Raw genomic sequence first — 218167 nt, forward strand, 5'->3', positions numbered from 1 at the left:
TGGGCAGGCGGACTCTCAACCACTGCGCCACCAGGGAAGCCCCAGGTAATCTTCTTGATGAGCTTCTCTGGTTACTTTAATGTAGCCTCAGGTGGTCTTTCTCTGGTATGAAGAATGCTGACATTTTAAAGAGCTTAAAGACATTGTTATGTATATCCCTTGAGGCGAAACCAGGACTCTGCCCCTAGGCTGCACTATTGTTTCTTAGCTGCCCCTCCCTTGTCTTTGCATCCTTTCCCTTCCCAGGTTAGCGACTGTTTGAATCTTTGGAACACAGGGAAGGTCATGGAGGCTGGAGTCAAGAAACAGGGGACAGAAAAGCTTCTGGCTTCCGTGCCCAGGAGCCCCACAGGGTCCTGCTGGGTTTCAGCTCGACACCCACCAAGAGGCAAACCAGTTTTTTGGGTAGCATGTCTTGCTCTTATTTGCAGGGGAGCTTTGGGGTTGGGGGTGGTGGTAGCAGGAGACCTTTGTGTTATACTTTCTTGCTAGATTTAAATCCTGAAGTATACTCTAAGCTCTAGAACCTTTAGGATTAGAATATTGTAGAATCACAGAAACATGAAGTCTTCATGGATCTAGTCTTGTTCCCCGAAAACTGGGCTCACCTCTTGGTGGGTGTCGAGCCAAAAGGTTGGGAGACGGAAGGGTTTATTATTGATACTTGCAGCAAGTAAGGAGAACCCCAGGGATCTTCCCCAAAGCAGGATCTCCCCGAACAGCAAAATTGGGGAATTTTTAAGCTAAGGGTACAAGCATATTCATGAAGGGGCTTGAGCAGAGCAGAATTCAGCATAGAACTGGGGCCAAGGTCAACGGAGTCCTAGCTTTAGTTGATTGAAGTCACGAGGGTCAACACTGTCGTTCTATCCTCCTCCTGGGTGCAGAGCTCAAAAACTGTATCCGATTGTCATGTATTTCCCTTGAGAAGGAACTAGGACTCTTTTATCACTGAACGATTGTTTCTTGACTGCTTTCCTTTGTTTCTGCACTTCCTTAACTTCCCTTAAGATCACTGATTAGTGAGACCTGTTCAAGGGCAGGCACCGTGGCCAAGCTGAGATCCCCAAATGGCTTAGGCCAAAAATGGCTTCTCTTATGTCAAGAAAGCCACGCCTGGTTCTCTTTTTTTTTTTTTTTTTTTTTGACATCTTTATTGGAGTATAATTGCTTTACAATGGTGTGTTAGTTTCTGCTGTATAACAATGCCTGGTTCTCTTTCTCTGGGGACCCCCTACCCTACAGTCTGTCTCCTCATTTAACAGGTGAGTCAGCTGAAGCCACGGAGACCCACATATGACTGATTCTACTTGGACACGTGTGCCCACAATGAAACTCTGAAGCCATGTGCTGACCACCAAGGTTGAAGGATGGCTTTAACGTGGTCAGGCTGAATAATTGTGGGACTATCATTAATAACTGTGGGGAAGGGATACATATCTGATTGGAACTTTTCTATATAAATGTTTGTTGTAGAAATATAAGCAGATAAGGTAGGGGATCCCCAGAGGAAAAGAATCAGATAAAGCTTTTTGACATAAGAGAAGCCATTCTACATCTAGGCCACTTTGTGGTCTAAGGCAGGCCACAATCCTTGCCCTTGAACAGGTCTCAGTCATAATGATCTTAAGCGAACAAAGGAACAAACGACTGTTATCAGGCAAGAGAAGTAGCAACAGCAAAGATAATAAATCAGTTGTAACTCCCAGTTCTGTATTAATGGTAAAGATTAGCCTGCAGCACTGTCTTGAGCTGTTTTGCAGAATTCAACACACCCTCCCCCCCCCACCCTGTCAAGCACTCACCTACCAGATCAACGGGAATCTAAAGGATGAGGGTGTGGACCTTCGTGACTTCAATCAACTAGAGCTTGAACTCTGTCGACCTAGGTCCCAATTCTATGCTGAATTCTCCTCCTCAAGTCCCCTCATGAATATGCATTTGCCCTTCCCTTAAAATTTCCCCCGTCTTGCTGTCTTTCCCACTACTTTGGGGAGGCTCCCCCGTGTTCTCCTTACTTGCTGCGAGTAAGAAACCCCTGCTCCTCTTGATAGTTGGCTTGCTTGTGTCTTCTGGCTGAACACCCAGCAAGAGGCACACCCAGTGTTCGAGTTTTAGGGGAAAAGGAAGATGTTAAATCGGGGATAATTTAAAATTTTTTTTTCCCAAACAAACAACTCTTTATTGAAGTTTAGTTGATTTACAATGTTGTGTTAGTTTCAGGCATACAGCAAAATGATTCATTTATATACACACATACATATATATCTTCTTTTTCAGATTATTTTCCATTATAGGTTATTACAAGATATTGAGTATAGTTCCCTCTGCTATACAGCAGTCCTTGTTGTTTATCTAGTTTTTTAATTTAAATTTTTATTTTTTTATTAGGATATAGCTGTTTTACAATGCTGTGTTAGTTTCTACAGTACAGCGAAGTGGAGTTCCCTGTGCTATACAGCAGGTTCTTATTAGTTATCTATTTTATACATGTTAGTGCATATATGTCAATCCCAATCTCCCAGTTCATCCCCCCTGACCTCCCCCCACCCCCGGAATTTAAAATTGTTGACAAAGCATATTGATATCTGTGGAAGAACTCTAAAACTTCCTGAAATAGCAACACTGTTCACTTTCTAACGGGGTTGGCCGAGGGTTAAGGAGAGAGGTGTGGGGAAGGCTGGACTCTCCTCGGCGGGGCTTGCCTGCTCTGTGTGTTCCTGTGGAGCGGAGAAGGGCAAAGGCAGGGGTGTCAGGCAGGGCATCTCCACCAGGCCCCCAGGCTGGGTCTGTTCAGCTTCTACAAGACAGGACACAGGAGCATCTTTCCAGGGCTCCGCAGACAGGCGATCCTTCCGCACATCACATGCTGCTAAAGGAAGCGCTGCCTTTAAAACAGAAAAGCTTAAAAAGAGCAGTCATGCCTCATGCCTGGAAAGTACCTCCGCTATACCAAACACCATCACATCTGCCTTCTTATTTGACCTCCACAGTGAGCCAAAACAGATTACGTAGGACAAAATAAAAGATCAGTGAACTTGCAGATTCACTAATAAAAATGATAAATTCTGAAAAACAAAGAGAAACAGAATGAAAAGATATCGACTGGTAAGACAAGATCAAGCAATCTAAAAAGGTGTAACTGGAGTCCCAGAAGAAATAAAAAGAGGAAAATATGGCCAAAAATATTACTTAAAAAAATAATGATATAAGACTTCCCAAATTTGATGAAAAACCATAACCTTATAGATTCAAATAGTTCAGAAAACATATGTAAGACAAATACAATGAAACACACACCTTGGCATGTCATAATCCAACTGCTGAAAATCAAAGATAAAGAGAAAATCTTGGGAACAGGAAAACAAAAACAAAAAAGCCACAATGACTATAGAGAAGCAACAAGAAGAATAATAACTGACTTCATATCAGAAAATAAATAAATAAATAGGTGAGAATGCAGTGGAGTAACATCTTTAACGTACAGAAAGAGAATGCCTGCCAACCCAGTTCTTATTTATTTATTTAAAAAAATTTAAATTGAGGCAACCCAGAATTCTATACCCAGCAAAAATATCCTTCAAAAATGAAGGGAAAGACCTTTTCAGATGTCTGAAAATTGGGAGAATCAATTACCAGCAGATCCACATTATAAGAAACAAAAATGTTCCTCAAGTGGAAGAGAATTGACTCCAAATGGAAAATTAGACCTACAAGGAAAAAAAAAAAGAGGACCAAGAGTAGTAAATATGTGGGCAAACATAAAAGATTACATATTTTTTATTCTCTTAATTTCTTTAAAAGACACAGTTCTGTGTAACACCGTATTGGGGATTTATAAAGTATGCAGATGTAATATGTATGACAACAGCAAAACTAAGTATGATGAGGAGTAGAACTCTATTGTTACAAGGTCCTTACATTTTCTGAGAAGTGATACCACATTAACTCTGCATAGATTGTGATAAATTAAGGATTCGTATTGTAATCCCTATAGGAACAATTAGAAGAATAGTGAAAAGAGATGAGCTGAAAGCCAGTCTTTCAGACTGATGGACATTGAGTTGTGCCTCTTAGATCCCCCTTCAAAAAAAGACTGGTTGCCCCAGCTGCTGGAGTGCCCTTGGCAGACAGCCTCCCACTGGCAGACCCTTCACGGGTTATGCTAGGTGCAGAGAACTGTCTTGCCCACCCCTCCTTGGGCAACTCAGGACAACCCTGAAGGACCATTGTAGGGGGCCTGTGGGGTTTCTGCGGGGTCTTCTGGGGCTATTGTTGAACCTACAGCACAGGTCAACTTCTCCCCCTGCCCCATTCTCCTTTCTCCTCCCTTCCCAAAGCTTTGCTCTCAAGGCCACGTCCTGACCAAGCACTGTGCATGCTTGATTCCACCTCAGAGACTTCTCTGGGGAACCCAATCCACAGCACTTGGTAGCAAGACTGGGCTGAGAAAGCAGGTGAAAATACGGAGTTTGGGAGCCATCACACACACTTGTCTGGCTGGTGACGAGGACCCCATCACTGGTGACAGGTGGAGGTAGCCCCTGGTGCAAGGCAGTAGCCTAATGGCTTAAACGTTCTCTGGTGGTGAACCGGGATGGCCTAACGGGGCCAAGAGATGCGATGTGATAAAGCTGATGTGATACATCAGGTGCTTAAGAGAAAAAGAGAGCCTGAGATTGATGCTCAAGCAAGTGAAGGCCTCCTTGGTAGCATACAAAGATGCTCTCCTTTCCGGCAGAAGGAAGGAAAATAAAGCTGAGGATGACCCCAACTTATCGGTCAGAGTAGTCAAGCTCCAAAGGTTAAATGCCAACCAAGGCAGGTCGTGTTGCCAGAGTTGGGGCCCTTATGGGAAAGAATATGACCAGGACTCATGCAGTGGGGTCAACTGGGTCAGTGGTCTTCCAAATATATATATATTTAATATGTTCAAGATAAATTTCACCATCACAATGATTTTAAAGTCTGAAATTCAGTGGGTTTTAGTATATTCAAAATATCATGCAACCATTACCACTGTCTAATTCCAGAATTAGACAGTGGTACCATGTACCTCCCGATTTCCTCTTCCTCCAGGTCCTGGAAATCACTAATTTACTTTCTGCCTCTACCAATGTGCCTATTCCGGACATTTCATATAAATGGAATCTTACAAAGTGTGGTGTTTTGTATCTGGTTTCTGTCACGTAACATAAAGTTTTACAGGTTCATCCATGCCGGGTCATCCACGTGTCAGGTCACTAAGACTTACATCTTTGTTTCTTCTGAGAGTTTTATAGCCTAGCTCTCATGTTTAGGTCTTTGCTTCATCGTGAGTTAAATTTTGTATATGGTGTGAAATAGGGAGCCAAAGTTAGTTTTTGCACGTGGCTATTCAGTTGTTCCCACACCATTTGCTGAAAGACTTCTTTTCTTCGCTGAATCATGTTGGCACTCTTGACAAAAATCAATTGACCATAGATGGTCACTCCATTGTCCCAGCTGCTGCCACCATGTCTGCACTCCAGACAGCAAGAAGAAGAAAAATAAGGAAGAAAGGCACATCAACATCAACTCTCTTTCAAGGAGACTTCCCAAGGTTCTACCCAATCTACTAGCATCTCCGTGGATGGAACTGGGTCCATGGCTGCACATCTCTGCAGAGGAGGCTGAGGGATGCAGTCATTACTCCAGTTGTTAGAACTCACTGTGAATTTTAATTTTTCATTCATTTACCTCATTTATTGGGAGCTATTGACAGATTAATATAAAAGTGTAATTCTTCAATAAACTTAAAAGATATTAATATTAATTAAATATAAAACATGCATATAATATAGAGATGATCAACCAAGCTAAAACAAATTCTTTGAAGAATCTAATACAAATGGACAAAACTTGGGTTAGATTAATGAAGAAGAATAAAAGAAAGCACAAATCACTGATGTAGTCGATGAAAAGAGGGACAGAAGGACGGATGCTGCAGTGGAATTTCCTCCTGCCTTAGAGATGCAGGCAGCTCTGCATTCTGCCGTATTAACCTCCTAACATCACTCAAACCTGAGCCCTCTCCCATGCCCGGAGCCCCCTTTGCTCGGCCCTTCGTTACTTTCATCTGTGCCCTTGCCCTGGCCCCTAACTGGACTCCCCACCCCTGCCCTCCTCCGTTCTACCTGAACCGTGCTCATCAGATGCTGGTGGCCTGCAGGAGAAATCTTCCACCAAGAACCTGGCATTCAAGCCCTTCTTGCTCTGGAGCTGATCTCTTTTCACCTCTGATTTCTCTACTTCAGTTAAAATACGCTCCGTTTTCTAAATTCACCCCTGTAACTTCCAACCTCCACAATCTCACTGATGCTTCTCCCTGCACTTTTCCTCTCCTCAGAGAGCCCAAATGTCACCCAGTAAAACTGCACTATTCCTATCAAGTCCCCAACTTGAAAACTGGACTTCTTCCACTCAACACTTTAATAATTTTGTGGATTTTTAAACTTTGATGTGGTTTCAGACATATAGAAAAGTTGCGAGAGTAATAAACAAGTCTGTGTACCATTTCTCACAGTTACTAACTACTAATATTTTGCACTATTTTCTCTCCCCCTCCGTACACACACACACACACACACACACACACACAGAAAGGAAGTTGGCGACGTGGTGCTTCCTATCCCTTAAATACTTCTGCATATATTTCCTAATAACAAGGATATTTTCTTACACAACCACAGTGCAATTATCAAAATCTGAAAGTTCAACATTGATGCAATACTATTATCTAACCCAAAGTCAGTATTCCAGTGTCTCATCAATTGTCCCGATAATGTCCTTCATAGCTATTTTTTCCAGTCCAGGATCGGTCCAGGACCATGCCCTTCCCTTAGTTGTCACGTCTCTGGTCTCCTTTACAGTGGATCAGTTCCTCAGCATTTGTTCGTCTTCCTTCTAGGGCTGTGACCGAATGTGTCATACAGGGCTTAACAAATCGGCAACCCAGGAGCCATCTTTATGCCTTCCCCTCTTTCCCCCACTTACCTACCATCACCAGCTACTGTTGATTGTAACCTCCTAAATATCTCTGGGGTCATCCATTTTTTCCATATCCATCTCTCAGTCTATCCAGCTAGAACACCTGTCTCACCAGGACTCCTGGAATACCCTCCTAATTAATTGTTTTTCCTCCTCTCGTGATTGGCCCTCTCCAATCCATGCAGTACCTGGCAGCCGCTGTCATCTTTTCCAAATGAAAATTGGATCCTCTTACTCCCCCAGTTAAAAGCATTTGATGGTTTCCCACTGTCCTCAAGGCAAAGGCTACAAAGCCCTAGGTGGTCCCTGCACCCCACTGCCTCTTCAGTCTCGTGCTGAACCGAGAAATCTCCCCTCGTGCTCCAGAGTCCAGCCTCACCAGCTCCTTTCAGCTCCTTCAAGCCTGTGTGCCTCCCAGTGGGAGAGACATTGCTCAGCTTCCCCCCGCAACCCCGGGGAGCACCCTCATCTCCTTGCCCACTGCTCATCTCTGTCTCTGAGCTCTCAGCTCACAGAGCATTTCCTTCCAAGTTCTTTCCTGCCCGTCTGCTTGGGTGGGGTTTCATCATTATACCTGTGAAAAGACGAGTTTACCTTCCTCTCTCTCTTCTTCCTGAAGCCTGGCACCTTGTAGATCTAAAATAAGAGAAGGGCCCTTTTGCAACTCCAAGCCAGAAAGGAGATGGACAATCTTTTCACCTGGTGAAAGTACAGGAGATGTGCTGGTGGCAGGCTGACCTCCAGAGAGCTGGGAATCTGACTGGTTTGTAGATGTCCCTCCTGGAGTTGGAGCCACTGTGGGGGAGGGCTTTCTCCTGTGTCTCAGCCTCGGGGATCTGCACCTCACACCCCCTTCCGGCAGCAGAGCGTGATGGAGAAGTAACAAGTGCCCACCCACGCTGGAGGCCACACAAAAAGAGGGGAGGCTTTGGGGATCCTGGAGTTGGAGCCACTGTGGGGGAGGGCTTTCTCCAGTGTCTCAGCCTCGGGGGTCTGCACCTCACACCCCCTTCCGGCAGCAGAGCGTGATGGAGAAGTAACAAGTGCCCACCCACGCTGGAGGCCACACAAAAGGAGGGGAGGCTTTGGGGACCAGGAAAGAATGAAGTGACTTAAAGATACAAGGGCTTTGACATATATACACTAATATGTATAAAATGGATAACTAATAAGAACCTGCTGTATAAAAAAATAAATTAAATAAAATTCAAAAATTCCAAAAAAAAAAAAAATGATCCGAGGGGCTGAGGGAAGATGGTATAAGAGGGAGGGTCCCCCCAAATCCAGAATTAAGGCATCTCTCTCTCCATGAGTGGTCTGTGCACTCAGGGCAAGTGCAGAGGATGGTGCATGGTGTAGAGAATCCAATCCCAAATTTCTATAATTGTCTCTGGGCCAAAGTATGGAATGACTGAACACTCTTGGCAACCCACACGCGTGCTGCACTGGGCTTGTCCCGCCCCACGCCTGTGCTTTGGCCAGGCAGAAGCACACACCTTGACCTTCCTCCAGAGGATGACAGGGGTCAAAGAGCACATCCAGGCAGGAGAATGCTTTTGTTACTGACCTCGCCATCTTCCCTCTCCAATTGGAGGTTACATACATCCTCACGGTGCCCTGCCCGCTTGGCCACAGCTAACTGGACCAGGCGTGGATACCTGGCTCATGACTTACAGATTCTCTTTTCTGCAAATCTGAAATTAGAGCTAGCAAGCTTTCTTTAATTTCTTGGTTTAGTAGGCCTTAGAGTTCAGGCAGACACATTTGCTGTGCGGATAAGGAAGGAACAAACCAGGTCTATAGAAAGTGAGAGAAGAATGGCCAGACACGCAAGAAACTCTGCATCTTCCAGGAAGGGAGACAGAATGAATAGACGCTTCAGTTGCTGCCACCTTTCCAGCTCCAGGCTTTACAGTGTTCGGCTCTAGTTTTGCATTTGGTCCCAGCGTTTCACCTGCCCTTGATCTCCATGAGCTACTCCTCTTTCTTCTGATAAAGTCTCCTTTCAACTCCAGCTAATTTAAGTGAACTTCTGTTTTTATAAATGAAATAATCTATTACTTAGAACCAATAATCTCTGAGTTGGTTTCCATTACTTATCACCAGTAATAATCTGAGATTTGTAGCCGACAATTTTATGATGTGTACTTAATTTTAATTGCTTGTAACCCATCAAAAATAACAAATTAAACAAACCAACAGACCCAGCTGGTGTGGTTAAGACAGAGCTGGAAGGTCGCTGTGCCAGGAATCTAAGAAGTCCTCAGGTTCAGTGTTGCTTTGGTCAGCAGAATCCTAAAGATACCCCAGGCTTCCCATCCCCTGGCTGTTCAATCAGACACTAATCTAGATAAGAACTTTGCCGGTGCAGTTATGGTTAGGCATCACTTGACTTGTAGATAAGATTATCCTGCATTACCAGGTGGGCCCAGTGTAATCACATGAGTCCTTTAGAAGAAGAAGAGGCAGAAGGGGAAGGAAAGAGACATTCCAAGCAGAAGAAGGACTCAGTGCTCTATTTCTGGCTTTGAAGATGGAGGGGGCTACAAGCCCAGGAATGTGGGCAGCCTCCAGCAGGTGAGAACGACTCTCAGCTGACAGCCAGCAAGGAAAGGACCTTAGTCCTACAACCTCATTGGACTGAATTTGTCCAACAACACAAATGAGCCTAGAAGTGGATTCTTCAGATAAGAGGCCAAGCCAGTCGACTCCAGTGAGACCCTAAGCAGAGAACACAGTTGAGCCGCACTGTGCCCAGATTTCTGACCCACGGACCCTGTGACCTAATAGATGGGTCTTGTTTTAAGTTACTCTGTTTGTGGTACATACTATTACAGAAGTAGAAAACTAATATGACTGTCATCTGTGGTACATCAGCACCACCTCAGGAATCCAACACACTCCAAGGCCAGAGGCCATCCTCTCTACCATCTGGTTCAGGTCTCTTGCTTGTAAATCAAACAAAGGGAAAAAGAAACGGAAAAACCGAACTTTAGGCCAAGCCTTGCAGTCTCTCCTTGGGACCTCTTCATGTAGGTGTGGGCTGTATGTGCACATTAAGGAGGTTTTTTAAATCACAATAAATGATAAAGTAACTGATATCCTTAACTGAAGGTCAAAGTCGTCCTAATTCACGGGACTAGGAATCTCCAATCATGGAATTTATAATTAACCCTCCTCCCATGCAGGTTGGCAATACTTTAAAAACAACCTCTCTCAGGATATTTTGGGAGTTATATTCCCAGTGAGAAATGAGAAATGCAGACCCACATGGAACTGGAAAGGCTATCAAGAGAAAATAACTTGCTAATCTTCATGGGGCTGGAAAGGGAGAGAGAGGATACGATCTCAGGCTTAACATGTTTAAAAAGAGAGAGAAAGGCTCAGGGGAGTCATTTGGGTATTAGACCCAGGCTCCCAGCTGTGGCCACGAATCAGGGTGTGGACGTTCCGATCCCCACTCCTGGAGCTGGATGGGTCAGCAGAGCCTGGACTGGATTTATGTTGGTGGAGTTTATGGGGGTGCGAGAGGGGGAGTGTGAGAAAGTGAGTATTTTAGTGCTCCAAAAGGAGGAGACCAATGCCAGGGGTAGGGATGGTGCTTCTCCTGCTATGAACGTGAGATTTGGAGCCCTGGGAAGGAAGGGGCAGCCCAAAGGCTGAAGGACCTCTGCTTGGAAGGCCTCTGAGTCTCTGAGCAGAAGCTTCACGGCCCAAGAAAACCCTCAGCGACATGGAGGCCGGCCTCACCCTCCCTCCAGCCCAGAGCCCCAGGGCCAGCTGCGCAGAGTGGGCAGCAAGAGGGTGAGCGGAGACACCTACTCACGGGGCTGCCGGCAGAAGGGTGATGGGGAAACGCCCGGTGAGCCAGAGCAGGGCCAGTCCGCAGGCTCATTTCCGAGGGGGGCGGAAGCCTCTGGGGTGGGGGACAGGCAGCACCAGGGGCCTGACTTAGCAGATAAGGTGCATGGCCTCAAAGCCCTCACCATTTAGGCAGAAATGCCAAGTGATGTCATTTGCTCCCAAAGGCTGGTGAGGCCAAGAATATTCAGTCTGCACCCTCATGCCCAAAACACGAGTGTGGGCTCCTTTAAGAGTCTGTGCCAAGATGGAAGACAGCTTTTTCCATTGAACAACAAAAGCAAAAAACCCGAACGTCCCTCAGAAGAAACCTGTGTCAAGGTGGAGCGGAGGGGCTTCTTTTAAACAGCCCTCCCTCCGGTCCCTGAACATCCCCAGGCATCTCCCCCAGGTCATAGAAAGCACAGTTCCACGAGGGCTAATCCCCATGCCCGCAGCCTCCCTCCAAGCCCCAACCTCAAAAAATTCTAAACACAAAAAATCAAGAACAACAACTCAGTTGAGCCCTGGTTTGGGCAAGAGATCCTGAGTTTGCCAGGGGAAGGCTACCTTCCCTGGCCTACCTTTAGAGCACAAAGTGGGGGTGGTGGGAAGGACTCGTCCTTCATTTTTACATCAACATGTATTTTTCCAGGTACAGGGTAGTGGGTTGAACGGTGGCCCCCCGCAAAAGACATGTCCTAAGCCCTGGACGTTGTGATTGTGACCTTATTTGCAAAAAAGGTCTTTGCAGATGTAATTAAGGAAAGTGTCTCAAGATGAGATCATCCTGGATTGTCATCCCTAAATCCCACGACAAGTGTCCTGATAAGGGACGCACAGAGGCGAACCACAGGGCGCAGAGGACACGGCCACGAGAAGACAGAGACAGAGATTGGAGAGATGCTGCCACCAGCCAAGGGCTGCCTGCAACCCCCGAAGATGGAAGAGGTAAGGAACGGATTCTGCCCTACAGGGCAGCCTCAGGAGAGAGCCCAGCCCTGCCCACATCTTGGTTTTGGACTTCTGGTCTCCAGAACCACCAGAGAATAAATTTCTGCTGCTTTGAGCCCCTCAATTTGTGGTCATGTGTCACAGTAGCCATAGGAAATGGAGACACGCAGTTACAGGAATTAAGTCTACGTTTTAGCCTATACTCTCCACTCCTTCCCTTTCTGTCACTCTCAGTTCTGGTCAGGAGGCGGCAAAAAGCTTTCTGATGTCTTTATTTGTGACTGCCTCAAAGCTGGCCAGTGCAACAATTGAACATTGAAATAACAGTAACTGAAGGTACGGAGCATGATGTCAGAATCCTCACTATTTTGAATGCTGGCAGCCAATGCTAGGAAGACTTGATTGACAATGGACTTGCGAGGGGGACACCGAGGGTCCGCAAGATTTATCAGGTGACTTAGGAATGATCTGTTTCATCGTCTACATCGGAGGTCTTATCACCTGTGACGGGGGAGGTGAAAAGGGTGGAAGATGAGGGATGAGGGATGCCAGTATTCTGCTATGGTTGAGTCAGGAGACACTTTCCAAGGTTGCTAGAATAAGAAATAAAGATTAAGGGCTTCCCTGGTGGCTCAGTGGTTGAGAGTCCGCCTGCCGATGCAGGGGACACGGGTTCGTGCCCCGGTCTGGGAAGATCCCACATGCCGCGGAGCGGCTGGGCCCGTGAGCTGTGGCCGCTGAGCCTGAGCGTCCTGAGCCTGTGCTCCGCAACGGGAGAGACCACAACAGTGAGAGGCCCGCGTACCGCAAAAATAAAAATAAAAAAAAGAAAGAAAAATTAATAACTTAATTTTTAAAAAGAAGAACTAAAAATTGTTCTGTGGTCATAAAATATGTAGAGGATTATGGGAAAGGAATGCTTACATTTTGTAGAAGAGTCACTAGACCCTATCAGGAGTTGCTAAACAAGAAATGGAGGGAGTTTCCTGGTGGCCTAGTGGTTAGGACTCTGCGCTTTCGCTGCCATGGCCTGGGTTCAATCCCTGGTTGGGGAACTGAGATCCTGCAAGGTGAGCAGCATGGCCAAAAAAAAAGGCAGTTGAAAAAAAAAAAAAAAAAAGAGAGAGAGAGAAATGGAAGTAACATCCGGCAGGACTAAAGATGGAGAACAGTCAGCTCTGGGAAGTCCTGAGAATGAAATCATTACTAAACGGTTAGTTCTGGGAAGTGGCCCCAGGGACGTGGGCGGTTCATAGGGAGATTGTTGATTTTCCACATTCCCGTCTGTATCTTTTTTTTTTCATGTGTATGTATTATTTTTAATTGATTTCTTAAATAAAATAATCCAATAATCCACCTTCTCTCTCCCTTGCAGTGTATTTCAAGGTAGAAGTTGGGGGCAGTGAAAAAGGAGGACAGAGGAGGCAGGGTAACCACGAAGTCGGGTCCCCTGTGACCCTTTCTCCCACCCTGGGTATCAGGTGCCCCAGAAAGGACAACTTGTAATGAGCTCCAGAGTTCTTGGAAGGTCGCAGTGTCACGGAGGCCCTGGTTGGACTTAGGTCCCAGCGCCCACATTTCATGAAGTCAACTCTGGCAGCCCCAGGGTGCCTCTGTGCCACGCCTGGGCTGGGGTCACACATCTGTGAAGACAGGGAATAGCAGGGGAATTCAAAGATTGACGAAAGCAGCACTGAACGCATCTGGGATGCTGCTTCTCTGGGAATAGCTATGCTGGCGTTGGACCACCGCTCCTGATTTCACGTGGAAGGTACCGTGAGCACTAATATCTGTGGCAAGTAACAGAGCATGTTGTCAGCACTCATGGGCTTGCAGGTCACCCAGAAGATCCTGGATAATTTTGGACTTGGGAGGGCTTTAAAATTTATTTAGAAAAGAGTCAGGATAAAGGAGTCAATTCCATCCAGTTCCACCCAGTTTTCTCTCCCTCTCTCCCACCTCCATTTAGGATTCAGTTCAAAGGTGGATTTGGGAGGCAATTTTAATTCTTTGGGGGCTATGCAGCTCTGCTTATCACAGACAGAAATTAGCGAGCCTTTTCACTAGGTACTGGAGAAGCCTGTGCTCAGAAATGCAAGGGGCGATCCGTCATCCAACACTTTTTTGGGGGGGAATCCTATTTTCTATGATCTGGACCATGTCGATTTCAGGCAGTCACCATTTACCATCTAGAGCAATAAGGAAGGCCTTTTCCATGACAGACATGGGAGCCAACAGGAGTGTGGATGGTGCCCACAGTGACCCACGGACATTCCTCGGGGTTCTGTCCAAGCCTCTTGGGCCACTGTTAACTGATTTGCAAATACAGAGTCAGGGACCTGGGAAAGTCATCACTAATGCTGATAAAGACACGGAACAGGCAAATACAGAAAGGACTTAGAATCCTGGTTTTAGACTCAGAAACCCGAGTCTGAATCCCAGCTCGTTCTCTTGCTGATGGTCTATTTTTTCATGTCTGAACTTCAGTCTCCCTGAAAGAGAAAAAAGCAGCATGACCAGGTGAGAACCCCATCAGCTTTAGAATCTGACAGATTTCGAGCTGGATTCCATCCTTGCTGTACTTTGTATGAGTCAACTCTCTGCCAACCTTGGTTTTCTCTATTCAAAATGGGCATGAAGATTAAATGAGATGACGTGTGTTAAAGTGTCTGGGACATTCTAGTTTCTATTCCACTGAAAAAGGTAAGAGATGAGGAAGTTAAAAAGAAATTCTGCCTTCCACAATGAGGCAGGAAAAAGAGGCAGGGAAGTGGGGAGGACTGAGAATGGAGGCAATGGCAAGTTTGGGACCATGAGGTGAGAAGGCTCTGGTTGCTCCTTGAATGACAGAAAGAAGCCTCCATTAGCTTGGAGGCATATATAGACTTGGGATCTATTTGCTATTAACTTTGAGGCATATATTGTATATTCTTGGGGTACATTTGCTATTATATATTGTGTATACTGGGGGTACATTTGCTATTATATATTGTGTATACTGGGGGTACATTTGCTATTATATATTGTGTATACTGGGGGTACATTTGCTATTATATATTGTGTATACTGGGGGTACATTTGCTATTATATATTGTGTATACTGGGGGTACATTTGGCTACTAACTTTGAGGCCTGCATACACTTGGGGTACATTTGCTTCTGCAGCCACAACTACTCTCATAGTTGCCCAAGAAGGGTCTGTAGAATGAGAAGAAGAGAGTGATTTGGGCAGAACCTTGTTGAATGCCCACTTTGAGGCAGTGGTCAGAAGGAGAGAACCCACCAAGAGGTCTGAAGAGTGAGCTGGGGCCTCACAGAAGCCAAGGGAAGAAAGTGCTTCAATAAGGAGGGAAAGTCAAAGAAGAACTGCCTTACCAGTTGGATTTAGCCCAAAGGAGGTCTGTAGTGATCTTGTCCGGATAGTCTTAGAGGAGTGGTGGGTACCAGCTCCCCTGCAGAGGTTGAGGAGGGAGAGGGAGGGGGGCGGACACGGGCTCTCTGTGCAGGGTGGGTAGCGCCCGGAGGAGAAGTGCGGTTGCAGGAAGGTGTCTTTCTTTCTTCTTCCTCCTTTCCTTTCTATCCTTTTATTCTATTCCCTTCATTCCTTCCTATCTCCCTCCCTTCTTTTCCTTCGATGAGTAGAAAGACATAAGCATGCTTAAATTCTAATGAAAGAGGAAATGGAAGCTACAGGCAAACAATTTCCAAAACTCTTATCTACTGCCCAGATGGCTTTCTCATAGAACCAGTAAATTGCCCATCAAACGCCTCCATCTGGATGTCCCTTGGGTGCCTGAAGTTCAATATTGTCTAAAACAGCTTCTTCTGTCCTTCCTCCCAGTGTTTGCTTCTTTTATCCTCTTGACAGGCACCACCATCCACCCTCCCAGTCGCCCCAGTCAGGGACCTGTGGGTCACCATGGATTCTACCTTCGCCTTGTCACCCACCCAGTACGGTCCTGCTGTATCCTCAACATCCCTCACGTCCGTCAGGCTCTTCCATCCCCACTGTCCCTTCTTAGTGGAGCTGCCCACCTTCTCTCCCCTGGACCACTGAGAGTCTCCCGAAAGGCTACCTTGCCTCTAGTCTCATATCTTTGAAGCATCTTTCCTCATTAAGCAACCTCATCTTCAAAGGAATACTTTTCCTTCTGTAGGAGAAGTCTTGCATTCTTCCAACTGTGATATGTGGCTTCTTCGTCTTTACCTTTGCAGTTCATGCTCCTCCGTCTGGAATGCCACTTACTCCTTTGTCTCAGACTCAACTCAAGGGCTTGTCTGACTCTCAGACAGATCCGATGTCTCCAGTGTTCCAGCCTGACACCTCTGATGTGTTCTCATAGTCTCTCCCTAGACAGTAAGCTCTTTAAAGGCAAGGATAGTATTTTATTAATCTCTGTACTTCTAGTCCCCGGCACCATTGCAGGAACTGATTGAATGAATGAATGACAATGAAAAAGACAGGGCTAAATGCAATTTCATGGAACCGATTCCTCATTACACTTTTTGGGTTCAGTCCTCTAACGAGTCATAAGCCGTCAAATCATATTATCCGTGTTCAGGCCACCCCACTCCTCTCAGTTACCCACAGGATATTGTCACAAACCTCATACAGCAATTTGCCGTGTTCCCTGTTTCCCAGAGTACGGCACCAGGAAATGTCAGTCCTTCAAGATGTTCTGGGACAGAAGGATTCCAAGGTCACAGTAAGTTTTGGACACAGTGCAAACCACCTTCTCCTTTTGGGGGTGCACCATGTAGCTTAAGGGCTTTGAGAAGTTGAACAGAAAAAACGTTGAATTTGGCTGTCAAGGCTTCCCAAACTTATCTGAACCTTTTCTTTCTTCAAGTCACACTTTGAAGCTTTAATATTTCTGAAAGTTGGCCTGTGGCAGTCCTTCGATTTACTCACAGTGGGGTTCTTCTAGTAACACGTGACGCTGGAATCCTACCTGATTCCTATGCAGTGACTTTTGATGCCATCTTTTGCCGACAAAATGGCCTATGGCCGTTTTAACGATGTCTGTTTCCCAAATAAGCAATGTATCTTGAGTTTATGACATGTTTTAGAGGGTAATGATTTTTCCTCAGTTAAGAAATTCTATGCCTATCTGAAAGATTCCATGTATCTTATGAGGTTTACTTTTTTTGTTTTGTTTTTGCTTTTTTGTAGAAAACTTTTTGTTCCACCTAACTGGGGATTAAAAATAAGATATACCCAAGTTACCCTTTTGATTCCTTAATTGAAACGTAAGTGAGTTACAGTGAGGTCTTGCTTCCTTTTAGGCTTCACTCCAGGGTGCTTAAGGGAAAGCAACACTGTTTTCCAACATGACCTGGATGGTGAGGTTCAAAGCTGAAGATTTCATTGTTTTAAATTTGAAATTTCAGAGACAGAAACTTAGGGTGTATCGCTACAGACATCCTAGACTAAAATCCAAACGTCTTGTTTAAAAGTGAATAGATACTTCATGAAAAAAAAATCCATCTGTCTAGCTGACTTCTATAGCTCAGCTTGTACAGAGTGAAATGATATTTCTTTCTCTAACAGCACTTTGGATAGTTTAAGGGACGGTAGTGTGAGCAGGGAACACCGCCCAGCAGTTCATTCATGCGGCATCTGCAACAATTTCTGCCACTCACGTCCATTAGAGTTGCTTTTCCTGAAAGGATAATGTATACTAATCTCAAATCCTATTGCAGAGCTGGTATTTAAAAGCTCAACTTCACATTTTTTCCAAGCCAAATTTCCTAAATATTTGGATTAATTAATACTCTGGAGAAGGGACTTGCCACTGGAAAAATCGTACTTAGAATTATGATTCTGGGGTATTTGCATCATTTCATGTCTGGACGAGGATTATGCTAATAGTTTCAGACATCACATCTGCAAAACATTGTTTGATGTCCTCTAATGGAGATTTCTCAGTCATAAGATAGCCGAGTGGAAAGACTTTTAAAAAAATCGGTTTGTCTCCCCTGTATCTGGTGCATAAAACAGAATAAATGTCTGCCAACATCACGACCTGAGGATTTTTAGATCGTGTCTATATAATACCCGCAAGGGCAGGAAGGCATAAGTCACCCATTGCCCTGCCAAGTTTCCTTTGTAAACTTGTTGTGTTGGCATCACCAGCTCATGACAAGCACATCAGGGCACATCAGAAAACGTCAGTGGAGCAATAATTAGCAACTGCATCAGGCGCCTGGGCCCATTTTGATAATGTGAGATCATAGCTTTCTTGCTCTTGGATGAACAGGAAAGAATGGTTTCTGGAAGCCACAGAGCATCTAAATCAGTTTTCCCACTTGTATTTGGGGTAAGGTATTAGACCAAAGCATTAAGAAAAAAGAGGTTCAGAATATATGAATATTTGAGACTGAGAACCAGATGAGTCACTGAGTTTCCCTAAAAGGACTCCGAGAGTTGATAGATATTGTAGACGATCTAGAAAAATGCCCAGTGTTACACTGGGAAGTACATAAAAGAGAAATACACAATGTAGTCCTGGTCGTCAATGACAAGGTTAAGAAGACAGAAATAACTTGTATGACACAAGTGGAAAGGAGTACCTCCTGCTACGTGCTGTGTTGCCGATCACAGAGTGATTTGATATGGGCGTAAGCACTCAGGAGTGAAGAGAAACAAGTCAAGTTTAGGCAAGAGGCATAGGGGAGGCATGATTGAGTGCAACTGGAAATGGAAAGAATTTTGCAAATAGTCAACGTTGATTGAGTCCTGCGAGTTTAATGCTCTTATTTATCCCCATTTTACTAATGAGGACACTGAGACTCAAAGGGGTAAGTGATGTGTCTAAGACGCACAGCAAATCAGTGGCAGAGGGGCAATTCCAGGGCAGCTTGCAGACCACTTAGCCACCTTGCTACAATAGCTAGCTCTGTTGTCATCAGAGACATGGGTATACATATGAATACGGATATAAATGCACACGTATGTATTCGATGTGGTAGAAGCAGAAGATGGTCACAGGGACCGCATTTCAGAGATGAGAGAAAGATTAAGTATAAAAGTAGGAACTGGCATGGATGTGAGGGGGTGGATGAAGATATATGACTATGGAAAGAAGGGCGTACCTCGGGAGGGTCGTGGAAGACCTCCGTGGGCAGGCTGGGGTTAGCAGGTAACAGGGAGGCTGGCTGGTCTGGAGCTGAGATTCAGGTGTGGACTGAATGGCCAATACTGACCACCATACTTTGTCTCTGTGCTTTGGGGGCAGAGAAAAAATATTTAAGGACAGATGCCCAGGCACGTCTTCTGATGTGACTGTAGCCCAAGAAACCCATGGCAAAGAGCTTGAACCCTGACTACATCTGGGGGTCAGACACATGCAGACTCAAAGGCGAGGAGCAACGGAAACCTGAGGGCTGAGGACGAAGGGAAGCCACATCCAGCCCCTTTGACCCCCACTCAACAGACACAGGTTCCCGGTGAGGGTGACTCTACTCTTCCCCGGCATTAGCAAGCCCCCGACGTGTACACACCACCATTCTCATCATACAGTTTCAAACAAGACGATGCTCCAGTTCATGCCCATCACTTCATCCGGTCCCTGCCCAGAGAAACCGTGATCTGTAATAGCTCCGGACCACCGAGAAGACTTTCAAGTAAGATTTTGGACCAAATACTCTTTTCTTTGTGTGCTCTGACTTGAAAACTTAACCCTTGAATGAGATATGATTCCACAGTGCACATGAGAGCCCCACCCACTATCATCTTAGATGTTCCTGGAAGGTACAAGAAGGAGAGGTGCAGGAAACTGTCCAAATGGATGTGGGGCACCCATAAAAGACAGTCCTGGGCATTCCCAGAGAAGCTTGGGTGTGAGAAGCCGGCAAGGGTTACAAGCCTTCCTGCAGGAGCAGAGCCGGGGCAGAGCTGCGGAGATGAACAAAGGGATCTTGAAGTGGCTGCATTTGTGAGCTTAAACTGGTGGCGTCCAGGAGAGCCACTTACCACATACAAACTGTTCCAGCGTGTCCTTAGGTGTGTTATGGAGTGTGCACACAAAGGGCACACTTTATCAAGCAAAGAAAGCACGTATTTTGCAGGAAGATCACGAACACCAATGATAGAAGCAGTAACAGAGCAGAAGAAACACAGATCCTTTCTTTTCGGTCACAGCCTTCTGATCAGACTTTAGGGAAAAATGATTGATCACCATTCAGCAAATCTTCTTTTTTGCCCATCTAAAGATAAACGTTTATTTCGAGGCAGAAGAATTCCATAGCTTATGGCTTCAGTTAACTTGTCCTCTGTGCTAAACCCAAGGTCACACTCAAGACGGCACGCACACAGACGATCTCCAATTTACAAGTGGATGGGGCTCTGAGAGGACACTTATGAATTGGTTCTCTGGAGCACAGGAGCACCTCCCCATCGATTCTCAGGCCAACCCGTAAAACTCTCTGAACCCCCTGAGTTGCGAAGCTGGTTCCAAGAGCCGCCCCAGAGCAACTGTGAGACTGAGGGTGGAGCAGGGCCAGGGGGATGGGGCTGGACTTGGAGGGCGGGAACTGTCATGCCCTTGAAAGGAAGAGCTCAAAGTCACGGTGGTTTTGGGGACAAGTTTTCCAGGACTGGTTGTCATAGCAATATAGCATTACTTTTATTTCTTAAATAACTTTTTGCGAAACAGTTTAAGACTCACAAGAAGTTGCAAAAATAGTACAGATTCTGTGTATCTTTCACTCAGTTGCTTTAATAATCATCTCTTACCTAATCACGGTATATTGTCAAAACCAGAAAACCGACATTGGCAAGATACTCTTAACTCAGAGATTTGACCAGTTATCTTTTTTTCTCCCTAAACAAATATAGTGCTTTGGAATTATTAGATCATATTATTTTTCCAATGTTACGATGCTAAAAAAGTCTCAATTTTTGCAACAAAATCTTCCATTCTTTACTATAACTGATGGTGTTATTTGAGTGAAAACTGAGTAGGTTTTATATTTATACAAATCACTTTAATTTTGATATTAAAAGGCAAAGATTTTATTTTAAGTTTCTAGGCTATACAATATTTGTAGCCAAGAGAATAATTTATGAAATGACAACTTTAAAAATTAATCTAAGTCACTGTTTGATAAGTGTTTGGGCCTGGCTCCTGGACCTACTGGTGCTATAAACTGAGTGACCTCATTTTAGATGAGTTACTTGATCTCTTTGGTTCTTAATTACTTGATTGCAAAATAAGGAAATTAGACTACATGACTTCTGAAATTTTTTTCAGCTAAAAAAACCCCTATGGGACCCCCATGTCAAAAGTATCATACAGAGATTGTTATAGAAAGCATAAGATAGTTTTATGAAGAACAGACAAAACAAAAACAAAAACCAAACCCTAGAGCTAAAGCGAAAAGGGGAAAATACCTTGTATTCACCTAAAAGTTATGGAAAGAGTACAAAAGAACATTTGAGGGCAGCATCACTGTGGAGGGTGAGGACCACTGGCCTGCAGGTGGTCCTGAGGAGCAGACATGGTCTGAATTCCCCATAAACTACTTAAACTTGTGTGACATTTGGACCATCCCAAGCCTCAGTTTCCCCATCTGTAAAAGGATGATGGACACTGTTAGTGGGGCTCTGAGGAGGAAAAGGGATATGACAGGTAAGGCGCATGACAGTCTTGTCCCATGAATGTTAACAGAGCCCCTGAGTGTCACGTGTGAGTGGGAATAGAGCGCATGTTGCGTTAAGATGGTATGAATGCAGTGCGGGTCCGCCTGCCTCTGACGGTGTGGTTAGCTTAAGCGGGGAGCCTCCACTTCCGGAGAACAAGTTATGGGGCTTAGATGTGGTTGTCACCCTGGGCACTTGTGAACTGAGAAGGCGGACAGGGTTTCCCCTGTGATGCGGAAGAGAGACCCCCGGTCTCAGTGGGGGGATCTGAACCGGCAGAAACGAGGAACACTAATTAGAGAGCATTCTATTTTGTTTTTAGGAAAAATAGATATGTCCCACATACTTTTTATCTCACTGTAAATTTGGGATTAGAATTTAGACTCTGGATTTCAGTCTAAGGCATCTTACTATGAAAATGAAAGAAAGATGTATTATTCTCTCCCCATCTTGCTACTCATACTAGTTTCTTATCTACAAATGCCTTCTCTTTCGCCTGGCCTTTTCTCCTATTTATAGCCATGTCTCAAACATAGCCTTCCAATTGCGATACTCAAGGTAAATGGGAAAATCATCTAGACCACAATCAATTCAATAAAAAGATAGAAAAAAATTCATTCAATAAAAAGACAAATATTTGTATGGACTCCGGTCCAGCAGCCATTTAACACTGCTATGTACATCAAAATTTCCTAGTGGGTATTCTTGTTCTCCTTATACTATTTCTTTGGGCCATATTTTTTAAAGTTTTCATTTTGAGTTTTTCAAAGAGCTTTCACCTTTTCATGTTTAAGACATAGCTTTAAAATCTTACAACATCGAATATTCTGTCTGCCAGCATTCTACAACCTGCATTAGAAAACCAGTGTTAATATATACATATATATACAAACTGCATGAAAACTGACCTGGATTACTGTAATTTATACCTTTTATTTTTGTATTTAAAGGAAAAGAGAGCTTGAACTCATTGCATTTTACAGCCAGGAAATGGTCTAAATTATCTTAATTTCATTGTACTTTTAGAAATTATTGGCTCAACCAGAACTAGAAACTACTCTTTGACTCCAGTATAGACTGGGAAAGTAGACATTTGTAATTTGAAAAATACAAACAAAAATTAATTCCGGAAGGAAAGTAATCTACAAGCAGAACGCCTTGAAGCCATGAAATCAGCTAAGGACTCAAAGCCCCTTGGTGTGACTCTGCTAACCCGGGGCTCATCTCTCCAGACCACGTTTCATGCATAGACAGACTCTGGAAATCATTCATTGCCTACAGTGTCACAGCATCTGTTTGTGTCTGGGGTACAATAAAGAATTCTTACGGAGACATATGTTATTTTACAAAAAACAGGATTGCACAGGAGGCACTATTAGAGCCGGTCTGTGAATCCTTGTCCCCCGTCTGCAATTAGATAAGTGCAGAAATTGGCAGTAAGCACTTAGAAACTTTTATACCCATCTGGCATCGCCATGACATCCAAGCGTGTGACTGGTGTACAGGTCTCCCTGAATAGGATGGAGGCCAGTTCCGATGCTGCTGAATTCACCTTGGGGTTGTACGTGTCGTGAGCTGCAGTCTATTCGTGCCCAGTAAGACCCTATATTGATCTGCAATAGATCAAAACAGACAAAGAAACATGCCTCCTTTACCACTAATGGGTCGAGAGGCATGGATATCACACGTAGTGTTTGAAACCTGTTTCTTTTACACCACGTGTTGTGAGTATCACTCATTTCAGTAACTATGTCCATAAACCTTATTTTTAGTGAATGTGTTATCCTTCAGTGTTTAAGTTGGATGCATTGAGAGGTCACTCAAGTTTTCATCGGTGCCTGCAAATCTCCTAAGTCTGCCTTTTCCCATTTGAAGATGGCATTACTATGATTTATGTACAATGGTACTAAGAGTCAGAAACAGTGGATCGCTCTAGAATGCTTTGCCCAGGGGGACCACTATCACACTACAGAAGGTACCTCACTAAAAGACAGTTTCATCCAGAACGAGGTCCAGCCCCAGAAACTTCTGGGCAATATTTTAGCAATTAATAGCATAGTGGCCTCTTCACCGAGACTTTCACAAATCCCCAAAGTAATAGATGTTTTAAGAGTTTTGGAGACCCACGGGGAACACTGTGTCTATTTGGGACTTCCCAGGCTACACTGACAGTAGCAGGGTGACCACTGTTTTGCCCTCATACTCCTGTCCCCTTTCCTCTACCTGACATTCCTAATCAGCCGTGGTCTAATTTCCACTCCACCTCAGAGTTACCCTCAACATGCTCTAGATGGCTCCTGACAGATGACAGGAGTGGGACGTAAGAAGAAACCCATTTACCATTCCTGCCCTAAACCATTTGTGATGAAAAGGTTTTCCAGGGAGGTAATGTGCTTCACCTTGCACTTGTTGTAATGGCACAAGCCTTGAAAGGAAAGTGGCAAAGGACTTGCTATTGTATATGTTCAGAGAGTAGAATACAAACTCTCAAATCTCTTAGGCTTGACTAGGTTTTTCTACTTTGTCAAAATTCAACTCTGGAATATTTTAGTGCTGTTTAGCATCTTCCTTCATGGCTACCATCTTCTCCAACGGTGTCTTTAAGTCTCATATCCTAGATGCTTCAAGTATAGGGAGCCTCTATTTCCAAAGGATAATAGTATCTGTAATATTTGTCCCCCAAACCAGAAACTTTCCTCTAAGGAAGTCCAAATTGTAATCAAGTAACGAGAGAATGGATCAGAGAAACAAAAGAACATTGGTCCGTCTAAATCAATGTTAGGGTCCAGCATTCTGCCATATAATAATGGAAGTGCTCTGTGGCTTTTTTTACTATGTTCACATACTAAGGTAAAAAATAGCTACTCCGTGCCTAATAAGGTAAGAATGAGAGCGTTTCAAATACTCTTACCCATTTGTTAAAAAACAAAAAAGAAAATAAGATTCCTAGTTTTTCCCCTTAGACCTGAGCACAGGCCACGATTCACTTGCCAAATTTTCTCTCAGTGGATTGTTTTCAAAAGCTTTATTTCTAGATTTATTACAGCATTCCCAAGGAAACGAATCTTTTTTTGTGCTTTACAAACAGCACAAATGTCATTACGACGTATTTTGGTAACTCAGTATGTGGTGAATAAACCCTGATACCTGGTATATCCATTCCTAAATGCGAGAAAAAAAATACCAACTATAAAATTTTAGATGAATAAACCCAAGCAATTACCTTTTCAAAAAGAGTTAAAGTCAGCATGCTTCACAAAAGCTAAACGTTGTGGGCCAGTAGACTTTTATTGTTCTTATTCAACAATCATTTATTGGTCACTATGTGTGGACCAGCTCTGTCCAACAGAAATTCCTGTGGTGACGGAAATATTCTGAATGGACATAGTCCAATATGGTAGCCACCAGCCACATGTGGTTATTGAGCACTTGAAACGTGGCTCAGGAGAAACACAATCTTTCATTTCACTTAATTTTAATTCATTTAAATTTAAATAGCCACATGTGGCTAATGGCACCTTACTGGATGGTGCAGATATAGAATAGATGTCAATGTTTTAAGATAGAAAGATGAGCATGATTTGGCTTTTCTCCCCAAAATCTACAGAGTAACAGGAAAAATAAAATGCATACATAATTTTACATAAAAATCCTGATCAAATTTATATGGAACTTAATAATAAGATAAAAGTTATATGGAAGAAAAAAGCCCCCAAATTGCCAGGGTAACTCTGAACAGGAGGAGGGTGAGGGGAGAGAAGAGGTGAGACTTGTCCTACCAGATACAAGAATCATCATAGAACTATCATGATTAATAGTAAAGTATTGTCACGGAGAGAGACAAATGAACAGCAGTAGAACAGCCCAGAAGCCTGTTTGTGCAGGATTTTTTTTTTTCTTTTTTGGCAAGAGGCAGAAAGCAGAAACTATAAAGAAAAATGATACATTTTACTATCAGAATTTAAACTTCTTGTAGTCACCAAGACAACATAAATACAGTTAAAAGACAAGCCACAGACTAAGGAGACAGAACATACACAGCTGACAAAGGAGCAGAATAAACACATATACGAATAACTTCCCAAAACGTCGGTAAGAAAAAACAAGTAACAAAGAGAACACAGCCAGAGGATATGAGAGGGTGATTCGCAAGAGATGAATCTGAAAGATGAATACGTGTCAAATGTCCTCAGTTACAGGAAATGAGCTAGATCCATATTTATCAAGGCTAATAGGTCTCAAAAATATAATGTGGGGACTTCCCTGGTGGCGCAGTAGTTAAGAATCCACCTGCCAATGCAGGGGACATGGGTTCGAGCCCTGGTCTGGGAAGATCCCACATGTCGCAGAGCAACTAAGCCTGCGAGCCACAACTACTGAGCCCACGCTCTAGAGCCTGCGAGCCACAACTACTGAGCCCACATGCTACAGCTACTGAAGCCCGCGTGCCTAGAGCCCGTGCTCTGCAACAAGAGAAGCCACCGCAATGAGAAGCCCGCGCATTGCAACAAAGACCCAACATAGCCAAAAATAAATAAATTCATTAAAAAAAAAATATATATATATATAAAATGTGGAGTAAAAAAGAAAAGTGACAGAAAAATAGAGTATCGTACCACTTGTGCAAACTTCAAAGCACCCCAAGCACTGCAGAGGTTTCCCTCGCTGTCTGAAAGTAGAGCTTTTCTTACGAAAACTTTGCTAAGCCAAAATGGCAAAAAGCGAAGAAGCAGCTACCTGAGGACACACCTTGCTAACAGATGCAGAAAAATAAATTGCAATGAAGCACAGATGCTCAGAGATAGTTCAAAGCTATGCCGGCTTGAAGCTGAGGTGCTGCATGTAGTTTCTGGGGAAGGAGCTTGGCAGGGGTGAGCACTGCTTCTATAAGGACTTGCCGCAAAACAAGAGGTGAACGCTGTTTTCGATTTTCATCTTTTATCATAAAAGTGAAAACCTCTTTGATTTCTTACGGTTAGGAAAAACAGGTGCTAATGTAGGTCTTTCATAAAAGTAAAGTGGCATAAGGCAAACTTTTGTTTTTTATTTGTTTGTTTTGTTTTTGTTTTTTTGCGGTACGCGGGCCTCTCAGTGCTGTGGCCTCTCCCATTGCGGAGCACAGGCTCCGGATGCGCAGGCTCAGTGACCACGGCTCACGGGCCCAGCCGCTCCGCGGCATGTGGGATCTTCGCGGACCGGGGCACGAACCTGTGTCCCCTGCATCGGCAGGCGGACTCCCAACCACTGCGCCACCAGGGAAGCCCATAAGGCAAACTTTTGAAGAGCAAGGGACACTTGTCTAGTGTTTGTGTGTAGTACCTAGGTATAAAAAGGATTAAAACATGGAGGAGATGAATAACGACTTCATGATAACTATACCTGGGCAAGAGACGGCCTGAAACTTCATCAGAGGGGGCCACACTTTCGCCTCCCTCTCCCCTAGAGCCAAGGGCTTGTACCCACCTGAAGCCCATCCCCCTTCCCATCCTCCTGTCTCACACCAACACGCTGGGATCTGAGATCCCAGGTTTCCCTGCTCAATGGTCCTGAGCCCTCTTCCTGAGCCTGTGTGGCCTTTTCCCCAGGCCCACCTTCTGAAGAAAGGGTCTGGTAGCTGCTCTGGGAGGAAGGGAGGGGACAGGGGACAGGACCTGAAGGCATACGAAGGAGACTTCAGCTGTGTCTAGGAGTGTTAGTTCTTTATAACAATGTACCTAAAGCACGATAAATGACACTTGCTAATTCTGGGGAAGGGTGGTATTTTTGTACAACTCTCTTTATTAATAGTCAACTTACATATAGCATTTATCATGTTTCAAGTACTGTTTTAAGCGATTTGCATAAAAAATGAAAAGGTGTCATTGCTACTCAGTGTTACAGAAAAGGCTAAATAACTTGCCCAAGTCACTCACCATAAAGAGTAGAAGGGGATTTGAACATAGCAGGTCTGGCTCCAAATTCCATGATCTTAGCAACTGCTCTAGGTCTACTTGTCCAAATGCTCAGATTACTTCATTAAAAAAAAAAAAAGGAATTAAAGTTAAAATAGCCTGACAACTGCAATACAAAGAAAAATGTAGTAAAATTCCTTCAGAAGGTTCTTAGATGTGTTAGGAGCACAGACAAGGACGGCAGACGTGACTTGGGGAAGAAGGCCGTTTCGGCGGTTGGGGAGGGCTCGGCGGAGGGGATGCGGACTTTCGGCCCAGGCCTTGCTGGGCAGTGGCTGCGAGGGCAGGAGAGTGAAATGCCAGGAAGAGGAAACTTCTTTGTGTGGACAGGCACAGATTTAGGAAAGTTAAAGAAGGATTTGAGAATTAGCAAGTCGTGGTGTTTGGCTGTCACATGGGGGGACAACTTGGTGAGGGACATAGGTTGGGATCTTGAAAGGGAACGTGAGAAATGAGTATTTTATTTGGAAACCAAGGCAAGCCCTTGAAGGCAGCACCTCCGAGCTGCTCCGTGGGAAGACAACAGTGCAGCCTGGCTGCAAGGACAGCGGCCGCAGGTGAGGGGCCCCTAGGGTCACTGCGAACAAAGTTGGTTAACAAAGTTGGTGGACGAGGAGAGGAGGCCGTGCCTGTGGGGGGCAGGGGAGGAGGGAGGTGTCAGGAAGCATCCAGTTGTCCCACCATATTTATGGAGCACGTACTAGGTGGTGGCAATATAGAAATGAACAGAACAAAACCTTCTGTCCTCGTGAAACCTGCCTTCTTAGTGGAGGCGGGGGCAAAAGTAAGAAAAATAATAAATTTAGTAAACAAAGGGATAAAAATATGCATATGTTAGAGGGTGATAAGCACTTTGCAGACAGATAAAACAGGGAAGGGAGCTGGGGGCTTGCCTGTGTGTGTGTGTGTGTGTGTACTGGGGCAGGGGTGGTGGGGAGATGGCCAGGAGGGGTGAGCTGAGGGCACCTTTGAGTAAAGGCCTGAGGAGTGCTGGGTGTTGAGATGATATTGAGAGTCTGAGTCTTGGGGTGGGACCATGGTTACCCCAAAAGAGAGGGCAGAGGAGGAGCTGGGTGGGAGGAGGACAGATTGAGTCTGGGGTCCCAGGGGGCAGTCAATAATATGGACTACACCCTGGAGCTTCTGTACACACAGAAGTCGCTGCTAAGCAGGTGACAGATGAGCTTCAGTAGCTGGGAACAAGGATGATAGAACAGTGAGAACTCTCATTCAGTGAGCCCCTCATGTGTGCCCACCTGCCACCAGGTGTTTTATCCTTCCTAGTACCCAGGATCCTTAGGACATCCCTGCACAGTATTAACTCAGCAGCAAATAAGAACGACAGTAATAAGAGCTAACATGTGAAAGGGCAGACTGTGCGTCGGCAGGCACTTTATGTGTAATAATTCATTCAATCCTCACAGCGACCCCAGGAAGGTATCAGTCTCATTTGACAGATGAGAAGACTGGGCTGGCCCGGTAAGGTGCCCAAGGTCACAGCTCGTGAACGGAGGCAGCCTGGCTCCGGTCCTTGCTCTGGAAGGAGGAAAAGTCAGCCTGCGCTCTACCGGCCTCTCTACTCTCTGAGGAAAGTGAGCTAAGGGTAGAACGCTTTTCAGACGGCTGGGGTGGGGTTCTGGGCAGAAGAGCTGGAGAAATTCTCAGAAGATACGTCTTGACGGGGGAGGCTGGGCCAGGGCAGGGAGGGCGCTGTTAGGAGTGCAGGGTGAACAGCATAGCTGAAGGCTGCAGCCGCGAAGGGGCTTTTAACCCGGCCCGGGGAGGGCATCCGAGTGTGGACATGGACACAGCAGCCTGGACGCGGAGCAGAGGCCAGGACGCCAGATCGCACACAGCTCTGCGGATCTCTGGGAGCGAATAAGGGAGCGAAAAACAACGATTGAAACCAACCAACAAACACCCTTTCTGGGCGATTTCAGGGCCAAGAGCGAAAGCCTTGGCTAAAGAAACCTGTAAGGGGCTGAGGTCCGTTCTCACTTAGAACTCCAGGACTCTGAACAAGACGCCTCACACCCCTGTGGGTTGCCCAGCTGCTCTTTTGAAAAAGTTGGACGCTCTCTGAGATGTCGCCAAAATCTAATCCCCCGTGGTCCTAGCTCTGCAGTCGGTCCACTGCTCTGGGATCCGGCTGCCCGGCCCCAGGGGTGCGCCGGGCGGCTCTGATCACCCAAGGGACGATAACTGGCGGGGTGTGGGGGGAAGGGGGCTCCCCCGGCACGGGCGCGGGACCCGGGGCGCGCGCGTCGTCGGTCCCCTAGGCGGCACCCCGGACCACCTAGAGACCGAGTCCCAGGAGCCTGGAAGTCGCTGGGTGGCCCTGGAACTTTCTTCTCTGGAGCCCGATCCGGGACCGCCGCAGAACAGGCTGCTGGCAAGGACCAAATGGAGCTCCGCGCCAGGCCGGAGGCTATGCGCGTCACTCGCTGTCCCGGGCCGGGTCCGCGGCGCGCGGTGGCGCTCCGCCAGGCCGCGCCGCCCGCGCCCCGCCGCGCGCCCACCCCGACCCCGCGGCGGCGCCCCGGGGGAGCGCGGCCCGGGCCTCCGCGGGCGCCCCCGGACCGGAAGCGGGTGCGGCGGGCGGGGGCCCCGGGGCCGGAGGAGCGGCGGCCGCTGGCGCGGCGCCCAGGGGCGTGAGGCGGGTGCGCGGGGGAGGCGGCGGGGCGGAGGAGGCGGCCGGCCGGCCCGCGGGTCACTCGGAGGCCCGGGCGGCGGGCGACAGGACGCGCTCGGGGAGTCGGGCGGGCGGGCGGCGCGCACCATGCCCTCCTTCGACGAGGCGCTGCAGCGGGCCGGCGAGTTCGGGCGCTTCCAGCGGCGCGTGTTCCTGCTGCTGTGCCTGACGGGCGTCACCTTCGCCTTCCTCTTCGTCGGCGTGGTCTTCCTGGGCAGCCGGCCCGACCACTACTGGTGCCGCGGGCCGAGCGCCGCCGCGCTGGCCGAGCGCTGCGGCTGGAGCCCCGAGGAGGAGTGGAACCGCACGGCGCCCCCCCACCTCGGCCCCGCGCCCTCCGAGCGCCGCGGCGACGGCCGCTGCCAGCGCTACCTCCTGGAGGCGGCCAACGCCAGCGCCGCCGCCCCGGGCGCGCTCAGCTGCGCCGACCCGCTCGCCGCCTTCCCCAACCGCTCGGCGCCGCTCGTGCCGTGCCGGGGGGGCTGGCGGTACGCCCAGGCCCACTCGACCATCGTCAGCGAGGTAAGGGCCCGGGTCCGCGCCGGGCGCTCCCGCCCCGCCGGCGAAAGCCGGCCGGGAGCGGACGGCGCGCGGAGCCCTCGCGGACGCCGGGAGTCGGTGAAGCCGGCCTCCGGGAAGGTCCGCGGAGGCAGGGAGCTGTCGGTTACCTCTGGGGACCGACCGGGTTCATCCCGCGCTTGAAAGCGTGGTGCTGCGTCGTAACTGCCCTGGCGGTGCCTTTGCTTTCTCTCTCTCTGCTAGTGAGGCAACGGAGTGGTGCTTCGGTTTAGGTGTGAACGAAAACCGCCCTGGAAGCCAAGTGCTAAGATGCTTCGCACACATCTCCTCAGGGATCGAAGCATCCTGTACGATGCTCGTTGACTGTGAGATGTGTGTGCGCAATAGTTGGAAATGACGGATGAACGCGGGTAGAGAACCTCAGTGTCTGGGGCGAGCGACGCTGAGCACGTCCGCGCCAGCTCGTGGTCCCCAGGGGGCGAAGGAAAGGAGAAACCAGCGTTTGAAGGCAGCGCCAACTGTCTGTAGTTGCCCAAATGATTATCTGAAATGCAAAAGTACAAAGGTCGAGGCTTTCCCGGGAGCATGATTTTGGCAAAACTGCTTTGGGGCAAAGAGCAACATTTGAGAGAAGTTGGGAAAGATGAGGTTTTGAATTAAAAAAAAAATTTTTTTTTTCCTGCTAATAAGTGACAGGAACGCAGCAGAAGAGGCTGTAAGGCATACATAGTGGACACCCCACTTATTGGGGGGGGTAGCTGCAGGGGTCGGGTGGGGACAGTCCCCACGGTTTTTTGGCTGCGTTTGAGCTCTCAGTGCCTTGGGGGTTAGGTGCCCTCACCTTTGGCGGCAGAACTGTTTCTGCGCTGCGCTGGGCTGGCGGTTTGCATCTTCATCTTGGTGAGTTCTGACTTTAGGGACTGCCTCCACTGAGCTTGCAGGGAAGGGATGAGCAGTTTTATTGAACTTTGCTGCAAGCATGGATCAATTTAATTTCTAACAAGGGATTGAATGTGCTCAGGCAAATTGGGAAAGAAAAATGTTTGTCTTTCATTTATTGTCATAAAGAATTTTTAAGCACCTACTTGAATAATGGGGGGAACGCTGGCTTCAGAGTTCGCAGTGCCTCTTCTGCCTGTTAATGGTGTTCTTTGGTCTGGTGGTGACCTAGTCTCTCTGAAGCTGGGATTGTAGGTCTTTGAGGTTATGCATGTTCTGTGTGTTAGCACACTGGGTGTGGTCCTCTGCTAAGTGCTTTAGAGATCAAACCCCATGGCAGCCCAGAAAGGCCATGTGTATGGGTGTTTGGGGTACTTTAATTTCTACCTAATTTGAGGGTCATGATCGGGACTGCTTTATAAACTGTGGTGGTCTTGTTGTTAGGGGTGTCACTCTTGAAATGGATAAGGTGTGGGCTTGGGTGGGAGAGGGTGTTATCACTGGTATTTCCTTCGAGTTGTATCCATTAGGTGGCCGCTTAGTGCTACTTTCCAGGCAAACCAGAAGACGCTGCTCGGAGAGTAGATGCCTGATTTTTGAAGACGTACAGATCTCAGATGAAGAATCAAATGAACACACACTCCAGTGGGGTTTCCATGAGCAAGCATGATCCATAGACATCAGAGAGGGAGACATAAAAATCTCTAAGTTAGTGTCCAGACAGGTACTTTAAAAGCATTCTGGGGTTCCAGGGTTGTTTCAAGCATCCCAGGGTTATTTCAAAGGAGGGACAGTGGGTCTTATGAAGGTCTAACAGGCACTGTGGAAGATGGGAGTTCCGGAGACCTGGTCCTGGCATGGTCTCCATCCAGCTGTGTGGCTTGGGTGGATAGCTTAACCCTTCTGGGCTTAGCTTTCTCATCTGTAGTATCAGGGCTTGGATTAAACCCTTTACAGTCCGACCAATGCCATCAGTGTCGTCACTGGATGGCTGTTCTCAGTGTGCTCAGAACAATGATAAAAATCTTCAAGGAAAAGTAAAGTGCTGTTCCGAATGCTCCCTTAAGGCCTCTGACAAGTTTTGGAAGTATATTGGAGAGAGGTTTTTTTGTTGTTGTTCTAAATTGTTTGCTTCTTCTGGTTTGTTGTTTTAATGTTTTGATTCTTGAGAGGAAACCCTCCATCTGTTCAGGAAGCTCAGCATCTAGAACAACTCCTTCCCTCGCAGTTCTGCACAGCTAATATGTTACTGTCTTTGGTTTTGCATATGATCCAATTAGTGTTTGTTCTTTCATATGCTGTTAGCGTGACCCATCTCAGTGTGTTTTCAGAGACTTGAGACCTAACATATGAGTCACGGAAAGGGGGTGACTTGGGAGACTTCAGAACGCGGAAGGGGAGACCAGATTCCAGAATGGCAACATACGGCTGTTATATTTAATCCTTGCGCCATTGCTGGGGAGACAGCATTGTCCTGGCTTTTAGAATAGGAACCTGAGGCAGGAGATGCGAAGGGACCCACTAGCGTCCCAGACCTTTTATGTAGCCAAGGTGGGTTCAGATCCGGGGGTCTTGATTGTGAATCCGTCTCCTTTCCTCCAGGCAGTGCTCTAAGTCCTTGAAACAGGTCCACACAGCATGATACCAGATCACTCACACTTTAGAACCTGCAAGAAATCTAATTGAACCTTCCTGTTTACTTAGTTACTATCCTGGTCCTCTGGCCAGCGTGTCATTTTATTTCATTTCACGGTCCGGAACACGATCCGCTGCAGATGAGAGGCAGTCTGTACTCTCGGTGTGAGTGTTGCAGAATGGGCACTTAAACCTCATCCACCCTTTTTTCGTCTTACAAAGAGAAACAGCGCCAAGGAGTTAAGTCAGAAGTCAATGCGAAGTCAGGGCCCTTTCAGTCCAGCTCCCCCTCTGGTTTCTCCTGCTAAAGGGGATGCAGTGGATTTTTCACCTACATTTAATGACCTCAGCACAGACTTTTCTAACGTCTGAATCTCAGCCCTATGTGGTTGTCAGACATTGGGCAGAAGAAAGCATGATGTGGTGCAGAGAAGTCCAAGCCCTTACCACCCAGATGTTTCAATTCATTGCCCAGGGAGTGAGACTCTGAAATTAATGTTAAGACTTTGAAATGCTTGCTTGCGTACCATGGATGGGGAGATAAAAAAGCTCCTCTCTCACTAGGAACCAGGCCTCAGAGCACCATTAAAAATAGACCGAATTGCCCTTTCTAGATAATTTTTCTCCCACACACAAAAAATGAAAGTCCATTTGAGGGAAGTGGCTGACCCATTGAAGAATGCGGAGGCTGCTTCGATCTCTGGGGCTGTCCCACTGCTTCTCATGTCTCTGCTTTGCTTCCTGCATGTCCAACCCACAACAGGAGGCCAACCCCAGACATTGTGTCATCAGCATCTGGTCCCTACTATTTGCTAAGCATGGAAACACACCGCCATGAATACTGGAGAAAGGAGTTCAGCCAGGCCCAAGTTTTGTTCTGGGCTGAGTCTCTGATTTGCTCTGAGCACTTGAGAAAGATCTTACTTTTATATTATTTTTATTTTTAATATTATTTGTGCTTTCCCTGGTTTTTGCTGAATCAACCTCACTAAGAGAACATCTGTTTTATTATTACTTCAAAGGACCAACTATGGTATTGTTCATTTTCTATTTCATTAGTTTGTCCTCTTTTTTTTTTAGTTTGCATTAGTTTTTTGAAGTATAGCTCAAAAAAAATTAGTTTATTTTATTGAAGTATAGTTGATTTACAGTGTTGTGTTAATTTCTGCTGTACAGCAAAGTGATTCAGTTATACATATATACATTCTTTTTCATATTCTTTTCCATTATGGTTTATCACAGGATATTGAATATAGTTCCCTGTGCTATACAGTAGGACCTTGTTTATCTTCCTGTTTATTATTTGTTCTGTTTTTTTGGATTTACTATGGGTGTGCTTTTTTTCCAATTTAAGTTAGCCGCTTAAGCTCAATTCTTTCCTGCCTTTCTTCTTTTCTAGTATAAATGTTTAAAGCTATAGATTTCCTTCTGTGTACCTTTTTTTGACTATACCCAGCAAGTTTTGAAATGCAGGTTTTAGTTATTATTCCATTCTTGGTTTTTTTTTTTTTTTTTTTTTTGCGGTACGCAGGCCTCTCACTGTTGTGGCCTCTGCCATTGCGGAGCACAGGCTCCGGACGCGCAGGCTCAGCGGCCATGGCTCATGGGCCCAGCCGCTCCGCGGCATGTGGGATCTTCCCAGACCAGGGCACGATCCCGTGTCCCCTGCATGGGCAGGCGGACTCTCAACCACTGCGCCACCAGGGAAGCCCCATTCTTGGTATTTTTAATCTCCATTATTTCCTCTTTGACCCATGATTTATTTAGATATTGGTTTAAAATTTTTAAACATACATTGATTTTTAATCTTTTAATTGTTCTAATTTAACCTTGGAGTGGTAAGAGAAAGTGATCTGGATGATACTGATTCTTTTTTTTTTTATAATATTTGGCTTTATTTTCTAAGTATTCTATTGACCTTTTTATTTTTACCATTTACTTTTTAAGTCTCTCTCTTTTTTTTAATTTTATTTTTGGCTGTGTTGGGTCTTTGTTGCTGCTCGCAGGCTTTCTGTAGTTGAGGAGAGCAGGGGCTACTCTTCATTGTGGTGTGCGGGCCTCTCATTGCAGTGGCTTCTCATTGCGGAGCACAGGCTGTATGCGCGCGGGCTTCAGTAGTTATGGTGTGCAGGCTTCAGTAGTTGCAGCACACGGGCTCAGTAGTTGTGGCACGTGGGCTCTAGAGCGCAGGCTCAATAGTTGTTGTGCATAGGCTTAGTTGCTCCGCAGCACGTGGGCTCTTCCCGGACCAGGGATCGAACCCGTGTCGCCTACATTGGCAGGTGGATTCTTATCCACTGTACCACCAGGGAAGTCCCTGATACTGATTCTTTGAATTTTATTGGAACTTTCTTTTTGGCCTTCTAGGAGGTCAATTTTTATAAACATTCCATACATGCTTGAGAAGAGTGTGCAATCTTTAGCTATTGGGTGTAGGGTTTTATAGATAGATGTCCAATATTTGAAGCTTGTCAGTTGTGTTGTTACAATATTCTATATTTTAATTAACTTTCCATCTGCTTGGTCTAGCAAGCATAGAGAGTATTGAAATTTACCATTATGGTGGGGGGTTTGTCATTTTCTCCCTATATTTCCAGCAGATTTTAAAAGTTGTACACATGAGATTGGATGCATGTACATACAAATTTAGAATTTTTAAAAATCTACATAGTGAATTGAACCTTTTATTATAGTGTTGGTACTCTGTCTAAAATCCATGATGTATATTGTCCCGAGGTCTACTTTGTATAATATTATTTAGCTACTCCAACTTTCTTTTGGTTAATATTTGCCTGCTATACGTTTTGTTATCCTTTACTTTCAAACTTCCTATATTCTAATAATTTAGATGGGTTTCTTATAAAGTGCATATAACTTGATTTTGCATTTAACTACTATGCTTAGCCTATTCACCATTTCTTGTGGTAATTGGTATATTGGGGCTTATTATACCACTTTTTTCTTTGTCTTGCTCTTTTTATGTTTTTTCCCTTCCTTTAAAAAATGATTTTAGATTTGTTTCTCTTATTCTATTTACTCCTTCCTTTATTTGTTTGGATTTTAGATTTTTTCCCCCCGCTTTTCTACCTTTTTTTTTTTTTGGAAGTATAGTCGATTTACAATGTTGTGCTAGTTTCAGGTGTACAGCAAAGTGATTCATTATATATATATATTTTTCAGATTCTTTTCCATTATAGTTTATTACAAAACATTGAATATAGTTCCCTGTGCTATATCGTAGGTCCTTGTTGTGGAATTTAGATTCTTTATTTCAATTCTTTTAGTGGTTACTCCTGAAATTTTGCTAAGTTTACTTAAAAAAACCTAAATTTAATACTCCAACCTCCTCCTAAACAATTTAAGATCTTAAACACTTTCATTCAGTCACTTCTCCTGTATTAGAGGCATTAATAGCCAATATTCTAGGTCTGTTCCTTTACTGTTAATTTATGGGTTTTGTGTAAATCCTGTATGCTTGGGTTTATACTTACACTTTATCTACTCATTATTCCATACCCTTTCTCTTTTCCCCCCTTCCTTTCGTATAGATCTTTAACATTTTTTCTTTAGTGTGTATCTCTAGGTGGTAAATGTTCTCAGTTTTTGTTTATATGGAAATGTCTTTATTTCACCATTATTCTTTAAGATTTTCTTTTGATGTGGACCATTTTTTAAGTCTTTATTGAATTTGTTACAATAGTGCTTCTGTTCTATGTTTTGGTTTTTTGGCCGCGAGGTATGTGGGATCCTAGCTCCCTGACCAGGGATTGAACCTGCCTCCCCTTCATTGGAAGGTGAAGTCTTAACCACTGGACTGCCAGGGACGTCCCCGCTATTATTCTTGAAAGATAGTTGTGCTAGGTAAATAGTTCTATGTTGCCAATTATTTTTCCTTAACCCTTTGAAGATGTTAGTTCGGCCTTGTAGCTCTCATTTTACTTTTGAAAAATCTGTCGTCAGTTTAACTGTCTTTTTCTCTTGGGTTGTGTCTAGATGGGTATTTCTTCTTTTTTTTTTTTCGTGGGTATTTCTTTTATTTATCCAGCTTGGTTTGCATTGCCTCTATAGGGTGTCTGACATATAGTAGGCACTCAATAAACAGCTGTTGAATGAACCAGTTGCGTTTCCTTTCCACTGTGAATTTTGGTTCTTTGGTAGGTTCTGGAAACTTCTCAGCCATTATCTTTTCATTTTCTGCTCTCTATTCTTTCCTTCTGAGATTCTACTTGGACATAAGTTGGACCTTCTTTTTCTGTCCTTCATGAGTCTTAACCTCTCTCTCGTATTTCTCATTTCAATATCTATATGATAGTTAAGATATTTTCTCAGACCTGTCTTCCAGATCACAATGTTTCTATTCAGCAGTATCAAGTCTGCTGTTTAATCCATTCATTGAAGTTTTAATTTCAGCAATTATCTTTTTCATTTATCAAAGTTATATTTGTTATCTTTCAGATATCTCTGGTCATTTATTGGTAGTCTCTTATTTTTTGCTCATTCTTGTGTTTCCATTTTTCAGTTTCTTTAAGGGTTTTACGTATGATTACTCTATATTTTATATCTGGTAATTACACTGCCTGAAGCCCTTGGTGTTTTGAATCTCTTATTTGTTGTTTGTTATGTGTTTGGCACTTGTTTGTTACATGTTGGTTGTGAGTTCCCAGCTGGTTGAGTGTCTCTGTGGGAAACCTGGCTGCCTGCAGAGAGGATTTGCACTTGCTTCTCTCTGAGCTTGGACACCCACGATCTGGAATCATTTTCTTCCTTCCAGACTTCCTGGTGCATCTACAACTGCTGAATCTGTCATTGTTGTTTGTTTTTATTAGAGGTGTATGATTTCCCCTTACTTTCTGAAACACCAACAATTCAACAAAAATTATGTTTTATGCTAAATCTCATTTTTTCAACAAGAGTCCCTTAAAATAACTAGTCCTTTCTGCTGATGACAAAAGTGTATTAATAGTTTAACAGATTTTTTTTAATGGAGTGAAAGCAAGACCTTAATGAGTGAGCAGTCACCCCACTAGGTGTCTGCTACTTGGTGTTGGCAGCAGGATGACCAGGCAGATCCATGCAGTGATGTGTGTATGAACCCCAGAGCCAAAAGGAACGAGACTATGAAAAAGCATCCCCTGCTTCTTTCTGGCAACTGATTTATTAGATTATCAGCTACAGATCAATTAAAATTTCTTTAGCATTTGTTATATGCTAGGCACTGGGCTAGGCTGGTAATACAAAGGTAGATAAAATTGTCTGATGAGTTCTGGCAGAGAGACTTGCCCCGAGACAGTAATGTACTGAGAGTGGTAACAGGTGTGGTGAAGGGATGCCTTCTTATGATTGACTGGGGGTGAATCAAAGCAGAGTGTGCACTGACCTTGACCTCAGCCCCAGAGGAGAAGGAGGAGTCCAAGAGGAATATATGAGGAAAAGGATGTTCTATTCCCACATTCTCTCATCTTCAACATCATTTATTTGTAGCCATTTATTGACTGCCCTCTGGAGCAGTGGTTGATGTGTATTCCTTTGACCCACCCACACAGACATGGAATCAAAAGATCAGGGTGGGGTTCAGGAATCTTTGTTGTTCACAAGCGTGTAAAGCCCCTGCAGGCGGTCCCTAGACTACACCTGAGGAGTGTGACAAGATCATCACAAGTGGAACAGCCCATGTGTGGGTGAAGCAAGTACCACCTCCCCCAAACACACCCTGCAGACCTTGGGATGGAAGCCTCGTCCCTTTACCCAAGACAGGAGTCCCACATTTTTCTTTAAGATGAGAAGACAGCCCTCAGAATGGGAGAAAATATTTGCAAACGAATCAACAGACAAAGGATTAATCTCCAAAATATATAAACAGTTCATGCAGCTCAATATTAAAAAAAAACCCAATCCAAAAATGGGCAGAAGATCTAAACAGACATTTCTCCAAAGAAGACATCCAGATGGCCAAGAGGCACATGAAAAGCTGCTCAACATCACTAATCATTAGAGAAATGCAAATCACAACTACAATGAGGTACACCTCACACCAGTCAGAAGGGGCATCATCAGAAAATCTACAAACAACAAATGCTGGAGAGGGTGTGGAGAAAAGGGAACTTTCTTGCCCTGTTGGTGGGAATGTAAATTGATATAGCCACTATGGAGAACAGTATGGAGGTTCCTTAAAAAACTAAAAATAGAATTACCATATGATCCAGCAATCCCACTACTGGGCATATACCCAGAGAAAACCATAATTCAGAAAGACACGTGCACCTGTACTTTTCCTCTGGGACACACAGCTAGGTTGTGTTTCCCAATGTCCCTTGCAGCTGGTGGGGGGCGGTCCTGTGATGTGTTCTGGTCAGTGATGTTGGGAGAAGCAACACACCTGGAGCCAGAATAACGTTTCTCCTCGCAATCCCCCTGCTTGCTTCCTTCCCTCATCTGCCGGCAGAGAGTCCTGAAGACCCCAAAGACAGCAAAGCCCTTAGCTGGAAGATCGGGGCTTGAAGCCTGCAGGGAGGGCACCCCCATCTTCCTCCCCTCCACCTCCTCTGCATGGGAACGTGAAATTAATGAAAAATAAACTTTCTTGTGTTAAACCGCTGAGATTTGGGGGGGTTTGTTACAGCTCTTACTGTGAGCCTACCCTGACAAATACACATTTTGGTGTGTTTCCTGGAGGCTACAGGCACCTGATGAAATGGTAGGGAAGCTGGTTCCATCGAGATAGTCCTCCCCTTGGTCTGCGCACAAGGTCACCATGACCTTGCCTGAGGCCCCTACGGGTCCCTGTCCTCTGCAGGCACCCCTGCTGCAGCCCTTCCAGGGCATGCCTGGCTGTCCTCCCTGGGCAGTGAGCGTGCTGTTTCCTCTTCTCCAAATACCTTTCCTCTTTCTTCTTGAGGATGTTCCATTTTTTTTTCCCTAAAGATGCAGCTAAGAGTTACCTATTCCAGAAATACCTTCCCTGTCCCGACTCTGGGGGTCTGCTTTCCTTCGTCTGCCCAGCCACCCTTTCTTTTTTTTTTTTTTGTGGTACGCGGGCCTCTCACTGTTGTGGCCTCTCCCGTTGCGGAGCACAGGCTCCGGACGCACAGGCTCAGCGGCCATGGCTCACGGGCCCAGCCGCTCTGTGGCATGTGGGATCTTCTCGGACCGGGGCACGAACCCGTGTCCCCTGCATCGGCAGGCGGACTCTCAACCACTGCGCCACCAGGGAAGCCCCCAGCCACCCTCTCTGTGTGCTGAGCCTATTACCTTCCTCATCAGACTGCAGCTTTCTTTCTTTCTTTTTTCTTTTTCAGTGTAAACCCCAACACAAATACACCAACATGATTTCGTGCACTTAGAGGGGAAACGTTTCTTGGTTAAGTGGAAAATTGTGCAGATGCCTTCCGGAAGACCTTCATTCTAAGCAGCTTTATAGTGAAACATGGTATTTAGAAGTCTGGACCTTCTTTCTTCCATTTGCTGTAATCTACATTCACTGAGTAGAACTTGTACTGATCATTGGGACCCAGTGGGTTCCAGGGTTCTGGGTTATTCTTTCTGTCCCGGCTGACATCTGGATTGAACAAATGCCAGGCGCAGGTGTACAGCGCTGCGCCAGTACCTCCTGCTCCAATAAATACAAAGAGGGGGATCAAACTAGAATGCTTCTTGGCCTGACCGATGATCAGGCAGAGCGTGGTTGCGACAGAGGCCTTGAGTCCAAATGGAGAGAAAAACAAACCTGCAAGGCCCGAGACTAAATGCCTCCGCGCCGCGGAGGAGTGGACATCCAGGGTCACCCAGGACCTAGACTGCAGCTTTCTTGGGGGCAGAGACGGTTCAGTATATCTTTGTGATGAAATCACATGGCATTTAATAAATCCCGTGATTAAATTAATGAGTGAACGGGAAAGGGATTGAGTGAAATATTTGACCCCTTTTATAACTGGCTCAGCCAACCCTGAAATTGACCTTCGGAGACTCTAACAAGCTCTTTCCCCCTCAACAGTGCTGCTTTAGTTTTGCATTAATTCTGTATATTAATTTAGAGAAAATGGCCATTTTAACAATTCTGATTTTTTGAACATGGTGTATTTGATGTAATTTGAACGTGATGTGTTGCGGCATTTTCTTAGGCGTAATTCAGTCTGTCTCACAGTGTTTTGTAGTTTTCAGTATGGAGGTGTTACAGAAATTTCACAGGTTTTATTCTTAGGTGTCTGTTTTATTGATAACCTTGTACAGTGTTGTTTCTTCATAACTTAGCCAGCAAGGGCTTTTCTTCCTCCCCTTCACACCAACGGGCTCTGACAGATCACTGGGGGGGGGGGGGGGGGGGCCACGGCCACGGCCCTGCAGAAAGTGGCTCTAGGCCTCTGGAGCAGGGGGACAGCCGCCACCGCCCGACCCCTGTCTACATGGGGACTCTGTCGTCCTCAGATCCTAATTGGGGGATGCGACCTGGAACGTGAAAGGGAAGGAGCCGGACGGCTGGCTCTTTGGGGCCATTATTTTTATGTGCTGACGTCCATTGTGCAGAAAAGGCCTTTCTCAGCTGTCCTGGCACTTTTGGCCGCGTCTGTGTCATCAGCCGAGCTGGGCTCCGGGAGCAGCAGGGCACAGGTGCAGGGCACAGGTCAGCGAGGGGCACATGGGCGCCTGGCTGGCAGCAGTTCAAGGGTGCAGTACTGAGCCCTCCAAGGCCATTGGGGGCGGGGTGGGGAGACACTGCCTACATTTCAAAACAAACTAAAACCTCTCCAATTTTTTCTCATTTTTTTTCTTAAACTATAACCAAGAAAGGAAGTTTATTTCTATTCTGTGAGGAAATAGCAAAGTTCCTTAAGGTTCTTGGTGTAGCTTTCTAGAATGGCAATGACACAAGCATGGCCAATGACAGTTAATGCCTTTTTATGTGGGTGAGAGATCAGTAACACGGCTGTTTAAGGATTGCTGTGCTCTAACTTCTCTGTGCTTTGTAATAAAGCAAAGTAACTTCGGGGCTGGCGCTCGTGTAACACTAGCGGAAAACCACGGGGGATGCAGTGTAGGGGCTCACACGGAGGTGAATAAATAAATGTGATTAAAAAGAAGAAAATCTTGCGTTTAACTTGTATGGCTAGTACGGGCCCAGCCAAGCACGTCCCTCAAAGTGTGTGACTGATTTAGAATTTAACTTTAAAAGCTGTGTTCAGGGAAATTAAAAATGAAAGTCAGAAAATGAGTGTGGTGATTACCGTTGAATATTTTCCGAAAGCTTGGATCCTAGTCTCCGATTAATCAGTGAAGCAGACGTTGTAGTGGAAAGGGTGCTGATCCGAGATGTGGGAACCCTGGCACAGGTCGCTATGAGTGACTGGGAGTGACAGGGAACATCCCTGGACCACTGTTTCCTTATCTGAGTGGAGTAGTCAACTGTCAATGGATTTCCAAGGTTCCTCTACCTCTGTCATTCTGCAGCCAAGTTCATTTTCAGGTATTTAATTCCTGACCCTGAACTTGGGGTTACCATATCCATACAACAGTGGGAAAGTGGCTTGGGATGAAGCTAACTTAAAAGCTGGAGGTGTTCAGTTCCGGAAATCAGGATGGATTCTTCCCCAGGACACCTTACTTCCTGGCGGGCGTGCTGTGAACCGTGTGGACAGAGGAGAGGGTGATGGCACGGGTGTGGCCACATTCTAGAGCAGGTGCCCGTCCCCGCCCTCTGTAGCATCTGCTGTACACCCTAGAGTTTCATGGGGAATCTGAGGAGGGGACACGCCCTGGGCCACCTACACAGTGGAAACCACCCGAGGGAGGCAGGATGGGGACAAGCTTGGACTTCAGAAACGAAGGTGATTATTCTGCTGTGAAACCCAGTCTTCTGAGACAGGGGACCTCCCTGTTGGAGGGTTATAGGCCAGAGCAGGAGAGATGAGCAAGTGACAGGTGAGGCTCTGGATTTGCATTTTAATGGCCACCACTGGGACCAGAAAGTTGAGACACTCATGAGGAAATACAAACCGGAGCCTCACAAGCCTGTCCACACTCACCCGCTCTGGCCTCAGTTATCTGATTATTAACAATTTAACATTAAACTTAACATTTAACTTAAGTGTCAAGACATTTAAGTATTTGAAAGTAATTCTGACAAGACTGTGTCTGTTTAGGGAGTATATAACCTTTCTTTTATGGGTTTTCTTGTTAACTTGTGTTGTATTGATTGGTCATAAAATCTACAAATAAGTGTGGGAGACTGTGTTTTCTTGTTTCTTAGAAAATAGTTCAGGGAGGAAATTTGGAGGCTTCAAATAAGGTGAGAAGTGAGACACGTGCCTCCTGACCGGTGATTCTGGTTCCTGTGCAGGAAACTGCAAACCATCTGTCTTGCTCTCCTCCCCCAAATGATGGGAGACATTTTCCTCTTGGGTGGATGTCAGCTATTTTAGCAGTTGTTGGAATCTAATTGTTTAATTTTTCTTGGCTTCATAATGCAGACATGAGAGTTTCACTTGTCAGACAAATTTGTATATCATTGCCTGGAATGCAATTTTATTTTTTATGCAGTGAAAAGTTAATTTTATTACTGCTTGTATAACACGGGGGCAGCTTTGGTAAAATGGTGATTTTCTATGAAATGCCTTCCGCACAGCGGTGTCCAGTGTGAGAGACCCAAGTGAGGCCATCCTAGTCGGACGGAGCTAGGGCCGCCGCAGGCCCTGCTGCCCAGAGGAAAGAACATTGTCTTGATTCTTAGGACAGGGGGACCTGTGAGACAGTTTGGTATTGGTGACTTCTGAGGGCTTTGAAAACTTTTGCCGTTGGTGTTGTGAAGTCTCTGGAGCCCACCTCCTCAGGGGGCTGGGGGTACTGCGCCCCTTCTGAGAGATGACAGAGCATCCGTTGTCTGGACGGCGCTCATGTGAAGCGGGTGAACCCACTCCCAGGTGTGTGATGAAGGCGTCCCCCTGGAGAACAGCAAACACCCTCTCATCATCCTGTCTGCTCGATAGCGTCACGTCTCAGATGCCTTTCCCAGAGGTGGCTTATGCCCCTCGGACGCACAGGGTGGCTCCGATTTCACGGGCTTCTGCCAGCTGGAAGCGTCGTGCGGCCGCCGACAGCACAAGATGAAAGACGACATGTGTGTCTCTTGCCCCCAGGGAGGGATGCTGTAAGCTGATGCCTGTCAGACATAAACAGAGGGGCCTAGGCACCAGAACCTCTTATTCTGAAGATTGATGATAGCACATTTATGGGAATCCAAGGACCGTGGAGAAGACAGTGTGGGCTTTTAATATGGATAATTCTTTAAGAGCAATGCTTTGGAGACATTTATTGAGAGATGAGTGCCCTCTCATTGCCCTCAGATGAGGGTTTCAAAGCAAACCCTCATAGGGAGGTCACGTGGACAATTGACAGCCTTAAGTATCCAGGGCAGAGGAGAAAATTAAATGGAAAGTAATTAATATTAATTTGGCATCGACTTCAAAAAAATCAAATAAAGAGATAAATTTCAGAGTTTCTGTAGTGTAAAGGAAATTGTTCCAAGAACCTTTCCCACAGAGAATCTTGCTCTTTCTGTGTCTCAGCTACTTGGTAATAATGGTAATAACACCTTTACCTAAGGCCTCCATTTGTCCGCCAGCCAGCATCCCTGTCAGATGGCTGCGCTCCCCTATCCAGTGTGTATGTCTATAGGGCACTTCCAGAAGAATTTTAAATCAAACCAAGTGCATTACAGAACAAAATAAAACTACCTATGTCTTTATCCACTATATAGATAATTAGATAATGACCTTGATTGTTGCAAAGTACCGTGAAGAAATGATCAACTTGTAGATAACTCGTTCATTGTGCCTATCTGTAAGGCGAGTGAGTGGCTAAGAACACAGGATTACTAGTTGTGTGAACACGGGCAGATTTCTTAGTTTGAGACTGTTCCGAGCTCAGGTTCTTACCGAAGGGGAATAATCGCTGCTGGGTGGAGCTGATGGGAAGCTTATGTACGTAACGCATGCAAAGTGCATATCCAGTTGTCTGCCCAACCTAAGTGCTACGTGACTGGTGATATTGCCGTTGTTGGTCACAGATATTGTGGAAGTCCACTCAGAGAGGCAGCTTGGGTCTGGGAATTAGGGGCAAACCCCTAGAAGCTTTTGTTGGGCAGAACACTGAGATTCCAGCCCCAAGGGACATGGCAGGGATCACCTCCCTAGAGCTGGTACATCTGCAGCCCAGTAATAAAGACTAAGAAAAGACCCAGAATAGATTCTCACAGCTACAAGCTTTGGCAGGAAGTCCCGAGCTTCCATTTCTTCACCCCCCTCGGGCCCCTATGGATCTGGGCGGGGTTACGGTCCACAGTTGCTCAGAGGCAGACTGACAGTTCTGCCCACTGCCTCCTCTCCAGCCCCAGTTTGATTGAGAGATTGTGAAAAGAACTAAAACATCATTCTAACGTGAAGCTCCCTCCATTGCATGTTTCATTCACAAGCACAAGAAATCCTTCAGTAAATCTGGAAAGCAAAAGTTTCTCTAAAGATGCTGTGGTTAGAAAACCACCGACGTGGCTCACGCCTATGTTCTAGTTGGGTCAGTTACACAAATTTGCTTCACATTTTGGGGCAGTTTGCAATGGCCATATCATGTCACAGTTTGCTTGGCCTGTCATGAGAATCTGGCCTTAGAGAAAAGACCGAAAGACTCCCCTCTGCCCCTGAAATCTATGAAATGAACACAGGGCAGTGATGGTGGGGCAGGAATTATGAATATTGAGATTCGGTTTGGGGTTGAGATAAATTTGGGCTTAGTTGTTCTATGCATTAAGCAACCCAGTTCTCGTGACACTGAATAGACCCTACAGTGTAATCCATGAAGGTAGCTCAATACCCAGTAGGCACAGAAAGCCATACTATAATATACTACATGTAACCTGTTATTGACACACTTTCCTGCTTAGAAACCTGACTGTCTTTTTAATTACCGGATGACATTTAAACATAATGTTTTATGTTTTAACTAGCTAAACTATTTAAAACATAATGAACTCATTTAATCGTCACACACGCTGTGAGGCGTGGGCTGTTATCCCTGTTTTGTAGAGAAGGAAAGGAAGGTGCAGAGAGATTAAGTAATTTGCCCCAAGTCAGGCGTTACAGGATGGAAGAATTGGAAAAGATATTTTTGATGTCTGAACCAACAAGAGATTAATTGATAGCTCTAGAATATGAAAGGGACTTCCATAAATCACCAAGGAAAAGATAGCAAGCCTTGTAGCAAAATTGACAAAGGATGTAGACAGTTTTCATGAAAGGAAACCCAAAAGGCCATTCAGCATAGGAAGCCCATGCAGATTCATCATCAGAGAAATGCAGATACAAACAAGATAGTACCTTACCCTTGTTAGGCTGGTTAGAAACCAAAAAGCCCGGTGGTACCAACTGTTGGTAGATTTCAGATCTACTGCTGGAGGGCAGGTGGAGCTGTTCTCAAGAACAATCTGAAACTACTGATACAAATTAGGTGTCTACAAACATATACTGTGACACAGCAATTCCACTCCCATGCGTGAGTCCCAAAGTAACATCTCAAATCTATCAGGAGGCAGGTATGTTCACTGCAGCGTTATTTGGGCAGCAAGGAGTTGGAGACAAACCTACGCATACGTTGACTTTCAAAGGTGTTTTGTTGTATACTGAAATTTAACAAAAAGAGGCTGAACAAGCATCAGGAAAGTTGTGCGTTTTACATGAAATTAAAAATATGTAGATTCTGCAAGAATGCAAACAAAAGATATACCTTGACACATCAGGATGGTTCATTTGTGGGGATGGGATGGGAGTAGGAATAGGGACAAAATAGAATAAATAAAATAAGATACGGGTCTTTTATAACCAATGATTATAATACGTTATAGTTAACCCAACCTTCTGCCCTTGAGGTTCAGAAGAGACAAAGGGGTAAAAGGAAGGAAATGGATTTTTCTACCCAAGACACTTAATGGGTCTTGCAAGATGCCTTAGAAATTACCCCAGGCCCTGGCCTATTGAATGAATTGACCTATAACCTAGAAATGTAGTTAGGATCTAGGTTAGTGGATTTCAGACTGTTTTGGTGACCCTAGACATTGCAACGCCTGCCCCCTTCAGGAAAGTAATCTTACTTTTATCAGTTTTATTTTGGTGTTAAGATTCTGTTTTTTTAAAAAATTCTTTTCTGTTTTGTTTTTAAGAGGGGAAATAGAGTTCCGCTTCTAAAATAATGTTTGAAAAGATACAGGATCAATATTCCCCAGGATCCCTTCCAGATCCAAAATTCTATATTTTAATCAAAACAACCAACTTAACAAAAATGTTTTCAAGCTCAAAAGTTGGAGTGTCAGCATCCCTTATGATTGTGTATAAGATACTTTCTTGGGAAGGTGTTGGGAGCGTCTTTTCCTGAGTCTTGTTCAGCTTCTTTGTGTTAAATTTCAGTACACAACCAAACATCTTTGAAAGTCAAAGTATGAGTAGATTTGTACTTTAGAGACTGAATGCATCTGATGGTACTGAGCCTGCAGATTTCTTTATCCTCTTGTGACGGCTGACCTGAGACTTCCCCAGAGCTGTCCGCCTGTGGGAATCAGAGGCCGCACTGCTGAAGGTCGGTAGACATGACGATTTCAGCTGGGGATGCTGTGTCCTCGGATGCAGACCACTGACTGAGGTGTGGATGGAGGCCTTTCCTGAGCATGTCACATGGAAGATGTCTCTCAGTTTCCATCTCAAAAGTCTCCTATAAAATGTCATCATTCAATCATCAAGTCCAGTAATGCATTCCCAGTATTGCCTTCTAGTTAATCCATAGCTTTTATTATGTTTTTATGTGATCTCAGATAGAGAATTTCAGGCATCACTTTTGCCTTCAGTGATCATATAATCTTCCTAGTTAGGAAGACGAGGGGGCAGATACTGTTCAGAACCTTCTGGGGGACTAGGTTCTGGAAGTCATGACTAGATAACTCTGCAAGTCATCCTGAAACGAGATGCTTTGATCCGTCATCTCTTTCTTTTTTACTTTGCCCTTTTCCCACTGTCCTTTGGTTCTCCAGGGAGGAACTGTCTTCATCTGAGTTCCCCACACAGCAGAGCCTGAGACAGGGCGTATGTGCTAGTTTACGTCTCTGGGCAGCCAGGGCGTAGAAGCGGGGGCAGGGAGGTGAGGTCGGGGAGAAGGGAGTGGACCCCTCACCGCTGCATCCTCTAAGCCCCTGTGCAACTGACCCCCGAGAAGCTGAGTAGAGGGTGGAGGACAGAGCTGGGGAGGGAAAAGGGAGGAAGAACATTCCCTGGGTTCTGCCTCCTCGGGGTCAGATGTTCCCTCCCAGGCATTAACTCCCTCACGCTTTCAGCTGGAGCCCAGAGGCGGAGCCCAGAGGCGCAGGAGGCCAGCAGCTGGGAGGGGCCTGCATCAGGTGATCAGAGCTCCCGTGGGCCAGCTTAGGAGGCAGGTGGCGCCTAGAAGACCCGAGGGGGCAGGGAGAATGCGACATGGGACCAACAGATCGTTAGCTCCTGCCCAGACTCTGTCCCGAAACCTTAGCAGGGCCACGCCCAGTGGCTTTCTGCCTCCCTGTTTCCACACATCTGCACGCCCCCACTTTTGGTTCACCCTTATGTCAGACTCCCTATGCCCACCCCCTCCCTGTGCCCTTGCAAGGGGGCTGCCTTGCATCCCCCCTTTGTCTGCGGAGTTTCCACCTTATGGTACCGTGCTCTGCATGCCAGCCACCACTTTCGTCTTCTGCTTGCTGGTCTCTTAGGGTGACCAGCTGTCCCAGCTTGCCTGGCATTGAGTGGGTTCCCTGTGACTGAGGACTTTCAATGCTAAACCTGGGAGAAACCCCGGCAGACCAGGACAGTGGGTCATCCCGAGCACTCCACAGGTAGAAAGAATGCTTCACAAGATGTATAATAATAAAGAGCTGTGAACAACGCAGATGTGTAATATGGTTAAATAAACAGAATGTACCCACTCGATACAATATGACAGGGATGATAAAACTGGATTGACAGATAATAATGTAGAAATGTTTATGATGCAATTATAAGTTAAAACAAGAGGCTGAGATAACAGTGTGTGCATATCACATGATTTCAGTCATATACTTAAAAACCTCTGCATGGCAAATTGACGATTGAAAGTAGGGACTGCTACACAGAGATCTTGAAGGAGAGAGCTTGCCGTTACGGCCGCTTACACTTTTCTCTTAACTAATCGAGATATTCTTTTGCCAAAGACAGTGCTAACGTAGTGATAAAGCTGAATTAACTTATGGTCGTGCTACATTAAAAACTGACGAGGAGAATGCATGCAGAGTGTTCAAAGGAGCTATAGTTATTTTGTTTAGCAAGTCAAACCTGGAAATGAAAGCATGCAAATGACAGTGGGTTTTCAGCAAAGGAAGAGGCACCAGATTCCTTCTCAGCAAGGCCCACGAGAGAGAAAGGCTGTGAAAGCTTCTAGTTAGTGAAAGAACTTTATTGATGATCTCTTACCCAAAGTTGCTTTACTAGTTGTTTACTAGTTGCTTATGTGAATGAAAAGACTCTCAGAAAAGAGGAGGCCTGTTCAGAGAAGACAGCTTGGGGGAGAATAAAAGCCTCTGGCATCAAACTCACTCAGCCTGGAAACTGTCATAAGATGACAGAAGGACTTTCCTTCGCTCAGCGCAGGATCAGAAAGCGAAGCGGGTGAAGTGGATTCGTGAAGCCTATAATTGCCTCCCTTGACCTGAATCATCAAAAAGGCGATTGCTCCATGCAGAGGAACTAAGGTTTCATCGGACCTCCCTTTTAATAGCGAGCGTCTGTTTAAATGTCTTAGTTATATTTTGCCTTATCCAGTTCATATTGTTTTCTATTAGTGATTTTTTTTTTTTACTGAGTGACAAGATACATGTACTTGATCCATGAACCATTAATTTATGTGTCTGTCTGAGATTATGTACTCTTGGGGGCCATTTTGATTACCGTATTTATTTTCGATCATAAAAACATAGTAGTTAGGTATGTTCCAGGCGCTTTGAATATATTATCATCAGCATCAAAAGAGCCTATGAGGGAAGTGTTATTTTCCCATTTTCCAAAGGATGGAATCTCTGAGGCTGGGAACACCTGTGTGATGTGCCCAAGACAGGACAGTGTGAGAGTTGGCTTTGTCCTGAGGCCAAGCTCACCCCACACCAGTGTCCTGTCCCTGCCATCTGCCTCCAGAGCAGTGGCTCTCAAAGTGTCGAGTCACCAGGAGGCCTTGTGAAAACAGCTTGCTGGACCCCACCCCAGTGCTTCTGAATCAACAGGTCTGGGGTCGGGCCTGAGAATGTGCATTTCCAGGTCCCCCCGTTGCTGCTGATGCTGGGGGTGCCGGGGTCCCACTGCGAGGAGCCCCTGGTCCAGAAGGAGGTTTGCTTTCGCTACTGACTTTTCCATTGTGATGATGATTGGCTTACCTCGCACAGGGCCGTCCTTAAGTCAAGTTCCCGTGAAGTCTGGTTCTTCGCAGAAACTCAGTTCCTTGCTCCTTGGCGGCGTTTCTTTCACAGCCGTGTTTCCCCTTCCGGTCCAGCTTGCGCAGCTCTAAATGGGTCTTAGGAAAACAACATCTTGGTCACGTAACTTTCTATTCAGAGAGCAAGCAAGACTCTTGTCTATGAAACCGTTCAGGTGCCTCGATCCGGCGTCGATCTCACGTCCCTGCCTGATGTTCGGATGGCATCGAACCTTCCTCTGCCGCACGGAGGCTCCGGTGCCGCGGTCCTCCGCCCACCAGTCCCCCGGAAAGCCACGGCCATCACCGGGGATGCCCAGCCCTGCCTTCGAGAGGCGGTGGCTACGGAGTGGCTGGTGTGTGCCAGGTGGGTCGTAGGCACTGGGTCGCCAGGTGAGCGAGGTGCGCAGGCCCCGCCCCAAGCCTCCGCAGGCCCCTGCGTACCCCCGCCCTGGACCCCAACTCCTCTCCAGCCCCGTCCCGCTTAGATTCCGGGTCCCGTTCTGCAGCCGGGGCTGCGGAGCGCCGTGCGGGACCCTCACCCCACGGCTCGGGGCCCCGTGCCCCCCGGCCGCGGGACCTCAGCGCCGCCTGGCCTTCCTGCCGGGTCCTCAGCCTCTCTCACTCTCGTTCTCCACGAACTGCCCCTTGCCCCTTGCCCCTCACTCTCAGCAAAGCCCCTCCCTTTACCTTTCCCGACAACCGAAGACCCGGGATGAGAGGCTTCTTCCGTGCCCTGCCGCCAAAACAAGAAAGGCACCCGTACCCGTTCCCAGCCTTTCCTCCTGACGACACATCACGCTGGAAGTCACAGCATCCCTTCCCACAGACGGTGTGTGTCTCCCCCTGTGCTGGGTCCTGCCCGCTTCTCAGGCCAATGCTACCTCCCCGCGCCCCGCCCTGTCCCCTCCACGAGCATCTTTGCCCGCCTTGCAACGCGCTCCAGTGTGTCTGGTCTACACAGCCCCTCCCCGATGTCTGTTGTCTGCCCACAGCTGAGGACCCGTATTTCGCCTTCAGAAGCACGTTTCTTCGAAGGGTTATCTTGTCTCATGGCCTCCCCGTTCTCACCTTTCACTCTCCCCTCGGCCGGTGCGGTCCCCTCCCACCCCGCCACGGTCTCTGGAGACCCCAGGCTGCTGCCCACTGGCCCTCGCTCCTGTTCTGGTGTGGAACCCCAGGGTGCCACCTGTGCTCCAGGGAGGAGCGTGATTCGTACTCCCTAGTGACCCTGCTGCCAGAGTCACCAGTTCACATTTCACTGTTCTGCTCATTTTGTGCGTCCCAATGCGTCTCCCGTTTCACTTGTGCAGCCCTGTCCAATGTGTGCTGAAGCCAAGCACATTTAAACAGATGGGCGCTGCTGGGCGTTCCCCCGTCTGCTGGTTCCTGCTCACTTCCAGGAACCCTGGATCCCAAATCTGGAGATGCTCTGCAGAAAATACTCTATTTAGTAAAATGTTGAAGTAACTTAGCTTAACTGTCACGTATTTCATTAGCTCCACTGTTGCCATGGTTACCCAGTGCCTACGTGGAAAGCGGGCGCTTTTAGATTTTCATCGTGATGACTTCATTTTGCCTTTGTTCTTTACTTTTGCAGTGACACTCCATCTGTAAACAACACAATCTCCAAAGCATGACAGAGTGTATTGATAAACTACCCCTGAATGCCTGTGTTTACTTGTTAAACCTTCCCAGTCAGGTCAGAATCCATTAATGTTTCAAAAAATCATGTAAATAATGCTGCTGTAGCATGCAAACATATTGCAGAGTATTAGGAAAATTTTAAACTCATTTGTAAGTACACACCTACGACTACTGTGATAAAGCAAATATTGCAATAAAGCGAGTCACACAATTTCTTTGGTTCCCCAGTGCGTATAAAAGTTATGTTTACACTACACCGTAGTTTAAGTGTGTGATAGCATTATGTCTAAAAAAACCTAAAATGCACATACCTTACTTAAAAATTATGCTGTTGGAAAAATGGCGCCGATAGATTTGCTTGATGCAGGGTGGCCACAAACCTTCAATCTGTAAAAAAACACAATATCTGCAAAGTGCAATGAGACGAGGTGTGCCTGTAATGGAAAACAGTATCAGAATTTACTACCGTGTAGACCCATTATCAGAGCGAGTCCTGTGATGTGCTTGTGATGTTCATCGACTACTTTACGATATTCTCATCTCCATCGTTGAATCCTTAAATGGACAAAGTAAAATACAATAGCTTTCCATGTAAGTCTCTTGGAATGCTTTCTATCTTTTTTCTTTTTTTTGGCCACGCCCGCATGACTTTCAGGATCTTAGTTCCCCGACCAGGTATTGAACCTGGGCCACGGCAGTGAAAGCCCGGAATCCTAACCACTAGGCCACCAGGGAACTCCCTGTCTCTTCTTTTTAACACAAGCACTTAGAGATTTACTGGAAATTTCAACAATGCTGTTTTATGGTAGAAACACAAATGTATTTCATGTAAATGTTTCAATTAAAAAATATAAAATTTTTCAAAGAAAAACATAACAGATATCCACACACTCATCACCCAAGATGAACAAATGTTAGCATTTTGTCATAGTTACTTTTGATTTTTTTCTAAAAAGAAAGGAACCATTGCAGATGAAGTTGAAATTCCACTTCCTATTGCTGTAGAAGAAATTACACCAAAACTTAGTGACTTAAAACCACCACTTTTTTTTTTTTTATTGAAGTACAGTTGATTTACAGTGTTGTTCCGATCTCTGCTGTACAGCAAAGTGACTCGGTTTTACACCGATTCCGTGGGGCAGGGGTTCAGAGCACGCACAGCAGGGAATGCTCGTCTCTGCTCCATGATGTGTGGCCTTGGGTAGGAAGGCTCAGGCTTTCTAGTCCTATATCTGGGCAACCATGTGAATGTCCCCTTGTAACCCTATCTTTCTAAAAACGAATCACAGAAAGCAGTGGAGATGCAGCGTCAGAACCAGGTGTTGTCAGTGCTCTTACATTATTATTATTTTATTTATTTTTTTTATAATAGTGTTTTTGTTTTATTTTAACTTGTTGACAGTTTGCTTTATTTATTTGTGGCTGTGTTGGGTCTTCATTTCTGTGTGATTGCTTTCTCTAGTTGTGGCAAGCGGGGGCCACTCTTCATCGCGGTGCGCGGGCCTCTCACTATTGCGGCCTCTCTTGTTGCAGAGCACAGGCTCCAGATGCGCAGGCTCAGTAGTTGTGGCTCACGGGCCTAGTTGCTCTGCAGCATGGGGGATCCTCCCAGACCAGGGCTCAAACCCGTGTCCCCTGCATTGGCAGGCAGATACTCAACCACTGCGCCACCAGGGAAGCCCATCTTACATTATTATTTATCAAGCTAGGTTAGAAGGGAGCTGGTATTAATTAATCAAAGCATGTACATTTGACTTAGTTATACTATACTCTCTAATACGTTCTAATCATTAGTAGTAAGTACTCACATCTTACTTCATGTCACATTTTACAGTGTTTAAAATACACTCGCATTTATTCCCTCATTTGAAGCTTCATGAAAATAAAACCTGATAAGAATCTTAAGTTCATATTTTGTATGAATCAAATAGAATACTTAATAATAAAATGCTTTAGAAACCGTATAGAGCTATCAACATGCCCATTGCTATTAAGACTCATGGTCCAGTTTTTCTGTGATCTAGTTTCGTACTGCAATCCTGCCCCATGCGTAATCCTGTATCTCGTTGGTGACCCTGTTCCCTTGGCTTCCACCTCATCTCTGTGTGTCAAAACACAACCAGATCTTCACGGCCCGGCTCCAACACTGCCTCCTCCAAAAGCCTTTCCTGGCATGTACTTCCCAGCTGGACTGCATCTCTCTCTGCTTTGTGCTTGCGTAGCATTCTGTGTTTCTCTTGTGAGATTTCAACACATTCCACCTTGTATTCTGTTTCACATACTGCATCACCGGTGCTCAGCTGGGAGCTTCGAGCAAACCGGAGCCTAGCCCTGCTCCCTTCTCGCTGCACGACAACATGCCTGGCACCGGGAGCCTCCTGGACAAGTGTTTTCACTGTGCTTAGCTGCTTTTGCTGCTCTCAGACTGGGCAGAGTACAAGATCCAGACGTGCCTTCAGTGTGGCCATATCTGTCAGGACAGAGGACTCTCCCCTGGCTTACCCAAAGTCACCCAAAGCCCCCCAGTTTAGCGAGAGGACGCCAGCCTCTGACAGGGGCGTTTCCCGGGACTTACACCATCCCGGGACCGTGGGGCTCGTCGGTGAGGGCTGCAGTATCCAGTTTGGAGCAGATGTGGATCGAGAAGAGACACAAGAAAGAGAAAAAGACTTGGCAGCGGCAAGGCCGTTCAGGCCTTTTCTAGGATGGGTGCCTACCTCTGGTTTAAGAATTAAGTAATGAAAATAAATGAATGTCTGTCTCGTGTCCAGCTTCACTTGTAAGCACTGCAGTGACAGTGGCTGGAGCATCTCTGCCTCCCAGGGACACCGGGAGGGACAGACCAAGTGGGTGCACGTTATTTTCTGAGTGGCTCGCTTTGGAAGTCTGGCACCTAACGCTTCCCCAGGTGGGTTGGTGGACAGCACTGTGAGAAAGACCACGTGGTCACCTTACACCTTGGTGGCAGCGTCTCTCTCCAGAAACTTATCAGACCAGACCTGGACCTTTGATGTGGCTTGAAGCGGGGTCTCACAAGCAGCCAGGTCCACATGAGTGCAGCCAGTCGGCACCACCGCCCTTCGGAAATGCCCTGTCATTTCGACCTAAGCAGTGCAGTCTTAGCAATGATCTGTTTTCCTGCCGTTCAGCCTACTCTGGGCCAATAAAAAGACATAAACAGTCAAGGTGACACTCTACTCTAGAACCTTCCTTCCTTTGCAAAACAAACATAATTTTAGGACCAAGATGCATACATACCTCTTGTACTCAAGAGCTTGTACTCCCCCCACCCTGCCCCTGCCAAGCAATTGGTTCTAAGAGCAATATAAAACTGCTAGAGTAATGCTTGAAGAGAAAGCAAAAGTATGGTGTGATACCAACATCTTTTTAATGTTAGACCGGTAGCAGAAAATTTTACTGCAAGCATGAGGCAATATTCAGTTGGCAAAAATATGATGGAAGTAGTAGCTCACCTACTGAAAAGAGAGCGCTTAATGAAGTCTAAGTAATTATTAAACATTTGTTTAAAGAAAAATGCCAAGGGTTTAAAAAAAAACTCAGAACAAGAGAGTTTTGGATATTTGCTGCAGTATATACATCTATCCAAGTAAAAGTAGTTAAAGAATGATCACTTGCACCTGCTTAAATGAAGAACGTATATTCCAGCAACTTTTTTTTTTTCTTTTTTTTTTGCGGTACGCGGGCCTCTCACTGTTGTGGCCTCTCCCGTTGCGGAGCACAGGCTCCGGACGCGCAGGCTCAGCGGCCATGGCTCACGGGCCCAGCCGCTCCACGGAATGTGGGATCTTCCCGGACTGGGGCACGAGCCCGTGTCCCCTGCATCGGCAGGCAGACTCTCAACCACTGTGCCACCAGGGAAGCCCCCGGCAACTTTTAAAAACTGCATTTCTTGGTATGAGGCTGCAAGGGTGGCAGGTCGAGGCATATGGGGTGTCACAGGGGGTGGACTCAGGAGTTAGACGTTTCAGGTCAGCCTTCTCCCCACCTGCTGACGAGCATGTAACCTCCAACTGCTTTCCTCATCTTCCTAATCTCAGTTTCCTCATCTGTAAAATGAGGGTAATAATCATGTCTACCTCACAGGGTTGCTGGGAGGATTAAATGAGATGGTGTATACGACGAATTGAAAGCTTGACTCTAGGGTACTCAGTAAATATTAGGGGTCAGTAAAAATGAGTTTCAGCCACTAGATTCCAGATGTGAAGCCTGCCAGAGTACCTATGATGAGACATCATCTCTATATTTATTCACCTGGACACCTGGATGTGTGGACTCAAATGGCCAGGCTGCTGAGCTGCTGTATTGCTGTGTCCTGCTTATTTGGTTAATGTATGTTCAAGGCACTACCCGCCCTGACATCTGCTTTAAGGAGCCTTAAAACAGGGTCTTCATGAAGTCCATCTACATTTTTTTTTGTTTGTTTCAATAGCTCCAAGTAATCATAAGGAAAAACAACTTGTTTTTAAAATGTAGTAAGAAGCAAAGATTTTCAGTGTGGGACCTTGAACAACTAATGGTAATGTGGTCTTGGGTCCCATGAGGAACTAGAGTGGCAATCCTGGATGATACGTTAATTGTGCCCTGGAACTAACAGCGTCAGAGTGCATCTCAGTCCTGGGAAAGGAGCTGAGATGCCTTTCAAGCCTTCCTTCTAACACCCCCAACACCTGGACAAGGGCAGTTCCGGGCATCTTAAGGACTTTGGGAAATACACTGTTTTGTGTGTGTGTGTGTGTGTGTGCGCTAGAAATAGTGTTCAGAGTAATATAGATTACAAAGTTTGTTCTGTGCTTTGGGTCAAATATTATCATTATAAACTCAGCAGTCACAATGGGGAAACACTTGCAAAGCAGTGTTCTCCAGGTGGAGTTTAGTCAATAATCCCATTGTCCCAGACTTCCTTGAAGTGCTCTAACCAAAAATCCTGGCCCAGACTCTGCTGAGATTGTTTTCTCAAGCCTCTTTCCCTGATTCTAAACAATTGGAAATGTTATGAATATAATTCTATTGTCAAATCCCACTTATTCCGGCTCTCAAATACAAACCACCGAAAGAACAAAAAATAAACAAAGTGAACACAAGACACAAACGGAGGAAGAGGCCATCTACAGAGGCTCCTGAGAAAGCTTAGTTTGGGCACAAAGACTTAAATTTTACTGAAGTATAATTGATTTACAAAGTGGTGTTAATTTCTACTGTACACAAAGTGATTCAGTTATACATATATATATTCTTCTCCATTATGGTTTATCACAGGATACTGAATATAGTTCCCTGTGCTCTACAGTAGGACCTTGTTGTTTATCTATCCTTTATATAATAGTTTACATCTGCTGACCCTGAACTCCCAGTCCTTCCCTCCACTACCCCCCTCCCCCTTGGCAACCACAAGTCTGTTCTCTATATCTGTGAGCATGTTTTTGTTTCATAGATATGTTCGTTTGTGTCGTATTTTAGATTCCACATCTAAGAGATATCATGTGGTATTTGTCTTTCTCTGTCTGATTTACTTCACTTAGTATGATAATCTCTAGGTCCATCCATGTTGCTGCAAATGGTGTTATTTCATTCTTTTTTTATGGCTGAGTAATATCCCATTGTATATATACACCACATCCTCTTTACCCATTTGATGGACATTTAGGTTGTCTCCATGTCTTGGCTATTGTGAATAGTGCTGCTATGAACATTGGGGTGCATGTATCTTTTCAAATTATAGTTTTGTCTTGATATATGCCCAGGAGTGGAATTGCAGGATCATATGGAAACTCTATTTTTAGTTTTTTGAGGAAGCTCCATACTGTTCTCCATAGTGGCTGCACCAATTTACATTCCCACCGACAGTGTAGGAGGGTTCCCTTTTCAGCACTCCCTCTCCAGCATTTGTTATTTGTAGACTCTTTAATGATGGCCATTCTGACCTGTGTGAGGTGGTACCTCATTGTAGTGTTGGTTTGCATTTCTCTAATAATTACTGATACTGAGCATCTTTTCATGTGCCTATTGGCCATCTGTATGTATTCTTTGGAGAAATGTCTATTTAGATCTTCTGCCCACTTTTCAATTGAGTTGTTTGCTTTTATGTTATTGAATTGTAGGAACTGATTGCACATTTTGGAAATTAATCCCTTGTCAGTCACATCATTTGCAAATATTTTCTCCCAGTCCATAGGATGTCTTTTCATTTTGTTTATGGTTTCCTTTGCTGTGCAAAAGCTTTTAAGTTTGGTTAGGTCCCATTTGTTTATTTTTGCTTTTATTTCTATTGCCTTGGGAGACTGACCTAAGAAAAACATTGGTGTGATTTATGTCAGAGAATGTTTTGCCTATGTTCTCTTCTAGGAGTTCTATGGTGTCTTGTCTTATATTCAAGTCTTTAAGCCATTTTGAGTTTATTTTTGTGTATGGTGTGAAGGGTGTGTTCTAGCTTCATTGAGTTACATGCGGCTCTCCAACTTTCCCAACACCACTTGCTGAAGAGACTGTTTTTCTCCATTGAATATTCTCTGGCACAGAGAATTTTTTTTTCTTTTTTTTTGCGGTACGTGGGCCTCTGACTGTTGTGGCCTCTCCCATTGCGGAGCACAGGCTCCGGACGCGCAGGCTCGGCGGCCATGGATCACGGGCCTAGCCGCTCCCGCAGCATGTGGGATCTTCCCGGACCGGGGCACGAACCCGTGTCCCCTGCATCGGCAGGCGGGAAGCCCCCTGATGGCTTTTAGAGAAGGGTCTTTAAAGGCAAGGTGAGGGAGAGGGTTGCAGGGTGCATGATCAGCTCATGAACGTTCTTCCAATTGGTTGGTGGTGAGGTAACGGTGGTATTTCTGGAATCATCATCATCAGCCTTCTGTTTCCAACTGGTCTACGTGCTGGTCGTCAGTATATAGTTAACTTCTTCCACCTGGTGGAGGCTTTAGTATCTGCAAAACAACTCAAGGATATGGCTCAGGATATTATCTATAGCCCTTGAGGAGGAACTGTAGCCCTTGATTTTGTTTTATGACCAAACTATTATTATTTTGTCTCGCTTGACTGCCTTCCTTTGTTTCCTCATTTTCTCACTTCCCTGATTAAATTTTTCTTTTTCTTTTTTTTTTTTTTTTGCGGTACGCGGGCCTCTCACTGTTGTGGTCTCTCCCGTTGCGGAGCACAGGTTCCGGCGGCCATGGCTCACGGGCACAGCCGCTCCACGGCATGTGGGATCTTCCCGGACCGGGGCACGAACCCGCGTCCCCTGCATCGGCAGGCGGACTCTCAACCACTGCGCCACCAGGGAAGCCCTGTAACCTGATTTTTAAATCTACTAAAGTGTAGGTCTCTTTCCATATCAATAAATATAGACCAATGCCTGACTTAACCGCCCCAGAGAAAGCTGAATCCCAAGCTAGGGGCAGGAGGGTGTGCGATGGGACACGGGCAGGGACAGAGGGAGGAAGCTCAGGTGCCTGTGGTGCTGAGTACAGAGGAAACACATCTTTCATCTCCAGGCCCCCTACTCACACTCAGGGGTCTCTGAAGCGAGGGTGGGTGTGGGGATTGAAGTGCAGGTATTTACAATGCAGTGGGACCTCTCCTGCCGGTCACTGGGCTCAAATCTTCCTTCCACTCACAGAATTTCTCTCTGCACCTTATCATAACTTCTCCTCCCCCCTTATGGGTTCCCATTTATGGAAAAACCAGCGTTAGCACCTTGGACTGCTCTGTGCTTCTCTTCTTTTCTCTCAGGTATCTCCTCTGCCTTTTTTCTCAGGTTCCTGGAAAACTTCTTCAAACGGATGTTCGAAGTCACTAACTCGCTCGTCCCCAGCGTTCCTCAGTGCTACTCACTGCCTCCGTTTGTTTGTAATTTCAGCAGTTACGCTTTTAATCTCCAGCAATTCCTTTTTGCAGATTGCTCCTTTTCCCCCGACGAACCACTCTTACTTTATCAATGTGATGGCCCCTGGCGTCTCACCGAAACTCTGAATTAGGGTTCTTAGTGATCCTGTTTCTTGCAGCCACTTATCACCGAGAACCATTTGCTCCGAACATTCAGATGGTTCTCAGTTGACTTTCGGAGCCTTGCCCCAGCCTGGGTGCTTTCCTCTGCTTGTGTCTGCAGATGGGCACGTGGCCGACTCGGAGCCTGGTGAGGAGTACGCGGTGTCTGTTCAGTTCTGCCGTTTCCCACTGACTGTGATTCTTCTCTGGTTTGCATGGGATCAAGAGGAGGCCTCCCTGGGCTCAGAGAGTTCTAGCAGCTTCTCCTCGTGGGGGGTTGACATGGCTGCACAAGACAGCTGGGCAAGGAAGGAACCGCCTCTGCTTCCAGCCATTCAGCAGCTGACCCTGGAGTATCTGTCCCGCAGACCCCCTCTAGACATGCGTGCAACTCAGGCCCAGCCCTCCCAGCCGGTCGCCGGCAGCCCACACCGCAGGCTCCTGCACCAGCTGGATGCCCAGAACCCTCCCGCTTCCTCAAGGCTTGGCTCCAGCCCAGGAGCTGTGAGTGAGGGGCATAGAGAGGGGAGGGGACAAGGGTTGAGTGTCTTTGCTCAGCTCCCCGACAGGCTTGCTTCCCTTAGCCAGGTTCTGTGGCAGCAGGTGGTGCCCACCTGGCTGGACTCAGACCCCCTTTGCTTTCTGCTGAAACTCCTGAAGCTTTAGGTCTCTGGGCAGGACATGTCTCTAGTTTCTGTGTGTGGTTTGCAATTTTTAGGATTGTATTGGTTGGGCCCTTTTAGCTGGAAATTGGGAGAGAGAGGAATTCATAAATATATGGATCTCTGTGGCCCTTGACAGTTGGAAGCCAATGTGGATTTCTTAAGTCTTACTGCCTGAGCAGGTCGTGGTTTCCTCAGCTTTGAACCCAACCCCTTTAGATAGACACGGCCCACCCATGACCAACTGTGCCATTCGGTGGTACACACAGCCCCACCCGCGTCGTGAGAGTCTCCAGCATACAAGGCAGCTGCTGCACCGTCACGTGGGGCAGAGCAGCCCTGCAGGGCATCCGTCTCAGTTACCATGTTGGTTTCACCTCCCGGTGCCTTCCTCTTTGTCCAGCCCCTTTATCTCATTGTCTATTTTCTAATCCCTCTTTGCTTTGTTTCTGAAGCCTCTGCTTTCCCCTCCACCTGGGTGGGCTGGGCTGTGGAAAAAGGAAAAGAGAGAAGAGAATGCAGGCAGAAGAAGGCTCAGGCGCAATGGGGCGTTGTGGCTTTATTCTTAACTGCATTCTTCAAGTGAAATCCTTTACGTTTAGGGTATCTCTTTAAGTCGTTTTACTTATTCTAACAAAATCTTATGAAGTGGTCCTATATCTTTTTTTCCAGCTTATAATAATTCCCTAGAAAACAGACCTAGAAACAGAACTTAGGTGTTCAGTCTCTACCAGGAAGAGAACCTGCAGGTGGGGAGGGGGATAGGGGGAGTGAGGTGGGGTCCACAGCAGTGCCCAATTTGAAAAATTACTAATGTAAGTAACATGTTAGATTCTGTGGTTCTCAGACTCGAGCATGCAGCAGAATCCCCTGGAGGATTTGTTCAAACACGGGTTTCTGGGTCCCACCCCAGAGTTTCTGATTCAGTGGGTTGCAGCTGGATCCCAAGAACCTGCATTTCTCACAAGTTCCCGGATGATGCTGTGCTGCTGGCCCGCGCGTTTGAGAACCACTGTGTTAAGTCATTTAATATTATGAACAGAATGATTTACCAAACTCCTATGTATTTCTAAATCTCTACTTTTTTTCTAGTAAAACATTTTCTAGTAAAATGCTCATAGAGATGCATTTCATTATGAGCTTAATCCCCCATTTAGTTGTTTCTCTACATTGTCCTTCTGCATTTAGCCATTTTTCCCTTTGAGGACTGTAAACCTCCTTATTCATTATTCTTATTTTCTTAGAAATCAGCTTTATCAGAAAATGTGGGTATGTTGTTTTGAGATATAGCTTAAGAAATCAATAGCAATTAATCTGCAACCAGAATAAATATCATTAAAATAAAGATGTTACCTGCTTGCAGTTATTTACAAAAGACCAAAGGTAAAAAGAGAGAATAACAGCAAAGCCCACTATGTCTTAATAGTAAAGATATGGGACCTGCATTAGAAAACACAAAAATCCAGCAAGGTGTCAGCAAGGCCTGCTCCCTCCGAAGGCTCTAGGGGAGAATCCGCTCCATACCTCTCTGGTAACTTCCAGGGTTGACTGCTGTTATGGGCGAAGATATAACCCCCCCAAATTCATATGCACCTCAGAACGTGATTGTCTTTGGAGATAGAGTCTTTTTTTTTTTAATCCTTCAATGGCTTCCCTAAGCCTTATTTTTTTTAATTTAATTTTTATTTTATTTATTTATTTATTTTTGCGGTACGCGGGCCTCTCACTGTTGTGGCCTCTCCCGTTGTGGAGCACAGGCTCCGGACGCGCGGGCTCAGCGGCCATGGCTCGCGGGCCCAGCCGCTCCGCGGCATGTGGGATCTTCCCGGGCCAGCGCACGAACCCATGTCCCCTGCATCGGCAGGCGGACTCTCAACCACTGCGCCACCAGGGAAGCCCCTAATTTTTATTTTATATTGGAGTATAGTTGACTTACAATGTTGTGTTATTTTCAGGTGTACAGCAAAGTGATTCAGTTATACATATATCCACTCTTTTTCAGATTCTTTAAAGGGGAAATTAAGTTGGAGTGAGGTTGTTCAGGTGGGCCCTAATCCAAGTGGCTAATGACCTTGTTAGAAGGAGATTAGGACATAGATACACACAGAGGAAGACCAGGTAAAGACAGAGGGAGAAGACAGCTGTCTTCAAGCTAAGGAGAGAGGCCTCAGAAGAAACCAACTCTGTTGACACCTTGATCTCAGACTTCGAGCCTCCGGAACTGTGAGGAAATAAATTTCTGTTGCTTAAGCCACACTGCATCATGGCAACCCTAGCAAGCAAACACACAGGCCACCCTTGGTGGTCCTTAGCTTGTAGATGCATCATTCCAATCTCTGCCTATGTCTTCCCATGGTGACCCCCCCAGGTGTGTGTCTGTGCCTCTGCTTCCTCTTCTTATAAGGACACCAGTCATTGGATTAGGGCCCACCCTGATCCAGTGTGACCTCATCTTAACTAATTATATCTGCAAAAACGCTACTTCCGAATAAGATCATCTTCTGAGGTTCCAGATAGACATAAATTGGGGGAGGGGTGGGGAGAACACTATTCAACCCAGTACAATGTGCAAAAATTAACTACCCGCCAGCAGGCATGTAAATCACTGATAAGCTCCATACGAGTGGTTTTCAAACTCACCTTCTTGTTAGACTAGATTCTGATTTAATTGGTCTGGAGCGGAGCTTAGGCTTGTTTTCACTTACTCCAAGTCATTTTAATGAGCAGTCAGTGTTGAAAACCACATTTTAAAACCACTCATTGGGACTTCCCTGGTGGTGTAGTGGTTGAGAATCCGCCTGCCAATGCAGGGGACATGGGTTGGATCCTTGGTCTGGGAAGATCCCACATGCGGTGGAGCAACTAAGCCTGTGTGCCACAACTGCTGAGCCTGCACCCTAGAGCCTGCGAGCCACAACTACTGAGCCCGCGTACCTAGAGCCCATGCTCTGCAACAAGAGAAGCCACCGCAATGAGAAGCCCACGCACTGCAGCAAAGAGTAGTCCCCGCTTGCCACAACTAGAGAAAGCCCGTGCGCAGCAACGAAGACCCAATGCAGCCAAAAATAAATAATACATTTATTAAAAAAATAATAAAACCATTCATTATGCTATTTATTATCATCAACATTAGATCAGTAATCATAATGCAATTGGGAACGTTTATTAGGTATTTAATATCTCGGGCATTGGGCTAAGTACTTTACATATATTACCTGAGTGACAGCATCAGTCCAGTTCTTACCCCCATTTTATAGATAGGGACACAGAGGGTTAAAGACACTAAGAAAATCACCAAGGGACACAAAGCTAGGAGTGTTAGATCGACACCTGGGCTGACTCCAGAGCCGCGGTTCCTCTCTGCCCTTAGATCTGTCCAGATTCAGAGCCTGTCATCTTCCTCTCATCTTCACATAGTCTCAGTTATTTAGAGAAATCGTAAACATTTTCAGATGAGTAATTGCTTGTCTTCACTACAAAGAAATAAAACAGCTTGAACGTTGATTTGAGGGTGAGTCACGAAGGTCTTCAGTTAATAAATGATGAGGCATTATTTGTATTATCCACCTTGGAGAGCAGCTGATATGACAGGTGATGCTCTATAAACCTTGCATCACACAGTGGTGCCTCTTTATGCCTGTGAAATCACCTGTTCTAAGTGATTGTTGCAGACTCTTGGGTTTCCTGTCTCGTCTCTGAGTCTTGCTATCATCTCCTTGGAATCTCGTTCTGTCCCGGGACCAGGGCTTCTGCTCTGGACCTCTCCATTTGCAACCTTCCAGACTCTTCCTCTAGCTTTTAGAACTTCCTCCTCCCTGTTGTGAGCTCTCTCGATGCCTCTGGTGTCCTGAATAAGAAACTCTGTCCCTGCGGGACCTGCGCCCCCTTCCCCGCTGGGGGCACAGACACAGGTGCTTCTTCAGCTTCAAACCTGAGCCTGGCACCTCCACTGCTGCAGGCAGATCTGAACCTCATTGGCCCGCACGCTTCTGTCCTTGAGCGTCGGCTGCCCATCGCCCTGCTCAGTACCCTTCTTTTCCCTTTTTTTCCCGTCTAAATGCAACTCCTTGTTGAAGGATCTGTTTATGTCCCACCTTCTTCACGAATGTGACGGCTCTGGGTCCCAGCAGTCCTTTCTTTCCCTGAGGCCCTCACGCATTTATAGTCAATCCCATTCCATTCAGATCTCAATTCCTCTGCATTTGCTGCCCATGAATTGATCCTGGCTCTCTAAGCCGTATAATAAGCTCCTCACAGAGGCAGAAGCAAAGCCTGCTCATCACTGGTACTGCTCCCAGCCTCGTCTGCATGATGCCAGGCCCACCACTGGAAGCTGTAAATACCTGATGGTTAGTTTTCATACCTGCAGCTCATCATGATGCTTCATACAGATCAGAAAAGCATTAACTTTTTGGTATTAAGATACCCAGCTAATGCTATCGGATCATGTTAAAGAAATTTTCATTGAAACTAGAATTAATAATGACATCCTTCCCCCTCATGGAGACCCAACCCAAATGATTTTCTTTATGATTACACTATTTTTAACCATTATTAGGCTCTGTGGTGGCGGCTTGTTGATTAGAAATGGAATCCATCCATGGGGGTCAATGTGTGATTGTCTGGCCAGTGCTAAGTGTAGCCAGAGGCACCCGACACCCAGTGGTCAAACCGAAGGCACACTGGAGTCAAATACCGTGATGTTCCTCTAAACTTAGAATCTCTCACGTGAGAATTTGTTCAAGAAGGCTAAACGAGACATCTATGGAAAAGCCAGCTGCCGGTCATCAGGGGTCATTCCCTGTGGTTTCAGGAGCGGGCAAGCCCCCCTCCTGAGGTCCTAAGTCTCTTGCATCCCTGCATTATTTTTACCTTATTTCCTACCTTTGGCCTTTGTATTTGGGAGATATTCTGTTACTCTGGTTCTAAGGATAATTTAGAAATCAAAACTTGAGCATAGATCTGATGATGACCTGCTCCAGCATTTTATCACGACAACCCAAGTTAACATAATGTCTATTTGGATTTTAATGACTAGGAAAAGCTAAAAAAATCACTTGGTTGGAAGCTCTTCGAAAGTATCTAATTAGGCTAGAGTTGTGCTTTCTGCAAAATGAAGCAATGTGATCCCTTCCAGCATTCCATGAACAGTTGTTTGAATCTTTTATCAGATTGGCTTTCTGCTCATGCGAAGGGGAGTAATTCTCTTTGTGTAAAAATGACTTGAAATTTCAATAAAAGTGACTTTAAAAGAAAATTAACAGGATGGGTACACCTGGATTTATGAGCATTTTATGAGCATTTAAAAATAACTTGTACACTTAGGAAATATGTACACTTAGGAAAAAAAAAGGAGATGCTTCCCTTGTTCTTGGAAGATTGCCTTAGGACAGACGTAAATGCTTGTGTCTTTGATTCAAACTTAGTTAAATTTGACAAGAGATGGGTTTTAGGTCTCCCTGGTAACTACAAACAGCTTTTAGTACTTTATTTCAGGAAAAAGTCTTCAGCCTATGACGTTCATTGGCTTTGGTACATGCCAACCTCTCTCTAGACACAAAAACATATCTCAGACCCAGAGCTGTTTTGGCAGCAGACAGCGAGCTCAGAGCCGATTAGGAAGCACCAGCCCCAGGAGGCAGGGGTCTGACTCCTGACTGTACGTGCAAGAGTCAGAACCAAGCCCTTCCATCCTTGTGACTGCAGTGTCTGTTCCCTACTGGGAACCTAAATGTGTGTGTGTGTGCATTTCTTTTAAAGGTATGTAATTTGTTTATATTAATTTCTTTTGTGCTTTTGAAAGATGGCAGGCTCCCAGTCATAAAAAGAGAAACTAGGCTAGGTATTTCAAGTGGGAAGGGATTGAATAAAAGGATTTGGGTTTGAGCTGTTTTGGAAAGGCTAGAAAAGCAAGGAAGGACAGCTCCTGCAGAACCCCTGCCCTGCTCCACAGCATTTGCCCCTTTGTAGCCGGGGAGTGGTTAAAAGCACTGACTGTTGTCACTGCTACAGTTGGAGCCAGTGCTGCTGCCACAGCCAGAAGCAGAATCCCCACTACCTGCCTTCTGATCTTGCACCAGCGCCCCCTACTGGCAGAACCTAAACAGAACGCCTGCTGGCAAGGATTCTGAGAATTGTAGTTTCCACTCCTCCAGCATCTGAGATGCAAAACAAAGTATAGAGGACTGACAATATGTGGTCTGGATGGTATCATAGTGCTTTAGAAACTAAGTTATCATAGCCCTTTAACCACTTAAACATTTATTTTATTTTACTTTATTCTATTTATTTATTTATTTGCGGTACGCGGGCCTCTCACTGTTGTGGCCTCTCCCGTTGCGGAGCACAGGCTCTGGACGCACAGGCTCAGCGGCCATGACTCACGGGCCCAGCCGCTCCGCAGCATGTGGGATCTTCCCGGACCAGGGCACGAACCCGTGTCCCCTGCATCGGCAGGTGGACTCTCAACCACTGCGCCACCAGGGAAGCCCTAAACATTTATTTTAAATTAATTTTGTTGTGATACAAAATACAAAAAAATCCTTTTTGACAATTTCTTTTATGGGAGAGTGAAAAAGATCACTTTTTTTAAAATAAATTTATTTCTTTTTTATTTCTTTATTTTTGGCTGCATTGTGCCTTTGTTGCTGCGCACGGGCTTTCTCTAGTTGCGGAGAGTGGGGGCTACTCCTTGTCGTGGTGCGCGAGCTTCTCATTGCGGTGGCTTCTCTTGTGGCGGAGCACGGCCCCTAGGCGTGTGGGCTTCAGTAGTTGTGGCTTGCGGGCTCTAGAGCACAGGCTCAGGAGTTGTGGCACACGGGCTTAGTTGCTCCACGGCATGTGGGATCTTCCCGGACCAGGGATCGAACCCGTGTTCCCCGCATTGGCAGGCGGATTCTTAACTGCTGTGCCACCAGGGAAATCCAAGATCACTGGTTTTATATTAGAGAATATCTTTGTGTTTAAAGAGTATTTCGAGGTATTTTAATTCACGCAATTCAAAAGCAGCTAAGTATGTTCATAAAAGGATAGCTCTTGCTGGGCCTTGCTGTGTCATCTATGAAAAGCATTCCTCTATCTTTAGTTAACCAAGTTATCTGAAGCTCAGCTGGAGGATTTGAGAGGTTATATTTGACACTGGCTGACATTTTTCTGTGTCAAAATACTTTCTCTGGCGGTTAAATCACCTGTTTGACCTCTGAGATTTTATATACTTTAATTGCATCCTTTATATGTTTAATTCTAATGGGAAATTATTTCAGATAAAATAATCATCTGCAAGCTTACTTAAAATGAAATTATTCTGCTTTGGAAAACCAGTACCTACATTGACAATAAATCTCTTTTAAGTTACTCCTGCTATGCATATATGTGTATATTCTTACTTCTTTAATCTCCATAAATCTTTTCAGTAAGTCTGTGAAGTGAGCCAGCTACTACTGACCCCAGTTTTTTTTTCCAGCTGTGTTAGTCGACAGGTCATTAGCTGTAGAATCAAGACAAGTCAGGTTCTATAAATAAATATTATTACAGTTTGCTTCTGAATCTGTATCTATAAGACCCCTCACAACTCCTGTTCCAACAGCATTAATTTTCTCATCGTGCCACAGTCTAGAGCAGCGGTCTTCACACTGAGGCAAGCATACCATTTGGAGGTGTGCAGAGAAAATCACAAGGTAGAGGGCCTGGCTACTTTGAAGGGAATCAGTTTTCAGAGCCTCAACGCACATATGTCCAAAATGGATCTGTCTGAGGATATGTACATGATGAGGATACAGGTCTTTTCCTAACGTCCTTCTCCCCCTTCGTGGAAGGACTCCTACCTCTCTTCCATCTTCCTGCGATGTATTGACCTGGGGTTTTAAAACCTGTGGGGAACCAAACAGTGGGACAGTTTGGAGTATTGGTAAGAAAGTAACCAAGAAAGAAAGTAAATGACCCTAATGATTTGATTAAACAACTTTTTGTAAGTCTGGTGGTTTCCATTTCTTTCCTGACAGCAAGACTGTAGGAGTCTTAAATGGCATGTTGGTTAATAGAAAAGTTAAAAATAATTTTGATGATAGATTATTCTGTAAATCTTGGCACTGAGAAGGAAGCAAAAGAATTGAGTAACAATACTGTAACAAAACTCTCTCCATTCCCATTAATTTATTTATACAGACAAGTTTTCTTGGCACATAAATTTATAAAAATGAAAAACAGGAATAGAATTGATGTTGAGCCCTAACTCATTCTAGTAATAAAAAATCTTCAACCACAGATTACATGAACTAAGTGGAAAACCCCGGACTTTTTTAACATTCTTCTAGAAAAGGGGCAGTGCATTTCTAACAAAATTTTACTCCTGAGTAATAATTCTTTTTCAAGATTCATCATATGTTATGTTTTTGTCAATTGTGTTCTAAAAGTAACTGTTATAACCCAATCAGAAAGGATTCTAATAGTTAGAAACATTGTCACAGAAAAAAATGTTAATTAAACGTCAATTTATGTACATAATTTATTACATGCAGAAGTATTTATTTACCTGTCCATTAACATAATACACATTAACACAAAACACATTTTCTACAAAAAATATTAGGATATATGTATGTGGAAATGAAAATAAGAATTCAAAGAGAAAACAGATTAGCGTCAAATTTTAGGCTGTTGAAGAACTTGTTTTCACCGGATGGTGGTAGGCGTCACGTGGCTATAGTACTCTATCAGATACAGTTGAAAGAACGATTGAAAAATGTCAGCCTTTGTCGTGTACTGAAAGTTACATCCATGGCAGATAGTGAAACTGATAAAGAAGACGTTTATATATCACTGTAAAAATATCTGCGATACACTTAAAATTTTTATTTAAGGAGCATATGAGCAAAAATGTTTAAGGATCACTGGTCTGGACAGATGATCGGGTGTCTTGAGGGTAAGCATTGCCACACGTCTCTGTCTCCCATGTGTTTTCTTTGTTTTCCCAGTTTGACCTCGTGTGTGGCAATGCGTGGATGCTGGACCTCACACAAGCCATCCTAAACCTGGGCTTCCTGGCCGGGGCATTCACCTTGGGCTATGCAGCAGACAGGTAGGCATGGGTGTGGCAGCCAGTTTACATCTAGAAAATGATGTGTACCTATGGAGAGGAAGATGTTTCATGTTAACTATTAGAAAACTATTCTTGCCAATTTTGGAAAAAAATCTGAATTCCTCCACTTGGGACATTCATACCTGTGGGGCTGCGCTAATTCCTTCCTTCGTAAGCTTCGTCTCCTCACCCCTTGAACTGTACAAAAGGTTGGGGCTGCTCCCCTTGGGTGTGAATGCATCTGAGAGGAAACACAGAGCCGCAAGGCCGTGACTTCATGGCGGGGCCCACGGCTGGCTGGCTGGATGCCGTGGAGGTGATTCCATGGGCTTCGGTAACTCGCTGATCGCGGCTTGACTCGCTGATCGCGGTTTGATGAATTTAGTCATAAGGTCGCCCCCTTACAAATCTGTTTCATTTAATTAAAACAAATTTTTGTATTTATTCTACAAATTAAAAACTCTGCAAAAAAAAAAGTTTTCCAAAAACCATGAAAAGAATTTGATCCATAAATACACAAATACACCAGTTAGTGGCAGAGACAAAGTGAGTGTATACATTCAAGACAGTCGTGCTCGCTCTTCAGAGATCCCCGTTTCAGGCATTATTGATGTAGGCTGTTGTACTCCTGTTTAACTGTTCCTTTATGCCAGTTCTCGGTATGAACAGACTTGCAGTGATTTAACAGTTCTCCCTGTCCCCCATGTCTGGCTCACTGTTGCTCCCAGCACTCCAGCCCAGCATCAGTGGGTCAGCGTGACCCTGCTTGCAGTGGGCAGGGCTGGGAGTGTCTCTTGCAGAGCTGAGAACGGCAGTTAATTGGAGAATTCAAGACAAAATGCCCCCAATCCTGTAGGCAGTTGGTGGTCTGCACTTGACCAGACCAGGACTTCAAAATGGGTAGCACCTTTGGTTCCTGTCCCTTCCTCTGTCGTCTTTTTCTTGTGTTGTCCCCCAGCCCTCCTCGGCATGTGACGTCCTCCTTAATCCTCTGTGTCTGGTGCTCTCTCCTTGTCTTTTATCTGTGTCTTTCCTACTGTTTCTCCTTACAGCCTTTTCAATTCATTTTTCCTTCCTTAATCTTCCGCACACAACCCTCTCTTTCCTAACTGGCTGCCGTTTGGAATTGAGTTACAGATTTTCAATATGTATTTCTTTCATTTTGTTGTTACTCTTCCTAATTTAAGCATTAGGTTTTGCTTCTTCGGCATGTTTCTCTTTCACAGCCAATCAACGTATCTTCAGACTAAAGTAACTTGACTAAAGGAGGGGGCTTTTCCTACCTGTGTTCCAGGAGGGGCTGAGCATCTGTCCTCAGATGTGACCCGGTACTTTGGGGAGGAAGACAGAGCTGTGAATAATGCTGCCTCACCTCGGGGCTGACCATCTTTCAGCTCCTTCAATCTCTTATGTTCTTGAAGGAAAGGACAAGAAGCAATTTAGTAGGTCCTATATCTGTGAGAGGAGAGTGGGAAGGGCAGAGAGTGAATTTTAAAACCTAGGTAAACCGAGACTACATGTGTCTCTGGAGACTCTGAAGCAAGATGCTGTGTGAATGTGATGGAAATTTCTATGGGAAAATGTCTTTGAATCAAATCTCTCAAAGGTCGTTGATGACAGGGCTTCACCAGCCAATAATCTGGCTCAGCTATACTGAACCACTTAGCATCAGACTCTCAGAATATTGCCCGCGGTGACCTGTGTCTTTTGCCTAAGCGCTTTAATAACGGCTACGTAAATGGTGAAAGTAAAACACAAAACTTAAGAACAAATCACATTTATTGTGAACTTGATAGTTTGTAAAGAGCTTTCACATTAGCATCTCAGTTTGGTCTCTACAACCTCACTGTAGAAAAGATAAAAGAAAAAAAACCACAAGCAAACAAACAAAACCTGCATCTTGAATTGTTTAAGGAATTCACCCAAAGTTGCATGACTTGAGCCAGAAGGCCAGGCCTCCTGGCTGTCATGACCATTTTGACTTCTTTCTGTCCCTTTCTCCTCTGACCCCACCCACAGAAATGCTAGGAAGTGTCCAAGCTGTGCCACTGGAGTGACTGTATGGGAAAAAAACGTTGTAATGGAGAGGATCATCTCTTTGGAAACTGCAATCCCAAAGGAAGCATTCCATGCTTTAAATTTTGTAATGTCATTTCAGAGGCATATGTTTTCATTTGCCCTGGCTTTGCTTTAAAACAAAGAGTAACACTTTCAGCGATCCTTGACATGGTAATAGTGAACCTATAAAGGACACAAATTCTGTACTTAAACCTACTTTAACAACACTTGCAGTGAGAGTCTTCTCATTGTGTTGAAGAAAACGTTTAAGGTAATCTCATCCTTTCTCTTCCTCCAAAAGGTACGGCCGAATAGTCATTTACTTAATATCCTGTTTCGGTGTTGGCATTGCTGGTGTTGTGGTGGCATTTGCACCCAATTTCCCTGTGTTTGTGGTCTTCCGCTTCCTACAAGGCGTGTTTGGAAAGGGAACGTGGATGACTTGCTACGTGATTGGTAAGAGCTGGCTACGCCTCCTTGTCTGTTTGAGAACCAGGGTTAGGTGGGTGAGAAGTCCCTCTGGTCAGCCTTCCTCCAGCAAGTATGGCGAGGCTTCACTGCTGCCACGTTATTTCTGCAAATGGGAGGATGCAGGGGCAAGATGCTGACTCTTTAGAAATTAAAGTTCCATCTTGTTTTGGGAACCAAGTATGGACTCTCACCAAATACTGGGGTGAACCACTTTCTGGCACGGCCATACGGTTATCACATGGTTTCTTGCTTTGTTTTCTTAGAGACTAATCTTTAGAAAAACTTCAGTAGTTCCTTGAAACTTTTTTTTTTTTTTGGCTGTGCCACGTGGATTGTGGGATCTTAGTTCCCTGACCAGGAATTGAATCCAGGCGTTCAGCAGTGAAAGCACAGAGTCCTAACCACTGGACCACCAGGGAATTCCCCCTTGAAACATTTTTAAAGCATTTTCCATGTATTTCTGTGATACAGTTTGAGATAACATTGCTGTGCTCTCAAATATTATTTCTTTAATTCTATTCCTTCCGCACAAGTGGAGAACTTTCTGCCGTGCAGGAGATATGGCCTGAAAAGGAGAAGTTCATTTGTAACCCTTTGCTATCTTCCATACCTAGAAAGTTGGACGTCTGAGTGTGAGGAAAGAAAAACTTCTCTTTGCTCCTATTACTGGGGAAGGTCCTGGCTGCTACCTTTCCAGTAGTGTCTTGGGTGGGCACCCACTCAAAGTCGTGGTGGATTTGTGACCAGGGAAATACGAAGCCTCCTCTTTGATTATCACCCCAGATCTGTGGGCTTCCACTCACTTCTGTTACTGCTGGACAGCCCCTCTTTGGGGAGCCCGCTTTGGGGACCCTTTGAAGATCTTTTTGTGGGTGAGGAAGGAGAGAGAGAGCTGGGGGGACTGACGGTTTGATGGCTGGAGCAGAAGGGATAACTTTGGACTATGAAGCGTTTTTAAGGAGACCCCAGTCTAGGTGAGTTTTCCTGGTTGTGATCTTAGGGCAGCAATAAGGTAACATACGCCAGGATGATCAGAATGGAATTAGGGACAGATAGAAACAGATCAGCAGGAGGGGAGGGGAGGAAAGGATGCCAACAGTAAAATTCCTCATGTGATTTTCAAAGAAATATCACACAAATGAAAGGTCCAACACTGTGGAGAGAATTATCACTTGATAGAAACTCTCTTGTGATAGTGAAAAATTTATCTGTAGAATCTAATGTCCATGATGAATCACCTAAAGAGACTGTAATATGCAAATCTTTAAAGACTGATAAAATCTAGCCACTTTATTATATTTATGTTTTGATACTTACAATTACTTTTCAAAATAGTCATCGTCTAAGCTTTCCTAAAACCAACACATATGTTCTTTGTATACCCGGAAGGGTGCTGGGCTGGGTGTGTAGGAGGATGGCATATGCTTGTTGATAACGCAGAGGAGAGGGGGAGAGGAAGGGACCTGAGCTGTCTGGGAAGCACATCCCCATCAGGGCAGTGCCTAAGGAAGCTTCGGGACCTTTGAGAGTCCTGTATAGTATTCTAGCGCCGCTGATGGATGGACGTCACAGGTGTAACGTCTGTTTGTTTGTTTGTTTGTCCGTTTGTTTTGGAGCTGGTCTTGAGCTTCCCTAACCTCTCTGTTTGTTTTCCTTCAGTGACAGAAATAGTAGGTTCAAAACAAAGGAGGATTGTGGGAATAGTGATTCAAATGTTCTTCACCCTTGGAATCATCATTCTCCCTGGAATCGCCTACTTCATCCCCAATTGGCAAGGAATCCAGCTGGCCATCACGCTGCCCAACTTTCTCTTCCTCCTTTATTACTGGTAATGTGGTTTTGGTCATTATCAAATCTATTCTTATTCCACAGAAATGTAGAATCTGTGCTTCCAAACCAACATGAAAACGAAGGCGAGATTTTCTAACATCTCCAGAATGGCTGTGGGCTTTGCGAATTTCTAGAGATTATTTATTGGTTTTTGACTAATAGTTATTATTAAATTCATAAAATTGAAAAACACCTTTAAAATAGAGTATGAATTATGTTTTATTATTTTGTAATCTTTTTATGAAAACTACAAGGCAACAGACCATATCTGCCAGTATTTCAACACGCAGTTTAAATGCAGTGAACAAGATTTGCTTGTCTGTATGTTTTATTAAGCAAACTAATGTGACTCAGGAATTCTCAGGGGAATAAGAAAATGTTAAGAGCATCAGAAAATTAAGTTATTGGAAAGCTACCGGTGTATGCATTTGACTCCTGTTAGAATGAACATATTTTAATCATCCTCTAATCTAATTTTAATAGATGAGCAAACCAGTTTATGTAAATTGGGTTCTTAACCTTTTCCTAAATGTTCATTAAATCCCAGTGTTTTTCATCTTTGTAGTTGAGGACTGTATATTCTAAGACAGCCTTCTTGCAAGAGCAATGTAATATTGATTCCTTTTATCATGAGCAATAATTCAATTATCAAGTGAGCATTTTTTCCCGTCGTTATAAACTTACAAAGATAATCTATGTTTCAGAGAGCCAGTTCTAAGCTCTCAGAATCTCCAAAACATGTATCTGATTGCAAGATCCATTTCAATAGAGAAATTCAAGTCATAAACTTTTAAGTTTTGAGATACGCAGGCATAACTCAAAAAAGACTTCTTCTCACCAGGGTGGTTCCTGAATCTCCCCGTTGGCTGATTACTCGGAAGAAAGGAGATAAAGCATTAAAAATTCTGAGGAGCATTGCGAAATGCAATGGGAAGTATCTCTCGCCAAATTACTCGGAGGTAATCTTGCATATTACTAGTAACAAGTATTGTTCAAGTGGGTGAATTAATGTCACTTATGCACATATTATCAAATATATGACTAATCATTTTTAGTTTGACTTTAAAAAAACCTTGGGAAGAATCATATGGTGTATTAAAGAAGAAATAATTGCAAAGTTGTACTAGCATTATAATTGAGGTGAATTGGTCATTTAGTCCATATTTTAATAGTTGCACCAAGTTACTTGAATTACTATACTTGAATCACCTACTATAGGCCCCATAGTAATTAATCATTCATTCATCTTAATTGGACAAACTATAAATCTTTTCTTGACATTCAATTTAAGTCTAAAGATTTGTCTTTAAATTTAGTCTTGGAAGTATTATCTCTGCCGACCAGAGCTTGGGCAGTAATGTAATAATTCAACCTTTAGACTTAGACAGGCTGAATAATCTGCCCTCCCTCCCTCCCTTCCTCCCTTCTTTCCTTCCTTCCTCCAGCAAAGGCTTTTTGGGTGCCTCTGTGTCACTGCATTAAGAGAAAAGGGGGCTGTGTATTAAAAGCTCATTCTTGTCTTTTCAAAGATTTGATATGCAGCCGAAGACATATGCATGTATTTGAAGCAATGCCTGAATAATTAGAGAATAACATATAAAAAAGATACGATTTTTGCTTTAGCTGCAAAGACTAAGTGAATGCAGAATAACAAAGGATTATTATAAAAGGAATATTTAAGAATAATTTTTTTAAATTTATTTATTTTTGGCTGAGTTGGGTCTTCGTTGCTGTGCGCGGGCTTCTCTAGTTGCGGCGAGCAGGGCTACTCTTTGTTGCAGTGCCCGGGCTTCTCATTGCAGTGGCTTCTCTTGTTGTGGAGCACGGGCTCTAGGCACGCAGGCTTCAGTAGTTGTGGCATGTGGGCTCAGTAGTTGTGGCTCGCAGGCTCTAGAGCACAGGCTCAGTAGTTGTGGCACATGGGCTTAGTTGCTCCGCAACATGTGGGATCTTCCCAGACCAGGGATCGAACCTGTGTCCCCTGCATTGGCAGGCCGATTCTTAACCACCGCAACACCAGGGAAGTCCATAAGAGGAATTTTTAAATGTTTAATATTAATATTGCTAACATTGTTTTCTTTTGTAGCATTCAGTTTGTCTTGCTAGAAACGTTCTGATAAAAATGGGTTTGTGGGTTGTATTGTCAACTCCCCAGCTTCCTAGCTCCCCAGAACCTGGTCGGTTATTTTCGGATTTCTACCTTCTTCTTTCACTCTTACATTAAGCGACAAGCAGTAGGCTCTGTGTATACAAAGGTTTCAACTGACCAGTTGTCACTGTTGGAAGTAGATTAATGATTTACCTTGAGGTTTACAGGTCATAAAATATATGGTAAAGATAAAACGTGATCTGTTCCAACCATGAAGACTAGTTGATCCTTGTCATTCTTTGACTGAGAACATTTGAGCTGTGCTTCTAGGGAAAATAACATCCCACTGCCCTCTCAGCTTGCTCTGGTCACACGAGCCATTGGTCTGCACAGCTGGATCAAATGAATGATACTTTGTACTCAGTTTTAATGGCCAAATGAGTATTTTTGCTATTCGTTCATCAGTATCCTGAAGACATTGCATGTAGTCCCAGAGCTAAGCATGTGTAAGATCTAAATCAAGGTTTTAAGAGTGTAGAAAACATAGTGTGTGCTGATGGCTTATGAAAGAAGATGTTGCATTAACCATGCACATTGTGTGTTACCATGCGTGTTGCTGAGACGCCAGAGGATGATTCCCAAAATAGCTGCTATTCCACATCCTATGAGTGTCCGGTCCAACACCCCCTGACCCGCTTCGAATTCATGAGCAGGATAGAGATCGTTTCAGCAGGGAAGTACTTAAATGCTCGACATCGTTGTGATTGTAAATGATCGGGAACTATGGATCCGATGGCTTCCAAGACACTTGAACTCTAGTTTTTAGCAGTTAGATGATCTCCATTTGAAAGTCAGGTTTGATCAGACTTCAGTTTCTCCAGGACTTCAGTTACTCTAGGATCCTAGCTACCGCTGTGGGCGTACGATCCTAGTGATAGGTGTTGTGATAGGTTGATGAGCCTCTTCAGTCTTTTTTTAATCTATAGGTTTTCTTTTTCTAGCAACTTTTTCTAGCAACTTCGGTGGAGAATGCTACGGGGTTTTCTCTCTGTTGAGTTTTCTGAAGTCTAAATTTCACTGATTACATCTCTTCGGATCCTTTAACGTGACCCTCTGTCTTGTATTCTCTGTGATGGAATACAACTAAATATAACTAAATTGGTAGTTAGATCTAGAGTTAAGCAAGTTCAGGTTTGTCATTTTGGGCAAGACTACTTCATAAGTGGCTTTGTACATTTCCATTAAGAGACACCTAGTATCTCTGTGCCTCTCTATTCTTTTGTGATGTTAGCTGCCACTGATAATCATTGCCTGGATTTATTCATTCATCAGAGATTGCAAATTGACAATATTCCCATTTTGTCATTATTTCTTCATGTGTTACTGGAATACTTACATAAAGACTAACTTATCCCATCAACTGAGATGACTCTCACATACAGTTCCTATAGGAAAGGCAGGATATAGGCATAATTCTTTCTTTTCAAATTAGCAAATTGGTTGCCTGAATTCTCGAAGTGATCAATGCATTGTGGGCTGTGGGTTTTTTAAGCCTCATTATGACCTCCTGGATTTATACATACTGTGTATGTTTCAGTCTTCTGCAGTTATTGTTATTATCCTACTGATGCTCAAATTGCCCCTGTCTTTGGACAGACGAGGCTCATCTTTGCTGGTTCCTGAGTCCCTCTGCCACACCTCTGGTAGTTTCTGAATGCTTCCTTGCTCATTAGCACGACAAGATTTTCCAGGCTTGTCTTGTAAGTTCCAGTCTCATGCTTGTAATCACCTGCTTCTCAATGGGGGCTTCAAGTTTTGAAATAAATGTCTTCAAACTGACCCTGTCCATCTCCAGCCTTTAAAAATTGTACAACCTAAGTAGAAAGGCAAAGTATTGTCTTTAAAAAGAGAAAGAATTTTAAAACGTAACGATGTTTAAAACACCTTGCTAATAGCTGAATTCAGTCAAATTATAGGCCAAACCATAGTTTTCTATTTCAGAGATATTAATGTTTCCACGAAGCATGGTAATGTGCGAAATCCCTCTTTCAATGCTCAGAAATACTGGTGGGTAGTGCAGGCATTTGACTTGAACTCAGCACCAGCACCAAGGCAGGATCCTATTATAGTTTTGGGGGTAATGCTATCAATTACTCCTCTTTTGGCAACTCAAGGAACTATTGCCCATGTCAACAGTAGGACCACCAGGAAACCTTACGGTTCCACAGTCACCTCACACCTTCAGAAACCCTCCATTACCTTAGCTGGTATCCCTGCTCTCTGGATATAATAACATCAAGGCACCCATGCCCAAGGCTGGTTGCCCAATGCTCTCCTTACACTTTTCACGGAACCTCTCTTTGGTAAATCCTGACTTTTGGAAGAAGTTATTACCATGTAAATGACCTCATCCCCCAAGACCTCTCCAATTCCCACCCCATCCTAGGGGTGCACATCCTAGGCTGCAGTGAAGCTAGAATGAATTAGAAAGAATCTGCTTGGTAGCAAAGCGGCCCTAGGAGATCTGGCAGGTCTACCCTCCTCTCATCACAATAGCCTCAGCTACCTCCCCACACCAGCCTGTTCCATCGCTGACACCAGAGGTGCTGCTCTATTTTAGACCCGAGAAGCAGAAGCGGTGGTGGGGTACCAGTTCAGAGCAGAAGCTGTAGAGGCATCACGAGTTTCTGACAGCTCTTTTGCTCTTTCCTTCTGCTACAAGAACAGCACATCCCAAACTGGAGCTGTTCCTTCAGCGTGGGTCCAGAATGAGAAGAGCTACAACTCGGAACAGAGCTATAGCAGCTGACCTACAGCTGAGACGTGGAATGTGGCCAAGAAATCATTGTTTCCCCTGTAAACTACAGTCTGCTAAATGTGTCTCAGTAAGCTACAGAGATTTGAGGGTGTTTGTTTTTGCAGCCAAAGCTAACTAATGTAGCTGATAGTAATAGTACTGGTTCAGGTGCCAAAGTAGGGTTTGGTGATCCAACACATTTTTTGCTATCTAGATGACACTGGATTGTGGTAGATTAGATTATTGTTTGAAATAGTCACATCTTCCCCCTCGTTTCCAATGCATGAAGGTACTTCCTGGCTCCGTTGATGCGGGGCAGAGCAATGTAACCTGCTCTGGTCTCATGATGGCTGAAGTGTACGGCCTGCCCTTCGACTTCGGGCTTGGCCGTTCGGGTTGCTCTGGCGAATGGTAGGTGACCAGATGTGATGCAGTAGAGTCATGAAACGTGCTTGGGCTTGATCTCTGGGCTTCAGCCAGCACTGTGAAAAGAATAGTTCCAGGTTCTCCCACTGACCACATAGAAGGCTAAGAGACATTTGGAGGAAAGCTGCTCTAGCAAAGTTTCCCCAAACCTAGATCAGCAGTCTCCCAGCCAGCCCGCAAACGTGTGAGCTCAGTGAATGCTTATTATTTTATGCCACTATGCTTGTTACAGAGCACTATTTATCAAAAGTCAACTGATATCCTGATTAAATAGCCATCGTCACTTACTGACCTGGATTCTACAACTACATAGGTAGTAACTCTGGCAGCAGTTTTGGTTTCATTTTTTTAAAAAAGGATTTTAAAGACGTCTCTCTCCCCCTCTTGTCTTCGTGTGGGATATGCTCATGGAAAATAGTAGGCTACAACTCTAGTTAACAAAGAGGCTCTGATACTACCGAACTGAATATGTCCGTATTCGTTGGCGATATTGTTATGCTCTGTTGACTCAAAAACCTATAAGGCTTGATTGTAATTTCCTTACTTGTATGATATGCTTATATAGTTCATTGTTCAGAGCTAATCACAGTTTATTGAAATGTCAGTAGTAGATGTTACACTGATAGTCATGCATGCATAAACACACTCATGGGCAGTTCCCATGGTGACGTGTTTGGGTGACATCAAGAACTGAGACTTGAGCTTTCTGATCGCAGAGGGAACATCATCACTATAAATGATCCCACTCTGATATAGTTCCAAGATTGGATATATTAAAACCTCATTAAAAAGTGTCAGGCTAATTTTTAGGTTACCTTAGTTACCAGAGAGACTTCCAACTCTTAACAGCTGCCGTGTTTCCTATATTTTAATGAACCGTCACAGAAGCATCAGTATTGCTCCAGAGAGGGACTTTCCAGCTTTGGGAATGCCTGTTTCTGACATTTGCTTTCCAAAGGGGATTTTTATAAACATAATTTTTGTTCTTCCGAAAGAGAAACCACACCATGATTCTGGCTGTCATGAAGCCCATGTGAGTTGTGTGGTATTTTCGTCCAGCTGTGCTGTCTTTGTTAGTTTTCATGTTTAATTATTATCTCAGACTTGAAACTTAAAAACCCTCCCATAGAATTCATTTCAAAAGATCCAGAGAAAGTAATTTAGGCCCAAGCAGTGACCGTGTCAAGAGTGGGAAAGGTGTGAGTCTAGAAAATAGTAAAAGACAGTGGGGAAAAAAGTCTCTGGAAACTTGTACATTACTTGCCCTTAACAGAAGCAAATCTTCATTCTTCGACTTCACACAGAATAAATGATTCCTGTTCTACCAGCAAAGCCGTCATCCTTCACATGACGTGTTAAAATGATTACTGTAATATGCCGCCACCTTAGCTTTAATTTAGAGTATTCTTGAATGCATAAAAAAAGCCAGGGCGCTTCATATGCTGAACATAAAATGGACCTTTGGAGCTGAGAAATAATTTAATAGTACTCTAGTGAAATCCATTTTTGGAAATAGCCTGGGTTCTATAAATGGGCTGTATTTCAATTCTAATTAGTTCCCATGTCTTTAACTTTGTGAAAATAAGACAATATTGCATGAATAGGGAAAAATGTTTATGCTACCATTTAAAAAGCCATAAAAACAGCAGTGAAGGACTGTTGAATCCAGAGCGAGTTCCTTTCCCAAGCTGGGTGATTAAATAGTAAGTCTCTTCCACTAAAGGAAATTTGGCCTAAAATCTTCCAGGTCAGCGGGCTCTCATTTCACCTGTACAAATCTTGAGGGAGAGTGGTCCAGAGCATCATGTGGCTTTAACTGAGCTAGAAATCCAAGTGTCTTATCCCTTAAAGAAGGAGATTACAGCCGTGGAGAGGGCAAGGCAGATATTCAGGGCAGCTCCTCAAAGAGCAGCATCTTGAGTGAGGAACCCTGGGAGACAGGCCTTCTCTCCCCTTCCCTGAAATTGACCTTCCAGAGTCCCTCCTGAAATAACTGGGCTATATGCTCTTGCCACGGTCTTAAGGCTTGAGAAGTATACATCGGAACTGTGAAAGAAAAGCACTCAGCATCATTGTTACGTAAATATAAATAAATATATATGTAGATATAGTGATACCAGTCAGTCCTGGTGTCTGATGACATCTTTCTAACAAGTAATTGGATCTACAGAACCCAGGACAACTAATGGACTCAGATGGTGACCAGTAGGGTGACCAGTTGTCCTTGTTTGCCCAGGACCGGGAGGATTTCTAGGATACTGAAGTCGCAAAGCGAAATCTAAAGAAAGTCTCAGGCAAATGGGGGTGACTAGGTCAGTCCTCCCCTTCCCAGCTATGCTTAGAGAAGGATACCAAAGATGTACATTTCCTGGCTTCAAAAGCCCCTCCCAGCCCACTGGGACCCTGATCCCTATGAGAAGACAGTGGGCTGCCTGGCCTGACTAGAGGATGGGACCTGGGATTTCCCGATGTCAGATGCAAGCTGCCGGGGCCCCCAGGTGGCTGCCAGGCTTCCTCTTTCTTCCTCAATCCCTAATTCTTTAAAAAAAAAAACACACACAAAAAAAACACAAAAAACTTTTACAGCCTTTATTTGAAGGTCTAACATGAAGTGATATTCCTTTGAAAAAACCACACACTTTATTGACGTATGATTGACATGCAGAAAGCGGTACATATTTCATGTATACAACTTGCTCAGTCCCCTGTTTCTACTATAGTTCTTAACCTGGACTTGAACCCTAGTTGTTCGACTGGGGCCCTGGCCCCCTGCTTACTTTCTGCCTGTTCTTTCTGTCAAAAGTGGGGTCCCACTGCTGATGTCTTTACTCATCTGTTGTCATAGAGTTAGATGTTGCCCCTTCTGATAACTGCTGCCTGATCTTTCTGGAGACTGCAGCTGCTGAGAACCCGTCCTCCAGGTGGGGCCCACACGGGACAGCAGTGCTGGCCCACAGGAGACCCAGGTGTCCCCTCCCCCCACTGGCCTCTCTTGGTGTACATTCTTGGTCCAGACACAGAGCCAAAGCACCTCCATTCACCTGGCCTGCTCTCCCTAAAGCTGAGATTCCAGCAAACACCTAGGCAAAATGATGTTGGATTATGACACAAGGGGAAGAGTTCCAAGCTCTATATAGTGACATTTAGAGCCATGTCAACTCCTCATTCATTAGTTACAGAATCTGGGAACAATGGACTCCTCCCTTTTTCCATCTCAAAGGCTGATCCTTGCCCTTCAGAACAACAGCCCTCCTGTTTGAGCCCCAGCACCCCTGTGGTGATGCAGAGAAGCATTTGCCTTTTTCTGGCCTAGCCCAGGCCCCGGTGGCATTACGAAGAAAACTAATTAAAATATAAAACAAAATGAATAAGCCACACAGGCTTATTTTATTCTGTTAATATTGATTGCTCTTTTTTTGTGAGAATCGTGAAAATGCCTACTTCAGTTATTTTAATTCTGGCTCTCGCTAATAGAATAAAAAGTGAGTTTGCTTTTGCTCTTGCCTTTTGAACACTTGCCAAGAGAATGGCCCTCTAACACCATCTTTGAAATCTTCATATTCTATCGTGTGAGAGAGGAAGATAGCAGCCTTTTCCAGTGTTTTGTTCCTGTGCCACTTGGCCCACGCTTGTGTTTTTGGCAAAAGCAGTCTCTGCAAATCCAAATTGCTGTGCTTGCCTACTGTGAATAAATGAGAAAATACTAGCTCTTTGGGAAAGTGTTCCTTGCTGTGGAGGCCATGATGGGTGCAACTTCCAGAACCCTGCGCATCCAACTCCCTGGCAGGATTTCCCGGGCATTATTCCTAATCCAGAGCTGCTGTTGGTATGACAGCGCTGCTTGCTAGATCTCCAGTCCATTAGGAAAACTGCCTTTTTTCAAGAAATAATCCTAAGAAAAGAGATGCAGCCTGGGTGAAATCATTTAAATTCTCCAGGGCTGGGCTTCCCTGGTGGCGCAGTGGTTGGGAGTCCGCCTGCCGATGCAGGGGACACGGGTTCGTGCCCCGGTCCGGGAAGATCCCACATGCCGCGGAGCGGCTGGGCCCGTGAGCCATGGCCGCTGAGCCTGCGCGTCCGGAGCCTGTGCTCCACAACGGGAGAGGCCGCAACAGTGAGAGGCCCGCGTACTGCAAAAAAAAAAAAAAATTCTCCAGGGCTAGGTTGATTGTTGGAGTATGCAGACATGCTCCTTTGATGTAGATAAACATGAGAAAATTGTGCTAAATAGTAACAGAGAAAACACACTGGGATCTATTCGCTTCCATCCCTAGAGGTTCCCCCCAGGTAGATGGTATAAAGGTATCAGGTGCTAGATTTTCAAGGGCTAAATCTTCCCTTCCCTGGAAAAAATAAAAATTAAGATCCGTCTAACAGATGGCTGGATGAAGAACAGCCAGGTTGTGTTGCAGTAGCAACACTTCTTCACGTGGGTGCAGATATGAACGGGACCAAGCCCATGCAATCCAAGGATGGCTAGATTTCTTGGTTTAGAACAAGTAACGTGGGTCTGTGCTGTTTTCGTTTTTCTTTGAATCTGGCACTATTGGAGGGAAGTATAACTGAATGTACAGAAAGGGGACCTGATGGAGAGGAAGCCTTCCTTCTTCAAATAGTGAAGGTACCTTTCTTAAGGTGACTGAATAAAGGAAGCTTTAGAGTGAAGAATCCTTATATCCTTCCCAGGAAAAGGACTTAGGGAACGTTGGGGGAAATGGCCTGAACCAAGGACACTCTTATGCTAGAAAAGTAGATCTTTGTTACCATCCCTAGGAATGGGCATGGAGGGGGACCAAAGAGGAACGTTCTGGCTAACACACTCCTGCCTCGCAGCACCTGTGACCTCAGCCCCAGAGTCGATGGAAGAATCATGTGGTAGTCTGTCCCGGGGGGGCCACTGATCCTTGGGGACCATCAAGTTACTGCCAAAGTCCACAAACCATTTGCAGCCAAGTCTTGTCTGTAGAATGAATGAATACATCTTGGATACATGTATACTATTATTTCAGATGAAGGTAGATGGCCGTTGTGATGAATAATGACTAAGGAACTGAAAGGCGTTAAGTTCATAGCAAATCTGTGTTATGTTGTCGTCTCAATGAACAGAATTAAAAGCACAATTCCTATCATGTGCCAGAAGTTCTCATACTCAATTAGGACAAGAGTCAGTGATCAGTGAGCACAAACAGGATTAGTTTCCACCAGCTGGACAGCTGTTCCCTGAGCTCTCAGAGTTCAAGTTATATGACGTTCTCAGAAAAAGCTGAAGGACTCCACAGAGTCTCGATAAACAGAATTCTCGACAACTTCCGAGATTTGTTCAGTTTTTTAAAATTCAATAAAATAAACTCAAGTTCATTATTTTCTGCTCTTTCACTGACCTTAAGGACAAGTTCTTCCTCCGAAGTAGCGAGAGTTGAGCAACTTGGTGTACAATTGTCTTACTGTGTCTCAAAGGTGGGTCCTCGTTTTCTTTCTTGTTCAGGTTTCAGAGCCAACACACCACTAACAGTTTAGATCTTGAGGAAGGCTTCCTGAATGAATACTCAGCACGATTATTTCTATGGCCCCAAGAACGAGAGAGATTAAGTACTTGCCGCATGTGTTGATCACTAGTGGAGTCTCCAGGCTTAAATACTTCTCTTTGAAACCTGACGCGGACAAATCTTACCAAAGACAATTCAAGTATTCACTCTGCAATTCATAACCGTTAACATGCTGTATTTATACAGGCTGATCTAAAATTAGCAGGGGACAGATTGGATGGCAAGTGAGTGAAACATGGGCTCCATGCCATGTAGTGTCCTTCCCACAGTTCTGTAAACTATGTGGTACACTTGGTTGTCTAAAAACAACCGGCCTGTAAAGTTCAAGTTGATTATTAGTTACTGCATTGAAAATATTTTTCACCTGGCGCACTGAATCATGGACTATTTTATTTGGTCACCACATGTTTAGAAAAACCATTTAAATGTATTGACATGAGGTTGTCCCACAAACAGACACACACCATAGCAGGAATTCATCTTCATTTGTTCACCCATTTATTCAGCAAACAGTTACAGAGCACTGGGTTCAAAACATCTAGTTTTAAACAACCTCTGTGCAATAGTCACTTTCAAAAATGCCTCCCAACAGGCATTCAAGGTGCCTTACATTTTCTCTAATTCTCTATGGTTGGTCTTATTTCTTGTTTTTTTTTTTTTTGAGCTGTTTTCAGGTCCCCCCTCTGATAGTCCCTTACCTATTCAAATATACTCAGTTTCATCATATAGATAAGTTTAATACAACTAAATATAAATATTTCCTCTTATTTAAGGCTGAAGAACAGCTTAAATCTCAAGTGTGGAGTTTGGAAACCGTATCAGTGTGTTTTAATTTTGATGGCATTGTCTACAGAAGGGTATTCTAATTGGGTCTCAGTTAGTACATCTGTTAAGGCTGGAAACTCACCTATGTGTTTCTTGGAATATAATAAAGCAAGTCACATTTCACAGTTAGAGTAGAGAGTGAATGCAGTATAACATTAATACACGTCACTGTGGTCCAGAGTGAAGCCATGAGACTGAACAGGCTTCACTATCAAAAACCTCCAGAGTCAGAATTCCAGGCATGGTGTGTACCACCCACTCGTGGCTTGCACTTAAAAGCATCTCATCCCTCTCTGTAGTTCTGCCTGAACAATAAAGTACATGCCAATGAACAATAAGTAACTGTATGCAGAAAAATATTTTGTAAATCAAGAAATAGAGAAGGGAGAAGCTTGCAAATTCTAGAACTCACCAAGGACTACGATATATATTGGGGTGCGTGTCAACTGCTCTTTTAGCTGTTCAGCTGTACTTGACTTTCTTTGGAAAATTTCTCAGCTTTCCCCAATGCACGTACATAAACATGAAACTAAGGGCTTTCTGAGGTGCAGAAGTAAGGCAAAATTTGAATAGTTGGCAAGCCTGGAAGCAGTGAAAGCAGAGGAAGTTCCAAGCTGACCTCTAAGTAGCTCTGTAGCAGGTGGTTTGGGTGACCGTCATTTTTCTTTGAGCGCAGAGTTGAGTTAAGCCTGTCTCTCTGCGCGCGGTACAGTCATCGTTGGGCTGTGCAGGCCCCTCTCCTGTTTGGTCGATTTGATTTTCCCTTCCTCCACTCTCCCCACTCTGCCCTCAACAGGCCCCCAATTGAATGTGCTTGATGTATGCCCTTTGATGTTGATGTGTCCTTATAAACCAGAGCTTGTGGTATGTGTGGGTTTAGGTGACATACATGGCGTTGTGCTGCCCTAGATCTTGTCTCATTTCTTACCTTTTCATGGAGCAATGTTTTAAAGGTCTCCCTGTGTTGCCCACACGTGAGTGCTGCGTGGTTTTCGTCAGTACCTTCTGCTGTATTTGACATCTCCGTCCTCCAAACCTGGGCTGCCTCCAGTCATCCTGATAAATGTTTCCATACATGTCTCCTTTGTTTATCCATTCTCTACATAATAGTTTGCATCTGCTAGTTCCAAACTCCTAACCCATCCCTCCTAACCCCTGCCCCTTGGCAACCACAGTTCTGTTCTCTATGTCTGTGAGTCTGTTTCTGTTTCGTAGATAAGTTTGTTTGTGTCATATTTTAGATTCCACATATAATGATAGCATATGGTATTTGTCTTTCTCTGTCTGACTTACTTCACTTAGTATGATCATCTCTAGGTCCATCCATGTTGCTGCAAATGGCATCATTTCATTCTTTTTTTCAGCTGAGTCATATTCCATTGCATATATATACCACATCTTCTTTATCCATTCGTCTGTCGATGGACACTTAGGTTGCTTCCGTGTCTTGGCTATTGTAAATAGTGCTGTTAGGAACATTGGGGTGCATGTATCTTTTTGAATTAGAGTTTTCTTTGAACATATGCCCAGGAGTGGGATTGCTGGATCTTATGGCAACTCTATTTTTAGTTTTTGAGGAACCTCCATACTGTTCTCCATGGTGGCTGTATCAATTTACATTCCCACCAACAGTGTAGGAGGGTTCCCTTTTCTCATACATGTCCCTTCGGACATTTGAGAGGTTTCCCGTGGAGTATAATGCCTAGAAGTGGAACGACCGGGTCCTGGGTTGCATGCAAGTTTAGTGCCCTAAATAATGCCGCATTGCTTTCTGTGTACACCCATTGAGTGTCCTGTTTGCCCATGTACACGTTTGGTACTTTCCAATTTTCTAATTTGGCCAGCCTCCTGAGTGTTTTAGGTTGCACGTCTCTGGTTACCAGTGAGGCTCAGCACATCTTCGTGCGTATTGCTTTGTTATTTGTGTTTCTCCTCTGTGGATTGCCTTGCCATATCCTTGCCCACGTGTATGGAATTTTCTGGATTTGTTGGACTTATTGGATTGGATTTGTCCCCTTCTATTTATAGGATTGCCTTTTATATTCTAAACTTTACCCTGTTGTTGGTTTTAGACATTGCGACTATGTTTCCCTCAATATTTTAGCTACCCATTAACTTTGCCTATTTTTTGTTTCATTGACCAAAAATTCTTAAATCCTTAATTGATTTGATACGGTCAGATCAGTGTGTTTTCACCTATTGATTGTTTTCTGGGTTTTGTTTAAGAAATCTTCTGTACCCAAATAGGAGAATGTACAGACATTCTCCTATTAGCTTATGGCTCCGTCACATTCAGGCCTGAATCCACCTGCCCTGCTCCCTCAATGCCACTGTGAAGCAAGGATCCACCTTTATTGGTCTCAGTACTGAGCTGGTTTTCTGAGCACCAGCTAATAAGCGAAGCATCATTTATTAAGTTCCCATTTCTGAGTCTAAATTAGTTTACAGCCTAAAACCTGTCTACTATTTTTAAGGGACCCAACAACTCGTAACTTATCTATGTGCTCCTGGGCTTCAGATCGGGGCTAAGATGCAGGCGCCTTGCCAGTGTTATCAATGAATGTCCCACACCTGTGAAGCTCCATGTGGCTGGAGATACGTGAACCAGATAATGAACCAGGTCACTTAGACCTCAGATTCATATACAACCAGCAGACAATCATGTTCACGCTCTTGGCCTTAAAAGATTGATACGTGATAACACGTTTGTTAGCAAATGCCCACATATCAATACTTATCCTCTAAAACACACTTTCTGATTCTGGACTTCGCTATCTAACTGCCCATCACTGAAATGAAGGAGAAATACTCTTCAAACCCGGAACATCAGTCATGCAAAAGCAGAAGGGATATAATGTCCCCCCAAGATACTCAAGTATTTCTTTAAAAAATGAGGATTGTCTCTGGGAGAATGATGCCTGCGCTGCATACCTCTCAAAAGGAGATGACAGCGTATGAACATACTTCATCAGTGTAGAACGAGATCATGATTTTCAGACCCACCAACACCTTCACTAGGTGTACTTGGGGGCTCAAATGGGACTTGTTAACTGTTCCATTCCCTAGGCAGTGGCGTAAGCTCTTAGTCACAAGCTTTCAATGGGACGGCAGGTCTACCCAGGGCTCCCTCTGCTTCTGTGTTAGTTTTATGATTTATGTCAGTGATAAACTAATTAGTGCCTGTTGATTGAAAAAGCAGTAGAAATAATCCTCATTCCTTTTTAGGAGTTTTAAAGGTGGATTTTATCAAAAAGACTTATTATTTATAAGAAGCAAACAAAATTTCATGAAAATTGCCATTTCCCCAAATTTAAGTTGAAGTCTTAGTTTAATTACTTCAAAATAGAAATATAATACTTAGCATAATAAATTCCTATGAAGAAGAGGGTATAGACCAGAGGGCTTTTTTGTAAACTTGAGAAATCTATGGACCCTTTATCATTCAGGATAAGCCAGGTGTGCATGTAACAAACACTCCCCAGATCTCTGGAGATTAAAACCACAAAAGAGGGACTTCCCTGGAGGCGCAGTGGTTAAGAATCCGCCTGCCAATGCAGGGGACACAGGTTCAAGCCCTGGTCCGGGAAGATCCCACGTGCCACGGTGCAACTAACCCCGGGCACCACAACTACTGAGCCTGCACTCTAGAGCCCATGAGCCAGGTTTACTGAGCCCATGTGCCACAACTACTGAGCCCACGTGCCTAGAGCCTGTGCCCTGCAACAAGAGAAGCCACCGCAATGAGAAGCTCGCGCACTGCAACGAAGAGTAGCCCCCCGCTGGCCACAACTAGAGAAAGCCGGGGTAGCAGTGAAGCCCTACGCAGCCAAAAAAATAAATAAGTAAATAAAATTTTAAAAATAAATAAATAAATAAAACCCACAAAAGATTAACTCCTGTCTGTGCCACGTGGATTCACTGGGGCCTCCTCTCCTTGTCACAGAGTCCTCACTCTTTAATCCACGCTGTCCTAGCAGCCACTGCCTGGACCATCGCAGAAAAGGGGGAGTTCTAGAGGGTCTTGCTTCAGCAATTAAATGCTCACAACTCCTTGGCAAATCTGGGGAGGGGGCCCCACTCAATCACGCAGGACCAAGCACTGCAATCCTATCACGTCCCTGTGATGGGCTGGGGAGGGAGGAGAGGAAACAAAAACGTTTTTGGCAAACAGCGCTCGTGAGATGAGTACCACCATAGATCTCTTTTAAAAGAAAAACTAAATTAAGAATACAGAATTCAGTCTGAGAAACACTGACTTAGGAAGATACATGCTTTTGAATGCAAATGATTACTACGAAGTAGCTTTCGCCTTCACAACTGGTTAAAAAAAATACTTTGGTCAAAGTGTAAACACAATTTCAAAAGTTCTTACTGAAAAATAGGAACTATGACGACCCATTTCTCAGAGAAACCACGGCTTAGGGGCATTGTGAGAGCAGAAAGAAGATGGTACCCAAGGCACCACAACTCTAGGAGCACATGTTAAATAGAGGACAAGGAAGGGCGGCCAGGCCTCTCCTCAGTCACAGCCAGCAGGCAGGGCCAGCTCAGCACAGGGATTTAGAGAAAACACCCTGAAAAGATGCCTGTGAACCTAGCTGATGGCGAACACCAGAGAGGACGCCAGGACCACTGCCGGCTTGCTGAGAGGCTGGTAAGAGCTGGACGAAGGCAAACAGGAGAGGGAGCCAGTCCCGGAGAAGAAGACCCACAGGAATGCAGGAGAGCTGACCCAACCCGCGGGCGCTCTGAGAATACCAACCTGGACTCGCCCTGTCACCACGGCTGGGAGCGCTTGTGCGATGGAGCTGACGTCGCCCTGGGTCGGCCTGGCTGTCGTTGGCCTGCATGGAAAGGGCTGGCAACCAGAGACAGGGTGGTAGTGCCTCCTGCTCCAGGCCCAGGCAGAAAGACACCTGCCAAGAGTCCTACTGGGCGAAGCTGCACTTTGGCTGGAATCCTGCAAACACCTGAAGCCCTGGAAAAGCTAGGAAAAGAAATGATGATAAGAATGCGGTGGGTGGAGATGTGGTTTGGCTTTTATTTGTGACACAGCAGATGATTTGTTTATTTCACACTAGCTTTCTCCTCTCTAGAAAAATCCTTGGCTAACTAGTTACTTACAGATACTCAATTTGCCTAGTTAGAACTAAAAGTTTGTGTATCTAGACATGTTCCTATGGTTTAAGACACTGGACATTCTTCTTTTAAATTTATAATTCTTGGAGTTTTTTATTGAGATAAAATGACATAATATTAGTTATAGGTGTACAACATAATAATTTGGTGTTTGGTGTATTGCAAAGTGATCACCGCAGTGAGTCTAGTTAAGACCATCACCATACATGCTTAATAAATTTTTTTCTTGTGATGAGAACTTTGAAGATTTGGTCATGTAGCAACTTTCAGATATGCAGTACGGTATAATTAACTATAGTCATCAGACTGTACATAGTATCCCCTTATTTTTTTGGACATCCTTTATCATTTGATATTTAGAACTTTTCTGTTTCAGCAGCCATCAGTGACATTTATTGGTGCCACTGGGGAGTTCAGTGACATGTTTAATCCCATCCACTCACATCAGATTTTGGTGTCCGACCCCTGCCAAGTTCTGAGTCTTTAGGATTAGAGTCTTAGAGCTGAGAATGCCATCTGTTTTTCCCTCTCTCTGTCATGTGCTTTAACACCTCTCCTCCCCCAAATCCTCGCAGATTTGTTTTTAAGATATGAAGCAGTGTTCCACCATGTGACCCACAGCTGCAAGCCATCAACCTTTGCTGATGTTAAGGCTGCACTTTGGATCCCTGGGGAACTCTAGAAAGATGCACTTTTGCTGTTCCAGGGAGCGAGCCCAGTCGTGGGATGGGAGGGGGACTCCCTCCCGGGCCAGACGCAATCTCTCGGAATAAGTATCTCCTCAGCAGAGCATCCTCACGAAAGAGCTGGCTGAGCCCGAAGTCCAATACAGGGACCACCAGCCACATGTGGCAGTGGAGCCCTGAAATGTGTGGTCTACACGGAGGTGTGATGTGAGAGCTGCACCGTGGATTTCCAAGATTGAGTGTGATGTAAACACATCAACTATCTCATCAGTAATTTCACATTGATTACATGTTGAAATGATTGTACTGGGGATAGATCGGATCAAATGCAACATAGTCTTAAAATTAATTTTGCCTCTTTTTACCTTTTTAATGTTGCTACTAGAAAATTTAAACTGACGTAGATGACCCTACAGTTTTATTGGACAGCGCTGGTCTAAGTGTCTGGAATTTGGTTTTAACTATTTTAATAAGCGTCGAATACTGATTATCATTTTGATTATGAGCTTTGCTTTACCATATGAACTCTGTATGGTGAATACTTTATCTACTCTTGTTTTCAAGTATAATGAGGTTTTTAAGATTTTTCAAGCCACTGTGGGTAATTTCGCAGATTCTCTTTTATGTTTGCCAGGCAGCATTATTGCCACCTAGAAGCCGGCCAGTGTTCTATGACGTTAAACATTTACTCCTGGACCTTCTGGTTCTGGCCTTCATCTGACTGATGGGGGTGTCCGTGAGGCAGCAGCGGCGGCGGGGATTGGTGTACCACAGCAGTCACCGTGCACTTCCCCCTGGCCTCACCCAAGCTCTCCAGCTCCTGATGCTTCTAGAAACGACCTATATAGGTGGTTGAACTTTGAGCACAACTCCTGGTCCTCCAAATCAGTGAACGCCGAATCCTCAAGTTATATTTTGTTCACACAGACTTCTTAGAGGGTAAAAGGTTCTAGAAAACAAAGCATGTTGGGAATTTGTGACAACACTTACTAAGTCAGTGTTAGGTTCAAGAAGAGATGAATTCCCCTTCTCATCAGTGGCTTCGCCTTTCCTTGTGAAATATGACAACTGTTGAAAAATCCACCCACTGAGATCAAGCAGGTGAAACTGCAAGGCTGGAAATGCAGCCACCTGACGCTGTTCCCTCCCCTGCCGGCGCCAGACCCTACTGATCAGCTGGGTTCTTCCACCTAAACCCGGGGGACTCATGTTCCATCTTGGCCAAGAAGAATAAATGCTAGGAGTCAGCAGGTGAGGCAGGACTTCGTGGACCATCTGGGCTTCTCACCCGAGTCTCCAGGGAAGTTGTTAATATGCAGATTCTGATCTGAGGTAGGGCATCTTTAACAAGCTCCCTGGTGACCACACTGTGGACTCATGGACCACACTTTGAGCAACAGGGTTCTCCAAGCGTCATTTACTTGTGTTCACATTTGTGAGAAATTACCCTGTCTAAGGCCTGGGAGATCAACAGTGCCAGGTGAACATTAAATATACCTGGTAAACTTAAGAAAATCTAATAGAAAAGAAATCCATTCCTTTTTTTAAAAAAGGCACAATGACAGTTGTCTTTACAAGGGGATTCATGTAGGAGTACCTTGAAAAGAATCTCCCCACCTAGTGCATTGTAGTATAAGGTACAGTTTACTAACTGAAAAGATTCTTGAAAGTGCCAAGTGAATTATCGTCTGGAAGTAAAATATCCCTGAAATGTTGTAAAAATAATATTAGTGTCAACCGCCTCCATTTCTGAGCACTCACTGTGCGCCAGGCGTATGTATTGCTGACCTTAAACAAAATTAACAGTCATTGTTATTTAGCAAAAGTGAGTTTACTCGGGAATAGCAGAGGAATCACATTTTGGGACACGCAAACTATGGCAATGCATAGCCCAGTCTGAGGAGACAAAGGGAAGGTTAGCTTTAATTAGGTTCTGGGAAGAAATTGGGGAGGGGCATTTTGAACAAAAGTTCATTGGAGGATGAGAGTTTGGGGTTGTGACAGTTTCACGTCGGTGGCATTGACAGGCAGTTTGCTGTTACTGAGGACGGTGGAAATCTTTCACCCTCTGCTATGTAAGTTGAGGTGAGGTGTATGTGCCATTCATATGCTACTGATGAGAGTTTAAATAATGCGTGGGTAAGAAAATGTTCCGACTAAAATACAACAGCTCTAGCTTGACCCTGGCTGGTCATCTCTCTCTTTTTTAAAAAAATTATTTTGTATTGAAGTGTAGTTGCTGTACAATGTCGTGTTAGTTTCAGGTGTACAGCAAAGTGATTCAGTTTTACATACACATGTACCTTTTTGTTTTCAGATTCTTTGCTCTTATAAGTTATTACAAAATAGTGAGTATAGTTCCCTGTGCTCTACAGTAGGTCCTTGTTGGTTATCTATTTTATATACATAGTAGTGTATATATGTTAATCCCAATCTCCTAATTTATCCCTCCCTGCCTTTCCCCTTGGGTAACAAGAAGTTTGTTTCTTGACCAGAAACCAATCCCATGTCAGGAGAGCTCTGAACACCATATTTATAACATTGTTATTTACAATGTCTTTCTCTTTCTTGGCAATTTAAATTAAAATGTCAACTTCAAAAAGTGTTTCAGAAAGGCACCAGAAAGAATTGTAAATAGAGCTGAACTAATCAAAAAAAGATGACTAAAGTATGCTTTTAACATCACTGTTGATGTAAAACAAAAGTCTTGGCAGAATTAAAAGACACTTAAGAGTCAAATAGAGCAAATAGCCATTAGTTCAGTAAATGAGTGTCGGGGCACCAGCGTGTACAGTTTACCTGTGAGCAACCCCTTTTTCAACGAGTGTCATTACTAGGTAACAAGACTCCAAACAGACAGATGTTGCCAGGAGCATTTCCCATCTTCCTTTGCTCCTAATGAAAGCAGGCAGACACCACTTAGATGGATAAATGTGTGACAAAATACAATGCCAAGCTAGATACGAAAGATAACATTGTGCATGGTTCCATTTATGTGAAATTCTAGAAAGGCAAACTGTAATGACAAAACGGAGATGAGGGTTTGCCAGGGGCCAAAGCTGGGGGCAGGGAATTGACTGCAGAGAGACAGGAGGAAACTTTTGGGGGCGATGGAGATATTCCACATCACGATGGCAGCGGTGGTTATATGACTCCACATTTGCCAAAATTCATTGAAATGTAACTTAAAATTGCTGAATTCTACTGGACATAAATTATATTTCAGTAAAGCAAATTTTAGAATCTATCTATCTATCTGTCTATCTATAATAACCTGACATAGCATTTCTATTCTTTTGTATCTGACTCAGGCTATGCAAAATCTGGTAACGCTTTGGCAATAGAAAAGAAGCATGATTTAATTTAAAAATATAGAGCTAGAAGTTGTTGTAAAAGAATAAGAGCTGCAACAGTTACTACACACGAGTTGCCAAGACTTTCCTGGATGAATTCCATCCAAGATATGGCTTTTAGTCTCTCAAGGTCTTTGGACACCCAGAAAGTGGGTCATCTTTCAGAATATCTGCGTCACTGTAGAGAGCGTGTTAGTAAATCAAAGACCAGCTGGATTTGTTCTTAAACTGGCAAAATACTTGCTTGGAAGCACTATTAATCCTTTCATTTACTGAATGGGGAAAATTGGTTTTATGGTCTCGATTACCTTCAGTTGCTATCAACACTTCATATTCTGTTGGTGTAGGATATATACTAGGCATTGAACTTGTGCTTAGGAAAAGCAGAGATCATGTGACTGCTTGATTCTAATAAATGTTAAAAGTTTGAAATGAAGACTAATACTAAATATGTTTATGGAGTAAATTTGAGTAGTGAAACAATTATTTTCATTCTTTAATGCAAAATTATTTTGCCTGAAGTATTCAGTTGTTATGCAAAAGCATTGTTCTGGACTGAATTCTCCAGATAATTCTGCTTTTGACAACAAGTAACAGAAAACCAACCTACATGGGCTTAGACAGTGAGCACAGCTCCAGGCTCCTGGATCTGGGATTCTAGAGATAGAACAGCATCCAGGGTTGTTTAGACCTTGGTCTCCACACTGAGCCATGGTTTCCTCCCCTCCTCCACCCTCCACTCGGCTTCTCTCCTGGGGGTAGGATGGCCGCTAAGATCTATTTGAGCCCACTCTTTCCTCATTAATTCCCTGAGGGGAGAGAGAGAAGATTCCTCGGATGCCTCTGTCTTAAAGGCAATGAAGCACTTTCCCAGAAGCCCTTTTTCTCATTGGTTCAAATTCGGTCACATGTCTATCCCTCATTGGTTCAGAATGGGTCATGTGCCCAGTCACTGACATAAAGGATAGAATTACCCTCAGATGATCAGACATCCGCCTACAATTGGACACAGAGTCAGCTTCCCTGACAACACGAATTGATGAAGTATGTGTGTGTGTGGGGGGGGATGGTGTAGTGGGGGGGTTCTACTAAGAAAAAGAAAGGGAGAGTGATACTGAGTCAACAACAAAAAAAGGTGCATAATGTCTAATTTAAATCCATTGCTTTAAAAGTGAGTTATCTTTTCTTGCTGCAAAAGTAATGTAGGTTTACATTTTAATTTTTTTTAATAATGAAATATTTTCTATACCCCTATTACCCAGATTCAACGGTTAACTTTTGCTGAGTGTACCTAGGATATCCTTTCTTTCTTTTTTTTTTTAAGATGTTGGGGGTAGGAGTTTATTAATTACTTAATTAATTTTTGCTGTGTTGGGTCTTCGTTTCTGTGCGAGGGCTTTCTCTAGTTGTGGCAAGCGGGGGCCACTCTTCATTGTGGTGCACGGGCCTCTCACTATCGTGGCCTCTCTTGTTGCGGAGCACAGGCTCCAGACGCGCAGGCTCAGTAGTCATGGCTCACGGGTCTAGTTGCTCCGCGGCATGTGGGATCCTCCCAGACCAAGGCTCGAATCCGTCTCCCCTGCATTAGCAGGCAGATTCTCAACCACTGCGCCACCAGGGAAGCCCCAAATTTTAATTTTAAGAGAATATTTATAGCCCAAAAGAAGAAAGTAAAAACCACCTTAATCCCACTATCTCTGAGAACCATTAATGATATGATACAAGCATACTTTTAAACAATAAAATAAATATTACACTCTGCAGACACAGTACAGCATAATGGTGAGCAATACAGACTCAGGTAGCAACTTCCTGGTTCAACTACTCCTTGTCTGTCTTTGTTGGGTTAACTACTTAGCTTTCCTGTGCCTAAACTTCTTCTTCCCTGTAATGGAAATAACAGTACCTGTATAAGTTCGTCCAGCACTAACCCTCTAGTTCAGAGGTTGGCAGTCTGCCGCCTGCAGGCCAGACCTGGCTTGCTGCCTGTTCTGTAAATAAAATTTTATTGGAATCCAGCCACAGCCATCCATTTATATATCCACTTATGGCTGCTTTCACAGAGCAGTGGCACAGTTAAGTAGTTGCAGCAGAGACCTGATAGCTCACACAACCAAAAGTACTTACTATCTGGCCCTTTGCAGAAAAAGTTTGCTGGGTTAGACCATCAGAGCTCTATGGTCTTGTCAAAATTTAACATGTCATAATTCTGTGGTCATGTAGTAACTTAACTAGCCTGGAGACCTGCTCAGGAAAAAGTGACATCTACATCTTAGAAAGAGTTAAGAACCATGAAGAGCTGAAAAATCTACAAAGGTGTTTAAGTGTCAAATTATCTATCTGAATTGACTAGAGATCTTGAAATATGTGAAGTTTGAGTTCCCTTAAACTCTGGGATGTTGACGTTGGATGGACCAGAATGAAAGTAATTTGTTCAGTCTTATCTAAGACATACGAGTCATGGCTATAGGCAGAAAATAAGAAGATTGAAGAGGAAATAAAAGAGAGTCCATAATAAATTGTTTTGAATATTGCTTTTGAAAAGAAAGGATCGTCCCTATCTGTGTGCTCTGAGTGAACAGTGATGTACATGTGTGTACGTGAGCAGAGCTGTCGGCTCTCCCTGGAGAGAAGAGAACAGTCTGAGATGAACATGACCCGGGTCTAAGTTGTGGAAAAACCCTAAGTGAAAAGATGAGAATCACTAGAATAAGTGATACATTCATGGAGGAAAATGGCTCTCATATGATGAGTGGTTTTAATCTTGAATTTAAAGGTCCTCAAAATCTAAATTATTTTAATCAAGGCCAACTTTTCCATAAAACAGTGTTTTAACTAAAGATTAAATACTTGGTCAAGTGCATAATATCCTTCTTTAAAATTATACAGAAGTCACCGTCAACCACAAAGAGATTTTCTGGAATAAACAGCTTTTTATACAGTCAGCAATGCAGTGAGAGGATTAAGAACAGAGGCTCTCCATCAACTTCCTCGATTTCAAATCCTAGCTTAGCCACCTTCCTTCTAATGAATCCTTAGTGTCTTAAGCCTTGTTTTTCTTGTCTATAAAATAGGATCAATAAAAGTACTAACTTTAGAGGGTCTTGATGAGAATTAAATGAAATAATTCATGTCAAGTACTTAGCCCAGAATCTAAGAAATATTGCACACTCCATAGAAGTTAGCCATTTTAATGTGGGCAATATATAGAAACTAATTGTGAAAAACATTTTGATGACCTACCATGTAATAATATACAGTCATCCCTTGGTATCTGTGGAATATTGGTTCCACAACCCTCTGCAGGTACCAAAATCCTCGGATGCTCAAGGCCCTTCCATAGAATGGGTCTCAGTTGATGCTCTGTATCCACATGTTCTGCATCCACAGCTTCAACCAGTCACAGGTCCTACGGTTGGTTGAATCCACAGATGCAAAACCTGTGGGTGTGAAGAGCCAACTGTACTGTGATATACTAAGTTCTTTCACTTACGCTATTTCTGCTTTATTTTTTGGAGCAGCAAAGGTGAAGGTAGGGGTCTTAGAATTTCGAGGATTAGCTCAGGGAACATTTTAATAAGGATTGTATTAGTGACAGTACAGGTCGACTTGCTGCTGAAACACCGCAAAAATACAGTGACAAAAAAGAGAAAAGTTTCTTTTTCTTTAACGTGCCCACCCAGCGTTGAGTAGCCCGGCGCTTAAGGCAGCTCTGTTCCATGAGGTCCTCTAGGACCCAGGTTCCATTTATCTTGTTTCTCCATCTTCGCCTGCAATAGGGTGTGTAATCAAAGCCGTTTCACCAGCATTGTCTTCTTCCATCCTTCAGGAAGGGAAGACGGTGAATGAAGAGCAAGCCATTTCCTTTTTAAAGGATGGGGCACAGAGCTTGTACACGTGGCTTCTGCTCCCACCTCATTGCTGAGATCTTAGTCACTGGGCCACCCGTGGTTGAAAGAGAGGCTAGAAGATATGACTTTAGCTAGGCTGCCATGCCCCCAACTAAAATTCCATGGGTTCTGTTATCAAAAGGGAGATGAAAAGAATGGATGGTGGAATCAATTAGCAGTTTTCCACTGGCGTTGCTATGGTAACTACTAATATTGCTTCATTGATCCCTAGATACTGTTAATTTTGAGACACATCATCATTTTATGCAACACTCAGTAAGAAAAACCATGCTATTGAAACTGGGCACATTGCTTTCTTATCAGCCGAGTTGTAGGACACGTCCTAATTTTGAGATTTTTCAGCTGTGAAGAGTGTGTGTCTTGGTATAGAAGAAATACAGTACTGGAAAGACTTAGGAAAAGAAAGTGATCTAAAGACATCCATTTTGCAGTCTTCTTCTGTGTGTGTGCCTTTCCTTGGGGCAAGCATAGGCAGCAGATATGCAGCTTTGGTTGACCTGTTGAGCGTAATGTTTAGAACAGGTGATTGACAAGGTATTGTACTATCCGCGTGAATTTAAGTCAAATTCCTATGACTGCTGGTAGAGGGACTTTTGACTCAAAGTCTTGGGGAAAAGTTGCCTAGATTTTCAGTCATTCTGGACCGGATCTGGAGTTGAGTAAACAGACAGTGAGGGTCCTGTTTTTGCTAGCCAGGGTTCTCACTTAACAGAAGGACAAAGACCGAGGGCTATAGTCTGAGGGAACAGACGTGGCCATGGCATTTGACTTCCTGTCGCAACATTCAGTCATCACCCAAACACTGGCTGAACACCAAGCACTTTGCTTGGTGCCCTCCAAGACCTCCAGAGCTCATGCAGGGAGAAAAATAAGTAGACCCGTAAAGGCATGCAGTTGCGTATGGGCTATGATAGAAGTCTGGTAAGTAGAGGCACAGACTGGGGATCGTCAGTTCCCAAGACCTCCCAGTGGCAGGGAAATCAGGACTGGGGAGGTGTAAGGACTCTTCAAGCAGAAGTAACAGAATATGCAAGTGCATGGAAACGTGAAGCAGTGGTCACTTCAAGGGGACTGAGTTATGATCCCTTTGGCACACAGGACTAGAAGCAGTGGGTATGTCCAGCTTTGTTTCCCTTACAGTGCCTTATACATAGGAGGCAAACAGCAATATTGGTTTAATCGAATTAAAGAAAAGACCAACTTCTTGGATGGCCAAATAGAGCCGAGCTGAATTTTCCTGGATCAAAAAGATGCCGGATTCCAGTAAATGGACAGAAGCAAAAAGATACCTTTGGTGCCACGCTTGTTCGGGAACTTACCGTTATTCTAGCTTATTTGGCAACTTAAGGTTTGAGGATTTAATGGATAAAGGAACTTGTTTGGAATTGCTCTCACCAGTCTTATGCTTATTTTCTCCAATTTAATAAATGCACAAGTGTATTGTACTTTAGAACACACCTTTCATCCTTGTTTACTCAGCGCATATAGTACTGCTGGTATTACCGTAAGAATAGATTCTCAATGCAGCAAGTACATCTTTGTGAATTTAACCTCTTACAAAGGCTAGAGAATCAAACTTCTTATTCTCAGGTTTTAAGATGTAGTAACGAAAGACCCTGGTCTGTTCAGTAAGATCATCTGGTAGCTTTGAATCTGGTCAATGACAAATCTATAATATGCAGATGTCTCTTGCTGTATATTGCTACTGAAATCTGCTTCTATCTTATATAGATCACTGTTACAGATGAGGAAGTTAGTAATCCATCCTTTTTAGATCTGGTGAGAACTCCCCAAATGAGGAAGTGCACACTTATACTTATGTTTGCTTGGTAAGTTTGACTTGTGATGGATTCAAAAGCTTGTGTCAAATTTACAATGCATCCCGTCCTTCAGATCAGGTTGAAGTTATCTCTCACTTGTTCTCCCTTGTCTTTCAATGTTGCTCCAGGTTCACAAGTGCTGTGGTTTATCAAGGACTTGTCATGCGCCTGGGAATTACAGGAGGCAACCTCTATATCGACTTTTTCATCTCGGGAGTTGTGGAACTGCCAGGAGCCCTCTTGATCTTACTAACCATTGAGCGTTTCGGTCGGCGCCTTCCCTTTGCGGCAAGCAATATAGTGGCAGGAGTGGCGTGTCTTGTCACCGCATTCTTACCAGAAGGTAATCGTCCCCTAAGTCTGTTTGGCAGCCAAGAACTTGAAAAAAATCTTAAAATAATCAAGAATGGAGAACTTGTCTTTAGAAAATGGACCATAGCATCAAAATCGTAGTGCCAGTCGTGCTCTAGTGATGTCACTCTGTTTTCTGCCTAACCAGCCTAACTACTTTGAGTATAAAAGATTGGTTCTATAGATTTTTCTGTTTTCTCCATTTCTCAGTTCATTTATGGATGAAATAGACGTGAGAAATCTAGCTTGGAGTGATGTAGTTTACTTTTTAAAAAATTTTAATTGAAGTATAGTTGATGGACAATACTATAAGTTTCAGGTGTACAATATAGTGATTCATAATTTTTAAAGGTTATACTCCATCTATAGTTATTATAAAACACTGGCTGTATTCCCTGTGTTGTAGAATGTATCCTTGTAGATTATTTTATACCTAATAGTTTGTACCTCTTAATCCCCTACCCCTATGTTGCCCCTCCCCGCTTCCTCTCCCCAGGGGTAACCCACTAGTTTGTTCTCTATATCTGTGAGTCTGCCTCTTTTTTGTTACGTTCACTAGTTTTTTGTATTTTTCAGATTCCACAGATAAGTGATATCATATTTCATTTAGTATAATGCCCTCCAAGTCCATGCATGTTGCTGCAAATGGCAAAATTTCATTCTTTTTTATGGCTGAGTAGTATTCCATTGTGTGTGTGTGTGTGTGTGTGTGTGTGTGTGTGTGTGTGTGTGTGTATACACCACATCTTTATCCATTTATCTGTTGATGGACAGTTAGGTTGCTTCTTGGCTATTGTAAAAACACTGCTGTGAACATAGGGGTACATGTATCCTTTCAAATTAGTGTTTTTGGTTTTTTCTTGGATATAGACCCAGGAGTGGAATTAATGTCGTTTATTTTTGATCACCTTTATCCAACTTAATTTTGTGATATCATTGACCCTGTTTCACATTTCTTCCACGTGGCCAATCCCATGTGAAACACTGAGGTTGCAAAGGGAAGGAAAACACGTCTTGACTTCAAAATATTGACAACCTAGTGAGGAATATAGACACTTCAATGCTCTCACAGCAGACTGTGATAAATGAACTAATAGAATGATTTACAAGATTTAGAAATAGGAACAAAAAGGTGCAAGAAGTGATGAATCCCTGGGGACAGTCAGGAGAAGCTTCCCAGAGGTGAAAACTAGGCACGTATGAAGAAGGAAGAGAAATGTGCCCTGCAGAGGGGAAGGCTAGGAGTGATTTTACAAAGGAAAGCACGGTTCTCAGAAGTACGCACCACCTTTGATGGTTCGGGAACCAAACGTTCTTTGTTATCACGGGAATATCCTGGCAAGGAGGCTGAGGGATCATCTGTCACCAGTGGAGATGGCCTCACAGCCAAGGCCGAGCCAAGAGCTTGGGCGTGGTCTTGTGAGCTTCAGGTGGAGGACAGGTGGCCTCCAAGTGGCTGTTGCAGTTTGGACAATGGCAATGAGGAGGAGAGAGGCTGAGAGCAGGAATCAAGGTCGTGGCAGTCGGGCCTGAATGGGAGACAGTGATTTCAGAGATGTTTCAGAGTTAAATGGGGAGGGGGGCGTTTGATGACCGGTGTATGGTACAGAGGTTGTCAGTGACTCCAAATACACTGTTAATGGAAAGCCGGTTATCTCTGCCTCAGAAAACAGCGGGCACTGGACAGAGGAAGCCTTTCAAACTCCCAGGGAACGCGTGTTTTAGAGCAGATCTATTATTTCAGCATTTCAGGAGGTGTGGGGTGGGAGGTGGCTGGCAGAGCTGGAGTCCCTGTTAGTTCTTTGTGTCAGCACAAGAGAAGCTGCCTTTTCCTTTGCGGATCCTCTGCGGATCAGGGAAGAACTGATAATACTGTGGAAGTCGAAACAGTCAGACGTTTACAGATGAGTTTATTAATTAAATAAGCATTTACGAAATCCCAAAACATCAGATAGACCCTATTTAAATAAAATTACAGAAATGCCCATCTTCAGAAAAGAAGGGTGGAAAAAAGATGTGAAGTCCTGTCATACTGGAATGGTTGATGATAAACAACTGACTGTTTACATTTATCTCATTTTTCTTGAGCGTATTAGTTTCCTAGCGCCGCTGTAACAAAGTGCCACAAACTGGGTGGCTCGCAACACAGAAGTTCATTCTCTCACACACCTGGAGCCTGGGAGTCTGAAATCCAGGTGTGGGCCAGGCCATGCTCTCTCTGAAGGCTCTAGGTGAGGATCCTTCCCTGCCTCTTCCTAGCTTCTGGTGGTTGCCAGCCATCCTCGGCATTCCTTGACATCATTCCAATCTCCGCCTCCATCTTCACATGACCTTCTCTGCATCTCTGTGCCTTAACTTAACCATTATATCTGCAAAGACCCTATTTTGAAATGAGGTCCCATTCTGAGGTTCTGGGTAGACATGAACTTTGGGGAACACTATTCAACCTACCACATTGAGTTAACACATTATAAGAGCTGGGGAAGCTATTGGCCAATGCGCATCTATTTAGTGTCTATTAATTTCTGCCAGTAAACTAAGAATAGAGATAGTGCAGTGAACAAGACAGACATAATTTCTGTCCTCGGGAATTATGCACAATTTAGTAGAAGGTGACAGATGAGGAACATTGGAGACTTCACTGTTCTTTCTGTTTTACTCTGGCACTTTTTCGTTTTAGGTTTAATTTTTAAATGTAGTTCCCTAAGACAACGTCATCTGTTCTCATTGCATCTGGAACAGGAATCAAATATTAATTACGTATTCACTGCATATGAAGTTAGGAAAGTGGAGAGAAAGATTAATGACTGAAGTGTGGCCCATCTTTCCATTATGTAACTTTCCCCAGAAGATCTTCTCCGGCCTTAGACTGACTGGGATGACTTTAATGTGTGTTGCGTTCAGCATGATCCCAGAAGTCATTGAAGATCATATGTCCAAACCAATACTGAAGTAACTAAGGGGGTGAGAATCAAGCTATTTTATAGAGAACACTCTCATATATTAGAAAATATAAGGCAAAGAATAGATTTTTCTGTTTGGTCCGATCAGTTTTATTTTGTAGACAGAATTTCCCAATTTAAGCCTTAGAATTGTTCTTAGCAACATTGAAAATGAATTGCTCTTATTCTGGATACATTTTTATTTGTATATTCTGCAGATTCGGCCACTTTTATAGTCACACGCTGCTCATAATTGACTGCTAAGAATAAGTTCAAATCCCTAATGCTGGGAGACGCAAGAGGGAAGAGATATGGGAACATAGGTATATGTATAACTGATTCACTTTGTTATAAAGCAGAAACTAACACACCATTGTAAAGCAATTATACCCCAATAAAGATGTTAAAAAAAAAAAAACACTGAAAAAAAAAATCCCTAATGCTGTGTGTGAATACCAAATATTAGCAGAGGTTTCTTGCTTGAGTTGACATCCTTACTTCCACTTAAGGGAACTTCGGGACTTGGTTACTTGGGCTGTTGAATTAACATTAGAAAGACTTTTCCTCTCAGCCTTTCTTGACATCATCACCAGGATGACTGCCCCTGAAGAGAATACTGAGTAGCCTTCTAGGGGAATCAGCTCTAAAATTATCTCAGAGAAAACGGTTTAACCAACTTTCCATCCACTAAGCATGACTTTTCATGGTCTGAAGAATGAACTTCTGGAAAAGAAAGGCTTTCAGGCTGTATCCTCATCTAAGACTCACTGTTTCTGACCCAAGTTTTTTAACTCTAATTAAAGCCTGAAAAATAAAGAGCTTTCAAAATCCATACTCACCTGCCATCTTTAATTTGACTTTATTCAAGATGGCTGCACACTCGGCAGTTTGGGTACGTCTTTTTGAAATGAAAAAGTTGTCTTGGACTTTTCTCTTTAAGTAAAAAGTAAGTCTGTTTATCTTACTTACTAGGAATTTTCACTACATTTTATTTCAGAACTCAGAGCAGATGGTGCATTCAGAGGAGATGTAAAATTGTGTTTGTTTAAAATCCTGCATCCTTTCTTCAAAAATTGAGGTATTATTCTCAGTAATCTCTACCAGCTTGACCAAATCCCCATCAGAGGGACTTTCTTTCTCTGTGTTCTCAGGAGTTCATGGGAGGTAGTTTCAGTTTCAATCCTCATTCTTCACTTGTTGTTTTCTGCCATTGCTACCGGAAAGATGTCTGTTGCCGCTCCAGGGTGAACTTAGCATATTCCGGGGATAATCAGAAGTTTTTATGTGCATACGTAATAGTCATACATAACTTACACCTCCTATGAACTGTTTTCATTTTACCCTTTAGTTAAAATGAGCAGTGCAGTGCCTTTGGGACTTCTCTTTTGTTACACATTTCAACAAAATCTCTGTCCCAGTGCAGTTAGATACTGGCCTTTACTTCTTAGAAAGAGTTGAGGGCCTTGAGAAAACCTGACAGCATTTTCTTAACGTTTTACTGAATTCACTAGCTATTTATCTGTACTCATGGAGCTAACCACATACATTTCTCATGGGGGGGGGGGGAGGGTGTGTGTGTGTGTGTTTTAATTTGGTTTCTTGGTTTTTGTTTGTGTTTGTTTTTCCGCAGTCAGTTATAAACTTAAATTGTCATTGAAGTTGTCAGTGGGACTCACTTGTAGAGCTGTCGTGATTCGGTAGAAAAAACTATAGCTTAAGAACCTAACCTGGGTAATCAAGTTCTTTCCACGGGAGCCAACAGCGTTCTTCTCAGCAGCCTGAGAGCAGCGAGAGGTTGCCTGGTCAGGCCGGGACCCAGGGAATCTGAGCGCCAGTTGCCACTTAAGTTCCCCAGCATCTGGCACCGCACCACCTGCTCACTGAAGGAGGGGGTGGAATGCATTTCCTAGTCCCCCTCCCTGGCCTTAATGAAAAAGTAAAGGCTAAATGAAACACTTGTTTACAACTGGGCCAGAGCAGATGGCGGGCCCAGTGCATCAGCACGACTCTGCTGTTGTTCAGTCCCTGGTGTGACGTTAATGTGAGTACTGCAGGTGTCCTCAGCTGGGAAAAACATCAAGGACACCAGGACGTCCTCGGCCAGTTTGCAATCAACATATAGCAAACTGGAGCCTCCCAGCAACGATCTGGTTCTGGAACCCTCTTTTTCTTTGCTTGCCCTCCTAGGCAACTGTTTTATTTAATGAGTTTTAGCTTTTTTATTGGTTGAATATTCTCTAAAGAGAACACACAGAAGGGGAATTCCCTGGAGGTCCAGTGGTTAGGGCTCCTCGTTTCCACTGCAGGGGGCATGGGTTCGATCCCTGGTTAGGGAACTAAGATCTTGCATGCTGTGTGGTGCAGCAAAAAAAAAAAAAAAACATGTAAATCTACTGAGCTTCATCCTTTCTCTCATCCTCCTCATTCATGCCTACTTTTCTACTAAAAAAATTATATATTCAGGAAAGCATGATAATTCTAAAAGGCAAGAGGACCATTTAGTGCTGAGCAAGCATAAATAAATATGAGTATAAAGGGAGAAGGTTTCCTTTTCAAAGATGGAAGTCAGGCATATGCTGAACGCCCTTGGCTTTGCTTTGGAGAGTAGATAAGCTGCTGTTCACGTGGTCATATGTCCTCACCCAAGTCTACTAAGAAAGGATGGCATAACTCAAAACTATTGATACAACGAGATACCGCCTCACACCCGTCAGAAAGGCCATCATTAAAACGTCTACAAATAACAAATGCTGGAGGAGGTGTGGAGAAAAGGGAAGCCTCCTACACTATTGGTGGGAATGTAAGTTGATGCAGCCACTATGGAAAACAGTATGAGGTTCCTGTTGCCGTATGATCCTGCAGTCCCACTCCTGGGTATATATTCAGACAAAACTTTTGTTCAAAAAGATACATGCACCCCTATGTTCATAGCAGCACTATTCACAGTAGTCAAGATGTGGAAACAATCTACATGTCCATCAACAGATGAATGGATAAAGAAGATGTGGTATATGCATACAATGGAATATTACTCAGCCATAAAAAAGAATGAAGTAATGCCATTTTCAGCAACATGGATGGACCTAGAGATTATCCTACTAAGTGAAGTAAGTTAGACAGAGAAAGACAAATACCATATGATATCACTTATATGTATAATCTAAAATACAACACAAACAAACTTATCTACGAGACAGAAACACACTCACAGACATAGAGAACAGACTTGTGTTGGAGGGGGAGGGATGGAGTGGGATTTGGGGGTTAGCAGATGCAAACTATTATACAGACGATGGATAAACAACAAGGTCCTACTGTAGAGCACAGGGAACTACATTCAACATCCTGTGATAAACCATAATGGAAAAGAATATGAAAAAGAATGTATGTATATGTATAACTGAAGAAACTAACACAACATTGTAAACCAACTATACTTCAATTTAAAAAAAAAGGATTGCATCAACTGCACAACTTTTAAGAAATTTAGAGCACTGACTTTTTAGAGCAAAAATGGCTTATGCCTTCTTCCCTTAAAGCACAAAAGAAAGAAAATATTTAGTAGAGAACCTTTGGCATTTCCCACTAGTTACTATGGAGGAAAGGAGTGTTTCCTCATGTAACCAAAGCAGCCCTAAAACAGTTCATTTTTAAACGAATGAACAAATCAGTATTAAAGAATCTGGCTCCTTCTGGATGATTTCATAGGCAAAGTAGAAAGACCTGGGATGAGGGAAATGAGGAAAGACATACGCCCTGGTGATGACGCACGGCAGGGATGTCCCCTCCCGGAGATCTCAGTTCTCGAAGCCGTGCTGCGCTTTAGAAACCAAAGTCAGTTTCAGGTCCAGATTGTTCCTGGTCTGTTGGGAACAGTGATTCTGTGTGTCATCACTAAGGGGTATGAACAGAAAGAGGACAAACGGGCGTCAGACTGCTGTGATGGTTTTCAAGGGCACAGGCAAAGACTACCTTCCAGACAGAAGGCCAGTGTGCTCAGGCCCTCTAGGAAAGCACTGCTTGGAACGTTGTTCTCAAGGTAGTGGCTTCTCAACAAACGCCTTGACTTGTATTTCTGTAACCCAACCCTGCTCAGGAAGGCAGCTGGTGCACTAAATACTAGCTGTCCTCCCAGTTGCTGTTGTTGTTGAATTTGGGCTACAATATTAGGAGGTATCTATCATTTGCACTTAAGATTAGCAGATTTACGGCCGGGAGAACACTAAGCAAATGCCCTTTGTTGTTTTGTAAAATTGTATTGAAAGCAGACCCTTCCAAATTTTCTGTTTTTGCAGGAATACCCTGGTTGAGGACCATTGTTGCTACCCTGGGAAGATTAGGCATAACCATGGCCTTTGAAATTGTTTATTTGGTAAATTCAGAATTGTACCCAACAACATTACGGTAATTCCAACATCCGTATCGTGGTTTCTCCTAAGTAATTCTGCAGCCGCATGTTTGAAGTTGACTTAAAAACTATGAAATAGTTTTCTTAGCTTGGCGACCTATTAGCCTGGGCTGGATTCAGCCCATGGAAAAGCTAAGTTTTGAGTTGTAGCTTCTTTTTGCATTATTATCATCAATATCTTCATACACAGTTGGGGGTTTGTGGAAAGGCACTAGACCTGAAATCAGAAAATCTGGGTAGCGTGCTTGCGTCACGGGTTACATCTTCCTTCATCAGCAGCGCTCTGTGTAAAGGCTACAGCCTCTGTTCTGACCACACTCCACAGCCGGTTATTGAAGGACAAGATGAAACAATGTGCATAGCTAGTGCAGATGGGCCTCCTTTCTTGGGGGAATATTCCTGAGCACACCTTACTGCCAATCTGGGGTGCCAAGGAGACACATAAGCGCCACAGAGCAGGCTGGGGAGTGAGCCGCTGATGGAAGATGGATTTCCACCAATACTGTGGACCCGCCCCCGCCCCCAACTAGCCTCACTGTGACTCAGCTTTTAGCCAGATGTGAACTGGTGCAGGTTGGAAACGATGCGCTTAGGGTATGAGAGAGGAGAAAGTTTCAAAGTTAAAAGCTAGAGAAGTGGGAAATATGGTTACAATTTCTCTGTTACTTAGATATCAGAAAATGTTACGTATCTTGAACTTATTTAAATACTTTTTGTTTAAAACAATGTTTTTGTTCTGCAGAAACTTTGGAGTTTCACTCTGTTCAGGTTTATGTGACTTTGGGGGGATCATAGCCCCGTTTCTGCTCTTCCGCTTAGCGGCCGTTTGGCTGGAACTACCTCTCATCATCTTTGGTAAGTTCTCCCTTTATATCCTATTCTTAAATGCTCTCATCCACATTTTCACGTTAATAGAAGCTAAAATGATCATCAGGCTGGATATCAATTTTAACCATTTGCTCTTTTTATAACAGCTGTTTCCGTTTTGAGGAAGCACAATGAAATGTGGACCCTAAACCATTTAAATTTACTTTACATTAAGGGTTGCTATAAAAAAGTGTTCAGTTTAGCTTTCTTCGTTGAGGTTCTGAGTTAAAATCAAATATTATGAAACTTTTTTATAATATCGTGGAACATAACCAGTAATTTTCCAAATAGGACCAAATAATAGGACCTTCTGTATGTTTAAAAACAAGCCTAAACGAATTGTATTGTTAAGCGCTCCACGCCTCTCAATGTTGTATCTGCACGTGCTTTATGCTAAGCACGCCATGCCGAAAGATCAGAGACACAGAAGCCCTTGCAGACACGTACCATAACCTCTTTGATGCCCCTCAAGTTCATACCCTCCTTCCGACCTTCAATCTTCATGAAACTCATGAAGGGATAGAACCATAGCATAGGGAGGGCCCTTAGGGTAATTCAGTCCAGTGCATCTCCAGTGCTGTTTCTGCCCAGATCTCATACCCTCCTCAGCAAGAGAGGATGCCGGCTGCCCCTTGTTCACCTACCTTTCCTCCACCTCCACTTCCTTACTCCCGGTAGAGGTTTTTTACCCATTGCTCCGCAGTTTAAGCTCCAATGAAAACATTGCCTCCGTGAGGGCATACATCCGGAGGAATGCAGGAGTCCTTCAGCTGTGCTAGGGACCATAAAGTCGGCTTCTAATCAACTGACACCAGTGATTCCATAAAAGATCATTTCAAACTCTTTCACGGGATCTGATAAACAAGCTCAGCATTGATTCTGGGCCAGCACGAAAAAGCAGAGAGAGGCCACTGTGCAACCAGGACAGAGCTGCCTGACAGCCCAGGCCGTCGAGGTTCGGGGCTTGCCTGTGAGCCCGACTGGCGGAGCTGGGCGCTGGTGCCGCAGGGCAGGCCCTTGCTTCGCAGAGTCTGGCTGCCTTTCCAAACAGTCACAGGGGAGTGTGATAAATAAGGGCACCATGAGAGCACATCGCAGGGAGCACCAGCCCCGTGGAGTCAGGGAGCAAGGGGGCCACGTGGAGGTTGAATAGGAATTATGCACGTGAGAGGCGTGGGCTGGTGCTCTAGGCAGCGGGAAGGCCTAGAGTAAGAGGAAGTTAAAGGACAGAGTGCAGTGTGTAAGTTAGGGCCTGAAGAGAGATGAAGCTGGGGAGGTGAGCTGGGGCCGGACCATGGAGGGTCTTCTCTGACGTGCAAAGGGTCTGCTCTTTATCCAAAGAGCAGAGTTTCAAGCCGGGGTTAACAGTGTCAGGTTTGCATTTTAGAGACATGACTCTGATGGCAGGTATGCCTGTGAGTTAGAGGGGGACAATGCTATTGGTGAGATGATTCAAAGAACGTTGGTGTAATCAGGTAAGAGATTTCATAAGGACTGGGTCTAGGGTGATGGCACTAAGAATGTTGAGGAGTGGAAGGATCCACAAAAACATATTGGAGGTTGAATTGGCAAAAGGGGGTGATTGAAGGGACGAGGGCCAGAGGGACCAGGGAGCTGGCAGCCGGCCTCCGGGCTGGCAGCGCCATAGGTGGCGGGGCCAGCCCTAGTTTAGTGAATGTCAGAGGTGCCCCTCTGCAGGAGGACGCGGAGGGATACTGTTTGGGCTGTTTGTAGCATGAGGTGCCTCTGAGAAATCCAAGTTGAAATGGTGAGAGGCCAGTAGGTTTGATGAGCTGAGTCGGGAGCAAAGTGTGGCCCTGTGATGAAGGTTTGGAAGCCATCTGGATGTAGATAGCCACTGAAACCATGGGAGTGACCGAAACCCCGTCTACAGGGAACAGGACAGAGTGAGAGGAAAGAAGGGGGCCCAGGACGGAGCCCTGAGGAACGACAGAGCATCCAGCCTAAGCAGAGGGAGAGGAACCAGCCAGGGGATGAGAAGGGATGCAAGAGGGGCAGGAGGGAAACCGGGAGCGTGGGGCAGGGAAGCCAGGGGACAGCGGGTGAGGTCACCAGCTGCCAGAGCTGCCACGAGGCCAGGCAGCAAAGACGAGAAGCAGGGCCACTGCACCTGGCGGTGGCAGCAACTGGCGACCTGGCTGGAGCAAAGCCAGAGGGGACATGGAGCAGAGCCGGATTAGGGCAGGTGGAGGTGGGAGGTGACTCTGGTCCGCCAAGGTCAACTGTCAAGTTTTCAAGAATTTTTGAGCCAGTTTAAACACATCCATCATTAAAAATGGAATATATAAAATAGATTAAAAACAGAGGTAATAAATACGCACACCTCATGAGTTCCTGATTCATTGAGTTCTACTGCATCTGTCCCCGAGGCTGGTGCGTCCACCGTAGTCCATGGTGGAGATGCTGCCGCCCATCTCCCCAGAGCCTCACTCGCGACGTCACACTGCTGGTTTGAATCGCTCGCATCCACGATGGGCGTATTTACACCACGGAAACAGGGAAATGCTGCTGCACATCAGGACTCTATTTTCTGGAGAGCTGGTTGTTAGACATTTACCAGCACAGCGCTGGGATATGAAGATGTGTAGAAAATAGGAGAGGATGGTGTTTCAGGAACTGTGGTTCTAAAGAACGGAAGAAGGGAGGATGGTGAGGTTGATAGAAGGCTCTTTAAAGAGGAGAGATTTGAATATGTTTCAAGGCGACCACTGATGGGTTAAAGGTGCTGGAGGGAGATGAATCACTACAGCGCGGAGCCCACAAAGACGCCAGGAGATGCTCTCGGGCAGATGTGGGCACAAGTCTTGGGTGTCACATGATGGAAGCAGGAAGGGGAGGGGCAGCGTGCAGTGAAAGGAGGCTGAGGGACTCCTCACTGGTGGCTTCTATGTTCCCTGTGAAGTAGGAGGTGAGGGCTTCTCGGAGTGTTTGGCACTTGGTAGGTCCTCAGTAAATTGTGAAACGAGTGAATGAATGGATGGAGGCCAAGAGCACAGGAGCGACGGAACTGTCTAGAGTTTGAGGAAGGCTGAGAACCTGTGAAATCATGACAGAGGAACGCTGGGCAGGGTGACCAGAGGGCTGCTGCGGGGCAGGATGAGCCCAGGCAGTGAGCACAGCGGCTTCCAGACTGAGCAGGGGGCCATGAGGGGGCGCTGTGCGTTCCCGGTACCGTAACGCCTTTCTCCTGTTCCACAGGTATCCTGGCATCTGTCTGCGGTGCTCTTGTGATGCTTCTGCCTGAAACCAAGGGCATCGCCCTGCCAGAAACAGTGGATGATGTAGAAAAACTCGGCAGGTACGGTACAAAATGCAGCACATCCTGATTAAAAGCAGCATTTCAAACCCACTGGGAAAGGACGGTGCTAAGAAAATCGAATATCCAGGGGGGAAAATATAATATTAAATCCCTATCTTACATCTTAAGCAAAAAGTTCAAAGTAGATTTAAAAGGTTAATGTAAAGCAAATCTGTAAAAGAATACGTTTTATTTTTTAAATGTGGTTATGAAGAGGGAAACATTTCCAAATAAGGTGTTAAAACTCAGAAGGAATCTAAAGGAAAGAGACTGATGATTGGACAAAGTAGAAATAATTTAAATGTGCATCGATAGGCAACCGATGGTGAAAATGATAATATATCTATAAAATAATTGAGATATATCTATATGGAAAGACATGGAGGATTTTCAAGATGGATTACAAAGTGAAAAGTCACAGAACAATGTGTTATAGTGTTTATTAAAAAATAAAACCAAGAGTAATCCCTCTCTATAACTAGATGGGAAAATAAATGCTAGTCAGATGAGGATAGAAGAACGATAGCTCAATCGATAGATAGATAGGTGAATGATAAGTGATACATAGATAGAAAGAAGATAGGAGAAGGACAGTGAGAAAGACTGAATTTGGGAAAAGGGTGTCTAAATGGTGTACAGGGAAAGTTAATATCCAACCAACATATGAATATGAAATATGTTTTTGTTATATCAAGAAAAATCCACAGTACACATATTCTAATCTCTCTGAAATCTTCCATAATAAAAAGATAGGAAGAGAGAATATGAATATGAGAATGCATAGGAAAAGATCTAAAATGATAAAATATACCCTCTGGGGATAGAAATCGTTCGGGAAGCAGGGTGTAGAAGGGAGGACATTACTTTTATACCCCATAGACTTCTGAATTGTTCGATTTTTTATTTTTTTAATTACAACTCATGGTCTTGTATCATTTGTGAATTTTATTTTTTTTAATTTTTTAAAATTTCTGGCTGCACCACGTGGCATGTGGGGTCTTAGTTCCCTGACCAGGGATCGAACCTGTGTCCCCTGCATTGGAAGTGTGGAGTCTTAACCACTGAACTGCCAGGGAAGTCCTCATTTGTGAATTAAAAAAAAATAATTTAACAGCTAATTTTATTTATTTATTTTAAATTTATTTTTGGTTGCATTGGGTCTTCATTGCTGGGCACGGGCTTTCTCTAGTTGTAGTGAGCGGGGCTGCTCTTCGTTGTGGTGCGCGGGGTTCTCATTGTGGTGGCTTCTCTTTTTGCGGAGCACAGGCTGTGGGCACGCAGGCTCAGTAGTTGTGGCTCGCGGGCTCTAGAGCGCAGGCTCGGTAGTTGTGGTGCACAGGTTTAGTTGCTCCACGGCATGTGGGATCTTAGTTCCTGGACCAGGGATCGAACCTGTGTCCCCTGCATTGGCAGGCGAATTCTTAACCACTGCACCACCAGAGAAGCTCCTAACAGCTAATTTTAAAAATAAAAATCCATCTTCTTCTAAACAGTGACCTAGAAATTAAGAGTATGGATCTCTTGGGCTTCCCTGGTGGCGCAGTGGTTGAGAGTCCGCCTGCCGATGCAGGGGACACGGGTTCGTGCCCCGGTCCGGGAAGATCCCACATGTTGCGGAGCGGCTGGGCCCGTGAGCCATGGCCGCTGAGCCTGTGCTTCCGGAGCCTGTGCTCCGCAACGGGAGAGGCCACAACAGTGAGAGGCCTGCGTACCGCAAAAAAAAAAAAAAAAAAAAAAGAGTATGGATCTCTAAATTTTTAAAAAGTGTATCAAAAGTATTTATGACAAGACTGAAATGTTAGTAACCTCATGGCAGTTTTATTCTTCACTTGACAGACTGGGAAGAGAATAGAAACCGACATTTTTTAGGTCCTTATATACGTGATCGATGGTTTCATATATGTCATTTCATTTAATACTCAAAGTGATTGTGTGCAATACAAGTTCTTACCCTTACTTTTTTGTATGCTAGGAAATCTACGCTCAGAGAGACTTCACAGCTTCTACATGCTAGTACTGGGATTGATATTGTCCAGTGTACAGGTGTGACTGTTGTTTTGGGTAGTTTTATTATCTTATGCTGTATCCTACTGGATTATGAGTATTTTAATAGCAAGAATCCCCTGGTAGTATTGGAAATTTCTCTCTTCATATCCTCTTTTAATGAGGTCCCATCCCCCTCCCCAGAGATAGGCAACCATCGCTCAGAAGTATTTCAACCAGATCTTTAAAACCTATACAGTGATTTCCTAGTCCTATTTCTTGATGCTATTTTGAAAAATAAGATTGACGAATCATCTCAGAACTTTCCTAAGAAAGGCTTATCAGTGTACTCAAAACCAAACCACCAGCTGACTTCTAACAGGACTGGCCAATCAGAGCACAGGTGGACATTCGTCCCATGAAGTAACCCAATCAGATTCTTGTGCTTGTTTGTAAGTAAACTGATAGGTAATGGCTTATTCCTCAACCAAAGCTCTACCTATGTTTTACCGTAAAACAATGCTACGTGAAGTCTGAGGTGTGGTGGGAGATTCTCTTTAAGACATTGCCATTTTATAAACCAAAATTAAGTTAAGAAATTTATAAAAGGGGGGACTTCCCTGGTGGTCCAGTAGTTATGAATCTGCCTTCCAATGCAGGGGACTCGTGCTCGATCCCTGGTTGGGGAACTAAGATCTCACGTGCCGTGAGGAACCTAAGCCCACACGCCACAACTACTGAGCCCCCGTGCCACAACTAGAGAGAAGCCCGCGTGCCACAATGAAAGATCCCGAGTGCTGCAACTAAGACCCGACGCAGCCATAAATAAATAAATAAATATTTTTTTAAAAAAGAAATTTATAAAAGGTATCAAAACTGTCCTCTTGAGTGTTACATCATGGAAAGACTTGCATCATCCAGAAAGGATAAACATGCTGCTAGCTGTGTCATCACAGATAATTATTTGGTTTGTATGAGCGTATGGGGGCCAGATCAGGGTGGGCGGTGTCCAACCCTGTCACTCCAATTGCAGTCATGCTAACAGACCAAAGGAAAGGAAGAAGACTATTTAAGGTTAGATAAAGCAGGGGAAATGGTGAGAAAGGAAATAGGATTATCTTCAAATAAGATATCCAAACTTTAAGGGCAACTTCTCATGGGCTGATGTGCCCTGCGGGATCTGTTCAGGGCTGGGGTACGCAGGAGAGCATCCCGGCCGGGATTATAGGGTCAAAAGTAAGAAGTTCAGTGCTGACTGTTGGTGGCACAAGCCTGGGAATGTGTCATTGGAGTTTTAAGACGTCTAACTCAGTGGTGCAGAGTTCTTTTCCTGCACATCTGCTGCCCTCTTTTATGAATGCCCTCTGTGCCAACCCTCCAGTGATAGGCACTGCATTCTTCTTTTTGACTCGACTCCATTTGCTGCTGCTCATTTATAGTGAGCGTGATAGACTCATTCTTGATCCCCAAACCAGTCAGAAGTCAGATTTTCAAACTCATCAGGAAAAAGTGGAGGAAGAGGGAGTGATTTGAGATCAAGACTCTTTTGCCAATTCAAACATATTAAAAATAGAATTAAACAATTGGAAGAGATGGAGTTTTGGAGGTGAGAAGGCCAGCTCAATGGTGTGCAGGGAAAATTAATATACAAGCAGTACATACACAGGAAGAATTCGACCAACAAAAATTCAACTTACATGAATTTTTTTCTGTTTGTAAATTTTCATAATTAAAAAATTGGGTAAATTAATTAATTATGCCTGGTCCCTACCCTTGAAAAAACGTCTAATAAAAGTCTGATCTATGGTTTTACAAGTTAAGCACATTGATTGCATTCTATAATCACTTACTCAGGAACAAAAACTACTTAGCCCCAAGTTACGGAAACCTGTTAGCATTTTCCCTTCTACAACAGCACTTAGTCATTTTCTCATTTCTGCTTTCTTTTGTTCACATCAGCAGCTCATTTCCAAACCATCTGTTACAGAGTAGAAATTCATAAAGAATTTATATGTGCTATAATGCTAATTAACCCCTGCCTAGGGATTGAGGGCAGGCCAAAAATGACTTGGAGACAGTTAATTTTGTTCCCTTTGAGTTGGGTTTTTATGAGCAGTTACGCGTGAGTGTATTCGATCAAAACCAACTATGAAATTGAATAATAACAAAAAGACTTCCTTCTCACTAGTTGTGTAATCTTTTATAAGGACTTTCTCTTTTCTCCTTTGTTTTGTTAGTCCACATTCCTATAAATGTGGCAGAAAAAAGAAAACTCAAGTTTTGAGCTCTCACCTTTGAGCCCCCTGCCAACGATGCAAGGGAAGAGCTATTCAGGCTGGTCCCCCCAAGGAACCGACGTGCCTTGCAGAGACGTGTGTGTGTCCACTTCAGCTGTGCAGCTCCAAGTGTTTTTAATACTTTACATAGACATTCAGACTATCCAGAGTATTTTTATACAATGTCGGATGAATCAAGACTCATCGTGCTGTCAAAGTTTCTGGGAACATGTAATATGTGACCGGTTTAGCCAAGAGCCCGTTGTGTGCACAGCTCCTCCTGAGGTTTTTTTCTCACGCTGGGGCAGTGTCTCTGACCCACTGGGTTACAGAGAGACAAGAGAAGCCCCACCCAGTTCTCAATGACGGTTCCATCAGGAATGCAAGATGTGCAAACCAAGGATCTGGGGCAAGTGTACAGAAATGGGCTCATCAAATCTGATCAAGACATGGAGGCTGTGAACTGAGGGTTCTGATGATTCCAGGGAAGATGAAGATGTGGGAATCTTGTTAATGCGGAGACTGAATCTAAGGACCTCGGGCCACCTGGCTCTGAGCCTTTGCTTTCTCTTCTCACCTTGAGCGCCTTAAGCTCCTGGAGCATCTAGGGTTGCAGGCACTTTTAGGCCTTGTTCCAGAAATAAGAACAAATCTGCTGGACAATCCAAGGATTTGGCTCTATTGTTTGTAAAATCAGATTGGTCCTGAGATGATTCAGGGTAACCGCGGTCCTCCTTTAGTGGACGCCTAGAGCCACATATTCAGTGTTTTACTGGTGAAACCCATGGACTATGACTTCATGGGTCTTCAGATTTTAATCATACAGGGATATTTATCTTATATGTGTGAGTTCAGCTCTATGATGATGCCCATGGTCAAGAGTGAAAACTATGGACAAATCTCATTCAATCTTGACACTTTTGCCTTGTCTTGGGAAGAAGCTTACATTTTAGTTTGAAAGAAAGGTCAGTTATATCCATGCTTAAAAGAATGAGCAGAAGTTTATATTGTACATGACTTTACAGGTACTAATAAGGGATTGGATCTTTCTTTTTTGTTACTGAGACTTTTTGAAATGTGGAGTTTAAATACAAATATGCTGTCTTTATGATGTCCTGCTTTCTATGTCACATTTGTTATATTTTCAGGTTCAGTATGTATCTTATGCAGAGTTGTTTAATGAATTATTTTGGGTGGACAGGTAAAATGGGAGCCAAAGGGAAACCTTGCCAGTGAGGAAGAAAGTTTCTATGTGAACGTGTGACGATATGTACGGTGTACGTGCTAATTGTAAAATAAGTTTTTAATCCTTAAAGCACATCAGAATTGAATATGAATACTTTATTTTTCAATGAAATAAACACAGTTCTTTAAGGGTGTAATGCTGCACTTACCCTTTATTCATACACCCTTGCATTTTTGTTTCTTTTGCATTTTTCTCTTTGCTGTGAGATGACTGTTGCTTCTTGATACTATCACCTTGGAATTGTATTTTGAGTTGACATTTGGGTTCTGATAACAATAAAAAAATGTAAATTGTCAAGAAAAATCAATTGGCATCCTTTCTCTTCTTTCTGAACGTGAGTCACTGTAAAACACTCTTCCCATGTGACAAAGTATGCTGCATATCCAGGCAGCCAATTACTGATGGAAATTAAATAGTCCACCTTCAGTATATGTTCGTTGCTCCTTTCCAGGCTCTTGGCACCATTCCTAGACTCATATGTGACCCAGAATACCATTCAGACTCTTAGCTGGTCTTGTGTTACGACACTTCCATTGCCCGGTTTACTTCTCAGAATACAGCTGTCTGCCCAGGGTCTCCTGTGCTGGGCTAGAGTCAAGTTGTCAGTAACAGATTTCATTCCCAAGAACAGAATTTGCGCTCATGATTCCCCATATATGCTGCAGCTTTGAAAACATTCATCCCAGTGCCAAAAATAAAGACGTTAGAGATGTGTGACAAGGTAAATATATAGGTGACTTACTAGGGCTTCTCTATTCATCTTACAGGCTTCTCGTTCCTCTCTTCCTTGAGAGGGAACGAAATCACTCAGGTCTGTAAGAGTTACACCATTTACAATTGGTAGGATGAACGAAGAGCATGAAAACAGTGAAAATCAAAAAATTAAGTCAAAGGAAGTACAGAGTTTATTTTCAACAAATGTCATAGCTGTATTGCCTCATTATTACAGAATCCAGCAGTCCATGGACAGGAACAAGTTATCCACAGCAATACAAACAAATGTTGCGGTTGGCAGTAGCTGGTAGCTAAGTACAGTGTCAAACTTAGTTTGATTACCGTCAATTAGTTTTGAGTACGCTGAATTCCCTACCCAGGTTCCAGCTTCAGATCTGCTGATGCTTCACTCTGCCTCCCATCTAATTAATTCTTTCTCATTGTTTCTTCAATCCAAGTGACAAACTTTGAAACACGAACATACACACCAGGCTTATTGGGGCGTGCACAGCCAAGACCCCACGAAGTGACTCCTTGTAAAATGTATTTGTCCTTCTCAAAGCAAACCAGAGGCCCTCCACTGTCACCCTACACAGAGGAAGGGAAAAAACCATGAGAGGATTAAGCTTCCATCCTTTTAGTATGGGATGTCATCCTTCTATTACCCAAATGTAAGTTGTTCCCAGTATTTGAACATCCCTTTCCAACCAGAAAGGAACTTAGTAACATATTATTGGAACATCTGCTGTGCTTCAGTACTAGGCAATGTACGTTTAACGAAACCGTACCATTTAGTGTTTCCCGGGGGGAAAAGAAATCCCTTGTGAAAACTGTATTCATCCCTTCAAGCCTTGGGGTTTCTCTTAGGGAGGGTAACCCCAGGAACAATCTTAAAGGAGGTGTGGGAGGGTCTTTGTCTTATACCAACCTCCCTTTCCTACTAGAAAGGCCACGTCCCGAGTCCCACCCAAGATCCCCCTCCCAGAGGCGTAGGGGCTGTTGCCGTGATGGTGCTTAACTATTCCCTTACAACCAGTGTGGAACTCAAGGCCGAAGAAATCACCCTAGATGACCTGAATCAGCCTTCAGAGACACACTTAAAAGGTTTCTGGGCAACATTTAGACTGTGGCCTTCGACTGACAAATCCTTCTCGAATTTGCTGCTTTGGGGCTGAAATGTCTAAGGGGCCAAAACAGGCCAACACAAGATGAACTTTGACGTCTTTAGTCTTTTGTTACCTGGCAGCTGTCAGCACCTCCAGTCAGATGCCCCGCACACAGCTCGGTGGGTTTGACTCTCCCATTCAGATACTCATAGCGATTGCACACCTTGTTTTCAATCACAGGCAGCCGGGCTTCCTTGAGCAAGCCAGCGCCGTAAGTGCCTGTGTTTAAAAAGATGAAACGCACGGTGACTGGATCGAAAACGTGTCCGCAAGGAAGCTTCCAGAACAACAGAGCAGCAATGATAGATCACATGTTCATCGTCAGGTTGGATAAAACAAGAAGTCAGTTCCTGGTACTAGTAGAAATCTTTCTTTTTTCTTTCTGACCCTTGAAAGTATAAACATTATATAAGATTTCATGTTCCCAAGACCTAGACTTAATTAACCTGGGCTTCTTTATGGGATTTTGAGGTTGGTTTGTGTTGTTATTTTTTGGTTTCTTTTTTTTTTAAACTATAAAGAAATTTACTTTTAATGTATAAAGGGAGATTGAGAAATAGTAGTGCTACTGTTTTCATATATTCCCTTCTAGGATTTTTATACGCTTCTTTTGCTACTTATATCATAGTGCACATTTTTTCCACACAAAGTTATATCATAAAGACTTTCATAAACCTACAATCTGTATAATTAATATTTTAGTTGGGAGTGACTGATGAATGGGTTCGGGATTTCCTTTTGGGGGGAGGCAAGTGTTCTGTAAATAGTGGGGACGGTTGCACAACGTTGTGCAGGTGCTAAATGCCACAGACTTGTACTCTTCAAAATAGTTAAAAAAGTAAATTTTACGTTACGTATATTTTACCACAATATTTAAAAAAAAGAACAACTGTCATTTACTGACAATTAACTTTTTCAGGCACAAGCTCATTATGTGGTGTAGCTCATTTCATCCTTAAAACAGTCCGATCACCGAGGCACTTTTGTCGTTCCTACTGTACAGTTAAGGAAACTGAGGCTTAGGAAGGATGTGTCGTTTGCCCAGGATCACCCAGCAAGTACGGTGGAGCTGGGATTTGAACTTGGGTCTGCAACATCATGGCCCAAACTCTTCACCACCACGTTCATTGGCTACAACAGCTGCTCTCAACGTGTCACTTCTTTGTTCCTACAGGTTATTCATATTCCTTAGTATTTTCTTAAGTCTAAGTTCTGAGGGATTATATAGACATATTTATGGTTCCCAATATCTTTGCCAAATATTTTCTAAACAGGTGTGACAGTGTAAACTGTCACTAGAAAAAAAGCAGCGCACAACAACCTTCTGAGCGTGTGGGGTCTAATAATTTTCAAATGCTTGCTAATGTGATGGGTGGACATCGTCTTAATTTATTTCCTAATTTACATTTCTTTTCCGATTAGGGCCAGTAAAGATTCTTTGATGTGCTTGTTTTCCTCACTGTACTTCTTTCTTCGTGAGAAAAACTGCTTTTTCTTACTTTGGCAAATGGAAATAGAACCCGTGCACAATCACAAGAAGTGATGATGTTTTCCAGATGGACACACCCAGGTACGTCTCAGCATTTTCACAAATAATCCAGTTTTCCAATTTTGCAAGCCCAGCTTTCATGAGTTTTGCAAAATCTTTGCGTTGCCAGCGTGAAACAGCCAAGAAATAAGGTACTGCTTCTTCTCCAAAGACTTTTAATAAAATCGGAAAATTGTCTTGAGTTCAGAAAACTTACGCTGGAGTTGACGGGAGCACCTAAGAGAACCACCATCTGGAAAGAAGAGGCGAGTCCCAGCCCTGGGCAGGCAGAGCCACTGAGGACGAAAGTCCTGACCACAGAAGCATTGGGTAGCGGATGCATTTTCTGAATTGGGTGGATATGCAGAGGGTGCGGCCTTCTCAAAAATTTTTGCTGAAAATTAATTTAACTGAGTGTCCTGCTCTTACATCTGCTTTCTGAGCAAGACAGGCATCCCGAGGCTAGGGACAAATCCACTGCTAGTTGACCAGACGCCTTCGTGGTCTGTGCAGAGGTGCTGCCATCGTGTGGCCACAGGAGAGATGGCGTTTCTGAGGCTGAGGGTGACCTAGGGACCTGATGGGGTGGTGGGGACGTCGAAGCAGGTCCCCGAAAATACCCAGCGATTGCTGATGAGGGGCTGACATGAATGACCCCCTCGACATCAACCCTTACCTTGCTTTGGAATACGGAAGTCAGGGCAAGTCTGGAGACTAAAGGGGAGAATTCTGACCTCACACGGAGAGGCTGATGGATCTGATGTCATTACTGACACATAGAAAATCGGTAAACAGACCTGACTCATGTTTTGTGACTCCTGATCCAATGAATACATTGAGAATCATTTTCTCCAGTTAGACATTCAGACGAGGCCTGGAGAGACAGGGGAACCCAGTGCAGGGTGATAGTTAGAAAAGTGTGGGTGCTGGGTGAGACAGAAGAAACAGTGAATGGGCTTGCGGGGGTCTGGCAGGCCTGGGTTCCATCAGGGCTCAGCTACACACAGGTTATGTGGTACTTATTGGCGACAGTGACAGTGGTGATGACGGGGAGGGTTGAGGGCCGACCATGACGGCGATGGTGATGATGATGATCCTGAGATGGTGAGGGTGATGGTGAGGACGGTGGTGGTGAGGACGGTGTCCATGGTGATGGTGGTGGTGATGATGGTGGTGATGGCGGTGGTGGTCGTTTAATAGGCACAGGAGCTGCTGAAATACCATCTCCAAAGCACTGAGCTCTCCCTATGCACGATCTCAATCCTCACAGTGACCTCATAGGGTGGCACAGATGAGGAAACCAAGGCTAACATGTAGAACGTAATTTGAAAACACGGATTTTATGGATGAGGGCTTAGATGCCAAATGGTACAAAGAGGTGAGGTGACTTGTCCCGTTCGCCCAGCTGGTGGCAGAACCAGAACTACTTTCCAGGGTTCCTGACTCCCACTCCGGTGCTCCGACCAGTGCTTCTGAGAAAGTGAGGCAGAGATCTAGGACATTCTTATAATGTTCCTAGGCCCGAGTCTGAAGGGTATAATAATAATTTTTATTATAATATAATACAGGGCATACTGCAAAGAGAAGACGGGATTCCCAAAATATAGTACCAGCTGCTGAGCCAGGATCCTGCAGAAACGTTTCCTCTCTCATCCTCACCCCGTCAACCAATACCAAATACCATCCTAGAATTGGGACCTTTCTTTCTTTTCTCTGCTGTCAGTCTGCCCTACCCCCAACAATGTCTCCACACAGAGCCAGGCAAGTGGGTATTGGGGGAGACTAGTTTAACTATAATTTTTGTTGTTGATTTGCACCATGTTTGGGAACTCTGTGCACTTAATTCACATGAACGACAATCTAACACCCTTAATTTGTAGCTTGTGTCAAAGCCCTACTTACCTGGGGACACAATATTAACCTTGGATTTTTGGGGTCAGAGTCTCAAGGAAACACTACCCTTCCCCTCATCCATGTCCCCTGATGACTGATTATAGAGACGGAGGCAGATGTCCAGACAAAGTCAGGAAGGGAGTGGACCTCACTCACTGATAGAAATCGGTACACATGCTCATTTTCCCATGTAGGTTGCAGGTCAGAACAAGTTCATCATGTGAGTCACAGAATTTATCTTACCTTGGGTTTCTCCCCAGCCAGTGATGTAACATACTGTCCGGTCCGCGACCACATAATTCGGGGATGGCAGACAAGCTGGGATTACCTTTTCGGTGATGATGGCAGGGCTGAAAGGAAAACATCAAAAGTTACATTTGACTGCCCTGCTGGGAGACTTCTGCCATTCATCTGTTGGTCGCAAGACCCCACCTGCCCCAGAGCCCCAGAACGCTCTGAGCTGGTATTTCTTTCTTGCTTCACTGACACAGCGCAGTGTAGAAAACAACTTTTCATCCCCACATTTGCCTGTAGTATCTTATGAGTCAAAAAAAAAAAAAATAGAACATTTTGTTTTAAAGGCACCAGTTGTGGACAAGAAACTAGAGGTGGGAACAGAGATGACAGTGACTTTTAAGGTCTATTCTCGCACTATGGGAATTTTATACCAGGTGCACACTTCTGGATGAAGTTAAGAGGGCTGCAGTCAGCAGGTGGACCATTCGGCTGAAATACAATCACAGGGCTTTAATAATAGCAAGGGCCTTGTGCCACTGGAGCAGAAGCTGCTCTGTCTTCGGGGTCCTCAGGTTCCTCACCCATGAACGTTACAACACCATGGCTGGAAGAATCCAATATAATGCAAGATACCAAGTCAAAGAGGATTAGAAGTAAGTACCTTGCATAAGCAAGGTAGTGTTGTTTTCCAACAACTTTCACGTTCGAGTTCCAGAGAATCAAATAGTAGAACTTTGATTTTTAGACTTGATTCTATTTTAGTAAGTTCAGGAGGAAAACCCACTGAAGATGAGAAATGCCTGATTCTGATTAAGAACCATCATGGCCTTCAACTTTGAAGCAGACACACGCTGTCAGAGCTACCAGAACAGATTGGCGTCTCACGTGGAGCGGGGGCCACAGTCATCACGGTATAGGTTCCCCTCGCGGAACGCCAATGCCTGAGACTCTTGGGGTTTGGGGGGCCTGGGGGTGGGTACCCGAAAGCCCGAGCATATCAGTCTATCGGAGAACACATCCAGAACCCACGTTCACTAAATGACTTGCTCGAGGATCACAGCGTTCCTGATGGCCCCAGGGGACCATGGAGAAAAGCGAATCAGCTCCTTTTTTAGGCTAAGCGAAGAAGGCCCTTTCTTTCCTTTCCAGAGCGTCCAAATACCCCAGGGAGTCACTCAGTTTACTGACCCGGAAAACTTGTGAAGTGTTTTCTGTCCAGACCCAGCGAGCCTCACTCAGACTCTTGACCCCTGGGCTGGCCACATCCTCGTCACCGTCACCGTCGTCCCGCTGTCATCTGGAGCCCATCATGCATGGCCGATGGGCTCTGCGTGCCTTGCTGACTGTCCCAAATGTGCCTATTCTCAAAATAGCAGTCTGTTTATTTAGCTCTCTCCCTTGTGACCTATTTCCAAATCCTGCTCACTTTAAATGACGTTAACAAATTTATCATTTTGTCAGACTTAATAAAACCCCATTTCAACAGGAAACATAAATCCAGAGATAGGAAGAAGGAGAATCTGCACTTGTGAATTGTGAGTGTGCGTGTGTGTTTACGTCGCCTTTTATGAAGTGCATCGAAATATACATAATCCCATTGGATTTCCCCAAATATATTATTACATTGAAAAGAGAGTGTCAGCCTGGAATAATTGAATAATTCTCTGATTATGAATGTATATTAGCTGACTGGGGAACATTAAGTGAGAGAGTTTGAGGGGTAACCTGTACCTCATGTTTCAACTCGCTCTTTTTCCGCAAGAGGAAACTGTGTCCTGGTGCCTTTGTCATGACCACGGCTAGTAAGAGGCAGGCGGGGCTGAGCCCAGGTTTTCTCACTTGAAGGTCAATGCCTGTCCCAAAGCCCCGTGCCTTTGGGGTCCTAGACGGGGCTGCCCACACACAACTCTGTTACGGCTCATAAACCCAGCGATGAGCAGATGTTCTCACTGCTCACAGGGTGAGAGTCACGGGCGAGCCAGTACCTGCTCAGCTTGAGCAAGGCCACGTCGGCCCGAGTGGGCTCCGGGAACAGCTTGGCCACTTGTATTTCCTGGACACTGTCTTCAACGGCGGTCTCTTGGTGTGCGCCCAGGATGACCTTGTATGATGCCGGCCCTGAGTAGCTAGAGAAGACAGCAACGTTAGGAACAAAATCTGGGCCAGCCCTTCATCGGGTGCCCTTCTGAGCCACAGCACTGCGTCTTCTCCCCACTGGGCTACCTACCATCAGAGACCTCCGAGTGGCAAGAAACAAGTTCACGGTTTACCTGAACCTGGCTGTTAAGGAATGTTCTCGGGGCTGCTTTCGGCCTGACCACAGAGGAAGAATGACACCAACACTGAAGTTGGCGCAGGGCAGATAGGGGTCTGTCTGCTTCGTTTCTCTCTAGAAACACCTCCTCCTCTCTCGTCCAATGGCCCTGGCAATTCTGCCTCAGGCCCTTCTCATCCACTCCCTGGTCCCCAGTGTCACTGCCATGAAAGGAAGGAGGGAAGGAAGGGGAGGGGACAGGGAAGGGGAGAGGGGAGGAGAAAAGGTGAAGGAAAGGAGAGAGGGGGAGGCGGAAGTCTTTAAGACGAGTGAGTCTTTGTGTCAGGGGTCCCCTAAACATACCTGTCCAGGCAGTGGGCAGCAGTCAACACCCACTCTGGGGATATTAAAGTGCCTCCACAGAAGTGTCTTCTAGGAGGAAATCTAGAAGGAAAACGCGCCAGGATTTTAGTTCAAACCTGATGATTTATTCCTCAGAAAGCCCGGAAGTGGTGCTCACTCTGTTGTGATATCGCTGACGTTCCCAAAGGACAAGGTGACCAGCCCGTCATCTGGATGGTGGGAGCTTTGAGCTGTGCTCCTGTGGTGGGTTCTCAGGAGGTCACTACACCACTCTGGAAGGTGGCTGGCGCGCAGGCGAGGCCCAGCAAAGCCACGCGACTCCAACAGGGGGTCCACGCCCATGGCTTTGACCCTTTGACCCTGGACTCCAGCTCCCTGTCCCTTCTTTTTCACAAGATCTATGCAAGACCCGATGAGTCATTCTTCAGGGAACTAAATGGGATCCTGAGTAGCCGTGATTCACGGGCATCTGCTAATCTTACCTGAGAAAGTTCGCTCTGGGGGGAACGTCCCCTAAATCATTTACTTTGTAGGACTGCTTAGGCACGGGGTTGCTCATAAAATTTGTGTGAGCCGCTCCGAAGCCCATCATAATGAAAGGGACACAAATAGTAAGTGAATGACCAGCAAGGCGATTATCAATCTGGAAATAGACCACAGCACATCTTGGGAAAGAGGGAATATGAGATACGTGAAAGGTGAAGGCTCTGTATCTCTAGCAGTTACTAAATGATAAGACAAATAAAAGAAAAGCCAACTCAACCAGGGAATGAAATAGACTGTTTTCATTCATCGATAGCATCTCACAAGCGGAAGGAAGGAAGACCACTGAGCACAGCGATTGGGCACATGCGCTCTGGTGCAACATCAAAAGCAGATCAGCCTGTTTCCCGTGTGTGCTTCGAATGAGACCAAATGGGCTTATTAAAGGCGAGCGCCACTGAAAGATAACCTGAACCTTCTGGGTCATGTAGGATGGGGACTGATCACTCTTAAATTACGGCGATCCTGAGCTACCCTTCACTGAACAAGGTGCGTTTTGCAAATAGGTGAGCACCCTTTGATTAAATTCAGTAGTTCACAAAACTGTGGAAGGAAGGAAAGAAAGAAAGAAAAGAAAAGAGAGACTCTGTATCTGTGATATATTATAGATAATTTAATCTTTACCCTCCCCCTCCAGGTGTCCCATTTCTAAAAATATCCCTTTCTCTTCATTTGACAAAGTAACAGTGGGTATCTATCTAAACCCTCAAGGCATCTTCCATACTTTTCCAGCAATATTGGAACTTAGTGTAAATTGCTACATTTATCAATTTTGATGATAGCTGCCCAGATCAAAAAAAAAAAAGGTTCTAATTCTGACTGTTTTCAAACTGAAGAACATAGAAAAGAATATAACAAAAAAAGAAGCAGACTCACAGATATAGAGAACACACTAGTGGTTACCAGTGGGGAGAGGGAAGGGAGGAGGGGCTATATAGGGAGGGGGAGTGAGAGGTTCAAACTGTTAGGTATAAAATAAGCTACAAGAATATATCGTACTACACGGGGAATATAACCAATATTTTATAGTAACTATAAATGGAGTATAACCTTTAAAAATGGTGAATCACTATATTGTACAACTGTAACATATTGTACAGCGTCTATACCTCAACTAAAAAACATAGAAAATATTTTTTATAGTTTTCCTTACCCCTTTGCAGAACTTAGAGGCAGGTACTGATACTGAGGGTATGTGGATTTAGTGTGAATGTAGAAAGGTTTTGCAAGGAGTACACAGGAGGATGGAATACACTGTTTCTGGAAATGGTGTTACCTTTTTCGAAGGCTGACTTGCCAGGGCCAGGAGTGCGGGGTGGACACGCACCCACCTACAACCCTTCCGGGACACTTCTTCGGCTCTATCTGGGGCTTTCCACAATCAAATGAAGAGGAAGCTGTGGCACAAAGTGGGAAAAATTTGCATTTGAAGACGTGAGAGAGCAACTCATGATAAATTCATGGCTCATGGCTGAAGCACTGAATTTTTGACATCCCAAAGCCCAAACTAAATAGTAAAATCATAAACAACTTTTGGAATATTTTTTCTAAGTTTCAAGAGTGGTAGGGGACAACAGCATTTCCTTCTCCTTTCAAGAAAATACAAGTACTTTTTTTTTTTTTTACTGCTTTCTTAAGGAAGTGATTAAATAAATTTGGAAGAGTTAGGCATTAGAATGAGAGCTTTTTGGAGAGGAGCTTGACTGACACAAATTGTTATTCTGACTTGATGTGAATATCTAGAGAGTGAACCATCGTCACCATCATCATCTGAACCATGTAAAGTTTACTGAAAACCATAACTGTCATCCCCATTGAAAGGCACTAAGAGTATTTTTAAAATGTGAATCTCTGTGTGTGCACGTATGTGTGCGTGTGTTTGTGTGTGCACGCATGTGTGCGTGTCTGTGTGTGTAGCAAGGACAACAGTCCTAAACTGAAATAATGGCTTCTCTCAGCCAGTTTCAGGATGACTCTTCCAGGGAGCCTCCCAAGACTAACCCAATGCCATGGGGATGACTTCCGTTCGCTTGCCTTCCTCTCTATTCACTCTCCCACCTGCTTTCTCTCTCCACCTGGCTTGCAGGGTTCCTGGAGATTAGGGTTAATGCTCCATCTCTGGTTGGTGCCACTTACTAATGTCTAGAACAGTTCAGGGGCTACACAAGGTATTCAAAAAGGGCTTCTCCACTGTCTGGAGTCCTTTAAGATCTTCAAAAACAGAAGCATAAATCATCTTGATAATGACATTACAAGGAGAAATTTTTTGCTCTTAATCAACCAAGAGATTCTATCCTCTAGTGAATCTGGAATCTGAATTTTCCAAATACCTTTCCAATTGTCTTGGCCTATTCTGAGAATCTATATACAGAAGTTTTTTTTTTTTTTTAAAGAAGCATGCAATATAATGAAATCCTACTCTCTAACACTGACCTTAATTTCTCTTACTGTGTCTTACACAGAATAGACTTACAGAAATGGACTAAGAAAAGAATAACTACAGATATTATGGTACCCCGGTCTTAGTATTCAAAACAAAACTGAAGTTCTATTTATTTTTAATTACTTACTATTTGTACTGTTAGTGTTGGTGGAATTGAAATGAGTTGTTAAAACCAATTAACAAAAATTTACAATTTAAAATAAATGAATATAAATAAATAAAATTATGTTTAAAATGGGCATCTTTCAATTTTTATTTTATTTTATTTTATTTTATTTTTTTATTTTATTTTGTGATACACGGGCCTCTCACTGTTGTGGCCTCTCCCGTTGCGGAACACAGGCTCCGGACGCACAGGCTCAGTGGCCATGGCTCACGGGCCCAGCCGCTCCGCGGCACGTGGGACCTTCCCGCACCGGGGCACGAACCCGTGTCCCCTGCATCGGCAGGTGGACTCTCAGCCACTGCGCCACCAGGGAAGCCCACATCTTTCAATTTTTGAGGTTAATATTAAAGAGAAAAACAATACAATCCCTTGATAAAATTGAGAAGCAGAATACTGGGCTGAATAGAATATAGTTCTGATTTCAAATTGTTTGACTTATGCTCTTACTTATGTGCAGTTTGCATGGCGCCATTGTTTTCATAACACGGAATATTTACACACATTTTTCAGGTGAGTTGCTTAAAGAAGCTTACGTGTAGCCTAAAGAGTTAATCAGTGTTACTTTTTCATTTTAAAGGTGTTTTCCATGTGAATTACAGACAATGTAAAGTTTGGAAATTTTAAGGAAAATTGCTATTAGGAAATTTCTCACTTACATAAAGGAAATCCAAAATCTCCCAGGAATAAGCAATAAAAATCTTTTTTTAAAAAACAGAGAAAATGAAAATGACCTAAAAAAACAAAGTCATACTTCAAAGAGATTTCATATTCTGTAAAATCTGAATAAACTTATCGAAAGCCATCCAAGCACACACACAGGAAGTACCCTTAACCTGGGATAGCCACCCTTTTAAGCACCGATCTGACATGGTGGAGGAACTGTGATTTGAGATTTCGTTCATTTATTTGAATACGTATTTGCTGAATTTACTCATTCAGCAAATATGTATTCAAATATGTATACGTAGTGCCTGGCATGTACTAGGCATTGCTCTAAGCACTAGAAAGAAGGAAACAGCTGAGGTTTGTAATCTTTACCTTCTGATGGTGGGTACGTAAAACGATGTTGCACTGGAAGATTCAACAGAGGCCCCAAGGATGCCCGGGGATGTGTAAGGTAAACCTCCATCTGCAGACTTCAAGGCAAATAGCCTCTTCTACAATGCTGGTACTCTTACCCAAGTCAAGGATGGAAAAGAATCAGGTTCTTAAGATGGAAGAAAGAAGAAAGGATGGAGAGAGGGCTGTTCCAGCAGACTGTGAGGTCCCCGCTTCCTCATGATGTGGGCACGTTATCAGACCACGTGGTCTGATCTTGAGACATATTTCCTGAGGAAGGATACCCAGGCCTGCCTCACACCTGAGAAGCTGATAGCGTCTGGTGGTGACTGAGGGCTGCACCTGGGACGTTACTGTACTTCCCTTCAGGGGGAATCAGAGGTGCATGAATCCCAGGCACAGCTGTGGAGGCCGGGGCGGGACTGTCAAGCTATACAAGTTAAAGGCAATCGTGCCACGTAGGCAGCCTGTCCAGGATAGCGAGGCCACGCGGTAAGAGGCAGTGGGGTACCAGAAAGCTGCAGGGTGGCAGGGAGAAGTGGAAAGGGAGGCGCTAACCCCACCAGGGGCTCTCAGATGGAGGGCCACCGAGAGAGCTTGTGCACAGCAAACACACACTGGAGAACGAGGCAGCTATAAATTCCCCAAGTCCAGAGAGCACAAGGACAGCAACCAAGTAGAATCTTTCCTGTCACCCTGACCTCTCCCTCCTCCCCCTGCTCTACCCAGCAGTGGCCCCAAATCAAAGCCCGACAGTGTGGCTCCGGAGCTCTCAACCCCTTCCCCAAACTGCCTCCCAAACCATCTCCGGACGTGGACTTAGGTGGCTTCTCTGCTCCAGCCTGTCCCCGCACGTGGCAGACACAAGCAGATGCAATCACACGGTGCAAAGGAGAAGTCCAGACTGATTAGCGGGAACCAGGACAGATGGTGTTTGCAAAGATGGGTCAGCGGAAAGTAAGGTAGGGTCCAAATCAAAGTGGTTTACATTGTTCTCCAGACCTATCTATGGATTTGTTACCCCAGACTTTTCAGAACTAACGTCAACTCCCCTTTCCCTGATCCAAGCTTCTCACTCCCTAGAAAAGTCTCAGAGAAATGAGGAAAGAACCCAGCAAGCTTCCTCTACGTTGTCTGACTAATGCGTGGCTAGTGCATAGTCATCTTAGGATAAAGAAAGCTGGGGCTTTGTAAAGAGCTGTGTTACTTTTCATTGAATTCTTAGGATGACAGTTTATAGGTTTACAATGTATGTTGTATGTTTAGCAGTTTCCTGCTGTTTGTACTTTCTTTCTTCTCAGCTGCTGAAAGAGAGAGTTTCCTATCTGGGTGACTCTAAGTTTGTGTTTCATGCCTCCCACCCCAGACACTGGAGAGTTCAGTGGAACTGTCTGGAGGCTGATTAGATCCCCTCTGAAGTTGCTCTTTTGGAGAATTTTGCATTTATTTTGTTTACGGAGTCAGAGGAGGGGGCGGTGCCTAACAAAGGGGGCCACGAGTAGGACAGATTCAAGAGGCCCAGGATGAAAAGAGGGCTCCCAAGGAGAGGGGACCCTCTCTTGCCCAGAAGCGCTCAGCCCAAACTCTTGTCTTGCAGATCTAAGACCAGGTGATGCTGCATTTATTTAGAAGTCATTTCCTTCCAAAAAAGAAAGAAGCTTACCACAGTGAGGGACATCACAGTAGTCAAAAAGTTTTCTTGGGTTTGTCGTGTAGCACCAGGGACCATTGACATCACCATCAGGGTTGCGGCAGTACTGGAAAAAGAGGCTGGCATATAGGGGGTGGCGCACACCGGGGCGGGAGAGGGCAGAGAATGTCACGTGAGGCTGGCATATAGGGGGTGGTGCACACCGCGGCAGGAGAGGGCAGAGAATGTCACGTGAGGCTGGCATATAGGGGGTGGCACACACCGGGGCGGGAGAGGGCAGAGAGTGTCACATGAGGCTGACATATAGAGAGTGGTGCACACCGGGGCAGGAGAGGGCAGAGAATGTCACGTGAGGCTGGCATATAGGGGGTGGCACACACCGGGGCGGGAGAGGGCAGAGAGTGTCACATGAGGCTGGCATATAGAGAGTGGTGCACACCGGGGCAGGAGAGGGCAGAGAATGTCACGTGAGGCTGGCATATAGAGAGTGGTGCACACCGGGGCAGGAGAGGGCAGAGAATGTCACGTAAGGCTGGCATATGGGGGTGGCACACACCGGGGCGGGAGAGGGCAGAGAATGTCACATGAGGCTGGCATATAGGGGGTGGCGCACACCAGGGCGGGAGAGGGCAGAGAGTGTCACATGAGGCTGGCATATAGAGAGTGGTGCACACCGGGGCAGGAGAGGGCAGAGAATGTCACGTGAGGCTGGCATATAGGGGGTGGCGCACACCCGGGTGGGAGAGGGCAGAGAATGTCACATGAGGCGCAGACACTGGTTTCACTGCTGTCCTGAGAAGATGAAGGGTTAGTGCTCCTTTCGGGGGGAGGCAGGCAAAGCTACCATTTCAGGATGCGTGTCAAGCCTCTGACTCACAGAATGCCATCCGTCACTTCTCCTCGTTCAAAAGGAGCTCCAGCCTTGAGGCCACTCCCCTGGGGAAGGGGTGAAGACCCTGAGGCGTCTTGAGGTAGAGACTGTATAAAGGGGCCTCCCCGCTCAGCAGCCTGTGTCCGTGGGGACCGTAGGGACCCGACAGTAGGGGACTGTAGACGTGGATGACTCGTCCTGTACCTTGTTCATGTCAATCTTCTGCTTGATGGTGCCTGTTTGCTGTGGCTTCAGAATTGCTTATTCCCCTGGCCTGGGCACCCTCTGTGGGTCAGCTGTGGAAAGACTGTGTCTTCCTTTTCCTTCCCTCTACACACCTATACCCCAGAGGAAACCACCCCAGAGAATGTGTGGGACTGGGGGAAATCCTAGTGGAGTCCTAATTATGCATCCAGTTTTTTTCTAGAAAAATCCAACTACAATGTCATGAAGGTCATCTTTGATCACTGGAAACCATAAACCAGTAACAAGCAGACAGGAAATGTCACACATGGAAGTGATAAAAGCAGGGAGGTTGGCTTGCCCGTGCTAACCCTCCCTCCCACGCGGAGGCTGGTTAGATCCTACGCTTGGTCCCCTGAAATCTCTCGCACTGAACCTGTGTCAGGCTGACTTTCTGTAACAGAGAGTCAATTCAGTCTGCAAAGACTCGTCAACAAAAGGCAAACTCGAGTCCAAATCGAAGCGGCTTACATTTTTTTCCAAACCTGCCCGTGGGTTTGTCTCTGGAGTGAAAATGTTGTGTTTGTGGGGCTCCTGGGCAGCCCACTCCTGGCAGGGGACACCGGCCACCGTGGTCGCCTTCTTGCCCCGGTATCCTTTACCAGTGCCGAACATGCAGTCTGTAGGGGAGAGAGAATGGTGGTCTCCTGTCATTACACAGAGCCGGGTGACAAGGAACAAACGCAGCAGTGCTAGGTTTCTCTCAGGACAGACTGTGGTCACATCCTTCAGAACACAGGAGTGCCGAAGACTTCAGTGAGCTCTGCGGAATTTGACAAGTTACCAGAAACGCTACTGGCTCAGAAATAGTCACAAGCCGAGATGTTAGAATGGGAAGTTTGGCCAGGACACTAAGACAATCAATTTTATAACAAGCTGAGTGGTAACACAGATGCCACCGTGAACTGTTAGATGATTCTTGAACACCTCAACAAGGATGGAGAGAAACAGTGCGGATTGAAAAGGATTTTATAAAAAATATTATTTTGGCCAGAGCTGTGCTGTGAGTTCCCACCTTCTGGGATGAAAGAGGTAATAAGGAGATGACTAGAGGCCCCTTCCCCAAACTCATCCCTCACCTCAAGCCTTGTGGTTGGGGGATTCGGCAGAACCCCTCAGAGAAATTGATGTGTGTTACATATGGGGACCCAGTGCCCAGTGCTCTGATGGCCACTTGGAAAATCCACAAAGCAAAAGCTGGGCCAGCTGGCTTCCCAGTCAAGGAGCAGGGCTGGGCTAGGCAGCCTCCAGTGTTTTCCAGGGCCAGGGTGTGTGAGTCATTGCACCAAGTCATGCACCAAGTGTGGGGCATCACGTGAGGCCATGCGAGGTCTTATCAGGGGGGATCCCCAGCTGGAGCACGGCACTCAGAGTCTCACCAAGAAAGAGTGGGGAGAGATGAGCTGGCCCTGTGTGTACAGCAGCTGTACAGGTGTACAGGTGTACAGTAGGGAGCAGTAGGTGAGGTTTCTCCAGCATCCTGGAGGAGGCAAGTCCACCTCCAGAAGGAGAGGGGGTCTCAACTTGAAACCAAGTTCTCATTTAATCATTTCTGTCTGATTTTGGATTATCTGAAAGTGGTCAGACAAGCCATGGGACCCCTGAGTTTTCATTCCGGGGCAGGGGGAGAATCAGCCCCCTCTGTTTCCTTACCCTGCAGGGGTACAGAGCACTTCCTGCCACCTGACAACCACAGGACCAGGGGCTAAGCACTTAGAGCGACACGCGGGCGAAGGGCCAGGGAAACAGAGAGGACTGTGATATTTTCACGTCTCCCACCTCAGATGACAACGACATTCTTATGCTCAGGCCCCGAAACCCTTGGAGCTACATGTCCGCTTCGCCAGGTGTTTGTTGGAGATGATCTTTGACGGTCCTCCTAGCCCTCCTAACTCTGTACATTCAAAACCAAATCAGCCATTTCTATCCCTCCATGCAAAAGGCAGAGACTTGCTTTTCTAGAATGTCCCATCTCGGCCACCATCATCAACCTGTCAGTCCACCCAGGCTCAAAATTGTATCCATCCCTCACAACCAACTAGTTCTCAAATCCTAAAGAAACGCCCTACCCCATCATGCCAGCAAGAGCAGCTCTGGCTCCCCCAGGTGATACACTGAGGCTTCCTTCCATATCGCAGACTCAGCCAGCGCTCCAGCTCCCTGTAACAACGACGCCTCTGCAGCCCAAAGATTTTCCATCTCTTATCATCCCGATACCCAACCATATAGATGTCTGGCCACAGACTTCTTACCTGCTTCAGAAGGATCCTGTGTACTTGGAGCCTGGGGAGCAGTTGGAGATTCTGTGACCTGCTCTTGTGTTCCTGAGCATTTCTTCAGGTTACAGAACTCCCATCTGACGCTCGGATCAGTGGTATAACACCAAGGGCTTTTATCAGCATCTGGATTTCTGCAGTAGTTCATGGTCAAGCCACTGTAAATTCCACAACAGTATAGGTCATGAGAGGTGAGCGAATCTTCAGGGGCACCCCAGCACCCTCTGAATTTTGTTACAGCAAAGTGACTGATATATTTCCTTTAAGATACCAAAGGTACCAATTATTATTATGATGTCACAAGCACAGATGGTCCTCAACTTCTTACAAAGTGGGTAAGTTTTTAAAAATAGGTTATAGTTTTTATTTTAAAAAAATCAAGGGACTTCCCTGGTGGTGCAGCGGTTAAGAATCCGCCTGCCAATGCAGGGGACACGGGTTCGAGCCCTGGTCCGGGAAGATCCCACATGCCGTGGAGCAACTAAGCCCATGCGCCACAACTACTGAGCCTGTGCTCTAGAGCCTGTGAGCCACAACTACTGAGCCCACGAGCCACAACTTCTGAGCCCACACACCACAACTACTGAAGCCCACACGCCTAGAGCCCGTGCTCTGCAACAAGAGAAGCCACCGCAGTGAGAAGTCCGCGCACCGCAAGGAACAGTAGCCCCTGCTCGATGCACTAGAGAAAGCCCGCCCGCAGCAGTGAAGAACCAATGCAGCCAAAAATAAATAAATTTGTTTAAAAAGAAATCAAAAGTAATATATGCTCCATATAAAAACAGATCATATATAAATTTATAAGAGAAAGTATCAGAATATCTTCCTTTCCCTGGGAATGTCAAATACATTCCCCAGGGATAACCAGGATGGATTTTGAAGCATGTATTTTAGAGGTTTTTAAAGGCACATACAAATATATCTATATCTCTGGCTTTCTCTCTCTATGTGAGTACATAGGGCTACGTAAGTTGGAACCAAAACATATTTATCCAAGGCAGAAAAGACATACAAGATGGTACTGATAGTCCCAGGCCCGCTCTCTTATTCTATTTACGCATACTGTATTTTACGATGTAACAAAAACTCATGACAGTAATATTACTGTAAATATCATAGGTAGATCAAGTGGGTTTGGGGATTGGAAGGCTTGTGGAAGCCTTCCTGGAAAACTAGCTCCCAGGCAGGATGAGGTTTCCAGAGGATGCATTCTGGGGCATACGGGGAGGAACCCCAGACCCCTCTAGCTGGAGCCACTCGGGGACTGAGGGGAGGGGGCGTGACTAAAGGACAGTGGGATCAAAGGGATGAAGGGAGACGTCTGGATAGACCACAGGGTCTGTGGGAGCTGAATCAGAAACAATTGGATAAGGACAGAGCAGACGAGCAGCCTGGGGCTCACTGGGCAACTTGGATCCCCAGGGCCAGAACTTCGCCCCAGCCTCTCAGAAGCCTCAGCCTTGGACACCCCTTTGCAGCTTAGACCCATGGCCTGAGGCTCGTGAGATAGTTTGAAACGTATTATGGGAATCCAGCAACTCTGTGTCTGTGGGTACTATAGACAAGTGACAGTCTCAAGCCCAGGCCCACAAATTGAGGAAGCCCGTTAGCAGGTTTCTGAGCCCTGGATGTGTTAAAATCTTGTCATGTGAAACAGACTCCTGCTCTTTTTTTTTTACATCTTTATTGGAGTATAATTGCTTTACAATGGTGTTAGTTTCTGCTTTATAACAAAGTGAATCAGTTATACATATACATATGCTCCCATATCTCTTCCCTCTTGCGTCTCCCTCCCTCCCACCTTCCCTATCCCACCCCTCCAGGCGGTCACAAAGCACCGAGTCTGTCATACAGAGTGAAGTAAGTCAGAAAGAGAAAGACAAATACCGTATGCTAACACATATATATGGAATTTAAGAAAAAAAAATGTCATGAAGAACCTAGGGGTAAGACAGCAATAAAGACACAGACCTACTAGAGAATGGACTTGAGGATATGGGGAGGCGGAAGGGTGAGCTGTGACAATGCGAGAGAGAGGCATGGACATATATACACTACCAAACGTAAGGTAGATAGCTAGTGGGAAGCAGCCGCATAGCACAGGGAGATCAGCTCGGTGCTTTGTGACTGCCCTTTTTTTTTTTAAGGTAGTTTGACGAGTTTTGATGAACACACATACCTGTATAACCCACACTCCTAGTGCGATAGAGAACATTTCCATCAGCCCCAGAAACCTCCCTTGGGTCACTGCTCAATCAATCTCAGCTGCCCCCCAGACGCAAATACTATTGATTTCTTTCACCATAAATTAGTTTTGCCTTCTCTGGAACTTCATACGAATGGGCTCATACAAGTATGTACCTTTTACGTGGCTTCTCTCCTTAGGATAGTGTTTATAAGCTTTATCCGTGCTCTTTGAGAGTATCAGTAGCTTGTTCCTTTTTATTTCTGAATAGTATTCCATGGTATGAATATCCCACCAATTGTTCATGTTCTTATTGATGGCCACTGAAGTGCTTTCCAGTTTGGGGCAATTTTATGACTGAAGCTGCTAAGAACATCCTGGTAGATCTTTTTGGGGGCTTATGTTTCGTTTCGCTTGGGTGAGTATTCACAAATAGAATCGCAGGTTTGTAGGCAGATGCACGTTTAACTTTATCAGAAAATGTTGGACTGGTGTCCAGAGTGGTCGGTCCATTTTACATCCCTACCAACATGTGTGAGGGCTCAGCTGCTCCGCAGCCTGGGCACACTTCTTATTTTGTGGTTATAATTCTTATTTCTGTAATGGCTAAAATGTTGAACATTTTTTCAGGTGCTTATTGACCATTTGTATATCTTTCCCTGTGGAATGTCTATTAAAGTCTTTTGCCCCTTTTTATTAGGTTGTTTGTCTTCTTACTAGTGGGTGGAAGGGATCTTTACACATTCTAGATACAAGCCGTTTGTCAGATATATGGATTGAGATTATTTTTCTCCCAGTCCCTGACTTGTCTATTTTCTTTCTTTTTTTTTTTTTTTTTTTTTGCGGTACGTGGGCTTCTCACTGTCGTGGCCTCTCCCAATGCGGAGCACAGGCTCCGGACGCACAGGCTCAGCGGCCATGGCTCACGGGCCCAGCCGCTCCGCGGCATGTGGGATCTTCCCGGACCGGGGCACGAACCTGTGTCCCCCGCATCGGCAGGCGGACTCTCAACCACTGCGCCACCAGGGAAGCCCTTGTCTATTTTCTTAACAATGACTTTTGATGAGCAAAGTTTTCATTTTATTAAAGTCCAAATTATAATATTTTATAATGCTTTCTGGATCCTATCCAAAAATGGTCTGCCTTCCCCAAGGCTTGAAAATAATCTCATGTTTTTTTCCAGAAGCTTTAAATTTCAGCTTTAGTTTTAACCTTTACCTTCAGGTCTAAGAGTTTCCTCAAGTGAATTTGACATGGCAGGTGGGAGTCAAGGTTTTGGGTTTTTTTCCTTTATGGACACTCAGTTGTTCCAGAACAATTTGGGGGAAATTTTCCTTTTCCTATTGAATTGCTTCGCCAGGTATATTGAAAATCAACTGACCATACATGTTGCGGGTCTGTTTCCAGACTTTCCCTTTTTCCATTTGTATATCTTTTTGCCAGTATCACTTCCTGGCATTGCCAGTACCACTTCCTGAATTCCTCTGTGATTTCTTTTTTGACTCATGGGTTATTTAGAAATGTGTTCGTTAATTTCCAAATATTTGAGAATTTCCTAAACTTTTCATTGTTTATATCTCATTTAATTCTGTTGGCTCAGAAGACACCTGTATATTATTTTAATCCTTTTAAATTTATTGGGACTTATTTCAAGGCCGAGCATATGATATACCTTGGTGAATGTTCCATGTGCACTTGCATGTGTATTCTAAAGTTGGGCATATGTTGTATTGGTTCATATTTTCCTCCAAAACTTCTGTATCTTCTCTGAATCTTTCATCTACTTGTCCTACTGTATTGTTTTGGGAGAAGTTTTAACTATACAAGAGAGAAGTGAGAAAATCTCCAACTGTAATTGTGGACGCATCTACTTCTCTCTTTAGTTCTGTCAGTTTTTGCTTCATACATCTGAGCCTCTGTTATTAGGGTTAACACATTTAGCATGGTTAACGCTTTTTACTTCAAAAATGGCCTTTTTATCTCTGGTATATTTCTTATCCTAAATTAATCTTGTCTGTCTGATGTTAAAAACCATTCTAGCTTTCTTTTGATTAGTGTTTTGTTTTTACATCTTTATTGGAGTATAATTGCTTTACAATGATATGTTAGTTTCTGCTTTATAACAAAGTGAATCAGTTATACATATACGTATGTTCCCATATCTCTTCCCTCTTGCGTCTCCCTCCCTCCCACCCTCCCTATCCCCCGCCTCTAGGTGGTCACAAAGCACCGAGCTGATCTCCCTGTGCTATGCGGCTGCTTCCCACTAGCTATCTAGTTCACATTTGGTAGTGTATATATGTCCATGCCACTCTCTCACTTTGTCATGTGTTAGCATACGGTATTTGTTTTTCTCTTTCTGACTTACTTCACTCTGTATGACAGACTCTAGCTCCATCCACCTCACTACAAATAACTCAATTTCATTTCTTTTTACGGCTGAGTAATATTCCATTGTATATATGTGACACATCTTCTTTATCCATTCATCCGATGATGGACACTTAGGTTGCTTCTATCTCCTGGCTATTGTAAATAGAGCTGCAATGAACATTTTGGTACATGACTCTTTTTGAATTATGGTTTTCTCAGGGTATATGCCCAGTAGTGGGATTGCTGGGTCGTATGGTAGTGTTTTTATGGTATTAATTTTCCATATTTTGATTTTTAACTTATTTATGTCTTTATATTTAAAGACCATGTATTGTAAAGAGACCATAACTGGGCTTTGGTTTTATTCAACTTGACAATCTCTGCCTTCTAATTGCATTGTTTTATCCTTTTTATATTTAATATACTTATTGATAGGGCTGGGTTTAAGTCTAACATCATTCTATTTATGTTCTGTTTCTACCATGCCTTCTTTACTCTTTTTCTCTCCTTTTCTTCTTCCTTTTGGATTAATTGAATATCCTTATTATTATCTATTCCTCTGAGTTTTCATTTTCAGTGGTTACTCGAGGATTTACAATATCCCTCTCTAACTTACCACATTCAAACGTGTATTAGTATGATACAGCATCATGCATACTGTAAGAAAATTAGAACAGTAATGTCTACTGTAATGTCATGTCACGTCATGTCATGTCATGTCATGTCATTGTAACAGTAATGTCTTCTGTATTGTCTACCTGATGGTAAAGACATCCAGTGAATTTTTCATTTAAGATATATATTTAAATATATATATTTAGTTCTTAAATATATATATATATTTAGTTCTGTCTTTTCCATTTGCCTCTTTTACAGTTTCCTTTCTCTTTAGCTTATCCATTTGATTCTTTCATGTTCTTATTTTTCTTTAAATCCTTAAACACAATTATAATATCTTTCAGAATTTTTTGTCTGCCAATTCCATCATTTCTATCATTTCTGAGTCTGTATTGACTGATTTTTCTACTCATTATGGATCACATTTAAAGATCTTTGCATGTCTAGTAATTTTTAAATTTCTGCCAGACGTTGTAGATACCACATTACTGAGTGGCTTGATTTTGTTATTTTCCTCTCAAGAGTGTTGACTTTTCTTCTGGAAGACAGTTAATTTACTTGGAGATCATTACGTTCATTTTAGGATTGCTTTAAAGCTTTGCTAGGGTGTTTTTCTAGAGTAACCTTTATTCCAGGAATACACTAATCCTACCCCTAAAGTGTGACTTTTCTGGATTCCTTACTGAATGCCCAAGGTGTCCCATGAAGTCTCTCCTCTCTGGCTAGTAAGAATCTCAACTCTGCAAACACAGAATCTCCTAGTGCTGTGTGAGTTCTATAATCTCCGTTTATCTCCCTGTTCCCTGGTAGTTGTTCTTCGTCCCACTAACATTGTGGAATCTCTCCCTGTGCGTTTGCAGTTTTACATTCAGCCAGAGACTTCAGGAGAACTCTATACATATTTCTGGAGCTCTTTCTCTGCACGGATCCTTCCTCATGATTACCCAGCCTACTAAATCCAAGCTGCCTCACTAATCCCCAACTCCAATCTCTGTGTCCTCAGTTTAGCAAGACTGTTGTGGTCTGCTTTGGTTCCACCTCCTTTAACTGCAGTCCAGGAAGTATCTCCAGGAAGAAAACCAGGGTACTGGTAAATTTATTCTAATTTATTTTCTTTTCTGAAAAGTCTGTCCTGTGCTGCCTGTTGTCCATCATGTGAAAACAGTTTTTCCGTATGTTTTACAGCCATTTATCGCAGAAAATCTGGTCTGACCAGACCTAGCTTTCGTCCATCTGTATGTCCATTTTGCCTCTCAGTATCTGTATACTTTCTGACTCTAATCTGCCTTCTTGCTTTTGCTCCTAATGTTCTGGTAACTCGTATCCCTTTAGACCACGAGTGCTCAGGACCCAATGTATCTATACAGGTCAGGTGAAAAATACTTATATTTATCACCCGGTGGTGATAAGTATTTATATTTATTACTCAATGACAAACACAAAACCCCTTCAGGAGTTGGAGGATGAAATGATAAAATTCCATAGTTGAAAGACGACACTGATCTTTAGCAGGTGCTGTGGAATGATGCTATTTCTAAGCTCTTGATCATTTGTTCTTCTCAGCTTTTTACTACTATGACCTCAGCCCCTCTATATCTCCCACCCTGCTTCTGCAAAACTACTCAGGAAAGATAGCCAGCCTCTAGCTTCTCTTCTTTCAGAAATTTTGCTCAAAAGCAAAAGCTGCCTGAGATATTTTGTCTCATAGTCTGGAGCCAAAGGAAATTTGGTCCTAAGACGTTTGTTTAAAGCATGGCCCTTTTAACAGGAATTTAAGTTGGCTGTTGCTCCTCTAATGGTTAAAAATCAAAGACGTACGCATTTGGGTAGTTTCCTGGGGTCTTCTGGTGCCGGTGTGGAAACATTGATGACCAAGATTGACATTTCCTTCCTGTGATAGTAGTGGATGATGTCCCTCGGTAACTCTGCCCATTACCCTGGTAGCAGTCCTGGGCTACAGGAGTTTGTTCAGGTGGTGCTGAAATTGAAATAGAAGAAATCAGTAAATAATGACTAGAACAGAGAAATATGTGAAATAATTTATTAAACAAACAGAATAGTCATCTCTGGGAATTAACGCTCTTCTCTTTTTACATATTGGCAGGCAGATGGACATGCAAAGAAGACAATAGATCCATAACATTCTAAAACTTTAAGGACCTAACTTTTCGGTAAATATTTAATTTAAAACTCAGAAAAAAATAAGCACGGCAGAGTGCTTATAACTGGACATTGCACTTGTGTGCAGGCTCTCTTCTATGGATCTCCATTGGGAGATCATGAGAACAACTGGGCAGGTCTCCAGAAAGAGACACATTCATTGGTGTAGGCTGCCGGTGACGACAGGGTGACAGTGAGGAAGACATGAAAACCTTGTGCATTCCCCAAGACTCTTTGCTTATACAAAGCCAAAACCTCAAGCTGCTGGGGAGTGGGGCAGGAAATGGTCCTGCACCCAGGACCAAGGCAAAGATCCACTGCCTCTCGGGGAGGTGTAGGACGAAAATCTTATTACCCTGGAGGAGGGGCAGAAAATTCTCTTGTGCCAGGATACTTCACCAACACAAAACAGAAGTCTGCTACTCTTCCACCCAAGACTCACCCCACATACAAGTTAGAGTTTAGCTCCATGGGAAGAAGGGGCAAGAATACTGAAAAACGTTACCTTCAAAGCCCAGGTGCACAGAGTCTATCTAAGGCTGAGGGTAAACCAGGAAGATAGAGAACGCCTACCTCCACCAAAATCTTAGCAGTGAGTAACAAGAAACAGTAGTCTATCACAAGGGTCAAGTTAGAAGTGTGGCATGACCCACGTCTGTGGTGCAGGCATGCAGTGATTGCTAACAATTGAGAAGGGATTAGGAATACTGAGAAGACTCTTCAGCACCCCAGACCCTACTCCAAGCACAAAGTGATTGCACCCCATCACTGCAGGGATTTGAAACCTGTGGTTCACTTAAGGTAAAAGCAGCAACAAGGAAACTCAAATTCCTTTTATCTGTTAATTGTATCAATTCAATTATCCACATAACATACTGATAAAAGAAGAAGGGTGCCCATTTCAAAGTGTAAATAATATTTGCTTCAAGAGTTATTGTTCCTCTACATATATATCCAGCATTTGATTAAAAATTACAAGACACACCAAAAAAAAAGGAAAAATTAAGCCACTGTTGAGTGATGAACAATCAACAGTGCCAGACTCAGTGATGACTCAGAGCCAGACAGAGGTGTGGAGACTATCTGATTGAGATTATAAGGTAACTGTGATTAATATGTTGAAGGATCTTGTAGTACCATACTACAATATGCATGGATAGGTGAAGAATTTCAGCAGAGGTGGAAACTCTTTTTTTTAAAAAAAAAAAAGAAGAAGAAAATGCAAACACTAGAAATAAAAACCATGTTATCAGAGATGAAAAATTCCTTCAATGGACTGATCAAGAGATTAAACACAACTGAGGAAAGTATCAGTGAACTTGAAAATAGATTGATAAATATTAAACTGACATACAAAGAGAAAGAGAAAAAAACTGGGGGGGAAAAAAGTAGAACAAGCATATAAGAGGTATGAGGCAATATGAAATGGTCTAATATTTGGGTGATTGAAGTCCCAAACAGGAAAACAGAGAGAGAGAGAGCGAGCGAGCAGGGAAAAGAAATATTTGAGCAGTAATGGCTGAGAATTTTACAAAACTAATGAAAACCAACAATCAGCAAACACCAGAAGCTCAGAGAACTTCAAGCAGGATAAATACCATAAATAAATAAGTAAAAAAACAAACAGACTGACTTAGATACACCGTAATCAACTGCTGAAAACTGAAGATGAGAGAAAGTCTTAAAGGCAACCAGAGAAAAAAGAAATATTAGATACAGAGGAACACAGATAAGATTTCCATCAGAAACTACTCAGAACAGAAGATAATAGAGTAACATCTTTAAAGTGGTAAAAGGGGAAAACAATTGTCCACCCAGAATTCTATACCCAACAAAAATTATTTTTTTAAGTTGAAGGCAATATAAAGACTCTTTCTGACGTACAAATGCTGAAAGACTTCATCATCAACAGACTTGTATTACAAGAAATGGTAAAGGTTAAGTTTTTTACAGGAAGAACACGACATCAGATGGAAACAAAAAGAAACGAAGCACAGCAGAAATGGTAGAAATAAATAAATGAAAGTAAATATAAAAGATTTTTTAAATTTATAATTGCTTTAAAACATGACTGTTCAGGGCAAAAATAGTATCAATTTATTGTGAGATTTCTAACATAATAGAAGTAAACTCTTTGAGAACAATAGCACAATATTTCGGGAGGGAGGAAATAGTACAATGTTGTAAGGTTCTTACATTATACATCAAGTAAAATAATATTATTCATAGGTGGAATATGAGGAGTTAATGATGTATATTGTAAACATTAAAAAATACTAAAATCAGTGGTAATGAGGCAATACAAAATACTCAATTAATGCAAAGGCAGAGAAAGATGAAAAAAGGAACAAAATTCACATAGGACAAGTAGAAATAACTAATTTGATGGTAGATTTAAATCCAACCAGGTTAACAATTACATTAAATGCAAACAGTCTAAACATCTCAATTAAAAGACTGAGGAAAAAAAAAGTTATATCGGGCTTCCCTGGTGGCGCAGTGGTTGAGAGTCCACCTGCCGATTCAGGGGACGCGGGTTCGTGCCCCGGTCCAGGAAGATCCCACATGCCACGGAGCAGCTGGGCCCGTGAGCCATGGCTGCTGAGCCTGCGTGTCTGGAGCCTGTGCTCCGCAACGGGAGAGGCCACAACAGTGAGAGGCCCGCGTGCCGCAAAAAAAAAAAAAAAAAAAAAAGAAAAAAAGATATATCATCCAAATGCTAGTAAAAATAGAGCTCTTATGGCTGTATTCATTTCAGCAAAAGTAGATTTTAGAACAAGGACTATTTCTAGAGATAAGGAGAGATATTACATAATGATAAAGGGGTCATTTCTTCAAAAAGACAACAATCCTAAGTGTGTCAGTGCCTGACAAAGAGCTCCAGAATATATAAAGCAAACACAAAACTGAAACGAACAGCTGAAGCTGGAAACGTCACCATTCATTTCTCAGTAAGCAATAGAACAGGAGACAGAAAAGTAGTAAGGATTCAGAAGAGCTACACAATACTAACCAACTTGACCTAATTGGCTTTTGTAGAACACTCTACCCAACAATAGCAGAAGCCAGATTCTGCATGTGAAACAGTCACCAAGAGGACCTCATTCTGAACCACAAAACAAGCCTCAACACATTGAAAATAAATGAAATCATAAGGCGTGTTCTCTGACCACAACACAATGAAACCGTAAACAGAGCTACTGCGTATTGTGCTACTCCTGGAGTAGAAAAATACAGAGTGCATTGGAGCTCTCAGGAAGCTCTCATTGCCCTTGCTTACCTGGGGCATCCAAACGTTCCGTGGATAATGGAGAGGGCTCACAGGATGGTATCGTGCAGTATTCCCACCTCACTTCACTGTTGGTTGTATAGCACCATGGACGTGTTTCTCCATCAGGGTTACGACAATAGTTTTCTTCCAAATTTCTGAAAAAGAAGCGACTGTGAGTTTGGTTTTCCAAAAAGGCTAAAGATATAACAAAGTGCACACATGCTTGTTAATAGTGATGCTGGCTGTGTATCCAGCTAATTCTCTAGAATTATACAAACTGGATAATGGGTGGGAACTTAAGCAGAGCAGGATTCCAGAGAATTATGGCACAGATGCTTCTCTTGGGTGAATGATTGAGATATATTCCTGGGCTATGTCTAATGGAGCAAAATCGGTCTTTTCCCATGGCTTTGGGCGCTGTGCTCTATGCTGGAAACACAATGGGTATTTTCTACACTGCTTTGCCTCCAAAAGCGTATAGCATGGCCCTGGAATTTAAATGTTCTCAAGCCTTACTGTACGTTTAGTACAAACGTCAAAATGTTGCTGAAACCCACTCCGAGGTTACTGATTTAGTAGATCTACGATAGGGTCCAAGAATTTGCATTTCTAACAAATTTCCTGATAATGCTGCCTGGGAAACCACATTTTGAGAACCAGTGTTCTAGGAGAATCAGCGCTAAATTTCACTTCCCTTGCATGTGACTTGGACAGTTTTCATTCCCAAATGCTGTAAGCCTAGGTTTCTATTGTCACTGACTCCAAAGCAAAGTCAATGGGATTTCACTTTCCATCCAGCTGCCTGGGAAGAGACCGGAGCAGACTTACCTGCAGGGAAAGTTTTCTGGGGTCCTGTTGTGCTTGTGGGGTGTCTGCTCACCCCAGCGTTGACAGGTGTGCCCAGATACGGTGACAGCCACTGTCCCTCTATAGTTTTCGCCTCTTCCCTTCAGACACTGATATGTTGGCCCAGAAGATGGTGGCGGTGTTGCTTAAATGGGAAAAATACATGACAAATGAATGTTTTTTAAGCAAAGGATTCACAGATGGATATTATGGGGGAATGGATGGATGCAGGGAGCGTCAGCCTGTCTTCTTTTCCACTCATCCTCCCAGATATTGGCATGTGAAAATTTTTTATCATTTTTCAGAAGAAGTTGATGTGGTAGAATCGATGTTTCCAAGACCATCTCATGAGGAACTCCTCCAGGGACAAGACCCTTGGAATAGATGCTGCTTTCTATATTCTGTTTTCTCTATATTCTCAGCTCATCACACAAGGTAAGGATCAACATGTGTCACATCCCACCCCAAATCTGCATGTGTACCAACAATCCAACCTCCTTTATGAAAAATAAAGTATTCATTAAGTAAACATAACTGGACCCCCAATATTCCGCAAAGCCAAACAACAGAGTCCGTGGGAAGAAAGAAAATAGTGTCTCCAAGGAAAAGGGTATGCAGTGAGAAGTCAAGAAATTCTTAAGACACACTGCCATATATAAAACAGGTAAATAAAAATTTACTGTATAGCACATGGAACTATATTCAATATCTTGTAATAAACTATAATGGAAAAGAATCGGGTGAAAAAGAATATATATATATATGTATATCTATATATATATCTATATATATATATCTATAACCAAATCACTTTGCTGTACACCCAAAACTAACACAATATTGTAAATCAACTATACTTCAATTAAAAAAAAAAAGTCTCAAGAAAAAAAAGAAGATGACAGAAAGAGAAACTGCTGCTCGTCAGGAAGGAGGGTACCGAGGCACCTCAGCGTCCCGAAGGGTGACCTTCAGAGCGAAGAACAGGAAGCCGGCCCTCACGGCCTGCTAAGTCCTTCTTAACGGTCTCAGGTGCCCTTGTTCAGTGCCTTGCTTCAAATTCTCATAGAAGGAAAATATTATAAAATTGTTTTCTCCAACTCATTCCTGCGAGGTCTACCATTTCATCTTCTCTCCCGACCTCTCTTCTCCTCTTGCTCCCTCCCAAGCTGAACATACTGAAAAGCTGGACATCCAGAGACACCTCTGTGCTTACAATTAAAAAGAACTCTGGTTGATAATGAAATCCATGTACCAGAAGGCATGGGTCTGATTTGCCTTTAGCGCTAGAGAACCATAAGGGTCAGAGATGGCTCCCAAAAGCCTACATTCATCTGTACTCAAAAAAGGCAGAAGTCTATGTTACGGGACCAAAAAAACCCCATAGTAACTAGATACTCTGATCAATTACCTATAGTAACCAACAAATTGTTCTAAAAGAGTAATCACATCCCACGGAATTTATAGGGCAATTTTCAGGCATGGCACTCTTGTTACCAAGAGAGGGACAGGTGAAGATCCCTGAGGACTGGGTATGAGCATACTTACTACATCTCGGGATGTCACAGAATTCCCAGCGTTTGCTGGGATCGGTGGTGAAACACCATGGGCGGGGCTCCCCATCAGGGTTACGACAGTAATTCATCTTCAGATTCTTGTTTGGAAATCTGAACGTGCAAGAAAGATTTTAACAGCACTGAACATTTACGTCCACGGATGAGAATCATTTCAAATGAGCAAATATTGAGCACCTGCTGTGTGCTAGGCACAGCGAGGCAGCCAAGGAGGTGACTGGGTGAAGGTTATCCTCAATGTGACGACAATCTCATAAGAAAGATTAGCCGAGTATTCTAAGGATTGTTTTTCTAACAGTTTACATGTGCAAAAGTCATAGAATGGGATCAACTTTATCATTTTGGCCATCTGTAAAACCGAGGTAAGCCAACTCCAATTATTCAGCTGCAAATAATAGCAATTTTTAAAACACAAAGTACTTACTGGCTAGAGATAGTCATCTAGTAAACAGTACAGCTGAGAAGTTGGTGTCTTCATAGTTTAAGGGAATTGTCCTCCTGATCTACCCAGTTCTGGTCCTGCTAGCCTTCAAGCTTATAGAAACTGAGGCGGATAAGCTATGCTCCCGTGTGCAGGCCAGAGAGTCCCCTCAACCACAGGGACCCAGTGACTGAGGCTGCGAGTTGCACGCCACGCCTCGTGCCCCTCTGGGCTCATTTCACGTCCCTTCCTGAGACCGCAAATGCTTAGTCAGGATGGACAGAGCAACCAGCAGCGGCTTAAGCAATCCTCTTGCAGGATTGCTTTCCTGAAAGTAAATTTACCCAATTCTGAGCCTTGAGGGTTTACTGTATTTCTTCTTTGGAATACAATAGGGAAAGGAAAATGCAAACAGCTGTGTTTTAAGATAGCTATTTGGAATAGAAGGTACAGAAATTCAGTGGAGCTGTTTTCTACACTGAAATATGTGACTTAGTCTCTTTGCCTATAAGTTTTTATAAGCCCCGTTATAATCCTATAGTAGTCCTGGAAAGAAGAGAAAGACCGAAGCAGCTACAGAGAGGGAGGTGTTTTAAGTACAATTAATGCGTACAATTAAGTACAGTTAATTAGAAGATGTAGAACATTGTACTGTAGAACTAATCATTACTTTCTAGATCAGAGACTCTTATTTCTATTATAGATTCATGATCCCTTTTGAGAAGCGAGTGAAAGTTAGGAATCCTCAACCCCAGAAAAATGTACTGATATAAATACACATAAAATGTTGAGGGGTCCACAAAGCCCTAAGGCCCATCCACAGATCATAGGCTAGGAAGCCTTGACTCTCATCACTATGAAGGAAAAGGAAAGGAAGAAAGAGAAGAGGGAAATATTTGGAAAATACACAAGTGAGATGTATCTGTTTTTCTTAAATTTTTTTTTTTTTTGCGGTACGCGGGCCTCTCACTGTTGTGGCCTCTCCCGTTGCGGAACACAGGCTCCGGACGCGCAGGCTCAGCGGCCATGGCTCACGGGCCCAGCCACTCCGCGGCATGTGGGATGTTCCCGGACCGGGGCACGTACCCACGTCCCCTGCATTGGCAGGCGGACTCTCAACCACTGCGCTACCAGGGAAGCCCCTCTTAAATTTTAATGCGCCTACGAAGTAGCCGGGAATCTGGTTATAAGGCAAATTCAGATTCAGTGGGTCTGAGATTCTGCATTTCTAACAAACTCTCAGATGATATCACTCTACCATGGACCACATTTTGAGTAGTAAGAATGTATCCTTCATTTGTAGTCATGTGGGAAGATTCAAACTTTGAAATTCAAAAACATCAGGTATGTTCACTTTTTGAGGAATGCTAAAATACCTAAATAACATTAAATTACCCATAACGCTGCAGAGTCATAAACATCTAATTCCACCCCCGGTGAGACTTACTTGGCAGGAATGTATCCATGAGCATGGGGGCTCTGAGAGTCCCACGCCTGGCAATCAAGTCCAGACACGGTCTTGGAAATTTTGCCCTCGTAATGTTCTCCACTGCAATGCATACATTCATCTGGGCAGAACGGACAAGAAGGAAAGGAAGAAAGAAACTGAAATGGACGAAGCGAAACGGAGTAAAAACTAGAATTCCACTAGACATGTCTAATACCTTTGCCGCTTGTTCGAGGTACTTTTCCCACAATCACTTGGCAACAAAACTGGCAATAAAGGCTTAACTTTCTAATACAATCTATAACGTCATTCTCTTTTTCAAATGGGAAAATTAGTATATTTTGGTTAATACCTTCTCAACTATTACAGTCTTGACCAAATCCAGAAACTCCATGATGCCATGTCTTCAAAGTGGGATGTGTGGTCCTTGGTGGGTGGGAAGGGGGTAGGGGAGAGGTTGAACATAATCTCAGGAGTCTGTAAGTTCTCTACTAGAATTTTTTGATATTTGGGGTCCCCATTCCAATAGCGGTCTTTAAAAATTTCTATGAAATTATTCTGGTCGTGTGGATAACTGCCAAATAAGCCAGCATCCTCTCAGGATTTTAGTGCTAGGGTTCCTGCTCGTGTTCATGACCTCACGTGGGAACAATGGGGTAATAAGGAAAACAGAAGCAGACTTGATGCAAAAATGATGCTCTCATGTCAGTGAAGGGCCAAATGACCGCATAACAGAGTGTACAGGTAAAGGATCCCCATGGTTGGAATAGAAAAAGTGATGGGGAAGTGAGGCTTCACGTGGTACATACACTATCCATGTGGTTACACATATCTCACCCTTGTTCATTCCCCCATTGCACCAATAAATAGAGCAGGAAATGTGAAACGAAGATTTTTCAATAGGATGTTTTAAATCTTTAGCATTGACTTTTGAGGTGCACTATTAAATTGATTGGTCCATTAAAATGATACAATCCTGACTTAAAAACGGGTTCATTGCTTGGTTTCAATGAAACAACAAAGTCTACCGTGTTAAATTAATATTGTGTATTTGAATTGTATTGATTTTGTGATTTTATTTTAATGATTTAATTGCAAATATGTTTTTGGCTTTATACTGTGTCAGAGCTTTAAGCATAAGAAGTTTGCATCTAGAGTTTATATCTAGTTTTATATTAGTCCCTGTTGAAGTACATTTTAATAAAAATAATTTAGATCAATCACGGAAAATGTGCAAAATTGGGCCTTTCCAAGAGGTCATGTGTTACTTGATTCTGTCAAACACAGCACTGATTGATTATTAATATCCCTGTAGAACATTGATTTACAGCAAATTACTCCACAGACGAAGGGCAGATAGGAAAGCATTTTCTAGAGCCATCCCTGACCTTCACATTGAGGAATGTCGCAGTAGTCATATCTCGTGCCTGGATCTGTGGTGTAACACCAAGGTCCCTTCTTATCATTGTCTGGGTTCCTGCAGTAGTTCTCATCCAATCCCGCTAAAGGATACTTTTCAGGTGAAAAGCTGTGGAGGATGAAAAAGAACCACTTTGACTATATTTTTAAGATCAGCATGTCATCAGCAAGGCAGGATAAGACACCCTCTCTTTCCCGTCTGTGATTCGAGGTGGCGTCATCCAAATGCATTTCGGCTATGTGCTAGAGCGTTCGTGTCACCCAATTCTCAGTATCTCTGCTGATAGCCTGCTTCAGTAGAGTAGCTAATATTACTATTATTACTATGTGGACAGCCAAGTCCTGGAAGTAGAGCCAAAGTGTCTTTATGCACAGTAGAAATACAAAGCCCTCAGAAGCCTGCCAAATTCACGATGCATTCCCAACACCTGCTTTTGTCAGTTGCCCTTCTCTCTGTAAAAGTAATAGAAGTTAACACCCTTTTATCTGTGTGAACTCTGCACGAGGTATTACACTAAAATTTCTCTATGCATTCTCTAATGTAGTCTTAATAAAAATCCCTCTCAGGAAGGTGTTATTATCCCCATTTTACAGATGAGAAAACTGAGGCACAGCCATGTGAAACAAATCAAATCTTGCCTAAGCTTGAGCAGTTCATAAGTAGTATCTCAAGGGTTTAAAGTCAGATCTGTCTGATGCCAAATTCTACATCCTCTCTGAGATGCATCCAGAATTAATGGGAGACTGGGAGGATGGAGTGAAGCTCATTTTCAGAGATGAGTTGCTATATAGCGATAAGAAATTAGATTAAAAACCTAAGAAATTAGATTAAAAACCTAAGACTTGGGACTCCCCTGGTGATCCAGTGGTAAAGAATCTGCCTTGCAATGCAGTGGATGCAGGTTCGATCCCTGGTTAGGGAACTAAGATCCCACATGCTGTGGGGCAAATAAGCCTGTGCGCCACAACTACAGAGCCCTGGAGCCTGCCCACCACAACTAGAGAAGAGAAAAAACCCACATGCCACAACCAGAGAGAAGCCCGTGCACCTCAACGAAAGATCCCGCATGCCTCAACAAGGATCCTGCGTGCCTTGACTAAGACCCGATGCAGCCAAAAATTAAAAAAAAAACAAACAAAAAACCCCAAAAACCTAAGACTTGAAATCTGAAATGGTAGCTCTTGTTTCTGGTTCTTCTATGTACCTGTGTTTGGTAGATTTGGTCCTCCCAGGATCTCAGTTTCCTCATCTGCTGGGGTAAAGACGGCCTATATTATCTCTAAGGCCCTTGACATTCCATGATTTGGCCATTTGGTTTAATCATTTTAACCTCAATAAGCCTTAATGTGCTGGAAATATGAGACCTGCCCATCTCATAGGGATGCATAAAGGCAATTTGTTTGGGTAGGTGAGGGGGAAGGGTCATAGACACTAAATTCCCACTTGATAAGCATTGTTAATGAGAACTTAATCCACCTAATACCATATTGGGCAAAGCCCCAAAAGGATGACACTAAAATAAATAATAGGCAAGTTGCAAGATAATCTGTTTTTCACAATGTTGAGGTGAACACATGGTATATTTGATTTAGACTAATTCACTTCTAAGCATAGTCATCTTTGGTCTTTTCTCAGATTCAGCCTAGAATTCATGGTTTTATAGTTCTTTTGTATTGTTCTCAGTCTTCCAGAAAAGCATATATACAAGAATGAATGGAAAGCAGCCATTGTCTGCTTTTATTCCATAAATAATCGAACGGTTCTGCCCCAGCATCAAGAAGTTTCTCCCCATACCCGCTAGTCACATGATCTGGTTTGAGTCAGAAATAATGGAATCACTCTGAGTATAAGAGGTGAACACGGAGACGAAAGAGAAAGTCTTACTTGGGTACGTGTGGAGAATTGTCGCTCCATTTTTGACAGGCGACACCACTCTTTGTTTTGGCCATGGTCCCCCTGTAATTCTTCCCAGTTCCAGTCTTGCACTCTGAAAGGTACACTGTAAGGAAGTCCAAACAGTGGTCAATCCCTTTCACAACAAGAAGAATCATGAAGAAGCCCTGCACTACTTGAACACATTGAGAGAAAGGACGCCATTGCCCGCTATCTAAAAAGACAGTCTTTTACATCTAAGAGTTACAGTTAACTAAGCCACGTGGGGCATTGCTTCCTTTACTCAAAACTACCGCCCCTCCCTGTGCCGGGCAGATGCTGGGTGCTGGGGATGCTGGAAACACCAAGAGTAGGAACCGCACAGGCCCTGCCCTCGTGGAGCTTACATTCCAGTGGAGTCATGGGGGCCGGTTACAGAAAGTAATCAAGAACACAGATTGTGAAATAGACAACCTTGTGGTGACACATGTAACAGAGAAAATAAATAGCATCATGAGAAAGTGGATGGGAAAGGGGATGGGGGCTTCTTCACAAGGTGGGCAGCAGGTTTTCAGAGGTTGAAAGAGATCCAAGCCACTTCTACTTTTGGAAGGTCCCAGTAGTATTTTAAATATGAAAAAAGTGTCAAACAGGTGATATGACTGTGGTCTACTTTCAATGTTTACAGAAGATGCTCGCAACCAGCCTCCACTTAACCAACGCACCGGTTGCCCAGTGGGCCCCATCCTGCCTTTAAACACGCTGCCAGGTGCCCACCTATGGCCCACTTGTGGCAGGGTGGGCATCTGCGGCTGGCAGGCCACTTTCGGGTGTGCCCACCCACTGTGTTCCTACCAGTTTGGTTATATGCTTACCAAGAATCAGTTGCTTTTATTTCCAAAACTTTTTATACAGCTCTATTTGATTACAGATGATCTAAACTGAGAAATGAATGGGGGGAAAAATGGAGCTTTTTAAAAAAATTAAGTTGAATGGTTTCAAGGATTTGAAAGAGTTGAATAGTATTTTTTTTTGAATTTTATTTTATTTATCTTTTTATACAGCAGGTTCTTATTAGTTATCTATTTTATACATGTGAGTGTACATATGTCAATCCCAAACAATAGCTATTGTTGATTGAGTACGTGCCAAGTGCAGGGCTCAGTGCCAGCTTCCTTACATTTATTCATCATAATCCCTGCAACAAATCTGTAAGGCTGGAATAAGGTCAACACGCATCTCTGCACAATGCTTTGTTGCCTCCTGTTCCATTACAAACTCTCAGCAGGAAAGAGTAGTGCGGATGGAACAGGCAAAAAAAAGAGAAATGGAACCCGTGGTGTAGTAGGGAAGAACAAATCTGATTCCATATTGGATCTGTGTCTTTCACTTTTGTATTCTGTTGCTTTTGCTACAAGTTAAGAATGTTGCCTATAACCTGAAATACATAGGATAGCCCATTCTCAAGGCTCTGACCTCTAAAGGTAGAACACTTTCCCATTCATATAGAGACCAAAGGTTGCAGAACAGAGAATAACACTTATCTCGTTGGAGGTTTATAGGAACATTGTGACAGGACTTATGTGGCCAGCTGCAAGAGCAAAGGATTCCTACACCAAGAAGTCTGCAGCAACCAACCTCAGCCCAACCTCCCCTTTTAGTATAAAAGAAGCCTGAATTCTAATCAGGGAAGATGGTTCTTTGGGACACTAGTCCACCATCTTCTTGGTTGGCTGCCTTTCTGAATAAAGTCTCTATTCCTTGTCCCAGCAAATCATCTCTTGATTTATTGGCCTGTCCTGCAGGTAGCAGGACTCGAGTTGAATAGTTTTAAAAATTGTCATCATATCCACTGAGAGCAATCCATTCATATAGTTGATATGAGTTTGAAGAGAAGGACACTACTTATCGTAGACACGTCACTAGAGTGTGGTTTATGCAAGAAATGTACCAGATAACTCCTGTTGGTGACCCCAGGTTCAAAGAAAAAAAGCCTCTGCTTTACATCAAAAGGTGCCAATGTAAGCTTCTGTTTTCGGTGAAAATATAAAATATTTAAGGTATATTTGTGTCATCTTTTACGATTCCCCACTTTAGCCAAGTTTTTAAATTAATCAATCAATTATCTGGGGAAAGGACTTCTAACACACCTACAGCAGCTACTGCTTTAGACCCAACGCTCTATATAAAGATGACAGATATATCTTCATTGAGATATATTATTATAGTAGATATATTACACTTATCAAAAAGGTAAACTCAAGGCACTTTGGAGGCCAAGGGTCAGGGGAGACTTTTCAAAGGAGGTGATGCTTGAGCTGAAATCTGGGAGATGAGAAGGAGCTGGAAGAACAGAGGAGGGTCCAGGGTGAAGAGGTGTGTGCTTGCCCTGCTGGAGCGGGGGCAGATGTAAGCCCCGCACATGAGGTAGGCTTAAATAATACAAGGCCCTGCAGCAATTGGTGGGTATTTCGACTGTCTTCTAGGGCACTAAAGGTTTGAAGCAGGGAAGTTACAGACCAGCCGCTGCGGTGGTACAGCCAGTGATGATGGCGGCTTAGACCCAAGGGGCAGCAGTGGCCATGGTGGCAAAAGTAGAGATGTAACTAATTTGACACTGACCATTCCCAGAAAAACCCTGGCAGGTAATTTAACAGTGGGTCAATATTCCACAGTAAAGAAACAAGCACCAAAAAATGACTGACTTTTGACCTCTCTTTTATTTGTATGTACCCGCCAGAGTTTATATAACCTTTTGCTCCTTTCCATCACCTTGAAAACAGGCAACTCTTCAACTATCCAAACTAAGCCTAGAGGTCACCCCCATGATCCTCTGGTTAACAATTTACAAAGGGCATGTTTAAATGTTAGCATTTTGCAGAGAGTATCCCACCAGCCTTTTTAAAAATCTGACGAACAGTGGGATTGTAAGAACTAGTAACGTCAACGGATAAACTTCAGATTGAATCTGCACTTTAGACTCAAGGATTAGAGCTAAACAGTGGGCTGGAAGTGTGTATAGCAGACGCACAGGTAATTAAACCTAAGAAGATGAACCAATGTGTAGATAGAATCCTAACCTAAAAAAACACTTCTCAAAATCTTATTTAGAGTTTTGTGGGGAAACTAGAATGTTGTAAGCCATTGTCAAGAATCAGTGAGATAGGATGTTTCTGGTTGAGTTCAACACCTCTGATACAGAATATTTGGAGAGCAAAATTGTTATCAGAATAGTCTTACTACCTCGCCAGCAACAGAGAATAGGAAATAGTTTTGAAAGCATCGTTATTCACTTAAATCTTCGTACAGACTTAATGAACTTTTACACATCTCAGAAGACATGCAACTTCCGTAGGAATCTAGGCCACCCGTGATCCTAGACAACGAAAGATCTAGAGTTTTCAAGGAAACTATGGAAAAGGAACTGCAACTTCTGCACATTTTCAAAGTCTAAGGGAAATACAGACCATGCCTGAAAAAAAGTGGAACATGTAAGAGTGAAAATAAGGATATTTTCTCTATTTAAATGTTACTGCAGATTGAAAACACCTCAGTTTTGCTATTTCTCCAGGTTTCAGACCAAGGACTGTGGTCCCTGCAGAACAAAACACCAAGATCATAAGAAACTTGTAGACTCTCCCTCTTCTCCTTAAAAATAAAATAAAATCTTCAGTATCTTATTTTCAGGGTCATAGAGGTGGAAGTGATTTTGTAAATCCAATCCCTTCGTTTTTAAACCAAGAGAAATGAAACTTAAAAGGTAAAGTCATATATACAGGTTGACGTAGTGGGTTAGTGGCCAAATCTTCTGACTCCAAATTCAATTTCACTACGCCATAGCGCCTCCATTCGCTGGTCTGATAAATTACAGACATTAAACGGGCTGGGGGAGGGAAGGGGGAGGGGAATGGGGAGAAGGAAGAAAACGTTGTACGTACTTCTCTTCTCAAATAAAACGACATCCCTCATCCTAAGGACTGGGGAAAACTTGCTGTTTTCAGCCATTATCACACATTGTTGTTCTTTACTGTGATACTGGAATGCCCTGCAGAAGAGAACCAGAAAACACAACTCTTTTCCTTTATTTAAGGAAAGCAAAGTTTTATTCATAAGGAAGAGACTAAAGATAACTCTCTTGGTGAATCAAGGAGCTCAGAATTTGTTACTTCCAATTCAACCTGGCACTGTATCGATGAAGTATCGTCAAAGGATGCAGCAACATGGTAGCTACTCTTGTTTTCTTCTACCTTTACCTTCTCCCCCTGCAAATTTTTGCGCTTTTTCCCCCCTCTGTTTCAACTGCTTTATTCTTTCTTCACTAGTTTTCTTAATGAAGTACCAGAATATTTGCTTTGTGCTGGAAAGAAGCAACAGAGTGCTTTAAACCCACTCCTGAGAGGGCCCACGTGGACTCCTGTAACTTCCCCTTGACCATGTCTCTGCATTCTACTCCCTTCCCCTCACACCTCCCTGCACTGTACCTCAGTCCTGCATGGATGCTGAGTCTGGCATCAAAGCCGTCCATGGCTTCCTTTCCTGCCCCATCTCCTGTGTGAACCTTTGCTTCAGCTGACTTGGTCCTTTCATCGTCCCTCTCACAGGTGCCCAGCCGCGCTGCCCTCTGCCTAGAATCCCTCCCGCATGGTCACTATTTACCAAGATCTCACCCTTCAAAGCCCAGCTCAGTTCCCACCTCCTCCCCAGGCCTTCCCTGGTCATCTCAACTCTTAGGATTGTTGTTTCCTCTGAATCTTCATAGAGCACGTATTGATTACGTCACTTATCAATGTCTCGCATTGGCTGTTTTTTTTTAAAATTTTTATATTTTATCCAGTTTCTGGGACTACACCATAAATTCAAAAGGGCAAGCACTGGCTTTTGTATCTACACAAAAATCTATCATATATACTGAGATATATATATATCTCCCCATGTACCGATCACTGTATCAATGCTTTGCGGCTCCTTAGGCTCTAGGACACTTCTAGTCACATGATCCTCAATAAATATTTATCGACGATAATGTTAGAAACTAGAGCTCAGAACAATAGCTGCAGATGTCATGTGTAAAAATAAATAACTTCCTTTGGGGGCATTTTTCTAAAGGGGTCACTAATTAACAAGAAACCGTATGGTTTCAGATACAGAGAGCAAATACAGATTCCAAACTCCAATCCCATGAAATTCCTCTTTCCTCTTAAATCCTATTTTCGCTGATAAATCCCTGAGCAAATTTCTCGTGATCAACATAATAGCGTCTCAAGCAGCAGGATTTCTGCGTAGGCGCAGTGACCAAGAAAATACCTGCAAATGAAATCTCTTTCCTCCTCACAGTTTGTTGCACATTCGTCTATGCTTCCTGTCACCAGCTGCTTCCGCGTCAGACTAAACAGGGAAGCTCCCTGGGTATTTACATAGTCATCCAGGGGGTCTCCGAGACCTACAATTGGAAGATAAAAGTGGCACAACTGGTAAATGCATCAACACCATTGTTTAATTCTCATGAATTTGTAAACTATTCGCTTTCCATCAACGAAGTAAAACTGGCTGCTCCATTGGAAGCAGAATGGGCGGCTGTGAATAAAAATGTTCAATTAGGAAAACAGTTCCATGAATAGATGGCACTATGTTAAAAGATCAACTGGATTGTTAGGTTAATAGATTGGAACTATTTATCAACTTCCGTGTTACTACGTTAATGGGTATGAAACGTTAAATAAGAAAAAATTTGATCTGTTTGCTAGTAATTGCATATCATGATGGAACAGTAAGAGACAACCAAGGGCAACTTTTGATGTTGATTTGTCCATCCTTGGGTATAAGTAGAAACTGGAGGCCACTATTCGATTTCCTACAGTGCAACCTTTAGTTGTGGCACTGTCGCTTAAACTGATGGGATAAGCACACTCTGAATGGCTCTGCCACAAGATACAAAAACTTTGGTGAGTTGATGATGTCGAGAATAAATAAGAGCTGGACTAAATCTTGACCACCATACATGGTCATTTTTATACTGGACTTACTAGAGTGACACCTCACTATTTATTAAAGAGAAATCATTTTTGCCAAGATGATGACAGCTTTCTGGCATTTCTGAGGAAACAACAGCAGAGCCTGGGACAAACAATGGCCTTGATTTTCCTCGGACATAAAATCTGAGGCAAAGAGTCTGTTTGAAGGTCGCTCTGCCCCCTTGCTACTGCAGAGGGTGGCCAGGGGTGCCTCAGCCATGTTCTCACCGCAAGGCTACAAAGAGTACTCCTGAGACACGTGGCGCCTGAGACAGCTGGGGCAGCTCTACTCCAAGCCTGGAGACTCAGCCTCTATCCTTTTGGGGTGGAACACCAGCCGTTTCCATAGGGTGAGGGGCTAAAAGAGGTTAATTTCATGGAGACAGCCAAGTTTCCTAAAGTTTGCCTAAATGGGATTAGGCAACCTGGCAACTTTGACCACTTTGAGGGGAGGGGTGGAGATCGAAGCCAGGGTGAGCGTGTTGAAGAGCGATCAAGAGAGGCGGTGGGAACAGCAGGGAAGACAAGTCTTTGCAGAAATCTGGCTGTGAAAGGAGCATTTCCTAGAGGCCATATGAAATCTCAGAAGTTTTTAAAAAATTTTTATTGAAATATAGTTGATGTACAATGTTGTGTTACTTTCAGGTGTAGAGCAAAGTGATTCAATTATACATATATATTCTTTTTTAGATTCTCTTCCATTATAGGTTATTACAAGATATTGAGTAGAGTTCCCTGTGCTATACAGTAGGTCCTTGTTGGTTATCTATTTTATATATAGTAGTGTGTATTTGTTACTCCCAACCTCCTAATTTATCCCTCCCCCCTCTTTCCCCTTTGGTAACCAGAAGTTTGTTTTCTGTGTCTTTAAGTCTATTTCTGTTTTGTAAATAAGTTCATTTGTATCATTTTTTTAGATTCCACATATAAGGTATATCATAGGATATTTGTCTCTGATTTACTTAGTGTGATCAGCTCTAGGTCCTCTCAGGAATTTTTGAAGATGAGACATTCTAGAGCATGTTTGGGTACTGATGAAAATTATCTAGTAGGAAGGGTCATAAAGGGTCACATCCTCATTCTCAGAAGGGCCATCCCTTAACACCTGAAAACACACACGCCACAAGGGTGCGATGCACGTTCCTAGATTAAGACAAAGCTGTTTGCAGAGCCCACCCTCTCCCTGCCTCTGCTCTTCCTTCCTCGACCTGAGATTCTCCAAACTGGAAGGATGGATGGTTCCATCCTTAAATAGGAAGTTGACTGATGTTGTTTAATACACCAAAAAAGCACTTGATACATGTGTCAAGAGATTATAGATAAATAGATATTTTAGACCCATACCCATGTCGTCATCCTGTATTTTTCTCTCAATTGGTGCTCTCATTTCCAGGAAGAGTTGTGCTTTGGTAAATTCTATAGATCAGGATGTGACTTTAAAAACAAACACAAGAACTCTATAAAGTATATCCTATAAAGACTGAAATTAGATCTTTTGAAGCGTTCTTAGAAAGTAGAGCAGGCCGGGGTGTAAATGATATCAAAACAAGAAAATTTCCATTTTTATCACCCTTTAATTATGTTATGTTAGTATGTTTCATAGCATATAACTGCTGAGACCCACCTTAGGAGCTGATACACCAAAGAAATATCCCAAAAGAGAATAAATTTTATTCTTTTTACTTTGAAAAGTTTTCCCCCAATAATTTCTTTCTTTAATTCCAGGGAACATGTGACAATGTGGTGTAATACACTTTATTTATTGACCAAGAAATATTAGACAAATTGTTTTAGTAACAAAAGTATTTTTATATTCTATGCTGAATGTAGATGTATATTGGTACCAAAACAAGTATATTTTATTAATAATGTGGGTTTGTATTTTTTTAAAATCATGGTAGTGTGTATATGTACACCCGTGCTTGTGTGTTTGAAAGAAAAGGCTTTGTGGTTTGTGAAATGCAAACTGCGTTTCCGCCTGTCACTGAGAACAGCTGTAAAAGGAGATGTTTGTTCCTCTCCCTGGTCATTTCAGTGCACTGGAAAGATGAACACTTCCACGGAAAGACAGAGTAAAGGCCTTCCTTTCAAAAAGAGCTTATGCAAGTCTTTTTTTCCCTAGGTTGGTGAAGACGTATGTTAATCCTGCCACAGAGAAGTCTGTTCTAACATTTGGGTGTGTCCCACTGTATCCAGAGTTCCAGGTCCCGCTTCCCATAGACTAAAATAGAGTGTGCCCAAAAAAATAAAAAATAAAAAAATAATAAAATAGAGTGTGCACCCCTGTGCCACTCCCCACAAACATTTCCCATGAAGACCTCTTTATGCAACTTTCTGCTGTTTCTTCTTTGATATTTCTTTAGATGGCGCCACTAAATTCAAATGCATTCGACTCTGATTTAAAGTACAGCTCGTAAAATTTTATCTGGCTGCTTATAAATTGAATATCAAGTATCTATACATTGTTTATATGAAGAACAACTAACATAATGTATGATTCCGCTTATAAGAAATGTCCACTGGACATATATACACTACCAAGCGTAAGATAGATAGCTAGTGGGAGGCAGCCACATAGCACAGGGAGATGAGCTCGGTGCTTTGTGACCACCTGGAGGGGTGAGATAGGGAGGGTGGGAGGGAGGGAGATGCAGGAGGGAGGAGATATGGGAACATATGTATATGTATAACAGATTCACTTTGTTATAAAGCAGAAACGAACACACCACTGTAAAGCAATTATACTCCAATAAAGATGTTAAAAAAAAAAAAAAAAGAAAACGAAATGTCCAAAACAGGCAAATCAGAGGCAGAAAGTAGATTAGTGATCGCCAGGGGCTGGGCGGGGATGGAGGTTAGGGAGGGGGGAGAAGAGGGGTTGGAGGTGACAGCTAAGCGGTGTGGAGTTTATTTGCGGGGGTAATAAAAATGTTCTAAAAGGTACTGTGATAGGTGCATAACTCTGAATACTGAAAACCTTTGGATTGCATGCTTTAAATGGATGAATTGTATAGTATGTGAATTATATCTCAATAAAGCTGTCAAAAAAAAAAGAACTACAAAGACATGCTTAGAATATTTTAACAAAAGTTTAAGCAAAGTTGAAAAAGTGGGAAGAAGCATCAGATTCCTTCTCAGAAAGGCCTGGCTAAAGTCCTGGTTTCTGGGAGTTTGGTCAATAGGCAAATAACGTGATTTTCCTAAGGACAGATTTCCTCATCTATGAAATGGGTATAAATCTACTACAATACCTATGGTATCCGCTAAATAAGCTGGACTTAGTAAAGGACACACACATATGCATGTATGAATAAAAATGTGCCCGGCCTACCTCAGGTACTCAGTGGAGATTTGTTGAATTATTGTATGGACACCATCCTGCAGATCGATGCCTGTGATTTCTCCAGGCATAAGAAGCAAACTTATATGTATGGATAAGCCTTCCTTAAGTCATAACAAACAGAGAACAGGTCAACACAACCACAGACTGGTCAAAGAATATGGTCAGAGATATTTCATTGTTTACATTTGAAAGTCAGAAAAATACGACACCTTAACAAAAATGGTCTACGTTAACCAAACTAAGAACCAGGCAAAGAGACTAACAACTTTTGGGGTTGTTAGCTATCTGGGCTATTTTTTTTTCTAACTAAAATAACCATCACGTGGGCTCCATCTTTTAGACTGAGAACGTCATGCATTATTTTCTCTGCCCACTTGTCTCCAGTATTCCCATGAGGGAAACAAAACATTTCTTGAAGATTTCCTCATTCTTAGATCATGACCTGGGAATCTCACGAGTCAAAAGCTAAATTCAACAAGTTGCACATGAAACCATCATGGATCTATTTTTAATACATTGCTAGGAAAAAATATATTGATTAAAGTGGAAAAAATCTCCATGTCTTACCTGATTTCAGAAATAAAAGAAGTAGAAGGACCACCTCCATATGTACCATTTTGGAACTGACCAGCAGTGTCCGGAAAACAGTGTGTCCCAATCCCAAGATGTTATTGACTTACATGAGAGGAAACGCACCACAAACAAGATAATCACACGAGTTAATTATTCTCTCGGAGGCCCATTGCCACTGTGCTCTGAAGTTTTCAAACATTACCTTGACAGGAGGATCTTACAAAATGTTTGAGAGCGGAGTCTGCAATAGATGCTGGGAAGCGGTGGAGGCTGCCCGCCCCCTCGGCTGCCCCACACTGCCTCCTGCTTCCCTCCTTGCCCCCAGCCCATCATCGTTCCCACTTACTCTTCTTTCCTTCCCTCTTATTTCACTCTCTTTCTTTTGGGTGAAAAAAAAATGACAACAATAGCTAACATTTGCTGAGGACTTTCCTATGCCAGACCTTCTGCATAGTTTCATCCAACCTTCCAAACAGGCAATATTATTATCATCCCCACTTCAGATGAGGTGACTCAGGCTGAGAAGGTTTAACTTTCCCAAGGTCACTTAGCTCACAAGGGATGAAGCCAATGGACAAAATCTATTTGGCCTCAGATTACAGACTTAAGCTAGAGCATCACTATTAACGTCTCCACATTGTACCAGTGTAGAAATCACTACGTAAGTTACAATATTTCATTATTATCAAACTTTATGTCCAATGGACTCATATGGCTTCCATGATTATAGATGATGTTATAAAATGTCGATCTTTTCCCCCAATGAATTCACAGTGCATTATAGTCTCATCCTCATGAAATAAAGCAAGAGTGGGAAAATTAAGTTTAAAGAATGTCTTGATTTTCATTGTTGATTCTGTACTTTGCCCTGGCTTAAGGCTAGAATGACCAGGTAGTACATGCTTTAAAACTCTTACACGAGTGTTCAATAATATTCAGGAATTGGCTCTATTTTAATTGTGAAAAAAGAACTCAAAACACTCCTCTCTCCATGCTATGAAATTCCTTTCTATAAATTAACCATCAAAACGTAGAGGTGGGCACCAATCGTCTTGGATGGACCCTCCTGCAGAATTGCCTGGGGTCGAAGTACTGTGTGCAGAATTCACAAGAACAGAATGTGCTGGAGAACAAGATGGTAGCACCATCATGAGGGGCTGGGAGGACCTGGCACATTTCCTGTTTTTCCACCATGTCCCAGCTTTCTCTCCTCCCTCTCACCTAGTGGCCCAGTTTATTCAATGGGACACAAGGTGGAAGCAAGTTGAGAAATCAGTCTTGGGAAGACTTTTTGTCTTAACGTATCTGAAATGTCTCTTAGGGGAATTATGTTGGTGTGTTTCAGAAAATACTTTGGGGGAGAAAACAGGTAATACATGATGTTGCCACTACACGTTTACTTCCACTTAAAGTACTGTAGTACCGCCTCATGGATAAGGCACCTCAGGAACAATGCTATCAGAAATGCTACGTCTACATAAACGTCCTTTTCCTGTTTTGTTTTGTTTTTTTGATATGGATGGTAGTGGTATGCACTTTGCCCCCTTTCCTCTTGGAAGCTTCTAGAATATATTTGGTTCTACAAATGTTATTTTGTTTATTTTTGGCCGCATTGGGTCTTTGTCGCTGCGTGCAGGCTTTCTCTAGCTGCAGCCAGGCGGGGCTACTCTTCCTTGTGGTGCGTGGGCTTCTCATTGCAGTGGCTTCTCTTGTTGCGGAGTACAGGCTCTAGGAACGCGGGCTTCAGTAGTTGCAGCATGCGGGCTCAGGAGTTGTGGCTCGCGGCTCTAGAGCGCAGGTTCACTAGTTGTGGCGCACGGGCTTAGCTGTTTCACGGCATGTGGGATCTTCCCAGACCAGGGGAAGATCGAATCCGTGTCCCCTGCATTGGCAGGCGGATTCTTAACCACTGCGCCACCAGGGAAGCCCCTACAAATGTTATTTTGTGAATGAGGTTGCCCTCCAATGGCCTTCTGACTGTGTATTCTTCACCACCTTCTCAATACATCAGCATCACGAGAACACAGGTAAACACAAAGCAGCGTTTGGCTATTGTGCCCCCTATTCTGCCGTGCGTAAAGAGAAGAGGAAAGAGGAATGTGTTGCTTAGGTGTAGACAGTGTGGGTGGATACAGACTCCCATTACGGCCCTGCCCTACAGGGTTCAGCTTCATAGGTGCAGGGTAGGCACAAAGTGACGGACTATTCTAGGTCGTACGTAGGAATATCCCACACTGGCACTCTCGGGGGGGGGGGGGCGGTTTGGGCAGTGGTTTTGCCCAAGGCTGTAAAGACAATTAATTCAATATAAGTCATTTTCTATTTGAAAGAATGGCAGAAGCTGAGGAAAGAGATAAAGATCATCTCGGTATAGTGTTAGCAGGTTGAATAAATTCTGAGATGTGTATTCTCCTTGAGTTCAATTCATTAAATATTTATTGACCAAATAGTAGGTGTTAGATTCTTCTAGGATTAGAGAAAAGGTACAACTCACAATCTCTACCTTCCCCCAGCCTCCTCCTAAAGGAACTGCAGGAAACTTTTGCACCTGAGATGCGTGGAGTCTGCTGCTGCACTTGTAGTGGGCGTTTGTGGGGGCGGGGGGGGGGGGGGATAAGGACACCAAATAAGCGAGAGGCTCTTCCCAGCATGGGGCCTGCAACCAAGATCCACTCAGGACTCAGGTTCCCACAGGAAGGGAAGAATTAGCTACTTCCTCCTCTCCTGGCATTGAAGTGGTGAATTCCTCGCAAGCACCTTGAACACAAGGTAAGGCCAAGCTCACCAGGGGAGTGGGGTAGAAGCCCCTTTGGTCTCACTTGCACCCACCCTGCAGGTGAGGTGGAAACTGTGGCCATGTGACAACTTCCCAGGTGAGATTGCGTGGACCTCGCGTTGCTGGCCTGATGTCGGCACCTGTCACCTTTCCCCCACTGACTTTCCACCTTCCTGCAGCCCTAGCTCTTCTCAGCCCAAGCTCTGCCATCTGGGAACTGTCATTCTAAGGCACCTCGTTTCTTTTTAAAAACTTAAAAAAAATTTACTTTATTGAAATATAGTTAATTTACAATGTTGTTAATTTCTACTCTACAGCAAGTCATTTCTTTATCATGAAAGTCTCTGAATCTTCCCCGCAAAGACCATGTCATTTCAAAAAAAAACAGCACAAAATTAATTCATCTATTAAGGGCTCAAAGTAAGCCTTCATCATTGCAAAGGTTCATAGCAAGTTTATCTTTGCCCTCAATGCCAATTTGCAGATTGCTTTCACTGTGTGAGTTTATTAGGGCGTATCATCTAGGAACCGTGTTCTCATTCATCTGAAGGTGGTGTACCTTTCTTCTTTCCGCTCAGAAACTTGCCCAGGGAGAGTCCAAAGTTACAGAATTTCTAGATCGGGGAGCCTAAGCCAACCTCTGGCTGATTTCTGGGAGCTCACGAGTAGTGTGAGTGGGACGGGAGAGGCCCTCTCCCCCGCCTCCACGCCCCCCTCCCCAGCCCGGGCAGTTCTTCAGGCCTGATTGACGCCACCGGCTTACCAGCCGCTCCTACACGTCGACCTGAAATCCAGAGGCTGGAGGAGCCCAGGCCTGCCCGTGCCTCCCGGGTGCTCGGGGAGACCCACCACCTCTGCACGCAGGTAAGACACCGGCCAACAGAGGCCGCCGCATCACACCTGGACCCCAAGAAACGACCCCTTCCTCGTCGCCTGTTTATCCGCTGCCAGACCCGCCTCCGGCGGCGGAGGCGGCCGAAGGTCCCCGAGGGAAGCATGGGGTTGGCGGGGTGAGGGACGGGCAGAGTTTCAAGGAAGGTGCGCACTAGCCTGGGCACCATCCTTCAGTAGACGCCTCTTCCGTGCCTTCAGCGCGTCTAGCGCTGCGCTGAGCGCCGAGCGGACGAGAGGAGACTCCCCGCCCTCCGCGAGTTTCCCACGTGACCGGGTGGGGGCGGTGCGCGTCCGCCAGTCGGCCTGTGAGGCAGCGCGGCCAGGCCGTCCCGGAGCGGAGGGACACGCCCTCGGCTGGAGGAGTGAGGCCACGCTTCCCGGGGAAGTGAGGCCACGCTTCCCGGGGAAGTGACATCGACCCTAGGTGACAGGCAGGAGGGGTGAGAAGCAGGAGAAGTGTGTTCTGAGCAGAAAGAATGAATGTGCGAAATCGCAGAGGCGAGGGTTCCATCCAGGCGACTGAAAGTCGTTCAGGCTGAAATCGGAAATGATGGAGAAGAGACCGAATCCCATCGACACTGCGGCGAGAACGGCAGGGACCCTTAAAGGGTTTTAAAATGGAAGAGTGGCCTCATCCTTCTGCCTGAAGTGTGGTGAGGGGATCATAAGAAGCCTGGAGGAAGGAGGTGAGAGATGAGAGGTGTCTGAAAGGAGGCAATGGGCACAGAAAACAGGGCTGGATTAGGGAGATGGTTAGAAAGGAGAGTTGACAGGATTTTGTGACTGAATCTGGTGAGTGAAATCAAGGCTGGGGCCGGCATTTATGTCTTGGGTATATGATAGAGAGCGGTATCTTCATTGAGGAGGAAAGAGTAAGATGAGTTTGCTTGGAGACATGTTATATTTGGGAACTTGTGAAAGTCCCCAGGTGCCCAGAAGGCAATTGGATATTCGGGTCTAGAGCAGGCGTTGGCAAACTGTAGCCCATCAGGCAGCCTCCTGGTTTTGTAAATAAAGTTATATTGGCACACAGCCTGGCCTGTTCATTTACTGCTGGCTACGGCTGCATGTGCATGAAAATGAGTAGTTGAGTAGATGTGACTGAGGTTGTATGTTGGCCAGCAAGCCCATAAAATATTTACTACCTGGCTTTTTGCAGGAAATGCTTGCCGATTCCTGGTCTAGGGCCCAGGGAAGAGGTTTGGGCTGGAGATGTAGAATCAGGTACATAACGCTGAAACAAGGGACGTGGATGAGGTCACCCTGAGAGGAGAAAAGAAGACCTGAGATGGAACAAGGGAAGTCTTTTTTTCTTCTTCTTTTCTCTCAGTGTTGTGTTAGTTTCTGGTGTACAGCAAAGTGATTCAATTATATAATATATATATATATATTCTTCATATTCTTTTCCATTATAATTTATTACAAGACTTTTTTTTAAGGTTTTTTAAAATTTATTTTATTTTTTTGGCCTTGCCGCACAGCATGTGAGATCTTAGCTCCCCGACCAGGGATTGAACTCACGGCCCCTGCATTGGGAGCGCAGTCTTAACCACTGGACCGCCAGGGAAGTCCCACAAAATACTGAATATAGTTCCCTGTGCTATACAGTATGACCTTGTTGTTTATCTGTTTTATATATAGTAGTGTTTATCTGTTAGTCCCAAACTCCTAATTTTTCCTCTCCCCCTTTCCCCTTTGGTAACCGTAAGTTTGTTTTCTGTGTGTGAGTCTGTTTCTATTTTGTAAATAAGTTCATTTGTATCATATTTTAGATTCCACATACAAGTGGTATCATATGATATTTGTCTTTCTTATTCTGACTTACTTCACTTAGTATGATAAATCTCTAGGCCCATCCATGTTGCTGCAGATGGCATTATTTCATCCTTTTTTATGCCTCAATAATATTCCTATATATATATAAAATATTATACACACACACACACACACACACACACACACACACACACACACACACATATATTACATCTTCTTTATCCATTCCTTAGTCAATGGACGTTTAGGTTGCTTCCACATCTTGGCTATTGTAAATACTGCTGCAGTGAACACTGGGATGCATGTATCTTTTCGAGGTATAGTTTTCTCTGGATATATGCCCAAGACTGAGATTGGTGGATCTATCTTTAGTTTTTTAAGGAAACTCCATACTGTTCTCCATAGTGGCTTTACCAATTTACATTCTCATCAACAGTGTACGAGGGTTCCCTTTTCTCCACACCCTCTCCAGGATTTATTGTTTGTAGACTTTTTGATGATGGCCATTCTGACCGGTGTGAGGTGACACCTCATTGTAGTTTTTTTTTAACATCTTCATTGGAGTATAATTGCTTTACAAGGGTGTGTTAGTTTCTGCTTTATAACAAAGTGAATCAGCTATACATATACATATATCCCCATATCTCCTCCCTCTTGCGTCTCCCTCCCACCCCTCTGGGTCATCACAAAGCACCGAGCTGATCTCCCTGTGCTATGCGGCTGCTTCCCACTAGCTATCTGTTTTACATTTGGTAGTGTATATATGTCCATGCCACTCTCTCACTTCCTCCCAGCTTACCCTTCCCCTTCCCCGTGTCCTCAAGTCCATTCTCCACATCTGTGTCTTTATTCCTGTCCTGCCCCTAGGTTCTTCCATTTTTCTTATTTTTAGATTCCATATATATGTATTAGCATAGGGTATTTGTTTTTCTCTTTCTGACTTACTTCACTCTGTATGACAGACTCTAGGTCCATCCACCTCACTACAAGTAACTCAATGTGCTTTTCTAAGAATTTGTCCATTTCTTCCAGGTTGTCCGTTTTATTGGCATATAGTTGCTTGTAGTAATCTCTCATGATCCTGTGTATTTCTGCAGTGTCAGTTGTTACTTCTCCTTTTTCATTTCTAATTCTATTGATTTGAGTCTTCTCCCTTTTTTTCTTGATATGTCTGGCTAATGGTTTATCAATTTTGTTTATCTTCTCAAAGAACCAGCTTTCAGTTTTATTGATCTTTGCTATCCTTTCCTTCATTTCTTTTTCATTTATTTCTGATCTGATCTTTATGATTTCTTTCCTTCTGCTAACTTTGGGTTTTTTTTTTTTCTTCTTTCTCTAATTGCTTTAGGTGTAAGGTTAGGTTGTTTATTTGAGATGTTTCTTGTTTCTTGAGGTAGGATTGTATTGCTATAAACTTCCCTGTTAGAACTGCTTTTGCTGCATCCCAGCAAAAGCAGTTTTGGGTCATTGTGTTTTCATTGTCATTTGTTTCTAGGTATTTTTTGATTTCCTCTTTATTTCTTCAGTGATCTCTTGGTTATTAAGTAGTGTATTGTTTAGCCTCCATGTGTTTGTATTTTTTACAGATTTTTTCCTGTAATTGATATCTAGTCTCATAGCATTGTGGTCGGAAAAGATACTTGACACGATTTCAATTTTCTTAAATTCACCAAGGCTTGATTTGTGACCCAAGATATGATCTCTCCTGGAGAATGTTCCATGAACACTTGAGAAGAAAGTGTATTCTGTTGTTTTTTCATGGAATGTCCTATAAACATCAGTTAAGTCCATCTTGTTTAATGTATCATTTAAAGCTTGTGTTTCCTTATTTATTTTCATTTTGGATGATCTGTCCGTTGGTGAAAGTGGGATGTTAAAGTTCCCTACTATTATTCTGTTACTGTCGATTCCCTTTTATGGATGTTAGCATTCGCCTTATGTAGTGAGGTGCTCCTGTGTTGGGTGTATAAATATTTACAATTGTTATATCTTCTCCTTGGATTGATCCCTTGATCATTATGTAGCGTCCTTCTTTGTCTCTTGTAACAGTCTTTATTTTAAAGTCTATTTTGTCTGATATGAGAATTGCTACTCCAGCTTTCTTTTGATTTCCATTTGCATGGAATATCTTTTTCCATCCCCTCACTTTCTGTCTGTATGTGCCCCTAGGTTTGAAGTGGGTCGCTTGTAGACAGTATATATATGGGTCTTGTTTTTGCATCCATTCAGCCAGTCTATGTCTTTTGGTTGGAGCATTTAATCCATTTACATTTAAGGTCATTATCGATATGTATGTTCCTATTACCATTTTCTTAATTGTTTTGGGTTTGTTATTGTAGGTCTTTTCCTTCTCTTGTGTTTCCTGCCTAGAGAAGTTCCTTTAGCATTTGTTGTAAAGTTGGTTTGGTGGTGCTGAATTCTCTTAGCTTTTGCTTGTCTATAAAGGTTTTCATTTCTCCGTCGAATTTGAATCAGATCCTTGCTGGGTAGAGTACTCTTGGTTGTAGGTTTTTCCCTTTCATCACTTTAAATATGTCCTGTTATTCTCTTCTGGCTTGCAGAGTTTCTGCTGAAAGATCAGCTGTTAACATTATGGGGATTCCTTTGTATGTTATTTTTCCCTTGCTGCTTTTAATATTTTTTCTTTGTACTTAATTTTTGATAGTTTGATTAATATGTGTCTTGTCATGTTTCTCCTTGGATTTATTCTGTATGGAACTCTCTGTGCTTCCTGGACTTGATTGACTATTTCCTTTCCCATATTAGGGACATTTTCAACTATAATCTCTTCTAATATTTTCTCAGTCCCTTTCTTTTTCTCTTCTTCTTCTGGGACCCTTATAATTCAAATGTTGGTGAGTTTAATGTTGTCCCAGAGGTCTCTGAGACTGTTCTCAATTCTTTTCATTCTTTTTCCTTTATTCTGCTCTGCAGTAGTTATTTCCACTATTTTATCTTCCAGGTCACTTATCCGTTCTTATTCTCAGTTATTCTGCTACTGATTCCTTCTAGAGATTTAAAATTTCATTTATTGTGCTGTTCATCATTGTTTGTTTGCTCTTTAGTTCTTCTAGGTCCTTGTTAAACGTTTCTTGTATTTTCTCCATTCTATTTCCAAGATTTTGGATCATCTTTACTATCATTACTCTGAATTCTTTTTCAGGTAGGCTGCCTATTTCCTCTGCATTTGTTTGGTCTGGTGGGTTTTTACCTTGCTCCTTCATCTGCTGTGTGTTTCTCTGTCATCTTATTTTGCTTATCTTACTGTGTTTGAGGTCTCCTTTTTGCAGGCTGCAGGTTCGTAGTTCCCGTTGTTTTTGGTGTCTGCCCCCAGTGGCTAAGGTTGGTTCAGTGGGTTGTGTAGGCTTCCTGGTGGAGGGGACTGGTGCCTGTGTTCTGGTGGATGAGGCTGGATCTTGTCTTTCTGGTGGGCTGGACCATGTCCAGTGGTGGATTTTGGGGTGTCTGTGACCTTATTATGATTTTAGGCAGTCCCTCTGCTAATGGGTGGGGTTGTGTTCCTGTCTTGCTAGTTGTTTGGCATAGGGTGTCCAGCACTGTAGCTTGCTGGTCGTTGAGTGGAGCTGGGTCTTAGTGTTGAGATGGAGATCTCTGGGAGAGCTTTCGCCATCTGATATTATGTGGAGCCGGGAGGTCTCTGGTGGACCGATGTCCTAACTTGGCTCTCCCATTTCAGAGGCACAGGCCTGACACCTGGCTGGAGCACCAAGACCCTGTCAGCCCCATGGCTTTCGGGAAGTCTAAGGTTTTCTGCCAGCGTTCAGCAGGTGTTCTGTAGGAGTTGTTCCACATGTAGATGTATTTCTGATGTATTTGTGGAGAGGAAGGTGATCTCCACGTCTTACTCCTCTGCCATCTTGAAGGTCTTGCCCTCTCATTGTAGTTTTGATTTGCATTCCCCTAATAATTATCTATGTTGAGCATCTTTTCATGTGCCTATTGGCCATCTGTGTGTCTTATTTGGAGAAATGTCTATTTAGGTCTTCTGCCCATTTTTGATTGGGTTGGTTCTTTTTTTGTTATTGAGTTTTACAAGCTGCTTGTATATTTTGGAAATTAAGCCCTTGTCAGTCGCATCGTTTGCAAATATTTTCTCCCAGTCTGTAGGTTGTCTTTTCATTTTGCTTATGGTTTCCTTTGCTATGCAAAAGCTTTTACATTTAATTAGGTTTAGGTTTAATTAGGTCCCATTTGTTTATTTTGAGTTTATTTCTTTTGCCTTGGAAGACTGACCTAAGAAAACATTGCTTCGACTTATGTCAGAGAAAGTTTTGCCAATTTTCTCTTCTAGGAGTTTTATGGTGTCATGTCTTCTATTTAAGTCTTTAAGCCATTTTGAGTCTATTTTTGCATAGCATGTGAGGGAGTGTTCAAGGGATGTCTTTTGAGGTGACGAACAGTTAGCTGGAGGGGACTGCCAGTAGGGGTTCAAAGAAGCCAAGGAAAGTGAGACTTTTTTTGAAGGTGGGAGTGGTCAGCAGTGCCCAAATGCTTCTGAGAATTCAAGTGAGATGTACCTGTGTGTCCCAGCAGGTGAGAACAAATGAGGTCACAACACCTTGCTCAGCCAAATCTCAATGGCCCAGGCTCCTCACAAAGTCTTCTCTGCCCATCACTCCCACCAAATACATATGAAACCCAGGAAAAGAGCATATTTTATTCAACAAATTCCTGACCCACCTCTGTAATACTTTTGCCCCAGCATATCTGGCTGTGTGTTCTTTGATTGAATCTCCACATAACAATGATTTTGTAACGTCATGGTCTATGCGAGAAGAGAAAAATAATTCATTCTTTCTCTACCATTTTCTTATTGGTAGATTTAAAAACTTTCGGCTTCATATCTTATTATTGATAATGAAAGACAGCTTGTAAGGATTGTTGTCAAACTTAGGGAAACTTCCGTCAAACTACTATTATGTATGAGCTGTAGGATTTGGAATACTTCCCAAGACTCTCTTCTAGCTTGGTACATTTCACATCCACATATCGCATCATATTATCCTGATTCAGTCCACGGTCCTGCCCACTCCTGTCAGGTCAGTCAGCACGGTGGATATTAGGAATGTTCTGGAAGCCATTTTGCACTGGGACGGCCAGCAGTAACTCACACGGGAATGAATCCATGCCCCATAAATGCATCCCACCGAACCCAAACTCAATTCACCTTTAGCTGAATCCCCAAAATGCCCACGCCCACTCCAGTGCCATTTAACCTAAAGAGATGGAGGGAAGGTCAGTGTGGAAAGAAACAGAGGTTTTAGCCAATTTTGTCTAAAATATTTTATTTTGCAAATTTTACAAAAGCATACGACCACATGAATACATTGCTAGTGTACCCGAAAGTGGCGTCTGGCTGCTGGCCGCTCCAGAGCCAGTAAGGAGGCCAGGTTGCTGGAAAGGAAAGCCTGCTTTGTTTTGGATGCTTGCAACCAGGGGGAAGGGCAGGTGCCTGTCCAAAGGCCAACTCTGCCGCCCTCACCCCAGCCCCCCACCGACAATTGGTGGGCAAGAGCTTTTATAGGCAGAAGGAGGGGGCCACCTGCAGAAACAGCACAGTCAGCTCTGACGGTCATCTTGAAATGAATCATCAGGCGGTCTGATCAGCGTCATCTTGATTGTTTTAAGTACAGTTAATCTTCAGTTCCAGGGTCGGTTTGTTCCCATTTCCTTGAGGCCAGTTTTCGGAACTGTGGCAGCTTATGTCACAGCTACAGTCTGGTCATCATGTAGTTGACGTCTTCCACCTGGTGGGTTTCAGTATCTACAAGACAGCTCACAGGATGTGGCTCAGAATATTATCTGTAGCCCTTGAGGAGGAACTGAGGTCCTTGACTCTGCTTAATGACTAAACTATTATTATTTGGTCTCCTTTGACTGTTTTCCTTTGTTTCTGCATTTTCTCATTCCTCTGATTAAACTTATTCTTTGGCTAAAGTTTTCCCACAGACAAAAGGCAGGCGGAGCACATGGGGGGCATAGACCATAGGGTCCTGCTCCGTTTCACTAAGACCCTTCCAGAGCCTCAGAAGGGCTGTTGAAGTGTCTCTTGCTGTGGAATGAATCACCGCAGAACACGGTGACTTAAAATAAGAATAATCATTTCATCATTTCACAAGATGCTGGAGGTTGACTGGGCTCAGCCAGGCGGCTCTCTCACTCGGGGTCCCTGGGAGGTCGAGTTCAGATGGTGACTGGGTCTGGGATCATCTCACTCGCGTGTCTCAGGGTGGATACTGCCTGTCGCTGGGACCTCAGGTCGCATGTGGGCTAGAGCACCTGTGGCCTCTTCATGGATCCTGGGCTTTCTGGAAGTGTAGCAGCTGGGTTCCTATCTCCTTTATGACCGAGCCTGGAAAGTCCCAAGCATCACCCCCACCATAATCACAGGCTTGCTCAGACCTCCAGGGAGGACACATAGACCCCACCTTTCAGTGGGAGGAGTGTGACCTCACACTGTGGGAAGATCATGTGTGATGGGCGGTCCTGTTGCTGCCATCGTGGAAAGCACCGTCTGCCACGGGGCCCGTGGAAGGGTGGAGCCTTGCCACTTAAGCTTTAGTCACTTCTCTGTATCTCGATCTATTCACATGTGTTCCCTAATTCAGCCTTTTCTATAGCTTCTCAACAGTGCTTCCCTAAAAACCTCTTCCTTCTCCTACCTTAACACAGATCAAATCCTTGGAGTTTGCCCAAGCAGCTTCAGGCACATCAGCTTCTGCTGAAGGTCAAGCCAGAGATTCGTCTTCCTCCACCACCTCTGCTAGTGGTGTCAGAACACTCCGACATCACTGTGTTTTTGCTAGGTAAAGGGACTTGTTTATTCTGGGTGGCCCCTCACCCAATAAGCTCCAGTCTGTCCTTGTACTCAGAAAGGGCAGCTTTTGTTAAGTGGGAGGATATCCTCCCCATTATGTTCAATCAGGGCTCTAACAACACAAAGTTGCTTGGGGGTCCAAACTGTTGCAATCCTGAACTGTCATAGTCACGCAATCCTTCTCCCGCAAAGCATACACAAGTGTGCCTTTTGCACAGTGGCGTCAGGGTCGGAATGGATTTCTCGAATTAGCCCCATATTCTGTCTCAAACCAGTAGTCCGTCCCACCTGACGTCATGGTGTTGGGTAGACCTCTGTGTGTGAGGGCCTTTTTCCCTTAACTGTACGTTTTGTCTCAGGAAGTCTGGGTGGTTTCCCACAAGTCGTTCACCCCTTTATATCCCCTTGCTTCGACAGGCATTAGAGTGTCAGCATCCTCTGTACCCCGGTCAGTGAGGGGAGGTGGAGGGTTCTCCCAGCTTCGTAGCAGTGTCCAACCCAGACAGAGCATCCGTTGGGGGACACCTGAACTCTGTTCATCAGCCTGTCTGAGCTCCCTTTCTACTCAACCAAAACGTCACTGTACAAAGATAAAGACTGAAAATGTTCCTTGACCGTAGCAGCAAGGGGGTCAGCAGCATGGAGGGAGAAGAGAGGCCACAGCTGCAAAGCACCTGCTGATAGATGGCAGGGGCGGCGGGGGAGGGGCCCGGAGGCAAGCGCCAGAGGGAGGAGAGCCCTGATCCAGCAGCGGGAAGCTTGCTGTCCCCCAGGCAGGAAGCCGAGGGAGTTTCCTTCAGGGTCTGTTTCCTCCCCAGAGCAGAAGGTGTGTTCATCTTCAGAGCATGGCCGGGGGCGGGTTGGGATACTGGAGACGGAGGAAGTAGGGCAGTCTAGAACCAGCACCCGAGGAGATTCGCAGAGGGATGGGACGGAACACCAGGGGCTGGCTGCCCAGAGGTGCGGTCTGGACCCTGGAGCCTGGCGGCCCCTCCAGCCTCTCAGGAGGATGAGCTGGGACCTGGTTTGATCAAGTTCCCGTGGGCGCCCAATCCCAGGGCACAGGCCAATTATTTGGCTTCCAGCACCTTCACCCCTGCTGGAAACATCGCCTGTCTCTGATGGTTGGAGGGACACTGGCCCCACCTGGCTATGTATTGAATGCCTGGGCTGCTCTGGCTAAATCCGAGTGGAGAGGGTGGCGGGAGCTCAGAGGAGAGACGGACAGTGAACTTGGCTTTGTATGCTTGGCAGGAGTCGCAGTGCTGAGTGACAGTGATTCCGTTTGCTAATGACTGTGTTTTAAGAATATCATATTTGGCTTTGTCACCAAGAATTCAGTTCACCTGCCTGGTGCTTGGAGACATCTGAGTTTGCAACCCCTGACTGGACCAAAAGAAGCAGGTGAGGAGGGGCTTCCCTGGTGGCTCAGTGGTTAAGAATCCACCTGCCAATGCAGGGGACACGGGTTCGAGCCCTGGTCCGGGAAGATCCCACATGCCGCAGAGCAACTAAGCCCATGGGCCACAACTACTGAGCCTGCACTCTAGAGCCCGCGAGCCACAACTACTGAAGCCCACGCGCCTAGAGCCCATGCTCCGCAACAAGAGAAGCCACCGCAATAAGAAACCTACGCACCTCAACGAAGAGTAGCCCCCACTCACCACAACTAGAGAAAGCCCGCGTGCAGCAACAAAGACCCAGTGCAGCCAAAAATAAATAAATAAAATAAATAAATGAAAAAAAAAAAAAGAAGCAAAGTGAGGAGCTTTGGGGGAGGAGAGATAAAAGTGGAAAATTAGGGGCTTCCCTGGTGGCGCAGTGGTTAAGAATCCACCTACCAATGCAGAGGACACGGGTTCAAGCCCTGGTCTGGGAAGATCCCACATGCCACGGAGCAGCTAAGCTTGTGCACCACAACTACTGAGCCTGCGCTCTAGAGCCCGCGAGCCACAACTAGTGAGCCCGTGTGCCACAACTAGTGAAGCCCGTGAGCCGCAACTACTGAAGCCCGCACACCTAGAGCCCGTGCTCCGCAACAAGAGAAGACACCGCAAGGAAGAGTAGCCCCTGCTCGCCACAACTAGAGAAAGCCCTCACGCAGCAACGAAGACCCAATGCAGCCAAAAATAAATTTATTAAAAAAAAGTGGAAAATCAGATTGGGGCCAGATGACTGGGGGCTGCGGGGAGAGGGTTGATTGCTTATTAAATATGCAATGAATTTTGTGGATTTTAACGTAAAGAGCATGACAGCAAGGGGGTCAGCAGCATGGAGAGAGAAGAGAGGCCGCTGAAGGCAGAGTGTACCATAGACTCAGGGAGCTCCAGGCTCCTTGAGAAAGAAAAGGCTGCCATTTGTGGAGAAGAGGAGGTTTTCCTTTTCTAGGGTCATTTGACTTCCATGGCAGCAGAAAGTAATCCCCTGGATTTTACAAAACCCTCTTCTGAATCATTCCCACCTGGTTTCCTGAGTCCCCTGAGAGCGGCCAAAGGGAAAAAGATATCTGCTAAGTTGAGATTCCAGTTCAGTGAGTTGGATGGATAGAGTTCTAAAAGGCTACATAGGCAAGGGTTAGCCAAGCTATACCTCACTGCAAGCCTCCTGCCGGGTTCTCTACCCCAGTTCCTTTCAGAATCCTCCCCCGTCGCCCAAGGAGTGATGGATTATTATAAACATTGTTCAGTCTTATTTGACCTACTTTACAAAACCAAGTTCCACCATCTGAATAACTATGGAAGCTAAAGGGTTACTGCATTTAGTTCCTCAAGATGCCTTTCCACGTACCCAGGCCAAAATGAGCAGGAATCCCATGGAAAGTCCTGGGGGACCCTTCTTTGGAAATTACTGCTTGTCAGACACTGCAGGAGAGACACTCTGCCTGAAACAAAGAGCTGCCGACTGCACACCTTCGTCGGAAGGAATCACAGGGTTCAGACGTGGGCGGGAGATTCACTAAGAACCTGCTGATAAGCAAATGAGTGGAAAAGTGAAATAAGGTAAAGACATTATTAGCTCAGGGGCAGTTTTTTACTTCCAACTACCATATTTTGCAGGCTTGTCCACTCTGTGCCGGGCACAAGCAGCATGATGAGTGAAATACAGTAAAACTCCGTATCATGCTATATAACCAGCAGCTTTGTCTCCATTATCATTACCATCTTATATATCAGGAAATTGGAACTCGCCTGCCCAAAGTTATGCCAGTGGAAAGGATCCCAAGTATCTGAGTCCCAAGTGACAGCTTTCAACTACTGCCTTGCAGATTTCTTCTGGGGAGAAGGAATAGCGACAACAACAAAAATATCAGCCACACTTGATTGGAAAATGGCTGCGTACGAGGCCCTGTCCTTAGGACTTTACGTACTCCTCCTCATGACCCTAAGGGGGAGCTACTGTTATCATCATTCACATTTTACTGATGTGAGCAAGGAGGAGAGGTTCCATAACTGGCCAAGCGTCACACAATTATGAGGCCGGATGGGGCAGGGACTGACGGGGCATCCAGTGCCAGGGTCAGGCCCTTCAGCTTCCTATCATTGCCATAGTCATCAACTGCAGCACTCAGAGTGAGCATTCATTGAGCACCTACTGCAATTGCAGAACTGTTATCACCCTGGAAGCCCCAACAAGGAGGCAAGGGCAAGCACTGGTAGAAAGAGCAAAATTCAAACCAGAATCCAGAGCCTGAAGTGTGCTGCCTGGACGGGCACGAGCGGGATACTCATCCTTGGACCGCTGTCCGGGGGCTCTCTGCCTGGGTTTGCACATTTCAGTGTCTTGCATTGAGCTTGCCGCTGAATTGTGCAGAGTTCTTCTCGCTTTCTGTTTTTAGGATGAACGTCACCGAGCAGAGGTTAAACACCAGGACATTGTATTGCCCATTGTATTTCCATTGTATGTCCCCAAGCCTGCAGAGGGTGTGTTGGTGCTCAAGATGAAATTGAGTGAAACCTCCCCTTTTTGGTCGCTCTCTTTATTGATTGTTCATTCATAAATGCCTTTAAGGGCATCAGCTTTCGATGCAGTCAACAACAGGCAAAGAATCAGGACCTCCACCGCTTTCTTCTCCTAAGAAAACTTCACAAAGAAGCCTGATTCTGCAGAGGCTTGCTCCTTTGTAGAGATGGGCAAACTGTAGGGGATAAAGTAGATTATGTTACATGCTTAATGTGGAAAGTGGGCTTCATGCAAGAGCTTGGAGTTTCCAGCAACGCTGAAACTGCCTCCCCTTGGGCGATCCCAGCGCCTCAAAGCAATAGCTCTGACGCAGTTAAGACTTCACTAACCCGAAGAAGCGCAAACAACCTTTATTTTCAGCCATGCCTTTGAAGCGCTAGGCTTGGCGGAGACCTTAGGAGCCAGTTAAATAGAAGCGGATACCGATAGCGGCCGGCAGGGGGCAGAAGACCCCAGCCTTTTCTGCCGCGGAGGTTGAGCGCCCGCGCCCCCAGGAGGGAATCCCCAGGTCACCAAACCTGTCGCAGGTTTTTATCCTCAGTGACTCCACCAGCAGATGGGTTCATTCTCTTCCGAGGCTGCAGGCTCGGGCTGCAAGGGAGAGAAGAATTCCAAGGCAGGGGCGGGAGCTGGTGACGGCACGTGGCCAATTCCCGTGGATGATTTCTGCCTCGGATAGGAAAACTGGAGATGCTGGCCAAGGCGGCAGCTGCCTGCATTCCGGCAAAGTCACCGGGCGGCGGCGGCCTCGCGGCCAGGGCCCGGGCGGCGGGAGCCAGGACCCGTCCGGGGGAAGGATGCGCAGGCGGGGAGCAAAGGTAGGGAACCTCTCCTCCGCCTCGATGCTGGGCTGCGGTTTTCTGGCGCGTGGCCCGCCCGGTCCTGGAGTTTGGGGGTGGCGCGGTTGACAATCTGTGTGGAAGAGGAGGGGTGGAATTTTCACTTTCCACGAGTGGTGATGCATAACCCTGGTGCTCCAGAAACTGAACCTGGAATTTTGAAACTGGCCGGGGTAGGAGATGTTTCGGAGGAGGGCAGGCCCCTGCGTTTCCCTGTTTTAACATCTTTTTGCTAAGGGCATGTGAAGAGACTGGGACAGGCTAGGTTAAGAAGAGATGGTCGAAGAGCGTCTAATACCTGTATTTCTGAGCAGAGAAGTTCGGAGCCCCCTTAACATGCCCAGCGTGGCTTTGTCATCTTCCTTCTACAGATTTACCTTGTTTTATGCCGTAGCTGTGTTCCTAGAAAGCCATGCAAAACAATTCATTTTTTTAATTGACTCATTTAAAAGACAAGAAGTAGCTTATTGTAGGGTATATTGATCCTAGGTAAAAAGGGGATTTATATGTTCTTAACTAGGAGTATTCATGTGCTCTGTGTATGCTTCATGTTATGTAGAACTACAGGTGAGATGACCTTTTCAGAAGGTGATTTTCAGAGATGATTTTCAGAACTGTGGGTTGCTTCATAGTCATGGGTTGGGGGGGGGGAATGACTTCCTATTTTTCTCTTCAGTTCTCTCTTTCCTTATTTGCAGAATAAGGAATAAAGCAGAAACCTTTTTGTTTAGATCAGTTTGACATTTATCCTCCACTCTTCTGAAGTTTAGGCTTCGATAAATTAATATAAGTACAGTAAAATTAGTACTCTAAAACTAGCTAACGTGCTTAGGAATCAAAAAAATTCCAGTTTCTAAAAATTCTATTCCATTTAGTAGTTTGACCCATATGACATATATGTGTATGTGTGTGTAAGTAGATAGCTACCTTTGTAAGAAAAAGGTGTATTATACATTGTACTGAGTTTATATTTTTACTGCCCATCACTAAGACCTCCTTTAACTTAAAGTAGTGGATTATATAGATTTGTGAAATAAGCAACAAGAACAAAAACAGTGTATGCTTTTGTGCTTACATAAACAAAAAACTGAAAGTAACAATTTATGCTGCTGGACCAGCATTAAGTTGTTGTCAGCGATTGTCATAGTCAGTTAAAGTGCTGATAAGTGGAGAAGACGAGAACTGAATTCCCTGGAGGTCGGACCTTGGAAATTGCTCTTTTGAATTGATTACTGGCAGTTCGTCTTTCCTACAAAAGTAGAAAACAAGTATACAAAACCGGATTTAGGAAAGTGGATATTTAATCAGTCACAGCACCCTACTCCTAAAGGTGATCAACTAATGATTTCAGTGACTCTTGTGCTGGGCTGGTCATCACTCACTCCCTCTTCTAGATGACGGTCCTCCACATTTCTGCAGTCAGCTCCCATGTTCCCAGACCCAGCATCGCCTGGTGCTGTAGGACTTCCCGTGTCCCCCAGCAGCATCCCAAGAAAATGTGACACTTTAGAAAGGACCCTACTGTACCCTCTAGGTGTGGTCCAGAGAACTAAGACAGAGCCCTGTGGGTCCATCATTATGCATCCCTTGATCGGGACGCCTTATTCCTATTAATTCTGCAAACAGTCATTTGTTAAAAGACCCTTCATTTTAAACTAGCAGCTCATCTATCCTGCGTGTAAACTGCCCTGAAGCTGGCTCTCCCCTCCTCACCTGTGTAACTGACCATACAGTTCATCTAAGAAATGGAACTATATGGAAAAAGGCAGATTGAACAAATACTGAAGCAATTTACCAACTTTCCCACAACTTGGAATTAACAACTGAACATTTCATCATTTTAACATTATTCTTAAAAAAAAAAAAAAGATGAAATCCTCTCTATTCTCCCCAGCCCATAACCCAAGCCCGCACAGCACTATCATAACTTAGTAAGTACCCCTCCCGTCGATTTTGGCATTCTAAAATTCTTTTGACTTAATTTAGCTTTTTAAATCAACCTGCGCGTAGTTCAGAGAGTCAAAAAGTTTTGTGAAGTGCCTGCGCTTCCCTCCCCAGAGGCCGCCACTTTGAACTCCTTAAACTGATTCTACGGTTCGCGGGCCTCTCACTGTTGTGGCCTCTCCCGTTGCGGAGCACAGGCTCCGGACGCGCAGGCTCAGCGGCCATGGCTCACGGGCCCAGCCACACCGCGGCATGTGGGATCCTCCCGGACCGGGGCACAAACCCGTGTCCCCTGCATCGGCAGGCGGACTCTCAACCACTGCGCCACCAGGGAAGCCCGATTCTATTTTTATTTACCTTCAAATCTCTAAACAACATTCTGGTCCTGGTACTTCTTGATTTTATTCAGTTTTAATCGTTATCTATTGCCTTCCCACTCTGGAATGTTAGGATTTAATTCTCTTTAGTGCACCTGTCAACATCACATCACATCTCACACACACACACACACACACACACACACGCACACATCCTTTTCCTTTAGTTATGTAAATATTCAATGCTCATATTTTTAATGACTGTGTAATGCTATTTATAACTGAGTCATGTAGCATACTTTTACATTTTCCCCTAGAATTAATAATTGCCAGTTTTGAAAGCATTTTATCTACTTCCACAAACTCCACTCCAAATTCTCTACCAGTTTTGCAGATCTTTTATGTATGTCCAAATCCATTAGGCAGTCTAGCAATTTTCTTAGCGATCTCTCCTCTGGAACCTTCTACCCTGCTCCAACCTGGGCTGGGTGGATGGGCGACAGGCCTGCTGCACAGTTGTCGTGTGATCTCCATCTACTGTCATCCAGCAGGTCCCTCTGCCTCTTTGATATTTGATCCCCTGTTTCTTGAGTCCCACATCTTCCTCTTTTTAAAAAATGTATTACTTCCTCATTTTGCTGGAGCAAATCTTCTGGTGTCATCCTTAGAAAAGATACATGGAACTTTTTAAAAATTGAGGTTAAATTCACATAACAAAATTAATCATCTTAAAGTGAACAGTTCGTAATCATTTAGTACATTCCTAATGTTGTATAACCACGCCCTCTATCTAGTTGCAAGACATTTTCATCGCTCCCAAATTAAATACCATACGTATTTAGCAGTTACTTCCCATTTTCCCTTCCTCCAGCCTGGGGCAACCACTCAGCACAAAGTTTGCCAGGTTCAACCATGTAGTAGCCTATATCAATACTTCATTCCTTTTTATGACTGAATAATATTCCATTGTGTGTATAGGCCACAATGTTTATTCATTTATCCACTGATGAACACTTGGGTTGCTTCCATATTTTGACTGTTGTTAACAGTGCTGCTATGAACATTTGTGTACAAGTATTTGAGTACCTGTTGTCAATTCTTTAGGGAACATATCTAAGAGTGGAATTGCTGAGGCATGTGGTAATTCTTTTTTTTTTTAAATTAATTTATTTATTTTTATTTTCTGGCTGCATTGGGTCTTCGTTGCTACGTGCGGGCTTTCTCTAGTTGCAGCGAGCGGGGGCTACTCTTCATTGCGGTGCATGGGCTTCTCATTGCGGTGGCTTCTCTTGTTGCAGAACACAGGCTCTAGGCACACAGGCTTCAGTAGTTGTGGCACTCGGGCTCAGTAGTTGTGGCTCACGGGCTTAGTTGCTCCGCGGCATGTGGGATCTTCCTGGAGCAGGGCTCGAACCCGTGTCCTCTGCATTGGCAGGTGGATTCTTAACCACTGCGCCACCAGGGAAGCCGAAGACATATGGTAATTCTATATTTAACATTTTGAGGAACTGACAACTGTTTTCTGTGGCCGTTGAGCCATTTTATATTCCTACCGGCAATGAACAATAGTTCCAGTTTCTCCATATTCTTACTCACACTTGTTATTTTCCATTTTATTAAAGTATAGATATCTTAATGGGTGTGAAGTAGTATTTCATTGCAGTTTTGATTTGCATTTCTTTCATGACTAATGATGTAGAGCATCATTTCATGTGCTTGTGAGTCATTTGTGTATCTTCTTTGGAGCAATGTCTATTCAGATTCTGTGCCCATTTTAAAAATTAGGCTGTTTGTCTTTCTGTTGTTGAGATGTAAGAGCTCTTCATATATTCTGGATACTAGACCTCTATCAGAGATATGATTTGCAAATATTTTCTCTCAATTCTGTGGGTTGCTTTTTACTGTTGATTATGTCCTTTGATGCACAACAGTTTTTAATGTTGAATAAGTCCAATTTATCTATTTTTCTTATGTTGCTTGTGCTTTTAGTGTCATATCTAAGAATTCTTTGTCAAATTCAAGGTCATGAAGATTTACCCTTATGTTGTCTTCTAAAAGGTTTATGGCTTTAGGTCTTCTATTTAGCTTGTTCGTACATTTCGAGTTAATTTTCATGTATTGGGTGAGGTAGGAGTCCAACTTCGTCTTTCTGCGTGTGGATATCCACCTGCCCCAGCACCATTTGTTGAAGAGACTGTTCTTCCTACTTGAATGGACTTGGCTCCCTCATTGAAAATCAGTTGATGCAAATAAATCTTTTAATATCTTCCCCGTCTGAAAATGTCTTAACTCTACTTTTGCACCTAATTGACGATTTGTCTGGGTAAAACGTTCATCTTTCCCCAGAATTGTTTTCTAGTTCCCAGTGTTGCTGTTGAGATATTTGATATCATTCTCATTCTTTATGCTTCCCATGTAGCCTGTGTTTTCTCTCTGGTAATTTGTAGAATATTTTCTTTATCCCCAGTATTTGAATACTTTGTTAAAATGTCCATTCACATGGGTTTGTGTTTCGAGTGGGCCGTTTCAACATACAAAGCCATGTCCTTCAGTTCTGAGAACTTTTCGTTGTCTTCGTTATACACACACATATGTGAATATTATTTTACTTTAAAATTGTTAGTAATATATAACACTGAAATGTTGTAATGTATGTGTGTGTATATATATATGAACAATTTATATATGTGTACGTATTTTATGTACATATATATATATACACACACATATTTTGACATTTTACCCCAGAAAATAAGGATATTCTTTTATATAACCATAATACCCTTTCAACATACTTTTGAAAACTAAAAGTAATTCCCTATTACTTAATACCCTGTCTATATTCTGATGTCCATAATTGTCCTCAAAATGATTTCTACAGTTGTTCCTAATTTTTAGAGCCAATCAATGATCACGTTATATTTGATTGTTGTGTTTCTTAATATACACACACATGTACTTTTTCTTATTATTATTTAAATTTGATTTTCCTGATTAGCAGAGACTTGACATTCTTTCTTTTTTTTTTTATTTTTGGCGGCGTTGGGTCTTTGTTGCCACGCGGTGGCTTTCTGTAGTTGCGGCAGGTGGGCTTCTCATTGCAGTGGCTTCTCTTGTTGTGGAGCACGGGCTAGACACACGGGCTTCAGTAGTTGCAGCCTGCAGGCTCAGCAGTTGTGGCACATGGGCTTAGTTGCTCTGTGGCATGTGGGATCTTCCCGGACCAGGGCTCGAACCTGTGTTCCCTGCATTGGCAGGCGGATTCTTAACCACTGCACCACCAGGGAAGCCCTTGACATTATATCTGCTAGATTTCTTCTTAATAGTCTGTTGCAAACTTTTATATTCTGACTGGTTCGTAAAACTATTACCTATACCTCCCAATGTTGTTCCACTTCCGAGTCACCGATAAAAGCACTGAGTAGAGCTGAGCCAATGCCGGGGCCTTGTGACATGCCCCTAGAAACCAGTCTTAGAGTGGAAAGTGATCTATCCATCCAGAATTTTCAGATACAGAAACTTAACGTGCTATAATTTCACTTCATGTTTCTGTTTTTGCATAAGGCCAGCATGAGCACCTTTGTGAAATGACTTATTGGGAAACAGGTATGTATTGTACCTGTAGCAGGCTTCTGGTCTACCTGCTAAATCCTCAGACTGAAATTGGAAATAATGGCTACCATTTATTGTGTGGCTGCCAAGCACCCTGTGTGTTCATGTCATATCTCTAGAGCTCACAACGCCCGCTGAAATAGAACATTAATATCTCTAGAGCTCACAACGCCCGCTGAAATAGAACATTAATATCTCTAGAGCTCACAACGCCCGCTGAAATAGAACATTAATATCTCTAGAGCTCACAACGCCCGCTGAAATAGAACATTAATATCTCTAGAGCTCACAACGCCCGCTGAAATAGAACATTAATATCTCTAGAGCTCACAACGCCCGCTGAAATAGAACATTAATATCTCTAGAGCTCACAACGCCCGCTGAAATAGAACATTAATATCTCTAGAGCTCACAACGCCCGCTGAAATAGAACATTAATATCTCTAGAGCTCACAACGCCCGCTGAAATAGAACATTAATATCTCTAGAGCTCACAACGCCCGCTGAAATAGAACATTAATATCTCTAGAGCTCACAACGCCCGCTGAAATAGAACATTAATATCTCTAGAGCTCACAACGCCCGCTGAAATAGAACATTAATATCTCTAGAGCTCACAACGCCCGCTGAAATAGAACATTAATATCTCTAGAGCTCACAACGCCCGCTGAAATAGAACATTAATATCTCTAGAGCTCACAACGCCCGCTGAAATAGAACATTAATATCTCTAGAGCTCACAACGCCCGCTGAAATAGAACATTAATATCTCTAGAGCTCACAACGCCCGCTGAAATAGAACATTAATATCTCTAGAGCTCACAACGCCCGCTGAAATAGAACATTAATATCTCTAGAGCTCACAACGCCCGCTGAAATATTACCACAATTTTAGAGATGAGTAGAATGAAGCTTAGAGAGACGAAGGAGCTAGTCTAGGTTACAGTTTTATCTGATCCCCAGATCCGTTCTCCCTCTGCTGCTGCCCATTGCTCATCATGAATAGCTTGTCCTGACTTTTCTGAGCAATCACCTGTTGCCTTCTAAATCCTCAGTAAGGCATTTAGCAGCCTAATTCTTAATGCCGTCATCATGAATAAACTGAATAATCAGAATTAGTGAATGGTTTCTACCTATCACCCCTTAGGGAAACGTTCTCCTGAAATCTACCTAGGCACCAGCTTCAGCCCTGGATTTGAAATAATCGTCAATAAGAAAGAACGCAGAATCCTTAATAGTAGAGGTTCTGGGTTGTGGTGTTTTTTTAAAATTGTAAACAAAAGATTTTAATTGTCTTCCCAGCCAACACACACACACACACACACACACACACACACACACACACACACACGAAAATCATGGAGGCAAGGGAGAACCAACTATTACTTTTATGCATAGTTATCTGATAGTAAGAAAAAAAAACAGAAAAAACCCACATTAGGTATGAGTCTCTTTCATACTTTTCTTCACCTTTCACATTTTCTCCCCCTTTCAAGAAAATACAAAAATCGTTTTGTATAAGGAACCCTGGCCGATAGGCTGAAATCTGTACCTTCATCTAGACGCCTCACTAGAAGGTGTCACCCCACTAGAGGGATGTCAAGACCTATCTCCCAGCTCCCAAACCGTCTCTGTACCTTTGGTGTCTTCCCATGGGATGTCACCCAGGAAAGCCATAGAAGCTCTTCCTTGACCCCCCTGGGGCTTCACTGGTTAGGGCCGCTCTCTTCCTTGGTTCAGTCACGTAAGGCAAGAATTGATTACGTTGGAATACGTAAACATGCCAACTTCCAACTAAAAAAAAAAATTAATTAATCTTGGGTAATTTTGCCTTTTGAAAGCAATATTTATATTTACATTATAACTATTGGGCTGGCCAAAAAGGTCATTCGGCTAATGAATACATTGTTCAATGAAGCTCTTGGTGAAAACGAAAAAATGTGTCCTTTGTTTTTACTTAAAACCGAACGAACTTTTTGACCAACCCAATACTTTACATTAGAAATCAAAAGTCATTAGAAAAGTAAAGATTTTAATGCAAGGCAATAAAATATTGGTTATGTTTTCATGTAATCATGCAACAGATGTGTATGGATGGTGTACCAATGTCTTGGGCCTTGGGATGAAACAGAAATGGTAAATAGGCAAGCATGGTCATTGCCCACCCCAAGCTTACAGGTAAGTGAGGGATACAGACAGAGACAGAGGCAGTTACACGCCTCTGTGATAAAGCCCATGATGGGGGAGCATGGGGGTTACAGGCGTCCACAGGAGGTACTGAACCCGGAATTGGTGGAGGGTAGGGTGGTCGGGCGAGACTTCCAGAGCCATTTCTAGATTCCAGCTCTCTTGCTGAGATCTGGTCAAGGAAGAACGGTAGAGATGGTGGATTGAGGGCATGAGGATGGAAGAAATCGTCTTTTAGGCAGAGGAACGGGAACCCAACCAGAGCTCCTTAAGGGCCATCGTTGGAGCTGGGTGTTGCGGGTATGAGCGAAGCTGGGCTGAGCAGTGGGTCTCATGACTGAGAGAATCAGGGTACTCTGGGTTGAATGTCTGAAACCTGCCACCAAGGATTTTGGTAGCAATTCTATTAGAAAAGCCATGAAATTGTATCACTGAAATGGACCAAGCTTGTAGCCATTGAGCTCACTGCTTTATAATCAGCTCCTGAAGTTGAAAAAGGACATCAACCTGAAAACAGTTAGTTCGCTGGGTAGGTGTCGACCCTCACTTTTCTTTCCCTTTGCTCCTTCGTTTGGTTTTGGGATCTAATCCATCTCTGCTTATTTGTCATGTTGTATTAGTAAGCATCACTTTGCCCCCAGCCAATTAAAAGAGGATTTCTGAGGAGTGGACCCAGAGGCTACCCCATCCTTACGAAATCCTTTTTTCCCAGTTGTAATTTATATCCTCAGCTTCCAGCTCTCCTTCTGTTATGCCTCTTCTCTGCAGCAAAACTGAAAGACATTTTCATTAGAATTAGAAGGTGCAGCAAATTATACCAGTTTGTTTTCCCTTTTCCTGTTTCTTTATAAAATCTCCCGTTTGCTTTCCTGGAAGCCATTTATGAGCGATCGCTTTGTTCTGCTCGCCTAACACCCTTGCTTGTTTGTTCTATCATTCTTTTATCATCATAGCTTGAGCTGTTCCTCATGTGGATTGTTTATTGAGATATCATTTACACTGCTATTGTCTTCACTGGGCTACTTTTCCATGTGGCTTTTTAACAGTAGTTCTGTCAAGATTTTCTTCTTATGTGTGCTCAATACAGGCTTCTGTTTCTTTGTAGATTTTGGTTTTACAACCTCTATTTTAACACGTCTCCCCCCGACCCCGCCCCGCACCGTGTTATTAAAGGGAAGGTTTTGGTCATAAATAAAAGAGACTTTAGAATACAATTGACAATGATTTGGCTTCCCCCCATTTCAGTAAGAGAATTGAGGGCAGCAAATTCTCTGAAGATACATAGAAAATACCACTGGAGAACTGCTTCTATACTCCTGATTAAAGAGATTGGAGGCATTACTGCTATAAACTATTTGCTATTGACCACTTTGCCTGTTTGGGTCAATATAACTATCAATATGTTGGGAATGTCAGAATTTTCTGTGACCTTAAGTATGCATTTGAGCAACTATTAAAACTATATGTAATCTATCAGATGTCTCACAAATGAATTTCCCAAAGCAAAGGAAGAATTTTGACTGGTCTATGTTCAAACCATGTCTTACTCTGTAAAACCAACAGATCAAAGATTTCTTATACCTGGGTCAACATACCAATATCCAGGGGGAAGGTGACAATATTTATCAGTATTTCTAATATATGAATGTTATAGATCAAATAACAGGATATTTTAATTTTTTGTTCATGTCTTTAACAAAACCACTTCCCCTTTCATCACCAATTTTTTTTTCTAGTCAATAAGAGAGAGGAATCTATGTCACATGTTAGAACTACCTCAAAGCTTCATTTACATTCTTCTTAGGAATCTAGACATCTTAAAATTTCATATTATTCCCACTTTTTTACCTTAATGTGTAGGATAGTTATTGCCTAATAGTTATGGGATAAATAAGTACAGATTTAATTTTGTTTGCCGGATTGTGAAAATGATGAGTTAAATCTAAGAGATACACTTTTTTTGTGTGTGTGTGGTACGCGGGCCTCTCACTGTTGCGGCCTCTCCCGTTGCGGAGCACAGGCTCCGGACGCGCAGGCTCAGCGGCCATGGCTCACGGGCCCAGTCGCTCCGCGGCACGTGGGATCCTCCCAGACGGGGGCTCAAACCCGTGTCCCCTGCATCGGCAGGTGGACCCTCAACCACTGTGCCACCAGGGAAGCCCTTAAGAGATACTTTTACAGTTGCTTCTAATGATGGTCTTCTGGCCAATTACATTATTATTAAGTTAATTTAATTTCCTTAATTTCAAGAAGGATGTTGATTCACAGATATAGGACTAAGTAAACTGGAAAGGCACACTTAGGGGTCAATCACGGTCTATTCTATTCGTTAGGAATATAAGTAAAGTTTCTAATTATGCTGTCATTATACCTACAATGGCATGTCCATAAGCCCTCCATCTTTGCCCCTTAGTTATTTGTGTATTTTGTTTGAAAGAAATATACTAACAAAATAACATAAAATATTTATTTTTGTAATTTAATGATCTTGGCCAAGTAACTAACAGATAAGCTCATTATAGCTAAAATTATACTGAAAATATCTCTTCACTCACTCATCTCACGTACTGTTACTACAACACATATATTTACCTGGGTTTTTACCCCCTTTCTTTAAAACAAAAGGACCATCTCACCACACAGCAAAATCCTAGGTAGGTGGAAACAAAACAGCAAGGGAAGATCTAGAAATCAGTTAGATTCAAAAGAGCACAAGATAAGCAGTAATTGAAAAAGAACACATATTAAGGTTTCACAAAACATCTTTAACTGCTTTTATTCTAGATATGAAAGGTCAGATTCATTTTGCTTGATTATATTTTGTATACTTTTTGAAGTTTTGCATTTATTAAAAAACTGATTATTTACTATGCGTACAATTTCTTAAAAGCATTCCAACAAACATTTATATTTTAGGGTTTGTTGAAGAACTTTACCAAAGGCCTCTTTTTAAATTTTTTAAAAAATTTTTGAGCCCAAGTTACCATTTTCCGACCATGAAGTACCACACACAGGCAAGTGCATACAAACACACAAACACACAGCCTTAGTGTTATGGGCAGAAAGATTTTTCACCAAAGACCTAATTTTAGATGAGTTCTGCACCAAACTATACCGTTTCATTTTTTTTAAGTTAAGAGCAAAATTTCATTTTAAAATGTTTTTTGAGGGGCTTCCCTGGTGGCGCGGTGGTTGGGAGTCCGCCTGCCGATGCAGGGGACACGGGTTCGTGCCCCGGTCCGGGAAGATCCCACATGCCGCGGAGCGGCTGGGCCCGTGAGCCATGGCCGCTGAGCCTGCGCGTCCGGAGCCTGTGCTCCGCAACGGGAGAGGCCACGGCAGTGAGAGGCCCGCGTACCGCAAAAAAAAAAAAAAAAAAAGGTGTTCAAGCCTTCTTGGGGATAATCCAGCTGTTTAGCTGAGCCCCCTCCTCACCCTTTTTTTTTTCAAGGTTACAGAAGTACAAAGTGTAGATTCAATTTGTTACTTAAAGGATGTACTTTGAGAAGACTGAAGTTACTTCTAGTTAGCAAGTTCTTTGCCATGCAGGTAACAATTTATCACAATTTGACAGGATACACTTTTTAAATTTGAGGTTGAGGAGGACTGTAGAAATAGCTCTGGGCAGAAAAGGACGGCTTGCGTGGAAGTATATAAGGTGTTGTGATGTGATATTTTACTCCACACCCATATTATAAATAAACACAACTGGAAAAAAAAATCCTCCAAACACTCGCTGTGCTAAACGAAAGCGTGTGTGCTATATTAAGGAAAGGGGGGTATATGTTTGCATGGGTAGGGATGGGCTGGTGGTTTTCATGACAAAATGCTTTCCTTGTCCCCCCCACCAAAAAAAAGGCTACAAACTCTGTCATAGTGATTGTGTAGTTTGTAATTTGAAGTTCAGAGTTCAGATTCTATGTAGTTAGAGAAGTACAGTCAATTTTCATTTGTAAACATTCTAGATTATGCATAGGTAGTTTGCTGTCTTTGGTAATCATTTATAAAATCTGGCTAACCTCTCTTTTCCCTCCCAACACCTACTGAGGCTTCTCTTCTTCCAAAGACCTCGTTAAATTTCCCATCAGTGTTTACAGAATAGTAACTAATTTTGAAGATAGGTCCGTCTTTTAGGAGAAAGCATAGGTATTTGAAGGTAAATGCATGCCATTTTGGTAATCTGCTATTTTGAATGGTGACATCACCAGGCCGTGCCACCCACGGAACCCTGCCCAGGTGCTGGTCTCCTCCTCCTCAGACTATTCTAGAAACAAGTTAGGCTATGACTCAGGACTAGTGTTGTGGTATTTTGTAACACTTAAAATAATTCACCAGAGTATATAATGATTTTATATTTCTTTGGCAACAAAACAGTGTGGACCATTGTATTTTGAAAATACAGACAAGTTTAGATATTATTATTACCTGTCTTGCCAAAATCAGTAATCTTCAGGAAGCTTGAATCAGTTATTCCTTTTCAGGGAAAAGCAAAGCCCCGTCATTTCACTTCCACATATAATAACTTTTGATTGCTGGGTTGAGAATTAGCCACATGTAAGATCTGCAATCACCATCCTTTCATTAAACAAACATGCATTGACGTCTTGCCGTGGATCAGGCCTGCGCAAGGCGCTAAGCTTGCACAGCTGAGCGAGGCCATCCTTGTCAGATGCTGGGGAGGGAAACAGCCGTAGACACGTGATTATAATTTAACGTGGGACATGTGACTTTTAGGATGTGCCCAGGGTACCAGGTGAACACGGAGAAGCAGCAGGTAGCTCGCGGGGTGACGGGAGGGGCACCAGGGAAGCTTCCCTGAGGTCGGATACCTGAATGGAGTCAGAGAGGAGGACCCTCAGCAAGGGGGGAGGGCGTGTGGCAGGGGGTGGCAGTCGCAGCAGAGACACATGAGTGACAACACAGATGCCTTAAAGAGCCTGCTGCCCTCATGGGAAGTATGAACGGTTGGCGTATGCAGTGAGGGACAGCTGGAGGCAAGGGAGGACGTTGGAGAAGTAGAGACTGGGCTGACTCAGGGAGGCTTCGGGGCTGTGTTAATAAACTCGGACTTTATGCTTAGCCAGTGGGGAGCCATGACGGGTTTTTAAGCAGAGGGCTCACGTGGGCAGAGTTGCACTTTAGGCAGATCCATCTGCAGAGGAAGAGAATTGAAGAAAGCAAGACTGAATCCCGGGAGGACAGTTGCGAGACTCGGCCAGTAGTCGGGCCGAGATGAACGGGCCGGTGTTAAGAATGGAGAGGGGAGACAGCCTCGGGAATTACAAGCATCAGACGGCCAGAAAGTGATGGCGGACGGGTGAGAGGGGTCAGGAGCAAGAGGGGTCAAGGGTGGCGGCAGCATCCTCGCTCGGGCCGCTGGGCAGATGCGGCGCAGGACAGCAAGACGGACGGGAGAGCGGGGCCCGCTCGCGGCGAGGCTCCCCTCCCCCTGCCACGCCAACACGCACGCACACACACGCACACGCATGTGCACACGCACACGCGCACACTCACACACACTGCCCCCTCTCACACACACACACTGCACCTCTCACACACGCACATGCACACACACATTGCCCCTCACACAAACACACACTATGCACCTCTCCCTCTCTTTCACACACACACAATATACCTCTCTCTCTTTTTCACACACACACACGCAATGCACCTCTCTCTCTCTCACACACACACACACACACACACTGCACCTCTCTCTCTCACACACGCACACACACTGCACCTCTCTCTCTCTCACACACACACACATACTGCACCTCACACACACACACACACACACACTGCACCTCTCTCTCTCACACACAATACACCTCTCTCTCTTTTTCACACACACACACAATGCACCTCTCTCTCACACACACACACATACTGCACCTCTCACACACACACACCATGCACCTCTCTCTCTCTTTCACACACAATACACCTCTCTCTCTTTTCCACACACACACACAATGCACCTCTCTCTCTCTCTTTCACACACACACACAATGCACCTCTCTCTCTCTCTTACATGCACACACACACATTTTTATTATGTAAGTTTCAGGTGTACAACATTATAATTTGACATCTGTGTACACTACACAGTGATCACCACCAAAGTCTAGTTACCATCCATCACCTTACAGTTCACCCCACACAGACTAGATTTAACTTTTTAAAAAATTTTATTAAAGTATAGATGATTTACAGTGCTGCGTTAGTTCACACACGCTATTGAAATTTCTCTATCTTGGGCTTCCCTGGTGGCGCAGTGGTTAAGAATCCGCCTGCCAATGCAGGGGACACGGGTTCGAACCCTGGTCTGGGAAGATCCCACCTACTGCGGAGCAACTAAGCCCGTGCGCCACAGCTACTGAGCCTGCTCTCTAGAGCCCATGAGCCACAACTACTGAAGCCCACGCGCCTAGAGCCCGTGCTCTGCAACAAGAGAAGCCACTGCAATGAGAAGCCCGCGCACCGCAACGAAGAGTAGCCCCCGCTCGCCGCAACTAGAGAAAGCCCGCGTGCAGCAACAAAGACCCAACGCAGCCAAAAACAAATAAAATAAGTAAATAAATAAATAAATAAATTTATTTTTAAAAACATCTCTGTCTTACTCTTGTAGTGCACCGTGCTTCCCCTACAGGGTCACCGCTGCTCTTCATTTTAATTGCATGTTTCATCGTCTGTCTTCCTCACTCAACTGCAAAGCTCCTGGGAACAGGGATTGTGGTTGCCTTCTTCATGATTCACTCCCACGTTAGCAGCCTGCCTGCCACGTTGTAGGCATCAATACATATATATTAAAGGGGTGAATGCAGTTTTCAGATCATAATTAAGAGTCAGCCATACATTTTCAGTTAGTTTTCTCTGTGGATTTTTCTCTCTTCTTTTGGTTCTGTTTTGTTTTGAACAACAGCCCTGCTGAAGTTATTGGCTGAAGAGCTGGAGCTGTCACACCAGTGAACCTGGCTCCCAGTCCCTGCCCCACCCTTTGCCAGATCTGTGATATTGGGCAAGGGGCTTACGCCCTCCTGGGTATCGCTTCTCCACGAGTATAGCTAGGAATAGGGACAGGTCTGATCGCTGAGGTCCTGCCAATCCTGATGTTTTACAAGAAAGGAGGACATTTTATACGACTGACCAGAAAGAGAAAAATAGTAGTAATACCTCAAATACTTTATTGAGCAGAAAAAAGCCTCAGGAGAACAGAAAGCCCAGACTCTTGCCATTAACACGTCCACTGTGTTCCAACTTGGTTGATGATACGGACTTACTAAATTAAAGAGAAATCAGCTCGCGTGATATATGCTGCGTATTTCCACGTGGCATCGCCACTGTCCTAAGGTCTGATGGTCCCAAGGGTTGTTCAGGATGAGTAATAGGTTAAACGAGACGTGCCCGTCTGCGGTGCGCTCCGCGCGTGCCCGCCTCTCCCCAGAGCAGCTCCCTGTGTGCTGCAAACTCTCTTTTGTCGCCAATGTCTCTCTGTCCCCAAGAAGCCCTGCATTTATTCTGCTTCTAAATGGGCTCCCCTTCTTGTAAAGCATCATTATACCCCGTAGAAAAGAATGTGAGCTCAGAGGCGTCTTTGTCCGAAAGAACTTTGAAGGCAAATTCCTTGAACTTCTGAGACATTCAACAGACAGTAGCTCCTTTCCTCGGGGGTGCATGTGTTTAACTCTGGCAGGAACCTTTGACATGTTTTCCCACAGTTCTGTTTATTGTGACTTCCTAGGGACATTTCCCTGCTGAAAATTTAACTAGAAAAGAAAGTTTGCATTACTCTTGCTGGGTTTTAGGCAAGGATGAGAAACCCGTTTGTTTTACACTGATTGATAATAACCTTTTTTCAGAAATTTATTTTCTTGAAGTGTAGTTGATTTACGATGTTGCATTAGCTTCAGGTGGACAGCAAAGTTATTCACTTATACGTATATATACATTATTTTCCATTATAATTTATCAGGATATTGAATCTAGTTCCCTGTGCTATACAGTAGGACCTTGTTTATCCATTCTCTATCCAATAGTTTACATCTGCTAACCCCAAACTCTCAGTCCATCCGTCCTCTACCCACTCCCACCCACCCCTTAGCAATAACCTTCTTAAGACAACGATGGGTCTCCCTTGCTTACATAAAAATGTGCGCTGAATGACGTGCACAGGTTAAGTTTCTGTGAATTGAAACCTACATGGTAAGTTAAAGGAACTTACCATGCTTTTGTTTGCATTGAAAAGTCTGCTTTATAGAGAGCAGTTTCCTAACTTACCTGTTTGCTAATTCTATTTGTTATTACATCGGAATAACTGCTTCTACCCCGATCCTAGCCAAGCTCTTTCTCCATCTGGGCTATTGTCATGATCTAACTGGCCCCTCAGTTCCACCCTAGTTCCCAAAACAGAAGTCAGGGCGATCCTTTTAAAATGTAAATATGTTTTAAAACTTAACGTCTGCGTTCAGAACAATCCAACACCTCCGTTGCTCTCCGAGTAGAACCCCAAGTCCCTACCGTCCCACTCACCTTTCTAAATACGCCAAGCACGCTCCTCCCCCGGGACTCCGTGCTGCCTGGTCCCCACACCTGGAATCTCCTGCCAGACACACCATTTGGCCGCCGCCCTCTCTCCTTCAAGATCTTCCTCCACTCAGACCTCAGTGAGACCGAGGGACACCACTCAATTGAAGACCGTGGTCTTGACTCCCACCCTGCACATCTCATCCCCCTTCCCGGTTCTGGTTCCGCCCTTACCACCTTCTGACGTTCCCTATATGTGCTTGTTTATTATGCTGTTGTCTTCATCATAGAAGGTAGCTGAGTGAAGGCAGAATTGTTTTCTGTTTTGTTAGCTGCTGTATCCCCAGTGCCTGGTGTGGTGCTCGCACACAGTAGGGGCTCTGAAAACGTGTTGAATCAATGAGTGAATGAATAATTGGGTGTTTCTCAGATGTAATCTAAACAAAGTCAAATTTTTCTTTTCTATAGAGTTTAAGCCTATAGAGTAAGGGTAAAGTCTATCAAAGTCTATATTTTTAAACTTGTTTGTAACTAGCTGACAAGGACATTATAACGTAAGGAATCGTGATGACAAGGACTAAGCGTAGGGAGGCACAGAAGGTGGTCAGAAGGGAGCAGGACTGAAGATGCGGTCCATATACACAATGGAATATTACTCAGCCTCTAAAAAGAATGCAATAATGCCATTTGCAGCAACATGGATGGACCTCAGATTATCACACTTAGTGAAGTAAGTCAGACAAAGACAAATATCGTATGATATTGCTCATACATGGAATCTAAAAATAAATGATACAAATGAACTTATTTACAAAACAGAAACAGGCTCACAGACTTAGAGAATGAAATTATGGTTACTGGGAGGAAGGATGGGGGGAGGGATAGATTGGGAGTTTGGGATTGACATGCACCCACTGCTCTATTTAAAATACATAACCGACAAGGACCTACTGTGTCGCACAGGGAACTCTGCTCACTATTCTGTAATAATCTAAATGGGAGAAGAATTTGAAAAAGAATAGGTACATGTATAACTGAATCACTTTGCTGTACACCTGAGATTAACACAGCACTGTTAATTAACTATACTCCGAAATAACTGAATCACTTTGCTGTACACCTGAGAGTAACACAGCATTGCTAATTAACTATACTCCGATATAAAATAAAAAATTTAAAAAGGCGGGGTGGGAGCAGGGCTTAAGGCTTAGCCTGAGCTTTTGTGCTCAGATCTGGCCTCAGGAGCACGTGCATTGTTGTAAGGATTTGACATAATGCATGTAAACTGCCTGACCCACAGGGATGTTTACTACACAAAGGGAATAATCGTGAGCTTTCTGTCATTATTTGGAACCATTCTGGAGATTGCCTCCGCTGTATTGCCTCCACTGTCCCAATGACTTAAGACTTCTAAGGAAGCCACCAAACAAGGGGATTTCCTGCTGGAAACCCGTGGCCCACTGCATCCCGTCAGGGCCCCTTTGGAGACTGGAGCAACGCACAGCAGGAGAGCTGTGCAACCGTACTGCTCTTAAGAATGAAAAATGAGGAAAGGAATCCATTTGTCCCTTTCCCAGGACAAAGCACACGCCTCCTGCTGTTGACTTTATACTTCCAGCCTCGCGCCTTTGATGTCTTAGTGTCTTGCATGTTTATTGGTGCTTCGCAGTGGGCCCATGGAATAGGCAGGGCAGCTACCCTCATTCTCAGTACCAAATTCCACATGACTTGTTTGTGGCTACAAGGTGGCCTGAACTCCAGGTAAGGGTTCTTTATACCATTTGTTGCCTTTTTAAAATGTATGCAACAATTATTGGACTGCTCCTTATATGCCAGGCACTGTTCTAGGCACTGGGAATACAGCAATGTCTCTAATCTCATGGAGCATACATTCCAGTGGAGGAAAAAAGACAGTAAACAAAGGGCAGGTAAATGTGCAATGTGCCAGGTAGAGATTTTTGCTGCACAGGAACATGAAGCTAGGTGAGAGGCATCGGATGTTGCTATGCAATATCAGGAAATCAGGTAAAACCTCACCGAGAAGGTTACATTTGGACAGAGACCGGAGCAGGCCTTGCAGATACCTGGAGAGTGTTGCAATGAGGGAGCAGCAAGGGCAAAGGCCCTGAGGCAGGACCATGTTTGGCTACTCGAAGCATGACAAGGAGGCCAGAGTGGCTGGAGCTCGGTGAGCAGGTGGGAGAGTGTGGGCGAGATGGTCAGAGAGAGTGGGCAGAGGTCAGGCCATTGTAGGACTCTGATTTGTGCTCCAAGTGAGATGGGAAGGCTTGAGGGTTTTGAGGAGAAGAGTGATCCTTGTGCTGCTGGGTTGCGTTGAAAGGACACAAGGGGAGCCAGGGAGAGCAGGCGTTGCAACAGATCCAGCTGGGAGGTGCTGGCAGCTGAGACCAGAGCTGTACCAGTGGAGGCGCTGAGAAGGAGTTCGATGATGGATATTATCTTGCAGGTAGACCTGGAAGATTTTGTGAAAAGATTGGAAGTGGGGTTTGAGGGAAATAGAGGCGTTAACAATGAACTCCAATCTTTTGGCTCAAACCTCTGGAAGAATGGGTCTGCCATGTCCCCAAAAGGGAGAGATTACAGGTAGAGCAAGCTTGTGTTGGCTTAGCTGTGTCTGATTTTTTTTTAAGGATGCAGTTGAAATTAGGGGTTCAATTTTGGGTATGTGAAGTTTATTAAACATCCAAGAGAAGATGTCCTGTAGGCACGTTGACAGGTATGAGTCTGATAGGAGACCAGGACCTGTCTGAGCTGGAGATGCGAATGCAGATACATCAACGCAGAGACGCTGTTTAAACCTGTGCAAGTAGATGGAATCATCTGGAAAGTGGGTGTAAACCAGGAAGCATCCAAGGTCAGAGACCTGTAGCACTGCAACATTTGCCATTTAGGGGATGCCAAGGAACCAGCAAAGGAGGCTGGGAAGATGTGACCCACAGGGAGGGGAGTGGAGAGAGATTCGGTCCAGGAAGCCGGGGAAAAAAGTGGAGGGTGAGATCCCCTCTGTCAGGTGGTGCCGCTAGGTCAAATGTGTAGATAGACAGACAGACAGATACGTACAAAATACGTACAAAATATATCTATGTAGTACAGTATATGCCTTCTTCACTTGATGTTACTTCATGAACCATTTTCCATGTCATTAAATATAATTTCCACGTGTGGCTTTTAATGACCCCATAGTATTTCATGTCATGGATGTGCTATAATTATTTACTATCCTCTGACTGTTGGATGTTTGTATCAATTTTTCAGTATCATAAATAATGCTTATATATACATCATGCTGTACAGCTTTTGATTCTTCTATATAAACTCCTAGAACTGGAATTATTGGGGTGGCCATACAGTTCGTTCCGTAACATCTTACAGAAAAACCCAAACGCACTTTTAGGCCGACCCAATACAACCCAGTCAGAAGTGAATATTTATTATAAATGTCCATCCAGAAAGACTGTAGCAACGTTTGCTTCTACCAGCTTTGTGAAAGAGGAGTGCTTATTTTACTGTGGGCTTCACCAATACTGTGTATCAGTTGTTTTCAGTTTTTTTGACAATAGAGTAAAAATGGCTTGTCGGTGATGTTTGCGTTTTTTTTCATGAGATTACTATGGCTTCATGTAGCTTTTGCGCCTGTCTCTTGTCAATGTATCTGTTGGAATCATGTACTTTTCTTAGTTACTTGGTAAAGCCACGCATGCAGTAAGGATATTGATATTTTGCCATAACTGGGGTAAATATTTTTCCCAGCTGTTTGCACTTTGGTTTTATAATGACATTATATGAGTTATAAATTTTAACATTACATTTAGAAAATTCTTTGCAATTTTGAAAGTAATATATATGTATATAGTTTAAAGATTTCTAAATTTTAAAGTTATTTATTTTTATGTATAGTTAAAGGTAAGGCCCTAACCTGCCTTTTTTTTTTTTCCCCAGAAGTAATCAAATCTACTCACCCAGGTCAAGAATTTCTACTCTATGTTCCAAATTCAGCCTCTCATTGAACACTTGTAGAACAAGGCAACATAATTAGTAAAGAACCCGTTAAACAGTTCTAATAGTTTAAGCTTCATTTGGTCTCAAAACCTGCTGCCATGTAATTCCTATATCTGTGAGGACATGATAGGCTGTGCTGCTGTGATAAACAGCCCACATTTCTTCTCTGCCTTGTCCAGAAGGGATACCTGTCACTTCCCTCCAAACCCCATTGGCCAGAGCTAGTCACATGGTCCTACCTAACTGCAGGGGTTGGAGAAGATGGGAAGCAAATGGAATGTTTCAGGAGTACCCCTCCATCTGCCATAGATTCTATCTAGCGTTGGCCTCAGGAACGCAGAGTAAGACTTTTCCACATACGCCTTCAAATAGTTGAAAACAGCAGTCACATCCCACTCCCCCCAATATGCACACTCCCTGTGCACTCAGAGTCTTCTGGTTTTCAGAAGAAGCCTCACTCTTTTGATCATTTTTTCTCTTAGTTTCTTTCTTTTCTTTTTCTTCTTTTTTTTTTTTTTTTGGCCGTGCCACAAGGCATGAGGGATCTTAGTTCCCTGACCAGGCATCCAACCCGTGCGCCCTGCATTGGAAGTGCAGAGTCTTAACCACTGAACCACCAGGGAAGTCCCATCTAACTTAGTTTCTTATCCCGTTGCCATCCTGGAAACCCTTTCCTGGATGCATTACCACTTATTCATATCAGTTATTAATACCCCAAATGTCTTTTGATTTAAACATTTATCTTCCATTTCATTAACTTCCGGTCTTATATTCTCGAAACAGAGTCTTCATCCTCCTCTGCTTGGTGTTCCCTGCTTACGACACCTTCCTATCCTACCAGCATGAGGCTTGGCTCGTAGCTACCCAGTTTGCCAAATGGATTGTACAGCTGTAGTTTCCATCGACCTAGGATCGTGATGCTAACCAGTTCAGGAAGACATATCCTAAAGCCATGACCTGTCATCAGTTCATTAAGATGTACAGCTGTTTTACGATACAATTTGCTCAAGCCGTAAATCACATCCAGTTTCTGTGCTTCAGCTTTTCAGTGCTTCCAGCTGCTACATTTTCCCATTGGGTGTGGATGAACCACTGGAGTTTGAGACAGTAGACAGCCTAGGAAAACAATGTCACTGAACTGATAATGCGTGTGAAAGTCTTCAAGTCTCTGCTGACTTAGAATGAGGAAGAGGGAGGGACTTTTGATAGCCCTATTCTCCAAGTGCTCATATTACTTTAGATCAGAAAATATACCTTGATCCATGTTGTACTTCTTGAACCAAAAGGCTTTGCCACCCTCCCCCTTCCCCTGAGGGTGCTTCATTGTCCCTTGGAGTCAGGTGGTGACAGTGGGCCTGAAGGGTCTATAAGGGCTAGACCTCTTACAATGCTTCTGCCAAGAAAACTAGCCGAGGTGACATTTGAGGTTTACTGGGCAATATAAAGTTGACTTCCGCATTACCCATCATCTAGGCCTTGTTTGTGTTCAAAACCTATTTCAAATGCTAATAGCCAGTTGTGCATATGATAGCGTCACGTGTGTGAGAGCCAGTCATACATGTCTGTTAAATCCTTGTGTGGACCCAGAGATGCTGTTACTTCTAACAGTCCAGATTCAGACGTTTACTGGGACACTCAGGTATATGAAAGCTTACGCTTAAACATGCCCTTTAACCTACCTAATAGTTTCCAAATACCCATTCAGCTACCACCATCTCCCGACTTCCTTCACTATTGTAATTGAGTACTAGGAGTCTGTTTTTCCAGAGTGAGAATACCACGAAGCCTCTTTTGAAACCAGTGGAGTCAGACTCATGTCAAACTGCCACTCATTAAATGCACAATAAGCACATCTTAATAGCCTGACAATTCCATGTGCTACCCTAAAGGTATTTGCAAACATTATTTCCAAAACACGTTCTTGTTCCAAGTAACGTGAGTAGGCCTCACAATTCACTAATTTCCAGCCAAGTCCGAAATATCAAAGGTTAGTGTCCAGAGATCGTAGTGTGTGAAAGAATGGGAGCTCTTGTTTTCAAATTCAGCTGTGTTGGTTTTACAATTTCGGGACTGCAAAACGGCCAGAAGACTGTATTAACCTTCTTTTCAATCTTTCTTAAGAATTCTCTCATGTCTAGGATGCCAACTAGACTCCGAGAATTCATGCTTATTCTGTTGTGTCCAGGGGATGCCTTCTGTTATCCGTAGTTGCCTGCAATGGCGAGGGGTTAGAGATTGAAAGAGTAAAAGTCAAGTTTTTAACCCAAGAATAGGGTATTTGTTTCACCGGGCATCACAGTCAAGTTCAGGGCCACCGGGAGCTCACGTGAAGCCTAGAAAAGAAAGAAGCTTCCGTGCACATCCACTGTCTGAGGCTTGGGCCCTGGTGGCTTGATCCGTACTGAAGCTTGGTTTTTAGTCCATTCCCTTGACTGCAATTTTAGTTCCTATTTCCTTGGCCCTCAGATTTATAGGTTAAAATCTTCATAACTGTAGCTTTGCTTCCCCGTTTCCCACCTCTGAACCTCCTATCCTCAGACCCTAGGCCCCTGTCCCTCAGTCGGGGTCTGCAGAGCTATGCTCCCCAGGTTTAAAATGCTTGTTCTCATTACTCAGGAACATTGCAGAGAAAAATCCAGATACGATATGTTTATGATATGATTGAATCTGGTTTGAATATATTTCAAGAAGAGCATAGTTTCAAGTAAAAAAAAACCTGAAGTTTATTCAGAAATAGATAAGTTAGTAAACTTTTGCATGCAATTTCACAATATGTAAAAATAATAACAGAATTTTGTAATGACAGTGGCCCCTGCATAGCATTTTTGTTTGTTTGTTTATTTTTTGTAGCACAGCAAAAAGCCCAGGTATCAAATAGACTGGAGGCTGAGAAGATACGTACACTACGAGCCTATACATTTAAAAAAAGTAGCCTAATCCCCACCCCCACCCCACCCCGCAGAGTTGTCTCTTACATTCATTTCTCCCTAGCAGTGTTAAATCTGGTAAGGATTGTGTTCATCTTGCCACAATTAAAAGTCTACAAACTAAAAACTTTCCATAAAAGCCAACCATCAAAATGTGTGAAACATCTAAGATGTTGATATAATTGAAACCTGTCTTCAGTATTTGCTAAATACATGTTTTCCCTCCCTTGACATCTAATGAACAGTTGTAGAGCTATGTCTGAGTTTAGCATTGTAAGATCCGGATTCAAAGTACCACAGGAGAACAGTCAACTCTGGTCTTCTCTGGATTCATGGGCTATTTTTAAAATAAATACCAGCTACATAACTAATTTTTAAAAAATCAAAACTTTGTTATTGGTTGGTTATTTGTGATACAAAACTTTCTACCTGCTAGAAGATGATAAAAAAAATGATGATCAATTTTCCTTGCTCAAGAATTCCAAATAACTTAGCTAGATACACACACCCCCAACTCAAGTGGGGGAGCGTAACACCCCTCACCTTAGATGTGGGCTTCCATCCCACATCTATGGATGGAAGGCGGGAAGAGAAACTTCCCAGTGGAGAAACCTGACAAGCCCCAGTCAGCCAGTGATCAAGGCCAACGTCGACAGTGATAAGGACCCTTGCTGTCCTGTTCACCTCTGTGGTTGTCTTCCGCAAAACCCATAACCTTCGTCTAACCATGAGAAAACCATCAGACAAAACCCAGTTTTGGACTTTCTGCAAAATACCTGATCACTACTCCTCAAAACTGTCATCAAGAACAAGGAAAATCTTATAACCTTTAAAAACTGTGACTCACTATGTTGTACACCTGAAATACAAAATACTGTGTACCAACTATACGTCAGTACCAATATTTTTTAAAACGAAACAAAAACAATTAAGTCTGAGGAGTTATTCCAGCCAAGAGGTACCTAAGAAGATGTGATGACTAAATGTAATATGGTGTCCAGGATGGGACTCTGGAACAGAAAAAGGGCATTCAGAAATCCAAATAAAGTGTGGGCTTTAGTTAATGAAATGCATCGATGTTGATTCATTACTTGGGACAAATGTCACATACAAGGGAAGATGTTCATTAGAGGGGAACCTGGGTGTGGCGGTTATGGGAACTCACTGTACTATCTTCGCAACCGTTCTGTAAGCTTAAAGCTATTCTAAAAGAAATAAAAGTTTATTTTTAAAAAAGGCTATTAACAGACCCTCCAACTGGGCCAATAGGGTTCTCTCTACAACCTGATTCCAGGACACCCCTGCTTCTGTGCTCAGAGACCCCCTACCTGGTGACCCGTCTGTGGACCTTCTCTAGCACCAAAACATCTCCTAAAACATCTTTTATAAGTCGTTCCACACATCTGGCACCAGGGCTGAAGTTTCCCGGAGTCATCTGAATCAGTGTCTGCACCAGAATGAAATCCTGCGCACATGTGGTAGAAGACACTTGCCTTCTCGTTACCCATCCAGTGTCTGACTCTTTCCTGCTCTTTGAGTCTCTGTGTGGTTTCTCACTACAGGAGTTGAAAATTCCAGACAATGGCCCCAAGACTGTGTCCTCTGCTACATTCATCAGATGCACCCATGGCAACCTTAGGATCAGGAGGCGAGGTGGCGGGGAGTCTTCCCAGGGGACAGCGGTGTGTTGGGGGGTGATGGGGGGAGGCGCAGGGACTAGTGGAAGGGTCCTGCAAGCTTCGGGGGGTCTACTGTCAAGCAGTAGAGTCCTACCAGCCATGCTGGGCCAACCAGTTCTGCAGCAGACTTTGTTCCCAGCCTGGTTCTCCAGCCCGCCTAGCAGTACTGAAGCTACACAGTGTTCTTTATGTAAAATTGTTTGTTGAAAAAAAACATGCATACATAACACCGCACAGATCATAAGAGCACAGTTCGATTCATTTTCACAGAGTGAACCGATCTACTAGGACTCATATCAAGAAACAAAACCTGGAAACCCCTCCCACACCTTCACATCCCGGCTCAGAGGAAGCTGGCCAGGCAAGACCAGCCACGGGAGTGCAGGAGGCAGCGAAGCCTGTGAGAAGACTTGCGTCAGCCCACAGGCCTGCCTGCCATCTCAGCTTCCATTTCCATGTCTCTTGCGTCCTTATGATAAGTCCCATTTTCCTGAGTTAATTAGAGCTGGCTTCTGTTCCTTGCAGCCCAAATGGCCTGAATAGCAACTGTTTCTACTTAGGCGAACAGAAAACATATAACGGTCCGATGAAAACCATGACTCACTCATGCCAATATCTCATGGGAAGGAATGCCTTCAAAATTAGTGGCTTTGGAGGGATACTTGACACAATAGAATGAAAAAAAAGATGTCATTTAAAGGGTAGGCTTAAAACAGTGATATTTATAGAATTAGATATAATCTCAGAATGGGGACTAGGGCATTGGAGTACCAACAGCACCCCACTGGTTCCTGAGCAATGATCTTTAGTAAATCATTGCTCTGCGTTCCTGCTTGTGTCGTCATGGAAGAGAGCATTAAGAACCTGGGCTAAAAGATGCTGCCCGGGGGAAAGTATAATGATTTTAAATGGCAACGAGTCTCATACGTTAATTTCCTAGCAAAGTCTGTGTCAAGCCCAGATGCTGGGGAGAAAGTGAAAATGACAGCACCAAACAAGACAAGAGTACCTTTTGCTGGTGTGTTTGCTGACGGCCTGTATGTGTCAGACTTGATGAAATGCACTTACAAGCCCCTGCCAGATGTTAAAGAAAGCAACTGTGAGTTCTCGTCCCTTGAACCCTACCAGCCACCAAAGCAATTTAGCTGGTGGCGCTGGGTATCAGTTTATGCTGAGACAGGGTGTGGGCTATCTCCTCTCGTGGGCATTTTGCCTTTTGGACAGCTTGTGGGAACACGCATAAAGACTCTGGAGGACATCCAGGGCATTTTAGGAGAACTGGGTGGGTGGCAGTCAGCGGTGACACAGTCATGCGTCCACTCTAAGTGCTTTGAACTATTTTTACTAATTTATTATTTTACTCATTTAGCCTTAGCTAGATGTGTTTATTTGCAAATATTTGCTTAGCACTTGCCATGCAGAATCCACCAGAGAATTTTCAATTGTGACAGTTTTCTTCACTTTGCATCTCTTCCATGACAAACTCTGTAAGGTTAGAGATCTTCCATTTGTGAATCCCCAGCATTGGGGTCAGGGAGGGAGACAGTGACTGGCTCATGAAATGAGCTCAAAATATAGCTATTGCATGAATAACTTTGTGATGTGTTGAGCTCCGAAAGGGACTTGATCCCTTAAACATTGTGGCTTTACATAATTGAAGGAGAGAACATTTAGAAAGTAAATGGACTGAGAACCTGAGTTTATATGCTGGCTCTGGTATTTATTAGCTGTACCTCAACTAGTGAACCGGACTGCTGAGCCTCGATTCTCACCTGTACAATGGGAACAACATAACTGCCCCACAAGTTTCTTCTGAGGATTAGAAGATGGAGTATATGCACGGTTCGTGGCGCAAAGTGCCGTGGTCATTACTGTGAGCATCATAAGAGTTAAATGGTGGAGAATGAGGGCTTTAGAATCAGACCTCAGCTCTGGTCTCAGCTGTAGCATTGCCTTGCTGTGTGACACATGTAAATCATATGGCCCCCTGCCTGGTCCACGGTGAGTGATTGATAAATTATTATTATTATTAACAATAGAAGGCAATTATCCTTATGGTTGTATTAATATTAAATTATTCCCCTAAAAGGACACACAAAACAAAGAGTTTCAAATCCGTTTAGAAGGAAGAGAAATAAATGTTAGAGGCACTCTGGATGAGAAAATCTCTGTAATTGAGCACCAAATTTAGCCTTGGGTTTCCTGGTAACCAGGGTAATAAAAAGAATCACAACAGTTTATATAATTATTATTATCAGTTGTAATTAGTCAACTAGAGCTGCTCTGTCCAATATGCTTACCAGTAGCCACGTGTGGCTCTTACTGAGTCTTTGAAATGTAGCTCATCTGACCTGAGATGTGCTGTAGGACTAAATGCACTGGATGTTGAAGAGTTAGTGTGAAAAAGTAAAATATCTCATTAAAAAAGTTTTGTATTTGCTACATGTCGATTACGGTGTTTTGGTTATTTGGATTGAGTAAGATATACTATTAAAGTTAATTCCACCTATTTCTTCTTACTTTTTTGGTGTGGCAACTAGAAAGTTAAAAATTCCATACATGCCTCACATTTTTGACTTCCGTTTTGTCCCTATTGGACAATACAACTCTTTAAACCTCTCATTATTCTAAATGGAACTTATATTTTATTTATATAAAATATCAATATAATTCTATAGCATAATTATAATAATTATGACATCGATAATTATGATATATTATAATTATAATTATGATATAACACCATATGATATATAATATAATTATATATAATTATAAAAATACAAAGATATAAATATATAACATCAACATATTATAAACATACAATATAATAAAATATGTAATATTAATATAGTATAAATATATAATTACGACAATATAATTATTAATAAAAATAATAGAAATATAAAACAATATGTTATATATTAATATATTATTATATACTTTATATTATTTATAAAAGAGGCTTTTGATATCCATATAGGTAACATCTTCACCTACAATTTTAAAGAAAATTTGATAGATCCTAAAGGAGCAATGTTATGATAATTACATGAAGAAGAGACATAATGATAATTGTAGTGGCTACCGTTTCCTGAATGCTTGCGTACATGCTAGGCACAGTCCTAATTTCTTTTCAGATGTCAATCATTTAAAAATTCATAAGTGGTATGATCATTTTTGCATTATGCCAGGAAATTATACCTTAGTGACTGGTATAAGATATAAAGACGTCCGTCTTCTCTTCTTTCCTTCCTCTTTGGTACCATTCACAGCTGCAGACAGGTGCTTGGCAGCAAATGGTGCTCAATAAATCGGTGTATATAAATAAATACCTAAATGGTGTCTCTTCTCTCCCTGTGTCATTCAGCTTCTCTGTGAGATCTAGTTCTTTTAAATCTCAGTAACAGCAGGACATTTAAAAGTCTATAAAATTTGGGAATAATCTGTCACCCGAAATCGTCTTGTGGCTTGAAGTCTACAGGAAAAACTTGGCAAAGAAGTGATATGAGTCCACTGATAGACCCCCGGGCTCTGCTGTGCTCTGGTCGGAGCCTGGACGTAAACCGAATTACAATAACTAAAGAATTAGCTGTTTCCTGTGGGTACAAATCATCTCTAAACTTTCCAAACTTCTTGTATATTTTGAAGAAATTTATTTAGCTTTTTTGGAATCTGAGTCTATTAAAAAACCAAATATTTCAAAGAATATGTGGTTTTTACAAGAGGCAAAAGTGTAAAAAAGAGTAAATGAATCTTATCTCTTAAATCTAACCCTGTATACCCCACTGAGACCAGGAGAAAGAAACTGGAATTTAGGATTTTAAAATGTAACTGCAAGTAATAGAAAGATGTGCTCAGCTCTGCGAAGGGCCAAGGGCCAAGAAAAAGCTGTCTTTACTGTTTCACAATATACAGAGAAGAGAAACTTGGAAATCGTTAGAAAAAGAGTGTCAGGGGTCATGACAGGTTTGGAAAATAGGTCTAATGAGCAAAGAATATAATAGTTGGTGTTATTTTTCCCAAGGAAAAGAGAAGAGGTTAGTCGTGATTGAGAATCCAGGGACAGCGTTGTACAGGCACTAGTACACAGTAGAATCCCAGCTGCATTGATGGGCACAAGTGTAGATTTCAGTTTAAAGCTAAAAGAATTTCTTCACAGTCGGAGCTGTAAACCAATGGTCTAGCCAGCAGGGAGAGGTAAAGAATCTTTCTGGAAGTCCTTCAATAGGCTGATCTCTTGGCTACCTGTGATAGTTTGGGGTGTCCTGGATTTACCGATTGTGGAGCAGAATAATCAACACAGTTGCTACGTTCACCTTAGAAAAAGTGATCTGCCCCAGATATTTAGACAACAGCTTTCTCAAATCAGACACTTCATTCATAGCTTCGTCATTCTCAGAAGACCCCATACATTGAGAAAATGAAATACAGAAGTTCAGAGACTGGTTCTTAGTTGCATAAGTGGATCCAGGCTTACAAAGAAAACCCCTCACATTAAATCCAAAGCTTTTCCTCGAGACCATGAGGCTATTTGCAGGACTACACTTGAATGTCAAGCTTTCTGAATTGAGGTGTTTATATTCTAATTCAAAACCCCTTTCACTTAACTAGTATAAAAGCACCTGTAGCGATGAGGCGGTGTTTCAGATGTCCACGTGGACACTTTTCAGCAGCTGATGGAGGCGCAAGAATGCACTGTGTTGGGTCATGAGGTCTACAGCCCGGAGGACACCCACACCCTAATGCAAATCAGAACCTGAATTCTTCTGATCATAGTGGCCAGGTTCTGCAGCTTAAGAGCCACCACGGTTGATTCCTTTCAACAAACTACAGTATCTTATTCCACTACAAACATCTCAGTAAAGCCACTACTGCTCAAAATTTTAAAACTATGAGGAATTGAAGCATTTACCGCTCAGACATTGGTGGGTTTTAATAACTGCTTATGTGGAAGATCGGTGGAATTTAGAAACCCATTTCCAGCAGACATAATGACCTGCTACTAACACCTCATACCCATGACTCAACTTCGATTCATGAAAGTAGAAATGGCTCTTAGGTACTTTCAATTGAGGTAAAAGTTGATTTTTAAGACACACATGTTGAATTAAGGAAAGAACATTGTCAACATCAGAGCATAGAACAAGTAACAGTTAAAGATAAGCATTAGAGACCTGGCCTTGTCATGATTATATTCACTGAAATGTTTCCTGGAGAATAACAAAGATTTCAAGGATCCCTCATGGCCCCTTCCTGCAATGTTCCACTGGATAGTCTGGGCGCCCTGGGACTAGTAATTGGGGTGCTTTCTGTTTATTTGTCAGAAATTAGTTCAGAACACACAAAGCTGGTTACGATTGGTTTTGATGTGAAAATAGATAACCTACTGACCTTGGCCTTTGGAGCCTCCAGCTCATAACTGATCTCAATTATTGACATTGATTACTTCCTATTCATTCTCATCTCTGAGATGCCGGGGAGTGGGGCCTCGTGAAGCCTGAACCCTGCACTTTATCACTTGACTGTTTATTGAGTCTTGTCCATGTGCTAGTTGCTGAGAAGAATGCAGAAAAAATGTAGATCCTTGTCTCCCAAAAGATTGCCGTCCAGCTCAGGGACAAATGCGGCACACACAAGACAAGCAATTCACAAGTGAAGGCTGTGCTCCAGGAAGTGGCCAGGTGGGCTGAGAATGCTGGGCCCTGGTAGGGAGAGACCTGGCGAGGCTGAAGACTTTGTCACAGAGGAGGTAACAGTCTAGATCCAGAAGGATGGGCAGAGAGCAGGGCAGACACTTAACTGCCTGACATTGTTACTTAAATGTTACCTTATCTCCCAACCAGATCCCACACTCCCAGGTGAGCTTGACCTCTTCCTCCGTGACTAGCACAGAGCCTGTATACAGTAGGTGAATAATAATCTCGCCTGAAATGAGGGTGTCCTGAAAGTGCTCAGAAATAAAGGGGGGGCATTAATTTGCAATTATTGAAATTGTTAATGTTGATAATGAAGCATCTTTTAAGATCTCTTGTTTTTCTCCTCTAAACATTTTAATGCTTAGGATCACGATAAAGCCAGAGGTCTCTAATGCTTATCTTTTGTTTTATGCTCTGATGTTGACAGTGTTCTTTCTTAAACTCAACACGAGTATTTTTTAAAAACCAACTTTCATCTCAATCTAAAGTGTCTAAGAGACACTTCTAGGAAAGGGAGGCTGATTTGCAAGCCACATCCTAGACGAACTGGCTGAGGAAGTTTTTTTTTTTTTGGCTGCGTTGGGTCTTCGTTGCTGTGCGCGGGCTTTCTCTAGTTGCGGCGAGCAGGGGCTACTCTTCGTTGCAGTGCGAGGGCTTCTCATTGTGGTGGCTTCTCTTGTTGTGGAGCATGGGCTCTAGGCATGCGGGCTTCAGTAGTTGTGGCACACGGGCTCAGTAGTTGTGGCTCACGGGCTTAGTTGCCCCGCGGCATGTGGGATCTTCCCGGACCAGGGCTCGAAACCATGTCCCCTGCACTGGCAGGTAGATTCCTAACCACAGCGCCACCAGGGAAGTCCCATGATTTTCTTTTTTTAATGTTAATAATCAGGAGATGAGACAGTTGAATTTGGAAGCCTGAGAGCTGTGGCAGTGGACTCTGGACCGCAGATGTAAGAACGCCCCTGGGTGGGGTTACAACGGGTACATGGTGTCCATTCAAGCAGGGATTATGCAGGGGACAGACTCGCCGTCCCATCTACTCTGTTGGACTCAGGGAATAGAGGAGAGACAAGGAAGGGGACCAAGCCTGTATTTGGAGGACAAGGGCTGTCTCCACACTCAGGCGTTATTCCTTCTTTTTCACTTTCAAAGAGGAAATGGGAGCAAACCCAGAACCCAGATAAAGTAACCAGAATGCTCTCCCACACATCCGCCCTCATGTGGCCAAGGTGTCTGGCCACTTTGCAAACACCCACAGTGAAGGCCGAATCCTAACAGAAGCGTCAGGCAGGCAGTGGGGACAGGAGAAGTTTGGCCGGAAGTGCTCTGACATGTCCAAGCCACCCGCTTGCCTTCTGCTTTCACACAGCTCCCCAGCGCCCAACGAAACGGGACCTGGGGATGTTCTGACAGACTGGAGATCTGGGATGAGTGAATCACACCAGGCTGCCAGCGGAGAGAGAGATTCGCAGTCCCTAGGCCTCAGTCCTCTGTGGTTTTAGCCATGGATGGGGGCTAACAGTCTCTGCTGGAGTGGCCCAAGCACCTCAGGCTCAGGCCCCTGGGCTGCTGCTGGGGAACGGTGGCAACTCCCACATGCATTTTCACCTGCCCTCTCGTTGTGACAGTTTGTATTGCACTAAGAATCTAAAATTAAGACTCTAAACTGGTATATAGAGAAAAAACTAGTTACCAGTGGCGGGGGAGAGGGGCAACATAGGGGGTGGGGGGTAGGAGGCACAAACTACTGGGTGTAAGACAGACTCAAGGCTGTATTGTACAACACGGGGGACATAGCCAATATTTTGTCATAACCAAACGGAAAACAATCTTTAAAAGTTGTATAAAAAAAAAAGTTAGGGCTTCCCTGGTGGCGCAGTGGTTGAGAGTCCGCCTGCCGATGCAGGGGACACGGGTTCGTGCCCCGGTCCGGGAAGATCCCACATGCTGCGGAGCGGCTGGGCCCGTGAGCCATGGCCGCTGAGCCTGCGCGTCCAGAGCCTGTGTTCCGCAACGGGAGAGGCCACAACAATGAGAGGCCCGCGTACCGCAAAAAAAAAATAAAAATAAAAAGTTAGAAACCATAACCCCTCCCCAAACCCTCCAATTGTACATGAAGCAAAATCTAAAATATGCTAAGAATAAGCACATATAAAAGGTAAAATGTAATACATTAAAAAAAGAAACATTCCAAAATCAATAAAAATCACAATATGAAAAAGAAAAACCACTCTAAACTGAGAAGAATAACTTGGGGGCCATCCGGGAGCCACTGCGGGTTGCACACAAAGTAGAGAATGACATCTGAAAGGCTTCACTTCCTAAGCCCCACCCGTCCCACCCTTATCAGCACATCATCTTGAAGTGCGTGCGCCTTTGCTCTCTGTCCTTCTCTCTCCCTCAGTGCCCTCCCAGCCTCCTACCTGTGACAGCCCACTGGTCTCTTGAGGCCTTGCTCAGATGCCACCTCCCGTCTGAAGTTGCCTCTTATCAGCCTCCCTCCAGAAGGGCCCACATATGTTGCTTTATGACAGTCATGTTTGAGACACAGACGATTCTAGCTCTGCGGTCAGTTGGTCAATACAATGTCTTAAACTTCCTCTGCTGCACCATGTGTAAAATTAGAAGAAAGATGCAAAGAAAACCAAAGATCTAATGTGACTACTGGCTCTTGTTCTCACACTGATTTATATGATTTCTAATATAAATACATTATAATATAATATTTCTACAATAGGTTTATATCACATTTATATGTAAATATTAATTTTATTATAGTATAACGATATTATATATGTATAATAAATATACAGTATATTTTATAATATTTATAATATACACGTATTACTTATATTTATTAACAAATATAACCCAGGAATTTGTTGAAAAGATGCCTGAGTCCTAACCCAGGGGTCTGATTCACTGATTCCTGGGTGGGAACTAGTGATTTGCATTTCCGTATAGAGCTTGCAATGCCAGTGGCCAAAGGATCCTGCTTGGAGAAACACAAAGCTAGGATGTGCCAACCTGCTGCTACCCCCCTCCTTCCTCCTGCTACTCTCTTATTTAGCTCTCAGTGCTGGACTTGGTGAGTCCCTGTGTGATGGTTAATTTTGTGTCAACTTGGCTGGGCTGCATTTTCCACATATGTGGTCAAACATTATTCTGGATGTTTCTGTGAGGTTTCTTGGGATGAGATGAACATGAAAAGTGGTGGATGTTGAGTAAAGCAGATTGCCCTCCATAATGTAGGTGGGCCTCGTCCAATCAGTTGACACCCTGCATAGAACAAAAGCCTCCCTAAAGCAAGGGAGAACCCTGCCAGCAGATGGCCTTTGGATTTCATCTGCACATTGGGTCTTCCCTTGTCTCCAGCTTGGTAGCCCACAGACTCTGTAATCTTGTGAGAGCCAATTCCTTACAATTCCTTAAAATGAATCGCTTATATATATTTATACATAAATATATATGTATCCTATTGGTTCTGTTTCTCTTGAACCCTGACTAATACACCCTGTGAGAATCTGAACTCACCTCCCTTTTACTGCAAAGCATATGCCGTTGAACACCATGTCAGAGTCTCTCGGTGTGGAGAACAAGGCTCAACCCCATCAGAACCACCCAGGAGCCCTAGAAAATGCAGGTTCCCAGTCTGCATCCCTCGAGACACTGACCCAGCAGGGACTGGGTGGGCCCTGAAACCTGCACTTACAGAACACTTGGTTATTGTTTAGCATAGGACTCTAACTCATTTCAAAATGTGAGTCGCACTAGTGGAGAGTGTGGTGAATGGCACAAAAGGACATAAGAACCAATCCTTCTGGCAGGGAGTTTGCAATTCAAGTGAGGACTTCGATTCTGGAATATTTGGGGAGTGACAGGAACCACACTGACCCATTGTACTGGATTGAATAGCGTCACCCTAAAATTCACGTCCTTCCTGGGAACCTCAGAATGTGACGATATTTGGGAATAGGATGGTTGCCAGTGTAATTAGTTAAGATGAGGTCATCGTGGAGTAGGGTGGGCCCTTTATCCAATATAACTGTGTCCTTATAAGAAGAGACACAGAGACAGACAAACAGAAGACGGCCATGTGATGACTGAGACAGAGATTGGAGTGATGCTACTGGAAGCCAAGGAAGGCCAAGGACTGCTGTCTGCCACCACAACCCAGGAGGGAGCCGTGGAACAGATTCTTGCTCTGAGCCCCCCAGAAGGAGCCAACCCTGCTGACACCTTGACTTTGGACTCCTGGCCATCAGACCTGTGAAAGAATAAATTTCTGTTGTCTTAAGTCACCCAGTCGGTGGTACTTTGTTAGAGCGGCCCTAGGAAACGAATACACCCACCCACTATAAACGACTAGAAAATTGGACAAAACATATCAAACAATGTTTGCAGATATTGGACAGCTGGCAGCACAGGCCTACTCTCTGTGGGGAAAGATAACATAAATTGCGTAGGGGCACCCATGTGGACAACCAGTGCAGTCAAGGCTAAGCTGGAAAGTTCTGTGTTTGGGCGCCTGGATCCCTACTGGATCGCACCTCCCGTGGAGTCGCCAGCTGGTTATCTAGACTTCTGTCTTCCCACCTCTAGCCCGTGCAGTGTTGTTCCGACTGAGCCCTCGGTAAATAAGTGAGGCATCCTCTTGGACCGTGTTTCCCAAGGTCATCCTGCAGTTGAAAGTTCGGATCTGTAACAGTGGTTCTAACCCTGGCTGGAATTTAGAATTACCTGAGGAATCTTCTCAGTGTATCGATGCTGGGGCCCCATCCCAGACCGGTTCAACTCAGGTGTAGGAGAGGGGCGGGACCCTAGCATTAAGGTTTTTTAAAACCTCCCCAGGAAATTCTGTCATGCAGCCAAAGAGAAGACCCACTGATCTGTATCTTACTTCCCAGACTGTTTTGAACAACGCTCCTAAAACGTAATGTAAACAGGCGCTTCTTCGTGTAGGCGTCTTCTAAGTTACTCCTCTACTGTAATGTAAGTGCACCCATCCTCGAATTCGCCCAAGCAGGTGGATGTTTTGTTTCATGCCTGTTGTTGTGTTGGTGTCCTCCCAGCCCACTCTGGGAACTTTTCCTCAGAGGAAGCAGAGCTTCCTGATGCTCCGGCAGTGATTCCCTGGAGTGGCTGTAGGTCCTCCTGGCCACTATGTGAAATCTAGTGTATTAGTTTCCCAGGGCTGCATGGCAAAGCACCGAGACCGAGTGGCTTCAAGCAATAGACATTTATGCTCTCACAGTTCTGAAGGCCGGAAGTCCAGACTCAAGCTGTCTGCAGGGCCATGCTCTCTCTGAAGGCTCTAGGTGAGGATCCTTCCCTGCCTCTTCCTGGCTTCTGGTATTTGCCCGCCATCGTTGGCTTGTAGATACATCACTCCAATCTTTGTCTCTATTGTCACATGGCCTTCCCCCGTCTCTCCACGTCGCCTTACCCCTGTGTGTGTCTATCTTTGTGTCGATTCTACTCTTCTTATAAGGATGCCACTTGCATTGAATTAAGGCCAATCCTACTCTGGTAGGACCTCATCGTAATTTACATCTTAAATGCATCTGCAAAGATCCCATTCCCAAATAAGGTCACATTCACAAGTGCCAGGGTTAGAACTTACCCATAATCTTCTGGAAGGACACAATTAACCCACACCAGCAGGATTACCACATGTGTGCTGATTGCACCTGGCCAGGGAGGCTTAGTTACCTTTGCTTGAAATGAACACCTCTGTCTTTTCTCTTGGTCATTTTCTTTAAGCACAGGTCTGTTGGCTATCCAAGCAGAGTGCTCTATCCTTGCAGTTCAAAGTGTGGTCCACCTTCAGGCAGCTTCCACAGCACTTGGGAGTTTGTCTGAAATGCAGATTCTCAGGCCCCACCTTAAACTCCCTGATTTGGGAATCTGCAGTTTAACAAGATCTCCAGGTGATGCATACACACGTCACATTTTGAAAAGCAGTGCCTAAAAACCAAAGGCTCAGCTTCCTTTTACACTGTTGAATGATTCTGGTTGCTATGAGCACATAATGTCCTTTGCTTAAATAGGAATGAACCATTAAACACTCTTTTCTTAAATACCTTCTAATTATATTTTGAAATGTATTTGAAGTAAAACTGTTCTGAGGTTATGATTTCAAGTGCTCTGATTAGTTTAATCAAAACGAACCAAATCTGAATTATCAAGTGAATCATTGTAAGAAAAATCTTCCAACGGAATTATCTCCAGCCTATATCACCCACG

At 43.9% G+C, this 218167-nt stretch overlaps 3 protein-coding genes across 11 annotated transcripts; 1 reads left to right on the forward strand and 2 right to left on the reverse strand.

The window, feature by feature from the left end:
* The first annotated feature begins 29924 nt into the window (after positions 1-29924).
* On the forward strand, positions 29925-123401 carry SLC22A3 (solute carrier family 22 member 3). Of its 7 annotated transcripts, none has more exons than XR_013830906.1 (13): positions 29926-30610; positions 69960-70063; positions 72423-72577; positions 74252-74420; positions 75264-75381; positions 100926-101023; positions 101143-101357; positions 108603-108711; positions 109458-109570; positions 112802-112901; positions 120467-120639; positions 121709-121856; positions 123383-123401. XR_013830906.1 is itself a non-coding variant. In XM_079939969.1 (12 exons), exons 1-12 carry the CDS (start codon positions 30176-30178, stop codon positions 117166-117168), a joined length of 1734 nt encoding a protein of 577 aa, XP_079796095.1. In that variant the 5' UTR covers positions 29925-30175; the 3' UTR covers positions 117169-118939. The 7 variants fall into 7 exon arrangements, 4 of the variants coding, with proteins under 4 accessions (XP_079796095.1, XP_079796097.1, XP_079796098.1 ...); XR_013830908.1 differs by lacking the exon at positions 123383-123401 and adding an exon at positions 121945-122058; XM_079939969.1 differs by lacking the exons at positions 120467-120639; positions 121709-121856; positions 123383-123401 and adding exons at positions 114874-114944; positions 117122-118939 and having other exon boundaries at positions 29925-30610.
* Positions 39073-44781, reverse strand: LOC307195224 (uncharacterized protein; the record flags this gene model as incomplete). Its single annotated transcript, XM_079939197.1, has 2 exons — positions 39073-41123; positions 44769-44781. The coding sequence occupies 2 exons, from the start codon at positions 44779-44781 to the stop codon at positions 40612-40614; spliced, it is 525 nt and encodes a 174-aa protein (XP_079795323.1). The 3' UTR covers positions 39073-40611.
* Positions 119547-163967, reverse strand: PLG (plasminogen; the record flags this gene model as incomplete). 3 transcript variants are annotated; one of them, XM_079939967.1, is made up of 19 exons in its annotated part: positions 119547-119708; positions 120360-120505; positions 123951-124057; positions 125930-126070; positions 126562-126642; positions 128381-128501; positions 132439-132529; positions 134009-134157; positions 135790-135971; positions 142808-142967; positions 146430-146575; positions 147249-147411; positions 148812-148930; positions 150706-150826; positions 152094-152233; positions 154010-154124; positions 157936-158042; positions 159302-159437; positions 163919-163967. In XM_079939967.1, the coding sequence occupies 19 exons, from the start codon at positions 163965-163967 to the stop codon at positions 119547-119549; spliced, it is 2436 nt and encodes an 811-aa protein (XP_079796093.1). The 3 variants fall into 3 exon arrangements, with proteins under 3 accessions (XP_079796093.1, XP_079796094.1, XP_079796092.1); XM_079939968.1 differs by having other exon boundaries at positions 126562-126630; positions 132436-132529; XM_079939966.1 differs by having other exon boundaries at positions 132436-132529.
* Positions 163968-218167: the final 54200 nt, after the last annotated feature.

Source organism: Stenella coeruleoalba, assembly GCF_951394435.1.
Source record: "Stenella coeruleoalba genome assembly, chromosome: 12".
Lineage (NCBI taxonomy): Eukaryota > Metazoa > Chordata > Mammalia > Artiodactyla > Delphinidae > Stenella > Stenella coeruleoalba.

Bases quoted from the DNA above. Each gene is read 5' to 3' on its own strand.
- SLC22A3 (XM_079939969.1), top strand. From the start codon at position 30,176: ATGCCCTCCTTCGACGAGGCGCTGCAGCGGGCCGGCGAGTTCGGGCGC. The intron at 30,611-69,959 runs GTAAGGGCCCGG...TTGTTTTCCCAG, and splicing joins ACTCGACCATCGTCAGCGAG to TTTGACCTCGTGTGTGGCAA. The intron at 101,358-108,602 runs GTAATCGTCCCC...CTGTTTTTGCAG, and splicing joins CACCGCATTCTTACCAGAAG to GAATACCCTGGTTGAGGACC.